The 288,358-nt window shown below is 41.4% G+C and overlaps 1 protein-coding gene across 5 annotated transcripts; it reads right to left on the bottom strand.

The window, feature by feature from the left end:
- Window positions 1-63,669: 63,669 nt before the first annotated feature.
- On the bottom strand, window positions 63,670-196,474 carry TIAM1 (TIAM Rac1 associated GEF 1). Of its 5 annotated transcripts, none has more exons than XM_068545750.1 (25): window positions 195,509-196,474; window positions 180,179-180,626; window positions 174,374-174,546; window positions 159,379-159,603; window positions 157,301-157,486; window positions 150,794-150,940; window positions 148,367-148,441; window positions 145,734-145,904; window positions 139,558-139,662; window positions 132,498-132,579; window positions 126,826-126,912; window positions 118,404-118,628; window positions 104,665-104,768; window positions 95,025-95,129; window positions 93,636-93,704; window positions 93,199-93,324; window positions 87,659-87,767; window positions 83,974-84,153; window positions 83,759-83,877; window positions 77,186-77,294; window positions 73,421-73,479; window positions 72,413-72,515; window positions 69,891-69,978; window positions 67,764-67,936; window positions 63,670-64,139 (listed from the first exon to the last, which is right to left on the bottom strand). In XM_068545750.1, the coding sequence occupies exons 1-25, from the start codon at window positions 196,472-196,474 to the stop codon at window positions 63,670-63,672; spliced, it is 4,704 nt and encodes a 1,567-aa protein (XP_068401851.1). The 5 variants fall into 5 exon arrangements, with proteins under 5 accessions (XP_068401851.1, XP_068401850.1, XP_068401852.1 ...); XM_068545749.1 differs by having other exon boundaries at window positions 95,025-95,204; XM_068545751.1 differs by lacking the exon at window positions 148,367-148,441 and having other exon boundaries at window positions 95,025-95,204.
- Window positions 196,475-288,358: the final 91,884 nt, after the last annotated feature.

Raw genomic sequence — 288,358 nt, forward strand, 5'->3', positions numbered from 1 at the left:
TAGATTAATTGACCATGGGTGTGTGGGTTTATTTCTGGGCTTTCTATCCTGTTCCATTAAGCTATATTTCTGTTTTTGTGCCAGTAGCATACTGGTTTGGGTTTTTTTTGGTGTTGTTTGTTTGTTTGTTTTGGCCACACCACGCAGCTTGCAGGATCTTAATTCCCCAACTAGGGATTGAACCCGGGCCCTGTCAGTGACAGCACCAAGTCCTAATCGCTGGACCACCAGGGAATTCCCATTACCATACTGTTTTGATGACTCTAGCTTTGTACTATAGTCTTCAGTCAGGGAGCCTGATTCCTCCAGCAACATTTTTCTTTCTCATGATTGCTTTGGCTATTTGGGGGTCTTTTGTGTTTCCATACAAATTGTTCCTGACCTTAGAGGAAATGCTTTCAGCTTTTCACTGTTGAGTATGATGTTAGCTGTGGGTTTGTCATATATTCACTTTATTATGTTGAGGTAGGTTCCCTCTATGCCCACTTTCTGGAGAGCTTTTATCATAAATGGGTGTTGAATTTTTGACAAAACCTTTTTCTGCATCAATTGAGATGATCATATGGTTTTTATTCTTCAATTTGTTAATGTGGTGTATCACACTGATTGATTTGCAGATATTGAAAAATCCTAGCATCCTGGGATAAATCCCACTTGACCACGCTGTGTGATCTTTTAATGTATTGTTGGATTCAGTTTGCTAGTATTTTGTTGAGGGTTTTTGCATCTATGTTCATCAGTGATATTGGCCTGTAATTTTCTTTTTTTATGGTATCTTTGTCTGGTTTTGGTATCAGGGTGTTGGTGGCCTCATAGTGTTATGGTCAGAAAAGATGCTTGATATGATTTCAATTTCCTTAAATTTACCGAGGCTTGCTCTATGGCCAAGCATGTAATCTCTCCTGGAGAATGTTCCTTGTGCACTTGAGAAGAATGTGTATTCTGCTGCTTTTGGAATGTTCTATAAATATCAATTAAATTCATCTGGTCTAATATGTCATTTAAGGTCTGTTTCCTTATTGATTTTCTGTCTGGATGATCTGTCCATTGATGTAAATGGGGTGTTAAAGTCCCCCACTATTATTCTGTTACTGTTGATTTCTCCTTCTATGGCTGTTAGTGTTTGCCTTACATATTGAGGTGTTCCTATGCTGGGTGCATATATATTTACAATGTTATAATATCTTCTTTGGATTGATCCCTTGATCATTATGTAGTGTCCTTCTTTGTCTCTTGTAACAGTCTTTAAAATCTATTTTGTCTGATATTAGTATTGCTACACCAGCTTTCTTTGATTTCCATTTGCATGGAATATCTTTTTCCATACCCTCACTTTCAGCCTCTATGTGTCCCTATATCTGAAGTGGGTCTTTTGTAGACAGCATATATATGGGTCTTGTTTTTGTATCCATTCAGCCAGTCGATATTTTTGGGTTGAAGCATTTAATCCATTTACATATAAGGTCATTATCAATATGTATGTTCTTATTGCCATTTTGTTAATTGTTTTGGACTTCTTTTTGTAGTTCTTTTTTCTTCCCTTCCTCTTTTGTTCTCTTCTCTTGTGATTTGATGACTGTCTTTAGTGCTGTGTTTGGATTGCTTTTTGTTTTTTGTGTGTGTATCTATTATAGATTTTCAGTTCACAGTTACCATGAGGTTTTGATATAGCAGTCTGTATATGTACAATATTAAGTCACTGGTCTCTTAATTTCAAATGTATTTCCAGTAGCCTACATGTGTGCTCTCCTCTTCTCATGATTGTTAGTTTTGATATCATATTTTTTTTTGTGGATGATTTCCTACCTTTACTGTATGTTTGCCTTTACTGATGAACTTTCCCATTCATAATTTTCTTGTTTAGTTGTGGCCTTTTCTTTTCCACCTAGAGAAGTTCCTTTAGGATTTGTTGTAAAGCTGGTCTGGTGGTGCTAAATTCTCTTGGCTTTTGCTTGTCTGTAAAGCTTTTGATTTCTCCGTCAAATCTGAATGAGAGCCTTGCTGGGTAGAGTACTCTTGGTTGTAGATTTTTCCCTTTCATCACTTTAAACATATAGTGACACTCCCTTCTGGCCTGCAAGGTTTCTGCTCAAAAATCAGCTGATAACCTTATAGGCATTCCCTTTTATGTTATTTGTTGATTTTTCCTTGTTGCTTTTAATATTTTCTTTTTGTCTTTAATTTTTGTCAATTTGATTAATATATGTCTCAGCATATACCTCCTTGGGTTTATCCTGTATGGGACTCTGCACTTCCTTGACTTGAGTGAGTGTTTCCTTCCTCATGTTAGGGAATTTTTCAGCTATTATCTCCTCTTCAAATATTTTCTCAGGGCCTTTCTCTCTCTTCTCCTTCTGGGACCCCTATAATGTGAATGTTCATGCATTTAACGTTGCCCCCAGAGGTCTCTTAAATTGTCCTCATTTCCTTTCATTCTTCTTTATTCTGTTCCATGGCATGATTTCCACCAATCTGTCTTCCAGCTCACTTATTCATTCTTCTGTCTCATTTATTCTATTAATTCCTTCTAGTGTATTTTTTCATTTCAGTTATTGTATTGTTTATATCTGTTTGTTTGTTCTTTAAATCTAGCTCTTTGTTAAACATATCTTGTATCTTCTCGGTCTGTGCCTCCATTCTTTTTCCAAGATCTATCATTACTCTGGATCCTTTTTCAGGCAGATTGCCTATCTCCACTTTATTTAGCTGTGCTTCTGGAGTTTGAAACATATTTCTCTTCCATCTCATTTTGTCTTTCTGTGTTTGTGGTGTCCATTCTGCAGGCTGCAGGATCATATTTCCACTTGCTTCTGGTGCCTGCCTCCTGGTGGGTGAGGTTGGTCCTGGGGCTTGTGCAGGTTTCCTGGGGGGAGGGACTGATGCCTGCCCACTGGTGGGTGGAGCTGGGTCTTGTCCCTCTGGTGGGCAGGCCATGTCAAGGGTGTGTTTGGAGGCAGCTGTGGGCTCAGGATGACTTTAGGCGGCCTGTCTGCTGATGGGTGGTGCTGTGTTCTCACCCTGTTGGTTGTTTGGCCTGAGGTGTCCCAGCACCAGAGCCTATGGGCTGTTGGGTGGGGCCCAATCTTTGCACCAAAACTGTGACTTCCAGAAGAGCTCACACCAATGAATAGTCCCTGGGGCCTCTGCCACCTGTATCCTTGCCCCAACAGTGAGCCACATCTGACCCCCACCTCCCCAGGAGAGCCTCCAAGACCCTCAGGTAGGTCTGGCCCAGGCTTTTATGGAGTCACTGCTTTGCCCTGGGTCCCAGCGCAGGTGAAACTTTGTGTGCACTCTCCAAGAGTGGAGTCTTTGTTTCCCCCAGTCCTGTGAAGCTTCTCCACTCAAGCCCTACTGGTCTTCAAAACCAAATGCTCTGGGGGCTCCTCCTCCCAATGCCAGACCCTCAGGCTAGGGAGCCTGATATGGGGCTCAGAACTCTCACTCCTGTGGAAGAACCTTTGCCATATAATTACTTTCTAGTTTGTGGGTCACCCACCTAGTGAGCATGGGATTTGATTATATCACGAAAGCACCAAAGCACCCCTCCTACCATCTCGTTGTGGCTTCTTCTTTGTCTTTGGATGTAGAATGTCTTTTTTGTTAGGTTCCAGTCTTTCTTTTTTTTTTTTTTTTAAACAATGGTTGTTCTACAGTTAGTTAGTTGTTACTTTAGTGTTTCATGAGAGGAGGTGAACTCAAGTCCTTATACTCCTCTATCTTGTCTCTTCCCCACTTGTCATAGATCTTGAAGCTTGCTGCTCAATGAAAAGGTAAACTCTCTCCCCTCCTCTTCCCGTCCAACTCAGTTACACTGGAGCAGTAAGACCTCTGTTCCAAAACACAAAACAGGTCAGTAAACACTGTTGAGTGAAATAAATCCACATAAGTCTCAGTGTGTGCATAAATGTGTCGGTGAGTGTCCCTAAGGATGGCACAGCAAGGCTGTTCTTCGGGCTGAGCCTACTCTTATGATTGGCACCCATTCTGATGACCAGGTTTCTGCTATAATAGTTTGATTGTCTGAGTAACACTCCAGGACATGGGTGACCATGGTGGCAGGAATATTTGGCCAAGAAAGCCAGAATTTGATGGGGTGTGTTCACCAGTTTCCCAATCGCTGAATAGAACCAAAATCAGATTATTGGCCATGTGAGAAGTCTACCTGAACTCTTGAGGAGAAGGGTCATTTGGGGCTCCCTGGTTTTCACCAGGTCTGTAAGAGACCTCCATCTAAAGATATTCATGTTTTCTGTGCAGATATCTCCTAAATGGTTACTTCTAGGGAAATGCGAAATTCTGAAGAAGAGACCCCATGAAGCCCCTTGGTTTGTGTCCAGCTGCCAGTTGTCAAGGTGGTCAGTTAAGACAACGAACCAAATTAAAAGTAACAACCAGACCCTTATTCACTTACTGCATAAGTAAAGCTAAGAGGTAAAGGAAAAGAACGGTGCCGGTTCCTCTTTGTTCCATTTTGCCCCTCAGGGGAGGGAAGAGGCTAAGTGCTAGGAGTTGAAAAGTAGAGTCAGAGTGTGAAGTGGAGAAGATCCTTTTAGTCAAGTCCCCCCACCCCCAGTGAGGAAAGTCTTGGTGGAGGTGCTTGAAAAATGTCTCAGTTAAGTCTCCAGATAAGGAGACCCCCCAACTGGAGGTGTCTGGGCTGGGAATGCAGATAAATACAGATATATGAATGAGCTTGGACGGTGGGATGGAGATGGAGGAGTCAGAGAGGCCTGAGTCCTTGACTGCAACTCCCTTCAGGGACCTCAGTGCACCGACTGTGCACTGAGGCTGGTGTGGACACAGCAGCCTCCCCTGTAGAACCTGCTAGGAAAAGCTTTGCAATTGCCTGTGGTCAGACTTGAAGGATCACAGGTAGGATTTTGGCCAGCATACACTGAGGAAAGAGGCAACAGGCATCCATACTAAAAACCACCCTCTCACCAAAAAAATATTAAACCATGCAGGCTACACAGGGACACTCCTATATAAAAATAGCCCTCCAAGACCACAGTAGATAATTGTTTCTCCTAAACACATAGAGGAAGAGAAATATAAGTAAAATGAAGAAGCAGAAAAACCACTCCCAATTAAAATATCAAGAGAATTCCCCTGAAAGAACAAACAATGAAACAGATTTCTTCAGTCTAACAAACAGACACAGAGTTCAAAAAGTAGATAATAATAAAATTACTGACGGAATAAAAAGCTATCAACAAAAATGCAGATAACTATACAAAGGAACTAGAAACTATAAGAAGGATACAAGAAAAATGAGAAAACTCATTTGCAGAGACGAAAGCTGGACTAAATGCTATGAATAGCAGATGAATAATAATGCAGAAGAATGAATAAGTGATCTGGAAGATAGAATAACGGAAATCACCCAATTAGAACAGCAGACGGAAACTAAGAAAAAGAAAAGAAAGAAATATAAGAGAGCTATGGGATAATACAAAGCATGCCAATCTATGCATAATAGGGTCCCAGAAGGAGAAGAAAGAGAAAAGGGGATTGAAAATGTATTTGAAGAAATTATGGCTGAAAACTTCCCAAACCTAATGAAGGAAACAGATATCCAGGTACAGGAAGCACAGAGGGTCCCAAACAAGATAAACCCAAACCTACACTAAGACGTTATAATTAAAATGGCAAAAGTTAAAGTGAGGATTCTAAAGGAAGCAAGAGAAAAACAGAGTTAATTATAAGGGAACCCCATAAGGCTACCAGCTGATTTCTCCAAAGAAACACTGCAGGCCAGAAGGGAGTGGCAAGGTATATTCAAAGTCCTGAAACGGAAGAATCTGCAACCTAGGATACTCTACACAGCAAGATTATCATTTATCATTTAACAGAAAGAGAGATAAAGAATTTCTCAGACAAGCAAAAACTAAAAGAATAAAGCAATACTAAACCTATCCTAAAGGAATTATTGAAAGGTCTCCTCTAAGTAGATAAGAAGTAAGAAGCTATAGGACAGAGAAAATCACAATTGGAAAGTAAATCATTTAAATAAGCCAGTACACAGATTTTAAAAATAATAATAAAAAAATTCTGTGAAAGTGATAATAACAATGAACAGCAAAATCATGAACATGAAGATGTAAAAGAGGACATCAAAATCATAAGATGTGGGGGAGGAGAGTAAGAAAATGTACACTTTTTTTTCTAGAATGTGTTTGAACCTATATGACTACCAATCTAAAGCAAATAGATACAGAAAGAGATTAACATACTTGAAAAACAGGGCAACCACAGATCAAAAACATACAGTAGATTCACAAAAATCAAAAAGAAGATAACATAAGCATAATACAAAAGAAAATCATCAAACCACAAAGGGAAAAACAAAAAGAAAAAGAAAGGGACAAAGAAAAATACAAAATCAATGGGAAAACAAAGTTTAAAATGACAATAAATATATATCTATCAATGGACTAAATGCTCCAATCAAAAGATACAGAATGGCAGATTGGATTAAAATATATATATATATATATATATATATATATACACATATATATATATACGTATATATATATATGTATATGTATATGTATATATATATATACAAGAGCCTACAATAAGCTGCCTACAAGAGACATACTTTAGGTCAAAGGACACACATAGATTGAAAGTGAGGGGATGAAGACATGACAAGAAAGCAGGGTTTGCAATACTCATATTGGACAAAACAGACTTTAAAACAAATGTTACAGAAAGATAAAGAAGAACACTATATAATAATAAAAAGATCAATACAAGGAGAGGAGTTTACACTCATCAACATATATGCACCCAATGTAAGAGCACCCAAACACATAAAATGAATGCTAACAGACCTAAAAGGAGAAATTGACAAGAATACAATAATAATAGATGACTTTAACACCCCACTCACATAAACACATAGATCTTTGAGACAGAAAATCAATGAGGCAACGGAGATCCTAAATGATACAATAGAACTGTTAGATTTAATTGATATATTCAGGACATTACATCCAAAAAAACCCCAGAATACACATTCTTTTCAAGTGCACGTGAAACATTCCCTAGGATTGACCACATACTAGGGCACAAAACAAACCTCAACAAATTTAAGAATATACAAATTATTTCAAGCAAATCTTCTGACCACAACAGCATGAAACTAGAAATCAACCACAGAAAAAGAAAGAAGAAAACAATTACACAGAGACTAAACAACATGCTACTAAAAAAACAATGGGTCAAGGAGGAAATCAAAGAAGAAATATACAAATTCCTTGAGGCAAATGACAACGAAAACACAAGCATACAAAATCTATGGGATGCAGAAAAAGCATTTATTAGAAGTTCATAGCAATACAGGCCTTCTTTATGAAACAAGAAAAATCTCAAACAACCTAATCCACCACCTAAAACAGTTAGAAAAAGAAGAACAAACAAAACCTAAAGTCAGCAGGAGGAAGGAGACAATAAAGATTAGAGAGGAAATAGAGATTTTAAAAACAAAACTAGAAAAATCAATAAAACCAAGAGCTGATTGAAAGGGTAAACAAAACTGACAAACCTCTGGCCAGGCTCACCAAGAAGAAAAGAGAGAAGACCCAAATAAATGAAGTAAGAAATGAAAAAGGAGAAATCACAACTGATACCACAGAAATACAAAAAAACATAAGAGAAAACTATGAACAATTATATGCCAACAAATTTGACAACCTAGAAGAAAAGGACAACTTTCTGGAAACATACAGCCAACAAAAACTGAATCAAGAAGAAATAGATAACTTGAACAGGTCGATCACTAGAAGTGAAATAGAATCTGTAATAAAAAAAATTTTTTTTAACTCCCTACAAACAAAAGTCCAGGACCAGATGGCATCAAACGTGAATTCTACCAAACATACAAAGAAGAACTTATACCAATCCTTCTCAAACTCATTCAAAAGATTGAAGAAGAAGGAACACTCCCAAAGACATTCTATGACGTCACCATCACCCTGATACCAAAACCAGACAAAGACACTACCAAAAAAGAAAATTACAGGGCACTGTCTTTGATAAATATAGATGTAAAAATTCTCAACAAAATATTAGCAAACCGAATCCAACAGCACATAAAAAAGGTCATATACAACAGGAGGACCTTCAAGATGGCGGAGAAGTAAGACACAGAGATCACCTTCCTCCCCACAAATACAACAAAAATACATCTACGTGTGGAACAACTCCTACAGAACACCTACTGACTTCCCAAAAGGTAAGAAACTCCCCACATAACTGGGTCGGGCAAAAGAAAAAAGAAAAAACAGAGACAAAAGAATAGGGATGGGACCTGCACCTCTGGGAAGGAGCTATGAAGGAGGAAAAGTTTTGACACACTAGGAAGCCCATTCACTGGCAGAGACGGGGGGGTGGGCGGGGGGGGGAAGCATTGGAGCCAGGGAGGAGAGCGCAGCAACAGGGGTGCAGAGGGCAAAGTGGACAGATTCCTGCACAGAGGATCAGAGCCAAGCAGCACTCACCAGCCTCAGAGGCTTGTCTGCTCACCAGCCAGGGTGGGTGGGGACAGGGAGCTGAGGCTCAGGCTTTGGAGGTCGGATCCCAGGGAGAGGACTGGGGTTGGCTGCGTGAACACAGCCTGAAGGGGACTAGTGCGCCACAGCTAGCTGGGAGGGAGTCTGGGAAAAAGTCTGGACCTGCCTAAGAGTCAAGAGACCATTATTTCAGGGTGCACGAGGAGAGAGGATTCAGAGCACCGCCTAAATGAGCTTCAGAGACGGGCATGAGCCGCGGCTATCAGAGCAGACACCAGAGACTGGCATGAAACTCTAAGGGTGCTACTGCAGCCACCAAGAAGCCTGTGTGCAAGCACAGGTCACTATCCACACCTCCCCTCCCGGGAGCCTGTGCATCCCGCCACTGCCATGGTCCTGTGATCCAGGGGCAACTTCCCCGGGAGAACACACAGCGCGCCTCAGGGTGTTGCAACATCACGCCAGTCTCTGCCGCTGCAGGCTCGGCCCACATTCCGTACCCATCCCTCCCCCCCAGCCTGAGTGATCCAGAACCCCCTAATCAGTGGCTCCTTTAACCCCCTCCTGTCTGGGTGAAGAACAGACGCCAGAGGGTAACCTACACGCAGAGGCAGGGCCAAATCCAAAGCTGAACCCCAGGAGCTGTGCAAACAAAGAAGAGAAAGAGAAAATTCTCCGTGCAGCCTCAGGAGCAGCAGATTAAATCTCCACAATCAACCTGCCTCTGTAGAATACCTGAATAGACAATGAATCATCCCAAAATGGAGGCAGTGGACATTGGGAACAACTGTAGACTTGGGGAATGCTGTATGTGACTGACTAGTTTCTGATTTTTATGTTTATCTTAGTATAGATTTTAGCGCTTGTTATCATTGGTGGATTTGTTTACTGGTTTGGTTGCTGTCTTCCTTTCTTTTTTTATTACATTTTTAAATTTTTTTATTTTAATAATTTAAAAAATATTTTTATTTTAATAACTTTATTTTATTTTATTTTGTTTTTTCTTTCTTTTTTTTTTCCCTTTTCTCTTCTGAGATGTGTGGCTGACAGCATCTTGGTGCTCCGGCCAGGTGTCAGGCCTGAACCTCTGAGGTGGGAGACCCGAGTTGAGGACATGGACCACCAGAGACCTCCCGGCCCCATGTAATATCAATCAGCAAGAGCTCTCCCAGAGATCTCCATCTCAATGCTAAGACCCAGCTCCACTCAATGACCAGCAACCTCCAGTGCTGGACACCCCATGCCAAACAACTAGCAAGACAGGAACAAAACCCCACCCATTAGCAGAGAGGCTGCCTAAAATCATAGTAAGTTCACAGACACCCCAAAACACACGACCAGACATGGTCCTGCCCACCAGAGAGACAAGATCCAGCCTCATCCACCAGAACACAGGCACCAGTCCCCTCCACCAGGAAGCCTACACAACCCATTGAACCAACCTTAGCAACTGGGGGCAGACACCAAAAACAACGGGAACTACGAGCCTGCAGCCTGTGAAAAGGAGAGCTCAAACACAGTAAGTTAAGCAAAATGAGAAGACAGAGAAATATGCAGCAGATGAAGGAGCAAGGTAAAAACCCACCAGACCAAACAAATGAAGAGGAAATAGGCAGTCTACCCAAAAAAGAATTCAGAGTAATGACAGTAAAGACGATCTAAAATCTTGGAAATAGAATGGAGAAAATACAAGAAAAGTTAAACAAGGACCTAGAAGAACGAAAGAGCAAATAAACAATGATGAAAAACACAATAAATGAAATTAAAAATTCTCTAGAAGGAACCAATAGCAGAATTACTGAGGCGGAAGAACGGATACATGACCTGGAAGATAAAATAGGGGAAATAACTACTGCAGAGCAGAATAGGGAAAAAAGAAAGAAAAGAATTAAGGACGGTCTCAGGACCTCTGGGACAACATTAAATGCAACAACATTTGAATTATAAGGGTCCCAGAAGAAGAGAAAAAGAAAGGGACTGAGAAAATATTTGAAGAGATAATAGTTGAAAACTTCCCTAATATAGGAAAGGAAATAGTCAATCAAGTCCAGGAAGCACAGAGAGTTCCATACAGGATAAATCCACAGAGAAATACACCAAGACACATATTAATCAAACTATCAAAAATTAAATACAAAGAAAAAATATTAAAAGCAGCAAGGGAAAAGCAACAATTAACATACACAGGAATCCCCATAAGGTTAACAGCTGACCTTTCAGGAGAAACTCTGCAAGCCAGAAGGGAGTGGCAGGACATATTTAAAGTAATGAAAGGGAAAACCCTACAACCAAGATTACCCTACCCAGCAAGATCTCATTCAGATTCAATGGAGAAATTAAAACCTTTACAAACAAGCAAAAGCTAAGAGAATTCAGCACACCAAATGCTAAAGGAACTTCTCTAGGCAGGAAACACAAGAGAAGGAAAAGACCTACAATAACAAACCCCAAACAATTTAAATGGTAATAGGAACACACATATCTATAATTACCTTAAATGTAAATGGATTAAATGCTCCCACCAAAAGACATAGACTGGCTGAATGTTTACAAAAACAAGACCCGTATATATGCTGTCTACAAGAGACCCACTTCAGACCTAGAGACACATACAGACTGAAAGTGAGGGGATAGAAAAAGATATTCCATGCAAACGGAAATCAAAAGAAAGCTGGAGTAGCAATTCTCATATCAGACAAAACAGACTTTAAAATAAAAACTATTACAAGAGAAAAAGAAGGATACTACATAATGATCAAGAGATCAATCCAAGAAGAAGATACAACAATTGTAAATATTTATGCACCCAACATAGGAGCAACTCAATACATAAGGCAAATGCTAACAACCATAAAAGGGGAAATCAACACTAACACAACCATAGTAGGGGACTTTAATACCCAACTTTCACCAATGGACAGATCATCCAAAATGAAAATAAATAAGGAAACACAAGCTTTAAATGACCCATTAAACAAGATGGACTTATTTGACATTTATAGGACATTCCATCCAAAAACAACAGAATACACTTTCTTCTCAAGTGCTCATGGAACATTCTCCAGGATAGATCATATTTTGGGTCACAAATCAAGCCTTGGTAAACTTAAGAAAATTGAAATTGTATCAAGTATCTTTTCCAACCACAACGCTATGAGACTTGATATCAATTACAGGAAAAAAAACTGTACAAAATACAAACACATGTAGGCTAAACAATACACTACTAAATAACCAACAGATGACTGAAGAAATCAAAGAGGAAATCAAAAAATACCTAGAAACAAATGACAATGAAATACAATGACCCAAAAGCTATGGGCTGCAGCAAAAGCAGTTTTAAGAGGGAAGTTTATAGCAATACAATCCTACCTCAAGAAACAAGACAAATCTCAAATAAACAACCTAACCTTACACCTAAAGCAATTAGAGGAAGAACAAAAAAAAAACCAAAGTTGGCAAAAGGAAAGAAATCATAAAAATCAGATAAGAAATAAATGAAAAAGAAATGAAGGAAACAATAGCAGAGATCAATAGAACTAAAAGCTGGTTCTTTGAGAAGATAAACAAAATTGATAAACCATTAGCCAGACTCACTCATCAAAATAAAAAAAGGGACAAGACTCAAATCAACAGAATTAGAAATGAAAAATGAGAAGTAACAACTGACACTGCATAAATACAAAGGGCCATGAGAGAATGCTACAAGCAATTATATGCCAATAAAATGGACAACCTGGAAGAAATGGACAAATTCTTAGAAAAGCACAACCTTCCGAGACTGAACCAAGAAGAAAGAAAATATAAACAGAACAATCCCAAGCACTGAAATTGAAACTGTGAATAAAAATCTTCCAACAAACAAAAGACCAGGACCAGATGGCTTCACAGACGAATTCCATCAAACATTTACAGAAGAGCTAACACCTATCCTTCTCAAACTCTTCCAAAATATAGCAGAGGGAGGAACACTCCCAAACTCATTCTACGAGGCCACATCACCCTGATACCAAAACCAGACAAAGATGTCACACACAAAAAAGAAAACTATAGGCCAATATCACTGATGAATATAGATGCAAAAATCCTCAACAAAATACTAGCAAACAGAATCCAACAGCACATTAAAAGGATCATACACCATGATCAAGTGGGGTTTATCCCAGGAATGCAAGGATTCTTCAATATTTGCAAATCAATCAATGTGATACACCATATTAACAAATTGAAGGAGAAAACCATATGATAATCTCAATAGATGCAGAAAAATCTTTTGACAAAATTCAACACCCATTTAGGATAAAAACCCTGCAGAAAGTAGGCATAGAGGGAACTTACCTCAACATAATAAAGGTCATCTATGACAAACCCACAGCCAACATTGTTCTTAATGGTGAAACACTGAAACCATTTCCACTAAGATCAGGAACAAGACAAGGTTGCCCACTCTCACCACTATTATTCAACATAGTTTTGGAAGTTTTGGCCACAGCAATTAGAGAAGAAAAAGAAATAAAAGGAATCCAAATCGGAAAAGAAGAAGTAAAGCTGTCACTGTTTGCAGATGACATGATCCTATACATACAGAATCCTAAAGATGCTACCAGAAAACTACTAGAGCTAATCAATGAATTTGGAAAAGTAGCAGGATACAAAATTAATGCACAGAAATCTCTTGCATTCCTATACACTAATGATGAAAAATCTGAAAGTGAAATTAAGGAAACACTCCCATTTACCATTGCAGCAAAAAGAATAAAATACCTAGGAATAAACCTACCTAAGGAGACAAAAGACCTGTATGCAGAAAACTATAAGACACTGATGAAAGAAATTAAAGATGATACAAACAGATGGAGAGATATACCACGTTCTTGGATTGGAAGAATCAACACTGTGAAAATGACTATACTACCCAAAGCAATCTACAGATTCAGTGCAATCCCTATCAAACTACCAATGGCATTTTTCACAGAACTAGAATAAAAAATTTCACAATTTGTATGGAAACACAAAAGACCCCAAATAGCCAAAGCAATCTTGAGAAAGAAAAACGGAGCTGGAGGAATGAGGCTCCTGGACTTCAGACTATACTACAAAGCTACAGTAATCAAGACAGTATGGTACTGGCACAAATACAGAAATATAGATCAATGGATCAGGATAGAAAGCCCAGAGATAAACCCACGCACATATGGTCACCTTATCTTTGATAAAGGAGGCAAGAATATACAATGGAGAAAAGACAGCCTCTTCAATAAGTGGTGCTGGGAAAACTGGACAGCTACATGTAAAAGAATGAAATTAGAACACTCCCTAACGCCATACACAAAAATAAACTCAAAATGGATTAAAGACCTAAAGGTAAGGCCAGACACTATAAAACTCTTAGAGGACAACATAGGGAGAACACTCTATGACATAAATCACAGCAAGATCCTTTTTGAGCCACCTCCCAGAGTAATGGAAATAAAAACAAAAATAAACAAATGGGACTTAATTAAACTTAAAAGCTTTTGCACAGCAAAGGAAACCATAAACAAGATGAAAAGACAACCCTCAAAATGGGCGAAAATATTTGCAAATGAAGCAAGTGACAAAGGATTAATCTCCAAAATATACAAGCAGCTCATGCAGCTCAATATCAAAACAACAAACAACCCAATCCAAAAATGGGCAGAAGACCTAAATAGACATTTCTCCAAAGAAGATACACTGATTGCCAAGAAACACATGAAAAGATGCTCAACATCACCTATTATTAATGAGGTATCACCTCACACCAGTCAGAATGGTCATCATCAAAAAATCTACAAACAGTAACTGCTGGAGAGGGTGTGGAGAACAGGGAACCCTCTTGCACTGTTGGTGGGAATGTAAATTGATACAGCCACTATGAAGAACAGTATGCAAGTTCCTTAAGAAACTAAAAATAGAACTACCAGCAGTCCCACGACTGGGCATATACCCTGAGAAAACCGTAATTCAAAAAGAGTCATGTACCACAATGTTCACTGGAGCACTATTTACAACAGCCAGGATATGGAAGCAACCTAAGTGTCCATCAACAGATGAATGGATAAAGAAGATGTGACACATGTATACAATGGAATATTACTCAGCCATAAAAAGAAATGAAATACAGTTATATGTAGTGAGATGGATGGACCTAGAGTCTGTCATTCAGAGTGAGGTAAGTCAGAAAGAGAAAAACAAATACTGTATGCTAACAAGTATATATGGAATCTAAAAAAAATAAAAAATGGTTCTGAAGTACCTAGGGGCAGGACAGGAATAAAGACGCATACGTCGAGAATGGACTTGAGGACATGGGGAAGGGGAAGCATAAGCTGGGATGAAGTGAGAGAGTGGCACTGACATATATACTACCAAATGTAAAATAGATAACTGTGGGAAGCAGCCGCATAGTACAGGGAGGTCAGCTCCCTGCTTTGTGACCACCTAGAGGGGAGGGATAGGGATGGTGGGAGGGAGACGCAAGAGGGAGGAGATATGGGGATATATGTATACGTATAGCTGATTCACTTTGTTATACAGCAGAAACTAACACACCATTATAAAGCTATTATACTCCAATAAAGAAAACGAAAAAAAAGATCATATACCTCACCAAGTTGGATTCATCCCAGGGTCTCAATGATTGTTCACCATACACAGAATCAATCTGATGTACCACATCAACAAAAGAAAAGACAATCACATGATCATCTCGATGCAGAAAAAACATTTGATAAAATTCACATCAATTTTATCAATCTGATAAAATTCAACATCCATTCATGATAAAAACCCTGTAAGTGTGTCCAGAGGGAACATCTCAACATAATAAAAGCTATTTATAGAACCCATATCCAATATAATATTCAACCGTGAAAAGCTGAAAGACTTCCCACTAAAATCTGGAACAAGGATGCCCACTCTCACCACTTCTCTTCAACATAGTATTGGAAGTCCTAGCTACAGCAATCAGACAAGAAAAAGAAATAAAATGTATTGAAATTGCCAGGGAAGAGGTAAAATTGTCATTATATGCAGATGACATGATATTATATGTAGAAAACCCTAAAGATTCCCTAAAAACTACTAGAACTGATAAACAAATTCAGCAAGGTAGTAGGATACAAGATTAACATACAGAAATTGGTTGCGTTTCTTTACACTAACAATGAAATATCAGAAAGGGAATGTAAACAAAAAATCCCTTTTAAAAAGTGCATCCAAATAAAATAAAATACTTAGGAATAAACTTCACCAAGGAGGTGAAAGACTTATATGTTGAGAACTACAAAACATTAATAAAGGAAACTGAAGACAATTCAAAGAAATGGAAAGATATCCCATGCTCTTAGATTAGAAGAAATAATACTGTTAAAATGGCCATACTACCCAAAGCAATTTATAGATTTAATGCAATCCCTATCAAATTACCCATGACATTTTTCATAGAACTAGAACAAATAATCCTAAAATTACACGAACCCATAAAAGACCCAGAATTGCCAAAGCAATCCTGAGGAAAAAGAACAAAGCAGGAGGCATAACCCTCCCAGACTTTGGACAATACAATCAAGCTACAGTAATCAAAACAGCATAGTATTGGCACAAACACAGACATATGGATCAATGGAACAGAAGAGAGAGCCCAGAAATAAACCCACACACCTATGGACAATTAACCTTCAACAAAGGAGGGAAGAATATACATGGGGGAAAGACAGTCTCTTCAGCAAGTGGTGTTGGAAAAGTTAGATAGCCACATGTAAATCAATGAAGTTAGAACACACCCTCACACCATACACAAAAATAAACTCAAAATGGCTGAAAGACTTAAATATAAGACACCATAAAACTCCTAGAAGAGAACATAGGCAAAATATTCTCTGACATAAGTTGTACCAATGTTTTCTTAGGTCTGTCTCCTAAGGCAATAGAAATAAACAAATGGAACCTAATCAAACTTACAAGCTTTTGCACAGCAAAGGAAACCATAAACAAAACGAAAAGACAACTTATGGAGTGGGAGAAAATATTTGCAAATGATGCAACTGACACGGGCTTAATTTCCAAAATATACAAACAGCTCATACAATTCAATAACAAAGAAACAAACAACCCAATCAAAAAATGAGCAGAAGACAAAAATATTTAGATATTTCTCCAAAGAAGACAAAAAGGTGGCCAATAGGCACATGAAAAACTGCTCATCATCACTAATTATCAGAGAAATGCAAATGAAAACTACAGTGAGGTACCACGTCACATCAGTCAGAATGGCCATCATTAAAAACTCTACAAATAATAAATGCTGGAGAGGGTATGGAGAAAGCAGAACCCTCTTACACTGTCGGTGGGAATGTAAATTGATGGACCCACTATGGAAACCAGTATGGAGTTTCCTCAAAAAACTAAAAATAGAATTGCCATATGATCTAGCAATCCCACTCCTGGCATATACCCAAAAAAACTATAATTCAAAAAGGTACATGCGGAACTTCCCTGGGGGCACAGTGGTTAAGAATCTGCCTGCCAATGCACGGGACATGGGTCTGAGCTCTGGTCTGGGAAGATCCCACATGCTATGGAGCAGCTAAGCCCGTGCACCACAACTACTGAGCCTGTGCTCTACAGTTCACATGCCTAGAGCCTGTGCTCTGCAACAAGAGAAGCCACCACAATGAGAAGCCCGTGCACCACAACAAAGAGTAGCCCCCTGCTCGCCACAACTAGAGAAAGCCCACACACAGCAATGAAGACCCAATGCAGCCAAAAATAATAAATAAATAAATTTGTAATAATAAAAAAAGGTAAATGCACTCCTATGTTCATAGCAGCACTATTTACAATAGTCAAGACATGGAAACAACCTAAATGTCCATCAGCCGATGAATGGATAAAGAAGTTGTGGTATATATATATATATATATATATACACAATGGAATATTACTCAGCCTTTAAAAAGAATGAAATAATGCCACCTGCAGAAACATGGATGGACCTAGAGATTATCATACTAAGCGAAGTAAGCTAGAAAGAGAAAGACAGATACCATATGATATCACTTATATGTGGAATCGAAAATACGACACAAATGAACATGTCTATGAAAAAGAATCAGACTCACAAGACATAGGGAACAGACTTGTGGTTGCCAAGGGGGATGGGGGGACGGGGGAGGAATGGATTGGGAGTTTGGGGTTAGCAGATGCAACTATTATATATAGGATGGATAAACAACAAGGTCCTGCTGTAGAGCACAGGGAACAATATTCAATATCCTCTGACAAACCATAATGGAAAAAGTATATATATATATATATATATATATATATATATATATATATATATATAAATAACTGGGTCACTTTGCTGTACAGCAGAAATTAACACAACATTTGTAAATCAACTATACTTCAATAAAATTTTTTAAAAAAGAAATCTTGGTCTAGAGGGAAATAGGTTGCTTTGCTGGGGAGTTGTAGCGTGTATAGACCTGTGTGGTTCCACTGTGAGATGTAACAAGAGGATGAAGCCAGGTAAGGTGGCCAGTGACCGCAAAACCCATTGATGTCACCCAGATCCTCCCTTCACCTGGGATGTGGCTTTACCACTATGCCCAATTCTAAAGGTTAGTACTGGTATCATCTGTGTGTGTGTGTGTGTGTGTGTGTGTGTGATTGCAAAACATCTGATTAAATACATTTAACAAGGGAGCAAGCATACATAGTTTGTGGGACTCAACAAATGTTAAAGTTGGTACTCAGTAATGGTATTTGTCTGCTCAGGCTGCCATAATAAAATATCGTAGACTGGGTGGTTTAAACAACAGAAATTCATTTCTCACAATTTTGGAGGTTGGGAAGTCCAAGATCAAGGTGCTGGCAAGGTAGGTTTCATTTGGAGGCCCTCTTCTCTTGGCTTGTAGATGGTCGTCTTTTTGCTGTGTTCTCGCATGGCACAGAGAAAAAGAGACAGAGCTATGGTCTCTCTTCCTTTCTTATAAGGGCACTAATCCTATCAAAATTAGGATCCCATCCTTATAACACACTTAACCTTAATTACCTCCTAAAGACCCTATCTCCAAATACAGTTACATTGGGGGTTAGGGCTTCAACATATCAATGTGGCAGGGGACACAACTTAGTCCATACAATAATATTTATATGAGCTCCTCTTTCTCAAATCTCAAAATGATTTTTCATGTTTAACTTGAGCACTGCTAACACTAAAATCTCCCTGCTCAGCTGGAGTTGAGCCAACCAAGAAACAATGGCAAGCTACTTTCAGAAATACCCTCACATCCTTGGGGTGATTATGCTGAGCCTGAGCCCCTGAAAACTTAGATCTTACCTACTCTAAAAAATGCTTCTTTTTGCAAAGGAAGAATAAAATCTTTCCAGAGTTTTTAAGGATTTTCTGGTGGGCTATATAACCACAAAACTACCCCTCACAGTGAGATTAAATTCTCACTCTACTTCATCAAGGATGCAAACTTATTGAAAGTACAGTGACCAGGCAGGGCTGGAACAAATGCCACATATTTCAACAAGTTCTCCCTTCACCCTGAAAGTAACTAATGCAGGGCTTGTAGCCACCATTGACCTTTTTTGCTCAAGGTAAGGTCTTGGTGAATCTGGAAAACTGCCAGGCCGCTGCCCTTCTGTACTCAGGGCTTATGTCATCATTCCAAAAGCACTTACATTAAAGGATCTGAGCGCTTCCATTTAATGAAATATTTACAAACATCAAGCTCTCCTGGTTCTTGAACCCAGCTCAATGCAGCAAGGCTTTATCTTCCTTGGGAGTTAGAACAGAGTCAGTGTCTAGGTGTTCCTTGACCATACAGCTTTGTCCACTTTCTGGAAAATTTATGTCCTTCTAGTGCTTAAAATGCCACAGTTAACTGCATTCTTCCTGAAAGGTGACTTAAACATCCATAAGGAGCTGTCAGGAGAGAGTTAACTAGTCCCATTTAGAAAAATAATAATGGATTTCGTAGGAGAAACTCAGGAATGAATGAATTAGGCTGAAAAAAACAAAAATAGAAGACCCTACTCTAGCTTGGTGGGTAAAATTTCTCTACTTCTACGTCATTAACTATCATACTATGAATAATTTTACCTGTTAAATATAGATCACCTAGCTGGGGCTTTACTATACCCTACATAAAGAGGCGGTTTTTTCATAAGTGAGGACTTTGGTGTTGGAAATTCGTTAAGTATTACCTAATGAAATTGTTCATTGATGCAAATAACTGAAATTATCAGAAAATCAAATAAAATATGTTCAGGTCCACTTTCTTAAAAACTTGTAAAAAGTTGCTAACAAAGTAATTTTTAAATTTCTGTCAGTGTTTTTTCCAGATGCCATTCATCCTGAAATTAATGGAAAAAAATCATCTTTCAGTCTACAAGTACAGGAATTACTTTTCACAGGTAATTTCATATTTCTAAATATCACTTCATTTTAATCTTTGGAAACCTATAAATTTGATGTCTGGAGTTCTTCCCTGATACTTCAATTGAGCCCACATTACCACTGATAGGTGGTATAGGACTTACTTTTACATTTATAGCCTTAAGTTGTTGAAGATTATTTGGCAGATGGAAAGAGAGAGAAAGAGTCTTTTAAATAACCCCGAGGGACTTCCCTGGTGGCACATTGGATAAGACTCCGCGCTCCCAATGCAGGGGGCCTGGGTTCGATCCCCGGTCAGGAAACTAGATCCCACATGCATGCTGCAACTAAGAGTTCGCATGCCACAACAAAGGAGCCCACATGCCACAACTAAGGAGCCCGCCTGCTGCAACTAAGACCTGGTGTAAATAAATAAATAAGATAAATATTTTTTAAATCCCTGGGAAAAACTTAAATAACTAAGACCACCTTAAATCTTCAAGTTTACAAAATATGAAAATCCATAAGACATTAAAAAAACACACACAAAAAATGAATAAAATAAAATTAAATAAATAAATAACCCTGAGCATCTACAGTGGACCAGGTTTGAGCAGTCTCTACCCAATTGTAATGAGTAAACCACTCAGATAAGCAGAAACATGATTTCACTCATTTGTCTTTAACTGAATCATCTAGGCTCCTGAGAGCTCATTTCTCTTTGGCAGTTGAAACACCTAATCTTGCCACTCAAAGTAAACTCCATCACTGCCATTTTTAAATATAGCAATTTAAGATTTAAAGTCTGTCATCACAAGCCTTTTCCCCAGCCCCTTTCTCCCTGGCAGTGGTTTAGAATAGTGGGTGGTTTACATTGTGCCTGTGTCAGTTGGAAGAGGCAACTATAGACAGCATCCACAGCTGACTTCCTCCGACCCAACTCCAAGTCTCTAGGTCCATTAGGTCTGTCCTAGAATGCCCCCTCCCACCTTGGGTAGAGCCAGGGGGCAGACAAAAAAAGGCATTAGGCAACTCTCAGTGGCTTTTTCCTGCTCCACACACACAGGGAGCTCTAGACTCTGGGGCTCTCTCAGCTCATCCCCTGGCACCACAGCTGGCTAGCTCAGATGCCACGTTGGACATTCTTGGGATATGAGAAAGAAAATACAGTGAATAAGGCTGGAGAGAGGCATCTCCAACACCTACCAGCATCCAAATCATATATACTTTCTCTCTGAATCTCCTCTTCACACCAGCTGGGTGAACTTTTATCTACTCCTTTTATTGAAATATAATTTACATATAGTAGAACATAGAGTGTGTACAGTTTGATTAGTTTTAACAAATGCATACACCTGTGTAACGTGTATACTTGTCAACATATAGAATATTCTACCACCCAGAAATTCTTATGCCCTTCCCAGTCAATCCCCACCCCCAGGCAGGCACTCATGATTTCTATCATCAAAGATTAGTTTTGTGTGTTCTAGAATTTCATGGAACTGAAATCATGCAGTACATACTCTTTGGGGTCTGGCTTCATTTACTCAGCATCATGTTTTTGAGATTCATTCATGTTGTTTTGTGTGTCAGTAGTTTGTTCCATTTTATTGTATTTTATGAATATTGTGCCATTTGTTAATCCAGCTACCGAATGAACATTTGGGTTATTTTCAGGGTGGGTTTTTTGTTGTTGTTGTTATTACGAATAAAGCTGCTATGAACTTTCACATACAAGTCTTTTTTGGACATATATTTTCATTTCTCCTGGGGAAATATCCACCTGTAAAATTGCTGGATCATGGGGTAGATGTATGCATCACTTAATTAGAAACTGCCAAATTAACTCAAAATGGATTAAAAATTAACCTGAAATGGATTAAATACTTAAATGTAAGACCTGAAATCATAAAACTCCTAGAAGAAAAGCTTCTTGACATCAGTCTTGGCAATGATTTTTATGGTTATGACATTCAGAGTACAAGCAACAAAAGCAAAAATAAGCAAGTAGGACTATATCAAACTAAAAAGCTTCTACATAGCAAAAGAAACAATAAAAAAATGAAGAGGCAACCTACAGAATGGGAGAAAATATACAAACCACATATTTGATAAGACGTTAATATCCAAAATATGTCAGAAATACATACAACTCAATAGCAGAAAAATAAATAATCCAATTAGAAAATGGGCAAAGGACTTGGACAGACATTTTTCCAAAGAAAATATTCAAATGGCCAACAGGTATATGAAATGGTACTCAGCAACACTAATCAGGGAAATCAAAACCAGAATGAGATATCACCTCATACCTATTAGAATTGTTATTATCAAAAATAGAAGAAATAACAAGTGCTGGGGAGGATGTGGAGAAAAGAGAACACTTGTGCACTGTTGGTGGGATTGTAAACTGGTATGGGCCACTACGGAAAACAGTACGGAGGGTCCTCAAAAAACTGAAAAATAGAAAATTTTTTTTATAGAAACACCATATGATCCATCATTTCCTCTTCTGGGTATATATCCAAAGGAAGTGAAATCACTATCTCAGAGAGATAAATGCACCCTCACTTTATTGCAGCATTATTTACAATAGCCAATTGAAACAACCTAAGTGTCCATCACTGGATGAATGAATGAAGAAAATTTGATATACATACACAATGGAATATGACTCAGCCATAATAAAAGAAGGAAGTCTTGCCATTTGTGACACTATGGATGAACTTCAAGGGTATTATGCTAAGTGAAATAAGTCAGACAGAGGAAGACAAATAATGTATGATTTCACTCTTATGTGGAATCTAGAAAAACCAAACTCATAGAAACAGAAGGGACTGGTGGTTGCCGGGTGGGAGGGGGGGAAATGAGTGAAGGTGGTGGAAGATAAATTCTAGGTTTGTAAAGTTCAGCATGGCGACTATAGTTAACAACACAGCACTGTATATTTGAAAGTTGCTAAGAGAGTAGATTTAAAAGTTCTTATCACACACACAAAAAACTGTAACTATGTGAGGTGATATATGTGTTAACATTATTATGGTAATCATTTTGCAATATAGACATGTCAAATCATTACACTGTACATCTTAAACTTATACAAAGGTACATGTCAATTATATCTCAGTGACGCTAGGAAGGGAAAGCAACTGCCAAACAATTTTCCAAGTACTTATCCATGTACTTATGCTTTTTGGAGGGAATACTGCTCTTGGTCATCTCACATCTCCCCCTTTTCTATTGTTTATGATATAAACTCTACGTTCTCTGTCCTCCAGGCAATGGCTACTTTAAAGCCTCACATACTTTTCTCTATTAAGATGTCTGGGCATTACAAACCTATAATGCTGTGGCTTTCAGACTATGGACTCTACCACTCTACCAAGAATTTTTAAACCCTGTGTTAGAACTAAAAGCCAAGAATTTGACTGTTTGTTCACATTGTGTTCTTTTGGGTCCTTCCTTTACTGATAGCCTACAGTTTGTGGATTAGTTTAAATGATAAAAGAACTTCATTGTCAAAAGGAGTAAAAAGAAGAAAAAACACACGGGATCATATTTTTAAATGTTATCTAGTAATTTGGGGCATTTGACAATGCCCAGTAAACCTGCCAAACTAGTTTATTCCAATGGTTTGATAACAGCCAATGGCCAGTAGAGGAGAAATAAGTTGACTTTGGCTGGGGACATTTTATTTACCACTCCTGTGGTATCCAAACAAGGACATAAGAGAATGAATTCATCTTTTACTCGAGAGCTATCAATATCAGTGTATTTCTATAGCCTGATGTTAGGAGAAGCCCTGAATATTGTTTATATATATATATGTTGTTTATATATATATACATATATATATATATATATATAGCCTCTGTCTATAAATTATAAGTTACAGAGCTATTAGGGTTTTATTTTATTAGGGTTTTATATCAACAACAAAATATTCTTTTAAAACATTTTGGTGGTATATATACTAGTCAGATACAGAAGTTCCCAAAGATGTATGCCTTCCAATATTCATGCCCTTGTGCAGTGCTTGCCCCTTGAATCTATGCTAGGCCCAACTTGCTTAATAAGCACTAGAATACAGTGGTGGCGACACTATGCCAGTTCTGGGTCTAAGCTTTAAGAAGGCCTAGAACCTCTGCTTTTTTGCTATTAGAAGCCCTGAGAATTCATGTAAGAAATACAGCTATCCTACTGGAAGATGATCCAGAGATGACACAAAGAGAGAGGGAGGCCATGGAGAAGAGCCCAGAAGTCTAGCTGACAGTGAGAACTGAGGCCCCAGATATATGACCAGAGTCAAGCCAGCCAAGCTGAGCCACCAGACCAGTGAGTGAAGAAGCCATCTGGAATGGTCCAGCTCCAGCAGACATCACATGGAGAGAGGTGAGCTGTCCCCACTGTGTCCTTTCTAAATTCCTGACTCTCAGAAGAGCAAACAAATAAAATGGCTGTTATTTGAAGCCACCAAGCTTAGCAAGTGGTTAGCTATGTAGTGATAGATATGGTCTCATGGGGAGTTCCTACTAATCAGTTGATTGAGGAAGAAAACTTTTAGGCCTGATTTATAGATGGTTCTGCGGGATATGCTGGCATTACCCCCCAAAATAGACAACTGCAGCACCACAGCCCCACTCTGGAGTGGCCCTAAAGGGCAACAGTGAAGTAAAATCCTCCCAGTAGACAGAATTTCAAGCAAGTACAGATGGCCAGACATAGAGATCTACATTGACTCACAGGCAGTAAGCTTATGGACAAAGACTTAGAAGGAACACATGATTAGGAAAAAAAAAGTAATGATAAAATAGGTCTTGGGAAGAGGTATATGGATTGAGCTCTCTGAATGGGCCCCGTGTGAAGATGTTTGGATTTTATGTGAATGTTCATTAAAGAGCCACCTGAACAGAGGAAGATAATTAGGGATACAAGATGACCTGTTCTGTAGATGTCTATGTGGCTCTTTTCCAAGACACCCCAGCCCTTGCCCAAAAGTCTCTTTAACCAAATGGCCATGGTGACAGGGATGGAGATTATACACGGGGTGAGTAACACTGGTCTGACCCAGTCACTGTTGACTGTTCAATCTGCCGGCAGCAGAGCTCAACACTGAATCTCTGATACAGAATCATTCCCTGGGAGAAACATCCAGTCATCCAAAGGCATCATGGAAGGGGCAGTGCTCTGTTCTCACTGAAAGAGATACTTCCTCTACATATGAATTTGCCTTTTCTGCCCACAATGCTTCTGTCAAAAATCAATATTTATAGACCCAGAGAATGCCTCATTAATTATCATAGTAGGGCTTCCCTGGTGGCGCAGTGGTTGAGAATCTGCCTGCCAATGCAGGGGACACGGGTTCGAGCCCTGGTCTGGGAAGATCCCACATGTCGCAGAGCAACTAGGCCCGTGAGCCACAACTACTGAGCCTGCGCATCTAGAGCCCGTGCTCCGCAACAAGCGAGGCCGCGATAGTGAGAGGCCCGCACACCGCGATGAACAGTGGCCTCCGCTTGCTGCAACTAGAGAAAGCCCTCGCACAGAAACGAAGACCCAACACAGCCAAAAATAAATAAATAAATTAATTAATTTTTTTAAAAAAAGATGTCTTATTTAAAAAAAAAAAATCATAGTATTCCACAGAGCCTCGTTATCAACTTGGGAATTATATCACATCCAACAAAGTGTGACAAGAAGCTCATGTATATGGAAGTCACTAGTCACTCCTGATCAGTCACTGGTCTGATAGAACAATTGACTGGCCTTTAGATAACTCAGTTACGGCACCAGCTGGGGGAAAAAACTTTATGAGCATGAAGTTATAACTGGCTGTATCATTGTTAAATAACTAACAACGAAAGCAAGTTTGGGTCATCCTGCCAGGCAAAAACCATGACCAGCCAGAATGGGCAGAGGAAGAAGGAAATTGTAAAAACGAGGTAGGCCCACCTGAGTAGTTATAGAAACAAGAACTGCAGTAATTTTGAGCATTGCTCTTCTTACTTTGGTATGAATATTTGTGCATATATTAACCAATTATTTTTCTTTTCTTCCCCCTCTCCCATCACCCTAATATCTATCATCAGACATTTCAATAGTTGGTTAGCCTTTTATCTCAGTATTTAAGTTACAAGATATCAAAGGAAGAGCATGATGCAGCTTGAAAAGGAATAACATCACCTGCAGATGGATTAAGTGACCACTGAGACTTTGTATCTTTTGGGGGAAATAGGGGTAGCATGTTTTAGGTTGTCTGAGGGATCGTTGCATCATGTTAGAAAGTTAGTTAAATATGGGTTAAGAGGGTGTGTATTGATGCCAAGTTGATAAGGAGTGGAATGTGCTGCCTTTATACTATGTCAACTTGTCTACCAGCTTTAAGAGTCCCTGAATCCCCTCCCAGGAAATGTAAGATTTGGAAAGACAAAGTGAACAGTATCCATTATTCTTTGAAGATCACCATAGTTAGATGCACTAAAGGATAGAGGCAGAAGTGCTGGCAGGTTCCAGCTTCTATCCTTGCTCTTCCCTCCTCTGTATCCAACTCTTCTTAACTGGCAGCCCTGATGACTGCGATGGTGAATGTTACGTGTCACCCCAGAGGGTGTTTTTTTTTTGGATGTGATTAACATTTAAATCAGTGAACATTGGGTAAAGCAGATTGCCTTCTAGAATGTGGGTGGGCCTCATCCAAACAGTTGAAGGCCTGAACAGAACAAAAAGACTGGCCTTCTGCAGCAAGAGGCAATTCTCCAGCAGACTGTCTTAGGACCGGGACTGCACTATCAGCTCTCCTGAGTCACAAGCCTGCTGGCACACACTTCTCAGTCTCCATAATCTTGTGAGCCAATTCCCTATAATAAACCTTTCTATATATACACATATACATATATACATATACATACATGTACGTATGTAAATATTGTATATATTATATACGTATATATAATAAATCTATACATAAATAAATACAAATATATATATGTATTTACTCCTGCATTGGTTCTGTTTCTTTGGAGAACCCTGACTAGTACACTGACCCACTGACCAACAGCCAGGTGCAGAGGTGACAGCCTTCCTTAGACTCCTCCACCAGACCCCCTTCCCAGGCAACGTCCCTGCCTTCTCATATTCCTTGTGAGCCCTGCACTGGTCCACTTGTACTAGTGCTTCAGAAGGCCTGGTTCATGATGTTTCTCTAATCCTCCAACTCCTCTTTTCAAACCCTTACCTCTCCAGCTTCCTCCATAATTGTGTAAGGCCTTATTCCTATAATAAATCTTATTCTATAAAACTCCTAATGACTCTACTTTCCTTATTTTACCGTGAATGATACAATATAATGCAAAAGAAAATGTGCTAACATTCTCAGCAGAGACAGTGAAGCATTAATACTGTTAAACAGTTCTGATTTCTTGTCTCATTTGCTCATTCATTCGTTCCTTCATTCATTTAGGAAATCTTCAATACAGGCCAGGTGCTGTTCTATGAGAGCAGACTTGAAATACACAGAGGGCTGTGATGTGGAGCTCCTCATGATCTAGAACTCTGGCTATCGAGGGAAAATTACCAAGAGAAGCTTTCTGTTCAATACAGAGAACTTTCTGACAATTAAAGCCGCCTATAAATGGAAAAGCCTCTCCATTCTAAGGTAGTGAGGGTCTAGTTATCACAGAAACTAACTAGCAATTTACTTAGCCAGGGATGCTTCAGAAGATATTAGCACATCAATCAGCAGTGTTTAAACTACATTTTCACCAGATTTACTTTCAAATTTTATATTCTATGATTCTGTTATATTATATACCATTTGTAAGATTCTATATGCTGTCCATATTCTGAGGTGACTATGAGATATAATAGGATTACGATAGGCTCAGAATAATACCACGGGGGAAAAGAACTAGTGTTTATTGCATACTCTATATACTCAGGCAATTTTCATTGGTTATTTCATAATCCTCCAAAAACTCCAAGAGATAAGCTTTTTATCCCCACTGTGTGGATAAATACACTGAGATTCAGCAAGCTATAGTGACTTGCCAAACCTCTCAGTTCCCAAGCAGAAGAGATGATTGAAATCTGTCTGCCCCCAGAGTCCATGTTTTTTCTTTCATGCTATACAAGGTTCAGCATTAGTATGTGGAAATTAATAAGATTATCAATTATAAACAAAGGCATCATTTTCAGGTATATTCTTAATGAATGAAAATTTTTATATCTTAGAACACGTATTATTCAATGTATTAAACTAGTAACACGGCATCATTTATCGAATGTTTTGTATGTTCTGATCACTCCAAAGTCCTTTACCCTCTTATTTAATCCTCACAATAACCCTGCAGATGAAGTTATTATTTAGCCTCATTTTACAGATGAGAACAATGAAAATCAGAGAGTCTGAGAAACGTGTCCAAAGTCAATCAGCTACCAGGAAGAGGCAAGGCTGGATTTCAAATTCTATTCTGATGTTGAAGGCCATTCTCCATGTTCTGGGTTCCCTGGGTTAATTTCTCCCATGGGTTGGGGCCAATGGGTAAATTTTGTTTACTGTATTTTCCAAGATGACTTGTTCCTCCTCCTCCATGTTCCAAAATTATTTCCTTCACCCCCTAGATGCCTCCCTAAACAGCTTCTTGTTTATTTCTATGCCAATTTCTACTTTCAGCCTCATTTAAATATTTGCAAGACTCACCCCATCAAGGCATTTCAATATGAGGAATTGGTTGAACAAATAAAAAGAAACCTTTTAGAATACTTAAATTGCAATGAATGACACAACTACAATTCAGTGCAATTTAGGTGTTCTAATACATTTCTTTTACTTTGCCCAACCAAGCACTCATAACTAGATGATTTTGCTTCTAGGTATGATTCAGATCCACAGAGGATTTCGTTTTGCCTTTAAACTATAGCTGACGATTGCTATCTGAGATGTTTAAGACAACCAGGTATATAAATAGCTTCATCTACAGTTAAGGGGAAAATGATTGTATCTTTGTAATACGGACCTTGGGATAGACACAGCCTAGTCTGCTATTCGCACCACTTACCAACATCAGCTCCAAAGCAGGAAAATAAAATGGAAGAGAATTGCTTTTCAGCTCATTACAGGGAAAGGAAAACTACATTAGTACACATGATTCATATAAAAAGAGAAACATACACACAAACACACAGAGAAGGAAGCTAACATTTATTAAGGGCTTAATATATACCAAGAGCTTCACACATCTTACAAAATCCCTATGAAATATTATTTCCTATTCCTAATTTCCTAATTTCACATTATAAAGGAAAGAAGTCACCCCCCCCCCAAAAAAAAACAAATAAACAAACTCAACTTGATAAATCCTTCCACCTCAAAAGTCCAGGCTTTTCTCAATAATACATTAACTCTGTGTACAGACTTCTCTTAGAAACTCGGACCTTGTTATACAAGATGTCATTTACCTTTTTGTGCTTCAGAATGAAAATAAAGTCATGAGTCAGAGTCATCGCAGCCTCTTCTGATCGTCCCTTTGCTCTAGTGTTTATTACCCAGTTTATAAGCACCCTCATGTTTAAGCCTTGACAAATTTGAAAGCGAAGAGACAAAACTGTCCTCCCATTTGAAACATTAGAGAACTTCTAGCTGTCTCGAGATGATAGCTGTCATTGCTGGCAACCCAAAACTCATCTCACTGATTTGGGGAACAACTCCTTGCCTTTCCTCCTCCCTCGGGATAGAAATCATCTAGGGTTGATGGTTTTGACAAAGCCGTTTATCATTCAAGGTGCCCTTCCCTCCTCTGACCAAGGGGAGATAAACCAAGGCCAGGTTTTCCCCATTCCTACGCAAGATTCGGATTTTGTGCAGAGAGATTCAAAGAGAGAAAACAACTGGAAAACAACTGGATTCATACCAAAGATGGCCCACAGACACTACCCATCATTTCTCCAACTCTCTCCAGGTTCTTGTCCTGCTTATGGCTTATTTATTCATACTTTCCTTCAGTTCTATGGGCATCTCATATCCTTTCGATACATTTCTCTATTTCCCCTTTATTAGGTACAATGAGTTTCTGTCGCCAGCAACCTAAGTCCCTGGAATGATAAACCATAATATGTCCAAGCCTTGACATATTATGTGGGGGCACAGTCACACATTTCTCATGTCACTGCTAACATTGGGCTCCACAGGTCCTTCTCTCCTGGATGCCTGTGACTCCTTTCACATGTGTTTGCAGGATGTGCTCTTCCCTTATCAGTTTGCCATCATCAGCTAATCCCATCTAAAATGGTCATGACTCACAATAGCTCAAATTGTATCATCTACTAGAAGAGATTTTAATTCAGTAGGAAACCCAAGAAAACTAGAAAATGTTGCAGACACAGAAAAGTGAGATTCTAATAGTGGGATCACACGTACACTAAGTAAAATAAAGTAAAATATCTTCAGTAGATTGTTCTATAAAATTCTGTTCTAGCACAATCTATAACAATTACTGGGACTTCCCTGGTGGTCCAGTGGTAAAGAATCCACCTACCAAAACTAACACACCATTGTAAAGCAATTACACTCCAATAAAGATGTTAAAAAAATAATAATAAATAAATAAAAAAGAATCCACCTACCAATGCAGGGGACACGGGTTCCATCCCTGCTCGGGGAACTAAGATCCCACATGCCACAGGGCAACTAAGTCCATGCGCCACAACTACTGAGCTCACGCACCTCAATGAGACAGCCCAGGTGTCACAAACTGCAGAGCCCCCGCACCCTGGAGCCTGTGTGCCACAACTAGAGAGAAGCCCATGCCGCAATGAAGAGCCCGTGCACCACAACGTAAGATCCCACATGCCTCAGTGAAGATCTCACATACTGCAATTAAGACCTGACCCAGCCTAATTAATTAATTAATTAATTTTTTAAAAACAGTTTAAAAAAAATTACTGTTCTGTCATCTGAACAGTGTCGTCCAGGACCTCTGCCCCAGAATATCTCCATGGTTTATGAAATCTCACACTTAGGGAATCTCTCTGTGTAGATTCTTAATTAACCAGTTACTGAATATTGTACCTAAGACCGTGACAATTTATACTCAGTCACTTCCACACTCAGATTTATTGGGGTTTAATTCAAATTTTTAAAAAGAAAAATCTAATATTAAAAATATATACATCATCTACCCTCTCACTACTAGGAGCAGGTGATACTGCAGACTATTCAGAGAGTAAATTCCTGAGACCTGAGTCCATCTGCATTACCTCCTGCTGCTGTGTTTTGTCTTTGCTCGCTAATAGTGAAATCATAGTAAACTACCGCAATCCTCACCACCTTGCAGGTTTGTTTTTTTTTTTCCAAATAGTTGGTTTTTATTTGTTAAAAGATATCTTACATTCCAGAATGTTCTTTTGCAATTGCCTTATCAACTCATGAATACAAATGAGGCCACATTTTTCCCCAGATGTTTCATTATTCAATTAATATCTGTCCATTTAACCTGCAGGTGAATAAAGGGCCAGCTGTATTTCTTCAGGGGCTTCCAATTAAAAAGGATTAAGAGCATATCCATGTCCTAAGCTTCCCCGATTTCTCAGCATAATCATTTTTTTACTCCATCTTAAGTACTTCAGCTCTAGAACTATCCTATAAATAGTCATATTTTCAGAAAGACTCAAATCAGACAAGAAGAATTGCATTTGCAGAGTCAGGTCAAAATAGCTTAGGATCAGGACCCGAAACACTACAGATTCTCACGTTTCTGCCTGTGAGCACACACATCCCCCTCTCTGCTCAGTTATACTTTTCCATCCTTTGAGCACAGGTCATTCCCTTCCTCTATGAAAGGTTCTGTGACCCACCGACCTCCTGATACATCCCCCCGCTGGGGTCCATTCATCCTCTGAAATTCCAGGAGTCTCTTGAGGTACTTAGCATGGCTGGCCATACACACTCTGACCTCTACGGGGAGCCCAAGTCTCCTCTCCTCCCATTTAGACCCTGGTAAGGTCCAAGGATGTAAGATCCTTAACGTCTTACAGAAAAACCCAAACGAACTTTTTGGCCAACTCATAATAAAGCACGGAGGCACAGCTGGGTCACAGAGCTGATTAGGGCACAGGAGGGAGATGTTTTGCTGGAGGAATAAAAATGAGGTGAATGGATTGCTTTTAAACTCCCGTGTTTGCGGGGGAGCTAGTAAGCGTCCTGTGCAATCTTGACCTGCCTCTAGTCTTTGTCCATATTTATAAGACACAGGGAGCTCTTGGGCATGTTCATTCCAGAGGCTCAGGGGGAAACCCTGTTTCCTTGCCTTTCCCAGCTCCTAGAAAGGTGGCCTGCATTTGTTGACTCAGGGCCCTTCCTCCATCTTCAAAGCCAGCAGAATAGCATCATCAAACCTCTCTGACTCTGATATTCCTGCTTCCCTCTCATGAGGACGTTTGTGATTGCACTTAGGGGCCACCTGAGTAATCCGAGATAATCTTCCCATCACAGGGTCCTCAACGTAATCACAGCTACAAAGCCCCTCATGCCATGTAAGGTTACCTAGTCACCGGTTTCAGGGATTCAGACATAGATATTTCGGGAGACCATTATTCCTCTTACCAGCCTCACCACCCCCGCATATACACACACACACACACACACACACACACACACACACGAGTGGCTACGTAGCCACGTCAGACATTTGTGAAGGACCCCAGTGCTGAGATGGAGGGTTTTTAGATAGAGTATTTAGCATTTCCCCCACTCTAGAGGCAATGAGAGAGCAAAGGAAAGCCAGCACTACCCCCAACTTCCAGGGAAGAACAGGAAGAGTGGATCTGTCTTCACTTCAGAGCAGCAGCTCTCAGCAATGGCCAGCCTCCTCATGGCCTCTTACACTAGGATTACAACTGCAAAGTTTATTGCCACCTGAAAGTGATGAATCAAATCATTATCTATATGTGATAGAAGTTTATGTGAACTCTTTTGTAAAGAAAATAATGACTCTCCCATTTAATCTTTTGGGCAAATATGAATATGAATGAATGTACATACAAGGGATTACTTAAAATTGAGTGCACCCACGTTTATTTTATTAAGATCAGCATCCTGAATCCCACTCAGAAAGCTACTGCCCCCATGATTCCTTAGGGCATTAGCCCCAAAGATGAAGAAGCATTGGGACTCCTCCCCAGAAAAACTACTCTCTATGATCTTGTTTGAAACAAAATAAAGGGATAGAGGAGAACAAAGGAGGCAAGAAGAACAGAGGAGAGGAGAGGCTAGGAGAGAAGAGAAAGATAATAGAGTAACGTTTTCTTGGCAGGGTGCCCTAGGAAACAAACGGGCAAAATTTGCAGCCTGTTTACTTGGGGACTGCAATGCACTGGAAGCCAGAGTGAGGGGGAAAGGATAGTAGAGTAGAAAATATAGCAAATAGAAGGTGGACCCGTACCCATAAAGTACATTCTGCCCACTCGCATGGACTGTCTCCAGATGCTGCCTGGAAACTGGGACCCAAGAACCAATGGGGGAGGGAAGGAGAACAATTCATCTGCAGGCTCATTCCTGTCTCCTGCCTCTTGTTGGTCCAAGTTCACCCAAGTTGTGTGACCTGGCCCCTCTGAGCAGCCACTAGGGAGCCAGTTCTCACACCCTAGTTATGGCCCTTACATCTCAGTTCTGAAGTGGTAGACTCAGAACAGAGTAGTGCCCTGTGAGTCTGGTCTTGACCAGCTCCAAATCCAAAACCACTGACCCTCTGTCTCTACAGCCACCTTTGCAGGACAGACTTGGGTAGGGGCTTGGAACCTCAACCTTCCTGGCCTAACTCTTTAGTGACTGCATTCAGGGCCTCAGCAAACTATTTAAGACAACTCTTCCCCAGGAAAACTAGGCTGTACCTCCATCTTGTCCCTTCTTGGCCACAGGCCATCTCTGCATCCCTTGAGCCCTGGACCTGCCCGGGCTCTTGCTTCCATGAGCACAATGGCAGTCACAATAGCCATACTGCATAGCCGCGGCCGAGGTGAGCCAGGGGCTTCGAGGCCAGCTGGCAGCTACCCAGAGAGCCCTTACCACAGAGGAAGTTGTAGTCTGAGACATATTGAAAAGAAAAAATATAGATATAACACAAGGGAATCTGAAGCTTAGCAAATCAGAAAGACATGTAAAATCGGACTTGATACAAACTCTAAATACATGATAATTTTTACATAATACCAAATTATGATGTGGAGACTTGAGCACTTTGGGATTTCAGTGGGAGGAAAAATCCCTCAAGACCAAGGACTAGGAATGGCATCAGAAAAGAAACAGTTCTCAGGCTGAGCCATGAAGGAGAGATTATAATAATAACAACCAGCATTCTGATATCCCATGAATGCGCCAGGCGCCATCCTAGCCTCTTTCTATAAAATATTCCATTTAATCTACCACTGTGTCCAGGGGAGATAATCATTGTTACCTTATTACACAAGTAAGGAAGCTGACACACAGTTAGTGAAGGGCATTCAAAGTAGCAGAAAGAGCCGAATCCTATGGGAGAGTAGACGGATCATCAAGGAGAAAAGAAAAAGATTTTTTTAAGAGGTAGGTAACTCCCAGACCCAGGCGGGTGTTCAGAGCCAGGCTGTAGTGTTGGGCTGTTATTTGGTAGCTTTGAGGCAAGCAGGGAGAGGGTTATCCGCTGAGGAATGACATATGTACACGTTTCCACAAGATAATCCTGCAATGGTAACGAGAAGGGAGGCGGAGACAACAGAGAGACAGATTATGAGACTTCTGTAGTCCATGTGGAAGGGGCACTGGCAGATTTGATAACTTGAGCTTAGGCAACAAGATGGTGGGAAGAGTGAACCACGGCCCTGAGTTTCTTCTGGGAACACAGCACAGACGGTGCTACTGAAGGGAACCTAATTCCTCGTTCACCCATCTGAGCTGTCTGTGCACACACAGGACCATGCAAAGCTCTCAGCATGGGACCCCACTCACCCAAACGCTGCAGACGAGCGTGAAGCTTTCCATCCACTGTGATGAAGGGGCTGATTCCCAGTGATGGAGGGTGCGTGAGAGATCAGGGTCAGCCCCACCTTGTTATCCACCTTCCTTTCTAGTCGCAGAGTAACATCGCTTGGCACTTCGATTTTTAAGGCGTGCCTAGAGCTTTCCAGGTGCTCTTGCTAATTACCACAGAACCCCTGGGAGCTGGGAGAAGCAGCGAGGATGATGATGCCAAAGTCAGTGCAGGTGGGCCAAGCACTAAGTGGCTGAATGAAAATAAAATGCACGTGACCTGCTCCTCAGCAATGTGGCCTTACATCCCCTGGTGTAAACACGTGAGCTGTGAGTTACCTTTCATTCGGTGAAACGAGCAGTTCTCAGGAAATGGTGACCAGCCAGAGATGGGAGAAAATTAAACTTACTATAAATGAAACATGCAACTCTACATGCAGCAGATTTATGAGCTTTGCGTCCTTACAGGGACCTAAGTTTCCCTGGAGACACTGATGAGGTTATCATACATGGCTTCTCATTGTCTGCCTATAAGGAATAGTACAAGGCAATTGTCTGTCTTTCAGTGCAATGGGTGATTGGATGAGGATCCTGAGAGCCATCTTGGGACCACAGAGGGACATGGGGCTGAGATCAACCAGCACAGAAAAGAGATGAGCTGGGATGAGAGAGAACTAGGTCAAGCCCTGAGACAACCTTGCAGCCCCTGAATCCAGCTTATCTACCCTTGAGCTTTCCAGTTAAGTGAGGTAAACATGTCCTTTTTTTCATTAGTTTGAGTTGATTAACTTTCTTTCACTTACAACTAACAAATTCTGGGCTCAAAACACCCTGGACCCCAAGAACATAAATGATAACTGATAAGTTTTCATGAGAACACTCTGAAAGCCAATATTCATTTGACTAATAATGCCTATCATTTTGTGGTTTTAAAATTAGACCGAGAAAAAGTGAGAGAACAAATCAAAACCTTCATTTTACTTGTGGTACAGTTTTCTATGACTTCACCCCAGTTCTGACTATTAAGGCATTGAGTTATCCCATCTTTCTGGCTCGAAGTCAGTGATTAAATTGGACTCCTATCAGCATCTCTAAACCCTTCTTCTGGCCTTCAGGGAAATGCTGTACAAAATAATTGATTTGTTGACATGAAAGAGAGCAGAATGTACTGAACATGAGGTTAACTAGGTAAGGACATTGCCTCATGCCTTTCCTGCTGGAAACAGTGGCCAATTCACATTCCTCTTCCCTGGAGGCAGCATCTGTAAAGGCTGCAGGCACAGGTATTAATGACATTTGAGATTTACATAGCACTTTATTGTTTATAAATGCTTTTTCATCTACTTTCTCATTCCATATCCCCAGTAGTAGGCTGGGACAGAATGATACCCTGCCTTGTTACAGATGAGGAAACTGAGGCTCAGAAAAGTCAAAAGACCAGACAGCTCTTGTTCCAAAACAGGACTCAGTCCATTAAAACACAACTGGTGAATCTGACAATTGCCTTTTTTGCCTCAATAGGAGAACAGTGAAGCTTTGCCTCTACTCAGCTAGCTCCCAAGTGGATTGAAAAAGGCCTGGGTAGCCTTCCCCTTTTTTAATGCGGTTGACTACAGGCGTGGATGACAAGGGAAACAGGCTAGGGTATGATTCCGGAGCTGGGAAAGCCCTCTGTCCCCGACTCCCACCATCCCAGAAACTGGATCAAGAGAGCTTCTGATTTCATAATTAGAGATTAACTTTTGTAAAAACTGGATAACTGGGTAACACCAGGCAGTAACTCGTGATGACCATGAAAGACCCTCACAGCCTCCTTCCCCCCCCCTCCACACAGACTCCCCTGCAGCCCCCTGCCTCACTCCTCCATTACCTCCTCCCATCTGCCCCCAGTTAAAACCTTCCTACGAGCAGATTTGCATGAGTGAGGAAGGGAATATCAACTGCAGGACCCCGGGGATTTGAAGTGTCTGAGCTATGGGTGAGGGTTGGCGAAAAGAAGGAATGAGTCGGGTACCCTGTACTGCACGGGCCGCCATCTAGCCACTGTCTTATTTAATGCTGACTCAGCTTCTTAATGGAAGGCACCCCTCCTTCACTTTGTAATTGAGGGAATCAAAGCCCTTAGATAAGGTAAAATAAATTACCCAAAGCCACACAACCAGGTTCAAAACCAGGTCTAACTGCAGAGCCCATGTTCAATCTGCTAGACCGTGGTGCCCCAAACACACACCCAGCTCCCTCACCTCATCCCAGGAACTGGGGAAAGGGTCAAGAGAGTTCCCAAATATAAATGTCCCTTCTTCACATTTGCTTCCTCCAGTCAGAAACTCAGTGATCGATTTGTATCCATTTCCAATCGCCCCAAAGCCAGAATCTCTAAATTATGATCCTTCAAGAAATGAACTCCAGTTGGTCCTTTCTGTTTGGTTGGGAGCACTGTTAAATCTAACCCAATTCAAAGGAAAGGACAGAATACATTAAATGTTACACCAGAAAGCAGCACGAAAAGGGTTATCTCTGGAAGAAATTAGTGTGTTTCAGCAACATGCTTAGAGCTTTTGCATGTGCCTTGTCAGATGTACTTGCCTTTTTAATTGAAGCACCTGTGTTCAGTCGCTTCCTCCAAAGCCTCAGGCTTTCAAGTGGAGTCATAAATCTTACATGGGTAACATCCATCAGATGGAGGTCAGCCCACGGGCACTGCAGACTCTCCTAGGTAAGATGCCAAGAAAGAACACCATTTGCTTTCCAGGCAGGTTTGTGAAGCCTGGCTGAGGAGGAGAGGTTGACGCTTTCAAGTTAATGAAGAATGTTGTGATAACCAATGTTCTGGAGCCGTCTGTAATGATGTCCCAAGTTCAAGTACAGCGCCATTGGATAACAGGGCTCTCTGAGTGGCACAGGAGGCCACAGAAGCACACTTAGAGATTGAAGAGCCGCAAAATGGCATTTCAGCCTCATCCTAGGGGTGAAACCGGCAAAGGGAAAGGGGCTCTGGGAGTAAGGGTGGAAGGGGAAGGATCTTTCCTAAAGGGCACTGGTGAAAAGCAAGAAAGAACTCAGCATTGCAGAAGCCACTTGCCCAGAGACCACTGAAAACTGATCTGCAGCTCATAATCTTGTTTATGTGGATTTTTTTAATTTGCACTGTAAAATATTTCCATCACACAGAATAGAATGGCACACTGAATATCTGGGGACCAATCACCGGGTTGATCAAATCCTAACCATCTTCCATGCTTGTTCCTCATCTTTTTTTAAGAGACAAGTCATCAGGTTGAAGCCCCCTCACCCTCTCCCTCCTTTCTCTCCTTCCCCAGAAATAACCAATATTCTGAACGGTGATGGTCATTCCCATGCATGCTTTCAACTGTTATTACATGTAAATATAGTATTGCTTTGTTTTCAAACTCTATTTACAGCATTGCCATTGTTATTTCCCTAAACTTTAGGTTTCTGAGATTTATCCACTTTTCACTGCTGTATTCTATTGGATAATAGACAAATATGTATTTATTCACTCATTTCTGGACAGTTAGATTGCTTTATTACTTTTTTTTTTTACAAATGATGTTGCAGTAAACATTCTTATACACTTATCTTTCCATGTATCCATTGTGTAAAGTTTCTAGGGAATATTCCCAGAAGCAGGGCTGATATTTAGCATGTTTTTAGCAAGAAACATACACCCACTGGGTACAGGAAGCCTCCATTCTGATTGGAGAAGGTGCAGATCCTTATTGGTGGGTGCCTTGCCCTCTGGGATGTTAAGTATGTCAAATATCATCCATGCTTAGAAGTGGAATGACTGAGTTGAGGAGTACAGAATCTTTAAACTTGCTAAAGAGTGACAAATTTCTCTCTCAGGTTACTAGTGACACAATCCTACCGGTCATGACTGGTAACTCCCATTTTCCAGATCCTTGTCCACACGTGGTATTATCTGTCTTTATTTTCTGCTCAACTGATGGTGCAAAATATTATCTCACTGTGGAATTAATTTGTGTATCCCTCATTCCTAGTGAGGTTGAACATCCTTCATGTTGACTAGACACTTAGTTATCACATTTTGTGAATCACCCATTTGAAATGTTGTCCATTTTTTGAGTTTTTCTCTTATTGATTTGTAAATCACACATAATAATCCTTCATCAGATACATATAATATATATTATGTAGTATAATACATGTATTATAATCATATACAATATACTCTACATGTATAATTACCTTTTCCGTCTTGTTGCGTGGTTTTCAGCCTATAATACCCAAGCTCTTCTTCACCCCGGCCATGACTGTTCTTGCTCTCTGAAGGGGCATCAGCAAAACAGCCACCATGGGAGACCCAAAAGTGTGACCTCTGACCTCTGAAACACATTCCTGCAGCAGCCTCCTCTTGGATTATTTGTTTAGAATTTACTAATATGTTAAGCTTACCTTTCAACTTGATGGTGAATACTATGAGGGCAGGAACCGGGGCCCAGGACAGTGTTTTTCACAGAAAAGAATACCCCTCACTCTTGTTGATGGGTGATAAGTAGGAAGGAAGAAGCTGATCTCCTAAAAAGCATAGTTAAAAGTTGGCCGGAATAATCATTATTGTGGTGATAGCTATCACTTATTAAATACAAACATACAAATTTAAATAATTTACTCTTCTCAACAATCCCACGAAGCAGGTGTTCTTCTCATCCGATTTTTTGAGATGAGAAAATGATGACAAAAAGAATTTTTAAAGCTTGCCCACCTAGATCGTAAATGGAAGAATTGGCACTGAAATCCAGGAAGTTGGGCTCCAAAGGTCTGCTCTTGTTCATTCATTTTATTGGTTCACCTTCCTTTTTCCCACTCCTGTCCAAATAAAGTCTTAGAGTACTGGCAAAAGGGTTTCCAGAACTAAGAGAAAAATAAACACAGATATTGTAATTACTGCTGGCCTGGGACCCATAACTTCTCACTCCACCTTTGCTTGTTTATGGTTTTCTCCAAAGTCCCTGTTTCTGGCAGGGCAGCAACCCTGGGGAAGCTGTAGGTTCTAGGCATTGCTGGCCTGGTGCTGTTATCCCTTGGGATACAGAAAGGAAAGAATGATGAAATGTTTCTGATAGATAGATAGATAGATAGATAGATAGATAGATAGATAGATGATAGGTGATCGACAGATAGATATTAGATAGATATGCTATAATAAGTATATATTATATTGCTTCTATATAAAGTTACCTTTTTTTAGTTGGTTTAAGTGTTAGGGCTCTTGAATTTTATGTAATATGGTACATTCAACCAGTAAGCTCTCAAGGGCAAGAACTGTGCCTTTCTTCTCTTTCATGTTCTCCCTTAATAAGTGTTTCACAGATGAGTAAATGTACTTTGATTCATCTGAAGTAATTCACATACCTTGGTCTCCTTCAGAGCAGATTCAATTCCACTTTTGTACAGGGCCATTTGGTCAACATGGATTCTCCAATCCTATAGGCATAAGAGCATATAGGAGCAAGTAAAAAAAAAAAAAAACCAATTCCCTTCTTTCCTCTACCTTTTGAAGTTGTATTTTTTATTTTAATAGTTTTGTTGCTGCCCTATTTCAGGTGGGAGAGTCCTATATATAGTTTGCAATAAGATTATGAAGAAATATGTATAGAGCATTTCAGGATAAAAGGTTCTAAATAAATGTAAATTATTTTATGTGTTCACAGAAAAAAATTGTAATTACTGATTGTTATCTCTTTACTGTCATGTGAGACAGTTGCTTGGTGTGATGGTTAATTTTATGTATCAATCTCACTGGGCTAAGGGACTTCCAGATACAGCTGGTAAAACATTATTTCTGGGTGCAAGTGTGTTTCTAGAAGAGATTTGAATTGGTGAACTGAGTAAAGAAGATGGTCCTCCCCAATGTAGGTGGGCATAGTCTAATCCTCTGAGGGCCTGAATAGAACAAAAAGGCAAAGGAAGGGCAAATTCACCCTCTTTGCTTGAGCTGGACATCCGTCTTCTCCTGCCCTCGGACATCAGTGCTCCTGGTTCTCCGGTCTTTTGACTTGAACCAAATTATGCCACCAGCTTTACCGGGTCTCCAGCTTGAAAACAACATATTATGTGACTTCTCACCTTCCATAATTGTGTGGGAAATAAATATATATTTATAATTATATAATATTATATATATATATATATATATATATATAAAATTCCCATTAGTTCCATTTCTCTGAAGAACCCTAATACAATTGGGATAGTAAATCAGAGTCAGATCATGGTGCCTCAGAGATTAAGACAGTAGGAATCCTAAAATTGCATTTGAAAGATCTAGCAGATGACATAATTCCACATGTACATTTGTGACTGGGACAGCTGGAACCTGGCAGAGTAAGAGACTGGCTCAAGGTCACACAAGCAAAGGAAAATTCGGTTGAGACCCACCTGGTGGGCCGGCTTCTCTCGCTGGTTTAAACAGCCTGCGTGGGAAGGAAAAGCAGGGATAATATTGACTACAACAGGGGAAGCTTGTCTCCCTCCTAACCCCTCATCCCCAGGACATTTCAGGTCCTTAAAAACTATGGAGTCCAAGACACAAGGACCAAGTCCACTGAAGGTCTCACCAACCAGGTTGGGAATTCAGCACCTCTGCAGACAGGCAACATTTCTTTGGAGCTCTAGGTCACCTCACACTTAAATGATTAATTTTCCTCACGTCAAGGTAATTTAAAATAGAGGACATTTGTGTTTGCGACACACCTTTCCCACCTCCCAACATACACGCACACATTGGCTCCCTTATTTCTTGCACTCCAAAGTTCTTTTTATTTTAATATTTAATCAAATTTTTCTAATTGATAAAATCTGATTTTGATTGTTAAAACTCCCAACTGAAACCTTAAGTGGATACCTCTCTTGAATAACACAGGTGGAGATATGGAAGAGAAAAGAAGATAAAAACCGGGGTGAAAAAACTAAAAAAGAAATATTTTTTTCTAAAATAATTTATTCGTGATCAGTTTTAAAAAAAAAAAGCCTAAATTTCCTGTGAATTGCTTAACAAAAGAACTTCTGGAAAGCTAAACTCCAGGCAGAAAATGAGTTTTACCTATCAAATGTCAGAATCTCAGGCTTCCCTGATTTGACAATGGATTTTTCTAAACAACTCCCACCGTTGCCCTCTCTGGGGCCAGGACGGTGAAAAAAAGGAACACTGAACCTCAACCACATGGCTGTTCAACTGTTTACACACAAAAATGAAAGCTAGTAAAGGGGAAGGTTAAACATCTTTGCCATTTGGTCCATTTACTCGGGGAGTTTGCCACGAGGCGGTGCTGTACTCAGTAGGAAAGAGGTTCAGGGAATGAGATGAGAAGAAACATCACTCTCCTGCGATCACATCTGATACTGACTGATTAAAATAATGGGAGAGGGATAAAAAAGGGTGGATGGAGGAAGGGAAGGAGGAAAGAAGAGACAAAGAGAGAGAGAGAGAGAATGAGAATAAAAGGATAATTTTTGGTCAGAGCAATATTGTTGAGTTTGCCTTGGCCCGTAAAAATATTCATAGTGAAAGAGCGACCTCTTCTGGTCACATGAAGGAAATTCAAGAACTTCTCTCTCAAACGAAGTTCAAACTTCAAAGATCGGTGAATTACTATCGATACATTGAAAAAGAACTGCATTCAAAGTTTAATAAATCTGCCATTGCGCACTAAAATAAACCCCATAAACTAGCAAACTCATCTCAGAGTCAGTGCCGGAGGATGACGTTTCAACAAATCCAGTTAGAAAGCAAACGTAGATATGACCTTGCTCACAACCCACCCTTCTTCAGAGTGATCTTCTCCCCCTGTTAAATTATGCAAAGCCAAGTCAAATTGATCCTCTTACGATAAAGGAACTTTTCCAAAATATAATTCAGGAGTAAAGACTACACTTACTGCTCCAAAGTAACAGAAGTGGCAGAATATCTGAGTTCTCCATGAGGTCAGGATGGCTCACTTGGGCTCCATTTGGAGCCAGTTAGACTTAGATTTGAAAGCTGGGTTATATAAATAGGTAACTTTGAGCCAAGGCTTAACAGTCTGTTTTCCCAACTGTAAAATGGGCAGAGTAACACCTATCCAGGGTTTGTTCTGACGACTCCATGAGAGAGTTTGTGAAGCACTAGGCAGGTAGGAAAAGCTTGGCAAGGCTGGACCCCTTACTGGGTGGGTGGGTATCACTGAGTACAATACAGCTATAATTAATTAAATTGTGCAGCCAACATTTGTGTATTAGCTCTTCTGTTTTTACATTTAGTCTTTTAAAACACTGAAGATAAACATTTCTTTTACTGTGGTAAAGTATAGAGCTCCATATGGAAGACAAGGAAGCCGATGTAGGAAGTGGGAACTAAATAAGTAAACTGGTTATTTTTTCAAAATTCAAGAGATGGACTCAGTAATGGATTGGATGACAGAGACGTGACTAGTTCTCCAGCTTGATCAGTCCGATAGCAGGTGGTGCCATCTACTGAGAGGAAACATAATGGAGGAAGAAAAAGTGAGGGTGGAAATAATCAATTCAGTTTGAAGAATAGCCTGAGGGACTTGTAAGTCTATAGCTCAAAAAGTTTCCAGATTGTCAGGCTCAGTGAGTGCCACCAACCATCACCTGGGGTCCTTGTGTGTGGCCCCCAGGAGCTGTTCTAACTCACCATCATCAGCTGATTCTCATCTCCAAGCCTTGTTCCTCAGAAGCCTGAGTCGCTGTCTCCCATCCATGAACAATGCACCCCAGCTAAACCCCACTTAACCCAGTTACCGTGTTGTGTGAGCCTGGGAAATCCACGTCACCACTCGGGGTCTCAGTTCCTCGCCTGTAAAGAAGTTAGAAAAGATGACCTCCAAGGGTCCTTCTTAGTCCACTCAGCTCTGGTTCCAAAGAGGAATACACGGCACTTCATTGATGATCTATCACCAGGGGGCACCAGATGTTGCCAAGTCCAAGCTGGTACTGCTTGCCACACAACAGGCCAATAAATCGAGAGAGACGAGTTGCTGGGGCAAGAAATAGAGACTTTATTCGGAAAGCCAGCTAACCGAGAAGATGGTGGACTAGTGTCCCAAAGAACCATCTTTTCCGAGTTAGAATTCAGACTCTTTTATACTAAAAGGGGAGAAGGTAAAGTCCTGGTTCTGGTCAGCCTCCAGAGGGCATGTGTTAATTTCTTATTTCCTGCAGCCACTCACAGGTGGATCTGGTCAGGGTGTTTGCTGTGAGCTAAACAAAGGTATTTCAGCTTAATGCTCATTACCTGGGAGGCAGGATTCCCAGAGATGGGCCATTATGTATAATTAAAGCTTATAGGCAACATCTCTTTCGTGATTAACTTGTAGCAAAAGCAAGCAAATACAAAGGTTAAAGTAAAAGGAACAGACCCAATATGGAGTTAGATTCGTTCTTCCCTATTACACGGAGAGCTGCCCTCACGCGGGGCTGCAGTGGAAGGGCCCTCATCCAGCCAGAGGACCCACAGGATGCTGAGGTAGAATGAGATTTGGAACACAATCCTTCCACACCCTGATTACTCAGTCAAAGCCATAGATGTGAAAAACATTGCTCAATAAACAGCACTAGCAGCCAACTTTCTATTATCTTTATACTCTTTATCACTTTATTAAGGTGAAAAGTATTGTCCAGCTCTTCCCTGCCAGAATTTGAGTCAGTTAGACATATGAATTTTCAAGGTAAATCAGATCCAATAATTTTCAATCCACTTATATAACAGACAAGGAAAAAGGGACTAGGTTTCTTGTCTGTGGTTGACGTAGACCCATAGCTCAAGGCTCTGCTGATATATCAGAATCACCAGGATGCTCTTAAATTTACTGATGATCAGATCCCAACCCAGAGCAGCAGCAACCCCTTCCGAGGCCACAGCTCTCCCTTCAGCTGAAAGGCGAACTTGGGACAGATTCCAGCTCCCTTGCTCTCCTCCCCCCACCTCACTCCCTCGAACTCACAGTCTCGTTGCTAAATCAAGTTCAGCTCCTCCCTGCCTCAATGGTGCAGAAGAAAAACTTGAGGCCATCTGGTAGGTCTCCAGCAGGGGGCAGTGGTGTACACGTGGGACTTTCAAAGCTGCTTTGGTAAAGAGCTTTTAACGTGGCGGTTAATGCGGATTTAGTCCTATTATCATCCTTATTAACCAGATAAACCCATAAAGGAAATACCGTTGGAGGCTTTTAGAGGCCAGAACGTTCCGTCTGTTCTTTTTCAAAGAAGCAGGAACAGCGTCCTGATCCCTATAATTCTAGCATTGTTATTACCGCCAATCAATGAATTTCTGGCTGGAATTTGCCAGTCTGTCCCTCTTAGTGGGAGTCTAATCCTGGTCATTAACACTTAACAGAAAAGCTGCTACAGTGCAAGTCACAATTTCTTTGAGCCTTCTTTTCTCACCTCTAATTTAGCAACAAAGATATCTGCCCAATCCATCTCACAGGATTTTGTGAGGGTCAGACCGAATAACATATAACAAGGTGCTTTGAAGTCTATAAAAGGGATGCAAATGCCAGATGAAACTGCTTTAGAGGTGAAGGTCACTTCACAATGTTTCATTTACAATTAGCCAAAAACATAAACAATCCAAACATCCAAAATTATCAAATTTGAGACCCTCATTCTTGCAGCAAGTATTTGAGGGTGCATATGGTGTATCCACTCAAAAGAAATCTTTATAACCACTAAAAGGGATTGATATATACACACTACTATATATAAAATAGATAACTAATAAGGACCTACTGTATAGCACAGGCAAATCTATTCAATACTCTGTAATGTCCTATATGGGAATAGAATCTAAAAAAGGGTGGATATATGCGTATGTATAATGGACTCACTTTGCTGTACAGCAGAAACTAATACAACATTGTAAATCAACTATACTCCAATTTTTAAAAAGTATATTAGAAGGAAGCTTAGTGACACTATTAATGATGCACGGTAAGTGAAAAAAAAAATCAGACCACAGTATAATAAGGTACAATATGACTCCCTTTAAATATGCATGTATTTATATCTGTATATTAGCTAGATATACATACATATACATATAAAAATGGCAGTGGGGAGATGGAAGGTGATACCCAAAATGGTAGCAATGGTTATGTCTGGGCAACTAGATCCATTGCATGTGCCTTCTTGTGTCATTTTTCAGACTAAAGAATAAGAAGTAGGCTAATGGGACAACTAAGTGAGTTTCCCCCCATTTAAATTTATTATTAATTTATAGTAGTATAAATAAACTGCACAAATTTGAACTTACATTCATTTAGTACTTTTAAACATAAACACAAAAAAGATTGATTCAAGTGAATGTACTTCAATAAGTGCAAGGGATTTTATATTTCACACCCTTGAAAATCCTCATGTTGCATTTTGCTTCCCCATTCCTACTTCAGATATCGATCTCCTTTGCAGGAAGTGCTGGGGAAGGAAGAGAAAACAGCCTTCCGTGAATGAAGTGTCATATAGACTGCGTGTATCAGGGGCATTTATTTCATGCGTTCATTTTGCCAGATGGTGAGCTCCTTGGGGCAGGAATTATGCTTATCCATATTATGTCCCCAATCTCTTGTATATAGTAGGTGCTCAATACACGCTAGTTAGATGTATGTTTTTTCAAATTACCAAGGTAAATTAAATCCAGTAATTTTCAATCCAATTACAAGATAACAAGAAAAGGATTAGGTTTCTTGCCTGTGGTTGATACAGACCTGTAGTTCGGGGCTCTACTCATGCACTAGAATCACCTGGGTGCTTCTAAATACACCAAAGTCAGTGCACGTAGCTCTACTCTATTCTTTTTAACTGCTGGTAAAATTCTTTAGCATGAATCGTTAATTTAACTTCTGTCTCTCTCTTTCTCTGTCTCTCTCTCTGTGTCATCTATCTATTTATTTGCTGCTACTATACTATAAATCCTATAATACTTGTACATGCCTCTTTGCTTAAGTGATAATATTAAACATTTATTTTCTAAAGTAAAGGTTAATGTAAAGAAACAAATTAGAAATAGGTTAGGGTCAATTAACTTATGACAAAACAGCCAAGAATATACAATGGGGAAAGGACAGTCTCTTCAATTAATGATGTTGGGAAAACTGGACAGCCACATGCAAAAGAGTAAAACTGGACCACTATATTGTACCATACACAAAAATTAACTCAAGGTGAATTAAAGACTTGAATGTTAGGCCTGAGACCATAAAAATCCTAGAAGAAAACACAGGAGACAATGATTTTTTTGGATTTGACACCAAAAGCAAAGGCTACAAAAGCAAAAATAAACAAGTGGGACCACATCAAAGTGAAAAGCTTCTGCACAGCAAAGAGTAACCATCAATAAAATGAAAAGACAGCCTATGGGATGGCAGAAAATATTTGCAAATTATATATCTGATAAGCAGTTAATATCCACAATATGTAAAGAACTCATACAACTCAATAGCAAAAAAAAAAAAAATCTGATTAAAAAATGGGCAGAGGATCTGAATAGACATTTTTCCAAGGAAGACATACATACAGATGGCCAACAGGTACATGAAAAGGTGCTCAACATCACTAATCATCAGGGAAATGCAAGTCAAAACCACACTGATATATCACCTCACACCTGTTAGAATGGCTATTATCAGAAAGACAAGAAAAAACAAGTGTTGGCAATGATGCGGATAAAAGGGAAACCTTGTGCACTCTTGGTAGTAATGTAAATTAGTGTGACCACTATAGAAAACAAAAACAATATAGAGGTTCCTCAAGAAATTAAAAACAGAATTACCATGTGATCCAGCAATTCCCCTTCTGGGTATTTATCTGAAGGATAAATTTTTTTGGATTTGACACCAAAAGCAAAGGCTACAAAAGCAAAAATAAACAAGTGGGACCACATCAAAGTGAAAAGCTAACTCGAAAACACATATGCACCCCCCATATTCACTGTAGCATTATTTACAATAGCTAAGATATGGAAGCAACCTAAGTGTCCAACAATAGATGAATGGATAAAGAAGATGTGATATATACATATACAATGAAATATTACTCAACTTTATAAAAAAGAATGAATTTTGCCATTTGCACCAACATGGATGGACTTGGAGGGAATTATGCTAAGTCAGAAAGAGAAAGACAAATAGTGTATGACCTCACTTATATGTGGAACCTAAAAAGCAAACAAACAAACAAACTCATGGATCCCAGAAAACAGATTGGTGGTTACCAGAGGAAGAGTGGCGAATTGAACGAAATGGGTGAAGGGGTTAAAAAGTACAAACTCCCAGCTATAAAACAAATAAGTCACGGGGATGTCATGTACAGCATGGGGACTATAGTTAATAATAGTGTATTATATATTTGACAGCTGCTAAGAGAATAAATCTTAAAAGTTTTCATCTCACACACACACAAATTGTAACTATGTGCAGTGGACGTTAACTGGACTTACTGTGGTGAGCATTTTACAGTATATACAAATTTGGAATCACTACGTTTTATATCTGAAACTAATATAATGCAGCATGTCAATTATATCTAATATTTAAGAGGTCCAAAAATACTGTATCTTGGAACCAAAGGAATTGAGTTGCTATCAACACAAATGGAAAAAATGTTTTTGTTGTTGTTGTTACCAGCATTTATTAAATATTTATGAGCCAAGCTCTTGCAAAAGAAAGAGAGAGACAGAGAGAAAGAGAGGGGAAGGAAGGAAGGGAGGGAGGGAGGGAGAGAGGGAGGGAAGGAGGGACAGAGAGACAGAGAGAGAAAGAAACAAAGAAAGGAAGGAAGGAAGAAGGAAAGGGAGGAGGAAGAAAGAGAGAGAGAGAGAAAGAAAGAAAAAAGGAGAGAAAGAAAGAGGTTAGATATTATTACCTATAGAATTAGTCTATAATAGGAATATAATAGTTAATGTTGGGCTCACTCTTTTATTTTTGCAACTGGATGTGAAATTTAATCTTGGGGTAGTAGGAGTCCAGTGAATGATACTTTTCAATTCTCTTTGCCTAAAGGTAACCTACCTGGGTTCAACATTTTTTGATCTGGCTTTGAGGGTCTTCCAATTCTGCATGTCTCCTCTGCTCTTTGGCTTTTAGGAAGTTCTCCCTGGGGATACAGGTGGGTCGTCCTTTTTTTTTTTTTTTTTTTTTTATAGTAAACACAGAAACAGAATCCCAAAAGTCAGATTCTGTGCTTCTTCATTTACTAATCTATCCCACCTTGCTATGGAGTTTAAATGACCGAACTGCTTGGCTCCAGACTTTTCTATCACCAGTGCCCTCCCTCCTGGTGTATTTTTTCTAACTGTGGACACCTCAGAATTTAAAGGATTTCCTTTTGGCTAGCAAATCACACTTACTAATCAATGCATTTAATTTTATGAGTATTTATCACAGATAGGGAAATATATCCATCATTCTGATCAGCATGAGTGTACAAGGGTGATGGCACTGAGTTACTATGAGTCCAGTTCAAAGTGAAGAAACGTAATATGTGAGTTCATCTCAGATCCTTTTTGAAGGTTGATGTATCATTTCATTAAGCTTTTCCAAAGACTGAAAAAAAAAGCTCTGGGACTCTCTGCCACTCATATAAAGCGAATAAAAGTGGGGATTTTACATAGCCTAGCATTTTAAAAAAATACACTGATGCACTGATCCCAACCCAGAGATTGTGATTCTCCTGGTCTGAGGTGAGTCCTGGTATCAGTATATTTTCTTTTTTTTTTTTTTTTTTTTTTTTGAATTCTTGAATTTTACTTTATTTTTTTATACAGTAGGTTCTTATTAGTTATCCATTTTACACATATTAGTGTATATATGTCCATCCCAATCTCCCAGTATATTTTCAAAGCTGCCTGGGGTTGAGTACCACAGATGGCTAAGATTTCCTGATTACATTTCTCCTGTTGCCACCAGAAGATGTCCGGCGTGCACACTGAGCTATCATGTGCTTCCTCTCTGGAGGAAGGGCTGGCCTCTTCCAGGACTACAAGCCCGGAGACACGGAGCAGCAGTGGGAGGCAGCCGGGAGGATGGGGGCGGGGCCTTCCACTCGCCTGGTCCCCTCACTGTCTGTCTGTGCATCACTCACTGCTGCTCCTTCGGAAAGACCCAGGGATTCTCCACGTGTCCCTCCTCTTCAGAGCTGCCACATCCCAAGTTCAGTTACCAGATATTAGCAGTGAGGATGCTGAGTCGGTATTGATGGAATGATTCCCCACTTTATTGCTGTCCCAAAAAATAAACCAGCATTTTTTTTTTATTTCAGTTGAAATTTCATGGAAGAAACAGGAAATAAAAATAACAAATATGGCAAGTTAAGAATCATGTATCACTTATAGGTGGAATTTTAAAAAATGATACAAATGAACTTATTTACAAAACAGAAATAGACTCAAAGACATAGAAGACAAATTTATGGTTACCAAAGGTGATGGGCAGGGAGATAAATTAGGATTATGGGATTAACATATACACACTACTATATATAAAACAGGTAAACAACAAGGACCTACTGTATAGCACAGGGAACTCTACTCAATATCTTGAAATAACCTATAATGGAAAAGAATCTGAAAAAGAATATATATATATATATATATATATATATATATATATATATATATATATATATATATGACTGAGTCACTTTGCTGTACACCTGAAACTAACTAACACAACATTGTACATTAACTATACTTCAATTTTTAAAATTGGGAAATGGAAAAAAAATCATGAAACTTCCATTTTAAACCCCTGTCAAGGTTCTGTTTTGACATTTTCATAGATCCTAATCTTTCCTTTAGCCCGTCTGTGACTCCATCTGAAACAATCCTGGGGAATTTCCTCTAGCTCTTGTTCTGGGGAGCTAACCTTAACTGCACTTTATTTTTTTATTTTTTTCAAATTGTGTACCATGGTTCATTATATCAATTTTTAAAAACTTTTTATTAGAGTATTGTCGATTTACAATGTTGTGTTAGTTTCAGGTGTTGACTGCACTTTAAACAGGTCAAACTCTCCACACTTTATGCACCTGCCAGGACTGCTGGAAACTCCAGGTCCTTTAGAACTGGGTTCCTAATGTGTAGTCTCCATCTAAGAAAGGATGGTGAAGAAGGTTCTTCAAAATTGGTTCCCTGTGTGGCTTTAGGATGACCTCTCTTGACCTTGGGGAGGTCACTCTCACCTTTCTCCAAAGTCCCCATGGCACTGATCCCTGAAAGCGCCAGCCTTTTGCTGGCGCTTGAAACCCTCTCCCAAGTTCTCCATTTGGTTGCTAGGATTGGCCGGGCACACATGCGGCTCAGCATCCGTACCCATCCCTTCCCACTACAGCATCAGCTCCATGAGGTTAAGGATTTGGTTGTGTGCTTCCTTGTCTCCTCCAGCACACAGAACAGTGCCTGGGCCTTCACACACAGAGCAGGTGCTCACAAGTGATCCAGCAATCCCACTCCCGGGCACATATCTGGAAAAGACAAGAACTCTAATTCAAAAAGACACATGCACCCCAGTGTTCATAGCAGCACTATTTACAATAGTCAAGACATGGAAGCAACCTAAATGTCCATTGACAGAGGAATGGATAAAGAAGATGTGAGATATATATATATGGCTGAGTAATATTCCATTATATATATATATATATATATATATATATATATATATATATATATATATATATATAATGGAATATTACTCAGCTATAAAAAAGAATGAAATATCGCCATTTGCAGCAACATGGATGGATCTAGAGATTATCATACTAAGTGAAGTAAGTCAGGTAGAGAAAGACAAATGTTATATGATATCACTTATATGTGGAATCTAAAAAATAATACAAATGTATCTTTACAAAACAGAAACAAGACTCACAGACTTAGGAAACAAACTATGGTTGCCAAAGGGGAAAGGGAGGAGGGAGGGATAAATTAGGAGTTTGGGATTAGCAGATACACACTACTATAGATAAAATAGATAAACAACAAGGACCTACCATATAGCACAGGGAACTATATTCAATATCTTGTAATAACTATAATGGAAAATAATCTGAAAAAATATATATATATGTGAAACAAAATCACTTTGCTGTACTCCTGAAACTAACACAATATTTTAAATCCACTATACTTCAATTTCAAAAACATCAATACATATTTGTTGAATAAATGAATTACTTGTCTGAGGCAAGCAGTGGAGTCTGGTCCCATGAGTCACTTTGTAGCCTTGATGGTGGGTGTCATCCCTTCACTTGGGCAGCCTAAGACCCATCAGCCAATGGATAGACAAACTTGGAGTTATTCATGCAATAAAATCTAGCAACAAATGTACAGAATGTACTACTAGGACACACAGACGAATCTTACCAATTTCCGTTGAGTGAAGGAAGCCAGCCAAAAGAGAGTGCACGCTATCTGCTCCCATTTATGTGAAGTTCAAAGGCAAGCAGAACTAATCAATTATGATGATCTTAGTAGTTAGTGTTTCTATAACAAAGGACCAGAGACTGGGTGGCTTAAACAATAGAAACTTATTTCTCACAGTTCTGGAGGCTAAGCCCAAGATCAAGGTGCCAGCAGATTCAGTGTCTGGTGAAGGCCCCCTTCCCTGTTTGCAGAATGCCACATTCTTGGTATGTCTTCACGTGGTGGAAATGATCTCTTCCATGTCATTTATAAGGGCACTAATCCCATTCATGAGGGCTCTGCCCTCATGACCTGATCATCTCCAGAGGCCCCACCTCCTAATACCATCCCAATGGGACTGGGACTTCAACATATGATTGGGGCTGGGGGGCAGGAGGACACAAACATTTAGTCCCCAGCAATGACGGAAGTCCTAATAGTGGTGACCCAAGGAAGAGGGTGGGTTTTGACTGGAAGAGATACAGGGAACTTTATGGGGTGCAGGAAATGTTCTATATCTTGCTCTGAGTAGTGGTAACATGGGGTAAACATACAAAAATCAAAGGTATTCATTTATATTGTGCACTTTGTATATCTGGTCTACCTCAATTTTTTTTTAAAATTATTTATTTATTTACTTTTGGCTGCATTGGGTCTTCTTTGGGTTGCGCGGGCTTCTCATTGCTGTGGCTTCTCTTGTTGCGGAGCACGGGCTCTAGGCTCGAGGGCTTTAGAAGTTGTGGCTCTCGGGCTCTAGAGCACAGGCTCAGTTGTGGCACACGGGCTTAGTTGCTCTCCGGCATGTGGGATCTTCCCAGACCAGGGCTCGAACCCATGTCCCCCGCATTGGCAGGCAGATTCTTAACCACTGCGCCACCAGGGAAGCCCTACCTCAATTTTAAAATTCACTTTTAAAAGCATCCCTCTCCCTCTCAGAAACGCCCTGTAAGTTTGTGTCTCTTATCTAGTTCTCAGTTAATTAATAAAGCAGAACTGTTTGTCATTCTGAAGCCTAACAAAGGACCTGGCCTTTTCCAGCCTGACACAACAGCTTTCTTTCTACCTCCCTAAGGGAATTTTATTTTTATAATGTCAAGATTTCTCACACATAATGTCCACTAAGGTACAGTAGGGACATGTCCTTGAAGAAAGTCATTACCATTTATTTACTTATGCAAACAAGATCCAGGGCAGAGGGCACCCCCTCTTCAGCCCCACCACACAGTAGTGGCAGCCATGTGGTCCACTTCCAGGATTAGAGATATTGCTGGAGGGTGTAGGTCTTCAGAAGACAGCTCTCCATAAATAAAAACCAAACCAACTTCTTCAGGTTATTAAGAAAAATGAGCAGAAGAAATTAAGTCAATTGCAATTTTTAAAACAAGTATCAATTAAAAAATAATAATTTCAAGAACCATCAACTGATTGAAGATTTTGAAAAAAAAATGATGGGGAAAGGAAGTATCAGTAAAACTATGGTAGGATTCCCAAATGTGTTTCTTATAAAAATTGAGTCAATGATGTGATCTTAACTGAGAGAAATTGCACGTGCCCTGGATAAGATTTAGTAAGAAAAAGAAGGGGAAAAAAAAGAAAAATAGTTTGTGGAATTCTATGCATATTTGCGTTTTAGATTTCTTTATATATTTAGTCATCTGAGTAACATAAAAATCAAGCAGAAAAAAAGATTTTAGTAAATTTTTTCCTATACTAGCTAAGACAGCTTGTGCAGTGGGTTTTCATTCTTTTCTGATGTTAAAATCGGGGTGCATCAGACTCAGCCATCCAACTATGAATTATTGAGTACTATGGTAAGTGACATAGGACACATCCACTAATTGCTATTTTGATCAAAGCTTCCAAGTTTGTTTTAAAAATCATGTACATAAATTAAATGCACTTGCAAGGCAGCTTTTCCATTTCTTTTAAGTTCTATATAAAAACTTTCTTATTCTAATCATTTATATCACTGTTCAGTCTAGATTTACTTTTGCATATTTAATGGGGTGATGAATAACTTTACAAGGGAATACAAATCCCTAATAAGAATATTTTCCAGATGTTTCCCAACAAAGACCATTTTTCACTTGAAGGTTCCAAAGCAAACTTGGTAACATGTTATTATCTCAATGATAAATTGAGATGTCCATGAGGTTGACTGAGGTCCTGGGTAGGGGGTGGGAGGAAGTAGAAAGTGACCATTAATTGAGTCACATGATAAAGTAGGTATTGTTAACCCACATCTGAGGAGAGGAAACAGACTCAGAAGGGTTTGGTGCCTTGCCCAGGATCACACGGCTGGTAGACAAAATGTCAGGGTTCAGCACACAGGCATCCCATGCCAAAGCCCATCACTTTCCATCCATTCAGCTTCCCTGATGCCCAATGGAGAGTGGAAAGTGAGAAAGTGTGGACTGCCCTCTAAAATAATCCCAATTTCTCAGGCAATAGTTTTCAATTTTTTCTCAGAAGCTCCCAGAAATACTTTTTTAAAACTATGTACCCTCTCTCGTTATCATCTAAATGCTTTCCATTATTAATTTAAATCATTTCAAAGGATGTCATTTCTGGCTATGGTAGATTGTTGCAGTAATGGTCCCTAATGAGTCACACCTCCCTGGATCCATGCCTTTAGGCAGTTCTTTCCCAACCTGCCTCTGGGTTTGGTGACATGACTTGCTTTAGCCAATGGGACATAAGCAAACTTGAGTTAGGGAGAGGCTTGAAAATGGCGTGTGCATTGGGGCTTGGTCCCCATGCTCTTTGGAACCCTGAGGCCACCATGTGTTATAGACTGAATGTTTGTGTTCCCCCCAGAATTTGTATGTTGAAGTCCTAACACTCAATGTGATGGTATTAGGAGGTGGGGCCTTTGAGAGGAGATAGGGTTTAGATTAGTTCATGAGGGTGGGACACTTATGAGGGGATTAGTGCCCTTAATAGAAGACAGATCTCTGTGTCTAGATAGAGATAGATAGATAGATCTCTCTCCACACATGCTTGGAGGAAAGGCCATGTGAGGAAACAGAGAGAAGGTAGCTGTCTACAAGCCAGGGCATGGGCTGTCATCAGGAATTCAGTCTGCTGGGTACTTGATGTTGTATTTCCAGACTCCATAACTGTGAGAAATGAATGTCTGTTGTTTAAGCCACCCAGTCTATGATGTTTGTTACAGCAGCCCTAGCTGAATAAGACACTATGTAAAGAAGCCTATGCTAGCCACTGGTGGAAGAGAGGCCACACAGAACAGAAACAAGCTATCTCATCTGAGGATCCCTAGACCCAGCAAGCTTCCAACTGACAGACATGAATGAGGCCATAGGATGGGAGACCATCCAGCCCCAGCTGAGCTGAGCCACCAGCTGACCTCAGAGTTCGACCAATCCAGTCAAGACCAGAACTGCCCGCTGACCCACAGAATCATGAACATCAGAAATATTTGTTGTATGAAGCCACTAAACTTTAGGGTGATTTGATTACATAGCAACTGATTCACTCATGTACTGTAAAATTTGATGTTTTAAAACAAAACAATTATGTCACTTTTAATGTATGCAACATAATTTAAATACTATGACAATTTATACCCATCATCCATTTAAAATATATATTTAAAAACTCAAAAATTTCACATCCTTTCTTTTTCCTTTGAATTCAGTTTTTGAATCCCCTATTACCCTAACATACTACTTTACGATAAAAATATCTACATAAGTTTATTTGTTAAAAGTTTTGGCATTTTCCATGACCATAAACCTCCAACTATTAAAAAATCACTTTTGGATTGAGTTAGGATTATAATTATTATTGGTACATAATTGATCAATATGAAAATATAAATTAAAAATTATTAAATGTAAAAGGTAAAATTTCACTGAAGATGATATCTTCATGGCACAGAAATGTTTGGGTTTTTTCCCCAAGTAGTTCATGTATCCATGAATGGCTCTTACTTTTAGCTAGATACAGATAGAGTTTGGCATCGATTGTGTTTCTACTTTTCATTTTTATAGACACAAGCACAGAGAAACCTTGTTGGGGAGTGAAAGGAGTTACATTACGGTGGTGCCACTCGATTCCTTGACCTCTTGAATTATATATCAAAAATAAGAGATATCATCAACAATTATTTTGATTTCTCACCTGACAACTTAAGTCCTCTTTCAAAGTGACTGAAAGCAAATTTGAAACCACCTGACTTATAAAAGGATTAGCATCCTGGTCAGTAGTCATTTACTTTCTCAACATGCTATTTTTCTGTGTCTATTTGTTTGATGCCCCAGAGGTTTCCTCCCCCTACGTGTGATGTGGGAAAGATGAGAGGTCTCTTTCTTTTATAAAGTGGTAGAAATAAGACTGTGAAAGAGGAGGGAGAGAAGTTACACGTCCATCACAGGCACATTCCTACTAGGTGGATGAATTTTAGGAGAGAATATTTGGGTGTGGATTCTCCTTAAACTATTGGCTCCCTTGAACCCCCTGGAAAGTCACATTTTGGTTCAAGGAAATCAATGCTCTGTTGCATCTATTCATCTTTCTCTCTCTCGTGGTGAGAAACTCCCCGAGACTCGAATGGCTTATCGAAAATCATTGTCCTTTTCCCTGTTCTACAAAAAGCTTTCTTTTCCCATAATGGCTTTGAGTAAGACATCATGATTTGTTGCAAGTGAACAAAAATTTCATCCAATCACCCATGCCTACCTTGATTTTCCATTCATTCCCCACACTAAGTAATCCTATTCTTGGAGTTGTAACCACTTTCCCATCTGCTAGATTTTATTAATGAGTTGTTAGATTGTGGTCCACTTGAGCCAGAGCTTGATCCTGTGGCATCTCTGTTTCAACAATTAAGTCTTATTTAAATCTAAAAAAAAAAAAGGTCTATAAATACTTATTTCTTTCAAAATGTCATTTCCTTTATTAGTATATGCTGGGGAGAATGGATTGCCCAAGCATGTCTGTGATATAAAATTGATTTTATCTCTACTATAAAAGCTCAACTTTCATTTAAATCTGGAGGCAAAACAAGAAGCAGCATGAATGGGGTGAAGGATATTTAAAATCCCTGGAGTTTTGAAAGGGAGAATGCTTTGATGTTCAACTCGAATCACCATAAATACCCTATAGACCAATGGCCGAACATTCCAGTACAACTGAATGTGGACTGGGAAGGAGGATGGAACAGAGAGGAGGCCCAGCTCACCAAGCATATCCAGCCCGAGAATCTAAATACAAGCTCAGGTGAAAAAGCTAGTTTCCCTCAGCAAAGCCACAGGCATTTCTGTGACAAAGTAAAGACACTAGATAGGGAATAGGATCTTGACCACTCACCAGAAGCCAAACAGGAGTATGGCAGCCTGCAATTTAGAAAGGTACATCAAAATCTTTAAAACGCATGTAAATGCACCCAAAGCTATTTCTATGACTGTACTCTAAGGACGTAATTGGACCCCTGCACAAAGAGTAGGCAACATGGATGCTCATGGTATTTTTTTATAATGATAAAAACTAGAATTCTTACTGTCCATCAGCAGGGAATTGGATATATAAATTATGGTAAATCACAGTCTACCCATTAACATGGATTACTATGGAGTTATGACTTAGAGTGATATAGGTCTATGTATAATGTCATAGGAAAATGTCCACAATTTGTATCATAAAAGCTAAAAATCAGGTTAATAAAATAGTATGAATTAATAAAATAGTATGAAGCCATTGTGTGTGTGTGTTTGCACACATGCATGTATTCAAGAAACCAGTCGGGAGGACACAAGCCAACATGTTAACATCTTGATTGAAAGTGAAGGTGTAACAATTAACCAACCATTATTGTCTAAAGCTCAAGGTAATGCTACCAGGCAGAAAACACCAGCACAGAGCAGAGCACAACAGAATACAGGACGTTCTAAGAGGAAGACACCAAAATCAGAAATGAAGGAGCTCTTGGGAACAAGCCCAGGAAACCCCAAATGGCTCTCAGAAAAAGAGATTAAGCCCTGAAGCCAAAGAGGATAGAGCTGGGGCTCAGAAAGATGACAGCAACTCGGTTAGGGTCCCACTGGCTAAAAAACCCAACTTCGGTTTGGTCTGGGTGTGGAGCATATTGAAACAATAAGGAAAATAGGGGTTATGTTCTATACTGGTTCCTGATTTTTAAAATATTAAGGATCCTGCATTTAGGTTTTTAAAAAAAAGTGTGTCATGCCTCCCCTATCTGAGAGTAATTGACTATACAGATAATGCGATGTGAATATGTGGATTATAATCCGAAATCACTGGACAACAGCAGAGGACCTAGAGCCCAGCAGTTAGAAAGCACCAGCCCACAGTTAAGAGTCTGCTGTTAAAAGCAGTGATGTGAGGACTTGTCTATCCATCACTTTACACTGAGCACATGGTGGAGGTAGTGGCCATGGGTGATGGTGACATTGCCTTACTTCAACAGGGTAACTTATAGGCTAAAAGTTGCTTCATACTGTAGAAGCGGTGGAAGAGACCAGAATAAACCATTACAGATGAGTGATATTTAGTATATAAGGCGTTCTATTGATATTAGCGGGAGAGGGTTTTAACAGGGAGGAGAGTATAAATAAAGTGATCCAGGGTTTTGTTCTGTTCAGTCAATCGAAGCTGGTAACTTACCAACAGCACCCATACTCATGTGGGGTTTACAGAACTCTGCACATTCATGATTTGTGTTTTGAATATTCTTTGTTCTTCCTTCAAACATTGGCATCTTTTAGAGAAGGCTGTGGAGAAGGCAACACTGTAATTCTGATCTCTCATGCTTTATAAATAAGTGGCTCCCTGTATTTTCATTTCTCCCTCTTCCCTACCTGCCCAATACTTACCTCTAAGAAGGGACTGTCACGGGGATTCCCTACTCCGGGAGAGGCTTGTAGCAAGATGAAAAGCAGAAATTGCCTGTAAGACTCGGGTAAAAATTGGGTATCAACAAAAGGTCTGAGAAAAAAGTAAGGGCTAGTCTACACTGCTCCCCACACTCTCATCCAACCCACCCACACACAGAAAGGCATATCCACTGCCTGGGGATGCAGGCAGGAGAGGGAGGTCTGAGGGGTGGAAGGGGCAAGATTGGGAAAGGCATCCTGGTAACATACCAGGGGGGTGGACACAGCATGCAACGGACCTGGTTGCAGAGGTGGGAAACCTGAGCTGGGCAAAAGGAAACACTGGAGAGCACACCAGCCAACTTGACAGAGCCTGTGGACATTGACCAGGACAATGGTCGTGGCTAGAGCTCCCTCGGTGGATGAATGGACCCCAAGACTGGGGGGAGGATGCCACCCTTATTACCTCCAAATCTTGACAACCAGGGAGAGAAAGGTGAACCGAGGGCATGTTCTGCCAGCCTGGTGGGACGCGAACCCAAAAAAGAAATTAAGTTCAGGTAAAGAGGAGTGGTTATTTCTGTATACTTGACTTCAAGCCCTCAATTTTTCCACACTGACAGATTCAGAAACTGGACAGGAAGGCAGCCCAAACTGCCTAATTCTCACTTATGCCGAGTGCAAAGTGTTGGAATAATTTCATCAGGTGTCCTTCAGTTATCTCCCCAAAGAAATACAACGGGTACAGGAAGAAATCTTTTTGTATCTTAAAATGTATATATTGGTACAGCAGAGCCTGAATATACTTTAAAAGGTATGTGCTCCAGATCACCGCTCAACATCAAAACGTTTAGAGACTGCCAAACCAACACTTCTCAAACTTGAACATGCATATGTATCACCTGGGTATCTTGTTAAAATGCGGGTTCCGCTTTAGTAGGTCTGGGCGCATTCCTAACAAGCTCCTAGGATCTGATGCTGATGTTCTTCCAGGAACCGCTCACCTGTGGCCGTGAGAGGAACTCTTTTACTTTAGGGAAGGCAGGAAGAGAAAACCTCTTCACCTGGAGGGTAGGGATGGGTGGGGTCAACTTTGATGGGGAAGGTTCGTAAGGGCCTGGGGAGGAGTAAGATCTGGGGCTCTGAAAGGGAAAGGTGAGGCAGCCCAAAACCACATTTACTTTTTCTGTGAGGCTGTGGAAGACTCAGGCAGCAAGACCCCCAGGGACAGAATGTAGAGGCAGATCTTGCGTTCAAGAGCTCACCCCCCCAGGTCAGTCTAAGCTCTGCACTTCACCCCAATTCTTCCCCTGGCACCCCTCTCCCTGCTCGCACCAGGAGGGGGCAGGATACTGGAAAAGAGTGCTCAGCATGGGTACGGATCCGTATCTGTGCTATTTCGTATTCTCCATTATCAGCAGACCAAGATGTCGAGGAACTGTCATGTCTTTTTGTCGCTGTTGTTAAAACTTCAAGCTCTACTGACAAATATGTCACTCATATGTGGACTCCAATTTTTAAAAAGTGATATAAATGAACTTATTTACAAAACAGAGACAGACTCAAAGATTCTGAAAACAAACTCATGGTTACCAAAGGGGAAACGTGGGGGGAGGAATAAATTAGGAGCTTGGGATTAACATACACACGCTACTATATATAAAATAGATAACCAACAAGGACCTACTGTATGGCACAGGAAACTCTACTCAGTATTCTGTAATAACCTATATGGGAAAAGAATCTTAAAAAGAATGAATATACGTATATGTACAACTGAATCACTTTGCTGTACACCTGAAACTAACACAACATTGCACATCAACAATGCTCCAATAAAATTTAAAACAAAAAAAGCTTCAAGCTCTACCGATAGCAAACGATAAACACCATTATCATCTCATTTATATGTGGAATCTAAAAAACAAACAAAAAACCACAACTAAACCAAGCTCATGGATATAGAGAACTGACCGGTGGTTGCCTGAGGTGGGGCGGGGGTATGGGCAAAAAAGGTGAAGGACATCAAAAGGTACAAACTTCCTGTTACAAAATAAGTCATGGGGATGTAATACACAGCATGGGGGCTATAGCTCATAACACTGTATTGCATATTTGAAAGTAGCTTCTTAGGAGAGTGGATCTTGAAGGTTCTCATCACAGAAAAATATTTTTTATAACTATGGATGATGATGGATGTTAACTAGACTTACTGTGGTGATAGTTTTGCAATATATACATTATGTTTAGTATCTGAAACTATCAATGTTATATATCAATTATACCTCAATTAAAAAAATTTAAAAAACTTCAAGCTCCACCAAATCAGCTTTCCCTTGATGGTCATGATATTTATCGAAAAGAAAGGCAGCCTTAGGTATCTTCTCCCACATATTCAACAGTTCATATCCATCCTCCCACCCAAAAAGGCACAGGACTGTCCACTTTTCAGTATTTTTTATTGTTTGACAGGCATTTACAACGTTCCATTCATAGACCTAAAAACATAAAAATAGACCTTCTTTCAGCTTATAAAAGAAATATATAAGAACTTTTGACATAGACACATCATGACCTTATGTACAAGAGACAATGGCACCCTCTCCAAGCACCAGACTTTCCAGCATTTTCAGACAAACCCGTTGCACTGGGAGTGGTAAATGGGGCTATTAGAAGCCTCTGCTTCAGTTTTCCACCCAGACACAATCGAACTGGAGATGAAATGGAACAATGCAGTGATACGAAGGGTATAGAAATCATTCTAAAGCTCTTTAAGAAAATCAGAAGATATAGCAAAAATTTAATAGAATAAAACTCTCAAAAGATCAAGCTCAAAGCCCTGGAAACCCGCAAGGGGAGGGATACAGGGTGGGAAAGCAGGTAAAAGCAAGCAGGGGCACAAGAGCATGATGTTCTGAACTCTCTATTGTCTGGAAATATAAAGTCGTAACTGATTTTTATAAAATATAATTCCTAAAGCTACTATAAAATTCAGGTCTTTAAAGTACCTACTGATGTGTCAAACATCAAATAGATATTTTCCCCAAAAAGAAAGTTTTCATATTATTTAAACCTTTCTTAGGAAGTGGACATTGTGAAACGGGAAAAAAAAAAAGCTATAAACCTTTTTAAAAAAAAAAAAAAAATTGAAAGTGCTTTAACTTGTTTTTGTTCTTCCTATTTGGAAATCTGTTTAGAACATTAGTTTTTTTAGCATGTTTACCCTGTTTTGTTGGCATGAAGAGGGTGTTAAACCCAAGACATGTTTTTGAAGAGGTGGTTTTGTTAAACGGTTTGGTTATGGACTGTCAGGGAAGGAGTAGGTAATCTATGGATGAAGATGCAACTAGAAAACCAATGATCACCATGGCAACCCCATGAGGAGTCGTCTCCCCTCCCCCGCCATGTGCAACAGACACACACATCGCCCATCCCGGTGTCACGTTTAATCCAACCAAGCTCCCATCTCAAATAGAGATTCAAACATTTAAATTAAAAACAAAACAAAAACAAAAAAAACAAAGCTGCTTCCTGGGAAAAAAGTTTCTCCTAAGCATCTTGTTGGCCTTTCATATATAAATATAAAATCACCACGCCTCACTCTCTCTGTAAAAGGTAAAATCCTCATTTTTTTAAACTCAGAGTTACACTAACACTGTGTAAAAGTCTCATCTGTTTGTGCCCCCCGCATCTCCGGTAAAATACAAAAAATAGTGTTGTTTTTTTTTTTTTTTCAAGTGATAAATTTGGATCTCTTTCCAAGGAGTTTGGCATCTTTATAATTCTATGCAAAACTAGAACCTCCGAACACCGACATCGAGTAAGACCAGCCATAGACCTAAACAGAAGAGGAAAAGAAAAAAGAAAAAAAAGAAAAAAAGGCTCATGGAAACATAAATCTCCACCCTCTCCTCACACATTCTTAAAATACACAGATATTCTCAGACGTTTAAGAGGGAAAGGAGTGAGAACACTGCAAGCTGTACAGTTGCTTTGTCTCCCCAACTAGGAGATGGCTCCTGGACTGATTTCAGATAGAATCTTTCATTATTTTTTCGTGTGCTACCCTTTAAACTAATCTGTAGTACATACTTCAACTCCTGGGGTAATTTGCTTTCCAGTGCTATAGAATTTTTTTTTTTTTTTTTTTTAATTCTTTAGGCCCTGATTAATTGAGAATAAATAAAAGCCCTTGGTAATACAGAGAGATAGGACTCAAGCTGATTTGGGATTCTTGAACAATTCTTTCCGATGTTGTTAGAAACGATAAAGTTGGGTGGCTACATGGCTTCAGAACAAAGTCAGCTGCCAAAACCGTGTGTGCAAGAGTGCGACTTAAAGGGAGCATTCTCCCTCTCGCGAGAGTCCGGGAGGGGTGGGTGGAGTAGGGGCGGGGCGGGAGACGTATCTACAAGGACTGTCTCTACCGGGGAACGTGAGAGTCAGATCTCAGTGTTCAGCTTCCTGGAGGGGGCAAAGTCTTCACGCCTAACCCAAATAACCTCCTCGCTCGTGCTCTCCGGGCCCCCGTTGATGCCCGACAGGGCGGCTTGCTTCTTGAGCTGCGTCATGCGGGATGCGTGACTACGCAGGGGCTTCTGGCCTCCCTCCCGCTGACTGATGGAGGCGGCCTGAAGCCGCTCCTGCAGGTCTCTGTCCGCGGCGGCGCCCTTCGCGGACTCACAGAACTCATCATCGTCACTGAGGATGTCCGTCTCCTTGATGTCATCCTGCTCCTCATACCGAGCAAGGTCAAACTGTTCCTCTACCCAGCGGTCAGTGTCCCCGCCACCGGGGGGCTGCTGGGACTCCTTCTCCGGGCTGCTGGCGGAGATGGCATCAGAGTCAATGGTAAACCTGTTTCGGGCCAGTCGCCGCCTCCTCCTCCCAAGGGACTTGCTTGGGGCGGACACTGCGCACACACACAAAAATATAAAAATAAAACGCCCACATGCTTTACGTGCGATGAAAATCCAGAAAGCAAATACAAGAAAAGGAAAGTAAAGGCTACACGATATGCATTCAGGACCTGGATGTCGTTTGGGGCTTAAAGTCCGGATTTCACCAGTCTGTCTTGGGGTCGTTACCTTGCACAAGCAAGTGTCTGGACTTGGAGGATGTTACCGTCATCGACGTAAGGGCAAGGAGGGGGGGCAGCTGGGGGCAGCATATGGGTGGGTTGTAGGTTATGGGGGAAAGGGGATTCAACTCCCGCTGAAATAATCAGTTTCTCTACCCTGTGCACCTGGGAGACAGGGAGTGCAGCTTCTTGCTGCTGTCGAGTGCACGACTGATGTTGGGATTAATTAGTGCCCTCAGTTCCGACCATGGCCCATGTCACAGTGCTCTGGGAATCTCCCGGGGCTGTCCTAGAGTCATTTAGCTGGAATAAATCTCTAGTAAGGATGGAGGAGGCCTCTAGAGTTTCATTGTCTTTGCAGAAATCACCATGATATATCAAGCAGGGAAAAACACTGGTCCAAGTTATATTGCTTTCTAGAAAACTGAATGTAACATTTCTTGAGGATCTGCAGGTACGTTAAGGGCACAGCATTGTTTTTGGAGAAGCTACAGAAAGAGTGGGTCTCAGAGATATTAAGTCCCCTTTCTGACAAAGCCCCATGTGAACTTGAGGCTAAAGCAAATATGAGCCTTAGTCCCTCCTGTCTCTGTTCTGTGTATCCCCAATTTCTCTTCTACAAAGCAATTAAACTACCAGTGCCGGAGTGGAAGGAGAAATAAATAATACAACACCCAAGCAGCTGATTAACAAAGTGCTAGATAAAGTGACCAAGAGTTAAGAAAAACAAATCTTTGAATTCATTCTTTCACCCTACTGCCCTCTAGGAAGCCAGTATTATTAAAAACAAACAAAAGACACCACCCAATCAAGCAAACAATCACTCTCTCTCACACACCCCCCCCCACACACACACACACACCCCCACACACACACGACACATGGAAACGCTGCCACTTCTCCCTCGATACTGAAATGTACCATGGGCTTTCCAGTGGGAGGGAGGAGCCTAGACACCACTTAGGAGCTACTTTCCTGAAATCTAAGCCTGAAAAACCATTAAACTGCTTCAGCGCTGCTAGAAGTAAGGTGACTATTCCTAATTACTGCCAAATGCAGCCTTGGCTTCAAATACAGCAGGTACAAGGTCAGTGAGCTGGACAGTGGTCTAAACTGGCTCCCACTCTGACCATCCTCTGTCTCAGACCCCTGTGCTTCCATCATCATTCCTGAGTGTTCTATCATCTTAAAGCATGGAGTAAACAGACGCCACTCTCACTCAAGGAGGGGAATGAAAATCATTTCCAGGAAAAATGGAAAAAAGAAAGAATTAAAAAAAAAAAACAATACTACTACTACTACTACTACTATTACTCCACTGGAAAGAAGCAGAAATTACTGTTCAATTTTATCTCAGTACCACCAGAGTGGAGCCTGGCTCTCTCCAATCACTCTATTAGAATTACCTCAATTCCAAATTGGGATATTGGAAATATTTGTCAATGATGTGCAGGTTTAAGTATTTAGGAGTAAAGTATGCTAATGTCTGTATTCTAGAAATGTGTCAAAAGTAAGATGAGTTGATGGATGACAGATGAATAAATATGTGACAATGAAAATATAAAAAATATTACAGACAGTAGGTATGAATGTATACAATTCTTTCATTTGTTCTATATGCCTGAAAATTTTCATAAGAAAATGTTGGAAAAACAAAAAAAATGTGTAGTTAGGTTACTGGCAGATATAAAGTGCTTTTAGACTAAGGGAGACTGGCTATTTGCCTTTACTGAGCAAAAAGAGAAATAAACTAGCTGGGTATTCATGACAACGCATAATGAAGCGTAAGAATAACCCAGCCAGCCTTACGGGGTTCCAGGAGACAATCTTTGATTCGAGTATTTCCACTGTTCACTATTAAGACTGATTAGCTAGTTCTGTGCTGACCCACTCCAACACCATTTTTAAATCATCTAATTTGAAGATTCTGACGATAGTGAGGCGCTTCAAAAGCAGAGTGATAAAAGACTTTCCTTCAGCCAAAAGTGAGCCATCAAGCAAAAAATCTTCCCATCAGCCAAAGCCAACAGGCTCTGACATCAAGGCTCTCTCTCTTGATATTCAAGATGATGGGGTAGGTTGTAGCAACTTTGTTTTCTTCCCAGAGGGATCTCAGCAGGAAAACTTCTGAGTGTCCTACGGACTAAAAATGCTTAGTTTCAAAGTGAATGCAGCTCTGACTTTAGGTTCATCGATTAACAACAGAAACCTGACCAATGACAGGTGGGGTTTCCTGAGGTTGGGACACATATTCCCAATCCTAATTAAATATATGTGGCAAGTAAAAGGAACAAATGAGACAATTCCAAGGTGAAATTCTCTGCTGTGAGCTCTAAAGGGATGAGAAAGCTTTTTATATGAGGACTCCATGAGAAACTGTGGATAGGGAAGTATGCATGACACTGGTGGGCCCAGAAGAGTACTGGGGGTTCACCATACCAGGTTTTCAGTAAACACTCATCAACTGATTGGAGAATAGATATAAGATAACTAGCCCCTCAACATTAGCTAAATTAAAGTACTTAAAGAGTATAATACACTCTGTCAGGGTTATGTCTATGAAAACCTTCAACCATTCACAGTACCATACCTGCCTCTTCAACACAACTGAGAACAGGCGGAAAATTCTTTAGAACAGAGATCAGAAGCCTTTCTGGCAAATGCAAAGGAAGCCTCTTTTATTGGAATCTTCCCTGAAAAATTCTGGACTGCCTCTTAAAGGAGTGATAAAAATTGTTAATGTCTTGATGTCATTAATACCTAAGTGTTATGAAACTATCTTTCTTCCTAGATAGACTTTAATGCCATTTATAGGTAGTAGTATTGATCTTTACTGCTTCAAGGTGGTAGAATAAGTCCTAAAAGAATATTTACCCTGGGACCACTTGAACTCCAGATTCCTCTTTTCTAATAGCAGCGAAAGGCTTCCCCAAATGAACAGGGAAGCTAAAAATAGAGTTGCAGGCCCAAGGTGAGGGTAAAATCTGATGGGTCACCTGGTCTACCAGACATGGACTCCTTACTGAGAACAGGCATGGCTGTGTTTCTCGAGGACAAAGCCACCATGTTCTCAGAATGGTGGGCTATGACTTTGCTGAGACATCACACACTGCTTTTTGCTGGACAAAGCTGGCTGTCATGCAAAGCAGCAACTCTCATTCGGCAAGCGGGCTAAGACAGCCCCTCCAGAAAGAGAATGCGCTCACTTCCCAGCTTGGCAAATGAGAGGGGAGCTCACCAGCCAGAAGGAGGAGGGCAGCGAAGGGAAAGCTTGAGGGAGGGCAAGAGGCTTAAACCAAGGGAGGGAGGCAAGGGCCGGGAACCTCACACCAGGGAAGAATGTACTCCAGCGTTAGCCCCCGCAAGGCCACGTCTTAAGTCTTTCTCAATGAGGACGTCAGTTCTACAGTGGAGTGGGGATGACAGGGATCTTGAACGTCTGAATCCCCACAGTACCTGCCCTGCTCATGGCTGGCCTGGCCCCTTTCAGCGCACACAATCGTTTTCCTCCAAAAGGGACATATTGCTGGGACGAGGGAAGGCTTTCGGTCTTCAGGAGCTGTCTTCTGTGCTTATCACGCAGGATGGAATGCACAGCCTTCAAGAAATCCTTTCTGCTCTCTGGGGAGCTATGAAAAGAAGATTTATACCTGTTAGGGAAACAGCACTTAACACATGATGGAACTTCTGATGTTATCAGGTGCAGCCAAACAAATATCCCTGAGGACCAAAGGTTAAAGACTGAGGCCACGACTCCAATTTCACTGCCGAGCAGCAGTTTTCATCGCTGGAGATAAAGAACGCGTATTCCTTTCCCTTTATGCTTTGTGATTCATCTCCTGCAGCCAATTTGGGACCGAGCAGCCGATAAATGAATAGATTGATGGAGAGATGGATTTTGCACCACAAAGTTGCCAGATTCTGCTCTTGGTACTTAAGGCAGAGCCTTTCATTCTAAAATGTTTTACAGACAAAGGAACCACAAGATTCTTGCTGCTCTGCAGCGCACTTGGAAACCGATGTCCCAACATCCTTAGTTTCCTCTGAGTTGGATATCAATGCCTGTTAAATATCAACACCTTCCATGACACACTTCAACATGTAAATATTAAAGTTACATTGTTAAGAACTGGAAAATCTTCCCAACTTCCAATTTGCACGATAAAAAAAGTACTTCTTAGGTCAGTTATTTTTCTTGTTAAGTTCTTAATAGTTTTACCCAGGCAAGTTTTAGCTGGCATTCCTTATTAACAATGAATATGGCGTCTCTACGGGCGGGCTCATTGGACCCTGTGGATTTATCAACAAAGTCGTAAGCAGATGAGCCTAAAATAGACGGTAAAGATGGTGCTAAACCACGTGTAGATTATCTGAAAAAAATTTCAATTCTAGTTCCAACAGCTTCCTGGGATCTGGATTTATTGATCCCTGTCACCCAACACCCAACAAAGAGGCAATGCAGAAACACACAACATGGGCTTTGAAGTCAAACCCACTGAGTTTGAACTCAGTATTCATTTGCTGTAAGGTTTTAGCAAAGTACCCTCTGTGAGCCTTGGCGCCCCATTTGTCAAATGGAATAACAGCACCTCAGTCTGACTAAGTGAAGTAATGCATGTCAGGTGTTCAGCATAGTTCATGCTTGGTAAATGTGCCTTCTTACTGTATCAGCAGCCACGTTACAAAACATTACAAACAACCATGAAATATTGACTCCGTTGAGTTTTTATGGTGTGTGTGGGCAACCCATAGTATACTACCCACGGTGTGGGGTATTGGGTAAGTACTGAATAAACTACTAAGCACCTATGATAAAATTAAAGCATCATGGAGTACAGATCGTATTTAAAGCCAAATGTATCAGAATGCTGGCTGTTGGCACCATCCAGCCTGGTGTCTTTAGGCCAAAAATAAGAGAGAGAGAGAGAATTGGCTGCACTTGAGAAACGTACAATTCTCAAATTCTTAATGACAGAGCCCAAAAAGGAGGAAGAAGAGGAGGAGGAGCGGGGAACGGTGAGAGGAGGGAAAGAAGAAGTAAGTGGAAGCCCACATCGTAAGTTCAGCTTCCACTCCAGATCCGTAGGGGAACCTGAGTCACTTGAGCCAGCCTCCCTAGGTTGAAGTTTCCCTACACGATGAGGAATCCCAGCAAGACTGCACATACCCTCACCTGCTCCCAGGTGACTCTCCATCTGATGCACCTCAGAGATGTTACAGTACAAATGATGCACCCAAACATCAAAACAAAACACGAGACAACCACGTCCTTCTAACCCACCAAATGTACATATAGGAAGAAAGCCCTCGTTTGAAGGTCAAATATATACGTGAAAATTCCGATTTCTTTTTAGAAAGATATTAACCAGGTTACTGTCTACATTCTGATAAAATTAGTTTAGTTTATCCAATTACTGTTACTTGATAAGTGTTAAATACTTTCTCAAGTGCACAAGAAAAAGGATGCAGCTTCTAGGGATGCACAAGCTGGTCTGCAGAAGCCAGAGGGGTTGGGGACACCAATCACAGTCACATCCCTTCCCTCTGGGCGGCACCTCCCACACGTCACGGCTCCGGGCTCACCTGCAGCACAGGTGGAAGACCCTCTCCGGCCTCCCTTCAGACTCCGATTTTACGTGGACAATTTCACACACAGCATTTGCTTCTGCGTCTAGAGAAATTAAAACAAGAATGAATGAGAGTATGTTTCGAAGAGATTTATTTGCATTTTTACAAAAGCATTTCCCATGCTTTGGTGTAGGATTAAATAGAGCAGAGCCACATAAGACCAAAGAAACTTCATTCCTATCCTGTGATCTCAAGAGACAAGATGATTGAGAACTTAATGGGCGTGAAGAAAAAGAATGCTTGGAAAATTACCAGTTGCTAAAATCTCCTTCTGGATGGTCTAAAAGGACAATCAGTCAATCATATTGATGGAAAAACTGACCCTTTTGGCTGAACTATTTTAATTAAGTGATTAGTTGTTTTGGCAACAGTTGGACTAGACAGAGCCCAAGATTCCAGTGCTGATTTCATCAGGCCAGTGATATAAAGAGGCAGGCCCTTGCCATCTGCAGCACAGCCTTCCCCCTGAGCAACTGGGACTAGTGCCCTGGACAAGCTTGTCCTGGGAACGAATGGGGCTCGTCTTTCTCAGCCTGCCCACAGCAGCCAACCTGAAGGAAGCCAGAATGGTACACTGAGAAAGTGAGAAACAGTTATATTTAGAAATAACTTCTAAGTCTTTCAGTGCCTGAATATCACATTATTTTGCCATGTTATTCATTTATTAGTGTTTATGAAAGAAACAATTCACTGCAGACCTCAAGACTGCACATTGTAAAGTCTCATCCTTACCTAATGGTTCAAAACCCTAGTTACAAACCCTCATCGTGCCCACATTATTTAACCAACCAGGACCCATATGCAGAGTTTCACAGGTTTTCCCAAACGAAGACGAAATCTAGAAATTTCCATCTTCTGATTCTCATATCCACTGGAATTTATTTCATAACAAGAGATGTGTTGGCTAGTCTTTGTCAGTCCATTAAAATAAACTTTTATCTTGATTTTAAACTTGATTTGAATGAAAAACCGAGGGTGGGAACGGAATATCATCTTCACAAAGTTGGCTTTGTTTTCCAGACTTAAATTCTTCATGTATTTAAGTCCTCAATGAAGGCAAAATTCCTGGCTGAGGAGCCTTTGCGGTTTGTTATAAGCATACGCTGTCCTATTTATAAACCAGGCACAAGGAAACATATGAACTAGATAATCCACAATCTAAGATTGCAAAGTAAGACAATGCTAGTGTTTAAGTGCCCAAACCTCAAAATATTATTATAGCTGTTTGTAGACCTGTGATTTACAGGGGCCTGAAAATTCATGTGTAAATCAATTTTACAAATCAAATCAAAGCTAAAAAGGCACGAGGGTCCTCTGGGCCAGAAGGTTGGACAGAAACCTTCTTAAGGCAAATAATCATCCCCAATACATTTGCCAGATGTGGTTTCTGCATTTGAGTTTTCCTCCTGCAATGCAAAACAACTGAGAAGGAAGTGGCATCTAGTTTAACTTGGGTGGGTAACTGGAGGTTTCCCAAATACTGCAGAAGGTTCTTCCTCATGACACTGGACTAGGGAAGAGTTGGTTCTATAAGGATTAGAGCCAATTTTATGGCTCATGGAGGTGACAAGTGAAAACGGGGAGAAAATGAGTGACACCAACCGGACATGAAGAACTTAACGCTCACGCCAGATGCCAGAAACACAAAAGAGAAATACAGATCCACTGTGCACCTGCAGAGGTCCACTTCCACGGCCCCTCTTACAACCAGAAAGCTGTACCTGCTGTCCAAATGGGACGGGAATAGGTGTGTCCCCAAGAGTTTCCACTTGACCCCAAAGCTGCTCCTTCTCAGGTGTGCCCGGGAGGACCATTGCTGATTGCTCCTCCCTAAAACAGCCTCAAATTAAGCCCTGGATGGGGCGTCCAAGTCATAGCAATATTGCTATTCTTAGTCAATACCGTTCTGACATTCACGTCTCTTCTCATGCGCTAAAGCATCAACTAATCATCTTAGCAAGTACATTCAACACTACCTAACAACTTGCCTCACGGCTACTTGGGTCACAGAAAAAGAACTGACATTTCATGCTGATAAAAAGATAAACATTTGTAATGCTTCAGGAAGAAAGAATGTATTCAATGGCCTTTTTTGTGCTTTGGGTGGTCTTTTTCGGTCTCCCAGTTAAAAGGCAAGTGAGTTATTTACATGGGCTTTGTCTGCTCATGGTCACAAAGATTCTTCCCAGAAGTACAAGACTCATTGCTACTTAGATGTGAGTCACTGTAATATTATTAATATATATAACAGAATGAATAGAATTCCTTGGAACAATATTAAAGGCACTACCTCCATTCACTTAGTTCATTCATTTAATAAACAGCTGGGTAAATAAGAGGCAATGGAGAGACTGAGGGAAAGGAGACTTAAGCACAGAAGAAAAAAGATGGTAGGGTGGTTAGAACCAAGAGTGTGGATTCAGAAAAACAATTCATACATACACAGAAATATGTACCCAACATGTTTCAGAGTTTACCTGCACTTGCCAAAGCTCGAACTTGCAAAGCTTCGGTAGGAATCATGTGTCGAAATCGGAAGGGGTCCCAGTCCTCGTAAATTGAAAGCCTGTGAGATCCTACCTGCAGGAAGAGAAGGAACTAGGTGCATGAGAACTCTGTGCTCAGCCCGGACCAGACCCGCACACACTTTCTAAACCAGTGATGCTGCAGATATAGAGAACAGACTTGTGGTTGCAAAGGGGGAGGGGTATGGGGGAGGGAAGGACTGCGAATTTGGGGCTAGCAGATGTAAACTATTATATAGAGAATGGAGAAACAACAAGGTCCTACTGTAGAGCACAGGGAACTCTATTCAATATCCTGTGATAAACCATAATGGAATAGAATATAACAAAAGGAATGTCTACATGTGTGTAACTGAGTCACTTTGCTGTACAGCAGAGACTGGCACAATACTATAAATCAACCCTACTTCAATAAAATAATAAAATTTTTAAAATATGTCATTAAAACTAAAACATTTTTTAAAAATTTAAAAAACAAATCAATTGTTTTAATTTTCAAAAAAATCCCCAACAAGAACAACAACAAAGCAGTGATGCTGGAACCCCAGGTCACTCCCCCATGTGCACTTTTATTCACCCAGCAGCAAGCCAGAGGCCATGTGTCAAATCTGCTGAGGGTGCGCAAATAAGCAGGCAAAAGAGAGACAAAGGAAGAAAGAGAAAAGGGATCCCAAAACAAGCACAGAGGGGCAGGAGGAACAGGGAATGGATAAAAATAGTATTAGGAAGGTAGTAGGTTCTGGCCATGGTAGGCCCAATAGCTATTTACTTTCATGCTCTAAACGTGAGTCTGCCTGCAGGAAGGCAGGATGGGCAATTTCCTTAAGTCCTCAGCAACACTTAAAAAAAATCATAAAACACTCATGCCTGACAAAGGTGCAGAATTACAGTTACGCAGATACAACTGAGAAACAGTAAGGGAGATACTTTGAAACTATGGGGTGAAATAAGAAGTCTTACAAGTTTCCTCTTCTGTTTGGAACCATCTTTATACACAAGGACCACAGCAGTTTTGAAGACTGGAAAAACATAAAATGAAGGCAGTTATGGCACATAAGGGGTTGGGTTTTCCCCTTCACTGCAATAACTCGTGGTAACAAACACTACCGTTATGAAGAGGACAGACAGTTCCCATGAATCAGCCCCCATTCCACCCTCCACTCACTCAGCACATCTGAGAGACGCAAAAACCTGTTAAGACAAAATTTTCCAGGTCCCAGATAAACAGAGAAAGCCTAAAGAGATGGAAATAAACCCTCCTGCCCCACTGGAAACTTTTGGGTAAAATATATTTTCACTATGGTATCAATTCAAGCTTAAAACTTCAGCTTATACACATTTAACAAAAATGTACTAGTTCAGCAGCTGAAGAAACAATATAAACATCAATAATAATAACGTTTAAGGTAATTTATATTTATGCAAATTAAGCTAATACTACACACACGCAGAGTGTTCCTAATTCAGGAAATGTAATTCATCTTTTTTGACCTCAATAAATAAAAATTAGTTTATGAAGTAGAATGCAATTCTACTTTTTTCCAAACAGGATGAATCACAATAAACTACTTAGAAGCAGGGAGTATGTAGTCTTATTCTTATATTCTTTGGGGGTGGGGGAAGATACAATGGAGTTATGCATAATCTTCCATAGAATTCCTTAAACAATGCCAAGCACGTTCAGCACTCAGCGATTCTGACTCCCTCTGGAGAGGAAAGAAGAATTGGTGTCCAGAACGACAAGAAGGGTGACCCCAGCCCATCCTTGGCTCCCTGTATCAGGGTCTCCATCTCCCTTCACCCTCTGACCCCAAGGCATAGCAGGGACCCCGTTAGTCACATGGCAGCTGGAGGGGGCACACCTGGTGTACCAGACACACAATTACAGGGAATTCTCAGGGACAGGACCCCCCCCACCCCAGGCTCCCAGGCCCTCTGCAGACTAACCCAACGTGTCTGGTTCATTCTTTATCCTACTTAGTTAGGATGGCTCAGGCTCCCTTTGTGTAAGACTGCAGGAAAAGAAGCTTTCGGGTACAAAGAAGCGGACCCCAGCCACTGGGTCTGAGCTGTCACAGCACCTGACTTCATAAAAATCCCAGAGGACAGACTGAGAGGTTCCCACTGACCCCAGGAGGCCACACCACCCGAGGTGGCCCTCTGTCTTTACCATGAAGCCTTCAGAAATCAGTGTCCAGGACAGCAGGTCCCTTTAAAATGGAGGGAGCTCCACTGCAGGAGAGGGGGAGGTTGCCAGTGAACTTAGTCTCAGAAGACCCAGCAACTCGCTGGGACCAGAGCTCAATAAGGTTGTTGCCGCGACTCTAAGAAGGCGACTGGTCTGCCTCGGTTTACCTGGACCATCTAGGGTCACAGCGGTAGGGCCAGAGTGGACCTCAGTCTGGGCTACGAGCATTTCCGCCTTGATCCCTCCCTGATCCGCAGCCGACTGTCACTCAGTTGACTCCAAGTGCTGCCCATCCCTTCAGACACGGCCTTGATGTCCAAACCTCCCGGCTGCCCTGACCAGCCTAAAACACTCTCTCGATATCCCCAAAGGTGAACATCTAACACCCTTTAAGGCCGAAACCTAAACAAACTATTTCTTTTCTTCTTTTAAAGGTGGTGATCGTCAGCCCTGAGTGCAAACTAGCCGTCCTGGGAGTAAAACATCAAGGTGCTGGGTGGGCAGCCGGTCAACTTTGTTTTCGGAAGAAAGCAGCACCATTTCCTGAGATCAGAGCAACGGAAACAAGACAACCACGTTTTAACCCCAAAGCTGCCTGTTCAGTGGTAATTAAGTTACTTCCCTCACAGCAACTCTTCCTTGTTTCAAAACACATTTCTAAGGCTCTGTTAGTTCTGCTTGGCTACTTAAAAATCACACCGAAACTGCCAAACATGTCACCTTTTAAGGACTGGGAATCCATAAATAAGCTCATTACGATGACGACAGCCTGCCTGGAGCCACACGCACATATTGCCCCCCAAACCTCAAAACTGGCATTTTCCTGAACCCTTTCTATCACAGGTTGGCAAACTAGGGCCTGCCTGTTTCCGCACAACCCGCCAATACTAGTGCCCATTTGTTTACATACTGTCTACGGCTGCGTCTGGCTACTTACGGTCTCTTGGTCTGTGAAGCCTAAAATATTTACTATGTGGCCTTTTACAGAATACGTTTGCCAGCCTCCTACTTTGTCCCAGTCAAAGGATTTTCTTTTTCTAAATCTGTTTATTTCTAACTATAGGAAATATGTAAAATTCAGGAGACAGGCATGAAAAATCCCCATGTTGAACTCTGGAATGGTTCATCAATAGCCCAGCATCAGAAAGAGGGAGAGAGATGATTTGGATCATTTCCTTCAGAATCCTACATCCCATAAATGACCTACTCAGAAGCATCAGAAAGCTCCCAGACCTCTCCAAGAAGAAACTGCCGTATAAGAAATGCAACTGTTAATGATGGGAAAAACAAAACAAATAGTATCCCTCCCCCTTCCAAAAATACCCACTCCTATCAAAAACCACCAGCATGTCAAAATACCCCACTACTCCTCTGTATATCATATTTAGTCACATGTTTTTCCTTCACATTTATATGCTCCTTTATTATTTTTAATGAAGTGGCATCAACAGCTACAGTGGCTCTGTGGAATCTTTAGGAATATCACTAAGGTTTTCAATGAAAGCTGAGTCATCTAATTAGGAAGTCCAGTAAATCTTTGTATTAAATACTCTGATTTTAATATCACTAGGATGTTCCATTTGGGAATGCACTGTTCACATCGTAAAAGAAAACAAGAGTTCAGTTAAAGAAGCAGTAAGCAGCAATACCCTCCCTCTTCTGCCCCCAGAAAGATAAGGTAAGGAAGGAGAACGGAAATACTAGACTTCCTTTATACTATGTTCCTGCCCATGCATCTTCTAGTGGGAGGCTAGGAAAAGACACAGCCTAAAACAAAAGCATGAACACTGATCACTGATCATGACTGATCGTTTTATACCCAGGAATAACACTGCACGCCGTACAAGCATTTACACACGAGCCATATTTCCTGGATATGTACAGTGCCCAGTGGACTAACCCATAGTTTTTCTCACTCTAAAAGCATTTCACAATACAACCACATGAGGTTTCTAATTGCAGCAACTGCATCCATCTGAACTGGCTCATTGGAAAATTAATCATTCACAAACATCACTACTTTCGCTGGTATCAGCCACGATGTGATTGAGAAGCACCTCGTAACTGATCAAGGCACCCAGTGATGCCACAACAGGTGAGGTGAGAATCATGCCCTGACTCCTGGCATCACACAGAGCCACACAGAGTTGGGAAGAGAATAAAAGGACTGGGGAGCTCAGAAACAGAGACAGTTTTGTCTTGATTTTTCACTTGATTTTTCCTTGGTTTATTATTAACTCATTATTTTGAAAAGGTATTCAGAGCAGCAGCTTAAAAAAAAATCTTTTCCTGCCCATATGTCTATACCTGGGGGAGACCTGAACAGTCATTCCCTCCCTCTTGGCCACATTCGTCATACTTAGCTGGAAGGTTTAATTTAGTATCTGTGACATGTTGGTGGCCACAGCAGGAAGACAATGCAGATAACTGTAATTAACTATATTTTAATAAATTGTGTCTTGGAAAAGAAATGTTAACTTACTGCGAAAAATAAGCCAGCCTCCCTCTTCCCCTCCAAACCTTCTCGTGACACATACCAAAAGCTGCCAATTCGGGCTCCTTTTTCCACTTTCCCAGCGAGGCCGGCGGGTTTGGCCAGATCACAGTGGTATGCAAAAGCAGGTCCCCCATGCTCAGATCTGCAACCTGAAATCCAGGGCAAAACTTACTGGGCGATGTTAAAAACACTCAGATATTCATGACATTTTAAAATTCGACAGGCTGGGGTCAATTCAACTTCAAGAAAATAATGTCTCTAAATAATGTCTCTCATTTGGTCAACTTTTTTTCCCTTACCCTGTTTGCCTATCAGAATTTCAAGAATAAGGTGGCCAAAAGGTACAAATCGGGCCTCTGGAATTCACACGCAGTAAACCTGTCAAAATTGATGAACAAAACTGGAGAGGTTTTGTGTTCAAATGGAGTTATCTAAGGAGAACAAATGGCTGTCAACAACAAATTTCCAGCCCAGGAAACTGCAGACGTTGCCACCTGTGAGTTTAAATCCCTCTGGAGCCAGGGTCTTCTGGGAAGCAGTGGAATCAATTATTTCTTCTTCTTCCGACTCATTTTAAGGAAGACTTCATTTCACTTTAGAGGAGGGAAAAGAAGCCAACTGAGGATTTGGGAGATTGTTCTTTAAGCTTGTGCAAATGTGAGCTCTGGGATCTGTAGAAACCATGAGGTCTAGTGTTGCGTCCTCGAAGGTCAAATGCTAAACCATCTCAGATGGACAGGTTCCTCTTCTTCTTGTAGAGACATGATGATCCTGAGATTCCACTGGTGTCTACACCTCACAATAGTCATGTGTGCCTTTTTCACTGGGGTCCTTGGCCCACTTCCAAGTCTATCAAAATCCCATCCTCCCACCCACTCAGCATCCTAATCACAGGCGAAAGGATCATCTGGTCTCTCAATGTGCTCCCTGTGCAAACATGTCAGACCACAAGGCTTTGCAGAAATCAGAGTCTCCGGTCCATCCCACTGGGAGACACCGTAAATTGTTAGGAGGGTCTCCCTGAAGCACCCGCCCACCAGCCTCTCGCTTCTGCTCTGCGTCCACAGAAACCAAGCCCGAGTGCCTCTTCCTCAAAGCAGCAATTTGAATATTTGAAAACTTGATGTTGAGCTTCAAGGACAAATGGCTCTGGGTTTGTTTTTTTTTTTGCTGCTTTTGATCTGACTGGGTTTCTAGATGCAACAGCTGCCGAGCAGCCCTCCACGGCGCATGGTGCCATTTGACACTGCCCTTCTCAAGCCACCAGGCCAGGCTACAGTGCTGGAGATGGGGCTCCAGCAGTACAGAATACAGTGGCATTGCTGCCACTATAATGATTGGGATCATTATAATAATTAATAATTACTCTAATTATTATTGAGCAATACTATTAGTAGTACCGTCAGTGGTTAAAAGCATTAAGCAATTGTATTACTTTGTACGTATTAAGTAACTAGTCAACTAAACACCCAGGCGAGTATCCACTAAGGGAACTATATAGTCTCCACTACCCATGCCCCACACACCACAGCGGAGTGGTTATATACATAACTCAAATTCCTTGGTACCATTCTGGTCCACAGCCTTAGAGGGAATGTCTTTAAAAGTGATTAAATGCCATATGATCCAACAGTCCCACTCCTGGGCATATATCCAGACAAAACTGTAATTCAAAAAGATACATGCAACCCTATGTTCATTGCAGTGTTATTTACTGATGTAATAGCCAGGACATAGAAACAACCTAAATGTTCATCAACAGATGAATGGATAAAGAAGATGTGGTACATATATACAATGGAATACTACTCAGCCATAAAAAAGAACAAAACAATGTCATTTGCAGTAGCATGGATGGAACTAGAGATTATCATACTAACTAAAATAAGTCAGAAAGAGAAAGACAAATACCATATGATACCACTTATATGTGGAATCTAAAATATGACACAAACTAACTTATCTATGAAACAGAAACAGACTCACAGACATAGAGAACAGACTTGTAGTTGCCAAGGGGAGTGGGAGAATGGAGTAGGAGTTGGGGGTTAGCAGATGCAAATTAGGATATATAGGATGGATAAACAGCAAGGTCCTACCGTATAGCACAGGGAACTATATCCAATATCCTGTGATAAACCATAATGGAAAAGAATATTTAAAAAGAATGTATGTGTATAACTGATTCCCTTTGCTGTATAGCAGAAATTAACACAACATTGTAAATCGACTATACTTCAATTTAAAAAAAGTGATTAAAGATCACTGGAGTAGATCATTGCCCAAACTCTACTTCCTCCCTCTATGTATCTGCACCTTCCACCATGTGATTTTCTAGTACTTCCCACTAGACTAGGCTAAGCCCCAAAGTCTTTGGGCTTGGCCATATGAGTTGGGCCGTGCACTTGGTATCAAAAGTTTCCACCAGCCCTCATAAGCTTCTGCCTTCCAGCCATGGAAAGGACATGCTCAAGACAATCACTGCTGCTTCAGCCTGGATCCTAGGACGAAGAGACATGGCACACTCTTGAGACCTAAGCTCTGAAGCTCAGCAAGACAAGCCAAAGCCCAGCTGACCCATACCCTGCGAGTGAAATGCAAGTATTTATTGTAGTGAACACTAAGATTTTTAGTTCTTTGTTACCTGGTAAAAACAGGCTGATACAGTCCCAATGCACATGGTTCCTCTCTCTTGACAAGTTTCCACGCTGTAAATGTAGTAAGGGGGTCAGGGCTGCTCCCTCTGGCCAACAGCCTCTCCCCTGGCCTTCCACTGGTCCCCTTCCGAACATCCTATCAAAACTCTGAGACTGAGTTCCGCTACAAGGCCTCTACCCCAGCAAGGACTGGGATGCCTTGCTGAGTCAGGTTTTCCGAGCCCTTCTTTTAAGGGGAAATGCCCTCCTTGGCCTTTTCTTCCTCTGACCTAAGCAAAAGGGATGCTTGCTCTGTGTGGTCCAGCCCAACTCCCTAGAGTTTAACATGAGGTAGGGACTGAAGGTCCAGCTTCATCATAAACTGTTTCTTTGTCCTCTGTGGGTATCTGTCTTCAGGGACCTCCTGGGGACAGTTGACTGGTGATGGCATCAGGTACTCTGTGTCCCTGGAATGTTACCATTTCAGTATCGACCTACCATTCTCAGTAGATACTGATAAATATTCCCATTCCTGTTTACCAACTGTTCACAGTACCAGTCTAGGTTTCTTTCTGGATACTGCCATTAAAAGGTTACTCAATCAGGAATCACCTTTGTGAAAATCAGGCCATAACTTGTAAATGTCTGCCTTTATAGGCTGTTTCCATGGCTGTTCCAATATACTGCTTGCTGTAAGTACTGTTGCAGAATTATAACTGATATTGGCACAGAGCATCCTATTTCCCCAGGACCATTCTCCCTGTGGTTTTATTTTCGTGGAATCAAGACCACTCTATCCTTTCCAATTAGAAGACCATTCTCTTCTATCAAGAAAAAAAGAGATCAAGTAGATTTGAGTCATTTTCTTTGAATAATCAATTTGTCTTTGGCTATGATACCTTTGGCCCCTTTTAGGGGCCTACTTCTTTCTTATTCTTCCTGTAGTGCTAAGACATAATCTTTCAGTGCTCTCTCTGGCATCTTCTCCAAGCCTTCAGTTTTCTGGTCTTCAGACATCCTAATACTGATATAGGACCTTCCTACCCTGTAATACTGGTATATGGTCAAATGTCCCTTCTTCCATCTTTTGCACATTTTTTTTTTTCCCAACAAAATCTCTGCTCACAAGAGACTGCTGTGTATAGCACTGTATCTCTTTGTTCCTCGCTGGAAAGATTTCTTACTTGGTTGACAGAATCTTATTTTAGAGGACAGGCAGTCTCACCAAAGCCTTATCCCCTTTTATAGTCTCTGACTTTTGAATCATATTCATGTTTTTTTCTCAAGTCTTTGCAATCTGCTATCCATATCACCTTCTAGTCTTTAGCATAATGGTCCTTTGCTCTCATTAAAATTCAGAAATCAATTCAGAATATAATGAAAAATATAACGAAATACACTGAAATTGTTCATTTCCATGACCCAATAAAATTCACTCCTGTCAAAATGAAATAAACTAAAACACAGGATGGAAGAAGCCTTATGATCTAAAACGTTTACAGTATTATTCATAGTCATCAATAAATGAAGCCAAGAGAACTGCCTGACAATAGGAATTAAGTAAATCATTGTTCAATCACACAATAAAATATTCTACAATAATTTCAAGGATTCTTTTGAATCATTTAAAATAACATGAAAATTAAATAATTCTTTGTTCAATATAAAAAAATTCAAGGTACAAAATACCTTCCAAAATATTCAAGAATATATAAGGAACTATATTTAATATTCAAGTATATAATACACATAATTTTTTAAAAATTAAACACCAAAACATCAAGAGGTTTTGCATTTTGAGATCATAGAAAATTTTTCTCCTTGCCTTTCTCTGAGGTTTGCCCTTTTATTTAATAAACATAGTACGTTTTTCTTACTATAATAGTTTTACAAGAAAATGGGAACTAAATCAAGAGTAGCAGTGTCCATCTTTTCTACACTCTGATAGATTAAATTATCTGCCTGGTAGACTGAGAACATTCTCATGCTCTGCCTGAAATATCATGTAGAAAAAATAAATTGTATTTCAGTGGAAAACTATGCACATCCTCCTGGGCTATCAGAGTCCAACCCTGTATCTATGTGCCTTTGAACTCCTTTGCCACTCTTTGTAAGGTGTAGGTAACAGATAAATGTATAAATTCTCTCCAGTCTGGTAGCGACTTCCTCGTGCTGTAGAGAAACCAATTTGTCTCCATTCACAAATCATCCTGACATTTCTTCACTTCATATGTATACCTGTGCTATTTTGACTGTCTGGTTCCCTCACATCATCTGAGTAAAATAAATTCCTTCATATGTGTTCACTTGTACATCTCTACGAGATATCATGAATTTACCTTTTTCTGAAAAATGTTTTAATAGTCCAAAACCTTGTTTTGTTTCACTGAGGACATAAACGTGAACCTAGATAATAACCCTTTATACCTCTGAAGATAAGGCTGTTTTCACGTCTAGACTAAACAACCAAGCCTTACCCCCATTCTCTCTCCCCCCACGGCCCCACTGCCTTTCCCCCTCTTTCCAATCACAGCAAGAGAGTTTTTCTCCATAGTTCCCTCCCAGCTTGTCTCCTTTCTGAGGCAGAAAGCAAAACGAGGACAATATTCCAATCAAATCATGAGGTACAGAGGCATTGATGAATATCATTACATATCATATCTGTAATGATATACTGATTCATTTTAGTATTATCAGCATTTTTATTCACGTAAGCTCTTCTCAATAACTCAGGCACAACTTAGAGTTCATGTTACGTTTTTCTCAAGTATATCCGTTCCTGTGACTATTTCTTCTAAGTAGATTTTCAGGCAGACTTAAAAAAAAGATTCATAGTCATTTGAAACTTTCATTCACTCAACAAGTATTTATTGAGTACCTACCTACTACATGCCAGTTATTATTCTAATCTCTGGGGATATAGCCTCCGCCTTCATTGGTGTTTAGAGAAATAGCCCAAGTTATGGTCATGGAAATTCACTCTCACACTTAACACAGAACAAAACCAGAGGTCCCGAGGGTGAAGGGGTGGAATCAGGACATGTTTCCTATATTAAGAAATAATTCAGCTGAGAAAGAAAATTCACAATGTAGCCTTGCGTAAAGGATAAAAGTTCCACCAACATGGGAATGTAAACTGGTGCAGCCACTATGGAAAACAGTATGGAGGTTCCTTAAAAAACTAAAAATAGAACTACCATATGATCCAGCAGTCCCACTCTTGGGCATATATCTGGAGAAAACTCTAAGTCGAAAAGATACATGCACCCCAATGTTCACCGCAGCACTATTTACAATAGCCAAGACATGGAAGTGACCTAAATATCCATTGACAGATGAATGGATAAAGAAGATGTGGTATATATACACAATGGAATATTACTTAGCCATAAAAAAAGAATGAAATAATGCTATTTGCAGCAACATGGATGGACCTAGAGGTTATCACACTAAGTGAAGTAAGTCAGACAGAGAAAGACAAATATCGTATGGTATCACTTATTCATGGAATCTAAAAAATGATACAAATGAACTGATTTACAGAACAGAAACAGACTCAGAGACATAGAAAACAAACTTATGGTTACCAGAGGGAAAGTAGGGGGGAAGAGAGATAAATTAGGAGTTTGGGATTAGCAGATACAGAGATAAATTAGGAGTTTGGGATTAGCAGATACAAACTACTCATATTTAAAATAGATAAACGACAAGGTCTTCCTGTATAGCACAGGGAACTACATTCAATGGCCTGTAATAAACTACAATGGAAAAGAATCCGAAAAAGAAGCTGAATTACTTTGCTGTACACCAGAAACTAACACAACACTGTAAATTAATTATACTTTAATTAAAAAAAAGGTTTCACCAACAAAAACACTATCCTTGTAACTATTTTACTTAACAAATAGCACCTTAAAAAGAAACAAACCAACCCAGCTCTATGGATAGGTGTGCTGGGAAGAAGGGGGGGTCCTTACCTCTTTTTTCTCACCAGTCTGTTCAGCAATCAGCTGGTCAAACACAGCCCCAAATTCTTCATGGATTTTCTGCATTTCATTGATATGACTTGCAACCTTATTCATAGTCTTGATGGCCACTAGAAGAAAAGAGGTCATGAAATAAATGAAAAGGCTGTTTCAAGACTCTCATGGCGACATGAGCAAGGAGCAGATCTCAGGGGCCCGTGACTCACAATCCAGGTGGTAGTGTTCCTCGCTCTCCGCGTCCGTCAGAGCAAAAAGCTCCTTCAGCAGAAGCGGGTACTTGAGGATCCTCTGGATGGGCTTGATGAGGTAAGACTCCAGAGTGGACGAGTGCTGCTGCTTCGGGTTCTGGGCATCCAGGAACGCCTTGAACGCCGCGTCCATCTTGGCTGGAAGAGTTTAAATACAGGTTGTCTGGGCAGAGTGTCCAAATGACTCCCTTCTCACAATTTCACTCACTAATTCCCAGGTGCCTTTTTACAGGATTGAGAGTACAGTGAGTTGTCAGAGGGGGGAAAGAGGGCTCAGAGGGACAACTGGAAGGGTCTGTCCATCAGATTTATTTGTTTATTTGAGGGGCGGCCCAGTGAGTTAAGGGATAGCGGAGTTTGTAAATCTTATACACATGGATTTTCAGGGGCTGCTGTTTATCGTCCTTGCATTAAGAATGTCTTCTTATTCTGATACTTTTGACATCTGAGGCCTTACGGACCCTGGGGAAACTGCCCATCTCAGAGCTGGCCAATTCCTAGATAGTAAAGGACCCACCTGGAAGCATGCCTTTCACATGCAAGCCAACCAATCCAGAGCCACCTGCCTCCTTCCCTCTTCTATTAGGCTTTTATACTCTAGGCCACTATTTCCCCTGCCCTGATCACCCCAGAGCCAGGTACCAGACAACTCAGGACAGCCCCTCCACCCCAGAGCCTGCTGAGATTATTCAAATTACCCAATCCTAAACCTGTTTACCCTGCCTCACCCATTCCTTCCTGCAGAAACCACAATAAAGGGTCTTGCCCATGTCTTCCCCCTCACTCATTCTGTCTCCTGGTGGGCTCTGGTGCTTCCCCTCATGGCCCTGCATGGCATAACACTCCCCCTTCTCTTGGGAACCATGAGTAACAAACTGTCTTTCTGATGGCAATTGTCTCCTGATCTGTTGGCCTCACCATATGTGAATAATATGAAAGCCTACGTTTTAAAACACTCCTTACGCCAGTTTTTCTAATCTTTCAAGCATTTCCTTGCTGGTAGAACCTCTTTTGAGAAAAGGAAGGAAAATAAAAAGCAGCAGCAGCGCCTTGCAGCTCTGGTAAGTGGAGCGAGGCTGATCCCCTGCAGTGAACGCCTTTTAAGATCTGTTCTATGTTAATTCAGTGCTACCAGCTATTAGGATTTATTTCAGAGGGAAACATACATCTGACCTAAGGTAACTCAGGCAGCACTTTCCTCACCAGCTGGGCTTTTATCTGTGTCCCAGCTGGGCTGAAAAGCAGTCCTGGGGAGTTGTGGGTCCCCAGACAATTACAAAAGGTACCTGCCAGTGGATAATTAGGAAGACACGACTTATGCCTTCCAGGTGCAAAGAAATGGCGGAGAGAGAGGCTGAAGTGAGGGCAAAGAATGGGAAGAAGAAAGGACAATATATCAAAGTGACTAACTGTAGGCATGTATTTCTTAAGCTTCTGATAAAAATATATTTCCATCTCCAGTGATTAGGGATGTGAGCTAAGAACAGAAGATGTTGTAAAAGGACACCATGAAACTGTAAAATGATTCTTCTATCTTTATTCAATTAAGATAAACAGCAATCATGTGGGGAAGGCCTGGTAAAGACTACAATCTTTTCATTTTGTTTAAGCCCCGTTAAGAGGAATCAGACTCCATGGGTCCAGCCACCAAATTCTTGAAGAGAAAGAAGACTGGGAATGAGATGGCTGAGGAGGAGCCCATGGCCTCGGAAGTGAGCCCAGGCCCAGAGCTGATGCACGAGGAGGCTGCAGCTTCCGTGGACATCCCGAGTCTTGGTCCATGTCCACAAGGGGCCTAGGAATTCCCCCTGAAGTCCTCATGTCCAAAAACACGGCCATGTGCGTTTAACCCATCAAGTGTATTTCACATCAGGGCAAAAGAGGGCATGGTTCTCAGCTCTCTGAGCGGTAAGGAGCGTCACTCCCATGCAACCTAGATGGGAGTCTGTCAAGAATCATAGGCTTTTTGTCCTCAAAGAGTTCTCTTCATCCTCTTGGCACATTTGGCCACTAGAAAAATGTAAGTCACACCTAATGTTTTAAGGGATGGTTTTGAAGGATTTTCTAATATTTTTCAGGTGCAAAAAATAATGGTTTTGAATTTTAAAAATCTATAGGGGCAGAATTTAATCTAATCAAATGATTAAAAAGAACACAATTGCTTTAAGAACTCTGATGAGTATGTAATTTTACCCTAGAGCAAAGTGCTCTAAAACTGTTATGTTAAAAACTCTCATAACATAGCATTCAGTTAAAGTTTAAAAAGATGCACACACACAGAACTATATGACCAATTCAGCGTGTGTAAAACCACAGACTAGGCCATAGAGCGGCACAATTTCCTTGTCCTACAGAAGGACAAGGAAATTCCCAGGTTCCCTTTAAGTTTTTTGTGCTGAAGTAGAACTCTTTTGCCTAGACTATGACTATCATTAAGTATGTCATTATCTGGGGCAGGATTTTTGTTGTCCAGAGACCTGTGTTGTATTAATGTTTACTATAATACGTTTTGAATTAAATCAAGCTAGTTCTCTTTGGCAACAAATGTAAATATAAGTAAATTACTTGCAAATTCAGCAGCTGTTTACATGGCAGCCACAGTGAAGTGTTAAAGAAGAGCAGGCTGATTTCCAGAGATTCTTTGAAATCGAACTTTCTATTGGTTCTACTGTTTACCAAGGACGTGTTTCTCTAATCCTTTAACCTATCAACAGTCACATGCAGAACTATGGAAGCGAAACAACTTTCTGGAGACTCTCAGAACGCCCCATCATCTTCCTAGAACACTTAGGAACAGCAGCTTGCCAATCTAAAAATTCTCTTCTTTTCCATGCAAAGTACAATTACAGCTGGAGTGATTTTTGTAAATAATTGCAACAATTTTAGTAGTGATGGTGGTGACCATTATCACACACCTGAGAACGAAAATAGGTGAGGGGAAAAATGAAATGCCACAGAAAGGTGTATGAAGTGTGGTAGGTTATAACAAAATTAATGAAAAACAGAAATAAAGCAGGGGAATTCTAAACTCCCTACGTTCCTGCATAATTGCAAAATGACTCATCAATTCTGGCCCCAAAGAACTGAGTCAAAACGTTCACGGTAAGAAAATTGACAAAACTGTTAATTCAAGATATATTGCATTTCATTTCTCAGTACAGTCGGTCCCCCGTATCTACAGGTTCTATCCACAGGTTCTGCATTGTGAATTCAACTCACCAGGGACAGGATATATCTGGAAACAAAAATTCCAGAAAGTTCCAAAAAGCAAAACTTGAATTCGCTGCACACTGACAGCTATTTACATGGCACTTATATTTTATTAGGTATTATAAGTAATCTAGAGATGATTTAAAGTATACGGGAGGATGTGCATAGGTTATAAGCACACGCTACGCATTTTATGTAACGGGCTTGAACATCCTCGAATTTTGGTATCCATGGCGGGGGGTAGGGTCCTGGAACCAATCCCCCCCAGATACCAAGGAACAACTGTACCCTTATTTGTGGCCTGTTGGAACATCTATCTGGCACAACAATGACTCTTAGATTTCTGTCCAGAAGCCCCCAACCACAGTTGGCCACATAGATGTGAACTGACAACGAACAGGCCCACCTGCTACCCAGTCCTCGCAGGCCTTACCTTTCACCAGGACTTTGGGGACCTTCGTGTGGCTGGCACAGAAGGCACTGTAGAGCTTGAAGCGGTCAGCATAATACAGAAAGGATCCCCCCAGAGAGAACAGCACTTTCTGGATTTAACGAGAAACAATGCAGTTAGCTTACGGTCCTCCTCATCTGGAAATATCAGCAGGATACAGCAGGGAGCTCGCATCTGCCTGACTCTCCCCACAAATCAGCATCACTCACACCTGTCACAGCCTGTCTCAGCTCACTGATGGCCTATCGGAAAGTGTGTGGGCTTACATATTTGTGTAATAGATGCTGGATTTGGCTTCCTCGGTAATTACAGTCAAGATGTCACTGGTTTTCCAGGCTTGTGTCTTTCAGTGACCTATCTGGGATGTTTGAATGTTAACGAGAAAGTAGATATGGCATTTTGGAAAAGACAGAAATCTCCTGAATTCTCTCATTAGTTCCTGTTGGGAGGTAGAAGTGACAAACCAAATAAAGGCAGGAAACGCATAAACCTCCCAAAATAGAAAACACATTTCCCTAATCACTAACTCCACCCTCTCCAATGCCATGCTCTCTTCTAGCAGGAATAGATAAGAACATAAGAAATAGACTCAACTACAGGAATTAGTACTGTCTCCCAGGCCATACCCTCTGCCCCAACAGGATCAAACCTAGGTGGAGGCTTTCCCTATTAGGAATTTAATATGCCTGAGGTGGGATACCTTTTATCCTACACATTTTGTATAAATATATGTAACAGGCCTCAGAAAAGTACCTTCTATAAGGTTTCACAATGATCTAGTCTAGTTCAGAAAGAGGTATTGCTTATTCAAGTTTAGAATTTAAAACGTACGTTCAAAGCAAAAAAATAAGCTATACATACACATACATCCCCGTATCTCCTCCCTCTTGCGTCTCCCTCCCACCCTTCCTATCCCACCCCTCTAGGTGGTCACAAAGCACCGAGCTGATCTCTCTGTGCTATGCGGCTGCTTCCCACTAGCTATCGATTTTACATTTGGTAGTGTATATATATGTCCATGCCACTCTCTCACTTCGTCCCGGCTTACCCTTCCCCCTCCCCGTGTCCTCAAGTCCATTCTCTACGTCTGCGTCTTTATTCCTGTCCTGCCCCTAGGTTCTTCAGAACCACTTTTTTTTTTAGACTCCATATATATGTGCTTTGGATTGGAGTGATAAATTGGGTTCCACAAAGTGTACTTTATTGAATGAACAATGCAGAGAAATCTGATAGACTGTCTATTAAAAAAAAAAAGGTTTATTATGAACCACACATAACTGGTAATTAGAGGCCTAAATTCTTTTCCTACATGTTGTACTTTTCCTCCTTTACTTTTCAAGCCCCATCCCTCCCCAAACCTCACCCCCTTGACCGAGAGGGTTTCGGGAGGGGCAGTCTGACTCTGTAGGTATAGTCATCCTTTGAGCCATATTCAACAATCAAATGAGAAAAACTATATAAGAAAAAGCTCTAATTGTAACGTCTTACTTTAGCCATATCAAGTCATTCATTTGTTTAACTTTATATTTACTAGGCACATACCATACAGCAAACACAGATAGAACATTAAGGTATTCATTTGTTCTTCCAGCCTTAAAAAATGATCTCAGAGCACAAAGTGTGCACAAACATGAGGGGTTTCTACACAAAGACTGCATTTCCCCTGTGTTTCTCTTCTGCAGGATTTCACAGAGCCTCTCATTGGCTGACGGACATTGCAAACTTCCAAGGGGAAATTTTTATCAAAACTTATTTGACCTCAGAACCAATTATTTTTTTCTAATACTGTCTTAGGCAACACAATTTGAATATTTTAACAAGTTTTTATATTTTTGGCAAATATATAATCAGGATTTAAATGAAGCAGCAATGGCGGAAACCAACAGCAACAGGTTTAAGAGTGAAAACTGACTGTCCAGAAGCCAACTCAGAAGTGCCAGAGAGCAGCCCCAGGGCCAAGAATACTGAACGTGCACCAGTTGTCATGTCCTACAGATGGAATGGAGAGGGTCAGATTAGGCACTAAATTAGTGAAATGAAGGTCGGGGAAGAAAGTTCCACCTAAATGGAAATTACAACAGTGACTGCTTAGAGTGAACTTGCTAAAAGGATCACGCGCCAACCCCTCCCTAGAATAACTCTGCTCATAACACAGTTATGTTCATATCACAGTGCTGATAACTAAACTCTCCTGAAGTGATCAACTGACTCTAAACGCAAAGAACTGGACCCAGAGCAAAACCCTGCTACATGAATATAATGAATGTTAGATATTTTAGATTAAAACCAAATGTTTTCGGGTCTGTCCGCATTTTTATTATGTTCCACATTAAGCAACTTTTTGATTAACTGACAAACTACTGGCCCTTATCATGGTGTTCTAATATCCTATTACTTAATTTATCAATGAACCAAACTGTACTTCAAATGGATAGTATGACCAACTACCCTGAAGAGAAGAAAAATGAACTAACACAAGCAATTTCTGAACACACAAAAAATGAACTATATGCAGTAGTTAGGGTTAAAGGGATATTATGCCTGCAACTTACTCTTAAATGGTTCAGAGAAAACAATTATATTCTATATACAGAGACACACACACACAGACACACACACACACTCACACACACACACATCCATAAAGGAAACAGGTAGGGAGAGAAAGGATAAAGCAAATGCGTTAACATTTGGAAGAAGGCTGGGAGAAGGCTATCTGGGAATTCTTCATACTATCCTTGCAACCTTTCCGTAAGTCTGAAATTATATCCAAATAAAAATAGAGAACTATACATGAATATATGTCCATATGCTTATGTGTATGAATGTGTGTGTGCATTCTAAATGACTCCTGTTGCAGAGAGGGACTGTAAAGAGATGACACAAAAAAATATATCAAAGGGGTAGTCTTCATCTCATCCTACAAACCTGTATACACACAGCCAGGTTTCTGCAAGTGTTAGAAGAGAGTCAAAGTGTATGGGGGTCCCCACCTATATGGACAACTGAACCCAAGTTCAACACAAGTGCAAAAGCAATTCAGTGGAAAAGGATCGAAGGACAGTCATTTCAAAAAATAGTGCTAGAAACATTAAATATTCATATGCAAAAAAATTGACTTTGATTCACACCAGATCAGAGACCTAAATATAAATCCCCAAATTATGAAACTTTTAGGAGAAACCATAGGAGAAAATCTTTATGACCCTGGTTTAGGCAAAGATTTCATAGATAAGACAGCAAAAGTACGACCCAAAAGAGAAAATATTTGAAAACTTGGATTTCATTAAAAAATAAAAACTTCTCAGGGGAGGGATAAATTAGGAGGTTGGGATTAACATATACATACTACCATATATAAAACATATAACCAACAAGGACCTACTGTACAGCACAGGGAACTATACTCAATATTTTGTAATAACCTATAAGGGAAAAGACTCTGAAAAAGAATAGACGTATACATATGTATGTGTGTAACTGAATCACTCTGCTATACACCTGAAACTAACATAACATTGTAAATCAACTATACTCAATTAAAAAAAAAGAAATCAACCTAAAAAAAAACAAACTTCTGCTCTTTGGGAGATACTGTATGACAAGAAGAAAATATTTACAAATCATATATCGGTAAAGGGCTCATACACAAAATTTCCAAAGAACTCTCAAAACTCAATGATAAGAAAACAATCCAATATAATAAATGGGCAAATGATTTGAAAAGACACTTCACCAAAGAGGATATACTGAAAGCAAATTAGCACATAGAAAGATACTAATAGTCATGTCATTAGAGAAACTAAAATTAAAGCCACAATGAAGTGCCACCACCTACCTGCTAAAATGGCTAAAATTAAAAAGAGTGACCCGACCTTGTTGTAAGAATGAGGAGGAACAGCTGGTGGGACTGTACACTGGAATCAGTTTGGAAAATAGTTCAACTGTTTCTTAAAAAGTTAAACATACACTTACCATATGACCTAACCATTCCATTCCTAGGTATTTACCCCAAGAGAAATGGAAGCATATATTCATACTAAAACTTGTACATAAATGTTCACAGCAGCTTTATGTGTAGTCACCAAAAACTGGAAAAAACCCAAATGCCCAAGAAAGGGGAAAGGATCACAAAGTGCAGTACATCCGCACAATGGAATACTACTCAGCAATAAAAAAGTAATAATTACGGGTATATGTAACAACAGGGATGGAACTCAATATAACTACACAGTAAAAGATACCACATAAAAAAGCGTATATGCTATATGTTTCCATTTATATAAAATTCCAGAATGCAAACTAATCAGAAAGCAGACATAGTTGCCTGTGGCTAAGAGGTGGCCGTAAGAGGAAGGAGAGAGGAATCACAAAAGGGAAGGAAAAACAATTAGGGGTGATATTATGTTCATTATCCTGGTTGAAGTGATGGTTTCACAGGTGTACACGTATGTCAAAATTCATCAAACTGTACACTTTAAATATATGTAGTGTATTGTATATCAATTATACCTCAATTAATCTGTTTTTTAAAAGTACATGAGGGTGACATGTAAGCCAACACCATTGTGCATGAATCAATGAGCCCTTGTCAATCAGAAACACAGCACAGGAAATTTCTGTAATAAGGGAAAGCCAACCAAGGAGAAGGAGACAAGCTGTCAGCATCCTCACTGAGGTACCAGTCATAAATCCTCATTAAGGCTACAAGGACATGGCTTCCCTGGTGGTGTAGTGGTTAAGAATCCTCCTGCCAATGCAGGGGACACGGGTTCGAGCCCTGGTCTGGGAAGATCCCACATACCACGGAGCAACTAAGCCCGTGAGCCACAACTACTGAGCCCGTGCACCACAACTACTGAGCCTGCACACTAGAGCCCGGGAGCCACTACTGAGCCAGTACGCCACAACTACTGAAGCCTGCGTGCCTAGAGCCTGTGCTCCGCAACCAAGAGAAGCCACTGCAATGAGAAGCCTGTGCACCGCAATGAAGAGTAGCCCCCGCTCGCCACAACTAGAGAAAGCCCACGTGTAGCAACAAAGACCCAACGCAGCCAAAAAAAAAAAAAAAAAAAGCCTACAAGGACACTGTGTGCTGGAAGATTGTCTTCCTCCTAGATAATTGATAAGCACTTCCATTAACCAGTTTCCCAGAACAAGATAAGTTAATTTGTTTATTGGAAAACCAAGAGTGCTAGTCTAATTTGCTAATAGCAAGTATTAAAGGCCCCTACATAAACAGAACAAAAGGTAGGCACATCTTCCAAAGTAGAAGTCAGCAGATACACCAGTTTAATGCAAGTCAATGGTACTGGTTCTACCTCAGCCAGAAAAGCAAGATGCAGTCCATTCCACTCTCAGACTCCCTTTAGGAAATGACTCCACTGGCAGTTCAGTGAAGACTCAAGACCACGGCAACAATGCCTCCTGCGATGTGTTATTAGGAGATTCGACTTGACCTATAGGATAGCCCACCCTTGACATTAAGAGGCAGCTTTATACTATTTGAGGATGAGACTTACCTTAAATTGATCAACTTTCTCAAGCTTTTCCAGATCAGGTACCAATCTCACTCCATCTTCTAGAGTTTTAAGGAATTCTACTTGAAACTCTACCATTTCAGTTAAATTTCCAAAGAGCACATCAAGCTGGAAAATGCAAAAGAATTTCATCAACCCCATATTTCATTAGTGTGCAGAACCTTTATTTGCTTCTGATTTCGAAGTTTTTCTACCCATACTTATAATTATGGTATTGCTCCCACCACCAGAAGGTGGGGCAGCTCCCTCCTTCCTCTCCAAGTGCACACCAAGAGCTCTGCAGGCAATAATTTGACCTATTTATTACAATTAAATGAATTCAAAATGCTCTCAGTACTGTGTGTACTCCCCAGTCCTTCCTCTTCACCAAGTCAAGCTACAGTGTGACCCTCACAAAGTTCAGACAATTGCCACCATACCTCATCTTGGGTGAGAAAAGTTTCTTTCTGAAGAGGTTTTAGGTATCTCTCCATGAGACAGTTTAAGTCCTAAGGGTTGAAAGAATATGGGATTAGCACTTCTAAAAGTCTATAAAGAATCTAAAGAAAAATAAATTATGTCCCAAATGCTAACATTTCAGTCTTTAGGTCACTGAGGTCCACTGAGGCAGAAGTGAGCCAACCTTTCCTCAAAATATTTCAGACTTTGCAGGCCATATGGTCTCTGTCGCAACTATTTAACTCTGCTGCTGTAGCAGGAAAGCGGCATAAATAATACATAAGTGAATGTGTGTGGCTGTGTTCCAATAAAACTTTATTTGTAAAAACAGGCAGAGAGCTGGATTTGGCCCAAGGACCATATCTTGCTGACCTCTGACTTAAAGACTAAAACAGATCACACTATTGTAACATGGAACTAAACATAACTAAATTATACAGTTGGAGTATATCATTATACAATTATCATCATTAGATGAATTATATAGTTATAGGAATATATTATAAATTATATAGTGTTGAAATAACTTTCTAGGCCCAAGATGGAGCCATTTCTGCCTGGGGTGTCGTGTCAGCAAACTTAAATTTAGATCATTTTTGTGTCCCTGTCAATACACCACTTGACCAGAATGTAGTATATCCACTCAGCCAATTTCCAAACGCCAGGCCAACTCTGGGCCTTCTCACCCCAACCAAGGTTGACTACGTGGCCCCAGCCAATCAAGTATTGTCTATTTGTCTCTTCCTTGTTCTTTATTCTTTACCCTATGAAAGCTTCTTGCCTTCTGTCCCATTTTGCAGTTCTACAAAAGGAGACTGTCCACTTCATGAATAAAATTTTAAATAAAGTTTTTATCGCTTTTAAATTGTCTTCTTTAATCACTTTTAAACAATAGTTGTATGTATTATAAATTATATAGGAACAAATGATATAGTTTCAGGAATATAACTAAATGTCAGAACAAATGATAACACAAAACAGTCCTGATATCCTGCTACCTAGACTCAAAGTAGATTGTAAAGATACTACTACTTGAATTTGTCAAAAACGAATTCAATTTTGGTATGAGCTCAACAACATATTTAGAAAGGTCAGAAGGTTCACTTTAACATTCACCATCATCTCCTTTCTGAGTCAATCAATCAGTTATTTATATCAATGAAGTGCTATAAGAATAGATATGCTTCCCTAAAACACAAAAGGAGATCGTAACATTCAGAATCAAGGCCAAATTCCATAGGAGAGACCAAGATACTCTTCAAGACCGTGATCTGGCTTTGCTGTTAGTCAACATCAGTATAAACACAGAGCCTGCATCCTTCCGAAGGACGGGAGGAAGGATGCAGGAGGGAGGGCAGGAGAAGACGTACTTTCACATAGGTGCGCTCTGTCTCCAGGAGCTCACAGATGACCTTGCGCAGCTTATCGGCGTCCGTTAGCTGTCTCATGGTGGCCAGCTGAGGCCCGGCAGAGTCCTGGGGGGATGGGCTCGGGTCAGAGGGGTTCATCTCGTGCAGACTGCGGCAAAACGCGGCCACCTGTTCCGTGCTCTTCAGAGCACAGTTGAAAAGGCAAGACAGATGAAGTTATCCCTCACTACAGAGACTTGTCTGACATCTGTCCCTCCTAAAGATATTCTTCCTGGTTAATGAACTGCCACACATGAATCACATCTCTCGTTTCCCCAAATTGCTCCACACGTCTGAGAGCTCACTGAATGCTCAAAACAACCATAATAACAACTGCTGACATATACTGAGTGATCACTGCATGCCAGGCACTGGTCTGATTCATTTAATCCTCCTCACTTACCGTGAGGGCTATTATCATTCCTATTTTACAGTTGAGACAACAGAGGCCCAGAGAGGTTAAGTAACTCAACCAAGATTGCACAGCTCGGATCTGAACCAGGCAGCACAGCTCAAAGCCTGTGTTCTTAACCACTCTGCAAGAAGCTCTCCAATGAGGAGAGGAAGATACGGACAAGTGCATTTCACCCAAAATACAAGGGTAATTTATTATCAGACTCTCTGTTCAGTGCACTATACATATTTACTTTGCAAAGCTGGAAGATGATTTTATAAGCAAAGAGTCTTCTGTCTCTATTAAAAATTGACACGGAGGCAACTCTCTAGATAACAACAGATACATATATATATATATATATATATACCTTTTTTAAAGTTTCTGTCTCTCCAGCTTCTCCAAGGCAGAAAGATTCCACCACCACCAGCACCCACCACCTCCCCCCTCCTCCAACTAAAACTAAGGGGCATTGGCCCCTGAAAAAGACCTCAATAGGAGAGCTCAATCCCCACCCAATCTCTGTCCAAGATGATTCAGGTGGAAGTTTGGGAATCTAGAATTCTAAAATTCCAACTTTTCAAGTTATGCAAAACAGTTCTTCAAAGCAAGCGTTGAAGATGGACCACTGAAAATCCTGTGGAATCAGTAATCCCCCACCTTGGCTGCATGTAGGAATTACCTGGGGAATTTTTAAACCTCCCAATGCCTAGTGCACCATCCAGATCAATTTGATCAGAATCTCTAGGATGGGATGTGCAAGTGTTAGTATTTTTTTAAAGCTCTCTATGGTATTACTCCAAAGGCTATTTTGTAGCACAACATCTAGTTTATTAGTTTATTAGTATTTGTTCTAATGTACCACTCTACAAATGTCTCATGCATATGTCCTTGAAAGTAGTGGCTGCCTTCTTGGACTGCTCTTCCCTGTTTCTATTGTCCAATTCACCCCTAGGCACAAAGTATTTCCAATATAGACCTGTGCAGATAAAGAATTACTTTCAGGAGTGAGTAGGTGGGTATCCCACCCACTCACTCTTGAAAGTGAACATCCTGAGAACATCATCCTTCCAAACACAACCGTTGGTGCAAAGAGCTGAAGGTCAAGGCTGGCATTTTGTGGTAGGCAGAGGAATCAAACCAAGTATATCCCATGGGGGCAATTCTTAAACACAGAGGAAGGCAGCTAACATTAGCATGCCTTCTCCTCATTAGCAAATTGCCTTTCCCTCATTAGCATAGCCCAAAGGGAAGGAAGCCCGGAATAAAGACAGGACAAGGACACGGAAAATCAGAACTTAACAAGGATGCATTAGCAGCAATGTCATGACAGGAAAGAGCAGAGCCAGGACCCAAATCCACGTAATTACTGATCCAATTTACTTATGGTTACACAGCTTATTTATTGCTAGCACAGATCCTAGTCTTATATGCCGGGATGTATTAGTTACCTGTCAGTGGCACTGTTAAATGTTCCCTATGGAATCAGTGTGTCAGACACTGAATATCCCCACAAAGAACTCTCCCTTTGGTGACTGATGAAAAACTCACCAAAATGGGCTGAACTGTACAGCATGTGACTTATATCCCAATAAGGCTGTTAAAAAAGAAAAACTACGTTTTTTAATCACAGCCTGTTTCAGTAGAAATAAACTAAACAGTTTGATTTAGTCATGTTAGGGTTTTACAAACTCAATGTCATCATTAAATATAAACAGTTAAATATGGCTTTGTCCTAATAATTAAAAAGGAACAAGTAGGTCCATTTTAACAAAAATGTCCACACGCCTTTTAGATGATCTCATGATAACTGTAAAAGGCAACTGCATTATAACATAGACATCATGGAAGGGGGGTTGTGCCTCACCAAATGAAAATCCCATGGAAAGACAGTGGTAACAGCTGACAGCTTAAGTGCCCTGCCCTCCAGCTAATCCCAAACTCTCCTCTGTCACTTTGATTTGTCACTCGTCAAAACAACAAATGTATAACTGGCACCTTCGCTTACACAATGCTTTTCTAAATGTCCCAACAATAACCACAGCTGCCTGTCTTTACATGCAAATTAATAACATAGCTATTACTCATGATACCTAAATCCATCCCCGTATTCCCATCAGAGACACAGGAGACCTTTCTGCAGTTTTATCATTTAGACAAGTTGCCATGAGAACTCCAATGTCCTCACAGATTACACCAAGGATGTCCCACACTTTAAGAAAAGGCAAGTTATGACCTTGGGACTTTGACATATCAAAGGCAGGAAATTCAAAAGACATTTCCCTTTGTGCTCCCAATTTGCACCACGCCGACTTGTTGCCATTCTCAGCAATATCTAGCTCGAATAATGAAAGGCATGACATGGAGTTTCTGGATTTTCGTTCCCTCCGTTTCACCATAAATACTTTGAGGTTTCCATTTTTAAGAGTGTGAGTAGGGTTCCTGACTTTGCCTATGTCAAGTCCACCACCTCTAAGGTTCAGTATTCTGAGTTTTAAGCAGGCCCATCGGGAAAGCTCAGGTTAGTGGGATGTGGGCCAGGGCTCTAGTGCTCTACACCTAGCCGTCTCCTACCCAACCTCACGTCTAACAGGCAGGTTCCCCACCTTCTTCCTGGCACACCCCTCCTGAGCCAAGTCCTGGATTATATTAGGAAATACCTTTAGCATCCCAGCGGATACCTAAAAATATCCTTGAGTCCTCTTCTGAGAGTTCAGAGCCTTAGGCATCCCTTCCTTATAAGACAGAGTCTTCCTAAGCTAAGACAGATTTATCGGGGGGCGGTGGGGGGGGAACGGTTTCTCCGCTGGCAAGCCCGTTCTCTGATTCAAGTTATAAACTCTCAGGTTTATCAAGGAACTGGGTCAATATGGACATAATCTTTTTACTGTCAATTCCATGTTATCTAAATAAATAATAAATAAATTTAATAAAATAAACAAACAAAAAGACACAGAATAACAAGTTATATTGTATATATTGTCAAGGGGTGTTATTTATAAGGCTCTTAATGAAATTTTTGCTTGGAAACAACTTCAAAGGATATCATCAAGTTTGAGAATTTTGTTTTACTAAAATATTACCCCCCAAAAAATAAAATGCAAGTCGTCTTTAGAATACCTCTAACCTAGAGATTTTACATGTTGTGGCCCAGTTTTTAAGTCCCCCTGCCCCCATACTGTGGCCAAACTTATTTGCATCAAAACCTATTAGGACCTGGGGTGGGGGGATGGGGGATGAACTGGGAGATTGGAATTGACATACATACACTATTGATACTATGTATAAAATCGATAACTAATGAGAACCTACTGTATAGGTCAGGGAACTCTACTCAGTGCTCTGTGGTGACCTAAATGGGAAGGAAATCCAAAAAAGAGGGGATATATGTATTCGTATAGCTGATTCACTTTGCTGTACAGTAGAAACTAACACAATATTGTAAAGCAACCATGCTCCAATAAAAATTAATTTTAAAAAACCTATTAGGACCTTCTCCATGTAGCTTGGCCAGGATATAGGATGTAGAAGGAGTTGAGTGCAGTGCTTTCCTCACTCTATCACTGAGTGACATGGCATCCTGGTCATTTACACATCAAGCACTGTAGCCCAGGAACAGAGCTGCCTTGAGAGGTCCTCAACATAACTCCTAAAAGCCAAGTTTCCTGGAATTGGTACAAGTAGCAAAGGATTGCTGGAAAGAAGAAGACAGACACAGTTTCTCCAAGTCCAAACCTCTCCCCGTTTGAGGACTGCCATCAGTCACCCTGGAAATGAAAAGCACTTATAGGCATTTCAGAGCTGCCAGTTAAAACTGTTAAAGGGTGGCAAAGCTGCTCTACTGTCAGGATGAAGAGTTACCCACCCAACGTACAGAAATGAACATGACAATTGAAGGAGGAAACGGGCTAGTTTACTGAGGTCTGCATGAAGTTCAATGTTTATAATATCACTTTCTTCCTGTGGAAGATGAAAAGAAAGTACAAAAAGAGGGGGGTAGGCTTTCAAGTACACACTATCAACCCAAGCTACCCAGCTGTTAAAGCTCTTCCTGTTATGCAACCACCAAAGGCAATTTCTATCTCGGGATGAGTTCAGAGTTCTAAAACTGTCCTTTGAGTCTGACCGATTTAACACTTCCCACAGATTTAAAAGGGGCCAGAGTGGCCTGAAATCTTATAGCCTTTATTTAAGCTTTTTTGGGAAACAAACACCAAAGTAACATATTCCATAATTTCAGAGACCCTCATATACAATGATAACCCCTATAGTTCTCTGGCATCTTTTTGGTCTCCTTTTGAACAAACTTTGAAGAAGAAACATTCAATAAGGATAAAGGCTTACTTGAGTAAATCAGGTGTACTCACCGTCCAAGTTCAATTTCATTAAGTGACACGAAGTCTAATAGTCAACAGACTCTGATATTAATATTTAACTATTAAAAGGTTTAACTTGATTTTAAATTATTCCTCCCCCTTAACCCACTAAAAATTTTTCTTATTAAAGAGGCAACAATTACCGTAGGAATTGGCATACACAATATAGGTCAGTTGACATTAAATCATTAATACATTCCCTGGGCCAACACTTGTAAATCCACCTGCTTCTCAAGTAAGCAGAAATAAAGTCAAAAGCACTTAAAACTTTATAGGAGGCAAGTTGAACATCCTTCTTCCAGAAATGCTTGCTGAATACTTAGGCTACCTGATCGGAGGTGGAGATGGGGAGACTTATCACACATTTAACACAAACATGTTCAAAACCTCAACACCCAAAAGAAAGAGGGAAACATTCAAATGACATTTAATTTTAAAAATAATAATAACAACCCACCTTTCTGTCATTTAGAAATGAAAAAACAGATACGTGTAAAGATTCTTGGCAAACTCAACTTCACGCCAACTACTGATGACCCCCACTCCCATGTTAAAATGTATATTCTCTATCAACAAGGGGATCTAACGGGCAGAAGCCTGCAGTATGGGGACATGGGACAAGCATGTCACCATCATTTGAACTGGGAAACAAATCAGCCAGAAAGTCGTAACATAAACAAAGGCTAGCAAGATAGAATTCAAACAGTGCTCACCAGGTGAAGCGTCCGATATACAGAATCACCGGACTTGCCACTGTTTTCAATCCTGGGCTTGCGCTTTATTTTCCACAAAGCAGACATCATCGGGAATGTATTCTCATGATAATTCTACCTCCTGACACGTTCCACAAAGAAACAGAAGTTTCTTAAAATACTCGGAGAGCACCGAATGCCTTCTGGCTCCTGAGAGAGCATCCTCCCATCCACACAGCCCATGCCGGCTGTGCCGTGAAGACCTACGGCTGCATCTCTACAGAGCGAGGACAGAGACGGTGCGACCCGACAGCAGCCCCCTCTGCCCGTCAGTGCCCTCTGGGAGGGTGTCAAAGGCCAACCGATAGACCAGAATTTATGCTTTGATTTCACCTGGCTAAACAGCAGAAGTTCCAGAAAGGGAGAGCCAAGAGGCAAGAAAACAATGCAAAAAAAAAAAAAAAAAAAAAAACGCCTCCCGGGATGTGAGCGTCTCTACCCTGCAGACTGAGATCAGCTGATTGGCCTGCATCCTGCACTGAACAGGAATATTAAACCCGCCAGGCTCAAACTTTGAAGACACCCCTCACAGAGTTGAGAGCAGACATTAAAAACCAAAACATTTTTTTAACAGTTCATATTTTCACAATGTCCCCCAAATGCTTTGTTACAAAACCAAACATTTCCAAGACAATAACAATTTGGACTGAAAAGAAAAAAGAAGGCTTTCCAATTGGAAATGCTCTGAAAATGATTCTCATACATTGGGCTAAGTGGAAAACAAAATCACAGCTGCCAGGGGGTCTGGAATGCATGATAGGACTGCCCGGAGCTAATTAGCATTCATTTCCAGAGACAAGAGTTTTCAATTAGAAGCAGGGAAACAAGTGGGTGGGGGGGGTGGTGAGGAGGTCCTTTGAGGTTGTCACCCACAGTCATAAGAGGAAGGAGGCGGCTTACAAAGAGAAAGGCCGCCAGACTATCCCTGCGGTGTGAAAGTCCCACGCCCCAACCCCGTGGATGTGACAGTCCCGTGTCACCACCGGCTCAGCAACAAACTCACAATTACCTACTTGCTCAACCCCCGAAGACCACGTGCCGCAAAAACAGCCATCTAAAAGAAATTTGTAAGAACACATAAAACTCCAACATGCATTCTCTTTATCCCGCCCACTGTTTCACAAAATGATTCATTTAGGAAGAGCAGCAAAAATATTAAACAAATAAACAAAATCGACAGCCCTCATGTATTCAGCCAGAATAAAAAATGATTTCCTGTTTTATTTCATTTATTCATTTGTTTGTTTATCTATTTATCTAGTTTTTACATTCTACACCCAGCCTGGTGCATTCAAATTAAGGCTAAATCATCCCTCCACTTTTAGGCAGCTTACTTAAATATGAATGTTTGGTTTATCCTCAAGAAAAATGACACACTGATATAGGAGCCGCATCAAAAAATATTGATCCTTAATCAAGAAACTTAAGATACACACTGGCTCTTACTTTAAATCATGAAAAAAGACACGAAGCTTAAGCATTAGAAAAATATTTAAGCGGCTAATGAGTATACAGTTGCCTCTTAAACAACTTGGGGGTTAGAGGTGCCGAATATCCTTGCAGTCAAAAATCCACGTATAACTTATACTCCCCCCTACCCTCATATACGTAGTTCTTCCGTATCCCTGTGGTTCGTCCGCATCCACGGTTCCGTATCTGTAGATTCAACCCACTGCAGATCGGTAGTACTATTTACTATTGGAAGAAAATCCACGTATAAGTGGACCCTCGCAATTCAACCGCGTGTTGTTCAAGGTTCAACTGTATATCTAAACTGGCTTATACTATCACTAATTAATTACTTCCTTCCTTTTTTGAAACCTGGTATTTAATACCAGACCTTAACAATCTGGCCAGAAGGTCATTTTAGCAAAGCAGTTAACAACAGAGAGCCTCGTTTTGTCATCTCAGAGCTGTGTGACCTTCAGTAAGTTGCTTAACCTCTCTGTTCCAATATTGTCATCTATAAAATAGGGGGAATAACAGTATCTATCTCTCAGTGGTATTGTGAGAATGAGATAGGTTAATATGGAACAGCACCCAATATATACAAGACACTAAGTATTAGCTCTCATTTATTACTAATAACGAAATCATTCAAATAAAGAAGATAAAATCTGAATCAAACCAACACCAGGAGTATTTTCAGGTACAGAATCACACAGTGCTCCTACGTCCAATCTATAAAAAAAGGACTGTGAACCTATGGTGTCAATGAGTCTACTTTATGATCTTCAAAAATACTCAGATCATTACCCAAACTTGTCAATAACTTCCAAGAAATTCTCCTTCATGAGAGCCTACCATGCATTTCTACAGTGAAATCCAGGAACCGCATCACCTGCTCCTATACTTGACCCTGGCTGTTCCAGGCACGTTTCAGGGTCTTGTTCTCAGGAGAAAGAGCCATGAAATCACAGAGGCACCTGGGATCAGTCAACAAAACCCTGGGGCCTCTTCCTTCCTCTCTGCTGCCAGAACCGAATATTATAGAGGACCCTGTTTGGGACTTCATGACTCACTATATTTAAAATGGAAACAATCTCTCAAAATCCACAAAGGGAAGGGAACACTGGGCTATTATAGTGAGGTAAAAATGATCCAAGTTAAAAAGTATTCAGAAATAAATGTCTTAGATACAGGAAAAATAACTGTACTCCCAGATCAAATTAGAAACTGAGAATTAACATTTTTAGTTTAATAATAGAACAATTTAATAAATAGTCTTCAAAATATCTTACCTCACACGGAAATATCTGTTTCTCTTGAGGGCCACTCACCCTCCCCCACCTCCCCAAAAAAGTAGGTAAAAGGCCACAAAAATAAAAAGTAACTTTAAACAGCTTTTGTTTGTTTTTTTGCCTTTAAATGAAACATGCATGTTTCCGTTTACTGGCTTTTTAATTAATAACCAACAACATAAAGCCTTTCAGTCTGCAAATATTAAATTTATAAACATTAAAATTACTTTAAAATATTAAATTTTATACTGTGCTCAACTTAGACACTGAGAATGATGATCCTATGACGGCAAAAGAGAAACATACGGATAAAAGCAATGCTGAAGATAGTCTAACATATGCACTCAAGAAAGTCCTACAAAGATATATAAAGACAAAAAGAGACAGAGAAGTATACACAGAGCAATGTAGGTTTTTGAAATAATCATTCAGATTTGAAGAGTATAGTTCCATTATCAATATCAGTTATATTTTTGACCCAGCCAATCATCCAATTACTGGACAAAGGCAAGAATCACGTGATATTGTAGATGAGAAAAACAAAGGTATAATTTAAAGTTACATGATTTGCTCAGGTTAAGTGACTGGTCAATGTCAAGCAAAAGAATAGGAGACAGACAGGGGGACCAACATAAATATGTCAACAACATTCTGAAAACAAAAGACGAATAAATACGGGCATAATCACATTTCACTGTTTTTACTGGGGAGGGGGTCTTTCAGATATAGGTAACAGAGTTTTCAAATTGTTATACTCTGGAGACCGTGCTGAGAAGAGGTTACTGACACATAGAACTCTTCAGGAAGTGGAATAAAAGCATGAGGAATTATGGAAAACAAATTCACAGTTGCCCCAAAGAGTCAGGATAAGAGCTTTGTCACAGTGCTCAACCCGGTGAGGGTCACTGTATTTGGATTAACAAAAAGATTGTTTCTTTCCCTTTAATGTAAAAGATGCTCACCTTTCACAAGAGCTAAACATAAAGATAATGCAAAGGGAGTTTGTTATAGAAACCATGAGTAGCAAGAAAGTATAACTGACCCAATTGTACACATTTTAGATGCTGTTTCGTCATACATATATGGAAGCATAAGAAGGAAACAGGATGAAATGAGACTTGAATTCATTAAGAGTGAGCTCTGCCCTATATTCTCACATATGGGTTTGTCCTCAAGGCTATAATTTGGATTTCATATCCTATTTAGTGACATCTCAGAAGTAAAAACACTTTGGTCCCGTGGAGGGGACTTCTAACCACATACAGCTGCAGAGGTGACGTGTCAGCTGTGATTCTTTGGTGGTTCAAGACATGGGATGTGCAAATGGAAATCTCTCACCTTGCTGCTGTGATCAGTCTCATCTGAGGATTCCAAGTCTGGCCCTTCGGTCTCCTCCAGAGCAGTCTCAGCACTACTGCCCTGCTGGCTGCAGAGGCTGTGCCCTGCAAGGTGAAGTCAGAAGAACACATGGGTCAGCACATAGTCATTGCTATAAGCCATGCCAGTGCAAGGGAGTATGGCGTCAAGCTCATGACGTGCACATATATTGTTAGACACTCCAAGTATGTGCTCCATGATCTTGGTTCAATAAATGTTAGTTTTTGTTGTTTTTATTGTTACCACTATTATTATTATTTTATAACATAGTATATTTTTTATTATTTATAATACATATTTTATAATATACAATAATTGCTGTGGACTGAATATTTATGTCCCCCCTCAATTTCATACGCTGAAGCCCTAATCCCTAATGGGACTGTATGTGGAGATGAGGCCTTTGGGAACTAAGTAGGTTTAGATGAGGTCTTGAGGATGGGCCTCCACCAGAGCTCCCCTCCCCTCATGTAAGGACACAGAGAAAATGCAGCTGTCTGCAAGCCAGAAGAGAGCCATCAGCAGGAACCCTGATCTTGAACTTCCCAGCCTCCAAAACTGTGAGAAATAAATTTATCTGTTGTTTAAGCCACCCAGTCTGTGGTATTCTGTCACAGCAGCCCCAGCTGACTAAGACAATAATTTACTATCCATCTATCTATGAAATAAAATTTAAATAAAATTAAATTATTTGATTGATTTATAATCAAATTAATTGCTGGATCAATTACTTCATTGCTAAAATAACTGAAAAACCCATTCTGAGAAGAACATTAAAAAAAATAATAACTTTCATATAGATTACCTGGCAAACTTCAAACATCTTATAACACCCACTCTTCCCACCATATTCTATGCAAAAGTGTAGGCAACTTTCTTTCCTATTTTACCAAGTCCCTACTGCAGTGGTTGGCTATGGTAGCCCCCTGCACTGGGGAAGAGAACATTAAGATCTCTTTCCTCTGGGGGGATTCTCAAATTTAAAGAGCATCTGAACTGCCTGGGGGTTCATGTTATGCAGATTCAGATTCAATAGGTATATGGTTGGACCTACGATTCTGCATTTCTTACAAGCTCCAAGATGTTATCAATCAAGAGGTCCATGGACCACACTTGGAATAACAAGTCTCTAGTATATTTACAAACCTCTAGCTAGTCTGATAAGACAGTGGTTTGATGACCATTATCTTAGAATATGCCAGGCACTGACTGGGTCAGGGACTACAGCACCATCACTCTAACCCGATGAGAGAGAAGGGAAGAAGGAGGAGAAGAAGAGAAGGGAAGAAAGAGAGAGAAGGGAAGAAAGAGAAGAAAAGAGAAGAGAGAAGGAGCCACTTTCTGACTCCTTGGATGAAAGCGTCAGTCTGCAAAGAGGCTGCCTTATTCCAATGACACGGTTACAGTCACAAGCTGTTTAGCATGACTTTCTGATCAAATTCTAGGTTGCTTGGGAAACTAAGGAAAGAAGCCAATCCCTGAGCAAACCTCGCTCCAAGGCTGCGTCCTGTGGTCCCCTTCCCTTCCTCCGGAATGAAGCACCAATGAAGAGAATGCCTACCTTGTATGGTCTGTAAGTTTCTGTCTGAACCCCGCCGCCTCCCCGCACCTAGTCGAAAAGAAGTGCAAGAAAATCGTAGAGCCAGAACTCTACGATTTTCTTGCACTTCTTTTAATTACTTCCTCACTCAATAACATGGTGGGAGCCATCAAAGAAAGATGCTCACTTAACTTGGTGGACATCAACAATGTCACACCGTCACCACCAGAGGAAAAAAGAGTGATTGAATACTTTAAATGGGGGCAATGACCTAGATGCTGGGGCTAGAAAGAAGGGGAAGATCTGAACAGCGTTAAGCTCTGAGATGGCAGGAACCACGCTCCCTCAGCGCTAAGCAGGGTGGCGAGGCTGTACACAAGGTCACCTTCACGCTGTAATCTGCATAATGGCGACCCCCAGATGGTACAGCCAAATACTGTGACCCTGCATATCTCCACTGTATATCATAATGCCTGGGGTCTAGAGGTTGCTCACAAAATAGTGGAAAAAGGAATGAAAGGATTTTCATTGTTAACAATATCGTGGGCCAGGCATCCTAAAAAGGAAGCAAAAAAACCCTAATTCTACAAAACACTTAGAAATTCTAAGTATCAATAAAATAGAACAAAATTCTTTTTATATTTTTTTCATTATTATTATTTTTTGGCAGTGCCATGCAGCATGCGGATAGTTCCCTGACCAGGGATTGAACCCGTGCCCTCTACAGTGGAAGCATAGAGTCTTAACCACTGGACCGCCAGGGAAGTCTCCCCAAATCCTTTTTAAACATAAAGCTGAGCTCCAAGAAATGCCCAGAGCCCAAAATGAAGAAGACAAAGGAAGCAGGAGGGGTGGGCCAGTCCCAAAGCCATGGCAGTGCTGAGTAATCCATCAGTCTCCAAACTCCAAACCCTAGAGCGGGAACCTGCTGGTGTCAGGAGGGGAAAACGTTTAGGAGGAAAACTGTACACATGGCAGGTACACAGGGCACCAGCCCCCCTGGGCTCCTGGGTTCTAAGTACCTTGAGCGCTCCCCAGCCACTGTGACAATCAAACACGCACCCCTACAGAGCCCAACAGCAGAACCATCCCAGCTTGGGAACCACAGCCCTGGAGCCTTTGGTGTCAACTGTGAAGCCGTGAGACAGAAAACAACTGTTGGGTCAGTACAAACTGGAGAGTCAGAATCAAATCTCCCACATTCATATGGTTCCTTTGATAAGGCTACACTTTTACCCCAAAAAGACTCAAAAAGATTTTTTTTCAAAAGTACTCACTGGCAAAAGAGAAAAAAAAAAAAAAAAAGAAGGAAAAAGGAAGCTGATTTAACTCTGCCTATACTCTGGGATGAGTGGGGATGGAGGAAGAAGGGTTTTTTCTTGGAGGTGACAACCACAGGCTGGCTGCACGGGTGTCTGAGATTCAGATTTACACTATGTCCTACATTCTGGAGACTCCGACGTCTTAGTCTGCTCGGGCTGCTGTAACTAGGACCGCAGACTGGGTCGCTTAAACAACAGACATTTATTTCTCTCAGTTCTGGAGGATGGAAGTCAAAGATCAAGGTGCCAGCAGAGTCTTTCCTTGGTGAGGCCCTTTCCCTGGCTTGCAGACGGCCGCCACCTCACTGGGCACCCACATGACCGCTCTCTGTGTGTGCAAGGAGAGAGGGGGTGAACCCTGGCCCCTCTTCCTCTTCTTACAAGGACCCTAATCCAGCTTGTAACTTCGTCTAAACTTAATTACCTCCCTACGGCCCCCAACTCCTAATAACCCCTCACATCAGGGGTTAGGACTTCAATACAGGAATTCAGTCCGTGATCCTCAAGATGAAAAATTGCCATGAAGTTGTTCTAAATTTGTATTCCAAGGGCATCTGGCAGAAGCCAAAACAAGTCTGCTCTAGAGGGATTCATCCTTAACGACGGGATCATATTAATGGTCAGACATAAGCTGGGTCAAACAAGAACCTATAATCCATTATTATAAACACAGGAGAACCAAGTCCCCACGAGGGAGAAGCAACAGCCTCAACAAGCAGCAGATCAGACTCCCGAGGAATAATACCGCAATTATCAGATAGAGACTGTCAAAACGAGTACGCTTTAAAAAAAGGGGGGCGGGGGACAAGAAAAGAGAGACTTTCAAAAAAGACCAGGTAAATTAGTAAATTTTTTAGAAATGAGAACTACACTCACTGAAATTAAACACTCAATGGATAAGAATAAGAGTTGAAGAAAGAAGCTAGGACGGCCTATCTGAAGACATTATCTCACTACAGCACAGAAATTCTCAAATGCTCAAACTCTCAACACAGAATTGTATTTCAAGCTAAAATAGTACTCAAGAAGAAAAATATAATAAAAATCATTTGACAGAGTGAGAAAGTTGACTAATACAGAACCTCGCTAAAGAAAAAATTCTCTAAAGGATGTACTTTGGGTGGGAAAATATATATACACACACACACACGTATAATCTAGTATACAAGGTTACCAGAGAGATAAATAGAGAGCTGATAGTCACACAGGCAAGTTGTAGTGTATAAAACAACACTCCACACACATCCAAAAAGGCATCTGGAGGTAAAAAATACAAGATGAAACTAAAGCAATGGTGGGCGATTGTATTTAAACCATTTCATGGTCCTTTTATGCTTCAAGTGCGAAGTAAAAATAATTTGGTCCTTGTTTTGTTAGAAATCGTGTTAAAATTTTAAGGGCAACCACTAAAAGAATAGAATTAGACTGTATAAGTTGAAAGGGGAAAGTGGAGTTTAGAAATTCAGCCAAAAGAGAGTACAGGAAAGGGCAGGAAGAACAAACAAGATCAAGACAGCAAAAGACGATGATAGAAATGAGACAAAATACATGGATCTTCTGAATAAATGTAATGTAGACTAAACTCAATATTTAAACTTCATGTTTAGATAAAACCCAAAATAATGTCATACAAAGCCCCACCTATATGCTTATAGGCAAGAAATAGACCTAAACAAAAAGACACAGAAGATTGAAAGTATAGGGATGGAAAATATATTAGGCAAACGTAAAGAACGCTCTCCAAATGCCAGACAAAATAGATTTAGTCAGACTATAGAAGACGTAAACATCAAGAATTATTATGCTTGATCCATGAATTTTAAACCCTATTCACAAGGATTAGCAGTTTATGCAAACAGCCCACATATGAGGCCATAATACAAATCTCAACAAATGCCAAAGAATCTGAATTCAGACAGACCACACTGGCAGCATTATTTTTGGAACTAAATTTGTTATGAAAGAGCAAAAGGCTAGTAATACCAAAGACAGTTTTAGAGAAGAAAAACAAGACTGGGATACTTTCCCTACCAGATATCAAAATGTATTTAAAGTTACAATAATATAAGGCAGTGCAGAATTAGCAAGAAGACAGGCTAACAGAACAGAGAGTCCCAGAAACAGCCCCACCCGTGTATGGAAGTGTGATGTACAGCAGATGTGTCACTGAAGATCCAGGGGAAAAGAATGGAACATTTGATAATGTGGCTAGGACAGCAGATTACCCACATGGGAAAATAAAAAGCTGAACCCTAACTCACATCATTCACAAGAATCAGTACCAGGGAGGTATAAACCAGAAAGTGAACAGTCCAAACTATAAATCTTTCAGAAGGAAATACAGAAGAAAATGTCTGTTGCCCAGGGGAGAGAGAAGGATTTCTTAAACAAGATACAAAAAGCACAAATCCTATAAGATAGAAAATCAGATTTTACTAAAATTAAAAACTTCTCTTTGTCAAAAGGCACCATAAAGGCAATAAGATTTATTATAGACTGAGAAAAGTTATCTTCAACACATATAACTGGCAAAAAATATTAATATCTAGAATATAAAAGAAGTCCTATGAATCAGTAACTGTGGGTCTATCTGATTCTAAAGTATATATTCTTTTTTTACCCTGTTAGCTATGTTTCTGCCCTTAACTGAAGATAAAAATTAACAAAATAGGAGAGAAAGAGAAAAGGCAATGCAGTTGTGGTAGACAATTGGCAAAGACGGCAGTGATGATTCCTCCCATCCCTTTAAGCACGGATCTTTGTGTCAATGTCCCCACCCCATGAATTTGGGTTGGCCTTGTTTGTGACTTGTTTTGGCCAACAGAATGTGACATAAGTGGTGATATATGAATTCTGAGCTAAGGCTTCAAGTGGCTTTGCAGGTTCTTGTCTGGTCCCCCAGGAACCCTGGACCCACCATACAATGAAACCCCCAAGCTAGCTTCTTGAGGAAGAGAGACCTCAAGGAAGGAGGGGTCCAGCCAAACAATCACCAAATATGTGAGTAAGGCCATCTTAAACCAGCCCCAGTCAAGCCCAGATGACAAAGCCACAAGAGTGACTGAGGCAAGGAGAGCAGAACAACCGTCCAGCTGAGCCTGGCCCAAACTGCTGAGCACAGTGAGCAAATTAAATGGTTGTTTTGGGCGGTTTGTTACCTAGCAGTAGATAGCCAACACGTGGTTAGGGGGAACTTAGTCATCCAAGAGAGCCAGAGGGGCAGGAATTGACAGTGGTGCCCGTCAAGAATGCTGAAGAGAAGACACTGGCATGGCAGGAACAGGGAATCCAAACCAGGAAAAAGTCCTGTTTTTGCTCCCACACTTCAAGGCCTTCTCTGAACACTTCCCAGCTGAAGAGGCTTATAGAACACCATTGTCGAGTTTCTATGCAACCCCATACACACACAGATTTGCGACTTCCTACTCTTCCTTTACCACAAGAGACCTTCCTCTAAGAGCAGACCCTGAAGGGATTATTCCCTTTGTCGTGGAGGTAGCTGTCCCCATTCAATTACCAGTACACGTGCAGATGGCTCCAGAAAGCTGAAGACAAGGCTGAGAGCTGGTTGAGGAAGAAATCAGAGCAGGGAACTGCCTGTCCCACTTCACTCTATGCCCAGCACTTAGCACATCACCACCTGGCATAAAAGAGGCGCCAGCAACACGTGGCAGCACAGAGAGGAAGCAGGGCCAAAACTAAAGAGACAAAGGATGAGCAGGGGTATACAGTGGAGAATTATTCAGCCATAAAAAGGAAGGAAATCTACTCTTTGCAAAAACGTGGATGGACCCTGAGGGCATCATGCTAAGTGAAATACGTCAGACAGAGAAAAGCAAATACTGTATGATCTCACTTATGTGTGGAATCTAAAACAAAACAAGCAAAACAAAAACAAAAACAAAAAAAACCTCACAGATACAGAGAACAGACTGGGGGCTGTCAGAGGTAGGGGGCTGGGGGGCAGGTGGGTGAAATGGGTCAAAAGGTATAAATTTACAGCTATAATACATAAGTCATGGGGATGTCATGTACAGCATGACGACTATAGTTAATAATACTATACTGTATATTTGAGATTTGCTAAGAAAGTAGATCTCAAAAGTTCTCATCACCAAGAAAAAAATATTGTAACTATGTATGGTGATGGGTGTTAACTAGGCATTGTGGTGATCCTTTTGCAATGTATACAAATATCAGATCATGATGTTGTACACCTGAAACTAATATAATGTTATTCTACCCCAATTAAAAAAAAAAAAAGATGAACAGTGGGTGGGCAGTCTCAGAGAATGAGGAGGCACAGGGCAGGGCTGAGGCCCAGCAGGACAGGACCCATAGGCTATCTCAAAAGCTGCCATAAATAACATTCATTGTTGTGAACAGGTGTGATCATTTCTCTGCTTCTTCAAATTATTTTCACATCATAATGTGATTGTTTTGTGACGGAGGAAACCTTTGCTGCTAGCACGTCCCACTCACCGTTAGCCGGATAGACAACAATGAGGTTAGGAGCAGTACAAACACATGAATGTAAGCTTACATTTTGATTTATCTTTGATTTACTTGGATGAGATGCATTCACTAAGGCTCCATTTAAGCCCATGAGGGTCTTAAATTTAATGGAGGAAGGAAAAAAATCTTTGCCTTATGAGATACATTAACAATGTAAGTTAAACTAGCAGATTCTCCAATTCAAACATTTCCAAAGAGGAACCAATCATAACTAATTATTGAGTGAAGAAAATGAGGGGAAGGGAGCAAAAAAAGGTTTAGACACGGCCAATAAAGACATTTAGCTGGAATCCAGTCATTAAGCAATGGTTTTGCTTTTCAGCCATTTTACTGTCATATAAGAATAAGAATTCCATAGACACACTCATAACATATAAGATCGGCATAAACACTTGCCCCTCCCCCAAGCTAAGAAAACAAAACCAAAACAATTATAAAGGAAAAAAAAAAAAAAAAAACTGGGGAGAGCTAAATATACACTACTAAAAAAAAGAAAAAAAAAGGAGAAACACTACAATTTTAACTTGGGAGACAAATAATAACTTCTTTCCAACCAAATTTCACAAAACCCCAGTGTCTGTTTCTCTACAGAGAACATTTTTTTAATCCAAAAACACTGTAGATATAGTCCTTCCCAATCCTATCAGCTTGTTGTGAAACTCAAATAATATATAATCCACTAACGTTCCTTAAAATTATACAAATGGAGGCTCTTATCTCTGAAACGACATTTTTTTCCACACACAGGACTCAACGGGTGTCATTAATCAAATCCAGCTGGAAATCAGGCCTAGGCTTTCGGGTTTCCCTAGCAGGGCCCACAGAAGCGGGCCATGTGCTGTGTGACAATAAGCATTGCACACAGTTTACAAAACGCACATGGCTCCAAATTTTATCGACAAACAACTAGAAGGCCATGTGCTACTGGTATCTGTGAGACTTCAGTGAATCTGGAGAATGGGACCATATCTGTTTGTAGGAAGGTAAATCTGTGCAGTTCCTCTTTCTTGGCTGCCCCTCCTGCCGTCTGGTTGTCTTCTGTTTGCAGAATGGAGCACCAGACAATCTGCATGGAACATCAGCCCGAAATAGAACCTTGCATTTCACAGGCACTGCAGGGAAGCAAGCACTGCCTGGCAAATCAAAGGCTGTTGAGTGCTTAACGACTCCTCGCTCTGACCAAGATGCCTTGGCTCTCCTGGCTGTCACAGAAGCCTTTCCTGTTACAGCAAAGGGTGCTTAATCTACTTCCTGCAGGAGGGCTATCTGTGCTCACTGCGGCTTGCGATCTTTCACTCAGCATCAGACAGAGTAAGATCAAGGGGGCTGACTCTCCAAACCCAAGGCTGGCCCTAATTGTCTTTAACAGGTAGAGGCCAGTGCTAAAGTCAAATGAATGTGAGCCTTAAGGACAGAACTTAAAGTGAGAGAGACAAACAGACATTTTGAAGCCTTGGAAAGATACCATGGATGCCCCTTGAATTATGATTCTTATAACTTCCATAAAATTGGGGGCTTTTGTTTTTCTGAAACTTACTTTTCAAATAATTTTAGATCTAGATTTGCTTTCCTATATTGACGTTCACTGTAATAGTTCCCTAACTGGGGAGTGTAGGTATATACATTCTAATCAACCAGGCCAGTTCTTTCAACTGGAGACTTTGCCCCTGTGGGGGCATTTAGCAATGTCTGAAGATTATTTTTCACACAACTTGGGGGGAGGGGGTTAGAAACGACTAGCTGAGAGTTGTCTGCAGGAATACTGCTAACGTGAAGGCACAGGACAGCCTCCCACAACAAAGAATTATCTGGCCCCAAATGTCAGTAGCACCAGATGAGATCAGTATTCAAAATAAATCACACAGGAACATTACAGAGGCTTTTTGGAAAGCTCACAGAAACAGAGTTTTGCAACTTCCTATGCCAGCTTCCCCTTCACTTCAGGCTCTTCCTAAAATAATAGCCACTGAAGGAACTAGCTTTTTTCCTGGACCCCCTTCCCCCATTTTCTTACCAGTCTGTACCTAAACAACTGTTGAAAAAAAGAAAGAAAGAAAAAAGATGAAGAATAGCCCCAGGAAGATTTCAACAAGGACACATGGATGGCCAATGGCCAAGAATGGAAACTGAGTCTTAGAGAGAACACTTAGGATGGAATCTATTCTCCAGTCCCTGGCTTTCCAAGCCAACAAGGCAATCCAGTCACCATGTGTCCCTCCTATACTGAGGAAGAGGAGGATAAAGAAGATCACCTACCCGGTTGTCATTACAAAAACCCCAATGAAGCAGACCACAGAATGTTATCCACAAACACCCCTGTAGATGGTCTGCATGGGACCATAAGGATTCCAATCATCTTACCATTCCACCCAGATGAAAAAAAGAGGATCAATAACCAAGAATAGTCAGTGACCTAAGGGAGTAGCCTCCAATCTTAGTGGCACGTTAGAATCACCTAAGGATTTTTAAGCAACCATCCAACACGTGCAAACCCAGCCCCGACCTCAGACCAAGGGAATCGTGACCTCTGAAAAGGGGCTCAGGGGTCTGAGCCTTCTAGACTGCAGAATCTACTTCTTTCTACCTGGGGAAGGAAACTACCTTAAGTATACTTCATAAACTTAGTTATCAGACAATCCACCCGGTGCAGACTGAAGTGGAAGACAGGACAGCGAGGAGATCAAAACCGAGCAGCCTCTGGTTACAAGCTAGAGAACCTCCCCATCCCCACAAGAGACTGTGCTTTGAATGCATAACATTTGAGTACCTCTTAGAACATATTCTAAACACTTCACTTTCATCACTCAGTCATTCCTCTCAACAACCTCATTTGACAGTGGTGTGGTACGATCCCCATTTTATGCACAAGGACACGGGGCACAGAGAGATCAAGCGTAATCTGCTCAAAGTCATGAAGCTAATAAACATAAAAATAGGACTCATTCCCAAGGAACCTGGTTCCAGAGCCCACTCTTAGGCACTAGGTAGTGATATTTCTACCTCGAGGAAACAAACCTCTCCATAAAAAAGGCTTCAGAAATAATCCAGCCCTGAAAGCTAATCACATATTCCAATCAGAATTCTCAGGACAGGATCAAGGCCAAGTCTGCATACTTGGACTTGTAAAATGGGGCAATCCACAGGCCCAGCCTCCTACAGACGGGCACCAGCCAGGGTGCCTGTGGACACGGCCAGGCCCTCCATCAAGGCTGCCTCACACCCACTATGGCCACCCTAAGATGGTCCCTGCATCAAACCTCAACTCCGTCACTCAGGAGGCTTCTTATTTTTAGTTACTGCTATATTTAGATGAAGGCTATAGTCTAGCCTGCCCACTGTACACATTTTCTCAGTTGTTTTCTATTGTCACTGCAGCTGTCTGTGCACACTGCTTTATAAACTCTGCCTCATTATGGAACCATCTTTCAGGTTATTTTATCCTGTTTACTTGCCCCCTCTTTTATCTTGCACTGTTAAATAGGGACTAGGAAATGGCAGCAACCAGAAGGCAGACACGCTGAGACGCAGGTGGGGAGCCTGAGTGAATGCTTGCCTCCAGGCAGTCTGATGGGGCCGCCACTACCGAGAGCACTTGAGAATTCTTCTGGAACTTAGTAATGTTGAAACCAACTTAGAAACTGTCCAGAAAACCCACACTGTGACTTTACTTTCATGCTGTATTCTTGAACCAAGTTGATTACCTAACTTGACCAAGCACACTTGGTTCTGAAGGATTTTTGATCCCTACAAGATATTAAAAGGTGAAGCAATTAAAAAACAAAGGACTACACTAAAATGTTAAGTATGAGGACGGAATCATGTCATAGTCATCATTATAACTTTCAACATCCAGATTAATGTCCGGCACAGAGCAAATACTTAAGAAATGTCAGTTCCAAGTTATGATCTGGAAACAAATAACTAAATCTTCTACGGACGATTCCAAAATAAAAGTTTTAATGTGGTTTAAACAACAGTAGGTTCAGTGGATGTAGCATGCAGATTACAAAGGTGTCTGGTCTGAAGGAGGATGTTAAGGTCAGCTGCTGACAGGATAGGGCTACATATACAAAATATACTCAAATATTCCCAAAACAGACACCTATGTACAAACACATTTTTAAATTAAAAAAAATTTTTAATAAAAGGCCTTAAAACTTGGCAAACTGTGTGCACATGCAAACGCACGCACACACACACACAAATCTTTTTTCAAAAGAAAGAAATCTATCAAGACTATGATTGTGTTTAAAGGAACAAATCATGAGCAATTTCAATCACACTTTATATCAGGGGTCTGTAAAAGGCCAGATAGCAAATATTTTCAGCCTTGCAGACCATGAGTCCCAGTCATAACTACTCAACTCTGCCACTGCAATGGGAAAGCAGCCAGAGACAAAACATCAATGAATGGGCGTGACTGTGTTCTAATAAAACTTTATTCACAAAAACAGGCCATAGTCTGGATTTGGCCAGTGGGTCTTAGTTTGCCAACACCTACTTTATATCCATAACCCACAGGAAGGGCTCAGACAGGAAAAAAAATCCAAAAAAGGTTGAGTACACACTGTTGTTTGTAGTATGTACATCCAGACCTTAGAAAGTCCTTTCAATAACCTAATCTAACACAACACGCCTTACTCAGTCATTTTACAGAAACCACTGTGAACGGAGTTTTACGGGATTGAGCCTGCCATCTTGTGGTCACATAAAAGAACAACCTTCATGGTATCCATTCCCTATCATTAAGGGTACACAGCTCCCTGGTTAGATAAAGACAAATACCATATGATATCACTCACATGTGGAATCTAAAATATGACACAAATGGACCTATCTGTGAAACAGAAACAAAATCAGGGACATACAGAACAGACTGGTGGTTGCCAAGGGGAAGGGAGGCGGGGGAGGAATGGAGTGGGAGTTTGGGGTTAGCAGATGTAAGCTATTATATATAGAATGGATAAACAACAAGGTTCTATATTCAATATCCTGTGATAAACCATAAGAGGAAAGACTATGAAGAAGAATGTATATATATATATGTATAACTGAGTCACTTTGCTGTACAGCAGTAATTAACACAACATTGTAATTCAACTATACTTCAATAAAAAATAAAAAAAAAATTTTTTTTAAAGGGTACACAGCTCCCTGGGGTCCTTTTCTAAAGATGGGATTGGCGTGTGGGTACTGCAATGACAAAATGAGTCAGAAGTCAACAGTAACTAAGTGTGATTGATTCTCTCGAGCCTCAACTTGTCAAATTCTCCTAGGGAACCACCCAATAAAAGGATGAACTGTCACAAGGCTTCCGCTTGTGATTTATTCTTACCAAGCCAAGCTTCAGAAGGGACTTTGAAAAACAAGAATACTCAGAGTACCTACACTCAGAAGTGGAAAATGAAGACTTTTTTTAACCCGAGTTTTAAAGAGAAAATAAATCCCAAACCCCAGCTTACCAAATCAACCCCAACTTTAGAACCAGGTCATGGTGAGGTAAATGATAGCCGTATCTGTTCCCCTGTGGCCTTGCTCCCTGATTCTCCCGCTGAACAAGAATGGGCGCCTGTGTAGCAAGGTGAAGAAAACCTAAGTCTCGTACCAGGAAACAAACTCAGGAGAAAGAGAGACGCAAGCAAGTAGGAAGAGTATAACAGGAGCAGGGCCCATGGGAAAGATGTCTTTGCAGGGTCCTGGGGAGCTTGGTGGGGTGCCAGGAAGGCTTCCCAGGGCAGCTGTTCCTTTCTGAATGAGTATAAGGTTGCCAGAGGGAGCGGGAAGAAACGTGTAAACAGGAGAAGTGGCAGATGGGGCGGGGCAGGGCAGGGGGTTCCACCGATGGGCTCTTGTCCAGACTCTACGTCACAAGGGCCCAAGAGAAAAGTTGACCAGACACCAGTTCTGGGCATATTTCCGCTCTGGGCATCTCATCCCACATCTTCCTCTTCCACAGAAGGCAAAGCAGGGCTGGGTGATTTGGGGGATGGCGCCATGGAAGGCAGGGAGCCCCAGCATCTTAAGTGATTCCTGGCACTTCTGTGTCTCCAACTCTCTGTCCACAGCCAAGAGACAGTGGCCTCTACCCATTTATCTTTCTCCCAAATGACAAACAACAGCAGCATGACAAAGCTTTCCATTGCAGCCCAACAGTAGTTCCACCAGCACAAAAGTTCCTGGCCCCTTTGAAATTTCGACAGGAAGCTCAGTAATCTGCTCATCTTACTCACACATCTTAGGTGACCTGCCAGATGCAGGAAATCCACAGAAATACGCAAGCCGCATGGGCAGCCTCCGAGGGGCAGCCCGGTGCACAGCCATACCTGTGTTGCTGGTGAGAAAGGCGAGAGGGTTCTCGCTGAGGTCGGCGGGGCCGTCCAGCCGGAGAGGCGGGCTCCCCAGCAGCTCTGCTCCTCCCTCCAGCTCGGGGTAGGTCCTCACCAGGAGGCCCAGGGACAGCTGCGCAAGGAAATCTTTGAGCACAGAGGCATTCAGGGTGCCCGCAGCACGATTATTGATCTCAAGAATCTCATCTCCCGCTTTCAGGCCTGCCAACGCGAGACGGAAAATGTTTAATGTCACACACGCATAAAAGCAGCTGCAGCATCAAATCAGATCACAGCATCTTAGACGCCCTGTTTCGAAAGGGCACACCGAGCTCTCCTGTTATAGGTGTTGCTGCAAACAGGCTGTAGTGTGCAAAGGGGAATCATCGGGTGATCACGTGGGCTTTGGTTTTGGAGGGTTCTAGACTGGGATGTCACAGTATGCCTATCCTGTCCTGAATACACCAGCTAAACAAATTTATTCCTTCTTGAGTCTATGTGCTCTAAGCATCTGCCAATTGCTCCTCGCAAATGCTAATTCTGGCTATCGTCCTAGCATTTCGAGGGGAAAAGATGGAAAGGCTCCCTGACTGCAGCAACTTCTATGCCTTCTTGTGCTACGGTGGACACGTGTGCACAGTCAGCTAAAGTCTGTGAATCATTTCTACGGAACCAAAATGCAGGCATCTCCTCGGCTACAACCACTGAAGGTCATCTTATTCCAAACACACTGAGAGATGATAGTTTACGGAACCAAATGCAATCATATCTTCCCCTCCCCCACCTTTTATTTGAAACTACATCAGGACCTTGGGGTGAATGGCCTTTTGAAGGTCCCCAAAGGTTCTGCTACTTTTGCAAAGCATGCTGGGGAGTTGCCTAAGCTTGGGACCCAGAGGAGCGGCCGTGAACCAGCCCAGCCTAGGAGAACAAGAACTTGTGACTGACCCGGGGCAGGTCCACCTGACATTAAAAGAACATTCCAGCAGTTTGAGAAAGGGAGAGATTAGGGAAGAACAGGAGAGGAAATAAGGTTTCCCTTCAGTTAAGAAGAAGAAAGGAGTCTGATTCTTATTTTCTAGACTAATGTGGAAAAACAAACTTGAAAAAGGGAGTGACTGAAGGGCAGAGACAAAGGATGAACTGCCAAACACAAAGCCACAGAGTCCCCCAGGCACCCGCAGTTCTCACTCTGATTCCACAGAAAAATAATTCCGCAGAGAAGTTCTCACTTCCCAACTTCACCGGGTCACACCTATCGGCCAGCTTTACTCAGGGTTCCAAAATACTTGAAATCAATTTTCTATCATAAAATACTCCAAGAAACATCGCAGGTGAGGAGGCAATGGGAGAGAAATGAGAAGGTTTTCCTCCACGTCAGAGGCAGAATTCTGGGAGACTAACCATTCCATTTTTTTAGGTGAAAGATTTTGGCATCACAGCATTTGAATTGAAAACACAAAATTTCCACATGTGAAAGGCAATTATTGGTTTTTAAGTGTTCTCCTGGAGACAATTGTTTTGGTTAGATATTAGAGGAGGTAAAATAAGGAGAAAAAGAAGAAACAACTTAACAACTAAAAACATCTGCAAGTTTTTTGTTTTTTTAAAAGAATTTATAGGTTTGCGGGAATTCCCTGGCGGTCCAGTGGTTAGGACTCTGGGCTCTCACTGCCTAGGGCCCGGGTTCAATCCCTGGTCAGGGAACTAAGATCCCGCAAGCCACTCGGCCAAAAACTAAATAAATAAAAATAAAATAATAATTAAAAAAAAGAATTTCTAGGTTGCTGTGACTGGTTGAATAACAATGTGTAGTGGGTTGAAGGGTGGCCCCTAAAAAGATATGTCCATGTCCCAAAACCTGGGAATGTGAGCTTATTTGGAAACAGGATCTTTGCAGCTGTAATTCAGTAAAAGATCTTGAGAGAAAATCATGCTGGATTATCTGATGGGTCCTAAACCCACTGAAAAGTGTCCTTGTAAGAGACACTCAAAAGAGAGACACAGAGAGAAGAGGAGAAAGTTATGTGAAGACGGAGGATGAGATTGGAGCAGTGCTGCCACACCTGGAGCCTCCAGATGAAGGAAGAAGCAAGAAAGGATTCTCCCCTAGAGCCTCCCAGGGACCAAAGCCCTGCACACACCTTGGTTTCAGACTCTGTCCTCTAGAACTGTGGGAGAATACAGTTCTGGTTTTGTTTTTTTTTAACATCTTTATTGGAGTATAATTGCTTTACAATGGTGTGTTACTTTCTGCTTTATAACAAAGTGAATCAGCTATATGTATACATATATCCCCATATCCCCTCCCTCTTGCACCTCCCTCCCACCCTTCCTATCCCACCCCTCTAGGTGGTCACAAAGCACCGAGCTGATCTCCCTGTGCTATGCGGCTGCTTCCCACTAGCAATCTATTTTACGTTTGGTAGTGTATATATGTCCATGCCACTCTTTCACTTCATCCCAGCTTACCCTTCCCCCTCCCCGTGTCCTCAAGTCCATTCTCTACGTCTGCATCTTTACGCCTGTCCTGCCCCTAGGTTCTTCAGAGCCATTTTGTTTTTGTTTTTGTTCTTTTAGATTCCATATATATGTGTTAGCATATGGTATGTGTTTTTCTCTTTCTGACTTACTTCACTCTGTATGACAGACTCTAGGCCCATCTACCTCACTACAAATAACTCAATTTCATTTCTTTTTATGGCTGAGTAATATTCCATTGTATATATGTGCCACATCTTCTTTATCCATTCATCTGTCAATGGACACTTAGGTTGCTTCCATGTCCTGGCTATTGTAAATAGAGCTGCAATGAACATTGTGGTACATGACTCTTTCTGAATTATGGTTTTCTCAGGGTATATGCCCAGTAGTGGGATTGCTGGGTCGTAGGGTAGTTCTATTTTTAGTTTTTGAAGGAACCTCCATACTGTTCTCCATAGTGGCTGTATCAATTTACATTCCCACCAACAGTACAAGAGGGTTCCCTTTTCTCCACACCCTCTCCAGCATTTACTGTCTGTAGATTTTTTGATGGCCATTCTGACTGGTGTGAGGTGATACCTCATTGTAGTTTTGATTTGTATTTCTCTAATGATTAGTGATGTTGAGCATCCTTTCATGTGTTTGTTGGCTATCTGTATATCTTCTCTGGAGAAATGTCTATTTAGGTCTTCTGCTCATTTTTGGATTGGGTTGTTTTTTTTTTTTTTTGATATTGATCTGCATGAGCTGCTTGTATATTTTGGAGATTAATCCTTTGTCAGTTGCTTCATTTGCAAATATTTTCTCCCATTCTGAGGGCTGTCTTTTCGTCGTTTATGGTTTCCTTTGCTGTGCAAAAGCTTTTAAGTTTCATTAAGTCCCATTTGTTTATTTTTGTTTTTATTTCCATTTCTCTAGGAGGTGGATCAAAAAGGATCCTGCTGTGATGTATGTCATAGAGTGTTCTGCCTATGTTTTCCTCTAAGAGTTTTATAGTGTCTGGCCTTACATTTAGGTCTTTAATCCATTTTGAGTTTATTTTTGTGTATGGTGTTAGGGAGTGTTCTAATTTCATTCTTTTACATGTAGCTGTCCAGTTTTCCCAGCACCACTTATTGAAGAGGCTGTCTTTTCTACATTGTATATTCTTGCCTCCTTTATCAAAGATAAGGTGACCATATGTGCGTGGGTTTATCTCTGGGCTTTCTACCCTGTTCCATTGATCTACATTTCTGTTTTTGTGCCAGTACCATACTGTCTTGTTTACTGTAGCTTTGTAGTAGAGTCTGAAGTCTGGGAGCCTGATTCCTGCAGCTCCGTTTTTCTTTCTCAAGATTGCTTTGGCCATTCGGAGTCTTTTGTATTTCCATACAAATTGTGAAGTTTTTTGTTCTAGTTCTGTGAAAAATGCCATTGGTAGTTTGATAGGGATTGCACTGAATCCGTAGATTGCTTTGGGTAGTAGAGTCATTTTCACAATGTTGATTCTTCCAATCCAAGAACATGGTATATCTCTCCATCTGTTTGTATCATCTTTAATTTCTTTCATCAGTGTCTTATAGTTTTCTGCATACAGATCTTTTGTCTCCTTAGGTAGGTTTATTCCTAGGTATTTTATTCTTCTTGTTGCAGTGGTAAATGGGAATATTTCCTTAATTTCCCTTTCAGATTTTTCATCATTAGTGTATAGGAATGCAAGAGATTTCTGTGCATTAATTTTATATCCTGCTACTTTACCAAATTCATTGATTAGCTCTAGTAGTTTTCTGGTAGCATCTTTAGGATTCTCTATGTATAGTAGCATGTCATCTGCAAACAGGGACAGCTTTACCTCTTCTTTTCCGATTTGGATTCCTTTTATTTCTTTTTCTTCTCTGATTGCTGTGGCTAAAACTTCCAAAACTATGTTGAATAACAGTGGTGAGAGTGGATAACCTTGTCTTGTTCCTGATCTTAGAGGAAATGGTTTCAGTTTTTCACCACTGAGAATGATGCTGGCTGTGGGTTTGTCATGTACGGCCTTTATTATGTAAGTTCCCTCTATGCCTACTTTCTGGAGAGTTTTTATCCTAAATGGGTGTTGAATTTTGTCAAAAGCTTTGTCTGAATCTACTGAGATGATCATGTGGTTTTTCTCCTTCAATTTGTTAATATGGTGTATCACATTGACTGATTTGTGTATATTGAAGAATCCCTGCATTCCTGGGATAAACCCCACTTGATCATGGTGTATGATCCTTTTAATGTGCTGTTGGATTCTGTTTGCTAGTATTTTGTTGAGGATTTTTGCATCTATGTTCATCAATGATATTGGCCTGTAGTTTTCTTTCTTTGTGACATCTTTATCTGGTTTAGGTATCAGGGTGATGGTGGCCTCGTAGAATGAGTTGGGGTGTGTTCCTCCCTCTGTTATATTTTGGAAGAGTTTTAGAAGGATAGGTGTTAGCTCTTCTCTAAATGTTTGATAGAATTCACCTATGAAGCCATCTGGTCCTGGGCTTTAGTTTGTTGGAAGATTTTTAATCACAGTCTCAATTTCAGTGCTTATGATTGGTCTGATTATATATTCTGTTTCTTCCTGGTTCAGTCTTGGAAGGTTGTGCTTTTCTAAGAAGGTGTCCATTTCTTCCAGGTTGTCCATTTTACTGGCATATAGTTGCTTATAGCAGTCTCTCATGATCCTTTGTATTTCTGCAGTGTCAGTTGTTACTTCTTTTTCATTTCTAATTCTATTGATTTGAGTCTTCTCCCTTTTTTTCTTGATGAGTCTGGCTAATGGATTATCAATTTTGTTTATCTTCTCAAAGAACCAGCTTTTAGTTTTATCCAGTTCTGCTTCTTAAGCCACCCAATTTGTGGTAGTTTGTTATGGCAACCCTAGGAAACTAATACAGGGCCTACCTGAGTGCGCTAGTCTCAGTTTTAATAAGTGAGAGCAGGGGGCCCAGCAGTGGTGGGCAATGAAGTACCTTGTCAGGGTCCTTCTGTCACAACCCCACTGTGTAAGAGCTCTGTGCCCGTGGGCATGTTACTGAATCTCTCCCAGCCTCAGTTTCCTCATATGTAAAGAGGGGCATGGATTAAATGAGATTCAACAAAATAATCCACATAAAACTCTTTGCACAGCACTTGGCATGTGGAAGATATTCAAGACATTAACTCTCATTATTAATATTTGGTAGAACAAAGAGGAAAACTTTTTTTGGAATTTTTGAGCCTACTCAAAAATGATCCCCACCACCCACGGTAGAAGTTGTGAAGCATCTAATCTATCTGTCTAGAAAAATACAGCACAGAGCTTTCTCTGTGTCCTGTGGAGCCATCTGGAAGACACTTAGATGACAGCAAAGAAGATGCCTGATCCCAACCTCAGATGATTCCAAGAGCAGAACAATGGGCCAAACAGGCCCAAGATGAACAGAGATAAGTGTAAACACAGTTTGGCTCCAAAAGTCAGTTCTACAAGTACAGCCAACGTGAGATCCAACACAGAGCAAGAGGTAGGCAAGAGAAAGCAGGAATATGGGAATTACCCATCAGCCCATCACAGGCCAAAAGCCCAAGTGGCTAAGAAAAATAAATAAAGTGTAGGTTCAATTAATGCAAACAGAATATTCAGATCTAATTTAGGCTGCGTGCCACCAGACGCCCCTTGGTTGCACCACATTCTGGTCATTTTAAGAAACACTAAAATCTGGACCATCCTCTAGCAGAACTAGCATCTGGATAGTGTCCAGAGGGCAATGACCAGAGGTGTATTCTATATTCTAATGAATTGTTGAAAGATCTGGAAGTGTCAAATGTGGAAAAGACTTAGCAGTTGTAACATGAAGCACATCATGAACACCAATGGCTGGCTATAAACGAGGAGGCAAAGAGTGAACGGAAGCTGAGGGAGAAGGATGTTTTACAATCAGAGACGTCCACAAAGAGGCCGTATGGTCCACAGGGAGCTCTCCTTATCGGGAAGTCTTCACATAGCGGTTACGTTTAACATCAAATACCTCAAGTACCTCTCCCGACACAGCCCTCTGCAGGCCGGATACTGGGAATAGTTTGCCACCCAGGTGGACAAGTGGGCATCACTCTTGCATCTGCAGAGAACAGTGCTATATGGGGCAAGGGAGTTGCAGCAGACGACCGTTTGTTTTTATCTAACACCAGTGTTCCTGGATTCAAAGGACTAAAACAGGATGTGACTAAAACCAGGGCAGCGTATTTCCCCACCCCCGCACGCCAACCGGCACACTCGTGCTGAAAGAGATAAAAATCAGATTGGGGTTTAAAGGGGAATAAGCCCCGTCACCTCTGCTCTTAGCTGAGATACGCTTTGAATGCGTCAAACTCTGGCCTCCGGCCTGCCTTTGGCCTCGAAAATATGGAAGGAAAATGAAGGAAAATCCTTGTCCATGGCCGTTAGCAGTAGATAAATTACTTGAACTTTGTTTCCGATTGGGCACACCTTTGCCATCTCTGTGCAGAGCCAAGTCTGTGGGTAGCACTTCTCCGGTGCTGACAGCACAGGGCAAAGTAAGCTGCGCAGGGAGTTTGTAAGCCATGAACACCCAGAACTAAGCTGCCCCAGAACATGGGAGGAGGTGGGAAAGGTAGGCAGGCATTCCATCCTCTCCCAGCTGCTCCACCGTCCTCTGGCAGAACAGATACAGGTATCACATCCAAGTGTAACTGACCAAGACATGTTGGACTTTTATAATCAATGGGCATTATTTTGCCACTGCCTGGATGAAGCTAAAAATTCCATAGCAAGAAGAATGAAATGAAGGTGGATTTTAAGCCCTACCTACCTGCCCAATGCATTTACAGTGAGTATGGTGACTTGAGAACGTTCCCCCCAAAAGTCATGTCCACCCAGAACGTGACGTTATTTGGAAATAGGGTCTTTGCAGATGTAATTAAGTCAGGATGAAGTCATACCAGAGTAGGGTGGGTCCTAAATCCAATGCCTGGTGTTCTTATAAGAAGGCCATGTAAAGACAGAGAGACACACAGGAAAGAGGGCCATGTGAGGACAGAGGCAGAAATTAGAGTGATGCAGCTACAAGCCAAGGATGCCATGGGTTACTAGCAGCCAGCAGAATCTAGAAAGAACCGTGAAACAGATTCTTCCTGCAGAGGCTCCAGAAGGAAACAACCCTGCCAATACCTTGATTTCAAACTTCTGGCCTCCTGATGAGAAAACATCAGGAGGCCAGAAGTTTGAAAGGCCTCTGTGTGAGAATACATTCTATTGTTCTGAATCACTCAGTTTGTGGTAATTTGCTACTGCAGCCCTAGGAAACTAACGTAGGAAGCAAAAAATCTAGGTTGAAATGATTCTCTCAGAGTAGAAAAAGTATGGAGAGCTGGGGTTCCACAAGTAGCCTAGACAGACAACACTATGAGCCCTTGTAGGGCTGCAGGCAGGGTGTAGCAGAGAAGAGCTCTCTAAGGAGGGCAGGAAGTCAGGATCCTGAACCCCTAGGTTCTCAACTTCTACAAAGATTCCTCTATGAATGGCAGCAACAGAACATGAAGGAGCTTTGCAAGCTCAGGCAAAGGCCAATGTCAGCTTCAACCAGTGCAGACCAAAGCACAGAGGGGTCTTCCCGAATAATCTGCTTCAAGAAGATCCCTGGGACCTCCATTCCATCCCAGATGGTAGGGAAGGACAACCACTTCTGATTAGAAGGGTACTTCCCATCAACCCCATGGAGATGGGCTCAAAATCAGATTTAAAATCTAAGAAGGCAACATTCCTTGCACAATTGAGCTGATGGAAATAATACTCGTATTCCCTGGAAGAGTTTTCGATGAGACAACATTTAAATACTCTTCAGGGGTGAAACTTTGGGCATATCCTTCTCATCCACCAACTAGAGAAACCCAAAGGGGAAATGAAGACAGACAAGTCAAGACAAGACACTTAGTAACTTACCTTTCTTGGAAGCTAAGCCAGTTTCCTTTACACTATTCACGTAGAGCCTTAGAACACCATCTTCTTCCACAGAAGAAAGTGAAAAGCCTAGGAAACAGAGACAGCCAGGTAAGGCTCACACCCTCTGAGTGTTGAGAGAACAATAAGAAGAATCTGCTGTGAACTAGCTATGTTCACTGCTTGGGGTTATAGTTTTTCCTTGTTCATACTGTTTCACAAAGCAGAAAAATGTATGTTTAGATCACTCTAATAGAAGTCACTGTAAAAATTAATATTACCAGGTACATCTATCTTCATACAACCTACCTATCAACTCAAATGGAAGAAAATGATTTTGTTTTACTCTGCTTGCTAATAAATGCCATAGTTTTGCTTTTTTTTTCACAGTTCCCTCCATGGCACAAAACAGAAACAATCAGCTTATCTCATCTGGGCCCCCTTGACTTTTTTCAGCAAATCTATGTCCTAGGACATGTCAACAGAACAACTGTATGATGTGTGTTCATCCATATATATTGCTGTGTGGACACTGCTTTAATTAGTAAAATTCTGCAAACAGGGAGGAGTAGCAACAAACTTTAGAAATCCTTCTTTCTTCATGTTGAAACTGATGGACTGCACATTCTCCTAGTGTTTGATCATAAGATTATCTTATACCTGTCTAGGCTTCCAGAGCTCAAAGCCCATTAGTTAATTAATCTTGGGTTTTGCTACATCCTTCGGAAAATAAGGCAGAACAAGGCCCTGAGGTTCTAAGTGCTCCCAATCCTATGGCTACAAGCCTTGGTCACCTCTGTTTCTAGACAGTCTCATGTAAAACTCTTTCTGATCAATCAATGCAATGTCCACAACCAACACCGACTTTCCCTCAGGATAAAATACTTTGGTAGATAATCTTAAAAGGGCAATGGAAATTAATACAATTGTAAAGATATAACATGAATGATTTCAGCTCTGGGAGAAAAATAAGGCTTAGACAAAGGAAAAAACAGTGGTTTCAAAAAATAAGCAGGCAACTAACAACAAAATAGAATAATTAATTAAAAGACTGGGGCCCAGGGATTCACTGAGACTTCTCAGTTCATGTCATAATGAACACATGTTTTTTTTGTATCATTCACAGGACCAGGAAATAGGTACCCACACGTAGGCAAAACTGCCAAATGCCATCATCACCCACTAGGGTAGCGAAACTCCCTCGGATAGGGAACTATACGAGCCCACCCCCTGAGGACTTTCCAAAGTCTTTATTTTATTCTCTTATTTTAAATTCCATTCTTACAGCAACTTCTAACTTTCAGATTGCTCTTCAAGAAGTCCCACTGAAATAAAAATAATTTTAGACACGAGCCACTTAAATGACATTAGCCTTAACACAGGCGTATTTATCTGCATCGCAGCAGAGATTTTCTCTTTCTTTCATCTGTTAGAATAGATACAGAATCAAGGACTACATCAGGGAGAGGATGAATAGAATTCATTAAAATACAGGCAATTCCTTTCTAAAATGCTACCATTTTATAAAGTTCTGAGACCAAATTTTTTAATTATATTTTTAATTCAAATTTTATTCTATTAAAAATAAGATGAACACATTGTCAGGAGAGGTGATGTGTTGAGAGCCTACTGCAAGTCACCTTAAACCAAAGTCAGTGGAGATGGGTATTCATTTGCTGCCTTCCTTCCTTACCACTAAGGATGCCAAGAGTCCCAAGGAGCAGCCTGCATTTCAAGATGCCAATAATCTGCACACTGGAGGGAAGGTGGGGATTATAACCATCTCCTACAGTAACAAATATGTACTCATTTGTATTATTTTTTAGATTCCATATGTGATATCATATAGTATTCGTCTTTCTCTGACTTATTTCGCTAAGCTGTGAAATAATATTCTCTAGGCACATCCATATTGCTACAAATGGCAATATTCCATTCTTTTCTCTGGCTGAATAATATTCCACTGTATCCATGTCCAAGCTAAATAGTGCTGCTATGAACTTTGGGGTGCGTGCATCTTTTTGAATTAAGAGTTTTCGTTTTTTCCGGATATATATCCAGGAGCGGGAGTGCTGGATCATATGGTAGTTCTATTTTTAGTTTCTTTAAGGAACCTCTATACTGTTTTCCATAGAGGCTGCACTAATTTACGTTCCCACCAACAGTGTAGAAAGGTTCCCTTTTCTCCACATCCTCGCCAAAATTTGTTATTTGTAGACTCTTTGATGTCAGCCGCTCAAGACAGCATATTTTTTTTCTTTTAAATAGGATAGCAGCAATCTAATTCCCAGCAGACCAATGTAATACGGTCCAAAATGACTGCCAACAGAAGACAGAGGGAGTTATTCAGTATAAACCCAATATATCCACCCATCAGAAGGCTTAAGAGTTACAAAGACCAGGAGGCACCATGAATGGCATATGATCTTGAGAATGAAGGAAGCGATGAAAACTAAGTGAAGAAACGAAGAAGACAGACTCATATGTTGAATAACCAGAAGTTTCCTCATACTGAAATTCATGACCAAAGAAAAATCAGGACAACAAAGTAAACAAAATAGAAGTACTCAAAACCAGAGTCCAGGATACAGTGAAAGAGAGAAAGTGAGAAAAGTGCAGACATCTCTGACATAGAGGGGACACAAGACCAAAAGTCTAATAGTCTAACCAGTCCCCAGAGAAGAAGGAATACTCAGTTGCTGAAATGATGCATTCATCCACTTCAAGGCAGCCTAGGGGATCATGCTTAGTCTATTATAAAACTATTTGAACTAACTTCAACAACAAGTCTGAGAGAGTCCTGAGGGCTGAGGTAGAGGGAGGGGCAAGAGAGAGAAATTAGGCAAGTGTTAAATCTTTCCATTTGTTTAGTCAGTGGAATTATTGTCATAATTTCCTCCCTAAAGCATTCTACAATAGAAAGCAGCATCTGGTTTATAGTTAGATCTTGTATGTGTGCTGATGTGTGCTAGTAACTTACACATACTGAAATTGATGTATAGCAGGAAGCTGCACTTAGGTGCTAATGTCAGAGAGAGGTGGGCTGAATTTAGAATCCTTGGGAGATTCTGAGGTCAGAGACAACCAGGTCTTCTTAGGACTCGGCGACTCTTTAGCTACTTGTGGGAACGCCTTCTGCCAACATCGAACTGGGCACTGAGAATAAATGATTTTACCTAAGGTTATTAGCCATGCGTGGCGGCTTTCCAAGGTGAAGTCCAGGAACCACTACAGATAGGCTGCAACTGACAGCGATGTAAGGACAGAAAGCAAGACTACAGCACTGCGAACCTCAGTGTCTGACACTGCCACAACCTCTAAGCAAGGGATTTTGTAGTTTACAAAAGCAGGGGTGCTCCATGACAGATCAGAAATGAAAACAAACCCCCAAACCCCTGCTTCTTTATGTCAGGTCATGTGAGAAGCACGGCCAACAGTACCCTCTGGGTTGATGTCTGATGCCCTGTAACAGCTTCAGCATGGAAATGTAAACAGGTTCTGTGAGTACTTCAGCCACTTTAATTTAAAAAAAAAAGGATAAAAAATATAGTGGTTCTATGCCCAGTTTCTATTTCGGAGTCCCAAAACCAATCCGTCTTTTTTTTTTTTTCTTTGGCTGCGCTGCACAGCACATGGGACCTTAGTTCCCCCACCAGGGATGGAACCCGCACCCCCTGCAGTGGAAGGGCAGAGTCTTAACCACTGGACCGCCAAGGAAGTCCCCAAAAGCAGTCCACCTTAGCATTTGATTCCAAGAGCTCTGAAATTCAGCCCTGTCTTCTTGCTTCTTGCTACATTTTCCCCTTACTCAAGAGAAATTAACTAAACCAAAGACAAAAGAGGAACGGATATGGTACATTTCAGTTTGGAGGACCCAGATGCTTATTTGTAGCACTGCTACCAATTACTGCTTTAATTACTGAGGTCATGCTTCCGCTGCATAATAAGCCTTCGGACACATTTATCCCTTGCCATCAAAAATGTCCTCTGGCTTCATGCTGTCTTTAGTTTTAAGGTCAAGAAGTAAACAGCGTGAGGGCGTAAGGCAAGTGGCCAGGGGTTGGAAATTAGGTTCTCTTCATTAGGCCAAAAGCACTCCAGTGAGTGCTCTGAGAGGTGAACTCGCTGCCTGCGGGAGAGGCTTCGGCAGGGATACTGAAGGTGCTGCTGCCCAGTAAAGCGTCTGAAGACTTTCAAATGTTAAAAAGCCTAATAAGTTAATTCAGAGAGAAATAATGCAGGAAGCAAGCATATGCAGTGACCTTTATATCTTTCCACCAGGTCTTCTAGTTTTCCTTTTTTCCAGTACATAGTAGGACTACACTCTTCTGCCCACCTACCCATCCCCCCACTCCAGTCACCTGCTTTGACAAGTGAATTGGGAGTGAGCCAGCACCCAAATCACCACCTTCCCTCTTTCCCCTTTGCCAGGAGACAGACAATGTCCCAGGTGGCAGGTGCTGCAGGCCTGGGTCCTAGAGTGAGGACAACCTACAGAAAGGGTCCCAGCCAACCCACAGAGGATGCATGGTGAACAGGAGAAAGAATTTCACTGTTTGGAGCCACTGGGCTTTGGTGACTGTCATTGTCTCAGCTAACCTCGCCCTCCTGACTGATGTAAGCCCTGATACAGCATATGGGTTTCCCTATGTATTTCACTCAAGCACCAACTTCACTACTATCCAAGTCATAAAGTGTAATGCTAAGACTAGTCTTAAATCTGTGGAAAGGATTACATACTTAACTACACCAGAATGTAGACAATAGGAAAGCCTTAACAGAGCAAGCCTGACTGCTATTCTTTGAAAGGCCTGCTTAGCAGTTTGGCTCCTGGCTGGCATCTGGGAACTTGGATTCTGGGAGGGTTCCCAACACCCTAATGTAGCTCATTGTGTCTAAAATCTGTACAAACAACGTGGTTTGTGCTGAACACCTGCTTTCCTCCTGGGAGGCTGGAATTTTGGTATATGCTGGGCAGAGGGTTCCTACATGACCAGCCTCTCAATAAAAATCCTGGGCACTGAGTCACTAACAAACTTCCTACCAGACAACAGTTCACACGCATTGTCACAGCTTGTTGCTGGGGGAATTATGGACTTCTGTGTGACTGGGGAGGAGTCTGGAAGCTTGTACCTGGTTTCTTCGCTCTTCACCCCATGTGCCTCTCCCTTTTACTGATGCTATTTTGTATAGTTTTGCTGTAATAAACCGTGGTCATGAATAAGCTGAGTCCAGTGGGTCCTCTTAGTGAACCAAAAAACCCAGGGGTGGTCTTGGGGACCCCAACTCCCACCAAAGTAAGTTCCTTTAACATCATTTGTGAGGGAAAGGAGAATTAATACATATATTTGGGGGATAGAGGTACGAAAGGATAATTTCTTCATTACTAGGGTATATCATAAAATAAAATAATCTCCTCCCAGTGGATCCATTTCTTTATTACAGGCGAACCCCGATGATTAAAGTTACAAAATTTAAAGCTGAAACCTTCATCATACCCAGGGTAAATATCTTTTTCCCCTTATTTTGGCTGCTCAGCAGAGCACAGAAGCCAGATGGGCTATCTGTTTTAAATAGGCCCCAAAGGCATTTTATTGAATTGTAAATAAGTGCATGTTTACACGGGAATTGTTTCAACGTGAGGAACACCAAAGATCAAAGAAAAAGAAACATACCATAATTATCACCGGCTGTATCTGACTTCTCAATCTGGATGTTCTGAGTGACTTTTGGACAAATTTCAATTTCTTTGTACAGCTGAAAATGACAAAGAGAAGCCTAATTAAGACTTCATTAAAAATAACTTAGAAGTAGTCATCAATTTGTAAATCTATTTTTTCAGAATTTGAAATCAAATTCTCATCACATCCCAGTATTTTTCTTGAACTGACCCCATTAAGACTCAAAGTGGAAACTTAAACTCACATTCCCAGATTTAGCTCCAGTTCCAGTTTCTAAATAAATTCCTTGACATCACTCTGTATGTCTTTTCCCACCCTATATCTATCGCACACCTGAAAAATAATGCTAAAGTAATCGAAAATCTTCAGTACTGGGGAAAAAAATTATTAACATCAAGAAGAGGTTATAAAGATCTTGATATGGGATCCATAGGACTAGGAGAAATCTCTGTGCTTCCATTCTCTTCTGTTCATATACCATTTTGGCTCAAAAAGTGCACAATAGTACAAATACGCAGAGAAAAATTATAGCATTAAAACAGACGACAGATTATATAAGTGGTCATATTCTCTTTTAGCCATTAGATTACACCAAATTACTGAAAAAACTGAAGTACATAAATCAATCACCTCTCTCAGAAACCCAAGAAAACATGGAAAAAAAAAAATAAGAGTAACTGGCAGTTCACAGAGAAACTTTATTTCAATTAATTTAATTTATACTAGATGTCTGGACCTAGCATCATCATGGACGGTAACTTATGAAGGTTTTACCATGTGTTCTTGCCCCTCACGTGCTCTCTATGAGACAAATGTGATCCCCATTTTACAAATGAAGAGAAAAAGGCTACAGAGAAAGTACTTTCCTAAGGTCAAAAGACCAGCCTGGGCAGAGCTGGGATTGGAACCCAGGTCTCACCGGCTCCAGCACTGAAGTTCTCCCCATTACACTATAATGCCTCCCAGACTGTTTCCTGGTGGGACTCAGGGGTACCACAGTAAAGGGTACCAAACCTTACTTCTTCAGTATGTAAGCCAAAGGCCACTTCCAAAATTTATGATAGAAATTCCAAAACAAATTAACGTGTCAAAGGCTCATATAGAACTTAAAATTTGTCATTTAATTTCAAAATGAAAATCTATTTTGAGCCAAAGTCAATAACAGAAAACTGTCCTTTAGCACTAAAGGGAAGTCTCGGTGATTATTTAAACTTGCCCTCATCTCAGTCATCTGTCCAGAAATAATTTTGTTCAGACAAGTATGAAAAAAATGCAGGTTTCTTTCTCTTCACTTTCTTCGGGCAGTTGACAGGTGGGAGAGGAGAGCACAATGCTTAGGATTCCGGAGTCTGGAAGACCGGCTGCGGTAATACTAGAAAGCCAAGGGGTGGGGCAGGGGCTGGGAACACTGACCCAACGGCCTGGATCCTCTAGAACACCCTAATTTAATGCAGCTTCCACCAAATGCATGACTTAATGTTGAGGGCATAACTTCATGTGGTTTTCTTTCTATACTTCAGAAAAAGTTTCAAACCAATGCATTCTGAAGTTAGAAGAAATCAGTTCTGTTAGATCTACTGATCTTTAGTTCAGAAAATTACAGTCACCAAAACTATACATACCAAATCTAATCAATTTTATGATTAATTTGTAACGTCATGGAATGCTCAATAAAATGTTATGAAATGTATTCACTTCGACGTATTTTGAAGCTTAGTTTAATTTTTTCCATTTCCTTGAGAGCCAAACTCTCCCCCTAGGTGGCAGTATATCACCGTTTGTTCTAATCATCTGGAAAATTCCAAATGGTTTTCCATAGATCCCGTGGGAATTTAGCTTTGTAAATAAGCTTTCCTATTCTTTTATAATATTACCTCCTCTCTTCTTTGTAACTGGTGTGAAAGTCTTTGTGTTTTTTTTACCAGTTTCAGACAATAACTTAGTATAATATAGACAGGGCCCTTGGCCATGGTCCTTAGGCTGGCTGGACTAAAATTGGGTTTGGTAAAAAGCTCTAAAACATGTAAAATTTCAAGAAGGAGCTGCACTTTAAAATATATTTTCGATGCAATCATAATATCTGAAACCAGAAATTTTGAAATTTCGTAGTTTTAAATGTATCTTTAGCAAAGAAGTATCACACACATTCCATTTATTTATTAAATTTATTTGTTTATTTATTTATTTATGGCTGTGTTGGGTCTTCATTGCTGCACGCAGGCTTTCTCTAGTTGCGGCAAGCGGGGGCTACTCTTTGCTGCGGTGTGCGGGCTTCTCATTGAGGTGGCTTCCCCTGTTGTGGAGCACGGGCTCTAGGCGCGTGGGCTTCAGTAGTTGTGGCTCGCGGGCTCTAGAGCACAGGTGCAAGTAGTTGTGGTGCACAGGCTTAGTTGCTCTGTGGCATGTGGGATCTTCCCGGACCGGGGCTCGAACCCGTGTCCCCTGCATTGGCAGGTGGATTCTTAACCACTGCGCCACCAGAGAAGCCCCCTTTTATTTTTATTAAATCAGTGATGCTGCATGTTTCCCCTCTTTTCAAAAACCAGATTAAACACCACCAGACGTTAAGAAACAATCTGATTACCCTGGCACTTGAATTATCACAAAATCACATTCATTTCTTACCAGGTCTCCTTGGCGTGCCTCGTCCAAGCGACCATCACCCATGGCCTGAACGACAGCTCACTAGCCTCCTGCCTGCTCTCCCAGCTCTTTCCCTAAGGCCCTAAGGTTCATGGGCCACACAGTAGCCGCAGTGAGCCTATTAAGACAGGAGTCAAATAATGCCCTTCCTCTCTTGGGCTTTCCTTTCTCACTTGGGCCCTACAAGCCCTCCTGCTCCCTCTTCTGCGTCCTCCCTCCTTGTGCATCCAAACCCCTCCCCCACCCCACCTTCCCTCTCCCCACCACTCCCTCACTTACCCTCCTCACTGATCCTCCTCAAACATGAGTAAACCACCTCTACCATCACCCCCCTCCCCTTGCCAGGCGTTACCCAGCTTTGTTTCCTGAGCCTAGAACACTTTCCTCCAAAATACCTCTATGACTCACTTTCTCACCTCACTCACCACGCTGTTCAAACATCACATCTAAAGGAGCAGCACGATCGCTTTTAGATGTCTATCTTTCTCTGTCTGTTTGTCCTAACTTTTTCTTTCCCCGCTCTTAACATCCCGGGAAATATTACACATTTACTTGTTTTTGTTAAAAATATTTACATGTTTTTATATCTGTCTCCACAAACTTGAATGTATGTTCCAAGAAGAGTAGAGATTTTTCTGTGTATCTCAGTGCCTAAAACAGCTAGCATGGTGCCAGGCACACAATAAACGCTAAATAAATATTTGCTGGATGAATGAATCAATCGATCAATCAGTGTTTCTGCAAACTCTTTATGCCCACCTGTCACTTTAAGAAAAACAGATTTAATATGGGTTTTCAAAAAACCCAGGGCCTCCATATTCATTAGCATTCTACAGATTGGACCCAATAACCAACTAATCGTGAAAAAGTAGCCAAATGGGTATCACTTATATTAGCAAAGCAGACAAGTAGAGAAGTAGAAAACTAACTATTCATGGTCTTTCATAAGCAAAAGAATCCCCAGCCCCACCAAATAAATGCACTAGACTCTCCAAAAAGATCTTTAAAATGTAGTACACACTTTCGCTAATAACTATTGACCTTACTACTCAAGAATACTTGACAAAACAGTAGCAGAAAATAAAATGTTTTGGGACAGTCGTCTATGAATGAGTCATTTTTCAGGACAGGACTTCAAACACCTGTGAGCTTCGCTAGTCCAGCAAAAATAAAAAGGAGGTAGGTTATGGAAACCAATTAGCCATTGGTGGCCTGATAACTTGTTCAGTAAGGGACAATAAATCAACTATCTGTAAAATCTCAAAAAGCATCCAAGAACACTGTGTGTTCAGAAACCCCCTGCCCTGGAATGACATTTCATACCAACTTAATGGCCGAAAGCACAGATTGGAAACCATGGACGTATGGATAGAATTCAAGGGGTCTGTGAACTGGGGTGGTGAAAAAGCCTGAAATTTTTATATTCACTAACCTGTAACTGAAACTTAGTATTTCCTTCAATTATAAATGAACGGAGGCAACAAACACGGCAATATGAGCAATGCCTGTGACCTTGTCAGAAACAGAAATCCCAGTTATTTTTATACCACATTCTAGTTGCTGCTAGTATCTCAAAATACCAGTTATGCGCATCACCACTCCAAAACAGTGGCAGGTGTTAGACCTACGCTGGGTCTTGTTATTTAATGAGCTAATAAGTAAGCACGTATATTATCTATAATTTAAAAAATATTTTTGATAACTATTTCAACACAATTAGGCCATAGGTAATCCTATGTATTCTATATATTTCATGCAATTGAAAACATTATTCTGATATGGGACTTAGGGGCTTTACCAGGCTGCCAAAGATATCCTAAGAACAAAAAAGTTTAAAATCTTGGTAAAAACAAGAGGTGCCCATGAGCAATACTCACTCACAATCTGAACAGTAAAGTGAGTAAGACTATGGCATTTACTTCCTCAGGAATCTCAGAGTTGGAGACCTTCTGTAACAGGGCAAGAAAGAATACCATAATCTCTCTGTATTTTAGATTCTTTTTTAAAATAATTGTAATTATAATATGTATATAGCAGTGTAGATACAGAATAAGTGTGGCACACCTTAGTCTCCTATACTGGATGAGACCGCACAATGGCCAAGACTTAAAAATAATAAGGGAGTCAATATAATTTCAAAAGGTATGTCTTAAGCATGTACTGTGTGTAAGATATGAAGGACATGGAAGTTGCTTAGGCATGATCCCTGTCATTTAGGACACAAAAGATTCATTAACTCTGAAATGCAAAATATACGATCTAATAGCTGTTCCAGTGTTACCAGCAAAGCACTTTCCTTTCTTAAGTAAGAAAAAGGGTTTTCTCTCCTCTACTCACAGAGCACAAAGTCAGGGCTTTCCCCATGCCAGAGAAAAAAATAAATCAGCCACTGTTAAAAGCACCCTCCTCCTCTGTGTTAAACTTAGTGATTTAAGTGATGGTTGAAAATGGTCATTTCGTTCTTCTATTTCGTGACATGATAAGAGTATAATAAAAGCACACCCTCTCTTATATTTCATTAAAAACACTTAGAGGGACATGAGGGAAGTTTTTAAGATGATAGAAATGTTCTAAACCAGGGGTCCCCAACCCCCGGGCCACGGAACAGGAGCGGTCCACGGCCTGTTAGGAACCGGGCCGCACAGAAGGAGGTGAGTGGCGGGTGAGCAAGCAAAGCTTCATCTGTATTTAGAGCCGCTCGCCATCACTCGCATGACCGCCTGAGCTCTGCCTCCTGTCAGGTCAGCGGTGGCATTAGATCCTCATAGGAGCTCGAACCCTACTGTGAACTGCACATGTGAGGGATCTAGGTTGCACACTCCCTATGAGAATCTAATGCCTGATGATCTGCGGTGGAGCTGAGGTGGTGATGCTGGGCTGGGGAGTGGCTGCAGATACAGATTATCATTGGCAGAGAGGTTTGACTGCACAGAGACCATCATAAATCAATTGCTTGCAGACTCATAGCAAAACCCTATCAGTGAGTGGCAAGTGACAATTAAGCTGCATCTTATGGAGTAGACTAGACATAAGCAACAGACTTCGGGTGTCACTGTCTCCTATCACCCCCAGATGGGACCATCTAGTTGCAGGAAAACGAGCTCAGGGCTCCCACTGATGCTGCATTATGGTGAGTTGTATAATGACTTCATTATATACTACAAAGTAAGAATAATAAAGTGCACAATAAATGTAATGCGCTTGGATCATCCTGAAACCATCCCCCACCCCCCGGTCTGTGGAAAAACTGCCTTCCATGAAACAATTGTCCCTGGTGCCAAAAAGGTTGGGGACCGCAGTTCTAAATTATGACTGTAGTGCTGGAAACACAACTGTCTGTATACATTTGCCAAAACTCATCGAATTGTGTGCTCAAAAGTGATGTTTTATTGTAGAGAAAGTAAACCTCAAAAAAAATTGATTAGAAACAAAATTCCCTACTAAACATACTAAATTTTAAATCACGCTTCCCCTTTTCAAAAAAGAGACTATACGGGTTTCAATTTTCAGTTCTGTTTTCTGTGGTGAAAGTCTGTCTGAAGTCATACTGTTATCATTCACAGATCCATGGCAGGAAGCTACGTGGCCCCCAGAGGAATGACTAAGTGCAGAGAAAGAAGAACAAACTCCAAGAGAGGGGGCCTGGCTCCCAAAATGTTTCTTTCCTGGAACTGAAAAACGTACCCTTTGGCTAACAAAAAAGGAACTTGTCATTATTTTACCATGTTACCATGACAACCATTTACTGAGCATCTACTATGCGAAACATTATCTCTAATCTTTGCAAAATCCTAGAAAGTATTATCACCTCATTTTTTTTTTTTTTGCCAAGACCACATAATTAGTAAGCAACAGAGTCAATATAAAAATCCAGATCCAGTTCAGAACCCAAGTCCCATCATGAAACTCAAACCCACGTAAGTGTGCCCAAGAATCTATATAATAAATACAATTCCAAAAGGCCAGGACACATAATTAGATGGCAGCTTTTTCACCCAACAGGGTTTCACCCACCAATTTCAACATGCAGGGAGAAGTCATACAAAATCGGAGTTAGTACTTTTTATCTGACAACAGCCAGCTCACCTTTGAGTCACCCATTTAAAACACAAGACTGTCAAAGCTACAAGGAAAGCTAGGCATAATAACTAAAATTCTATCTGAGAGTCAGTTCTGGATTTCAATTTTTCATGATAGCACAGCATCATTCCCTGCATAAACTAAGGTGGCATTTTCACTCTGCAAAAATATTGTGATATGTAAGGCCATCTCCACAAACTTAAGAGCGCTGAATGAGGCTCATTTATTTTAGAATTTGTTCCACTCCACCAACCATAATTAGCATGAGCACACATATAATTTAAAAATAATCTCCTACAGAATGTACTTGGACAATAGACATAAACATTACCAGCTCATAAATGTCCTCCTCGGGCTTTGGCACGTAGTGTTGCATTTTGTTTTCTATTAGAAATTTCAGGCGCAGGTAATGAGCAGAATGATCCAGTCTATGTGCCTGGGACCAAAACAAAAAAAAAAAGAGGAGAAGAGAAAATGTCTTTCCAACAGTAAATAGACGTAATTAGTTTTCCACTGATACACTGTCATCTATTCCCGAGAATAATGGTGATTTGCTACTGAAGGGAGGTATAAAATTTCTATACTTCTTACAAGGTTTACACCCAAAACCCAAACTTTAATTTTCATTGAATATATTAATAACATCCCATGGGTATCTTATGATCAATGGAAACAAAAAAGTCACATCCTCACTTCTGCCTATCTGATCCATTACGCTCTTTAACACTGGGTTTGCAAGAAAACCTATCAGACCCAAAAGGCCTTTAAACATAATTTCCAACATACATAGGTGATTAGAGAAGAAAAGTGACAAGAAAGGCAAGGAAGGATTTACAGTGACAGAAGAAAGCTGTGCCCAGGCAAACTTATTTTTTTAACCACATGGGGACACTGGGACAGTTGTTCACAGTTCATTTGCAAGTGAGTCGGTGTATAGACAAGGCATTTGGATTTCAGTCTTATTTATATACACCCCAAGTGAGACTCCCTCCGGGGGCAGCGAAGACAGGCACGTGTCCAACTTTGGAAACACAATGAATGACTTGCCCAAAGAAAACACTTCTAAAGCAGTTCAGGATTGAAATTTCCAGGCCTTCTCCACTGGTCAGGATGGGTCAAATGATTTTTTTCTATCTAGGAAGTCATTTGTGAATTAACTTTGTGGAAAAGGCAACAGTGGAAACATGGTTTTGTAACTAACATCCTCAATTCACATTCAAGAAGACGCAGAGGAAAAAAGAAAAAAATGCTCTTCAAAAGTTACATGGCAAGATGCAAACGTATTGCTAGAGAGAAAATGTTTCCATCAAGTCTTTTTTTTAAAGCATCCTTATCTTTTAGAGATTTATCCTGAAGTACTCGTAGATAAAGATACGATGTCTGGAATCTGCTTCCAAAATCATTCAGAGCAGGGGGTGGTAGTGAGTTAGTTAATGGATGAAACATAATTTGATGCTATAGAACCTTGGTGATGGCGACACAGAAGTTTATTACGTTATTCCCTACTCTTTGCAAATTTGAAGTTTTTCATACACATAAAATCTCTTCACATCAAAAGCTCAACTGATGAGAATTATTTCAAAATAAGTGAAGTTAATTTTTCACTGGTTTAATGCTCTTTCTGTTTACCTTTGTCCCCCCGGCCCCAAATTTTAAAGCCAGACTAAGAACATTCTAATAATTATTCCAATAATAGTCATTCAGTTACACCTAGCAAATTCTGAAGTGTGCCAGATACTGTGTGAGGCAGTCTTCAGGAGTGTGGGAAGGGGCTTGCAGAACATGGAAGTTGGGGAGAGTGGTGACTTTGCCTCGTAATTAAACACACATCCAAGACAGGGATCCTGCATTAGAGAAAAGCACAGTTATGGAAAGTAGAAGTGAGTTTGTTCTCAACGCCTAGCAGAATGATAAAGAAGTTTTCTATAGTGATTCTCGGGAACCTCCAACATGTATCCTATTCTGAGTGACGTGATAGTCTGAAGCCCACCGTCCGAACACAGGCACCACTGAGGCAGCACCTTTCTTGCACCTGGCTTTCGGGTTTTCGCTGTCGGTACTGAAAACCAAATGCTCAGTGTCTGTCAGACGCAGATCATTGATGTCAAATACCCAGGGTGGATGGGTAAGCCAGGGAAGCAAAAGTAGGGAAGTTTCAAAGTGTGCTACCTACTGCTTGTCAAAGGCCGCCGAGACAAACAACAAAATAATACTACTTAGGGTGCTACGATAAGCAAGAAAAGTTTCCCTCACAGAGATAAAAGCTGCAAATGCTTCCCACCGACCTAGATCCCCACTGAAATCTTTCATTAGAAGCAAAATACTTTGGTTCACCATCTGTTTCCAACTGAGGTGGGAGGGAAAGAGAAATGAAACTTCATGGGGTCTTGGTCAACAGGAACAAATCCACCTGGAAACCTTATCGTCATCATTAATCAACACTTTGTAGACACTCCCAATGGGGCTGCCACTTAGACAGTCTTCTGGAAACCAGACCCAAATAGCCACCTCACCTAAGAAGCTTCGGGCTCCTGAAACCTCAGTGAGAAAGAGAGATGTTTGGTGCCACGGGCAGGCACCAAACGTCTTAAGGTGGTCCTGATGGAGACATCAGCCCTTAAATGCTCCATGCTGAAAACATTTATACAGATGCACAGAGAACGCCAAACAACGGCCGACACCTTGAAGCGTTAAACAAAGCAAAGAGAACAGAGCAACAGGAATAAGGCTGGTTCTGGCCGTCTGTCCTCCCCTCCACCACTGTATTTTTCAAACTTCCTTAAGTTACAATGTCTTGATAACTTTGAAAAATAAAAATGAGCACATGTAACAAACATAAAAATTATAATGATCTTATTTGTAACCCAAGAGCCCGTGGTTTGGTCAGTAAATAGTTACCTTAAAAATGGGACTTTGGATCAATATACCCATGTGTCTTATCATTTTGGTAAATGTTTCTCAATTATGAGCCCCCATTAGTCATGGCTGGTCTAACATAAAGGGAAAATCCTAATGAATTAACTAAATCAGATCATCAGAACTCTCAAGAATTTCATGCTCCTCCAATATTTACAAGTCAGTATCAAGGCAGGTTGAACAACTTATCACGTTCACAATACATCTATGTGCAAGAAAAACTCCAAATATTAATGAATATTTTTAGGTAGTAATTCTAAAGATTCGGCCTGCTTTACACTTGTAAAATGTTCAATTACAACGCAAGAGAAATTCAGCTGGGAAAACAACTTAAATGGTCCAAATTTGTTTTCCAGTGTTCATTTACTTAAGTTACATAGGAAGCATTTGATTCATTTTGAGACAATGCAATCCCAAATCATACCATAAGACAAATGTTATTTGTTTAGTTGGCGTGTTTTTAAAATTTTTCATCTTCCTATGACTCCTTCAAAGGATGAAATAACAAAACATAACGTAGGTCTTTTCAATAAATAGTTTGAGTCCATTAAAACAGAGAATAACACGATCTTGAAATCCACCAATGTTTTTCTCTTCCATTTCTCCTCATATTCTTCCATTTCAATCAAACTTCTTCAGGAAACATAAACGCATGCAGCTAGGATATACAGAGATCCACGCATGCGCGCACACACGCACGTGCATACACACACACACACACACACACACAAAGTGCTACTGCAGAATTTCCAAAATACTTATGCTCCCCTTCAAGGTGATTTTTATTGTTTTTAATGCCCATGGTTATTAGAATATCCAAAGCCACAGGTCTACAGAGTGAAGCCATGAAATAAATGCCCATGGTCACATGTGAATAATAACAATGAGTATGAATAAATGAATTTCTTTGCAATTATTTTAGTAACTGCAATGATCAGAATATGTCCACAACCCATAGGCCAACACAGTTACCTGCTATATTTAGCAACAATCACTTTCATAACACTCATAACATGAATTGCACATGAAATGTAGATCTTGAAACAGTTACTATACCAGAACTTGACTGGTGCTCGGATGGCAGATGACAAACTGATGTGAAATGATGTGGCTCAGACAGAATAGGAAAGAGAATGGCTGAATGCAAGAGACAGAAGAAAAAGATTGATTATTAAATATTAGAGAAAGCACCCATCACCAACGTTGAGAATGACAATAAAGAAATAAAAGACAGACATTCTGACAATCACCGTTGTTTTCAGTCCCTCCTCCAAGAGGAAAAAAAAAATCACTCAACATTAATCAGATCATTAATAACATGCGGCACTGTTTTCCCCATTATCTCTTTCCCTCTGAAGAATAAAATCGGCTCCACTAATTACAATAAAGTGTTTTCCAAAGAAGCAGCAAGCTTTAGAAGGTACCTGGCTCCAAGCACACTATATAATTTATCCTACACGGGTGCTTTTCTGGAGACCATCAATTTCTTAAAGTGCACACAAAATTTTTCTGTTTTTAAACTCAAGAGATGTAAGCTTGTTCCACACCTTATTTTTTTTTTTTTTTGTCTTTATTTCTATGTTTTGGGGAAAGAAACCTGAGGATTCAGGAAAAACTGGGTGGGATGACCTTTTCTTGTTAAAGAAAGGGATGTGTGTCGTAATGATGCCATTGAAACCCTGTCAAGTGACAGAAATAAACCCTTTATAGGGGAACTGGTCTAACTCATTATCTAAAGATGGTCTCTAAGTTGCCACGACAGTATTATTCCTCCCTGATTCCCTTAGTTTCTATCAAAGCAAAAGCTTGAAAAGTACCTAAAATCACTATTTTCCCCACTCACTATTCAATTTTCCACCAATCAATGTTTATTGCTAAACTCTGACCTACCCTCTGATACCTGCTGGAGTCTAAAGCCAACGTACACAGGAGGCTCCAAAGCAATGCAACTCCTTGGAAGGACCCTCCAGAGTTTGGCTTATACAAAAAGCCCGGAGTCCTACTTCTGACACCTTCAGCTGCAGTTCTGAGAATACTTCCCACAGCTCTGCAGAATATTAATGGGTCTCTAAAGAATCGTGCTAATCTATAAATAAAAGAATGCAGAAATCCTCAATAGACCAATTTTGTTAAGTAATTAAAATGAAAAATGTGAACAGAAATACCCTTATCTTTAAAAAGCTAGAATGCGGGTACATGAAGGAGTCAAAGCATGCAAGAGTGCATCATTTATTTTTAACACCCATGTGGGAGCTGATTGTAGCTTTGTCCTGAAACAAATGGTCCTTCTACTTTTCCTCCACAGAAGACGATCCAACAGGCTTATCTGAGCCAGAGTGTTCCATTTCTCCTTCATATGAAGCCATATTTTTCCTTTATCAAAGCCCTAGCGATTTATTTTTTTAAGAACAAAAATTGCCGATTGCAGAATTATAGAACTGAGGTAGTGAAAGTTATTCCACATTTATAAACCACTGTGTTGAATGAGGAGGTCCAAAAATATCACTGTATTCATCCAGCTTCTTCTAGGATAAAATGATGACAGAAAAGGTTTCCACTTTCCCATTAGTGGCCTCAGAGAAGACCATTTCACTCCCCTAAGAATATATTCTAGATTCTTCCACCCCTTACGGACCATCCTTCCTGACGACTGACAGTTCTTGTGACCATCCACTTGGCACAAAGGGATACATCTAAGTTTGGAGCAGCCAGATATGGATTCAAAACCTCCTTTGCAAGTGATTATGACTGTGATGTGAACTCAGGCAAGGAACTAAGGCTCTCTGAGCCTTGCTTTCTCCATCTGTACAATGGGGACGTATCGTCCTTGCTCAGACTTGATATGACTACTAAATAAGACTATTAATGCTATTAATTATGTAAAAGAAAAACAGGCATGTTAGGAAAGCTCCTTTCTTTCCTCTTTCCCTTCCCTCACTCAAGGCAATCCAATTCATCCAGCTGTCCTTCAGGGAGAAAAAAAAAAAAAAAAGAAACAGGGATTACCTTGAAAAAGATCAAGAAGTTTCTACAGCGTAAGGTAAAAACAGAGGAAGTGAGCTCAATCATTTGTCTCTAAAAAACAAAAGAGGCTAATTGTATGTTCATAGGAAGAGGAATTTCTCATCATGGAGGTCAAATTTATATTTATTATTTCAGTTTTCCCCAACCCTAAAGATGCCCGTGTCTGAGTTACTGTGAAAAGAGCAGGTTACAAATAGTGCACATAATATGATGCCAAAATGTTCACTGAGGTGATTTCTGAATTGTAAGTAAGGGTGCCTTAATTTTCTGCTTTGTTCTTTACCTGAATTCTCTAAAACTTGTGCAATGAGCATGTAATATGCTTATCACAAATCTATCAAGTACACATGTTGAAAGAAGCTACTTAAAAGAATCCCTCTCCTCCCAGCGCTGAAGAATTCACTTCCATTTATTATGCATATTATCACAAAGAAATCCAAAGCTGCTCTGAAATGAACTGGAGATGTTCTTTAAAGTACCCACCCCTGCCACACGCTTCTGAGTGTTCATGGATTCCTCCACTGCATTCTGTTCTTCTCAAGAAAACAACCCCAAGTAGCCTCATACCTTGCAGATCAGCTCCAGGGCGTCCCGGGCCGTGTCCCCTGGCCGGACGACTGTCAGGACTGGCTTATTATTTGGCAGACAGAACCAGGACGGAGTGAAATACTCGTGGACCCAAATGTCACAGTCAGGGTTGTGCTGGTGGACGCTGGGTAAGACCATTTCTTTCTCCCTCTACGATAAGAAATAAAGTTAGCAGAGCAGCAAGTTAGTCTCTCAAGATCTTAGATCCCCAGATGGCACACAGGAATTATCCACTCCAGTGAAAAGGGCCCAGGGCAGAAGTGGTGGTAGTGGTGAAGGATAGAGGAGCTCCTCCGAGAAAAGAAGAAATTATAGAGAAGGGAGCTTTCTGGAGGTAGGCAAGATGTCTCAGAAAAGAGACAGACCTCACACCTGACCCACGGCATCCACGGGTGGGCATTGCGTGATTGAGTGGGTTTCAAAATTGGAAGAAAGAAAGAAATGCAAAAAAAAAAAGAAAGAAAGAAATGGGCTATCCATTCGGTTCGGCTTTATTGCTATGATTTCTTCCACAAACCCATTTAAATTTAGAGCTGAGATTCCTCCAGCAAAGCCTATCTACCATGTGAGCTATATGTTTCAAAGGCAACCACGAGGCTCCAAAGAAATTTTTAAAGAAAACATGATGTTCTAGCATTACCTATTGATAAACAGCACCATTTTTGTGCTCACATTTGACATCTGGTGTAACTCTGGGAGAGAGACAGCCTCAATTCCCAGATGAGGCTCAGAGAACTTCAAAGATGAGCTCTCTGGCCTTCTTAGGCTGTTGACATCACTCCATCCTCTACATCAGGGAGTAGCACCAAGTTTCTAAGGGTGGGAGGAGCCGTGTCCTACGTATACACTCCAGCAGCTGGGTTATATCTAAGCCAGCTAAACAGCTAAAAGCTAAAAACACTCCATAGATGGATGAAATATTAGGAGCCTCATCTCTCTGAAATAAGCAGAGAAATTATTCCATTAGATTTTAGCAATGTAAAAATAATACTGATGCTCAAAATGTGGTTTACATCCAGGCCACGGATTGGTAAATACATATCTACAGATTACTGAAAATTTGGTGCTATCAGCAAATTATAAGAAACAAGTTTCCAAACGAAGGCTGAGAAGTAGTAACATAACAACTTCCATACGTAAAAAGAACAGATCCCAGAATGGGGAAAATATTTTTGTAAAGGCTACTAAACTAAATTCAATTGAGAAGACAATTTCAGCTCTGCCTTTGAATGGTGTGGCTTTCATAGATAAACTGAACCCCAGGGAAGGAACCGTCAGAACGCAATCAACTTGCCCAAATCCCATTAACTATAATTGGAATCTTCCCATTCTGTCCCCACATGCCACCTTAAATAACTGTCCTTAGCACTACATCAGCCCAAGTTTTGCATCTAACCTGCTCTTTGAGAACAAGGCATTCCAGCCAAGGAGGAGGATAAAGGGGTATCTTGGAAAAACACAAAAGCGACACAGAAATCCAATGGAACAACTTTTGCAGTTTCCAGGATCTGTGTGCCTGGGGAAGATTAAAAGTGCACTAATAATGGTATGCAAGATGAATTAGCTAACTTCAGAAATGACTACATGAACATCAAAAACATCTATGCTTGGACTGCACATAAGAACAGCAATTTAATTTCATCAGAAACAGATGCTCAAAGAGAGTGCTATGGATGGGTATTTCCAAGGACAGCAGCCTTTATATCCATGATGACATAATCCAGCAGTAGTTTAGGTATCAAAGGGAGAAAAGGCCTGTCCACGGCCACTCTTATCCCCCCTCCCCCCAACAGCCAGAACTCCCCTACTATACTCTGATTGTGGAGGCTCAGCTCCATCTAGAACGAGGGGCAAGCCACTGCTTGGCTGCATGGCAACCGAGAGCTGAACTCTTGTCAAATTGATTCTGAGTCCAGGAACCAGAGGATCATACCAAGCCCACATTATCAACACCAGAATCCCCCCACTGCCCCTAGCAAAGAGGCCACTTGTTTCATCATTAGGGTCTTTAAAACGAGGAATGTCCGTTTATTTAGAGGCTGAAAAAAAGTGGCCTAGAAAAAAAAAATCAATATTCTTTATGGGCTTTCAATCAGAGCAGTTTGAAAGACCCTTTTAAATCCAAGCACAAGGTTGAATCAAGTCTGGGGATCTTTAATCGAATGCTTGTCTTGGGAGGCAAATGCATTTTCCTTTTAAAGAACATACTATCAGAACAGTTCTTTGAAATTAACTGAAGCAAAAAAGCAGCATGTGTGGGTAGAGAGGGAGGGCAGTAAGAACTCACCTCTTGAGAAGAAAGCTGTATATGAGAGGAATTAACAATGGCATAAAATATTCTGCTACCCAGTACCCCAATTTCCTCTTATATTCTAGATGGAAACTTCAACATTCAAATGATAATTATTGAAAATGTTATGTCAGCAGGAGAATATTCTTACTGTTATCAAGTCTTCCATCTCTTCTCGACCTGTTACATAATTTTAAAGGACCGATCATTTCAGTTTTTAATACTGAGTATACTTAATTTTAGGATCCCAAGAAACCACTGCATTGTGTAATGTTGATGTATTTGTGGTACTTTTAGAAAAGGAACATGTGTTTATTTTTACCTTGCCATCTGGAACAGTGTCATCAAATATTCCCTCTAAAGATTTCTTTACAGCCTCAGTTCCCTCACCGAACACCTGCATACACAAAAGTATCATCTTAAAAAGAAATCTGGGCAAAAGGGCAAATGAAGCATGAGAAGGGGGATGGAAAACAGGCCTGACTATTAGAAAACATTACAGAAGTTTCAGATACTCTTACATCAAATCCTGAAGCAGGTAAAATAATTTACTAGCCAAAAGACCACGAAAAACATCCCTCTATCTATAACAGATCACTTCCCACGTCTTGGACAATTTTTTTAAATTGGCTTTAGATCTGGATAATTCATCTAAATTTAAAGAAAATAAACTTGCAAATGCAATGAACCAGATTCATTCACAGTGAAGAATTTCAGCTATAGCATCACATACCTAATCAGAAACTTATCAATAATAATTAGTTTACTTTTTACCTCAGAATCTGAGAACATATGTTTATAATTATATTACCATAACACCAAGGAAAAGTTTCTTATTTAAAAAATAGAAACTTGTCTATCCTTTGAAATTTAATGAATCCTGCTGACTTAAAGATATGACTAAAATCACATCAGGGTACCAATGCCACTAGGGAGTCAGAACCTAAACACATGGGAAAATTTCATATATTTGCTCTCAACCAATTGTGTATGGTTGGTATAATATACATGGTTAAGAAAAAGTCTTTGCCCCAATGCAAATGAGATATTTAGAAACATACAATTTTTATCCATTTCAAAGTACTAAATTAACAAGTAACTTTCTATTGGTATACTTACGGCTAAGTAAGAGGTTTTTTTAAAACTCTTACTGTAAGAGAGAATAACAAGAATTGTTTGTAAGACATTACATGGTCCTTTGATTAAAAGAAAAAGTTAAAACATTCTCTTGGATTCATTTAAATTCAGGCATATGTTTCAGCAGCAACGGATTGTAACATAAGTGGGCACCCATAAAGTAGAAGCACACAGATGAACTAAGGCTTTTAATAGCAGAGAAATTCAACCCAAACTTCCAGCTGCGAACCCTGACATATATTTACAGTGTTGGTCTGAGTCACCTGCACTGCCCAATGATGCACACAAAATGACACCACCACCTCCTGAAACAAGGGGGGAAATGCTGATTGTTAATGCCACCCTTTTGCAGGTTTAATCAAGAGCCATCAAGTCTCTTGTGCGATTTTTCCGATGAAATATCGACTTTCCTCCAAACAGTTTCTTCTTCGGATTTACACAGAAGCAAAACCCCAGGTAGCAAACTTGATGACGCTCTACTCTCCCCAAAGACCAGAGAACAAACTGCATGACTGCTCAGCCTCTTCGCATTTGCTCATCAGGTCCCCTGCAAGTTCCACCAAGGGTCCAGACACTCCAGGTAGAAACGATGAGTGTGGTGGTCCGCTAAGGACGTAGTACATCAGCTTTCACGATTAATTTATTTTTTAAATGTCAGTTCTTAAGTAAACTAATGGCTGAACTGGTCGAACAAATAATGAGATCTTTTTTATTGAGTCAGTCAGTGGACTTCTCACTTTGCCTACAGGCTCAGAGTGAATAGGTCAAATTGGCAATCCTAGTCATGACCTCAAAATGCTCAGTGCCTCTACAGCTTATGGATGGGACATTCTCCTTCTCCTGAAAGACAAATATCTATGTTCTTCCAGCCCTTAAAATCTGAAGCAGCTCTGGAGCCACTTGTTTTTCAAAGCCAAATAAGGCAGATGACAATGACAATGGAAAGAGAGTTTCCCAGAAGTAGCTCCAGCAGGAAAGTGGCCTTAGCTAGTAAAAAAGTCAAAGCAACGAGGCCAGAGCATTTGGTTATCAGAGGCCCAATGATGCAGCACCCTAGGTGGTGCCACTCATGATGCACTGAGGTAGGTCCCCTCCAAGCCCTGGCACCTGGGTAGTAGAAGGGAGTCACAGCGGTGAGTGAGTGCTCTCGGATTCCTGGTTCCTGATGTAAGCAGGCAGAAGAACTGCCCATTTAATGTCAACCCCCAAAAGTCAAGGGCAAAGAAACAATCAGATTTCCCTGGAGGCTGCCTTTGACCCAGCGCCAGAGGCAGCTTAAAAGACTGCTCAGGTGCCCACCTGGCTTCATCATGAAGCCCTGCTTTTCTTCTGCAAACTCAGCAAGAAGTACACTTTCAGTACGTCTGTAATTACCCAGGGTTTGGAAAGGTTGCAGGTGGGAGACTGGAGCTTGGTGATAGACTAAGAGCAGAGTTCAATGTTATGGGTATACGTTATCTATTTAAAGCATCTAGCACAACTAACTTCTTTGCGTCAGCTGGTTGATGTGATGTAACGCTCAGTATCACTCAAGGAACAATGCACACACACGCACACCCCAGAGTCCGTGGAAGCAATCTACGCTTGCTTTCTCATCCACCCTGGAACCTACCTGATTGATGCTTGGGCGTCCCTGCTTCTTTTTGGAGGTAGTGTCCAGACCCCAAAGAGAAGAAAACCTGCTCCTTCTCTTGCTGGCAGATCTGGACATGGCCTGAGTACGTCTTCTGACTCCAGTTTCACCAGTGCGAGCGGCCACCTGAGGAACGGCAAGAGGGGACATCAACAAGAGATGTGTCAAGACCACTCACCTGCTCCCCAAGCCCCCCTCTAAGTCCCACCCTCCAAAAGCTCCTTCCCCCTCATGCCAGCCAACCCTGACCCCACCACCCAAAGCATTTCATCCATGACTTACACATATAGGGACTCTGAGGGCCCTTCCTAGATTCAAAATATAAACGAAAGGTTGGCAAACTCAATCACTGACTGAAAACATCAGTAAAAATACGTAAAATAGTCATAGAATGTATGCTAGGTTTCCAAGAATTAGATATCCTTCTGGTCACATTCCTGAACTCCAGCATCAAGTTAAACTAACCAAACTTTCTTGAGATTCTCTCCAAATGGTACAGAGTTGTTTCTTCACGCTAACAAAAAATGATGGCTGAGTGTCAGCAAAAATAGTGAAGGCAGCACATTTTGGTTCCTGTGATTCCATATTGAATCTAAATTTACCAATCTCTTCTATTTAGTTTTCTCAGAATTACATAAAATCACTTTCCTTATTAGGTAAGTGATAGCTGTCCCCCAATATCAATGTCCCTTCTGCCTTAGTCAGAGAAACCCCAAATACAGCTGATCATGTGGCTGCCCGAAGTGGACTTATTTTCTTTGTAGCAGGGCATGGGCTTGTGATGAAGTTCTGGTCAAGCGGAAGTAGAAGGGTTACACTAAGTCCCCTATGTATGCACCTTCAAGTTGCAAACTTTCAAAGATGCGAACGTGCATCTGGTTCCAGCGAGGAACCAGAACCTGAGCCATCAACATCAGGTGTGAGTGAAATTGCAGCTTGCCCTCTGTCTCCTATTGCTGACGACCCTTCAGCTCTACCATCTCCCACCTCCTCTCCCTCCTCCAGTCAGTAACTCTTTTTCCCTGTTCACTCGATGCCAGCCCCTGTATGCCAGCTGTTGCACTGTACTACTATACTTTTCGAGGTACTGTACTGTAAGATTAAAAATGTTTTATTTTTTGTGTTTGTTTTTTATGTATTATTTGTGTGAAAAGTATTATAGGGGCTTCCCTGGTGGCACAGTGGTTGAGAGTCTGCCTGCCAATGCAGGGGACACGGGTTCAAGCCCTGGTCCGGGAGGATCCCACATGCCGCGGAGCAACTGGGCCCATGAGCCACAACTACTGAGCCTGCGTGTCTGGAGCCTGTGCTCTGCAAAAAGAGAGGCTGCGATAGTGAGAGGCCCGCGCACCACGATGAAGAGTGGCCCCCGCTTGCCGCAACTAGAGAAAGCCCTCGCACAGAAACGAAGACACAACACAGCCAAAGATAAATAAATAAATAAATAGATAAATAAAAAATTTAAAAAGTATTATAAACCTATTACTGTACAGTGCTATACAGCCAATCGTATTAGTTGGGTACCTAGGCTAACTTTGTTGGACTTCGAACAAATTGAACTTACGAATGCACTCTTGGGACAGAAGTCGTTTGTACGTAGGGGACTTACTCTATTTGTAATTTCCAGAAATGGTCCTTGAAGGGAGGGGGTTTTCCATTATCCTTCACTTTCCTCCTTCCCCAAAACATGAAAACTACCACTATTAATGTTTTGCTTACATCCTTCCAGACATTATTTCCAAGCAAATATCTATATAATCTTTTTACAAAAAATGGGAATGTACTAAACGTATTTGGCAATTCTGTCATTTTCACTTAAAATATGGTATGCATCTTTTTATTAAAACAAATTTTAACTTCGGAAAAAAAAATTGTATTTTCTTTAAAAAGGAAGCTAAAAACTCTGTTGAGATATTTGCAAGGTGCCAGCAACCCAGACAAATAGCTCAGTATTGCAGAAGGGAACATGCCAAATCTAAATCTGCCACTGTGATCGCCACTCAGGCATATGCAGGATCTCTATGTGGACGCCATATAGTCTGCCCAGGCAATCCTTCAGGCTTGAACTTTATACTACAGGTTGCAAGCAAAGTCCCAGGAACTTGAAGGAACTTCTGCTAGGAGGTCTCAATAGGCCACCCACGGGCTCTCCTTTCAAAAGAGGGAGCGTCAGGAGGTACAGCGATTGGACTTGAAACTTCCCCGCCTGCTCTTTGTCGCTGGAGGTATGTATCTCGGAACCTACTTGTCATAAATTCCCACACGGTCAACTCCCAATGTGATGGCTGCCAGCTGGCAGCATTCTCAGGGATGAATACTGTTGGCTAACAAAGGGGACCCCCCAGCAGTCAGCACGTTGATTACAAGGCACACCTTTCTGGGGTTTTCAGTATTGACAGGGTAAACACCCTGGAAGCCCCATGAGTAGACTGGCAAAGACCCCCATGTCTATCAAAAACAGGAATCAAAACAGTTTCTCTACGAGGGTATTATGGGGGAAAGTTTTGGTCCCAAACAAAAAAGAAGAGGAGGGAGCTGAGAGGTCTTGTATTTTCTCAGCTTAGCACATAAGAAAACCCAGATCAGGGTATGTGAAAATGTGGTACTCAAGACAATGGTGGGAAAGCGCTCCCAGAAAGAGTTCTAACCCACTATTACACTCAAGGTGTTGTAGGGAACAAAATCAACAAAGGGCCCATGTTTATGTTAAATATGTAAACATTTTCTCTTCTCCATTTTCATCACTTTCTAAGCTAAAGGTAAACAAAGGTTGTAAAAGGAATAAATGATAATGTGCTGACATACATAGATGCTCACATAACTATGTCAATATCAGTTAAGCTTATCGTCTCAAAATGATGCTAAGAACCACTGTATAAATGGTATTAAAGCTAAAAATTCTAGAAAAAAAAATACATGTGGTCTCATATTTATAAACAGACACATATACACATACATGTAGGCAGATACACACACATACCCAAACACACACACATTTGTCCCTCAGTATCCATGGGGAATTGGTTCCAGGACCCCCGAAGATACCAAAATCCTCCCATGCTCAAGTCCCTTATATAAAATGGCATAGCATTTACATATAACCTACATAACAATCTCCTGTGTACTTTAAATCATCTCTAGATTACTTATAATACCTAATACTATGTAAATCTACGTCAATAGTTGTAAGGACAATGTAAATGTTATGTAAATAGTTGGGCAAATTCAAGTTTTGCTTTTTGGAACTTTTTGTAGTTTATTTTTTTTGAATATTTTCAATCCATGGTTGGTTGAATCCCCAGATGCAGAACCCGTGGAAACAAAGCGTTGACTCTGTGTGTGTGTGTGTGTGTGTGTGTGTGTGTGTGTGTGTGTGTGTGTGTGTGTGTCATAGCACACATCAATATCTGAATTGTGTTTGCCTGATTGTTTACTTCTTTATTATCTCTCCCACAAGAATTATAGGCTCTAATAGGACAAGAACTCTGGAGTCGTTCGCTGCTATAACCCTAATCAGACAGTAACTGACATATGCCAGGCACTCACATTTATTTGTTGACTGAATGAATAAATAAACAAACACCGGAAAGCGGAAGCAGAGATTCTACATACCACAGTCACAACAATTAAACAGTAACTCTTTCGTGTATAATTTTAGAAAAACACAGTCCAGAAGAGAAATGCAAACAACCATAAATACTCTCAGTTACCAGCTGACCAGTTTCGTTTAGTCTGTTTAACAAATGGACTGTTTTACTTAAGGTTCTTATAGTAACTACTCTAAACTGTTGGGGGCCTTGTAAACTGCGAAAGTTACTGCTGCTCCCAAGACAATAATGACTCAAAATGAGCAAAGGGATTTAGAAGAAAAGGGAAAAAAAAGCTGGCAAAAGAACTGCTGGACAAGAGCTGGAGAGTTTCTCAATGATCTTGGCCCAGACAATGCCTCTCTTTGTGGCCGGAACCTGATTACTCTATCATTCTGCTCATCTGTGCAAACAAGAACAATGATAACCTTCTTTCAAAGAGTACAGCGGGGACCCTTCAGTTAATTACTGAAAATCACTGAGCATGATGGGAAGCCCTCCTGGTGAATGGTACTTAAAGTGTAGCTCAAATCTCCTCCTCTAGCCCTGTTGCCCTCACACCTCCTCCTCCCATGCTCCCCACTTAATAGAAGAAAAAAAAAGTCTGGACAAAGGCTAAATTGAAGAATGTTTCAACCCCAAGGAGAAAAAATTCTCTGGGGTCAAATGACAAGGAGAGAAGGAAAAAATAAGCATCCAATAAATCAGACAGTAAAAATTCCCTGCCCAGGATCTTATATAGGAGATAGAGCAACAAACAGGAAGAGATACCCAACAGGCTTGCTTAACTTGTTCTGTCTGATTGAAACATCTCATGGAAAAGAGAAGTTTGCAAGGACATATACACACCCAGAATCATGTCACTGCTGCAGCTAGCAAAAAAAAAAAAAAAAGAACAAAGGAACAGAGAGTGGCACATATGGAATTAAATATTCTCCTTCAAAATCACTGACCAAATAAACCTAAAAGAGTTACTAACCCTCCCACCCGCATCATCTGCTGGTCAGATTTTAATAGCCTGCCCATCAAAAGAAAAGTACATGCAAATCACAGATATTGAGATAGAGGAAATTAGAAGGTCTGGAGATAAATTATGGACGGGTAATTCAGTGGCTTCTACTTCCCCGTCTCTGAGAGGTTAGCTCCAATGGCTTTGAAGAAAATAATAAAGGCATAGAAGTTTTAGGTAGACAGCAGAATTATTTTCTCCAAAGTCTATCTACCAAGCCCAGGAGAAGGAAAGAGCCTTTTGGATAGCTTGGGATTTAGTATTAATACTGATGCCACATCATGGGTATCATAAGCTTCCTTAATAAAAATGCTCCCTCAATTTACGACATTCTCACAGTGTGGTAAACAAGAATTTTTATCCCAATATTTTTGCAGAACAGGCAAACTGAGATTTCGGATAAGTAACAAAGTGGTGTCCAGGTCTCACAGAAACAGACCGAGAGCCACAAACTGAACACTGTTTGCCAGATTTATTCATCACAGCACTTTGATCCATCCCTACTGAAAAACAGGACTTAATAGCTATATGGGGAGGTGGTAGCCACGGAGACCAAGAGCTGAGCTGTAATTAGTAGAACAAATCAGGATGCCAGTTTTAATAACTCCAGAAATTTGTTTAAGACTTCTTTAAAAATGTAAATCTACCCTAATTATCTGAATGATGACGCTAATCTATTTATAAAGAATACAAACGGCTCTGACTGAATTACAGCTCTGAATTCAATTGAAGGGTACAGCTGACACGGCAAGCCAAGAGCTGTACAGCTACGGTTCTTCAAGGCAGTTTCTGGAACCTAGGTCTTAACATTTAATTTCACAGCAAATGTGCTAAGGTGCAGTACATTTTAAGTGGGTGTTGATTTGGATGGGCTAAAACCATGTTACTCGCAGAGCAATTTTTGAGACGAAAGGGGCCCAAAGTACATAAAGCTCTTCGCAATTTAGCAAGTACATGAAATTACAGATTGCAAACATACAACTACACAACCTGCCGCTCTGGAGGTCAGATGAAAATTCTCTTCCCCAAGCAACTACATATGTTGGGCTGATAAACACAGAAGGTCATGGCCTTCTTCAAATGCATCAGGTATTTATGGTCACCAAAACCATGGTAAAAAACAAAGTGAAAAGGAAGACTTCCAAAGAGATCTATGTTCAATATATGGTGTGCGTGTTTTCACATGGGCAAGTGAGAGAGAGAAAAAACACATTTATGTATGAGAGAACAAGCTTTCCACTTACCATTTCCATGAGGTAAATATAAAAAATATGTATTGGGGGCTTCCCTGGTGGCGCAGTGGTTGAGAATCTGCCTGCCAATGCAGGGGACACAGGTTCGAGCCCTGGTCTGGGAAGATCCCACATGCCGCGGAGCAACTGGGCCCGTGAGCCACAATTACTGAGCCTGCGCGTCTGGAGCCTGTGCTCCGCAACAAGAGAGGCCGCGATAGTGAGAGGCCCGCGCACCGCGATGAAGAGTGGCCCCCGCTTGCCGCAACTGGAGAAAGCCCTCGCACAGAAACGAAGACCCAACACAGCCATAAATAAATAAATGAAATTTTAAAAAAAATATATGTATTGGGGTTAAAAACATGACACTGCCTAAAAATGACATGAGTTATCCACAAGCACCACATGCAAAGATCTCTTAAGGTAATCCCTTTCATATTTTCTTTGCACAATAATTAAGGGCCCATCAAGAGAGGCTTAAGTAATAAATGTCGGAATAGATTCAAGTGAAGATTTGCATCCATGACCGAGGGAGGACATATCAGAAATCCACACAGAGCAGTAAACTAGAAAACTACTTCAGAGACTCTTGTCAAGTCGGGCTCAGGATTAATAGTCAAGATGAATATTTTTCAAAAATACATTAGCTTCTACTCACCAGCGCATGAAAAGATGATACAGAAAAGATCCCAAGGCGGCCCATTGCCACTTTCGTTGGACGGCTTGCAAAGGCAAGTAGTCTTTTAGGGTTGGGCAGCTCCCCACCTTGGAGGCTGGCTAAATAACAGCGGTAGCGAAACAGGTCCATTTGGAACTGTTCAAGATTCTGCTCCCAAACAAAGATCTACAGTGGTGAAAATATGGGAGAAGAGTGGGGAGAAAAAGGGAAAACAAATGTTAATTTTATCCCACACAAATGTTACAAATTTCTGTTATAAAGGTATTAATTTTAGTCCTAAGGGGTAAATAGCAGGTACCCTAAATTTCTTAGGTAATAGGTCAAGTATTATTGTTTCCACAGCTTACATGCTTTTCTGCAAAGATCTATAGCCACAAATTCAGTATGATAAATAGAAGAGATATCCTTAGTTGCTCTCTTCCCTCCCATCATAGATTTCACATTTGCGGCCATGATAGGTCCATTAGCTCCAGGCTCTGGACCACAAACCCAAGGCAGAAGACGTAAAAAAATGGAGGATTTCCAGCACTGGAGAATTATATGACTTACCAAGAGGTGGTTTTTCATAGGAAGACAGAGAAGAAGAAAAGCGAGGTGATTTCAAAATCAGAGGCAAATAGGCCAAGAGCTTTTGGGAAGAGGTGGGTGGTAGAGAGTACAGGGTGGGACAGTGGAAAACTAGATGGTGTAGACCCAGACTCTGGAATACATAGTTCCAACCAGAGGATATATCCAAGATATTTCCACATTTTTCAAAATGGCAAAATAATACCTACCTCCTGAGGCTGATGTGATGGTTGAATAAGATAATGCAAGAATAAGAGTGGGACCAGGGTCTGGCATATAGTGAAGGCTCAGAGATGTTAGCTATGATGTGGTTATTGATTAATGGTTGATATCTACCTTTTTACTTCAACTTAAAATACAGTGTTAGTGTAAACACATATCCATAGCACTATTCACAACAGTCAAATAATGGAAACAGCCCAAACGTCTATCAACAGATGAATGCGTAAACAAATTGTGGTGTATACATACAATGGAATAATATTCAGCCATAAAAGGAATGAAGTATACATACTGAAATGTGGATCAATCTCCAAAACATTATGCTAACTGAGAGATGTGAGACACAGAAGGTCACATATTATGCAAGTGCATTTGTATGAAACATCCGAAATTGGTAAATCCATAGAGACAGAATGCCGGGGCAGAGGGGAACAACAGCTTAAAAGGTATGGGGTTTCCTTTTGAGGTAGATGACAATGTTTTGGAACTAGACAGAGGTTGTGGTTACTCAACATTGTAAATGTACTAAATGCCACTGAACTGTACGCTTTAAAGTGGTTAATTTTGTGTTATGTGAATTTTACCTCTGTTTAAAAAAAATACAGTACCGGGTAATAAAGGGAAAGAATAGACAGAGAAGAAATATGGAAGATCACATGCTGGTCAATTATTTAAATAGTATTTATTCACATAATTATTTCCCAACATATTAGGCAAAGTTTCAAAGTGTTACTAGGTGGCTATCACTGACTTTAAAACAACTAAATGGAGGGCAAAAATGTCCTCTCTTATCTCACGAAATCTTTCCTTTTCAGCGTGAAATATACTTGTGCACATATACAGCAATTATACATATATTTTTAAAACACACTCTACCTTTCCCCTAAATTTAGAAGTCTGAATTTATTGAGGAGTCAGGAACGAATCCCCATCACAGCTAAGCACCAAGTTAACCTGATAACGCGGGGAATGAAATTGCAGACTTTCCAGTTACACAGATCCCCAAGAACAGCATGCCATTGGTGGGAGCAGGTGGGCTCTGCTATTAGATTTCTGTCTTTCATTCAATTTAATATTGTTCCCTTTAGTTCATAACAATCAACTGTGAACAACGGGCGAGGAAAACTGACAGTCACAACAAAGAATTTAGCAGTCGGGATGACAGGCTGACAGTGAGATAACCGACAATGTTTCTCGATTCCAAGGCAGCAGAAAAACTTTCAAGACCTAAGGATTACGCCCACGTCTAAACACGGAAGAACAATTACCTGATCTAATATAGTTTTCTTCTTCTTTGAATCAGTGACTGAAGACAGCTGCATTTCGCCCATTTTCTTCATCTTTTCGTCCATATCTATCTTCTGTTCCAGTTTTTTGATTTCCGACTTCAGCAGTTGGAGCGTGTCTTCTTTGTGATGGTGCCTTGCGACAGCGGCTGCACAGGCAGAATGCATGGCAGTGATCCAGTTCTCCAGCTCCGTCTGGCTGGTGGTCTGTGATGGGGGAGGTGGGGGCCAAGAAGAAACAGCCACCTCTCAGGTTATCGTAGACAAACCAGTGCATTTCCAGACAAGCCATGGCTGGGAGTCAAGGAGGCAGGTCTAGACACCCCATGAGGAAGGCTAACCTTTCTGAACTCCTCCTTCAGAGAACACCTAAAAGAAGTTAGTCTTAGGTCAGACACCAACCCCCCCCCACCCAACCCCCAGCCCCCAACAGCTGATGGGAATGAGGCCACCATGTCTGCTCACCCAATGGACTTACTGAACTCTCTTGTTGCAGTGGACCGAACATTTGTGTCCCCGCCCCCCCCCCAATTCAAACATTGAAATCATAACCCCCAGTGTGATGGTATTAGGAGGCGGGGCCTTTGGGAGGTAATTAGGTCATGAGGGTGGAGCCTTCATACAGGGGATTAGTGCCCTTCTAAGAAAGAAGCCAAAGAGCTAGCTAGCTCCCTTCTACCATGTGAGGACACAACAAGAAGACAGCCATCTATGAATCACAGAACGGGCCTGACCAGAACCCAACCATGCTTCCACCCTGATCTCAGACTTCCAGCCTCCAGAATGTTTCTAAGCCACCCAGTCTATGGTAGTTTGCACTAAAATACTTGTATATGTGATAATCCTATACAGACAGCTTAGTTTCCAGTTAAGTGGGTTGCTATGAAGCACAGGTCAGTTTCCAGAGAGGACTGGTCAGTTCCATGGTGAGAGTGAGGCCGAGGGATATTATTAGCCAAGGAAGATGCAACAAACCTTCCCCCAGTGAAGCACAGTGACTCCAATCCACAGGTCCCCTGCCAGAGCCAAGCAGCCATGACAAAACTAGGGCTGGGAAGGTAGTTCAAGGAGTGAGAAGCAATACCGTCTTAGGGAAGTGTCTAGGCATAGCAACCACTCAGCAGGATCCCAGCCACTAAGAATGACCAGGTCAAAGGGGATCTAAAGACAATGCTGGGTAACACCCACCAATGGGCAGGTAACCTCAAAGTGGGCTTGCTGTGACTCACAGTGTTCTGAAAGGCAAAAGTTGGGGGGATAGCTCATGTGTAACAATGTGCCATGATTAATTCTTTAGGAACTCAATTAATGAGTATTGCCTCAAACCTAGAGAAGTTTAGTAAATGCTCAGAAGTTAGCTCATCTGAACAAAGGGTCTATTTGGCTACTTCAATATTAAAGGAGCTGACGGCATCATTTTTCACGCACAAAACACTGTTATTTTTTTCTTCCCTCTGATGCATCTTCTTAGTTTCCTGACTCATTTGAGCCATGGTTTGCAAACAAAATTCTATTAACAGGACCCCACCCACATGACTGAAATTTAAGTGAAGGCACCACCGCAGGTGTCTATATTATTTCTGAATCTCATCATATTCCACAAAAGAAACTGCATCAAATGTTACAAATGGTGTCTGCCAGCAGAGACACCACACACTGGACAAACCTAGACAATCTGGCAGTTGTTAGGTTTACAACAAAATATTTGCCTATATCTAAAGAAGACTTCAAATAGCTAGACATTCTCCTAAAAAAACAGCAGAAGTACCACCTGATAAAGCAAATGGAATCATTTTGTGAGGACTGAGTGGGAAAAGAAGAAGAGATAAAGACATTGGAAGTCAAAGGTAAACACTTGTAGGTAGAGAAAGTTAGGAAAAAATGCAATGTGTGTATATGAGATTCATCTTTTTTTTTTTTTTCACTACACACCTAGGACTTAATCATCTTATAATTGGAAGCTTATAACTGACTACCTTTATCCATTTCACCCCCCATTCCCCCCTTTAATTCTTTGAGAGTTAAAAACTCCACTTCGGAATTCTTAATATTTAATCTCCTCTTGGAAAGTAACTATGTTACATTTTGTCTTTGTGTATCACTTTAAAGTTATTCAAGAAAAACACAGAGTTTAAGATCCCCCAACATATAAACACCATGCTTCCTCCTGCCTGGTGCAACTAAAACGTTTGCTGTCTCTCCGTGCCTCGGCATCAGTGGGTATTTTGCCAGATGGGGTTATTCACCGCCCCCTTCTCCCCACTTTCTAAAATTTATTAGAGAAGGAATCAGTTCAGATGGGAAAACAATCAAGTAAGGATTCTTTTCTGAAAGAAAAACTTCCAAGAAGAAAATACCAAGTGCTGGTGAAGATATGGAGCAACCAGAGTTCTTATGAGCTGCTGGAGAGCAAACTGGTATAACTGGTTTGGAAAACTATTTGGTACTACCTCCTAAAGTGGAATCTATGCACACCTCGTGACCCCCGAAATGCGCTCGTGGGTATATTCTCAACAGAAATGCATTCCTGTGCTCACCAAAATATATGTCCCAAAATGTTCACAGCAGTACAACTTGCAATGGACAAAACTAGAAACTATCCCAACACCTGTCTACAGGAGAATGAATGAATAATGTGTATAATCACACAGTGCCATACTACACAGCAACGAGAATGAAAGACCAGTAACTACCCACTACAATATGGATAAATCTCACACACATAACATTGAGGAAAAGAAGCCAGACACGGAAGAGTATAGACTATAAGACTCTATTTATATAAAGTACAAACACAGGCAAAACTAACGTACACAGTTAGAAGTGAGAAGAGTTGTTTGATGGGAATTGTGGGGAGAGGGGTAGCATCTGGAAGGAAGCACAGAGAGGTCTCTGGGGTGCCGGCCACATTCTGCTTCTTGATCTGGGCGCTGGTTATGTGAGTGTTATGTCACGGGTGTGCCCAGCTTGTGAAACATCAACAAGATGTGTACTTTTCCGTGTATATGTTATCCTTTAATAGAAAGTTTTAAAAAGATCCTTCCAAGCTATATTACCCTAATATTTAAGCATAATTTTTCTATAACTATCTTAAAAAATATTACCCTTCAGAGTCTATTTTTCAGGAAAAATTGTCACTGCAAGGTTGTAGTGGAAGTTCCCAACAGCATGACCTTTTCCAGCATCACTTCTTTGTCCTCTAAAGTGCCTGGCAGCATCTGATAAACAGCTAGTCCCCTGAGCCAAAATATGCTTTTCCCCTTTGTATGCACAGCTCCATGGAAACAAGGAGCTTTTAGATGTGAAGGGAGCTGGTGTTTTCACCCATGTGAAAAGGATACTGGGGGGTGTTTCAGATGGAATCCATGCAGAGGTAGCATGTCACTAATGAGGAGAGGATGCGTCTCCAGTAAAAACAGCTGGTCCATCAGTGCTCAGTGAGAGGTCAGTATCTATTCCCCCAAGACGATCCTCACTCAGCTCTGCCTTCCCTCCCCTCTCCCACCCCCTCCCCAGGGGAAGAAAAGTAAATACCTACAACCCTGACATAATATCTGAGGAACAGTCAGAAAGAGCTTAAAACTCCTGATACAAACACTGCTAAATATAAGTTACAAACTTAACATTTTCAATAAATATATTCATCTAGAAGGGGTCCAGGGGACGATTTTACAGATGAAGAAACTAAAGCCCAGTAAAATTAGAGATGACACGGTCATTTATTATAAACCCTGATCTCCGTCAATCCTATTCTTTAAAAAAAATTTTTTTAATATGCTACGCACACCACTCCAGAGCCCCGACCCCCCAGCTCTCACCAATTGCGCTAAAAGCCTAGCTGTGGGGTTTTTAGTGTTGCCCACTCCTTTTGAGCTCTCCCTAGGGACACAGAGGGATGGACTTTTCCTGCTCCCTGTGAAGTTAGGTGTGGCTATGTCACCTGGCTGGGGCCAATGAATCTGAGTAGAAGCACCATGTGTTACTAGTAAACAAAAGCCTGATTCACCCTATTCTTGTCTCTTTGCTTACAGTCCTGGAATTGTGGGGCCAGATGGAGCTTCTGTCAGCCTGGGTCCCTAAGTGTCTAGGATGAGAAGAGCTTCATAGCCAATGTCCTACAGACACATGGCCGGAATGAAAAGGTATGTTAAGCCATGGAGATGTGAGGGTTGCTCCTTACTGCAGCATAATCTAACCCATCCTGACTGATACACTAGCAAAGTAAGAATTCCATTTCAAAATAAGTGATGTTTTTTAAATAAGAGTCTGTAATAATACAGTTACCCTCCAAGAGGAGCCACAAGCTGATAGGTTCTGCAGAACAACAGCTTTTTGGTCTCTTCACTTAATGTAAAGAGAGTCCCTTCTTCCTTCCGCCTGTGAGATTCTCCTCAAACTCAGCCAAGGGCAACACACTCCATTCTCATGTCAGAGAGTTTATGTTTGCCTCCCACTTAAGAGGTGGAAATGAAGGAAACTGATACCAGTTGATGAAGCTAAACATCCTTTGAAAGGTGTAGCTATCCTGGAATTTAAGAGAAAGGAAGATGGTGGTTGCCAGTGGTTAGGGGAAGAGGAAAATGGGGAGTTCGATGGGTACAGAGTTTCAGTTCTACAAGATGGAAAGAGCTCTGGAGATGGATGGTGGTGACGGGCGCACAACAACGTGAATGCACTTAATGCCGCTGAACTGTGCACTTGGACACAGTTAAGATGGTATGTTATGTATATTTTAGCACAACTTAAAAATTTTTAAATAAGATAACATAAAAAGAAGGGGAAAAAACATACCAAGTTTCATAACCTAGAGAAAGATGTTTAGAAAAGTATGATCACAACGTTATGAAAAATTTAGCCATCAGCCTTTTAACCATTAAGTACGCTCAAGCCTCCAACCGCTTTTAAAACCCGTCAGAGGCTGAAGGCAGTTCCATTAGAGAGAATTTTTGCTCCTACTGTCCTGCCTAAATAAAACAGCGGTCTCTGCCATTCTCTACCATTAGGACAAATCAATTTCTAAGAAGGACAATTCACTAAATGAGCTTTTCAGCAGAGTCTGTCCTTTGGCAGCGGCATACACGGGCTACGTGTGACTGAGAGGGTGGGCAAAGACTGCGCTGACTGCTGTCAACAGCAGGTTAAGTAGAGACAACTCTTCAAACAGTTCCTAGCCGTTTGCAGGCTTAACACTTCTGAGCTGATCACAGCAGACCACTAACTTGATACAGTGTTCTCCAGTGTGGCCACACCAGGATTTAAACTCTGACATGCTAGGAAAAGCTTTTCAAAGCCGCCAACCTTGCATCACCTTCTCGAACCAGGCAAGTTTAATTCGGGATACCGGGTCCACTCCAGCGCCCTCCATCAGAATCCAGTGGTCAAAAAGGCAGAAAGGAGAGACCACCAAGTGGTACCCTCTCAACTTCTTCCACATGCATCACTTTCCACTAAACAAACAGCAGGAGACAGGTAGAGAGAGTGAATTGTGTGCTGCTTCCTTTTTGCCTGCTGGGGATGCTATAAATACTGTATAAAGTTCAGTGAAGGGGATAAGCAAAGTTCTTGCTGACAGAGGAACATAATCAGCAAAAAGTGCATTTTGCATAAGAGCCCCTTTGAGCGCAGAGTTAAGATGAAGCACAGGGCTTCATTATGTATTTAAATAGATCCAGCTTCAATTATCCAACTGAATGGAGGATACTTCGTGATTCCGGATAATCAATGGTTTACGTGAGTGGCAGGAAAAGGGAAATTCATTTTAAACAAGAGAGGTACTAGAGAACATATGCCAGGTCTAGGAAAGTAAAATGTCAAATAATTTGAGTTTATAGAAGCACAAGAATAATCGTAAAGTAGGTTGAACTTCTTTTTTCCACTTTAAAAGAACAAAAAGGAGAAGGAATAAAGTTATGCATTAATTTTAAGAGGCTAGGTGGGAATGAAGTTCCTGTGTGAGTTCCTGAAAAGTCTTTTTTCTCATTGGTCCTCTGCTTAACACATTTTAGAGTTTTCTTTATACAAGACTTAATTAAACCATCAGTGTTAATACCTATAAAGAGAATGACAGATATGACCCCATAATTGTAATCTGGGGCTCCTCTCATCCACTGGAGAAAGTCATGTAACTGGGCACCACTCCCACCCTTACCTCCCAACCTCTCACCCACCCAAGGTGAACTCTTTCAAGAATAAGAGAGGCTCCAGACTCCAGGAAGCCAGACACAAAAAAAGAAGGAACTGTTTACTGCAAACAAAGGAGTACAGGGAAACCTGACCCACTGAGTGGCCATGGCAAAGCTGAGTAGCCCCCAGAAAAGGCCAACAAATATTATCAACTGGACCCGCTCCACAAAAGGCCTCCCAATCTGTTCATGCTGTCATAGCCCCCAGCAGATGACAATGTGCACTGATGAGATCCAAGCACTTCTTTGGTATCTCATACTTAAATGTGGTCAGACAACTAAGGATCACCAGACATGTGATGAAAGCCTCCAGCATAAAAGGCAGACACCAAAGCACATGGATGAGTTAACACGGTGACTGTTATGCATGAGGTCTAGAGAGACAAGACTGAAGCAGGAGGATACAGGGCCAGGGGAGGGCAGGCTCCAGGGGAAAAAAACGGTTCTGATCAACTATTTAATGAATTGGAGATTTAGAAAATATTGTGAAGTAACCAGAAATAAGCAAATTAAGCAGGAAAAAAAAAAAAAGATAATCATTAACTACGGGCAAAAAAACAAAATGTTGTTCAAGAAAGGAAATAAAATGATAGTACACTATTTGGCTCAGCAGCTAATGCTATTTATACAGTCATACAGCACGGTGACATCAAAACAGCGTAACAGGGACTACCGATTTAACCCCAGATTTTCATGCAACCATATAGAAGATGAGGAAAGGAGAATGTGTATATAATACAGATAGATATTCATTTATCATAACAGAACATCAGTAGTTCATGTCTAAGTTCAGTTAAGAAATAGTATTGAGACAGGCTGGGACCTGGGACCCTTTGCTGCAGTACTTGCACCTGGACAAACATCTCCACCAGCAACAGAATACAAAGTAACTATAAGGGACTAAAAATAACTGCATACAAGTGCACTTGGAGCAAATTATGAACAATACGATACAAAAAGACCAAAAACCCAGCTGCCACTTTTGAGGTGTCAGGAGCAAAAGCAGGGTACTGTGGATGATCCCTGCACATAGCACCACCAAAGGGGTGGGCAAACCACCCCTCCTGCCCGACCCATCAATCCATCCCCACCCTCACCCCATTTAAGGGTCAAGCTTGCCCCCCTTCAGAGAGTGAGCAAGGGAAACTGTTTCTTGTTTCTCTCCCTGATGTTGCCGCTCAAGTCCCAGTAAAGCCTTGCCAGAACTTCTCATCTGGCCTCTTAACCAATTTCTATTGATTAAGGAGTCCAAGAATCCTGGTCAGTAACAGTATAAGCATACTGATGAGAAATGAGAGTAAATGCAAGAAAAAGCAAACAAACAAAACAAAACAACAAAAAACACAACCAGTTAAAATAGTGGAGTACAGTTGCTTAAGGGAGTGAGGATTGGAAGAGAGGGTAAGGAAGTATGGGAAGAGAATTTCACTTTAATTCTTTTAAGGTTAATTGAATTATTTAAAACTATGTGTTCAAAACAGAAACAGACTCACAGACATAGAAAACAAACTCATGGTTATCAAAGGGGAAAGGCAGCAGGGGGCAGGGGGGTAAATTAGGAGTTTGGGATTAGCAGATACAAACTATTACATATAAATTAGATAGACAACCAGGTTCTACTGTGTAGCACAGGGAACTATATTCGACATCTTGTAATAAACTATAATGGAAAAGAATCTGAAAAAGAATATATATATATAATATATATATATATAACTGAATCACTTTGCCGTACACCTGAAACAAATACAACATTGTAACTCAACTATACTTCAATTACATACATAAATAAATAAATGAAGCTATCTGTTCATACTGACTTAATTACAAATTTAAAATATTGTAAAAAGGAAGAGGAATACTGTTAGTAACATTATTTGGATGATACCTAACAGTATACAAATTATATGTTAAAATCTAACTCAGCCACAATTATATCTCTGCACTGTACTTTTAACATATGTGGAGAAACCTCTGAACACACTAATAGTAGGGCATGCACTGCAAACAATTACCAGCCCTGTGCATCATTTTGCACTTCAACATCCATACTCTCCCACAATACTCTCCTTAGCGCAGGGCCAATGGCACCTCATCCTTTGAAAAGGCCCCCTCTGGTACCGGGAATGGGCAGAGTCCAGGAGGGACCCCATTCACTTTCTGTCCTTCAGGGAGCTCTCTGATCCTCTATCCCAAATGGGTCATTAATAAGATGCCCTAAGGAGCTCTTGAACTTGAGTCTATGGCTCGTGGGTCATATCTGCTGTTTCATTCACCAGATGGCATGAGACTGAGCCACCAGAATGGTGCTGACAAGATGATCTGGGTTGAGTCCAATTCTTTACAGAGATTAAAAAATTTGGCCTGGAGTTCCACACATGTCATCGGTGACCCTTCTTCACAACTAACTTATGCCAAAACCAAAGGTAAATATTTCTAAAGTGGCTGGTGAGAGGCAGGGAAATGATCTACAGTGATGAGAAAACAGGACTTTAGCTAGAGACCAAGTCAACACTTAACAAAGAGAATACAGACCAAACATTAAGTTTGTCATATCTGTAGATAAGTCTAAGTTAGGAGGGATATAAACATCAGGGAAGATCAAATTAAGATCCTAGATGATATCATTAGCTGGACGAAAACCACAAAGATAAAATTTCAAAGAGGTAAATCTAAGTTCTGCATTTGGACTTTTCAAAAAATCTATTAAAATAAGATGGAGAAGACCTTGATGCTGAGGGTTTGACAGACCACAAGCTGGGTATGAGTCAACCGTTTGTTGTGGTTTCTAATAAATTAAGGAATTGACACTAGCATCATGGAGGAAATGAGAGGAACAGGAACCTAAATGCAGGCGGCACAAGGCGGAACCTGACAGGGTATCAGGTTCTGGAACACGATTACAAGGGAGAACCTCAAGGAGAGGAACTGAATCATAGGGAGACTGGCTCGGAAACCTCAAGCAGGGAGACCTAAACAGGAGACATGGCGGAGGGAAATGAGAGCTGTTTTCAAGTATTTAGAAGGTTATGAGAAAGAATAAGCAGGAAAGGCTTACTTTAAGCTCTGGGGGAGAATATGGAAGCAAAGGGAAATGGCAAAAGTCACCGGAAAGAACGTATTATCTCAACATGGTGAAGAACTTTCTAGAACTTGGAGCCAACTAACAAAGCAGATGGTTAAAGAGCTGGGAGCTTCCCAGGGATGGAAGCTGTCCAGCTGTCCAGGCTGACCAGCTGTCGGGGGCCTTGCAGAGATGGTGCCTACTTACGAGGGAGGCTGGATGTTAATCTACTCAAGTCCAAGATACTAAATCCTTTCTAAAGTCTTTTCTACCAAGTCCACTTGATGCTCCTTGTGAAAGAGGATTTCCAGATTTTTTCCTAATCTGGTTGCCCTTGTCCAGGGCATATGCCAATGACCTTCATCGAGTCTGACACATAGAACCAGATGTGGCACTTGAAGATAATTCCCCAGAGCATGATAAAACTCAAAGCCTTAGATTTTTCACAGAGAAGCCACACTCAACTTCTGTAAAGATACTTGGGGAACTAGTCTCTTTTTCTTATAATTAAAATGCTAACTATAACATTTATTGAGCATTTGCTATCAGACACCTGACTTGCATTATCACATCCAATCCCCAACTCAACATAAAGATATAAATACTATTCTTTTTTTAAAAGGGTCTTTTTAAAATATGCATGCTATAAAAATTAGGAGTTTGGGATCAGCAAAAAAAAAAAAAAATATATATATATATATATATATATATATATGCATGCTGTAGCCTCATACAAGTGACATTCTTAATGATAAGAAACATTCTATGGAAAGGCAATGACCCCTTAGAGATAATATTTTCTACACTTCTTTAGATATATAATTGCATATGATTTTCTACGCAATCAGGCATCATTCTTACTCTGCCTGCTAACTATGTTCCCAAGGCATTTAATATAGGAATTTAAAACTAATATTAGGATACGTTACCATAAAAGTCACTGAGCTTTTTGGAATTGTATGTAACCTCCTCCCGTAATGGATGAAGAGAGGGCCGAGAGGAAACGGTACTTTGTAGGTGATGGGTGCTATTTCTGGCTTCCAGTTGGAAGGAAGAACGCTAATTAAAATAGTTTAAATGCAGGAGCTATAGCCTCCCTTTGCAGACAGGGTAGCACTTCTTCTATATAAGCTGCTCTAACATTCATGCCCATTCCCACCCCCATCCGGCACACAAAACCCCTTTTCTACTTCTGCTGGTAACATGAATCTCCTTTCCATGGGCGAATCTGAATAACAGCATCAGATCAGAAGCATACGAGCTCTGGAAACTGTGTGCACTGAACTGAGCCCTGGGGCTGGAATAACCTACAAATTATTTCCATAATCGTGCTTGATCTCCCTCGCTTTAGCCTCACCCCCTACACACACAGGTTCCTTTCAAATTCAGCCCCTCCAGAGTCATGTGGATTACAATAAGTAGAAGGTAGAAAACGCCCCATGGATCCCAAAGAGCAGTAATTTCCTCTGAAAAGGTTCATTTTGTGCTCTATCCCACGTAAGTAGCATAACAATTTCACCAAAACAAGAGGACAGAGAGGTTTTCATGAATAAGGTCCTATGTTGCCACAAAAGAATTGTATTCAATGTGACCTAATGGGTATTCAGATTCTATTAGCAATTTTATGGCCAGGAAAGTCCTTTCAAAAGGAATTCACATCATGGGTGTGTAGGTAAAAAAGAGAGTATCCTGAAATCAATGAGATTATCATCTAACCTGTATAATGAGGCAAGAATAGCCAAAATCAAGTTACAGTTTTGAAATATTCCCAATGAGTGGCTTAATTCTAAGAATGAGAAAAAGTCACTTTTTACTGTAATCACTGATTCTTGCCCATGTTCTTCTTAGGGTAAGTAGTGATAGTAATGGGATAAATAATATACTTAGACAATAAGGGGCTTTGGCGAAAGAGAGGCTTGGTTTGAATCCAGCCCCAACACTCAGTAACTGTGACTTGACATCCAATCATTAGCCTTTGTAAGCCTTAGCTTCACAAAAGGGGGTACACAATCCACATCTATTGGTCAAAATATGGATACACAATCCAACTCACTGATTTCTGGAAGAATTAAGTGGGTTCACGTTGTAAAACACTTTCAAGGCAGTGGCATACAATAAGGGCGCAGTAAAAGATAACTGCTGATATCATAATAATGTTATTATTGTTGTTATTGTTAGAGTAGTTAGGCATTTCCTCATTTGCAAGATATCCCATTAATTACTAAAAAGCTATGCTAGATTTGGAAACACAATGGTTTATAAGTTATATAGAAGAATCTTTTCAGGAAACAGAGCATGTAGATTTTTTTAATAGGATACACAAAGCACTACCCATTAGGGAGTGCTTGAGAAAGGTAGATTTGAGAAATGAGACTACATTAAAATTTAAAAGTTTTGGTATAACAAAGAATACCTTTAAGAGAGTAGAAGGCTAGCCACCTAGTGGGAAAGGATATCTGCAATGCATATAATCAACAAAGAGATGATATACAAAATATGTAAAAAAACTGCTATGAATCATCAAGAGAAGAAAGACAACTAAATGGAAAAATAGGCAGGAGACTGAAACAAAAACTTCACAAAAGATGATATTGAAGTGGTCATTAAACCCATAAAAACGTGCTCAACTTCACACTAATAGTTTTAAAAACAAGATCTGACAATGACACGTGTGGACAAGGATGAGGAAGAACTGGAATTCTCCTAGGCTGCTGATGGGAGCATAAATTATTTCAATAATTTTGGAAACTGACAGTATCTAGCAGACTTGAATGTGTGCATATATCCCATGACCCAGCAATGCCAGTCCTAGGTATGTACCAAAAGAAACGTGGACAAATGTATCCTGAACATAGAGAGAAGAATGAATACTCATAGCAATACTGCTCAGGATCCCTACAAACTGGGGTCAACTCAAAGGTACATATGGAAAGGTTGCCATACATCCCAGTTAGCCTAGGACTATTGAAACTTATGCCTATTATCCTGGCGTAGTTGTTAATAGCGCTGCTATAACTCTTAAACTTGTCTAGTCTCTAAAGTGTCCTCATGAGTCCATCAGAAGCGAGGGGAGAATAAGAAGCTCAAAAAGATGATCCTCCATAAAAGCAATAACAACACTGGCAAAAATCGTCAAGATGGACTTTTTCAGAACTCTGGAAATTAAGTCTTGTGACTTAATTGAGGTGCATTCATTGAAAAAAAAAAAAAAAACAAAGGCTGAATCTCAGTAACAATATTAAGTACAAGGGTATCTTAATGCACTATTCCCATCATCATCTCTCTATCTCCACATTCATGTGAAAACCAGCAGTCTGACAGCCACTGAAGGGGGCAGAATGGGTTTGGAGCTCCCCCAAAACACCATTCTCAGAAAAGTCATTATCTGACCTGTTTAATACTGCATAAGAAATCCCCATTCACAGGGCTTGTAGCTATTTGACTTGACTCAGAACTCATTCGTGTACACAACCCTTTGCTCCAGGCCTGTTTGTAAAAAGCAATCAGTGACAACTGTTTAATATCACAGTTGCCTGAGGTTGTGGTAACAGTTGGGGCAAAAAAAGAGTTGACTGAGAAACTTTAGGAAAAGCTGGGGAGTAAGATATCCATAGTCCTCAGAATTTAGAAGGTCACATACATGCACAGAACTGTACACATGCTCAGAAAACCCTGAGAAGGCCCTGTGCTCACCCCTCAGGCTGATCTTGAGGCTCTGTGCAAGCAGAGGTGAAGACTACGGCAGAGCTGTAAACTAACTGCCTAAGTGTTGAAGAGGTACATACAGAGGTCCTTGGGAAAGAGTAAGAGATTTATTACTTCTGGGCACTTAAGGTAATCTCTCCAATCATTAGAGAATATCAGTAGTGAAATAAAAATTATTCTCTTTTAAAAAGAACCAAATACAAATTCTAAAGTTAAAATGTAGAATAACTGAAGTGAAAAATTCAACAGAGGGGCTCAAGAGCAGATTTGAACTGGCAAAAAAAAAAAAGAATCAGTGAACTTGAAGTAGGTCAACTGATACTATTCAGTCTAAGGAACAAAACAAAAAGAGAATACAGAAAAATGAACAGAGTCTCAGAGATCTGTGAGACACAATCAAGCATACTAACTTAAACGTAACAGGTGTCCCAGAAGGAGAAGAGAGAAGAGACATGAGCAGGAAGACTATGTGAAAAAATAACAGCTGAAAACTTTCCAAATGTGATTCAAACACGTATATACATCAGTACATCCAAGAAACTCAATGAATTCCAGGTATAGTAAACTGAAAGAAATCAATATTTAAACATATCATAATCAAACTGTTTAAAGACAAATATAAAATCCCCAAAGTAGCAAGAACAAAGCAACTTATCTATAAAAGGGATCCTCTTAAGATTAACAGGTGATTTCTCATTAGAATCTATGAGGGCCAAGATGGCAATACAGTGATATTTTCAAGGCACTGAAATAAGACTGTCAATCAAGAATTCTATATCCAGCAAAACTATCTTCAAAAATGAAGGAGAAATGAAGACATTCCCAGATGAACAAAAGTGTTCTGGCTTAGATAATATAATACACGTTCACTCTATTCAACCAGTAAGCTGCATGTATTCATGTAAGGTTGTAGGGTGCTAGAACCTTCTGTTTCTTGTCCTGGGTGGTGGTTACTTTGTGACACTTCATTGAGCAATAAATTTATGTTTGTGCACTCTTCCTTATGTGTGTTTTACATCACAGATCGAAAGAAAGAAAAAATACATGCTTTTTGACTGTTCACAAACAAAATTACTACTTTATATTTCTTACTTTAATTGCCCAAATGGAAATAACTATAGGGGACAAACCCAGAAACATGGTGAAATAACCTATTACTCTCTGCCATGCCTTTATTCCAACTCTCTCTGTGGCATGGAATATCCTCACTGTCAATTTCACTCAGTTCATCCCCACTCTTCCTTTAACATTCACTGTCAAGGTTGACCACATCATAGAGATCAATTCATTCCAATGTCTGTCTCCCATATTATACGTGAACATTTTTAAGTGTAGAAACTGTATCAAAATATCTTCTTGGTATTCTCAATATCACTGTACATAGCACATAGGAAGCATGGAATAAAGTCTTGAGGAATTCCTGTATTATGGGAATAAATGAAGAAAGCCCAACTAACTGACACCACAAAAAGTGTATCACAACTGACCAAACTCAAAGGATTCCCTATAGAAGCAAATGTTAACCCTGAAGTGATAAGCAGGTTAGTATTTTTTAATACAATTAATCATCAAACTTCAAGAACTTTCAGTTCGAAGTTCTGAAAAGATGAGGAAGAGAAACTGGTTGGGTATAGCTAGTCATTTCTGGGATGTCATGATTTTACTTTATGAGTAATATTAGAAGAGAACATATTATGATGAAAAATTTTGACAGTGCAAATCATGTCTAAATTAAGGAATTCATGATCCTTTCTCTAAAGTGCTACACAAATGATATCGAGACTACAGTGAAAAATCCTTCAACCCACACCCCTTCTCGGGCTTCACTGTGGAGGCCTCTGGGTGAGTTCAATCATTCCTGGAACTCGGTATAGACGTTTATTTTGTCATTCATCGTTTTTGTTCCTATAATGTGCAAAAGATAGAACCCACCACTCAAAGGAAAACAGGCTGAGCTACATGGGCAGGAGACGGAGGTATCTGGTAAGAGATTTGAAATGCCCTGCAAAGGAGGAGCCCAACAAACCTGAAAAAGGAAGGCATCACCCAGGGAATTGCTGAGGCAGAAGACGAAGTCCTTCTTGGGGTGCTCAGGCACGGCCTGCACGATGCTGTTCTCCACCCAGACGGCATGCTTGGGGATGCTATTGTGGTCTATTCCAGACCTGCCATCGCTCTCGTAGAAAAAGAGCGTGCACCCTGAGGAGACAGAATGGGGGTCCGCGTGAGTATTTGGTGCTCATGCAACAAAAAAAGTCTGTAGTGGAAACTGTTGCTTGTGCCCTGTTACCAGGAAAGGGCTGGAAATGAGTGTGAAACCTAGGAAGTAAAGAGAATGGGGCCATGCTTGTACTAAGTCTTGGATGGGCTTGGACAGAGACTTTTTTTTTTTTTTTTAATTGAAGTATAGTTGATTTACAATGTTGTGTTAAGACTCTTAAATCACAGTTTCGTCATTCATGCCCTCAAGTTCTTTAAGATCTTACTTCCTGTTTTAGAATGTGACAGATATCCTCACAGGCATACGGGGGTCTGGTGGCTCCTCTGGCCAGTGGTGGCTGTAAATTCAGCTCCTCAGGCCTGAACAGCAAGCACCGCTGAGTAGGACCGGCACCAGTTCTGTCCCACTGGAGTCCCTCCCACTATGTCTCACAGGATATGCAACCAGGGAACACAATTTATTGGGTTTTTTGACTACGCCCTTGGAGAAAACAAAATATAACACTGGCTTTAGGTGCTTTCAGGATAAGAAAAGAAATGACAGACTTTTAGTCTCAGATTTTTTCTATAAAATGTTTTTCTAGAGATCAGCCATGTCCTTGTCCCTCCTGGAAGAGGAAATGCACGCACACATATGAAGGCCTGGGGGAGGCCAGAGGCCTGGTCCACACTTAATTATACTGTGAAACTAAATGAGACAGGAGCAATAAAAACCTTTCCTACATTTGTGGCAAGGTGGGTTCAATAGATACCCTCCGTCATGGCCTACACGTGAGGCACACTTTATTAGTAATTACTCACTGAGCACTTGCTCTCAAGTCATCATTTCAGGGGAAACCTGGGCCCAGCTTTCTGACTCTTTAACTTCAACATAAGCCACTTGGTCCGTCTTCGACATCTTCCTTACCACAAGCAAGGGCCACCGTTTATGCGAATGACAAAGACTTCCAAGTACAACCTACTCGCCTGCAGTATGAACTTCAGTAAAGCAAATTTGTAACTGACAATGTAGAACGATGGGGATCAATGGAAAAGTCACATGAGTGCAAAGGCGATTCTTCCTAGCCCGTAATATTTCACAGGAGCATGTAACAGCTGCTGGATGCAATGTCCCCCAGCACAGCCGCACGCAGCACGCTGGCACACAAGGCCCACTCGTTTCACAGTGTTTGCCTTGGTACAGCCCGACCGTGGGCTCTGCCTAAAAGTCTATTGCACGGTGTTCCTGAATTTCATGGTTTTATAACTATTGTCCTTGTCTCCATAATTCAGGAGTTTCAATTCTTCCTCTAATCCATTCAAGTTATATTCACTTTTTTTTCTTAAAGTTGTACATTTTCTGTGATATTTCTTGTTGGAAATTAGGAATGTTACGAGAGAAATTTTAGTAGGGTTTGTCTCCTATTTTTTTAAGTTTTGGAGTAATAAGTTGCTTACATATAATTTAATTATATACTTACGGAGTGTTCTGCCCCGACCCTATTTTTCTTATAATTCCTGTTATTTTGAAGATCTCAAGTTTTTACAGGAACATAGAGGTCACATTCGGAATCACCTATACCTCCTCTTTCCACGTCTTAAGCTAACATAGATTCAGAGACACAAAGAGAAAAGAAATGGAAAGGGGAGGCCCTTTTCCTCCAAATCCGAGGTTCCTGAGGTGGGGCAATCTTGCTGAATGAGGGACATTCGGTGAAGTCTGGAGACATTTTTGGTCGTCACAGCTTGGGGGTGGGGAACAGAAGGAGGTGAGTAGCGGACAGAGATGCTGCTAAACATCCTACAAGGCCCAGGACAGGCCTCATGACAAAGAATTATCCAGAAAACGCCAATAGGCCTTCTGTTGAGAAACCTTGCTCTAAATAATCCTTAGGACCAATATTACGCTAATGATGAACAGATCCTTAACAGAAGAAGAGCAACACAGCTTTACCATAGTTTGAGAACAGAGACTGAAGCCTATAGATAATAGACACGGGGCATCCACACACTGAACATCTTATGTCTTCCCAAATTGCTGTTTTCATAATTTTTCAACTTTGGTTTACAATCGCCCGTGACGGTGGGTGGTTAAAAATCAGCTTGTACTCAATTATCCACCTGTTCCAATTTTAAGACTAACGAGAAGCAGCAAATCTGGGAACCACGTGGTTCCTGGTAACAGGTCCATTTACCTTCATCTTCACTTGAACATAAGCTGTATGCTTTTCAGTTGTGGATGGAGACGCTCCAGAGATTAATTCTAAATAAAACCTTTTTTTGTAAAATTAATTATTCTGTCAAAAGTGAAAGAATCTTTGGAGAATTTTCTAGCCTACGGTTCCCAGGTACTCTGCTTTTTATTCCTCCATATCCAAGCCCAAGTCAGCAGCAAGCCCTGCCTTTGAGTGGCAAGGACAAGCCCCGAGTTTGTCAATATATAATGGGACCTGTCAGGAGTAAGAAGCAAAGGACTCGGCGGCTCTGTGCTCTGGGCCTGGATCCTGACAGATTGTGTCACTCAGATCTGGGTCACCAAGAAAGTGAAGCCTCCCTCCTCTAATGGGTGCGTGGGCTGAGCACCCACACCTTGCCTTCCTTGATCATTTATTCTCTAAAGGAAGAGCAGAAACAAAACACCCCCGCTTCCACGTCCCAAGTAAAAAGTCACCTAATTATTTTTATTCTACGTCACTAACAGTGTTATTCTCATATTTAGTGTAAGAATCACCTGGGAAGGCTGTTTAAACCACAAATTCCGGGCCTGTCACGGGCTGAATTATATCCCCCCAAGTTCCTATGCCGAAGTCCTAACCCAGAGCCTCCGAATATGGCTGTATTTGGAGATAAGGTCTTTACAGAGGTAATTAAAATTAAACAAGGTCATAAGGGTGGGCCCTAATCCAATATGACTGCTGTCCTTATAAGAAGAGGGGATTTGGACATAGACAGGTACAGAGGGAGGACGTGAAGATACTATAAGAAGACGGCCATTTGCAAACCCAGGCCTTAGAAAACACCAAACCTGATGACACCTTGATCTGAGACTTCTAGGCTCCAGGACTGTGAGAAAATAAAGTTCTTTTGTTTAAGCCTCCCAGTCTGTGGTACTCTGTTATAGCAGCTCTAGTACAGGGACTAATACAGCACCCCACCTCCAAACTGTGAGATTCGGCAGGTATGGGATATAACCCAGGAAGCATCTCAGGTGACCGTGACTGCAGGTGGTCTTCTAATCATGTTGTTAAAAATTCAGCATTAGTTAACAAAATGAACAATAAGATGGGCTGCTAAAGGGAACAGAGGTTGCAGCGTCCAGTGGTGTGTGGACATTTAGGGGAGGAGCAGAGAGCAGGGCCCCTCAGACATGACCTTGTAGTGCCTCTAAATTAAGCCAAGGCAGGTCCCGCGTGAGAAAGAACAGTAGCAGTTCTCCAAAATGCTCCCACAGAACGAACACCTGTGTTTCACAAGCAGAACCATGACATCAAATACACTTTTCCCAATTCACAATGGAAAACTAAAAGCAAAGTGTGCTGTGCGTATGTGTAAACTGATAGAATGTGCTCAAATTCAATGTTCCTATTTCACATGTGTGTTCAAAATTTCATATACACTTTATATAGACTATATTATGGTATTTGATTTAGCATAGAAAATAAAATTTAAAGTTTAATATCAGTAATTCCTGTGATTTTCCACAGAAGACACTATGGCTGCCAGAATTCCACATCTATTCAAACTTTGAAACCACTAAGGTAGACTTTCCGAATGAGAAAAGGACATGAGAAAGAACCTGACTCTTCCTAAGACATCCTTGGAAGTGGAGCAACAAGATGAAATAACCCAGCAAGTCTTGAAAACTAGACATGAAGAGAAAGACAGCATCCCACCCTAAACATGCAGCAACATTAGACACACAGGCCCTTGGCAGTAGGGAAAGCTGCCCTGCACCGGCTGTCAAGAGGAAAGACTCCTCTATGGGACAGCTGGTTGTTCCCCAAAACACACAACCCCCTTTCTTCTGCAGTAATAGAAACCCCAGTGCTCAGTTGGGCCCATCCCTGCCTCCTTTGCAGCTAGGCTGGACTCATTTCTGGCCAATGCGATGGAAGCAGAAGAGATGCAGGCAACTTCCAGGTTGTACCCTCAGCGCAGAGGGATACACCCTCCACTTCCCCCATTTTTCCGCTGGAACCTGGACCCGCTGGTGAGCTATCCTAATCATTCAGACTAACACAATGCTCTAGGGACAGTCAAGCGACGACAAAAGGAATTCTGGCTTCTGGATGACTTAAGAGCAAAGAGTCAGCCCATCACTCTTAGACACTCCACCTCTGCTAGGTGGAAGGGAAATAAAGTTCTGTCTTGCTTGAGGCACTGTCACTGTGGGTCTCAGTGACATGCAGCAAGACCTACAGTCTAATTAACATGCTCCCTTTCTGTTTCACCAGGTACTGAAGCAACAGCTGGCAGCATTAGTAATGGGGCCCACCCAAACCCTGCTTGTCCCTGGGGGGTTTACACCACTGCACAAGAGCTCTAGGCTGTTCCACGCCTCTAGGATTGGTTGTTCCACACCAGCCACAGTTGGTGAAATCCAGTATCAGATGGAGTCACGGGTGCACCACACCAGCCGAGCCCAGGCTTCTTCCTCCTGGACCCATCCTTCATGCTTGTTAACCTGTCTAACCTATCCTGCCATGTACTAACCCTGCTTCAAATCCAGCTTGTGTCAAAGATTCTAAGCGGTCTTGAGAAGTGTTTTTCTTTTTAAGGCACAGAGCTCACAAATGTGTTACAATTTCTACACTACCAAGACATATGCAGATGTGCAAAAATGCATATACATACTTCTAAAGTGTGTGTAAAGCGATAATGAATAGCAAGATGTAAAAGTATTATGCTTACTAATGAAAAGAAAGACAATGGTATATAGATATACCATTGTATATAGATATATATACATGTATATAGATATATATCTACATATATACACACACACTCAAATAGTCAAAGTCTGACCATAAAACAGTGACTTTTTCACAAACATAGATGGCTCAGACATTCCATTAAGCACTGGGTTGAACCCTATGAAATTAGCAATATTCCACCATTTTTTACCCCCAAAATGACAATTTCATAAGATTCAAACCAGTGATTTTTCCCTCCCAAACAGTCACTTCGGGAGGCACATGTTTTGGAATGATTCCAAAAAAATATTCTTTTGGAACTCAAGCCTTTCAAACTGTCAGGAGAACCAGCTGTATATATGAGAAAACTAGACGAGAGGCTCCAATAGCTTAACTGTGAAACAGTAAAGAAAATCAAACATTGGTGGAAAAGGAAAATGGGGAGTGACTAATCAAGGGACATAAAGTTTCAGCTCGATAAGATGATGACGTTCCAGGTGTGCTGTACAACCGCGTGCCTTAGTCAACGATACCGTAACGTACGCCTAAAAGGACGCTAAGAAGGTAGATCTCACGTTAAGTATTCTTACCACCACGACATAAGTTTTGAAATTAGCATGAGATAGAAATCCCATGTAACTGAAGAACATCACTTGCACAGGTGCACCACGGAGCCCAGGCCGTACCCAGCGCTGCAGGAAGGACGCTCCCTCCCTCACCTTTCAGGGACACCCAGTAGTGCTTCCACTTCCTCCGGGTGGCCGACTCCACCTTCTTGTTCTTCTTGTGTACCAGGAAGTTCTTGACTGCCAGGGCTCCGGCCTTACGCACTGTGCCCTGCGCGGCCGTGAGCAGGATGTCCGACTGGCCCGGGGAGCTCAGGGTACCGCTGCTCTGCTCGTCGCTGTGCGCCGAGCCGGCCTCCTCCAGGCTCTCGCTGTTGGTGGTACTCATCTCCAGCTCCCGTCGGAAATTCTCATACACCCCCTGGCGGGCTGCATCCCCGGTGGAGCTGCTGCCGCTGTCGCTGCCCACAAAGGCGCGGCCGGTGGGGGGTGAGTAGCTGGAGTTGGTGGCATTGGATCGCCTGGACAGGAGGTCCGTGTCGGTGGCGGCCCCTTCGATCCCACTGTCGGCAAACTCGCTACCCTCGCCCGCATTAACATCCTTGGGAGCCAAAAGGGAGAAAAAAAGAAGACATGCATCATGCAGAGAAGTAACCCAGGGGCTCCTGTCGGTCCAGCCAGGGGCTGTGTAGCTGCAGGCAACCCCCACAGGGCACCGCTGCTCCCAACCTCTCCTGGACCAATTACTCCTCAACCCCCTGACCCGCACACACCCAACTTGCCTGCAGGGCAGCTCAGGAAAACCATGAAGCTGTCCCGGTATGAATGCCAACAATTTGGAATGTTCAAGAAACATTTTTTAAAAAGCAAGCAAGATTTCAAAAAACGTATCGATTATCTGACTTAGGTAATTAGGTAATTGGCAAATCAGCTATTGAGATGCTCCCACTGCCCTGCTGAGAGAGCTCAGCGCCCTCACCTTCATCAGCCTGCCTGGAGCTCCAGGAAATTCTGCTGGCTGATTAGTTATCCCAGAGGTAGGGGGTTCCAAGGGATAATGAAGTCTTTACTGATAACTTTTTTTTGTTTGTTTAAACAAAGGGCCTAGTTAGGAGTCTATACTATAGTCTGGTGACTAAAAAGATAACTAGTGTACCACCTCGCCCACTCACCCGGCAAGGACCCACAGCCCAGGAGCAGGGAAGAGTCCTCAGGCTCCAATCAGCTTCGCTTCTTGAAAACAAGCAGCTTCTCGCTCCACATGGAGCTAAAAAAGTCTGTGGGGCTCACAGCTCCAATGCAGGCTCTCCAATTACCTTGCCCTTTCAAAGCTGGGACGCTAGGAGCCCGAAGCAAGCTACTCACCGCCCCTGGGCCAAGTGACAGCTTGGGGCACTGCCAAGATGTGGCGGGTATCAATTCCCAGTTTAAAAACATTTGGAACTTCCAAAGCACTGCCCCTGCTCGCATGTTGAACATTTCCGGGACAGGCAGATCTGTTCTTAAATCAGAATCTTAATTGCTCTGAAGTGCTAAAGGCATTTCCATAAACAGTAATTAAATAATGGTAGTCATCAAGGGAGGATAATGACGGCAGTATTGGACAGCACAGCTCGACAGTCTCATGGACAAGGAATTAGACTGGTTTTTCTCAAAGGGAGAGAATCGGAATGTGAGTCTGACATAGGAAGAGATGGCAAAGTATTTAATATGTGGTTTGGGGGCTTAACCACTTGTGAAGCCTTTAGTCTCATAAATAGTTAATTATGGTTTGAAAATGTAAAAATGAATGGGCTATTCCGATCGCCGTATAAATCAATGCTTTGTGTTCAAATCTCTGATGAGAGGCAACGGTGGGGTGGACAGAAGGAGCCAAGCCACATAATAATATCATCCTGCACGAGGCCCAAACAGGTGTTGTGCCCATGTCTCCGCACATCTCACCTGGTCAATTCTAAGTTAGGGCCCTCAGAGTTCACTTGCGTCATGAATAGGTCCTAAGTGAGCAACTTAAAATGGGCATAGCCAGACATGAAAACAAGCAAAGGAGACACAGAAAGACAAATACTGTATGATTGACTTCTATGTGGAATGTGAAAATGTAAAACTCACAGAACCAGAAGGTAGAATTGTGGTTGCCAGAGGCTGAGGGCCCGGGGAAATGGGGAGACATTGGTTAAGGTTACAAACTTTTGGTTATTATAATAAGTTCTGGGGATCTGATATACAGCCTGATGACTGTAGTTAATGATACCATGTTGTAGCCTTGAAATTTGCTAGGAAAGTAGATCGTAAGTGTTCTCACCACGGGGGAGAGAGAGAGAGAGAGAGAGAGAGAGAGACAGAGAGAGAGAGAGAGAGAGAGAGAGAGGAAGGAAGGAAGGGACAGAGGAAGGGGTAATTATGTGAGTGATGGATATGTTAATTAACTTGATTTTGGTAATCATTTCACACTATATACATATATTAAATCATCACATTGTACACCTTCAAAAAACACAAAAACACACAACAAGGAGTACAGTGTGCAAAGGGTAGAAATTTGGCAGTGGAAAAACCTGGCAAATACCACCTCGGCCAAGGGCTCAGGGTTAACTGGGTGTGTGGTATACGGGAACCCTTTCTACTATCTTTGCAATGTTTATGTAATTCTAAAGCTGTTCTAAAATAAAAAGTTTATTTTAAAAAAAGAAAAGAAAAAACAAGGAGGAGGTAAGAAGGGACATAGTGGCTGGAAGTGGTTAAGCGAGTTTCTAAGGACCAACGACATTTGCAATGGAGTTTAGGTCCCTGGGATGTAGAGGGACTCAAGAGTGTCAAAGAAACCATGGATGCGGCTCAGACGCAGACCCCGTGACTGTTGGTTCTGTCACTTTGCCATCTGCTGTCCTGCCTGTTACCCGCCACCAATGGTCATCAAGGACCCAGATCTGGTAGGTCAAAGTCCTCTATGCAAACAAGAGAGTGCTGTTACCAACGCACATTTCTCTCTGGCAAGGACATTTACCATACATATCCCTTTTGATCTAATAAGTAAATTTGGCCATCACTGATTATTCAAGATAACCGTGGGTGGTGGGAGATGCGGAGTTTGTGTGATTCTCACCAACATCTGGATTCATTTTCACATGCCTCAGTCCTTCTCTGGAAGAAGTGACAAAATCAGCTATCAACTCGCCTCAAAAATGAAAAAAGATGAGTTGCCCCTCTGTAAGACAGGTAAAGATCAGCTACACAGGTATCCTCTCTAGGTCATAAGAGAAAGACTTCAGAACAGAAAGGAGAAATTAATTCCAGGCATCTTGTAATTCCCAGAGCTCTGGAACAGGAAGGAACCTTGCAAAACCATCCCCTTGGTGAATGCATGGAGATGTTGAGGCTCAGAAAGCCACAAGTCTGGCAGGTGGTAGATTGGAGGTTGGAGCCCATGCCTCCAACGACCTTTTCCACTCTGACAAGATGGCCCCATGGCTCAGCCGCAGGGAGCACCTGACTGGATCCTGTCTCAATAGTCAACTCCATGCCTTCCCCTCTGTTTTTCAACAGTGCCCCTTCTAGGGTTTCCCAGCACAACTGAGTGACTGTGCATCTATATGCCTTGACTTTCCCGGCAAAGAGCTCAGACTCAAAAGTGGACAGAAGGAGAAAGAGGAGATGACAAAGAAGATGAGGGAAACAGAGGCAGAGACTGGACAGGCATGTCTCTTAACAGTCTACTACATCCCCACAAACCATGAACTCCTACAGAATGCCTTGATGTCTCTACTGAAACTAAGAGTTAAGGTCTCAATAGACACTCACCTCTTTGTCAGACTTGAACATGTGCTCATGCCAACTGACACTGCAACCTTGCAATGGCCCGGGCTGCGTGTATTCAACTCTGGGATGACCATTAAACCGAGCAAAGGAGTGATTACTCCAGGTAAGAGGTCTGCTGGCCCCAGCTGAGCTGGCACACTTTGGGAGTGTAACCACTGGAGAATGCTCCCGATCTGTGATCCAAGCCAGCGCCACCTTGTCTCCACAGCGGTTAAGCAGGCTAAGTGGTGCACAGCCTCCCACTGACATGTGACCCGGCCTGTCCAGAAACAGACGGTGGCTGCCCAGCTCCGGCCTCTATTTGGCCATGAAGCTTGGGATGTGCCAAATACCCAGAAACCCTTGCTGCAGCATCGTGGGAAATGATGTCCACCCAGCCAGAGGCACTACTCAACACCTGAAGGGTCAACGGGACTCCACGCCCCCTACACCTTGAGTGTGGGAGACACTCATCTACAGCAGGGCTCCAGATGCCTAAGTGCCACACGAGAATTACACGTTTATAGGTCTCAGAATCTCTAGAACAAACCAAAGACAGGTACACTGATGTAGAGGCACTAGGTTCACACACTGAAAGACCGCTCCAAGGCTGCATCCTAAATGCCCATCCTTCTCAAATGGCAGGATGCATACCACTGTGATACGGTTTCCAATAGCTCAGAAGAAAGACAGCATCATTGTGATGCAAACATTCCCGGTGCATCTTTCCGAAGGGCTCCTCCTCCTACCGACCTCCATCTCAAGGACACTTCACACCCGAGAAACCGGATTCTCCCCACACTTAAAAGCCCCTGTCAACCACCCCACTCTTCCAACAGCAAGATATCCAGATGATCAACCCCAGGGAAAATTCCCACGGGAGCCCAGGAGTCTTTATCGCAAATGCAAGGTATGTTCCTTCTTATCTAGTTAGACGTCTTAGCGTACGATCAGTCCTAGAACATTTAACCAAATACCGAAATTTAAAGCAAATGTCAGAGGAGATCAAGGGAAATGGTAAGACCCTAGCTAGACAGAGAAATAACTCCCAACGTGGTGTATGATCCAGCCGAAGATTTCCCAAAAATAGCTCAAAATAAACTCCCCATGTCAGAACCGCTCCACTGAAGAGGCTTCCAATTATAAACAACATTCATGGAATACAGAGGCTCTTAAATCCTGCTCTCCCTGGACAAGTCCTCCCAAGCCAGATTCTTCGAGCACTCACCGATTTCCATTCCATTGGCAGTTTCCCAGCACGAATGCATGCACTTTCCCATTGGACACACTAGTGGCCAGCTGTTGCCCAAAACGTTCGACAGCTGCCAGGCAAGAGTTTTCTTGGTCATTTTAGCCAGGCAGCAAATGCTTAAGTGAGCTCTGGTACTAAAGTGGAGGCAGCAAGAGGTAAATTCAAAGCCTGTTTTCACTGCCTTGAAAACTGGAGGGTCACCCTGCATGAACACAGGCTAAAGACACATTGTGGCAAAGGCTCAAGTCGTTTCCACCGGGGAATTCAGAAAGACTCTGAGGGACCGGGTTTGCTGTGCTGAAGATGTGTGAACACAGTTTTGAAGAGCTAATTAGCCACAAAGTTCAAGGGCCCTGGGACAAGTCAGGGCCCAGGAGGATCAACTGGCAACTTGTAGTTACAAGTCGAATGCAATTAGAAACTGTTATGTTGGTCACTTTGTTTAATTTTCCTGATGAATCCAGCTTTGCTTCAATACACCTGTATAGAGAAGGTAAATACAGCAGAGAAGAGTTCACAGAATTTCAATGGGGGGGAGGAGATTTTTTTCTTTTTTGGCCATGCCACGAGGCATGCGCATGCGGGATCTTAATTCCCCAACCAGGGATAGAACCCGCACCCCCTGCAGTAAAAGTATGCATTCTTAACCACTGGGCCACCAGGGAAGTCCCTGGGGGAGGAGATTTTGACCTGCAGAAGCCTTGAATTAGAACAATTTCTGCCTCATTAAATTCTAAAATATTCCCCCTCTTATCATCATCTTATCATCTTCTTCTTATCCCCAAAATCTAAGGACTCCCCTCCGCCACACATGCACACACATAAGCACTGTCTTTGGTTTCCAACATTCTCTCCTTGGTACGCTCAGTACTATACTATACTATACTATACTCTTAGTATACCTTCCCTTGGTAATCTCAATACAGCAAATGTCATGTCTGGGCAAGTTATTTTGAACCAATCCATGCCTCAGTTTCCTCACCTGTATAATGGGAATAGCAACAATATTTACTTTGTAAGACACTTTGTATGATGTGAGATTGAGGTAACACAAGTTTCTAGAACGGTGCCCAGCACACAGTACCTGCACAACAGTGTTAACTCTAATTACTGACATGTCCATCCTCGGCCTTACTTAACGTCTCAGCCCAAGGAGAGAAGACACTGCCTGACCTCACTTACTAGCTTCCTGCACTAACATGAAAGAATGGGCGTTGCTGAGGAACTTGGGAAAAACAAGGTCTCATGGGAAAAATACACAGGCCCACCAAGGCTGGTGCGAGCCAATGTAATCCCCCTGAATTATTTTCATATTCGCAAAACTGCACAATAAACTAAGAAAACGATGTTTCCTATGCTGTAACTGCTAGGCTCTGCTACTAATAATTGCCATTCTTGATTTACAGAAATATTGCAGTATCCATTTGTCATCACTGTAAGGTTTTTTTTCTTTCCTCTCTCTACACAGATAGCCAGTGCCATTTTGAATTTTTGATTCTGAAGTTTGTAAATTGTACCTCTTGGCCTCCCACTCTTAGCCTCTTTACATGTGTCCCAGCTCCCTTTGAGACATTTCTAAAACCCTGTTTCTATTTCCTTCTTCTCCCTTTCCTAAGGCAAAATCTCCATGCCCTTTAAAGTTTCCAGCACTCAGTCCCATCCCCTCTAATGATTCACAACGGAGTGACTCAAAACTTCTCTCAATTACAACTGCTGAAGTTCTTACTGCTGCCCAAAAGAGTCTCATAAGTTAAGTTGGCAAATGCTTGAAATGTTGCTTCAGGTAACTCCAGATTGGAGACAGCTCTATGTCTAAGTCAATGAATCACCTCTCTCCTTTCATCTGTTTTTCTATGTGCATGTCTCAAACCCTGTCGTCACCCTTCCCCTCCTCACCACCTCAGGATATATCACATCCCTAGTCCCTTTTCTTCTTTTCCTAGTGCCACATCCCTGGTTCAGCCACAGACTCTCTATTCTAACTACCTTCCTCCCATCAATCCATCCTGCGTGCCATGGCTGGGTAAGTCTCCCAGGAGCAAGGTGAGGGCTCCCGAGGCTGTCCATCCAGGGCCTCCACCAATGTCCAGCCTTAGCACTGGACCTTTAGATGCACCCAGCCACCAGTGAAACTGAAGAACTCATGCCTGCCGGCGGCGTATGCTCCCAACTTTTCTTGCTTCCAGGAATTCCAGGAATGCTGATCCTTCAAGGTTCAGCTCAAAGTCCCTCTTCCCACAGCTGGAAGCCTTCTCTTTCCCTCCTCCAATCCCCGTGCAGCTTCTCTGCACCATCCCTTCCCCCACCCCCCGCCCCGCCCCCCAACTCTGCTCCAGCCGCATTGGCCTCTTTGCTCTTCCTCAAAGGCGCAGGGCACACTCCCACCTTCCAAATCAATGGCCAATTCCCATCTCCCTTCCAAATCCCTACCCAAGTCTGCCCATCCCGAGGGGCGGGGCCCATCCCGAGGGGCGGGGCCCAACCCAACCACCTGATCCGGAATTGCCCCGCATTCCCCACTGCCCGCTCTTCCTCACCTTGCTCTCTTTTTCCCATAGCGTGTCATGTACTTGCTATGCTAACTCTTTGCTGCAGACACACCTCCACTTCACCCCAGCTAGCTTCGTGAGCTCAGGGATCTCTTCTTGATGCATCCCAAGCACCAAGAATAGTGCCTGGCATGGCGTAGGCACTTCCAAAAAAAAAAAACACACAAACACTGTTGAACAACTTAACTGCTGTTCATCTTCCAACCTCCTCTCCAAACAAGAAAAGCGTTTCTCATGGAACACATTTTAGTTTGATTTAAAGGTCCAGGCATTTCCAGGCTCAACGCACGCTCAACTCCAGTGGAAGTCACAAATGAGCCCCAACTGGAAAGCTTGACTTCGACATCTTCCAGCCATCCGGGTTTATTACGTCTTTTATGGAGACAACCAGAGCTCATTTACACGTTTTTTCTTTCATCTTTTTAAAAGGAGAGAAAGTGAGAAAGACATATTGGGCTGTTTTATGGCCCAAACTAGATATTCTGTCAACAGTAAGTTCAAAGCACACTGGGCCCCAACACAGAGAGAAAAGCTGGTGGGCATTTCCTAAGTTCTGCCCTGTGGATCCGTGGAGACGCTCCCAGGGCTGCACAGCAGGCTGTCTGGGAGGGCTCCAAGCTCCCGGTCCCGGCCCTTTATCCTCCTCAGTTACGCTGGGAAACCAGCAATTACACGTTACTGTGGGACACGACTTGCACTGAGGGACACAGAGGCTCCTCTCCTCACGGACTAAACTAAGAATGTGATTTTCAAAGGCTTGGACCTCCCCAACCTATATTAGCATAAATAAACAGCTCTCCAAGTGAGGACCAGGGGTCCTTAAATAATTTCCGGGGGTCCCTAAGGTCCTCCCTTTACCAACTATCTGTTCGAAGCCAGGTTTTCCTCATATAGTCCAACCAAAACAGCATGTCACAAGAGAGTGAATGCAGAAGCAGATATGAGACTCTAGTGTCTTCTGATAAGCCAGAAACTGTAGAGATTTGAAAAAATACAAAACAATGCCCTTCTTCTGGCTTTTTTTTTTTTAATTTTAGAAAATAAAATTTTAAAAATAAAGTTATTTATGTGAACATGTAATGGTTTATTGCTGCTACTTTAAGACGAATTAACAAGTACTTTGTTACATTTCTGTTTCGATTTCTAATGTGATAAATATTTATAGGTATAACCCACACGAACAGAAGCCCTTTGGCGTCTGTAACACTTTTTAAGAGTATAAAGGAGTCTGCAAACTGCGGATATAAGCCATCTCTCAGCTACCTACTCACCCTCCCACTCCTCAAAAGAAGATCTTGGCAAAGAAGAGGGATATTCTTGTTGAAATGGACGGGCTGTTTTTCAAAATAAATATCTCATTGCTTAACTTACATGGCAGAAAAAGAAAAATCAAAAGGAAGGTAAAAAAGAAGCATCAAACAGGAGCAGTGAAAGAAGAGAGGGTTTTTTTTAAATGGACTTTATATGAAAATATTTTGTTTCACGAAGAATTAACCTAAGGTTCTTCAAATGTATGATACCAAGGGGGAAAGGAGTGGGGTGGGAGGAATTGGGAGATTGGGATTGATACACATACACTATTGATACTATGTATAAAATAGACAACTGAGGGGAACACACTGTATATAGCACAGGGAACTCCACTTAATGCACTGTGGTGTCCTAAACGGGAGGGAAATCCAAAAGGGAGGGGATGTCATGTATACGTATGGCTGATTCATTCTGCTGTGCAGTAGAAGCTAACACAGCATTGTAAAGCAACTATACTCCAATAAAAATTAATTAAAAAAAAGAATTAACCTGAGGTTCTTAACCAGAAGCTTCTCGATGGACATTGGAGGACCCATGGATCCCCTGAAATGATATGCAAAAGGGTGGTCTCTGTGTTGATCCCAAAAGATCCAAGTTTTTCATCTGATTCGCAAAGGAATCTGTGACCAAAGGTTAGGAATCTCTTGGATGCTGATGTCAGTTCTCAGCTCAGGGAACATACTTATCCCTGAACCATTTAAACTAAGTGTAAAACAAAATAAAATTTTAAAAATCAACACAACTTTTATAGGAACTCAAGATCTTCTTCTGATCATGCTGCACCCTTTATCTTGCTGAAATCACCAATCCTATTAACTCGCTTATCCAAGCAAGAAAGTCATCAGGGATAGAGCCTTCTAAAGTCATCTTTGGCATTTCTCCAAAAAAGACATACAGATGGCCAACAGGCACATGAAAAGATGCTCAACATCGCTAAATATTAGAGAAATGCAAATCAAAACTGCGATGAGGTACCACCTCACACCAGTCAGAATGACCATCATTAAAATGTCTACAAGTAACGAATGCTGGAGAGGGTGTGGCGAAAAGGGAACGCTAATACACAGTTGGTGGGAATGTAAGTTGGTGCAGCCACTGTGGAAAACAGTATGCAAGTTCCTCAAAAAACCAAAAATAGAGCTACCATATGATCCGGCAATCCCACTCCTGGGCATATATATGGAGACAAAACTATAATTCAAAAAGATACATGCACCCCTATGTTCATAGCAGCACTATTCACAATAGCCAAGATATGGAAACAACCTAAATGTCCATCGACAGATGAATGGATAAAGAAGATGTGGTACATATATACAATGGAATACTACTCAGCCATAAAAGAACAATAATAATAATGCCATTTGCAGCAACATAGATGGAACTAGAGATTATCATACTAAGCGAAGTAAGTCAGACAAAGACAACACCATACGATATCACTTATATGTGGAATCTAAAATATGACACAAATGAACTTACCTACGAAACAGAAATAGACTCAGATGTAGAGAACAGACTTGTTGCCAAGGGGAAGGTGGGGGGAAGGTGGGGGGGAGATGGAGCGGGAGCTTGGGCTTAGCAGATGCAAATTATCATACATAGAATGAATAAACAACAAGGTCCTACTGTATAGCACAGGGAACTATATTCGATATCCTGTGATAAACCGTAATGGAAAAGAACATGAAAAAGAATATATATATATATATGTATAACTGAATCAGTTTGCTGTACAGCAGCGGAAGTTGACACGACACTGTAAATCAACTATACTTCAATTAAAAAAATACAAATAAAAAATAAAGTCGCCTTTGGTCATCTCTCTGAGGGACCGTTGTTTTGGGCCACGGTAGTGGACAGTTACTCTTTTCTTTTCAGCCCACCACCCTGTTTGGCTTCTGTACCAGAATTGGGGGTTTTGATGTTAAAATCTGAGGGCACGTGAGCTGAAACCTGTTTGAACATGGGGAGCCAGTGTGGTGTGGGTTTGCTTCTGAAGAAAGGACCCTGGTCTGTGGGTCAGAAGACCTGGACTTTAATCCAGTCGTGAGACCCTGTCACCTAATCTCCTTAGGTTGACTTCCTCCCCTGAAAAGTGACGGGTGAGTTGGCAACTCGCAATCAGGCTGAAATGAACCCCCGCAGAGGTGCTCAGGGGCCAGGAGCTCTGTCTTCTGTCAATCCCACTCCATACACCACGGCGTGAAGAGGGTGTCAGAAACTGGACCAGCACACAAACCTAATCACCAGCGCCACATCCCCGCGAGGAGCTCTGAGGGGGCCCCCCCTGCTCCCTCCCAAGGTGGCGGCCCCCTGAGACATCCTCAGCACAGCCGCTCACATTCTTTCATCTCCCAAGTGGATGAATGAAGCCCTCCTCAGGAGTTATGCAGGGCCGCTCCAAGCCAAAGCTTCCCTTTCAAACACAGAACCTGGTTCAAAGACACTCCATCGAATGGCAGTTTCCTCTCTCCACCTCACCCGCTGATAGTCTTAGAAACACAGGAGAGCTGAACTCTACGCAATTAAACCAAACTTTACCATCATAGCTAATAACCATCATTTACGGAGCATCTAATACATGGCAAGATATCGTGCCAGGAGTTTTACGTTCGTTCCCGTGTGGAACCCTCATTCAGGAGGCACTGAGATCCTTCTAGGTTACACAGCCAACAGGTAACGGGGTTCCAACTTAAAAGCTCAGACCTGCTGGACTCCAGAACCTCTTCTTTGCCTGACACCAGGCTGCCCCTTCCTCTGTCCGTCAACCATGGGAACACTGAGAGTAAAAGTTCGGGCCAAAATACCAACGAGGCATTCACTGAATCAAGGGGCAAGCTACTTGGGATTTTACACAAGTCAGTACAAATAAACTCTGCTTTCAGGAGTCTGGGTAAATCCTCCCGACAAGTGAGTAGCAGACTGACTCACAAGATAAAACTTTTATGCAGGCGGTACACAACACATACTCAAGTATGCTGAATTGGACAAATATAATTTCTCAGCACTTACTGTGTGGCAGACATGTTTTTTGATCATTTTCAAATAAAAAGATGTCGTTCATGTTAGTTCAGATAAAACATATTGTCTCTCAGGCTCAGAGGCCATGACCTTGGCCAAATGCCTGCCAGGAGCTCTTTTCTGGGGAGTAAAACTGCTGACAGGCCTATTACAGATTCAATCACATCACCAGGGCAGATGAGGAGGCTTTAATATCTACGATCCAAACTTGCTGGACAGGGCCCCTGGGTCAGAAACTTTTACCAACAAAAAAAAAAAGAAAAAAAAAAAGAATTCTTTTCAAGGAAGCCTCCGCACCCACTGCCTCTTAAAATACACTGTTTGGAACATAGTGGGTTCTCAAGAAATTGCGCTGGACGAACACGCCAAACTTAAGACTAGGAAGTGTGGGTGGAGGGATAGTGCTGTGCGTAATTCTGGGGTTTGTTTCAAGTCATTAAAGATCCTCACTCAACACGCAAAGTCGATACAAAAATAAGACTTCCGTTCACTTTATACACTCTGCAAAAGGCTTCCATGCATGGAATCCCACTTGGTTCTCCTAATGGCCCTGTCAGAGGTTGGTGTCCCTCACCCTGGTCAGAGAGGGAGCCAGTGATGGAGTGACTTGCCCAAGGTCACCGTTTAGTTAAGGAGTGAGCCGGGATGCAAACGTACTTCTTAGGATTCCTAGTCCGCTGCACTTTGCGTTACATTAAGCTACCACAGTGCTTTATGAGACACCACGTTGAGATGATCTCACTTTCATATATTAACAATTCTAGAAGGCGACAAGCCAAAGAACGGAAATGTCGTACAACAATTACACGTGAGAGCTTTCAGTGATACCAGCTCTGCCCCTCTTCTGGGGGTGGCCATGACTCAAAGGCTCACGGCCCCATCTGTGGGGATTGGGGGGAAGCAGAGGTCCAACTGTCCCCCAGTGTTGGAGACCTGGAGATAGGGAGCCAGAATACCACCTGGCACCCCGTCAAATCTTACACAGAATGTGCGCTAACTTAGCATTGTTCCAGGCAAAAGTGACAATCACAGGTGAGGTTCCTTTTAACTGCTGAGGGCCAGGAGACCATTTCTTCCAATCAGCTCTGCAATGCCAATCTGGCGATGTCTTCAGGACACAGCCTGCAGTGCCTTTCAGGTGACCCTTTAATAGGGCACCTATCTCACCTGCGTCCCAACCTGTCAAATTGCCAGTGTAGGAAGAGCCCGGCCAGGGTAGGCAGAGGGACCACAGTGGGGTAATTCAGTCGTTTCTATCATTATAATCTCGTTTCAGAAGAGAGATGGATAAAAATTCAAGGAGTGCATCTAGATGCAACATTCACACTCACCTTCTCAAACCTCAGAATCAGCCTTTTTAATGATTTTGTTTCTAACACAAAGTTTGATATAAACACAAAACTACCTTGAGTCCTCAACTCATACAACACTAATAATAATGAAAATTACAACAACTTACAGATTGTCCCTTATGGGTAGCTTCTAAAGTACCAAGCGCTGGCCTTCCCATTCCATTTTCTCAGAAACTTTATTACTATTCCCATTTGACAGATGAAGAAATTAAGGCTCCCAGAGACTTAAAAATTGTGCCCAAAGTTACTCAGGTAAGAAGAGGTGGAGCCAGGATACCTGGCTTGGACACCATCGGCAAAACTTGTCCTTCAGTGGATGAATGGGGGGGCGGTGGGGGGAGTGTTATATACATACAGCGGAATATTATTCAGCCTTAAAAAGGAAGGAGCTTCTGACACACGCTACAACGTGTGAACCTTGAGGATATCAACCTAAGTGAAATAAGCCTGTCACAAAAAGACAAATACTACATGATTCCACTCTTACAAGGTCTCTAGAGCCAAATTCACTGAGACAGAAAGTAGAACGGTGGTTGCCAGGGGCCGGGGAAAGGGGGAAACGGAGAACTATTGTTTAATGGGGACAGGATTTCAGTTCTACAAGATGAAAAGAGTTCTGAAGATGAAGGGTACACAACAGTGTGAATGTACTTAATACCCCTCAACCATACACTTAAAAATGTCAAGACGGTAAATGTTATGTGTACTTTTACCACAATTTAAAATATTTTTTAAAAAAGAAGAGGAAAAGGTCAAACACAGACTCCTTTAACCTATATCAACCCAGAGGAATATATAGTAAATTTCAATTATTCTAATACAGAAATCTACAGTGGTAAAAAAAAAACAAAAAACAAAACAACTGTATCCCCAGATGACTTGTATACGGGGATTTAAAATTCCAAAATAAAATTAGAAACCTGAGATTTTGAATACTTAAAAACAAAACAAACTTGCTCTTGGGCAGGAACACAGACAATCTAGTGCCAATTTCCTTTGCCCTCCTCCCCAGGTTCCCCACCATCTGCCCATTATATTTAGACACCCTTCCCAAGAGAACTGAGCCTCAAAATAACCCTCGAAATAACTTTGACTTGCACCGAAGCAAGACCAGAAGGTGAGCACCATCAGCGGCTGCTGGCCAGGTCAGAGCACACCTGCTGTTTTCCAGCTGACCTCAGTGGTATTCGCTGGTCACCCTGGTGGCCAATACACCTTTCAAGGCAAATGGGCCCAATCTGGATTCCGGATCTGAAGTACCACCTGCAAGCTACCAACCCATCCTCAACACAAGCCAGGACTCCCAGAACTCCACTACAGGGAACTGCAGGACCAGAAAAGGACGGAGGCATGCAGGATTACTTGACACGTTATTATCTCCACGTTACTTATCATTACTAATTAAGGTAACGGGTCTTCCTTTCATAAGTAAGATATGTTTTAAATCTTTGAAAAATGTTTTCACACCCACTCTTTCATGCCCTGGACCCCGAAGCAGGTGAGTCGAGCATCTTTACCCCACTGGTTCAGAAGAGCAACTAGAAGTCAGGGTTTGCCCAAGGTCAGAAACTAGTTGGCTGCAGCGTAGAACTGGAAGCCACCCATGTTATTCCTTCCGCAACACCTCCCTCCAGAGAGAGGGCTGGCCAGCCCTGCAAGGAACAGGAAATGGAAATGGCTCCTGGTAAGGCAGTCAGCCTGCCAACCTCTGAGAGAAGCTGACAAATGACCAGAGCCCGCCCTGAATCAGAAACACCTCCTCCAACGAGCGGCCGACTAACCTCTTCCCACCTGCGGCGCTGAAGAAAGAAGTTCCCAGAGTCCACACCCCACCATCCCCATCTGTCCACGGATAGAACCACGTTAGGAAGGAAGCTCAGAAGAAGGGAGATGCTGTTGAAGACCTGAATTGGAGAGGCAGCTTCCCAACGTGAACTTATCAGCTTTATTCCCACTCTCATCACATCCCCGACACACATCTACGCTTACTCCTTAATCCCCACCCCCTCACCGCAGAACGGCAAGAGGGGCGAAGCAGAAGAGCGCTGAATCTCCAGAGAAACGGCATCGGCTGCAGCACCCGCCAGGGGAACGTGGTAAAACCCGGCTAAAAGACGGGAATCGTGTAAGAGCAAAATCATGCACTGAAAGTCATGCATCATTTCCAAAATATTGAGACAGATTCCAGTCACTTTACCTGAGTTGTTTTTGCTCTTCTGCCTTGCATGCTGTTGTTGTGGCTCATCTGTGGGTTGGTGGCACCTTCGGAAAGACAGTGAGATTTCCTACAGGGAAGTGTGTTATAATTACTGTACGGAAGAGCCTCTTCGGCAGCAGCCGGTGGCATCTTATGGTTCGCGAGATCAGGAATATCAGACACCAAATTCCGACAGTAGCCTGCAAATTTGCTCCTCCGCCCCCCGTCTGCCATCACCCCGGAGGTTTTCTGAGGAGCGTACAAGTCCCCCAGTGAACTGGCACGTTGACAGGTACCGAGCTGCCGCGGACTCGCCGGGGCTTCCATCCCCCGAGTCTCCTCGCAGTCCTTCTCTTCGGCAGAACCCAAGATCTCTTCGTTGCTTGTTAAATGTTCTTGGCTCAGATCAGAGAGTGAGAATTCCAGGCTGTCCTCCCGCCAGATGTCTGCAGATTTGGAGCGTTTCTTCTTAAAGCTCCCCGTCTCCGTGAAAGTGGGCCCATCGGATGCATAGGGATGCTGCCTCCTGCCTCCCTCCGCCAAGTACGTAGCGTCATCCCCGTAAAGCCTGCTCTCCTCCGAGTCTGGCATGCTCTGCACAGAGGCTGCTGCGAGGACAATGCCGCTGCCCCCGCTGGGACTGACGGAAGACTCCGTGTAAGACACGGGTCTCAAGCCCACATCCACTCGGTCCACCCAGACGGGGCTCCCGAAGTCCTCCAGGGTGCCTTCTTGGGAGAAGGGCTCCAAGCCATTTTCGGCCAGGGACTGGGGGATACTGGGAGTGCTGCTGGATCGGGTGGTCACTTCGGAGGTCCTGTGGATCACCTTCCCCGAGGAGGCGTGCCTGGTCCGCCGCGCCTTGTGCGACAGGCGCAGGGAGCGCGACGTGTGTTTGCGCCCCAGGCTCGCATGCTTTTCTCCATAAAACTCATGCACTGCATTTTGACTTTCTGCGTTTCCCATGGTTTTATGGTCTGTAGCGAAGAAAAAAAAAAAAAAAAAAGGAGGGAATCATTGAGTCACCCAATGGGTATAGGCAGTTAACAGGAGGAGTTCAGCACACAGGGAGGGCAGCCAGCTTGGCAGATAACGGCGCACCTATATGCACCTGGCAGGTACTTGGACCCTTACGTGGTAGCAGTTGAGAACTAACATCATGTGCTGAGATTACTCCTGCGGAGATACGAAATAAGAACATAAATAAGATCATTAGAGAATTACACTTGTCTCTGCCCGGAGGGTAGCTGCCCACCGGGCACGGCACAGGGTTGCTTTCATAGAGCTGGCAACCGTCGTCTTCTTCTACTTAAACTCTACAGGAGTATATTTAAAGCTCTCTGCCTATCCATAAACTAAAAACTCTAAAAAGTACAAAGCAAGGTGTCTGCCAAACGAGTAACTTTCTGTTTGAAATTACACATTTCAAAAAACCAAGCAAAACTCATAGGTGCATTGGATAACTTCCCTCTCTCCCAATGGTTTTCTGTTTCATTCTGACTCCATCTACACTTCAAAATCAATCAAAAATGGAAAAGCTCAAGATGTAAGTCCAATCAACTCTTCCTAATAAATCAAAGTCAAGAAGAAAAAAGGTTTTTACCTTAATTCCACAGCACTCTGAAAACCTTGATTGGGAGGTTCGGGTAGGGGGTGTGAAGTGGGATAGGGAGAGGGAGATGGGCAAAATGAAATAGGAACCCCACTCTCTGCTTAGCAGCAAACTAATGGGTTTACTTCTGGGAGCAAATCCAACCTGAGAACATTAATTAATCTGGTACAGAGTGCCCTGCAAACAGAAATCCACATGATGAAATCACTAAATATCATTCAGCCTTTTGGGGCTACCCAGGTTAATTCAACTCCTTCCTTAACATTTTTCCAGTCTGTCTCATTGGTCTGAGGACTGTTACCCAGAGTGGAAAACAGAAAAATGCTCAAAGTTCGACAAGTGTGACTCTATTTATAGCCTTATTCTCCTTGCTCAGCAATGAGGTTTCTCTAGACCAGTTAAGTTGTATACACTTAAGATACACACATGAAAATGGCCAGAAAGGAAAGAAGAAAAATAGAGTAGCTGGGCACTTCCCTGAGCTGATTCTTTCAATCATCTACATAAGTCATTCATTCAGAAAATATATCCTGAGCACCTACCACATTCTAGAAGCCAGAGATACAGCAGACAACAAAAGACACACATTCCCCACGGTCATGAAACTTACATTCTAGCCAGGGAAGGGATATAATAAACAAAAAAGTGAAAGGTACCAGAGGAAAGAAAACAGGAACAAATTTATTGTAACCATTACAGTTTGAAACACCCTGAAACATAATATACATTCACATTGATCCAGAACCACTCTATAATCCCACTGTTCAGTCTCAAAGGTTGCTTAAACTCCTATAAGCACATCTTTACTGAAATGAAATTTGTGGCAACAGGAAGGGAAAAACCTCCATTGAATGTTCCGATGAGTTCAGAAGTAATTCATACAGACACCAGATGTGGAGCTATTCCCATACTGGAATATTCCCTACCAGGTCACACATCATATGATTCTGAGAGTGACGTTTCCAAGAAAGAGAATCTTCCTTTTACTAGTAGCAAGCATACTTCAAAGCAATAAGTTCACACCTCCCTGGCTGACATCTTTAAGAAGCCAAGAAAACACACAGAAACTCAACTTGGTGTAGGGAAAATGAAAAGATGCACTGTCCATGCATAACTTGTGTTATCTACATTCCTAAGAATATCATGTACTACATTTTTGCAAGTAAAATAAATAAGCATCTAAAGTAATGCTAAAGGCCATGACCAATTTCTCAGGGTTCTTGATTTTTTTTTTTAAGTGTACATTAAGATACCTGGATGTGTCCATGTATCTACATGTTTTGCCAATAAGTAATTAAAAGCTTAGAACAGGCGTTAGCCACAGTCCCATTTTAAGAATCACATAGATTTAAAGTTAAAAGAAGGAAAGAATGATGGTGACAGAAACTGAGGTATAGAAAGGCAAAACTGTCACCTCAAATGTGCTAGGAGGTACCCTCCTCTACTGTATACATCAAAAGTTTGCAAATATAAATTCACAGGCATATTCTCAACAACAAATTTCTGGTTAGGCTTGTTTCTGCCAACAGAAAACCAATCAAGTTAAAAGCCTCAGGAGAGGTTTCCTAAAGGAAATGGCCCCAACCTTCAAGAATTACAGCACTCCCTGCAGTGCTCTGACGGGTCTGTTATATTAATAGCATTTTTAGTAGCAAGATTCTTTTCAGCCAGCCAAGGTAGGAAAGAAGCCATTTTTATCTTTAGAACTAGAGTTTAGAGATGAATGCCAAATCTCTTAAATCCTACCGAGAAGAAATTCTCAGGGGATGATCTAAGCAGAGTCAGCAGGAAGTCTGAAGCAACTCAACTTAGCAGAAAAATGTTTCTAGGGACTGCTGAAACACCCCTTCATTTAAAAGCTTTTCCCAAAAGGTCAGTGAGAACCACGAAGGCCCATGTGGGGGACCCTGAAATAACATAAGCAAGAAAAATTTAAATTGCTTATTGCATACAACAGACACAATCTCCTCTTTCAGGGACAACCCCTGTCCCACGGGCAACCCCCAGAACACCGGTGAATTGAAAATCCTAACCCTTTTCACACGCAAATGTAAAGAGACAGCTACTTTCAGCATCTTCATTTCTCCCTGCTCTCTCTTACTTAACCCTTATCATTTATTTTTATTACAAACAAAAAACTTGGTTTATATTTTACATTTGCATAGGCTTTGTTTGTTCCTGTGAGTCTGGAAGCAACTTTGGGCAGAAAGTGGCTTTCACTTTTTTTGTAGCCTCTAGAGAGACTACAAGTGTTCTACGCGTGATGAGTCAATAAATGTTCATGCATTTTAGTAACAAAAGCAAAAAGTAGTGATCAGTACTTTACCAACATAATCATCACACAGTCACTAGGTAAGAGGGGAAAGATTAAGGGGGAGGAGAACAGGCTGAAATGCAAAAACTGGGCTAGAAATAGAAAAGCAGAGCGTCAGAATAAAGGTACTCGATTGCAAGCTGGAAAATGTTACCATTTTTTAACTCATTACACTAGTTATTTCCTTATGTAGAATGTTAGTGGCCCCAAACAGCTTGCACTTTCTGGGGGTAGTTAGTGGGAGGGATATTAAGCAGGAAGTAGTGCGCAAGACTGTAACATAGGGAACGGTTCTCCGAATTCAAACCTCAAGTCTTACACTTTCTTTCCAATGGTCTAAGATCTGGCTTCCTGGCCTGCCCCAGGGCCTTTGCTCATGCTCTTTCCTCTGCCTGCAACCCTCCAGTTTTCAGGAATCTACATCTGGCTCACTCTTTCCAGTTTGTTCCGATCTTGACTCAAATATCACCTTCTCAGAAAGGCCTTTCCTGACATACCTATCAAAATGACAACCCTCAGAACTCAACATTTCTTATCCCCATTCTTTGGTTTTTTTCCCCCCTCCTTCGCATTTATCATAATTGTAACAAAAAATGTGTTTCACTTACTTACCTTTTTTTTGGAGTATATTTGCTTTACAATGTTGTGTTAGTTTCTGCTGTACAACAAAGTGAGTCAGCTATATGTTTTATATATATATCCCCTCCCTCTTGAGCCTCCCTCCCACCCACCCCCATCCCACCCTTCTAGGTCATCAAAGAGCACCAAGCTGAGCTCCCTGTGCTATACAGCAGCTTCCCACTAGCTATCTATTTTACACATGGTAGTGTATATGTGTCAATGCTACTCTCTCAGTTCGTCAAACCCTCCCCCCTTCCCCCTCTGTGTCCACAAGTCCATTCTCTTCATCTGCGTGTGGTACATATATACAATGGAATATTACTCAGCCATAAAAAAGAATGAAATTGGGTGACTTGCAGTGATGCGGATGAACCTAGAGTCTGTCATACAGAGTGAAGTAAGTCAGAAAGAGAAAAACAAATATTGTATATTAACACATACATATGGAATCTAGAAAAATGATACTGATGAACCTATCTGCAGGGCAGGAAAAGAGATACTTATCTTTTTTATTCTCTATCCTTCCCCACTAGAAACTAAGCCTCAGGCGTAGGACTGAAAGTTTGCTTGTCTTGTTTATTGCTGTATCCGCAGTGCCTAGAACACTGCCTGAAAGACAGTAGGTGCTCAGTGGAAAAATACTGAATGAATGAATGAATGAATGACAAAATAAACTTTAATCTAGAATGTAAAAATTCAAACTCATACAACTACAACAGAAAATAGATGAGAATGTTAGCACAATGTGAACTAGAGAAAACACACATTGGCCTTAAATATGCCAGCTCTTCTACATCAGAGTGCCTAGACAACACACCGGTTTCCAGTCTGTGTGCTGTTCTCTGGGTCCCTTCCACCTGCAGACCAGTACAGGTCCCTCACTCCAGGCCACTGGGTTTGGGATCACCCTGATCCATGAACTGAGTTGAGGGCTTCAGCTTGCCCTGCTTCACTGTACTCCCCAAACTTCAATTACCTGAGCAGCGAATTAAGGTCTTGCTCCTGTCTCATTTCACTTAATTCCCACATTCTTCCTCTTTTTGGAGCTATTCCCTCAGAGGTTTAGTTAGGAAAGGGGCTCAGGATCAAGAGGATACCTCTCCTCGTTGTCAGGGTAGACAGTGCAGAACTGCTCAGCCTGAGATGATCCAGAGAAAATGGGGGCAAAGGAGACATACTGACATGATGGGGAGGGGTCATCTGAAAGTAGAAGATGTCAGAAAATCAAGAGATTCTCAGGGCCAGAGACCAAGGACACTAGAGGGAGTGTGACTTTCCCATTCTTCCCAACACCGTGATCTTTCTCTTTAAGTGAGGAGTTAAACTTTTCAAGTAATCATAGAAACTTCCTTTAAATCCCATCAAATTAAATACTACTATATAGCCGATGATGTTAGGTGTGTACCTAGGCTAACTCTGTTGGACTTACAAACAAACTGGACTTAACGAATGCGCTCTCAGAACGGAACTCGTTCGTATGTAGGGGGCTTACTGTACTCAGTGAAATAGTTAAAAGGTATCTTAAGGAACTTTATCAGTAAGTACAGGCAGCACTATGTACAATAGCCAAGACACAGAAGCAGCCTAAATGTCCATTCACAGATGAATGGATAAAGAAGATGTACCTTTATTTATCTATCTACCTATACACACAAACACACACATACAATATGGAATATTACTCAGCCGTAAAAATGAATGAAATAATGCCACTTGCAGCAACATGAATGGACCTAGATATTATCATATCATACTAAGTGAAGTAAATCAGACAGAGAAAGACAAATATCATATGATATCGCTTACATGTGGAATCTGAAAAAAAGACACAAATGAACTTATTTACAAAATAGAAATAGACCCACAGACATAGAAAACAAACTTACAGTTACCAAAAGGGAAAGGGGGGAGGGATAAATTAGGAGTTTGGGATTAACATATACATGCTACTGTATATAAAATAGATAACCAACAAGGACCTACTGTAAAGCACAAGGAACTACACTCAGTATTTTGTCATAACCTATAACAGAAAAGAATGTGAAAAAGAATAGATATATATATGTATGTATAACTGAATCACTGTGCTATACACCCAAATCTAACACAACATTGTAAATCAACTATACTTCAATTTAAAAAAAAGAAAAAAAAAAGGTACAGTCATTAGAATGGTTCATACATACATCTGGTAGGTGGTCCTTTCTCAGGGACAGCTTTTTAAAACTTATTAGCCTACTAAGCCTTATGTGATAAAATGATATAGAAGTATTCACACACACTGAAAAAAATGTCACATTCCTGTCTTTGGTAGTTTACTGCAATTATGTAAGATGCAACCATTAGGGGAAACTAGGTTAAGGGTATACTTATTGTGTACGATTTCTATAATTATTTCAAAATAAAAAGTTAAAGCCTTAACTAACTGGAATATTCTGGTTAAATGAAATTTTTGTTTAAAAGTCAGGATTCTTCAACATGAAATGTTTTTGAATCCTCTTTTTCAACAAATTAGGCAATAAAAAATAAGCATGCATTGAGCATTATCTAGTATAATATTATCAAGAAATACAAAGTAAACACAAAACAATGGTCTATAGTGAGATTAAATAGAGAAGTAGAGTTGATTAACTAGGGATTGGGCTTCTGTCTCTAACACAGTAGTGAACCAAACTGAAATGCTAATATTGGTGCCAGCCAAGATGAAGTAAGACACCACGGCTGATCTTTCTCCCAATGATAAATATTAAAAACTCTGGACCAAAGGAAAAACCAACTACCCGAGGAATTCCAAAGAGTAAGCAAAAGCAGGTGGATTGGGGATGGGAGTCAAAACCTGAAGAAGCCACTCTAACAAAAGTGAGTTTCCCATATTTTTGTTTTTATTACTTTACTCTTCCAGCCTTGCATAGAGGGTGAGCACACAGTCCAGCTGTGGCACAGGCAGCAAAAACTCCTGAGACACACCCTGTCATTCTAGCCAAAGAAACTAAGAATAATGATCCCTGCAAGTCAAAGAGTGAGAGGGATCTCAGAGAAAAAAAGAGCTGGAGGAAACAAATCATCTAACGCTATGTACATCTACACAAGTCCCAGGCTCACCCCTCAAGTGCACATACCTGGGACTGACCCAAAGCAAGACAGCAAAGGCTTTGAGAACTGAATTATGATATAAACCACAGCCCACCTCCCAGTCTAGCTCCCAAGTGGCACCTGTGTGGAATAAACCTACAGCCTCAGAGCAAAGGCTTTGAAAACTGAACTGACATGAGAGCCACCACCCATAGGAGGTCAGACAGAACTTGCCATCTGAACCTAGCCAGGTTGATTACCTGCTAAAAAAGCAAAAAAAAAAAGAAAATTCAACATTCTCTAGATGATTTTCACAGGACCTAGATTCTCCCAACATAATACTCAAAATGTCCACAATGCATTCCAAAGAACCAGGAAAATCTAACCAGTTCTTAAGGGAAAGGACAGTCAATAGATGCCAACCCCAAGGTGACCCAGAGGTTGGAATTTGCAAACTTTTAAAGCAACTTGTATAACTGTGTTCTCTGAGTTCTCTGAGTAAAGGTAAACACTCTTGAAATAAATGAAAAATGTAATTGCTTGCAACATCTATGCAAGATCACCGTGAACATCAATTATTATACATGAGTGGAGAAGTAGAACACAAATTAAAAAGAAAGGTAAAACCTGTATGATCCAAGGTATAACATGTAAGCTGAATTTTTCGATCATGCCAATGTGAGGTTTTCTTAGTGCTGAATGAGAAAACATTCCAGTTAATAGAAAGCCACCCATGGTCAAAGTCTCTGGGCAGAGAGAACAAAGAAAAATACTCCTGTACTAGTTTTAGTCAGAGGTAAAAATGGGAGAGAAAGAAGAAGACACAAGGGAAACGAGAAATAACCTCATCACCTTGAGATCTAAGGAGGTTAGAATAATATTTTTATGGTTTAGGATGTCTAATTCCCTAGATGAGACCAGAAGTTCAAGCAGTACTCCAAACAGACAGCAGAATGCCCCACCCTTTAGCTGAAGAACAGGAATGTTCCACATGATCAAAGCCCAGCCTTGTGGGTCAGCCTGCCAGGGCTTGCCCTGTTCAGGGGTAGATAATCAAAAAGATAATTCTACTATTAGGGTCAAACATCTCTGGAGCAAAACTCTTCTTATTCTCAGCAAGTCAAAACTTACATTTGAGATGCACATACAAGATATTGGCTTTGAGGAGATTAGAAATTTAAGAATGTTAACAATATTTTACTTTCTCTCTCTCCCTCTCCCCGCCACCACACACAAAGGAAGACGGAGGGAGAGGGAGAGGAAAAAAGAGAGAGAGAGAGAGAGAGAGAGACAGAAAGAATATATAGACGTATAAAATATTTTTAAGTTACTATCCTAGATAGAGTGATCATGGGCAATTTTAATTTTCAAAATTATACTTTGTTTATTGTATTTTCCAAAGTTACTACACTGAACCTGCAATTCATTTTAAGGAAAGAAAAAAAATAAATAAATGCTTTAAGTCCCTAGGTTTCTTGGATAATTGAAGAGAGTAAGGATGGGGGCACCACACTGACAGCTACAATAAAACAGCACCAAACCCAAACTTAAAACAGATGGCTCCAGAAAATTACCTAAGATAAAGAAAATACTATGGAGCTGGAATTTAATCACTCTTTCTCTATGTTCCAATGGCACTTTGCTCGACCTCCTCACATCCTGTCTGTGGCATGGTTATTTGTACACTGACACACTTGTCTTGCTTTGTATGTAGACCCCTCGCATTTTATTATAATCTCCCAATGGCAGGGACCATGCCTTACTTGTTATTACACTGGCCATTTAAATAAATTAAAGTTTTCGTACAGCTCTTCTCAATGGGAATGCTCATCACTCAGATTGCCTATAATAAGGGTATTTCAAAAATATAAAATATTAGAGCCCATTAGTGGGCGCAAGATGACCCAACTTATATTCAAGTCAAAAGTTAACTATTAAAGCAAGGTTTCTCTTGCTGGTAAGGGCATTGTGAAATCCAAGCATAAGGCGTCTAATGATGTATATAAATTATGATTATTAATAATAAAATTTTTCACCCCCTCCCGAGGTATTTAAAAACTTATTAAAATAAACGTAATGATTACCCTTCTATGACTTGAAAACAGACCTCCAAAATTGCAAGAGAAAGGATGAAATGTATTTATTTCAAAGTTAAATTTGAAGCAAAAATCACAGGACAACAGATTGCAAATTTAAAATTAGATTCTAGTGGGAGGGCTTGGTTTCAAGCCTGTTTTTTTCCTACTGGAGGCTGAGCCTGAAGACAGGATAGGGGGGTAGGGGGGAAAGAGCTAAGATTAAACTGAGACAAAGTTCCCAAAGTTTTTGGTAAATCTTTACAAACCCATGAAAAGCGTTTTGCCAAGTCACACACAAATACCCCTAACACAGGAGACTAAACAGGAAAGTTCTGCAACAAATAAAAGATGATCTTTGATTTAGAAAGATTATTATTTTGACTGTATTTATTTTGCTTTTTAAAAGATTATCCAAACTAGAAACAAAAAATATCATTGTTTTGAAGTAAGATTCTGAAGCTGGGATTGCCTTTTTTCACACATAATCCCATCTAAAGATGGCAAAGCTCAGGAATAAATTTAAAAGATCCTGAGGGCAATTCACAGGGGGAAAAAGACAGGTACCTGCTTTTTCTTTTTTCTTTTTTCTTTTTAGTTTTAATGCTAATACTTTTGACTTGTTAGATGGGTGTAACCTTAATCCAAAAAAGTGACTCCAAATTCTTTTTTTCCACAAGCTACATACAACACAGCAATGCCAATTCTGCTAAAATGTATCTGTCTCACCACCTCTGGGGTGTCATCATTAATTCATGGGGATATACACAGGCTCAAATACACATACACAAACTTACCTTACAAGGCAACAGTGGTTCCCAGCCCAACTTGCCCCAAGAGCACTGTGGCATTTAGATGTTGAGATTGGAAATGACGTCAGGGTGAACAATGCCCGGGGCTGGGAAACGTATCAGCACTGGCCCCACGGGGTGGCCATCACAGTCTCACCTGAGTCTATGAGAACGGCCCCAAAACCTGGAGAGGACAGAAGAGAAAGCAAATGGTTAGCCAGAACACAGGAAACAGGAATTTTCCATCGAGCCCATTTACGTAAAGTCTCCAACATCCATTCTGTGTGAAATACCACCCCCCCCCAAATTGAACAATGCCACATTTAGCTACAGGTATAAAATAACAGGCATAATCAGATAAATCAATAAACACAAGCATATTTACATTCACGGTAATACAGCGTGACAAACTCAGTTATTTTATCATTTTAACCGTTAATCTCTAAAGATGAAGGTATCGCATAACAGAAACAGGTTACTGGGAAATGGTGTCCACGGTTCCCTCTTCACGTTTAAAAAGTCTCAACAGAGATGAATGAAAGGAAACAAGGGCATCTCAGTTATTCTCCAAGCAGAGCTATATTTACCAGATAAATTGAAGAAAATGCTAAAAGACAGTTAAACAAAAGACCAAATTCAGTACATAGACCTTCTCATCACATACGTGTTTTCAAAATAAGCTCCACAGACAAGCAGTATTAATGGTCTTTTTTTTCTAAAGCCTGCCTTCTGAGGTGAGACTGCAGATACTAAGACAGGAGAAAGCCCCGAGGGCTTCCTTGGGGTGGCTCCCCTCATTCCTCTCCTACTGACCATTCCTCTGTGGGGCTGCCCACAGTTGGTACCTATTGCTGGTGGCTTCATCAAGGTGGGAACCCGAGGACTTCCCTGGTGGCGCAGTGGTTAAGAATCCGCCTGCCAATGCAGGGGACACGGGTTCGAGCCCTGGACCGGGAAGATCCCACATGCCGCGGAGCAACTAAGCCCACGCACCACAGCAACTGAGCCTGCGCTCTAGAGCCCGCGAGCCACAACCACTGAGCCCGCGTGCCACAACTACTGAGCCCGCGTGCCACAACTACTGAGCCCGCGTGCCACAACTACTGAAGCCCGTGCGCCTAGAGCCTGTGCTCTGCAACAAGAGAAGCCACTGCAATGAGAAGCCCGCGCACCGCAACAAAGATCAGCCCCGCTCGCCGCAAGTCCACGGTCAGCAAGGAAGACCCAACGCAGCCAAAAATAAAGAAAGAAATAAAGGTGGGAACCCGAGACGACAAACAGTTTGCACAGGACCACGGAGAAAACTGCCTCCTGGTGTAGAAGGCAGCCACACCAAGACAGTAAATAAATAAATATATACATCCGTAGAGAACAGCACGGTAAGTGAAGTTACAGTTCTATCTTGGAAAACGTGCTATTTCACCGTGAACTTGGTGACTCACGCTTGCCAGGAGAGGGGCAAGAGTTCTCAGCAATACCCCATTCTGACCCTACAATCCATGTCCTTTCCGTAATTCTCCCACTGCTGTCCTGTTCCCTCTCTTTTCCCAGGCATCCTCCTTAAGCTGATCTCTGCAAAGTTTCACATTTTCAAAGCGGTTCCTGAATTGCTTAGGAACTGGCAGAAATTAATAAGCAACAGCCCATTTATATTGAAATGGACTCATTACAGTGCCAGCTGCCAATAATTTGCAAGGCTGGTTTCTTGCTGGCAAACCGGGCCTGCAGGCGGCTGTCCTCCACCTGCACAACGGAGGCTGATAACGCATTTTTTTATACTTAAAAAAAAAAAGTACATATTCTACTACCAGAATTAAAATGCTTCTCTATTATAGTCTTCTAACCCCTGAGCAGAAAAACTACATGGGGGAAGAAAGTGAAAGTTACCAGGCATGATTTATAAAACATGCAGGAAAACAAAACTCAGTTTATTTGGTATAATTTTTTTTTTCTGATTTTGGTGGGAAAAAAATTTTTACCTGTGAGCCTGGCTGTGGAACTGACCCCTGATACAGATGGATGAAGAGACACATAGCTGTTCTTTGCAATCAGCAAATATGCTAAGGCTGCAATGTGTCCTCAAGCACTCAGTGTGTATCGAGTACTCACAGTGGGTTAACTCCTCCATGGCCTTGTGAACGTACACCATGGCAACCCAAGAACCACCAGGACTCCAGGTTTTCTTTAAGAGCTGCAAATAATTCAACTTCAACGGGAGGCAGCTAAGCACCAAACTCGGTGTTGGGAGTTCAAGCCTAGAGTCCCACTACAGGCATCAGGTCAAAACACAGCCTTGCCACTTACTTGCAAGGTGATTTGAGGCAAACTCTAAATATCAATTTATCCCTCTACAAATGGGGATAGGAGTTCCTAAGCCATTCTGTTGATATAAGCATTAAATGAGATCATCTATGTTACATAATTAGCTTAGTGCCTACCCCTTGGTCAGTTCTCAATAAATATCAGCGATTATTTCCACTATTATTCGACATTTGTAAACGATAAGGAGGATGCTACAGAAGGACCACTATTATGGGGGCTTCCTTAAAACATGGTACCTAACTCACTGAAACTGGTCTATCTTCTACGTTGAAACTGGTCGCCTTAAATGTGTTGTGAGACAATAGGGGAATTCATTAATCCAGCTGCAAGATGTGATTGACTCAATTAGCCACAGCTCACGCACACACACAAACCACACTGACAAAATCTGGCAGGACCAGGAGGATGGTCTGCACTACATTAAGATGACCCCTAGTGAAGTGAACAATAAATGTGCCGAGTTTTACAGTCTCACTCAGATTCATCTCAGCCCGTATAGTCAATTTCCGTGTCAGGTGTCAAATAACCAGTTTTCACAGGGAAGTGTGTGAGCTGGAGGAGGGGAAGGAATTACCAAAACGAATCCCAGACTTCAAATACCTCAAAAATAGACAGGGCTTAGAAGTCTCATCACTCCAACCCGACAGTCTCATGCGAGATGAAAATATGACAACTGTCAGAAATACGGTGCCCATGGCAGTTAATCCATGGCTTTTCCTACAACGTCTGCCTCACCAGAGCTTTCTTTTTCACCTTTAGAAAACAGTCATAAGAGGCATCCTGTCACTTTTAAGTGTTTGCAAGTTCCAGGAATCAAAGTGTATAGAGAAAAGGATATTGTACTTGCCCTCAAAATACCTAAGTGTGTATACCAGGCTCTATTACTTACTAACTTATGTGACCTTGGGTAAGTAAACTACCCATTCTGAAACTTACCAGGAAAAGCAACGACGTGTAATATTATCTACTTTACTTAACACCTACCTGAAAAGGTTGTTATAAGACAGAAATTAGAGAATCAAAACAAAACACTATAAAGAACTAAAAAAGTACGTTAATTCTTATGCTGTTCATCATGATTTAGTGCCCAAAAGTGTTTCATATTACTGAATTAATGAGAATCAGAAAGTTTCCCCCTTGCCCTGAACCTTAAAGTGGGCTGGGAGTAGTAGTGTTAGATCTAAATCCTGAACAAGTCAGAAATCCTTAATATTTCTTATATGCAATAAGCACCAGAAGAATTTAGATTTTAGTATTCATATTTAGTCCAAAAATCAGCCTTGGGTGAACAGACAGATGGATGAATCTAGGACACTGGAAATTTTTTAATGGTTCAGAAATTAATGTTAAAGAAAATTCATCAGTCATTTTCTTTACTTATGATTTTAACCATTATTATATTCAATAAAGGACTCAGGGGACTTCCCTGGTGGCAGAGCGGTTGGGAATCCGCCTGCCAATGCAGGGGAAATGGGTTCAATCCCTGGTCTGGGAAGATCCCACATGCTGCTAAGCAACTAAGTCCGTGCGTCACAACTACTGAAGCCCATGCGTCCTAGAGCCTGCGTGCCACAACTACTGAGCCTGCGTGCCACAACTACTGAAGCCCGCACACCTAGAGCCCATGCTCTGCAACAAGAGAAGCCACTGCAATGAGAAGCCCGTGCACCGCAACAAAGAGTAGCCCCTGTTCACCACAACTAGCGAAAGCCCGTGCACAGCAATGAAGACCCAATGCAGCCGAAAAAAAAAAAAAAAAAGGACTCAGGAGTGACTTCCAAAGATACATTACCTAAAATAGAATAGGAGAAATTATTACTGGAATAATAAAAGGAATCCAAAGGTTAAGACAAAGTGAAGGGGGGCAGAAGCAAGGTAACAATGCAGACCCTATCAATCTACCCAGCTGGCTCAGTTTGACAGCAAGCTTTTGTAACAGCCAACTCAGATAGAGAAAACAGGGCAGTTGTAAAATTCACAATGTCCTAATCAATTGCTCAGAAGAAGGACAAACGTTCTGGGTACTAAGATCAGACAGGAATTTCCACCAGTGGTCCTTTGAGGCCACTGTGACACAACGAGCCACGTTTTTTGAACCACATCCTTTCACGTGGGCTCAGTGACAAGTTTCATATGGCTGATTCTTGTCTTCCTAACTGATTAAAGCAAAAAAATCACAGTTCAGGGACAGAAGGTCTGAAGAGGAGGTATGATCCTGCTGAGTGGTAGAGAGGCTGCTTACCCTCCAGGAAGATCTCTTTAAATACTTGCTTGCTCTCCAAAGAGTGTTGGGCTGAGGGGTGGTAATGCACGAGTGAGATGGAGCTCTCTGGCCCACGGGTAGCTGGGTTGTGCTACCAGACGGCCATACCTCACCTGGCATAAAGGGACAGTTCCATCAGGGGTGAGCTTGTCCAGCTTGTGTAAAAACTGAGACTGTGACACGGACTCCTGCACAGAGGAGAGGTACCCACCTTCTCTCTCAGGTAAACCACGTGACCACTGAGGGCCCTGGAACAGGACCAGCATTCTCCGTGAAAGATGATCCCTCAACACAGATGAATGAGCTAGACAGGGCTTCCAAATTCCTATCCCCTAAAGCATGGATGAAATGGTTTTAGCCCAACCATGTTTTTCAAGGCAAGTAAAAACAGACACCCAAATCAGCCAAACAAAATTCCTGAAAGTTCCCCTATCCAAAGACTGCCCTGATTTTGAGCAATGCAACTTCTTAGCATATCCAAATGTATCCCAAGGTAACTAAGTGCGGAAACGTTCATAGAATCGATATTCTTAAGCTAGCTAAGTAAGTCGAGAAATTTCTACTAAAATGATAACTTCAACTTTAGAACAGTGAATCTTTGGCAATACTTAACCAACAGGTTCAGCTGGAACAGACATGACTGTATTTCATAGGAGTCAAGTCAGTGCATTGCAAAGTGAAATAATATATTCTTCCCCCAACTCAGGGAGATCTACCATTTAGGGAATGCTTACTATCTGACTGGCATCACGTAAGTGGCTTTAGACCAAAATACTACTCTTCAGTTTCCCCAGGTTCTTGGTGTTTATTGTCTTGCAACTATACTTGGACACTGACAAATGCCAATGCATACAACTCAACTCCAGCATTGCATCATTCACTACGAAGTGTTTGGAAACCACCAGTCCCAAAGGGCAGTGTTACAGAGCTGGCCATCAAATCTCCCAAACACCCCCCGCCGCTTGGCTCTAAAAAGGGCTCAAAGGAGGCCCCAGCTTAGTGAAATGGATTTAATGGGGTTTTTTTCAGGACAGACCACGAGAATCATGTAATTTTTCAAAATTCTAAGAAGCATCACTCCTACTCAGAAGCCATGAAGCTACTGAACTCTTGAGAATTCCACCCACCATTCCAAGCGTAGTGACCATACGATGTGAGAGTTCAGCTCTGGGCTCCCGGATCAATTTCAAGTCTGAGTCACATCGAAAACGCACGCCCGTGGCATTGTAAGAGAGAATGGAACAACTGATCTCAAAAGAAAATGGAAATGGAGCTGACTGCAATTAACTTCTGATGCTGAAGTCTGTTGTGGCTTCAGTTAACAGAGTTCCTAGTGAGGGAACTAGGGTATCCAGGTGTCCACAGAGGACAGTGGGAGGGGATGGTACTCTGCTGCAGCTGCTTCCATAACTCCTGTAAACACAAGAGAGTGTATAATCTTTCAACTGCACTTCAGAATAATCTTCTCGAAAATATAACAATGCCTTAGTTCAGAAGAGATTTCAAAACACGATCACATTACCCAACAGCATCTCTTCCAGACTCGAGTCACCCAGGTGTCTTCCCTTCAGCAGACCTGCTTCCCACCCCCACATCAGCTGCAGGAGCCTCACTGGGCTCAGGAAGAGCCTCATTTCCTGAGACACCACACGGAGTGGCTGGGGGCAGCTCCTCTTTCACTGTCAAAGAGTGAAGCTCAAGGAAAGGAATTTGGTTCTCATTTCCTCTGGCTATCCAAGGCTGAGGCTGAACCTGGAAGGCAGACAGGGGAGTCTCCATTCTAAAGGACACGGCCTTGGCCTTGTGGGAGCCCTGGAGAGGAAGTGTACCATAAAAGAAGGGATGCTCAGACCCGCAGCTGCTGCCCGCCTCTAAGACTTGCTCCGGGCTCGCCCAATGTGACCCAAAAGTATGAAATTGCAGCTTGCAGCTTCCATGATGGTCTCCAGCCCCTGCAACCTGGTCTTTCCCTTCACCTGTGCTCTCATCATGCAGCCAAGAAGGAACTCCTTCAGCCCAAAATACAGTCAGGATGTCAAGGAGTCCTTTTCCTTCACCGGGAAGCAGAGCAGGACTTGGTCATCCTGGCAATTTCATTCCTTCGCCACCACACGAGGCAGAGCTCCCTGGCCCGGAGCTGCCTTTCCCACTCAGAAAGGGAGGGTCACTCTGTGAGTCAGACAAGAGCTCCCTGGAGTGAGGCCATGCATGCAGGTGGCCGGTGTGGCAACTCTTGCCTGCCAGCAAGGAGGGCTGGGACTGCCTTTGTCATAGAGGATGACAGAGGAGATATCACAAGTCCCTCTGGAGGGGCCACCAGGCTGGGGTGCACTGAATCCACACTGTTGGTCCTTTATGCTCTGAGGCTAAAGGGCCCATCAGAAGGAATCACTCCTCCTGGACACCTGGTACGTCCTCCTTGGTTCTGTTCCCACCACTGTGGCACTTGTGTTGGTGGAAGGTATGTACAAGATGGCAAACTTCTCTAGGAGAAAATGGTTTAAGAGAGAACTGGGTAATCCAGATACCAAGGATGAAGAGGAAGGAGGAAAAGCTGGAAATGTTGTTAAGAAATACAAGTTGCATTGCATGTACCAAAACTTTGAAAAGTTGACCGTACATCCATTTGAAAACTTATTAAATATCTTCATTGTGTCAATTTAAATTAAATCTTAATCATGTCACAATATACATAAATCAAACCATCATGCTGTATGCCTTACACTTATACAGTGACGTTTGTCAGTTATTTCTCAGTAAAACGGGAAAAAAATCTTAAATTGAAATAGTACGCTATATAGGAATGTATTAGATAGGGAAAAACAAAAGACCATTATTTTTTTAAAATACAGATTACTGAACCAATCATTAAGAAAAGCTAGAAATGTTAAGTTTCTACCTACATATGAATATCTGATTAGCAAGTTGATTTAATAACCACAAGTCAATGAGCAAATATGACAGGTGGAAAACACAGCTGCCCACCCTAAAAAGTGAAACTGTAATGGGGCCCCATGTAACACCATTGCTAGAGGGACATTAATCTTGATATGTGTTTAGGTGAGAAGATAGGATTTTAATCAAATTTCAGTGCAGCAAAGAATCTTCAAAGTCAAATAAAATAATTTTTACAAAAATTTTAAAGGAATTCCAAGGATTTTCAAAATAGGAGTGATTCTTTACCTGCAAGTCTTCATCTTTTCAAAGAAAAAGACTAAGGCTCAGTCATAAGACAGAGTGACAAAACACTATTTCCCAAGTCAATCCCTGGGTACTTAGCCTAAAATGCTCCTTTACTCTCTCCTCATTTTAAAATGGAAAAACCTTTTAAAATGACTTAAATTTCGCACTTGCAAATCAATTCAAATTGTTTTGAAGTTTATATATTTAAGACTACAAGCTCTAATAGGTAAAAGACAATTCCTTATTTCATTGACTCTAAGAAACAGATTTTTCATGTTGAAGGTCTCTGAAGTTGAATATACTATCTCACAATCACAACGGTGTGATAGAAATCGGCACCATTTTCTTTCTTGCTTGGTGGTACATAAAAGAGGGATGTGTCTTACAATGGTTAGCATGTTATGAAAGAGGGGATATAAAAATAGATTTTTAAATAGTTATGACTATCTAAAAACTGCTTGTGAATTATTTGGGTAAAGCAGAGTGTCTACATAAGAACTTTACTGATTGCTACCAATTCAGTTCAACTCAACCAATATTTATTGAGCACCTACTTTATGTCTGCGATGAGGAAATAGACCGTTTCCTTACGGTGCCCGCAGCCTAAGAAAATGATGGACACCTATCCACTCTGAGACAGGGTTGTAAAGGCTAATCTGGCCTTATTAATAGTGAATGATGGGGGGACAGGGAGGGATAAATTGGGAATTTGGGATGAACAGATAAACATTACTATATATAAAATAAACAACAAGGATCTACTGTATAGTACAGGGAAATATATTCACTATCTTGTAATAACCAATAATGGGAAAGAATCTGAAAAAAATTATACATATATGTATAACTGAATCACTTCGCTATATACCTGAAACATTGTAAATCAACTATACTTCAATTAAAAACTTAATTAATTTTTTAAAAATAGTGGATGATGGGAAAAAACAGACTAATTCTGCCAGGGGAAACTATCAGTCAAATCTGGTCCTGCAGGGTTCATCAGATTTGGCTTGGCTTGTGAGGATGGGAGGAAATGAACAGGGATAAGAGAGAGTTTGCAAAAAAAGAAGGGCAGAGCATTCCAGGAAAAGAGCAAAGGCTCTGAGGAATGAAAGCATCAGTCCAACGTTGTAGAGAAGTAAGTGCATGGAAAAGAGCTGGAGGTGATGAGGTCTTTAAAGAGATGGGTTGGGGTTACGGATGCTACACAGAGAAATTAGACATGATTATGTGCAATGGAGTCTGCGATGGGATTTGATTAGGGGAGTTACATGATCGAACATTTTCTCCCCCCCAATCCCTCCGCATCCCCTGGGGTAACGTGAAAGAGAAGGTGGAGGCTTGTTGCAACCAACCCATCAGGCAGTGCCTGGAGGAGATAAGGTGGCCTTCACTTCAACAGTGAGAGCCTTGGGGTAATAAGCCTGTCCTGTGTCCCACTGTTCCGTCACTCTGGTCTATGAGCGAGCAGGTAGAGTCACCAGAACTTGGTGGCCACACATATACCTGTGAGAAGTAAGGAGGAAAGGAGCAAAAGAAGGGAGAGACACCTCTGGCATTTCCAGTTTGGTAACTGACAAAACAGAAGGTGATAATAACACCTTCCACTGTGATGTCAAATGCAGCATCCAATTCAAAAGTCTTATGCCTGAGAGGCCAAAATTCACTGGCAGCAATCCTACTGGAAATTTGGTGTCCATTCCACTCAAGGCCTCAGCACAAAGGAAGGAAGGAAGGAAAGAAGGTGGAAAGGAAGGAAGGAAGGAAGGAAGAATACCCTCCCAAAATGCTTAGATCAGGAAGGATATCAAAATGGAGACACAAATATCAGCCAACTGTATAATCAAAGAACTTAACAACAAAACAAAACAACAACAAAAAACCACACATCTGATAACCTGTGAGAGGCCACAAGTTAAAAACACTATCTCAACTACACTTTTATTGACTAAGCTAAGACCTGTAATAATAAATGGATTAAACAGCATTGACAATTTAACACAAAAATAAAAGCTTGATGCCTCAGGTTTGGTGCCACAAAGTTAAAATGTAAATCAGCTTTGAGTTCAGCTCCCAAAACTCCCTAGGGCCACAGGAACACCCACTATGCCCCTTACTCACACCTTGGGATGGGGGTAATAAATAAGATCACTGACCGCAAGGCTGATGTTCCAAAGCTGTACCAACCACCACGGTGGAATGCACCTGCAGTGTATAAATAAGTGTGCCTGAGCACCACTTCTAAGAAAGGTAGCAGTTAAGGACAATCACTTCACCTTTCTGTGAGCGGGTGAAATGAGAAGTTGACAGCTGTGCAACACCAGGCAGATTTCAGGCAATGCTCTGAGTTAGTTATGCTCTGCTAGTGACCATGATAGGGACGGTAGGAGTGGGGCACATGGCAATGGGGACAGAGAGATGGCAGGAAAGACATGCACTAACTACGGGGCCACAAGGAACTCGATCCAACCTTCCTGACCATCCATTCTCTTTAAAATTAAGAGGATGGGGACTTCCCTGGTGGCGCAATGGTTAAGAATCCACCTGCCAATGCAGGGGACACGGGTTTGATCCCTGGTCAGGGAAGATCCACATGCCATGGAGCAACTGGGCCCGTGCGTCACAACTACTGAGCCCGTGCGCCACAACTACTGAAGCCCGCACACCTAGAGCCCGTGCTCCACAACAAGAGAAGCCACCGCAATGAGAAGCCTACACACCACAACGAAGAGTAGCCCCCACTCGCCGCAACTAGAGAAAGCCCACGCGCAGCAACGAAGACTCAACACAGCCAAAAATAAATAAATAAAATAAATTTATTAAAAATAAATAAATAAAATAAAATTAAGAGGATGGTCCAGAAGTTTCTATGGTCCCTATACTTGAAAAGAACTCCACATTTTTTTAACTTGTTTAAGTCAAAACCTGTAAGTATTATAATGGAAACCACCATGAGATTCTCTCTGCTGGGCATTCTTTTTACAGTAAACAGGTGATGCGATTAAGGGAAAAAGTGCCACTGAGATTAACCCCAGAAATGCAAGATGGAAAACCAATTCTTACTTTAAAGACTGGTACAAGATCTTTTTGGTTAAATAACAACTAACATTCATCCTAGCCAGGTAGCAAATTGGGAGAAAAATTAAAAGCAGCCAAAGTCATTGCACACTGGATTTTTAAAAGCAGAAGGAAAAAAAAAAAAAAAAAAATCAAACAAAGCACATACGCCCCTCCCTAAAGTCATAAGCGGATAATCAACCTCTTCAACACAAAGACAGTTCCTGGGAGGTTATGGGAACATTTCTGAAACAGTAGTACATCAAAGTCCCGGAGCAGAAAAACCGATACACACAGTCACAAAGCAAATCTGTTCCTTGTATGATAGCAACTAGCTTTAAAAGCTTGACATTCATTGCCAAGTAACATCTATGAGGCCACACACAAGGCGAGCGAAAGACACCAGGCCCTGCCTTCTAAGAATTAATGAGGACACTCCTGTCCATGGCACCAGTGCGCAAATGGTTTTATGGGAATCCCCATTCAATAAAATCGTTCCAAGCATGCTCACCCAAAACAGAATGAGTGTGTGCTGTCACTTATTTAATCAATGTATAAATTACATGTATGGGCTACTGTTCAAATAAATTATGTACATTTTCAATTTCTGTATATGTTTATAATGTGCGTAATTTATTTGAACTGAACAGAAATACACAGAAATTTAAATGCATAACAGGGAGAGAAATACAAATTCTGAAATTTCCTTCCCACACCCTAATGAAATCATCTTGCACATATATCCAATATTGAAGACCACTGTTCTAGGACAGAGAAAACCAGTCTGGAAACTAAGAAAAAATAAGGAAAGACAGTTAACGGAAAACTCATAGGAATGCCTCTTTACCTACATCTCGGGCTTACTGTGAAGCAACATAACATCACTGTCAAAATCTCCCAGAATCTTCAAGAGGGGAATATCACCATTCAGAAGACCAGGTCGGTAGACACATGCTGAAAACCTTAGGCTGCTCTGAAATTATCTGCTGACAGCACTAGCTCTAGAGGGGCCATTAAATTGTGTTTTTGCAATCAAGGCAGTAATCAATAACCCTTCACCAGTCGTTAATAAAACCATGCCATATGCAGAAAAAGAAAATGATATAAAAAGGAAGGACTCTTTGCAACTTCCTCATCCCCAACCACTGGAAGACAATACAATGACTGGCCAAGAAGCAGTAAGCAAAAACACATTTCCAACCATCGCTGCATTGTTCAGTGTGGGTAATCTCAGACACAGCCAGGATAAGTAGCCAAGAAATTTCAGTTACATAGTCTGGAAGAATAAAGGCTAACAGTAACACAGAGAGAAAAATCATTTAACAAAAGATTTTTGAAAAAAATTTTGATCCTCATAGGTGGGAAAAAACGGTTTCCTCTTCTGGAAGAAATCCTCTCTCTCTTTCTCTCTCTCTCTCTCTCCCCCACCCCCCAACTCCCCTCTCTCTCCAGCTTCCAATCCAGGTGACAAAAGGACCTCTCACTAGGGGCCTCCCATCAGCATCCGACCCTGTTAATCTGCCCCCACTCCAAAAAAAAATGCTCCCTCCCCTTGGATTCCATCCATGCCCTTATACTTCTCAACTGCATCTCTCACCCTAACTGTATTTTCTGCCACAGCCTTCTACCTAGCTCTCCAGATGGAGTACTTTTCTCTTTAACAAACTTACTTACTTCCTTCCACACCGTCATCTACCTAAATCTCGGTCTTCAGCACAAATCCCTCTTTCTAAGCTCCTCTGGACACCTCCATATGGCTACCCCACTGATTGCTCAAATTTGACACACCATTCAGGCTCAAAACTTTCCACACTTATGATCCCTCCCAGAAGGCAGCCAGATTTATAAATGCAACAGGGAGTCTGGATGCAGTCAGAGCTAGTCTTCATCTGCCATTCAATGTCCCCGTGACCTTGAGTGAGTCACTTACCAACCCTAGGGACCACTTTCTCCATCTGCAAAATAGGAAATCCCCCTTGTAGATTTGTGCTGGAGATGAAGTGAGGCAGCGTGTGTGAAGACATCCTTCATTAGTATTTAGTTAGGGTTTCATCAATGTTCATTTCTTTCTTTCCATATTCTCCTTCTTCCCCTTTTCTTTCTCCAAGGTCCCTAAAGCATCTTCTATATCTACCCTGTCCCTCATTCTTAATCCTTTTAATGCAAGTCTTTTTGCCTTTAATCCCCATCACTAATATCCATCTTTTCTGCCCAGACCACTCTATGTATACATCACTGCAAAACCAAACTAACGCACACTCAAGATGCATTCAGTGTCCTTCAAGAATGCCGCCACGTCAACCCCTGCACTGCTAGATGATGTACAAACACCCCTGGCACACCCAGCAGAGACAAGAGCCACAGAACTAAAGGAACAACTTTCAGAAGAGTCAGTTTTACTCAAAGATTTACTCAGAAGGTTAAGGAGAGCAGGGGTGTTGGGGCAGATTGATAATGGAATAAAATTTTAAACGTATATGATTTTCTAAGATGAAATACCCATCTTCCCCCCAAAATAAAATGGCACATGGAGTGGTTAGAGATTAATTCCCTATTTATGGAGTGTTTTATTGAAAAATTTTACAAAGCTCTTCCAAGATATTCTTCATCACTTTTCTCTTCTGAATCCCCGCAGTTATCAGTTATTTGAATACCTGTCTTAATCCATCTCCTCTTGTAGGATCACAAGTTCCATGAAAGAAGGGACCACAGCTCATTACTTTTTATCACATGGTTCCATGGCACATGGCCCCTGTATTAGTCAAGGTTCTCCAGAGAAACTAAACCAACAGGATATGGATGCAGGGATGGACGGACAGATGGATGGATAAGTATTTTAAGGCATTGGCTCATGAGATTGTAAGGTCTGGCAAATCCACAATCTGCAGGGCAAACCAGCAGACTGGAGACCCAGGGAAGAGTGGATGTTGCTGTCTTGAGTTCAAAGTCATCTGGAATAGAATCACTTCCTTCTAGAGGACCTTAGTCTACTTTTAAGGCCTTCAAGTGATTGAATGAGGCCCATTCACATTATGGGGGGATAATCTGCTTTACTCAATGTCTGATTTAAATGCTAAATCACATCTAAAAAATATAGGGAGGGAGAGAGGGAGGAAGGAAGGAAGGACGGACTACCATATGATCCAGCAATCCCACTCCTGGGCATATATCCGAAGAAAACCATGATTCGAAAAGATACCGTCACCCCAGTGTTCACTGCAGCACTATTTACAATAACCAAGACATGGAAGCAACCTAAGTGTCCACTGACAGAGGAGTGGATAAAGAAGATGTTGTACATATATACAATGGAATATTACTCAGCCATAAAAAAGAACAAAATAATGCCATTTGCAGCAACATGGATGCAACTAGAGACTGTCAGACTGAGTGACGTTAAGTCAGAGAAAGACAAATATCAGATGATATCACTTATATGCGGAATCTAAAAAAAAAAAAAGGTACAAATGAACTTATTTACAAAACAGAAATAGAGCCACAGATGTAGAAAACAAAACTATGGTTACAGGGGGCAAAGTGGGGGAGGGATAAATTGGGAGATTGGGATTGACATATACACACTACTATACCTAAAATAGATAACTAATAAGGACCTACTGTATAGCACGCACAGGGAACTCAACTCTACTCGGTACTCTGTAATGGCTTATATGGGAAAAGAATCTAAAAAAGAGTGAATACATGTATATGTGTAACTAATTCACTTTGCTGTACAGCAGAAAGTAAATCAACCATACTCCAATAAAAATTATATAAAAAAAAAAAAGCACATGAAGAGTGCCTGACATATGAAAAACAAAACAAAAGAGGAAAACCCCACAGCCACCTCTAGACTAGCATTTAACCAAATTACTGGGCACCACAGCCTAGTCAAGTTAACATATAATATTAACCATCCCATGTCCCAGTAGACTTTTTGTCCAGTACCTAGTAATGGCATCAGTATCAGCCAAAGGAACAAAGAGAATAAAATGTATTCCCATACAGAATGTTTACAACTGAATAGCCAGCAGGTGTTCCAGACTGACTACCAGCCCACAAGCCCACCTGACTTGAGTTCTGAAGAAAGCTCTACTTGGGGCGTCCCTGGTCACCCCAGGCTTCAGGGCATGAAGGGGTCACTGAGAGAGTGGTCTGACTTTCATGATGTCATCTTTGCCATATATTTCTAGACAAAAGCATCCCTCCAAGCCTAAGTCTCCTAGTAGCCAACATCATCCAGAGTTGTGGCTCTCTTTTACTTCAACATGAAGAACAGCATCAAAATATATTTGCAGATGGGAAAACACAGGTGCGCCAACCCCCCCCCCCACTTAATCTGCTCCCACCCCTCACACACATGAACAAATTATGCATCCTAGGTACATAAGCTTCCCTGTGACGACATTTCTGCTCTAGCCTTGGATCTGAAACCACCACCCTCTCCCACCTCGGAGCCAAGATTTCAAGCACACAGCAGGGCGTGGGTAGGGGTGTCCCCAGCAAGTCCTCAATTCCGATGCAGCTGGGCTTAAAATTGACCTTGAAATTGACCCCCCAGCAGGGGGGGTGGGGCGGGGTGTCAGGGTGTCAGAGTGATTGCTCACCACCTCCTACACTCTGCTTGTGACTAATGCATCACGCTGGGGAAGCAATTCCTCCCAGCTAGTTGGAATCAACAAGCCCACATTTAAACCAAACCACCACTCAGAAGCCTTGGGTATCATCAGCACAGCCCTCCCAAGCCCTAAGTATACCCCTTCCTGAAAATATTCACCTTGACAGAAAACAAGCAGAGAGATTTGGCTTAGGAGTTCTAATTCTGCTTCTCTCCGGGGCAGGGAACTTGAATTTTCAAGGACCGAAGCAAAGAACACGCCCAGTAGGGAGGCCATAGGTATTCCTCTTTGAGCACCAGGAAAATTTGTTAACTTGGGACAAATCATTTCATTTCTCTATGGCTGCAGATACTTCCTCAGTAAAATTCAGCACCTAGTAAGCACTTTCAAAATGTAGAATAAGGAGCCCAAAGTCGGGTGTGGTATGTAACAGGGAGAAAAAAGGTACTGTGTACATCATCAGTGTAGGGATTTGTTTTTCCAGTAGTGATTTTCCATTCAAAATAGCATCCAGGAGAAGAAGGAGGGGGCCTAATCAAGTGTATTCACTAAATAAAGCTCGGGGATCAAAATAACATCAGCCTTCTGGTTCTGCCGATTCCTCACTCACACAAGCACAGGAAAGTGCGGCCCAAACTAATGCTGGCACCAGGGTGCCAGCTCTAAAGCCACCTGTTTTGTTCTGTTTCTCTCACTCCATCCCCACACTCACAGGAACAGGCTGCCATCTGTGCTGTACCAGCTCGGCGTGGTTCTCCATAAAGGTAAATAAGATCCTGACGTTTTTCATCTAAAAAAAAACAAAATCCCTTCAATTTTTGCTTCCAGACCTCAATCTCGATTCAACTCAACCCAATTCAATTTCAATGTGTGCTGAGAATCTTCTCTGTGGCTGGCTCAGTCCAAGATTCCATGGGGATGCTAAGATAGTGGAAGGCTCAAGGCACCTTAAAGAGTCTTAAGGATCTCGGGGGTGGGGAGGTAAGATGAGACAAGGACCCAAAAAACGCAGTAGAAGACCTAAGAGCAATCAGGTTGTCTACGATGAGCTCAGAGTGCTATGAAAAATGAATACTAAAATTTAGCATTTTAGTATTTTAATGAAAATTTTAATGCTAAAGCATGCTGATGCCGCTAATACTACTTACAATGAAAAAATATGCTCTTACGAGGGCAAAGGTAAAAACATACATCTGATTACAAGAATATGCACAATAGGACAAGATGGCAGTTTAATTTGACTGTGATTTTTTTAAGCGATGTGTTATGATTACTTAGGGAAAAAATATGATCATTTTGGCACCATTTAACCTATAATCAGAATATTGAAAATCCTTAGAAAAGGAAACATTTCTAATAATGGGGATTAATACTGGGTATTGGAAAATAATTTTGCTATAAAATCATGGTATAGAGGAGAATATTCATTCTAAAACACACACACACACACACACTCCAAAGGCTTTAATAAATAAGAACAGGTCATTTCAAATTTTAGGCTATTTAATTTTGAAATGGATGATTTTTTTCATCCTAAAAGTTACAGAGGATTTCCCCAAAAGAGCCCCATATCAAGAGCCACCATTTTAAGACAGGTAAAAATGATGAAATATGAAATTTAAAAACTCTTGTGCATAAGGCATCTAGATAATAAAGAATACTTAGGGGTCGAAACTCACGTCTCTACTATTTCAAACACTGATTCAAGAAGAAACGAAGTATGTCTGCTTGTCAGGGAGAGCTCTGGGCCACTTTAGTTCTAATTTGAGGATGGACTAGATTCTTTCTTTTTTTTTAATTTTTTAAAATGCATTTTTCTTCCAGTTTTATTAAGATATAATTGACATAGAGCACCGTGTAAGTTCCAGGTGTACAGCAAAATGATTTGACTTACATACATCACGAAATGATCACAGTAAGTTTAGTGACCATCCATCATCTCGTATAGGTACAAAATTAAAGAAATAGAAAAAATGTTTCCTTGTGATGAGAACTCTGAGCATTTACCCTCTTAACTACTTTCCTATATAATGTGCCGCAGAGATAATTACATACATCATGGAGTACATTACTTCCTTAGTACTTATCTTATAACTGGAAATTTGTACCTTTTGATTCCTTCAAGGATGGACTAGATTCTTGATCAGATTCTTGATCAAAGGCACATCCATAAAAGCTCCTCTCCTAAAATTGTGGGTACTGCCTATTCAGGGCTATTCTAGAGGAACACTAGGAATACATGCGCTCTCTGTCACTGTGCTATGTGTTAAAAGAATGGCACCAGGGGTGAGTGAATCAAGAAAATAAATTAAAATCTCACATCATAAAAAATCAGAGGATATACCTGAAGATATTATTCCGAGTGAAACAGGACAAATATTGTACAATTCCACTTATATGAGGTACCTAGAATAGTCATTGAGAGAGAAAGTAGCATGGTGGTTGCCAGGGGTTGGGGGAAAGGGGGAGTCAGTGTTTAATGGGTACAGAGTTTCAGGTTGGGAAGAAACAAAAGTTCTGGAGATGGATGGTGGCAATGGTTGCAAAACAATGTGAATATACTTAATGCCATTGAACTGTACACCTAAAAATGGTAAATTTTGTTACGTATATAATACCACAATTTAAAAAGTAGAGGGTTTATTAAGAACTAACGTTTTCAGAGTGCTTCAAAATTTGCAAAGCATTTCTATATACATTAGATCATTTAATGATCACAGCAACTTGGAGGAAAGGCATATGTATAAACTCTCACACTTCTTTCTTTCTAAGCGACATGTCTATTGTTGAGTGGGTGGAAGAGTGCACTCATACATGTACTCAATTCTCAACCCCACACTCTCTTCCAACATTTGTACACATTCTGGAGATATACAGGGAATGTTTATAGATACTTTAAGAAACATGCATTCTGTGGTCAGAGTTGGGAATTCCAACTCTTGCAGTCAAGAAATGGATTTCACTTTATTTAACCCAGTGTTTCCCAAACTTTCTTAATTGTGCAACTTTATTTTGCAGAATATCTGTGAACAACCTGTGAGAAAGTGAGTATTTGATGGGTTACTACTGTACGAACTCATCTAATGAAAGGTACTCATTTATATAGATTCAGCCTCCTTGCAGAAGAAAGAGCCAAGTAATCAAGCTGTTTAATTAATTGGCAACTCCAAGTATCAATATCATGACCAGCACTATCTTCATCTGGTAATCTTCCCTCTCCAAAGGAAGAGGAAGAAAGGTAGATCTTCACTCATCCAGATCTTTCCATCAACCATAAAAGTACAACACTGATCATGAGGAAGATAATAATGACTAACCTGGCATCATCCTTGGCTCTTAGAATTCTTACTCACTGGACATGGATCAAATCAGATCCATTAACAGGATAGAAAGCCCAGAGATAAACCCACGCACATATGGTCACCTTAGCTTTGATAAAGGAGGCAAGCACGTACAGTGGAGAAAAGACAGCCTCTTCAATAAGTGGTGCTGGGAAAACTGGACAGCTACATGTAAAAGTATGAAATTAGAACACTCCCTGACACCATACACAAAAATAAACTCAAAATGGATTAAAGACCTAAATGTAAGGCCAGACACTATCAAAATCTTAGAGGAAAACATAGGCAGAACACTCTATGACATAAATCACAGCAAAATTCTTTTTGACCCACCTCCTAGAGAAATGGAAATAAAAACAAAAATAAACAAATGGGACCTAATGAAACTTAAAAGCTTTTGCACAGCAAAGGAAACCATAAACAAGACGAAAAGACAACCCTCAGAATGGGAGAAAATATTTGCAAATGAAGCAACTGACAAAGGATTAATCTCCAAAATTTACAAGCAGCTTATGCAGCTCAATAACAAAAAAACAAACAACCCAATCCAAAAATGGGCAGAAGACCTAAACAGACATTTCTCCAAAGAAGATATACAGATTGCCAATAAACACATGAAAGAATGCTCAACATCATTAATCATTAGAGAAATGCAAATCAAAACTACAATGAGATATCATCTCACACTGGTCAGAATGGCCATCATCAAAAAATCTACAAACAATAAATGCTGGAGAGGGTGTGGAGAAAAGGGAACACTCTTGCACTGTTGGTGGGAATGTAAATTGATACAGCCACTATGGAGAACAGTATGGAGGTTCCTTAAAAAAACTAAAAATAGAACTACCATACAATATGCCCAGCAATCCCACTACTGGGCATATACCCTGAGAAAACCATAATTCAAAAAGAGTCATGTGGGCTTCCCTGGTGGCGCAGTGGTTGAGAGTCTGCCTGCCAATGCAGGGGACAGGGGTTCGGGCCCTGGTCTGGGAAGATCCCACATGCCACGGAGCGACTGGGCCCGTGAGCCACAATTGCTGAGCCTGCGCATCTGGAGCCTGTGCTCCGCAACAAGTAGAGGCCGCGATAGTGAGAGGCCCGCGCACCGCAATGAAGAGTGGCCCCCACTTGCCGCAACTGGAGAAAGCCCTCACGCAGAAGCGAAGACCCAACACAGCCAAAAATAAATAAAAAAAAAAAAAAAAAAAAAAAAAGCCATGGCTTTAAAAAAAAAAAAAAAAAAAAAGTCATGTACCACAATGTGCACTGCAGCTCTATTTACAATAGCCAGGACATGGAAGCAACCTAAGTGTCCATCATCGGATGAATGGATAAAGAAGATGTGGCATATATATACAATGGAATGTTACTCAGCCATAAAAAGAAACGAAATGGAGTTATTTGTAGTGAGGTGGATGGAGTTAGAGTCTGTCATACAGAGTGAAGTAAGTCAGAAAGAGAAAAACAAATACAGTATGCTAACACATATATGTGGAATCTAAGGAAAAAAAAAAAAAAAAAGGTCATGAAGAACCTAGTGGCAAGACGGGAATAAAGACACAGACCTACTAGAGAATGGACTTGAGGATGTGGGGAGGGGGAAGGGTAAGCTGGGACAAAGTGAGAGAGTGGTATGGACATATATACACTACCAATATAAAATAGCTAGCTAGTGGGAAGCAGCCACATAGCACAGGGAGATCAGCTCGGTGCTTTGTGACCACCTAGAGGGGTGGGATAGGGAGGGTGGGAGGGAGGGAGATGCAAGACGGAAGAGATATGGGAACATATGTATATGTATAACTGATTCACTTTGTTATAAAGCAGAAACTAACACACCATTGCAAAGCAATTACACTCCAATAAAGATGTTAAAAAAAACCAAAAAACAAAAAACAAATCAGATCCATTTAGGGTTCAGGTATATGTGTGTGAGGGGTGGTGTGTATATGCATACATACCTATGTGTATATGTGATTACTGGAATACAAGCTTTAAAAAAATAAAAAGCATAATGGTATACATGCCCCCGAAACCTTTTTTATAAATTCTGGTATAAATGAGTCAGAGAAAGAAACAAATATTTTACTCTGTATTAAACAAACGTATCAGAGGAAGGAAGTGCAGGGTGAAAAGGAATACAGGTTTTACAGGTGATTTTATACAGCAACAATACTTCAATTTGGAGTTTAATGTATCACATTAATGGCTTCTTCCCACTCATTAACACAAAAACATCAACAGCCACGAAATGAAATTTCTAATCGTAGGTTTGTTGTTTTTATATTGTGTTTTTAACACAGTGTATCCCCAAACCTTTAAGACATAGCAATGAACTGTTCAAAATTAACCTGTAATATGTTATGCATATTTAATTCTCAGAAGGACCTCGATATCTCCCTCTGGGATGTAATCAAAACTAAATCTTCTCCATGCCTTTCAGAATGAAGGAAAACACAGCCCCGGCTTTCCAGGAGTAAACCTGGCCATGTGACTACCCCACCACCCTCCCCCACTTCCATAATATTTCTGAGAATGCAACTAACTGCTGACATTGGCCCAGGCTTCAGTGGAGCAAACACTAAGCCTGCCGACTGTTAGTTCTTGTTGAGGCTTGTGCTGTTTGTTTGTTATGTATGTTCAATTTCTAATGGGAGTTTGTCAGCTTCTTTTGTTTGAACTTGACACAATGGGAAAAGCCCTTAAGGGTTAATTAATTAATCTCAAAATGACATCTGAAACAGACAATGAACAGGGCTTGAGCAACTGTGAAAGACCCCCAACAGCATCAGCCAAAATAAGGGCTGTTCCCAGACCAGAGTCATCTCAAACTCAGCTGTATTTCATTATGTCACTAGCCATCAAGTGGCCAGGACTAAGAGATTAGTGCCCAGAGAATGGATGGTGGAGCCAGACAGAATTGGGTGGAAATTTTGCTTCTGCTACTTAATACCCAAATCACCGGGAACATTACTTCACATCACAAAGACTCAGTTTCCTCACTGGTAGAATGGGAATAATATGGGTAAACAGGACAATCCACTGGAAATCACCCAGGCCACTGTCTGAGCCATGGAAGTAATCAATAAATGATATCCTGGAGGACAGACTTCAGACTATACTACAAAGCTACAGTAATCAAAACAGCGTGGTACTGGCATAAAAACAGAAATATGGATCAATGGAATAGAGAGCCCAGAAATAAACCCACAATCTACAGTCAATTAATCTTCAACAAAGGAGGCAAGAATATACAATGGAGAAAAGACAGTCTCTTTGGCAAGTGGTGTTGGGAAAGCTGGACAGCCACATGTAAATCAATGAAGTTAGAACACTCCCTCACACCAGACACAAAAATAAACTCAAAATGGCTTAAAGACTTAAACATAAGACATGACACCATAAATTATACCCTGGGGGGGGGGCGGGAAATATGCACTCTTTCATTACATCTAAATATTGATTAGTAACCATAATCTCCAGGCTCTTGCACCACAATTAGAAGCTTTCCCAAAAAAAGCAAGAAAAATAAAATCAGTGAAATCAGTGCCTGAATTTATGAAATCTTTTTCCTTACTGATTACAGTGAAAACAAAACACATGAAGCCTTCACATGGAGTAGGAAGGCACGGCACATAACAATAGTCACTAGGGGTATCTGGTATCAATCTTCAATGATGAAGCATAAAGATGAGAAGTGACAACCCAAAAGACCATCGCCTTGTAAAATAATACACCCATTCTCTCGCTCTTGTATGCCTTTGCAAGCTTTTTGAAAAGATTATTGCTCCCCAAATTAAAGTCACAGCAAATGCATCTTCTAAATATAAGTAATCATGTTGATTAAAGATAACCAGAGACAAAATTTTCAATATCTTGGAAAGAATATTGCCAATGGCAAAACATTATTTATTTTTTGCCCCAGAACTTGTCAGGAATGCACAAAGCAAATCAGACTTACTAAATATAAATAAACTAAAAATAAAGTATAGATACACTATTTAGATTTAAAAGGTCTAAAGTTTTGAGGGATAAATACCTGCTATCTCATGGTAGGAGGTGCCAATAATAAAATGTGTTGGCTGCTAAATTGACTCAGAAAAGCCAGCACCAAAAATATGACTCATATGTTTGAGTAGAAACCCCCATTTATGGATGGAAGAGACAGAAAGGTCAGATCTGAATTGTAAATTTTAGAGCAGAGTTCCTCTACAGAGTGTGATTATATGACGTGATCACTTTTTGTTATCAAGCGTAAACAACAGCTATTACATCTGAGACACAGGGCTTAGTGCTTAAGGTTGGGAAGAGGTTGAGGTGTCCCATCAACTCTGACCCCATAAGCCCAGGCCTGGAGATGAGAGGCCTGTTCCTACAGGGCCTCAAGAGCTAGATTAATAGAGTGGAATTTAAAACTACACAATAAAAACCCTGGGTTCCATTTCTTATTCTTCTCTAGACTCTTATTATACAACCCTTATAACTATGGAATACAGACAAGGGCATTAAATCAGGACACAGTTAGAACTGAGAAGCGTAAAGAGGAAGCTCAGATAGGAATTATCCTCTAGGTAAGTTCATCAAAGTATGCCAGACATATGCAGTTGATCTGCCCCTGCTATCCAGGTGGGATATTAGACTCAGAGAATAAAAAACAGTGTTATTCAACATATAGTTGAGATGTCAAATATCTTGCAAAACTCTCCCTCAATACTATCCACAGTCAATTTTAAGTAACTTCTGGATTATAGAGCGGCATGGCACTGCCTTCCCATTTATTAGCATCAAAATGATTTATAATTGTTAAAACAAAAAAGACCTTTAAAAAAACACTCTTTGGGGAAGAATGACTAAGATAAAGCCAAAAGCAGATGATATAGTGAATACGTATGAAACTCTATCCCAAGGTATGGCTCACCAAAAGCAATAAAATGTAAGACACTTGCTTGGTGGGGTTCCTGAGAGTTTTGGCCTCTATCTGGCTGTGAAAGCTACAGATACGTTCATATACTCTATTTACTCCTAAAGCAAGGAAAAGGTCCTTTTTTCAATTTCCTCAGAAACTCCAAGCCAACCTAAAGGTTTCCTAAGTTGGTACCAGAGGTATGAAAAATAATAAACAGCAACCACAGAAAGAATAGCAGCCTGTGGAGTGAAGAAAACAGAGAGGACGGGAAAAAAGAAAGGAAATCTTGGAAGCTTAGGGTCCAAAAGGAATCAGGTATATACCGATTAAATCCCAATCTTAAGTTTCAAATGCTCTTTGTTTCTGGGAAGCCATCAAGAGAAACTATTTTTAAGAAATCTAGCCTACCAGCCTCAAAACTGGGGGTCCAGTTCAATTCAGTCGAACAGTTACCATGTGTTAAAGGTAAGAGTGATGTGCTAAAATGAGAATACGGGAAAGATTTTTTTTAACGTGGGTGTGGTTACTGAAAATTCAAGACAACAAAAAGATTTTTCCAGCCCTAGTAAATGTTAATAACAGACTGGAATATTATATCCTTGACATGTTTTGAATTTCAAAATTTACCCAACCCCTATCTCAGATAACTATCTTTCATCACACTGGTGTGTGTGTGTGTGTGTGTGTGTGTGTGTGTGTGAGAGAGAGAGAGAGAGAGAGAGAGAGAGAGAGAGAGAGAGAGAGAGAGAGAGAGAGAAGGGGGCAGAGAAGACATATTTATAAAGTAAATATTATAGATTTTATTTTTCTAAATTATTTACTTTTAAACATAGTTTTCTTTTTCACTATTGATGTTTCTTCTAACAGACTGATCAGTTGTTGAGAAGGGTTTTTTATTTATTTACTTATTTATTTAATTTTTAATTTTTTTGGCCACGTGGCATGCCGGATCTTAGTTCCCGGACCAGGGATCCAACCCATGCCCCGTGCATTGGGAGCACGGAGTCTTAACCACTGGACCGCCAGGGAAGTCCCAACAGTATACATTTTATATTTTTTTCTTAACAAGGATGTGCCACTGAACGTGTTCACTATGATCATCGTTTCACTAAAATCTTGCTTTAAAAAAAAAAATCTGTCTATAAACAATTTTTAAAAATTAAATTTGGGGCCAAGAATTTTAGTTGATGATTTTGAGAGTGGCAAATTTGAGTAAGTCATATAGAAAAGTAAGTGGTAATGAATGAGCGTTTGGGGCACAGGATTGGGCAGCATGGATGAGGACGGGAAAGAAGAGGAAAGGGGAGGAAGGAGAGATGAGCACAGACAATTAAAAAAAAAAAAAAGTGGTTCTCACCTTTTCCCCTCCCTTCCTGAACCACAGGGTACAGTTAAAAAGTAATCCTCGCAGGTTCCTCTGTGAGCTGCCCTTCCTCCCACCCCAACTCTCCTTGAGAAGATGCCCTTCTATCACCTTGCAAATCTTTTTTTCTCCACAACCCAGATGTGGAGAAGAAAAGTGATGACAACAATTTCAAGCTTTGGGTTTTTAACATGACTGAACTTCTCCTAAGTCTTTTAATAATTTGTATAAGGATGTGCCTGGAGGCACAGAAGCTCCCCTTCCACACCAGTTACAAATTCTAAACAGGCTTCCTTGGGGTTTTTTTCAGTTGAGGAACAAAACCAATTCTCCCCTAAAACCTTCATTTTTTTTTTTTTAACATCTTTATTGGAGTATAATTGCTTTACAATGGTGTGTTAGTTTCTGCTGCATAACAAAGTGAATCAGCTATACACATACATATATCCCCACATCTCCTCCCTCTTGCGTCTCCCTCCCACCCTCCCTATCCAACCCCTCTAGGTGGTCACAAAGCACCGAGCTGATCTCCCTGTGCTATGCGGCTGCTTCCCACTAGCTATCGGTTTTACATTTGGTAGTGTACGTATGTCCATGCCACTCTCTCACTTTGTCCCAGCTTACCCTTCCCCCTCCCCATATCCTCAGGTCCGTTCTCTAGTAGGTCTGCGGCTTTATTCACATCCTGCCCATAGGTTCTTCATGACCTTTTTTTTTTTTGATTCCATATATATGTGTTAGCATACTGTATTTGTTTTTCTCTTTCTGACTTACTTCACTCTGTATGACAGACTCTAACTCCATCCACCTCACTACAAATAACTCAATTTCGTTTCTTTTTATGGATGAGTAATATTCCATTGTATATATGTGCCACATCTTCTTTATCCATTCATCCGATGATGGACACTTAGGTTGCTTCCATGTCCTGGCTATTGTAAATAGAGCTGCAGTGAACATTGTGGTACATGACTCTTTGAATTATGGTTTTCTCAGGGTATATGCCCAGTAGTGGGATTGCTGGGTCGTATGGTAGTTCTATTTTTAGTTTTTTAAGGAACTTCCATACTGTTCTCCATAGTGGCTGTTATCAATTTACATTCCCACCAACAGTGCAAGAGTGTTCCCTTTTCTCCACACCCTCTCCAGCATTTATTGTTTGTATATTTTTTGATGATGGCCATCCTGACCGGTGTGAGATGATATCTCATTGTAGTTTTGATTTGCATTTCTCTAATGATTAATGATGTTGAACATTCTTTCATGTGTTTGTTGGCAACCTTAAAACCTTCATTAATATGTCTATAGTATATTGACCCCGAGATAATCTGAAATATACTTTCTTTTAAATTCTATTGAAGTATAGTTGATTTACAATGTTGCATTAATTTCTGCTGTAAGCAGAGTGACTCAGTTATACATATATACATATACATTCTTTTTCATATTCTTTTCCATTATGGTTTACCACAGAATATTGAATGTAGTTCCCTGTGCTATACAGCAGGACCTTGTTGTTTATCCATCCTCTACATAATAGTTTGCATCTGCTAACCCCAAACTCCCAATCCATCCTTAACCCTAACCCCATTGGCAATCACAAGTCTATTCTCTATGTCTGTGAGTCTTTCTGTTTTGTAGATAAGTTCATTTGTACCCTTTTTTTAGATTCCATATATAAGCGGTATCATATGATACATGTCTTTCTCTTTCTGACTTACTACAGTTAGTATGATAATCTCTAGGTCCATCCACATTGCTGCAAATGGCATTATTTCATTCTTTTTAATGACTAATATTCCATTGTATATCTATGTGTATATATATATATTACCACATCTTCTTTATCCACTCATCTGTCGATGGGCATTTAGATCATTTCCATGTCTCGGCTATTGTGAATAGTGCTGCTATGAACATAGGGGTGCATGTATCTTTTTGAATTATAGTTTTGTCTGGGTATATGCCCAGGAATGGGATTGCTGGATCATCTGGCAACTCTATTTTTAGGTTTTTGAGGAACCTCCCTACTGTTCTCCATAGTGGCTGTACCAATTTACATTCCCACCAACAGTGTAGGAGGGTTCCCTTTTCTCCACACCCTCTCCAGAAGTATGCATTTTTTAAAAAAACATGAGTTTTTTAAAAACTACAGTGGGGAGGGTATCCACTCACAGGAGTGGCCTGGCACAGGCATGTCAGAGCCCAAGCAGGGTAGGGGTGGCATCCAGGGTTAATCAGAGTCCTGCCAGAGTGAGGAATGGTGGACAGAAGAGCACAGAGGAGCCCTCCTGAAGGGACCCCCACAGGTGCAATCAGGGAAGACCTGACTTATCAAAATAAATACTACCACTAACAGAGTATAAACATTGACTAAAATAGGAAACCGCGAGTCTATATAGATATAAATAAGTAAACTCAAAGTTTGTTGAGAAATAGGGGATCGACACCATTTCAAAGTATCTCTCTATAAAACGTTTACTAATTACAAAGGGGAAAAGAATAACTTCCCAGCAGGGAAGGCTGGCAGATGCCATCTTAACCAAGAGACCAAGGTGAGTGACTGTCATCAGAAATGGGGTGGGTCCACATTGGGAGTTCCCAGGGAAGGCACAGTGGGAAGGACACACCATCACCATTTAGTGTGTCTGCCAATGATGTGGAATGTGGATCTGATCTCGAGAAAGACTCAAGCAAAGCCGAACTGACGGACATGCAACAAAGTAACTGGCCTGGGCTCTTCAACAGAGTCAAAGTCATGAGCACCAAGGGGGGGGGGGGGGGGCGCTGCTCCTGACGGAAGGCATCTGAAGACACGTGACAACTCAAGGCAACACATACTGCTAACTGGAAACATCTGTTACTTGAAATGGTGCTCGGGACAAATGACAAGAGTGGAAGAGGGTGTGATGAGGAGCCGACGGTACTGTATCAGCTCATTTCATGATTTTGAGCCCTGTAGGGTGGCCGTGTGGTAGCGTGCCCTTGCTTATAGGAAAAAAACACTCATGCCTGGGGGTAAAAGCAATTTACTCCCAAATCACTGAGAGACAACAACATTCTTCATAGGATAGTGCCAACTTTTCCCAAAGTTTGTGACAATTTCAAATTAAAAACAAAATTTGAAGCCTGATTGTTTATTTATTCTAAGTTACACAGGTACAGAACGGTTGTGGATCATTTGTACAAGGAGACATAATTTAGCAAGTGATTTGCTACATTAAATATGAGAATGAATGAAAGGATGTATAAAATTCGCTAGCTTCATCTTAGGAAAAAATCAAACAAAATCCCTTTAGCCACACGTGTTCATGTGCCCTTCTGTCCTCACCAGAATATCTGAACCCTCAATCAGCAGGTTGGTGTAAACTCAGGGCCCTGGCTCTGTCTTTTCATGCCAAGCCACTCCTACAACTGTTGTTATCACTCCGAGTACACGTTAAGTGCATGGTACACTCAGGAACACCTCCCGCCAGCCAGAACACTGCCAGGAACTAAGGAACCAGACCAAAATAACTGCCGAGTGTTCTGCTTTCAAACTCCACATTGCCACAGACTCGGAAAGCAACGGTATTAGTCCCAGATCCTCCCCAGACAGCTCTGTGATGCAACCACACTGAGCCTCGGTTTTGTCATCTGGAAAATGGGAAGCTGGCATGATAATCTCTAATGCTGATCAATTCCACCAGCATTTAACAAAGGCCTCCCCAGCCCCGGCCCTGTCCTCGAGGAGCTCCAGTCTAGCAGAGACGGGGGCGTGCGAATAGATGGAATGTGTAATGATCTCATTTCTGAGCACAGATTTGATTCTGTTCAGGAAAGAGGCAGCATGAGAAGAAGGGGGAAGTTATGGGAAGATGTTGAGCCTCCACTGAACTTTCAGCATAGAAATGAGGGGCTCCCCCAAGTAGAATAAAGGGCTGGGGAGGGAAATTCACCCATGGGAGTCTAGCTACTTCAGATAGTCAGCACTACACAATGGGTTGCTCTGGCGCCCCCTAGCTGTGTGACCTTGGGCAAGTTATGTAACCTCTGCATTTCCTTTCCCCATTTGTAAAAGGGAGAGGGTAACATTACCCAGCCGGTCCTTGAGATGGTTAAATGCTTTAATGTATTCCACATGCACCTATATAGGTAACATTTAATCTATACTTAGTTATTAAATTATTAATATGTGATATGTAATAGTATATATTAATAACATAATATTTAACTATTTTAAATGTTTGAGAATTTGATCTACATTTAATATATTCTAAATGCCTTGGTCTCTGGGAAGGTTTAATGCTTCAATATATTCTACAAAAGACCCTGGCACATAGTAAATACTCAATTAACATTCATTGATATTTATTAGGATTGTATGGTTTATGAGGATGATAGCTTGGTGTGGCTCAGAAAGAGGATGCAGTGTGTGTGTGACGAGCGTGGGGTTGCTGCAATTTGTGCAACCAGCCAGGACCAGATTAGCTAGCTTCCAAAGGCTGTAGACCACGAGACAAGGAGTCTGAACTTGACCCTGTCAGTAGTGGGAGTCTCTCTGTTGTAAGTCCTCATTTAGAACCTATTGATTCTCGATTTAACACACTGAGTTATCTGGTGTTTACAGCCAACAGTAAACCAAAGGCAGAGAGTTCAAGGGACCAGTGGCTGATGGGGAGGAGGAAGAAGGGACAGAATACCACACACCAGATGTGACAGGAGGAAATGAAGCAACCATGAGAAGAACAGTGCAATTAGCTCTATGGCCTCACCTTTCTGGGCCTTCCAACCTCAATAACTTCTACTTGACCAAAATCTCAGCTTGAGAGAAAAAGAAAAAACGGACTACAGATTAAATTATGCTCCACATACTCTGTTGAAGATGACTGAGAAAGTATGAAATGTTTTAAATGCTTCCAAAATTATTATTAAAGATGAAAAGCTTTGGAATTTATAGGGGAAAACATCTCTTAGGCGGAAAAAAATCACATGGCTGGAATTCCACACTCCTGGATAGGAACGTCTGGCTGGGGTCCTCCTGAAAGTCAAGGGAGCTGCTGCTCAAACGAGGAAACTCGACGACGTGGCCTTCTAACCCTGAAACTCAGGGCAAGGTGAGGTACAAAGACAGACATCAGGGAATCTCTGAAGTTTTAGCACAGATTCACAGAGGAACCATCTGAAAAACCCAAATCTGATTATAACTAGAATGCATCATGCATGACCAGACATTAATTCTGGATCTTTAAGCAGGTTATAAATACATCATCAGGCAAAAAAGCAAAGTTCCCAGTGCAGCACTTTAAAAAAAAAAAAAAAAAATTCCCTTCTTCCCCATTCGTGGGAAGCTCATGAACACCTAAGGTAAAAATAAATCCGGAATTCAGATCAAATAACTAGCTACCAAGTCAATCCCCTGTCAAGGTCTTCCTAATAGACATACCTCACCTTCAGAAACCCTTAAGATTAAGTTTATAACATGAAATTGTGACGTTAAATTTATTCCTTTTTCACTTGGGAAGTGAGGAAATGTAGCTTCCCAGCCCAGTCAAACCGATGAGGGGGCCACGTGCCTGTGTCACGGCCAATGGAATACAAACTCATATAATGTTGGCCACTTCCAGAATCTACCCCTTATACCTCCCCTGAGACCCTCCGGGTGGTGCCTCTTCTCTTCCCTACACATCAAATGCAGAGAAGCCAGAAGCCAAGCAGGTGGAGCAGCTTTGGGTCCCTGAATGACCCTGTGAAGAAAGAGAACCCGCAACAGATTGACAAGGGCAATCGTAAACCTCCGAGTTTACGAAGCCACTGAAATTTGGGGTTGTATATTAAAGGGGTCAGTCTATCTAGACGAAAAACTGCCTTGGGTTAAAGAACTTTGGTGAGAATCTTCTGGGTGGTCACAAAGCTACCAATTCCAAAAAAATTCTTGGAAATTTACCATCATGGAAGTTAACTTAATTTCACAGACTTACAACTGAGACATACTGGATTCCTGAAAACCCAGCCTTACCAGCTACCTTTGAGAAGTAGAAGTTAACCACTCCCACGTGGAAACTCCTAGCAACTGTGTTCTCTCCTAACAATTTAGTGACACCAAAACGACAACGCCAACTAAGATGATCTCATGATCACAGCCAGCAACCCTAAAGGAAGGGTTACCCAACAACGTGGGATGTGAGAAGGAAGGAGGACGATATTCATTGAAAGAAAACCTATTAAAGGCAGTATGGCAAAATGTTTATTTCTATAGCACAGTGTAATCTGTATTTTTATACACTGACATGTAGCTCGGTGACTGGCATAGCATGACCCCTATGACAAAGGACTGCATCTCAACCTTTCTTTAGAGAAAGGAGAGTCAACATGTCTTCACAAGTCAGCAACACCTGCATCGGCTTGGCAGGACTCACAATATGTAAATAATGAACCGCCATACGCTGGTGCTGGAACCAAGGAGGAAAACCTGGATTCCCCTGCCCAGTGTCTTCACTGTCAGGAAATGTTTTCCGACACTGCTTTGTTGATGCACAGAGAGGAACAGGGTCAAAAATTGCTCACTCTGGGGAATTAATATCCTCCAAAGCGAGACAGGAGGCCCTGAATTGAGCTGCCAGTTTTCTAAAAAGGGGAAGGACCCCACCTAGGGAACAGCTGATATTACTAAGAAAGTGTTTTCTCTTTAATGACACCACCCAGTGAAAGATAGAAGCTTTAAATATTGAAGTGAAATCACTCCAAAAATGTCCACCAAGATTCCCAGTAACTTGGGATACAGACTTTGGCCCAAACAGCCATGGGAGGTGGTTTATCATTATGTTTGAGTCAACTTAGTAATTTCTTAAAAGACTCATCCTCCCACGCCTGGGTCTATGGACAAATTCAGGACGGGTCCATTTCCTCCATGTTGGAGTGTATCAGTGCACAACGGGCAGTGCTTGGACTCGGGAGACAGGGGCGGGGGGTGGGGGCGGTGGATGGGACGCCCTATTTTTGACTCAGCAGTCTAATTATCTCTGTCTACCTCTTCACAGGGAAAGAAAGGATTGAACAGTGACTGAGAAATTAGCCTCGAGGGCCAGGAAGACTATGGGGTGAGTCTCTCAACATCACTGAACTTCAATTTATCATCTGTAAATGGTAAGAAATCAGTTCTAGTGACTGTTCCTAGTAACACCGTACCACCACCATCCCACCCCCAAGTGACCAATGACGATTAAATGTAATAATATGCAAAAGCACATACTTGACTTGGAACGTAAAAGATGGATCAATAAAAGTTACTATTATCAGCACCTATCACTCAGCATGTAATGTCAGAGCCCTTGCAAACAGTAGGAAAACTGAGAAATAAAGAGATTTCAGGGGTTCTAAGGAGACCCCCCTTGTTCACAAAATACATTCCCTACCCAGCTGAATAATAACCAAAAAATCCACTGTTAGATGTTGATTTTTAATTATTTCTCAAGAAACACATACCTTTCAGAGAAGTAAACTTGCGCCTTATCAGTATGAAGCATTCACTGAATCCACAGATAATAAGAGGTCCCTTTTACAAACAACAAACTGAAGCTCAGAGAGGTCAATGATGTTGCCCAAATTCTTAAAAGTAGCTGAGTGGGAATTCCAACGTTGGACCATTGGACGATAGATAGATGGCCTTTTCCTATAGAATTCTGCCAGATACTAGTAACTGCATTCCTTCCGAGGGGAAAGTTTTTATAGCTAGAGAGAGTGAAAGGAAGAAAAGAGAATATGAAAACATTATGTAGATGGAAGGAATGAACGGGGCAGGGCATGTAACAGAAAGGAGTGTCAGGAAGCATTTTAATGAAGGTAGGGCTGCCCAACGAGAGATAGCTCAGCAACCTTCTCAAACTCACATCACACACAACCTTTAAATTATAGCAGCTACTGGAGCAAAAAATAATATTTATATGCATAGAGTACATCCTATATAGTATAAGCTACAACGAGCTTTAACTTAAATCTTCTCGCAATACACTAAGAGTGGTAGAGAAGCAAGATTTTCATGCATAAATTATCTCTTCTAAGAATTTGACAACTTCTCCGGTGGTGCAGTGGTTAAGAATCCGCCTGCCAATGCAGGGTACACAGGTTCAAGCCCTGGTCCCGGAAGATCCCACATGTCAGGGAGCAACAAAGCCCGTGCGCCACAACTACTGAGCCTGCGCTCTAGAGCCTACGAGCCACAACTACTGAGCCTGCGTGCCACAACTACTGAAGCCCGCGCGCCTAGAGCCCATGCTCCGCAACAAGAGAAGCCACCGCAATGAGAAGCCTGCACACCGCAGCGAAGAGTAGCCTCTGCTCGCCACATCTAGAGAAAGCCCACACGCAACGAAGACCCAACACAGCCAAAAATAAATAATAAATAAATAAATTTATAAGAATTTGAATACATTGATTTGGGGGAAATATTTGCTTTGAGTATTGTTGATAACTCTGGAAATTCAATAAACTCCTTTCTCTAAAGATTGACACAGTACCTACAAAAAGTACTTCTGAGGGGGAAAAACACCAGGAAAGTCACTTAACTCTCTTTGAGAAATTTTTTTTTTACCACATTTACTTTAATAACAGATCCTGGCACTTGAGTTTTAATGATATTCTGAGTCTTTGTGGAGACTCCCATCTGGGTTCCAAAAATCAACATTTGCAACATTTGTAAGTGAACAGAATGTTGGTTCACAATCCAAAGAGAGGAAAGAGAGATTGTTCTTTTAATGTCATTTATGACGTGTGGGGGCAAAATAATTTATACCAAAAAAATGTACATTTAAAAAAAATTGATTAGGCAGATGCTTTTAAAACAAGAACATTACCAGAGTGCTCATCTCCTTGGTAAATGCAGCCCAAATGTACGGATTCTGAGAAGTTCTAAAGGAAGTATAAAATGCCATTCCCCAGGCTTCCCTGGTGGCGCAGTGGTTAAGAATCCGCCTGCCAATGCAGGGCACACGGGTTGGAGCCCTGGTCCGGGAAGATCCCACATGCCGCGGAGCAACTAAGTCCGTGCGTCACAACTACTGAGCCTGCCGCTCTAGAGCCCGCAAGCCACAACTACTGAGCCTGCGTGCCGCAACTACTGAAGCCCGCGCGCCTAGAGCCTGTGCCTCGTAACAAAGAGAAGCCCGCGCACCGCAACGAAGAGTAGCCCCCGCTCGCCGCAACTAGAGAAAGCCCGCGCACAGCAACGAAGACCCAACACAGCCAAAAATAAAGTAAATAAATAAACACATTTATTTTTAAAAAATGCAATTCCCTTACGGTATACAAACAATTCAACCACTACTAGGAATACTGATTAATGCTTACTGAGGATTTATGCTATGCATTCTACATGTGTAAACTCATAATCTTCCCAATAATCCTGGGAGAAGGAAATTATCATTATCAGGATCATTTTACAGATGAGGAAACTGAGTCTAGGAACATTAAGTCTCTTATCTAAAAGTGCTCAAGTGGTGGCCTGGTGGGGATCACACTGATCTTTACTTAGCTGGAGAGGAGGAAAAAAAGACTGAATATAAAGAAAAATCAGGAGCGCCTTCAAGAGTAGGATTTAAGCTTATTTTCACAACTGTGGATAAGTGATGACTTGGGATAGGCTGTCAAGACATTAAAATGTTAGTGGAACCAGTGGACTCTTGGACCTTTTTTATAAGGAAGAAAAAGGGCCAACACAGTCAAAACAGATCATGAAAAGAAAGTCATGAATTTCTTTCATGCAAACAAAACAAGCAGAGCAGACATCAGGCTTCTCAAACTGGGGCCCATATTTTTCATCTCAACTCAATATATAGACGTATAGCCTCGTTTCTTTTCTATTATGTTCCATTACATTGTTTTGGTAATGTTGGCCCCAAACCACTAACATTATTTAATAAACCCCAAAAGGGTCTCAACCCTCAGTTAAAAATCACTGCCCAGATGGAAATTACAAGTCTCCACATGAAGCTATTTGTATTTCTTTTAAACATTCATGCTTTTAAAGGGCAGGGGTCACATAGCCTTGCTCACTTTAGCAATTCTGCATAGGTCTTGGGAGTTGACGCTAAAACAAAGGTTCTCAGCATAGGATCCCTGGAGAACTTTCAAAGGCCTTTGAACCTTCTGGAATTGGAGACAAAATTACGTGCATAGGCATATCTGCATTTGTAAAAAGAGCACTTCCATAGCTTTTACCAGCTTTTCAAATGAGTGGAACCCACAGAAGTTTTGTGTATGAATGTATTTATCTCATGAGGGTCACCAAACCTGGCAGCAAAACCAAATAAAGCTTCCCCTATACATAAATAAAATTAACATGCCAGGAGAGCAGGTCATCCCAACCAAGATGGCCATGAAATTATGTCACAAAAGAAAGAGTAGCAATAGAGCAGAATATATATAGCATTCATTCATTTATTCTACAAACTGAGTGCCTACCAAGGAAGATTGACCATATTAAGATTCTGGGTGTTAAATTAGGAGAGGGGGTTAAACTAGAGGGTCCCTGATGCCCTTTGTGGTGTCCTAGCGCTACGACACTAGGATTCTGAAATCTGCAGAACTGAAGACTGTCACCTACCTACATTTCCTGTCCAACAGAGAACTGACAGAATGTTAAGCTAATTACTTTCAAAATTATTGCTTCATCACTGCTTATTCCTAATTAAACAGCCAAAATATTTCAGGAAAAGGTTTGCACTGATTTAGACAATCGTGAAGTGCAGCCACCCTCGGATGAAAAGGGGTGTCCGCATTTCACAAAGGGGAGCATTTTATGGGGAGTAAACACCTGAATGTCTATTAAGACAAAAACGTGGGACTTCCCTGGTGGCTCAGTGGTTAAGAATCCACCTGCCAATGCAGGGGACACGGGTTCGAGCCCTGGTCTGGGAAGATCCCACATGCTGCGGAGCAAGTTAAGTCCGTGCGCCACAACTAGTGAGTCTGTGCTCTAGAGCCTGTGAGCCACAACTACTGAGCCCGTGAGCCACAACTACTGAGCCCACGTGCCACAACTACTGAAGCCCGTGCACCTAGAGCCCGTGCTCCACAACAAGAGAAGCCACCGCAATGAGAAGCCCACGCACCGCAACGAAGAGTAGCCCCCCTCACCGCAACCAGAGAAAGCCTGCATGCAGCAACGAAGACCCAATGCAGCCAAAAATAAATAAATTTATTTAAAAAACACACACACACAAACGTGGCCTTCTCCTCGCCCTATGGTTGGGGCAGAATCAGCCGTCTCACTGAAAATGAATCAAGACTCTTAAGTCGTTCGCTTTTATCAGATCAAAGGTGATAAAATAATTGTGTTTTGGAACTATGATAGCATTCAGCCTGATGGAACATGTGTGCCATGTCCCCAGGCCTGAGGTTTCCTTCCCTGGGGAAGATCCACGTACATTAAAGCAAAGAAAACTCCCTGGCTTCGCTGACCACTTGGACTGCTGGGGGGGGGGGGGGGGGCAGGGTCACTCACCCAGTTTGGGAAAATGACCCCCGCATGCCTAGCTCAAGCCTCTCTCTTCCCCCTCTCTTTGGGATCTCCCAGGCCCACGGAGAACCCAAGGTCTGACCCGCTCTGGATCATGTGGCAGGTGAGTTTAGAAGGTAATTTTAGTAGGGGGGCCACCTACTATTGTCCAGGGCTAGGTCTGCATAGGTGGGCAAGTCCATCTAATTCTTCCAGGTAAGGATTTCAAGAATCTTACTGTTGCCCTACTTCTAAGCCACAACCTCCAGTCCCACATCTATCAGTAACGAAGCTGACCTTTTGGTCTCCACCTGCTGACTCCTCTGTCTTTCCCAGTTGGTTCAGAACTTGGGCAGGGAGAAGAGCTTCTCAAATCCCACTGGCTCGATCCTGTCCACATTCTGGATTTCAAGTGGGTTGACAGCACTTGAAAGACTGTGCTTGAACAACCCATAGAATGGGAAAAAAATATCTGTAAATCATGTACCTGATACGGGACAACCCAAATGTCCATCAATTGATGGATGGATAAACAAAATGTGGTATATCCATATACTGACATATTATTCATCAATAAAAAGGAATGAAATTAGGCTACATACTACAACAGGGGCAAACATTATGCTAAATGAGAGAAGCCAGTTACAAAAGACCACATATTATATGATTCCATTTGTATAAAATATCCAGGATAGGCAAATCTATAGAAAAAAAAAAAATAGAGTAAATTAATGATTTCTTAGAGCTGGAGTGCGGGGGTAAGGGAGGGGAGTGACAATTAATGGGTACATGGGTTTTGGGGGATGGGGGTAATTTAAACACTCTAAAAATTGTGTTGATTATTGCACAACTCTGTGAATATATTAAAAATCAATGAATTAAAAAAAATCAATGAATTAAAAAGAAAAAAAAAAAAGACTGTGCTTGATTCGGCTGTTACTTTGTAATTTTAGGACAGACTACCTGTGCCAACTTAATCAGACAACTATATTACATATTCCTATTCTTAAGCAGCTCCCACCCAGCAGAGAAACTAAAACAAGTAACCACTGACCCAGCTCAAGAGAGGATTTCAGAAAAAAGGTATCTTTCTTTAGGTTAATGCGCAGTCACAGAACTAATGGAAGGGCTGCAGGGTGGAGTTAAACAACAATTTGGGCAGTTACAGCTCCCAGGTCTTTGCAGAGAGAGTATTTCGTTCTATAATTCAAAGTGAATTTCCAGAATAACAAGTATTCACATGTGAATATTTTGATACACCCCCTAAGGCTTTAAGTTCAGGATAAATTATCAGTGGTTAATAGGTGGTCAAGAGACTCAACTCTACAGATATAGAATAACTACCCAAGAACTCAAAACAAATGTTCTAAGTAGATTTTCTATTCCCAACTCTGATTAGCAAGACCTGCCAATTTCATCATGGTACAACCAAGAAAATTTAATACTTGGGAAATAAATCTTTGGGGCTCTGAGACTAGAAGAAAGAAGTTCTGTAGATAAATCTTCTTGACATTATTTTATCATTATCTTGACAATGTTATTAGACAGAAGAAATCTGATTCAGCCTGGATTCTCCTTCAAAACGTTCCCTTTGTGTCTTGACATTACAAGCTGGCCTCCGTGGTTGAACCAAACTTTTTGTGTCTCTACGGCTTCAGTTTCAAGTAACGTGGCTTTGTATTGTGTAGGTGGGGTTTTTTTCTGGAGCTCTAATTTCTGCTGCTCTACATGCTAAATGCCCAGATGGCAACATAAGTAAATCATCTTTAGGAAAGATGAATTGATAAACAATAATAATAATGCACATTCAAAATTAGCTCAATTGGTATACAAGTATCTGTTTGAGTCCCTGTTTTCAATTCTTCGGGGCACATACCTAGGAGTGGAGTCACTGAGTCATATGGTAATTTTATGCTTAACAATTTGAGGAACCATCAAACTCTTTTCCACAGTAGCTGCATCATTTTGCATTCTCAACAGCAATGTACAAGGGTTCCAATTTCTCCACATGTTCACCAACACTTGATATTTTCCTTTTTTTATTATAGCTATTCCAGTGGGTGGGCAGTGATCTCATTGTGGTTTTGATATGCATTTCCCTAATGACTAATGACGCTGAGCATCTTTTCATGTGCTTATTGGTCATATGTGTATCTTCTTTGGGGAAATGTCTATTTGTCCATTTTTTAAATTGGGTTGTTTTTTTGTTGTTGTTTTCATTGAGTTCTATGACCAATGTTCATAGCTACACTATTCACAATAGCCAAAAGGTGGAAACATAAATGTCCACTGGCAGATGAACGGATAAACAAAATGTAGTATGTATACGTAATGAAATACTATTCAGTCAATGAAAAGAAATGAATTTCTGATACATGCTACGACAGGAATGAACCTTGAAAGCATCATGCTAAGTAAAATAGACCAGTCACAAAAGAACAAGTATTCCACTTACGTGAAGAATTGCCTATCTGGAATAAGCAAATTTGTAGAGACAGAATGTAAAATAGAAGTTGGAGGTGGGGATGATATTGCTTAATGGGTACAGAGTTTCTGTTTGGGATGACGAAAAGCTCTGGAGAAAGACAGTAGTAAAGGTTGCATAACGTCATGAATATACTTAATTTCGCTGAATTGTTCATTTAAAAATGTTTAAAATGGTAAATTTTTTGTTATATATATTTTACCACAAAAAAATCAGCTCAATTTTGTTCACTATATGCTTCCAAATATAATTTGTCAAAAAAAAATTCACAACATAAAAGAAGGGCAAAGATGGTTGAGTGAGGGGGCCCTGAGGCAGTTGTGAAGAGGAAACAGCATTCAGGTTAGGTGGTATCAAGCTCACGACACTTCCAGCTCTACGCTGATTCATGTGCTATGGTGGGTGAATCCTTCAACCTCTCAAAGCCTCCTTAGTTACAGGATCAAAAAGGGGGTGGGGGGGTGGGGATTGACCTCAGATGGTTACTGTAGGGATACAGGAAGTCACCTGCCTGAAAAGCCCAATGCAGGGACAGACCTAAGGGGACACTCAGTAAGTTTAGTCGGCCTTCACCTCCCCCTTCCTAAGACTGCAGTCTTCTCCACATGATTTGAGCCCAATCTAGACACTGCCTTCTCCATGCTCTTCTGTGTTTTTGAAATATTTCATGACAGAATTTTAAAAGCAAGTAAAAATTGCTCCTTATATAACACACTGATGTAACCAAATTGATGGAATTAAGTGTAGGAAAACATTAACCCTCCCTGACATCTTTCAAAATCCAACTCAGCAGAGAAGGAAAAAAGAAGTCTAGAAGGAAATATGCTACATGTTAATAGTGGTTACCACTGGAAGCAGGCCAAGGGGTAGTTTTGATTGTTCTCTTTTTGCTTGTCTATATATTCCGACTTTTCTATAATGAAGGTGCATGATCATTTTAAAATATTATATACAAAAGAGAAAGAAAAGGCTAGCTTGGAGTTCAACTTCTCTCAAATCTTCCTTGCTTCCTCTTCCCCTCCCCGACCAGAGCCCATCACTCACACTCATGTATTCCATCTGCCTCATCACGATGTAGAGGGCAGTTCTAGCTCACATTTACTGGACGTGTGCCAGTGCTGGACACTCCTCTAAGTCCTGACACATGTTAATCCATTGACTATCTGCAATAACTTGATGAGGTGGGTACCATTGTCCCCCATCTTACAGGGGAAGGAACTGAAGCCCCGAGATGACTGTAATTTGCCCACAGCCACTCCAGTGATCTGTGACAGAGCTGGTTCCCCACCCAGGCAGTATAGCTCCTGAATCCACACTCGTAGCCTCAACACCCTGCCCTCTCCTAGATGTACTTCTATTGCTGTCACTGCCTTTCTCTTTGTCACTATGCAATGACATTCCTGTCACCTCTGCCACACTGAGATAGGAGCTGCCCCCGATGAACGTCCACCTGCAATATCCATCCCACACTAGGTTCTCTAGTCCAGCTACTGAACTGGTCACTGTTCAATTGCATGTCCCAAACCAAATGAATTTTTAAAATTACTTGTATATAACACGTACGCCTCTATTTCTACTTCCATGACGGTGGTAAGCAGTCACTGATAATTAGAGCAAAGTGTGGCTCATTGGTCCTCCCACATAGCTCAGGCACGAGCCCCTCAGCCAGGAAGCAGTTAGCCAAATTTTTCTTCAGGAAACAGGGATTCGCTGGTGAAGTTCATGGGAAATTACTAGGTGCACTTCTGACCTTCACAGCCAAAGTTAAGAAACACAGACTAGTCATACAGAAGCCATGAAAAGTAGTGCTATTGACACATCAGGAGAGGAGACAGAAAACAGGGGCCGGATAATCACGTCAATCAATCATTTCACGATGTCCACCTACTGCAGTTAATGGAGCTCCACAGGCAGGAAACTGAGAGAACTGGCTTAGAAATGGTTAAATCCAACAAAGGTTTAGTAGGAGAAAAAAAGAGAAATCTTTTAAAAAACCCCAATATCACTCATTTGACTCCAGCCTAAGAGCAGAGAAATGATGACAACCACAATAAAGCTGACAGTTTGGGGGGGACCGACCATAACTCAGACACTGGAGAAATATATTAATCTTCTTAACAGTTCTAGAAGGAAAATACTTACCCACAATTTATAAATGAAGACTCCAAAACACAGAGAGTTTAAGTGACTTATCCAAGGTCACACAGCTAGTAAGTGGTAGAACTATGATTTTTATTCTGTCTGCTGCTCTTAGCCTTTTTTTCTGTCTCTACCTTTTGGATAGCTACCTCAGAATTCTAGGATTCCATCTACAGGGCTCTTGACATGGCCAAGAGCAAACATTAGCTATCCAACTTGAAAGTCTGACGTTCATGCAGAAGGCAAAGGTGTTTGCTTGTTTTGGCTTCCAAACAACCAAGTGGATTTCTAAGTCATTTCTTTGCAGAAATTATTTATGTATTTAAGGAACATTCCAGTAATGTCCTCACCAACTAGAGCTCCCAGAGCACAAGGAAATCCCACCACATAAGAACAGATGATCTTTCCTTTACTGTCCCACCAAGGTAAACAAACACACCAACACTACAACAATTAAGGAAAGAACACAAGCATTTTTGACAGTTCAACAGTACTCGTTGACAGCCATGGAAACACACGTTCGGAGGGTGTGCTTTTGGAATTGACTCAGAAGGGCCTTCATCTAAAATAATACACATGTTTATCTTTTACCTGTGGAAAATAAGGCAATATTACATTATAAAATCAATAACATACTTTATATTGGCATTTGGGAATTTTTAAAAATAGAGCTGAAGACTCTATTTAAAATAAAGAAGTCCAATATATCCAGACAAAACTCTAGTCCAAAAAGATACATGCACCCCTATGTTCATAGCAGCACTATTTACAGTAGCCAAGACATGGAAACAACCTAAATGTCCACTGACAGAGGAGTGGATAAAGAAGATGTGGTACATATACACAACAGAATATTACTCAGCCATAAAAAGAACGAAATAATGCCATTTGCAGCAACATAGATGGAACTAGAGATTATCATACTAAATGAAGTCAGAAAGAGAAAGACAAATACCATATGATATCACTTATATGTGGGATGTAAAATATGGCACAAATGAACCTATCTACAAAACAGAAACAGACTCACAGACATAGAGAAGAGACTGGTGGTTGCCAAGGGGGAGGGGGTTGGGAGGCTGGGGTGAGCAGATGTAAGCTGTTATATATGGAATGGAGAAACAACAAGGTCCTACTGTGCAGCACAGAGAACTATATTCAGTATCCTGTGAAAAACCATAATGGAAAAGAATATTTTTAAAAAACGAATGCATGCATATATATACATATACATAACTGAATGACTTTGCTGTACAGCAGAAATTAATACAACATTGTAAACTGACTATATTTCAATTTTAAAACATCAAAATAAAATAAAATAAAATAAAGAAGCCCATCTCTCTGCAAACTGTGTATCTCCCACCATTCCCGTGTGCTGCCAACGTCTGCCTTTCCCAACTGCCATGCAGCGTCCCCTTGTGGAATGACCCCTGGCTCTGACTGCGGCTGTGCATATAAACACTCTGATCCTGGCAAGAGCCAGATCCTTCACTTCCCTCCCACAGGTTAGCAGTTGAGTTCTCCATTCATCAATGACATGACCATAACATCCTCCCATTTGTATTTTTTTGTTCTGTTCCATTTTTTAAACCAATGCCCTCATTTATCAGGAATGAACTCAAGCAGCTTCCTCTGGAGAAAGACATGGCTCTCTCCTGCCTTTCTGTTGACCCAACTCACTTGGGAAACTTTCTGGAGAAACAGGGTTAAGGTGAGAGAGACGTCACAGGCCCCTACATGAGAATTATCCATTACCAACTTGGAAGGCAGCTGACATTGAAAAAGGAACTCCCTACCTATTGGAATACCAAACCAAAAAGATGGAAAGAAAATCAAACAACCTTATCAGTCAACTCTACCATGCTTCAGTCCACACTATGAGATTCCAGACAATCCATAATAAGCCATAAGGACCCATGAACTAGGAAAAAAAGTCCTCTGAAATGATAGAACTGAAAAACTAGGGCAAGTCCCTATAGCCCTCTCCCTGTTGATGTGCATGATAATACACTACCCACCAGGTAATACTTGCCAAGGACTTAAGATGCTAGATGAAAGGCATTCGTGAAATGCAAAATCCCTCTTATTGTGTTGGGCCCAGAGGCTGTCCCTCTAAGTTCTTTGCAGTGGTGATTAAAGCCATCCCCTTCCATCCCTTCCCCACCTTCCACTGATGTGAGGTTTAATTAATGTGCACTTGGGGTTTAAGATCCCTAGATGAAAAGGGGACCAGATGTGAAAGTTATTATTATTCTGTTCAAAGTACACTGGTAAACTAACATCTGTGGACAAGTTTACCACATGCCACTTAAAATGGGCTAACGAGGGTCAGATACCAAAATATTTAGGAAGGGATCTTTGAAAGGCTCGGATATCCTCCAGCTATGTTCAGGCCATCATGAGAAGGTAACACATATGACAAATGGTTCACTTTTCTTAGAACCAAAACATGATCAGACTGAACCAAAATGGGGTGTGTGGAGTGGAAAAGAGATTCGAACCTGATTACAGACAAGAAAGGGGCTCTCAGAGCAAAAGAAGAGGAGGATTTTTCTGTTTTGAAGGTAAATGAAACATCTGACTGCAGAGAACCCTAAATGATCTTGGAGCATTTCTCGAGCACTCTTGAACTCCTTATGGAACTCATCAGCTACCTACCCTGGCATGATGGAAGTTCTTTTCCTCATCAGCTATAAAGAAAGAGATTTGCACCTAGAGAAGTCAAAAACAAACAAACAAACAAAGAAAAAACTTACTAATAGAGACCCAATAGCACCAGTGGGATCAGGGCTGCGTGAGCCATAACAAAGTCAAATCACTGCTCAGACATGAGGATTACTGGCCACAAGGGTGAGAAGGAGAAGGCTGCCTGGCTTACTCTCAACACTGCAGGTAGAAGGATCCTATTAAAACCTCAGTCAGATCATGTCTCCCACCCACCATCCTCCAAAGGCCTCCCTCCTACTGCCCCCTCCCCTGACCACACTCACCTCCTGGAGTCTCCCCCTTGCTCTCTCCAGTCAGGTCCCAGTGGCCTCCAACATGCCAGGCCCAACCTCAGCCCCTCTACCTGGATCACTCCCCGTCTGTTAACAAAAGATCTCACTCCCTTAACCCCTTGCCATCTTTGTTTCGAAGTCACCCATGCAATCCCCTAACACCCTTATTTAAAAGTTCAAACTCCCAGCACTTCCTAGCTCCCTTCCTAGCTCCCTGGTTCTCCACCGCAATGATCACCTTCCAACACACTCCACATTTTAACTACTTCATCACTGCCTATCTTCCGCCCCCAGAATGTCTACACATGCGTGCAGAGATTCTTCTGCGTCTTGCTCACTCCTGTACCCTCACAATGTGGAAGTGCGCATGGCCCTAAGTGAAGGGCTCCATAAATATTTGTTGAAGACATGAATGATGACTTCAAAAAAGTAAAAGGCAACCTGCAAGGAGAAACGCTGATGTAAACTTCCGGAAAAACCTTTGAACTCACTCAGTTCCATGTTAATGTGCCCTGTGCACATAGCAACCCCTGGCAGAAAGGTAACAGGATCAAGGCAGGATTGTGCCATTTCCGGTCCCCAGACTACAGCACTTTCAAATACTATCAAGCCCAGCTCCTCCCTCACCATGCCCCACGCAGGGAAGACTGGCTCACATGGAATCGACCCAAGGAATCAGTTCATCAAAAACTGAATCCTTAAGGACTTCCCTGGTGGCACAGTGGTTAAGAATCTGCCTGCTAATGCAGGGGACACGGGTTCGAGCCCTGGTCCGGGAAGATCCCACACGCTGTGGAGCAACTAAGCCCATGAGCCACAACTACAGAACTTGCGCTCTAGAGCCCATGAGCCACAACTACTGAGCCCCTGTGCCGCAACTACTGAGCCCGCACTCCACAACAAGAGAAGCCACCACAATGAGCCCACGAACTGCAACGAAGAGTAGCCCCCACTTGCTGCAACTAGAGAAAGCCCACGCACAGCAACGAAGACCCAACGCAGCCATAAATAAATAAATAAATAAATAAATAAATAAATAAAATTAAAAAGAAAAAATCCTGTGCTCTGCCTATTAATCCTTGCCCCCCGCGCCCCCCCCCCCCAAGTTTTGCCTTTTTCCAGCATGTCATATGGTTGGAGTCATGCAGTATGTAACTTTCTTAGATTATCTTCTTTCACTTGGTAACATGCATTTAAGTTTCCTCCATGTCTTTTCATGACTTGAAAGATAGTTTTTGGCCTTGAATAATATTCCATTGTCTGGATGTTCCACAGTTTATTTATGCATTCACCTACTGAAGGACATCTTGGTTGCTTCCAAGTTCTGGCAACTATGAATAAAGCTGCTATAGACATCCGTGTGCAGGGTTTTTGTGTGGATGCTTGTACGTTTTTAATAGCATCTTAAAGAGAGAGAAATGTAAAGCACAACCTTAGTGAGTTGAAGACAAAATAGGCTTCACACTCTCGAAGAAAGTCCCTCTTTCTAAGAATAATTTTGAGAAGTTAAATTTGTCAAAGAAGTCTGGTTTTAGTTTTATACACATGAATTCATTTCCAACACTATGGTTTTTTCAAGCACTTCAAATGGATTATAAACTCTGAAACATCATACAGGTTTTGAGTGTTTTCTTTTGTCCCTATTAATAACGTCTCTCTGTGGGGCTTCCTTGTCAATTCCATTACACTTAGTCCATTTTCCCCAACTGGTACCACCAGCTCCTGAGTTCTGTTGCGGGATCCACCATACCTGAAATATCCATCCATGCCTGAATTCCATGAGCCTCTCACTAAGTAAGGCACACACTAGGTGCTAAAAACAATTGCTAACTGGTAAATGCATCTGAACATTCCACCAAGTATTCAACCAAGATTATGACAAATTTCCAGACAAAGATTCATAAAAGTCCCTGGACACAGGTATAGAAACAAATTAGAAAAGTAAGCATGCATTCAATCAACCATGTCAAAATCCACATACTATTAAGCAAAAACCAGAGAAAGGTGGGCATCTTAAGTCAGAGAGATCCATCTCTTTAGAAAAGAGGAGCTTACCACCTCCAAACACAGACTGCAGGCCCTAAGGCCCTCACGGCTCAAAGGCCTACCAGCCACAGCACCTCTCAGGGGAAACGTGAGCAAAGATGGTATCCAAGAGCCCAAACGTGTAGGACACGAAACACCAGTAGAAACCACTTCTCAACGATTCCTAAAGTCAAAATTCATTCTCAATTTCTAAAATCAAAATGAATTCCCACGCAACCATACTACTCAGGACCGAAATCCTCGACCGTACCACACCAGCTCTAAAAACTCAAATCGAATCACAAGACAGTTCAGAAGGCCTTCCATTTTATAAATGTAGACATTTACAAAATGTCTACTCAAGGCTGACATTTTGCAGACAAATTTCCCACATCCTGTATCTACCACATTCAAAGTATTCCTGGGCTTTCACACCCACTCCCATTTGTGAGTTAAAAAAAGGACCAGAGAGGAGGCCAGGTGGATAAACTGACAGGGGTCACCTGAACTAATGCCCCCACTTGCAGGATTTCAATCTGATTTCAAATTGTAGAAATAAGAGGCAGGCAATCCAAGTTTAAATGCCAACTTGATGTGTTCTTGAAAAGAGGGAAATATTTAATATTCAGATCTGCTTTTTGCTTTCTTTTAAACCATAAAGTCCCAATGAAAAAGTAATCCATGTATAATGTATCTGATTACTTGGAGAAAGCAAGTATGCACTCCTATGTTCCCTTTATGTAGCAACAAAATGGTGTGTTTCCCCATTTTGGTTAATTTCTCCACTACTGAAAATTACTTCCAGATCCAATCTCTTCTTTAGTTTCCATTTCCATCCTATATGAAACCCCCTACTCCTGGAATAAAAAAGGAAAGAAAGAAAGAAAGAAAGAAAGGAAGGAAGGAAGGAAGGAAGGAAGGAAGGAAGGAAGGAAGGAAGGAAGGAAGGAAGGAAGGAAGAAAGAAAGAAAGAAAAGAAATCACAACCAGAAGATAACACAATATTTTAAATACAACACCAAAAACATAAAATTCAGCTGCAGCATCCGGGTCTAAAACAACATGTTTAAATAAACAACGCAGTAATATCCAGCTAAAAGTTGAGTCTTGATACATAATACCCTTATTACAGGCTTACCATACAGAGAGAAACTTCTGTACGTCACAAGGACCCCAAGGATATAATTTCCTGACCCAAGCAACTGGCTCACCAAATGTCCAAGGGTTAGGAAGAGCTCAAGTCAAGAAAACCTGGGTCTCTTCACTTCTAGCCCAGTGTTCTTCTCATATTTTATTGAATAAACACTAGCAAATAATGATAATCATTTTGTTTCACCACAAATGACTGAGTTTATTTACCTCCCTCACCTAAGTTTTTAAAAAAATAAAAATGACCATTCGCCAAAAGAGAAAACTCACTGTGCCCTAGCAGGAGATAATTTCTAGCAGTATCAACACCGACAACGGAACCACCACCAAGGAACTGAGTAATAAAACTCCCATGTTCATATTCATGCTATTTATATGATAATTAAAATCACCCTCCAAGGATCTAAAAAGTCAGTAGGTTAGATCTTTTCATGACTGAATGGCCCATCAGGCATCCACACAAACTAGATTCCTCTAAATATTGGAAACAGTGGAGCAGAAACTAAGCGCCCATATTGGTTGTTTGCTGCTGATTCTTAGACAGAAAGAAACACTGAAGATGTACTGACTGTCCCAGCGACACAGGAAAATCAGAATTGGGAAGAACCACAGAGGCCTGGGGGAGTTGGGTGTGCAAACTGCCCACGTGTCTACCTGGACTTAACTGTGCACCGCTGTGTCACCCTTATGTCTCTCTGCCTCACTTTCCTCACCTGTAAAGCTGGAATGATAATAGTTCATTGGGTCATTGGGAAGATTAAATGTGTTAGTCCATGTTAAGCATTTAAAACTGTGCCAGGCAGAGAGCAAATACTTAATAAACAAGAGAAATTAGTATTAATATTATTATTAATGATTTTCCCAATCATTTCACCATTGAATGACAAATGTCCTGACCCTTCAAATGTACCAAAATTCTAGACGATATCTCTCTTATTTGGCCCCCTACTAACTTTCCCATGGAATTATCTTTTCTCGCCTTCTACACTATAAGCTCCTTGAGGGCATGTGAGCTGCGCTCACACCTCACTGAATCACCCGAGGACACCTCCAAGGACAGTACCCAGAGCCACCCAATGAGTGACTTGTGGAATGAACGAATAAATAAACTAACCCCCCTCCCCCTCCCAATCAGTATGAAGCCTAGTAACTAGATGTCAATCTGTTAACTTGAATACATTATTTCAATTTGGTTTGTAAATGCATTAGAGAAATAAATAGCAACAGTTATTACCCAGAGGCTGGACTAGGAAAAGCTTTCAATCAACCCTTGTGGCTTTTGCCTTTTCCACTTGGATGGAACTCCATGCTTGGTTTGCATGCAGGCAATGGCAGTTACCTCCAGTGTTCCTTCTAAAGCTAAAACCACAAACTATTTGATTGTCACAGACTGTCAGCCCTTGATTTTTCTTCCAGGCGTGATTCTGCTCCCTCATGCCCTCCCTGTCTGGGGGTTCTTCGTTACCACGCTTCCCATTTCTATCAAAGCCTTCGGTCCCCATTACACAGATTGATGCTGTTGGACCAGCAAAGGGGCCCACTGATAACACGGTCCCCACCGCTCTATCTCAACTCTCCTGGGATTTCAGACACTTTCACCTGCACCTCCAGCAAAGATAACCCAGGCCTCTGGAATGAATTTTTTTTCTAGCTCTGAAAGTAATTATCTGCAGTCCCATCTCTCTCTTCCCCACCCCAGTCCATTCACATTCTCATAATAAAACCGAACTCCACGGAGTATCAATTAGGAGCAGAGGGAAAAGCCTGTGCTTTGCGCTGACTGGCTTCTTCCCAAGCTAAACACACTTATGTAAACCTGACTCCAGTGCAGCCCAGCCCGCACACGTATCAGGGCACCCAGCTCTTCCGGAGCTAAGCTTTTGTTTACCCACTGTCAAGTGGGTATTTCCCAGTCAGCCTCTCCTCCCACGGAGACTGGCGGCAACCACCCCTACCCCCTACCCAGGCAACCAAATGTGACATCAAAGGAGCCCCCGGAGTGGCCATCTGTCCCTGCCATGCCAATGTTTATGCAATGTGGGCAGGAGAGGGACAGGACGACCAAAGAATCCAGGGCACCCTGCTGCATCATACCCAAGGCAACGACACCCCAGGCTGCATGTGCTACAGAGTAAGTAAGTCCTCAGTCTGGCTGGAGAGGTTCCTTCTTCTTAAAAAGAAGGCTGAAACTATTTAACTTCCCTGAGGGTGTGCAAGGAATGGGCTTGATATGTTTCACCTGTGGGTAGGCATCTAAAAATAAAATCAGCTCCCTAATTTTGCAGTAATTTTGTACTATTTTTCAAATATTACACAACTCACCCCCAAAAAGTCCTAGCTAAACATGGTATTTCGGGCAATACTGCCTTTACCAAATTCATGAACGGTGAAGTGCTAAGAGGAATTGGCTAAGGTAGAAAAGGTAGAGATCAGAAACAAACCCAGGAGTCTCAGAATTCTAGAATCCTCACCAATACACCTCTGTCTATATCTAGAATGGCAGGTCAAGATGTATGAGAGTGTTCATGGATATATAAGTCAGATAAAACCCAGTTCAAATCCAGGGGCACTGCATCTGGTGTGAATTTGGTGAAGTCACGTGGGTTCCATAAGCTGGAATTGGGAAGGACAGCACGTCCAAGGTGGTGGTGAGGTTCGATCACAGACTCTGTTGACAGCACCGAGCAGAATCCCAGGCACACAGTAGGTGCTCATGTACGTGGTCTCTTCTCCTCGGCATCTTCAGTTCTAGCCCAGCCCTCTTTCCAGGACCTCACGATGGGGGCACACCCAGTTGGCCAAAGAGGAGAGGTCCCTGTGGACGGTGAGGCTGACCACCAGCTCAGATTCAACACACAGACTCTACTGAGGGACATCACGGTTATTTTTCAAATGGGGGGAAAAGAAGACCCTTGACATGCTTCACCTACGATTTTCGTAACGTTTGTCAAACCACCTCCCAAGAAGTGGAAGAGAATCCACATCGTTCATCACATAAATCTGTTTAAATTCCCTCAGGGGGAGGACGGCTAGCCACCGTGCTTGAAGCCAAGAGGTGACCCATCCACCCTGTGATTCAGCTTGAACAGCTGCAGCGTGAAGACGCGCACACGGGCTTACCCAAAAATGGTCTAACGATGTTTAGATTTGCCGCCTCGCTTATTTCATTTTTTCAACTTTTGTCCCTTGACCTCGTGATTTCCCTTCATTCATAGAACCCGGAAACAACCGTGGCATTTCTTTTTGGACAGCTTGGACCGGGTTCTGATTAATCCCCAAAGAATCAAATCACCAAACGCTTACTGTGTGGTTCTGGGCACCATCGCAGCACTCAAGGATTTACAGTCGGGTTGGGAGGAGAGAAGATAGAAAAGGCAACATCTGACAAATAATACTGGTTCGAGGGGAAAAAAAATGACCCTGGGCTGCAACAGGCTGGAAAGGCAGCAAGGAGGAGGTGGGCTTGAGCTGGCTCTGAAAGGCAGCTGGGGGAAAGTCACTCCAGGAGGAGACCCAGTGGACATCTGCCCAGAGACAGGACTCAGTAAGGCTGTTTGGGGACAGTGCAAAGGTCAGCCGGGTCGTTCAGCCAGTCATCAAGCAAGCATTTACAAAACACCCCATGGCAGTCATTATAACCCACGATGAGGCAAATAAACAGAAAAGGATGAGTAGTCCTGCCTTGGAGAGACACACGGAAGCGTTCTGGTTAAGAGCACAGCCCCTGGAGTCAGGCGACCGGGGTTCAAATCCCAGCTCCACCCGCTTCTAACGCTGTTACTTGGAACGAGTTACTTAAGCCACAGATGAGAATTCGTGTTTAAGTTACTTATTAGAAGCATTTCCAGAGAAAACCAGTTTGGGGAGTAGGAGAAGGAAGCCACAGGGGCTCTTTGGAGACAGGACAAGGGAAACCTCAGAGTTGTCCTGAAATACCTGTGCCCTCCTGATGGGCAGCCCTAGCTAAGGACTGCCCCAGGGGTACAAGGATTCCAGTCAAAGGGGAATCAAACCCTGAGGCCAGCTGGCCAACAAAGAGAAAGGGTTGCTGTCTGGTGGGGTGAAAGCATGTGGGGGAAGCTTATATGCACGAAAGATAACATGGATCTGAAAGGATGGGGACAGAGCACAGATAGCATGTGCTCAAGGGGTTAATCGTTTTTATCATTATTGTATTATTATCCTTTATATTATTTTTACCCCTTAAAAAAAACCCAATAACCCAATTATGACAATAGAATGAGAGGTCTCCAGGCTGCCATGTGCAGACAGAGAAAGGCGTGGCTAAACCTGCCAGTCTGGATTCAGGCGGCCAGGAGAACAGGTAAGACAGGAAGAACAGGTCACCAAGACCCGCAAAGCAGGCCTGCGATGCTGGTGGGAAACTACAAACTACAGGGATTAGAATGCAAAAGCGTGCAGCCGTCACAGAAGAAAGTTAAAAACAGAACTACCATATGATCCAGCAATCCCACATCTGGGTATTTACCCAAAAGAAATAAAAGCAGGATCTCAAAAAGATATTAGCACTGTTCATTGCTGCATTATTCACAGTAGCCAAAATGGGGAAACCACCTAAATGTCCATTGATGGAGGAATGAGGGGAAAAAAAGGCGGTATACATGTGTGCACACGTGAGCACGTGCACATGCGCGCACGCACACACTCCAGAATATTATTCAGCCTTCAAAAAGAAGGAAATCCTGCCATATGTGACAGCATGGATGAACCCTAAGAACATTATGCTGTGTGAAATAAGCCATCAGAAAGACAAATGTTGCGTGATTCCACTTATATGAGGTATCTAAAATAGTCAAACTCATGAAAGCAAAGGACAGAATGGTGGTTGCCAGGGGCTGGAGGGAGGGGGAATGGGGAGGTGCTAATCAACAGGTATTAAATTTCAGTTACGCCAGATGGGTAGGTTCTAGAGACTCGCTGTAAGATACTGTACCTATTGCTAATACTGTATCGTACATTTAAAAATCTGATCAGACGGTAGATCGCATGTTGGGTTCTTAATACAGTTTAAAAAAACAATTTTTTTTTTAATTGCAGGGCTCATGCCTCAGGAAGCATCTGTGATTTACCCTCTCCATCAAATCGGTAGTCACATCTTTTGTTCAAATCCTGGATCAACTAGCATTGGACCAAAATCTGATACATGTTAAGTAATACAGCATAATGTACCTACTAACAAGGCTTGAGTGGCTTTGTTCATGGGAGGAAGGCAAACTTGAAAAGAGTAAGTACAACTCTGTGTAGTTATAAAGCCCCTTTTGGTCTAAATCATCCTCTCCCAGTGAAGTAGAGGGGGGCTGCTCAGGGCACACGTCACGGTCCCCACGTGGCAGAAGGAACTGAAGAGCACAAGTCCCTTTTTGCTGGGTTTGCCTAGAAGAGCCTCATGCCACACACAGGAAGTAGGAAAGGGGTCTCTGGAGCAGATTTCTTTTCTCCGAGTGCCCGCACATCGTGTTCCTTTACCATTGGATCCTTCCAGCGGGAAGCCCCTTGCCTCTCATGCAGTGATGACTTCCCATCTGAGCACAGCAGTGACACCCACGTGAAATATTCCACTGTAACCACACCCACTTCCCAGTTTAGATGAAGTTTAGATGGAGGCTCACCCTCTCTGTTAAAAGTAACATGATCTCATGTCCAACAGCCCAGAAGAAGCCCGTTCCGATACCAAGCTTCCCCTGCTGCTGTCCAAATCGATTCCTTTTTCCCCTTTTCTGGTGTCATGAGGGCAGGCAAAGGAAAAGCCAGGAAAACAAAGGTAGGAAGGTTACCCTGGAAAGTCTCTAAAATAATAGAATCTGAGAATCAATGGGAGTCTTCTTCCTCATGACTCAAGGCGTAAGGAATCAGTGCACAGCGGTGAAGGGTCACAAGGGGCAGACCCACCCAGCTCACGGTGGCCCTGACTTGGGGTGCACCCCTACCCCCTCCTCATCAAGCCAGAAAGACTGGCCTGTCCATGCGAATGACCCAAGAAGAAAGGGACCCCGCATCAGAAGGTTCCCGGGAAATCAGTTTCAAAGCCTCAGATTCTGACTAGGTAGAATCAGAACCCCTCTTCCCACCGAAACAACAGTCACAAATAATGAACCTCCTATTGTCCCGGAACAGGAGGATTCGGGCAGGATCGTAAGACAAGAAGGTCTTCAAAAGCTTGACTCTTCATGTCCCAGCCTTCAGCAAACACCCCACTTACCCCATCCCCAAACAGAAGAGGCTTCTCGAGATCTCCAGACGTGCCATCCACAGGGGCAGCTCACGTTCTAGGTGAGAGGCTAGGATACAGAGCATCACACCCCATGGTACCAACCCTCCTCCTCCTCCTCCTCCTCCTCCTCCTCCTCCTGGCCTTCGGGTCTAGAAAGGTGGGCCTCAGTCCACCGGGGTTCTACCTACAAGAGCAGACACAGGTAAAGAATGGGTTTTGTGCTCATTTTTTATATTCCTCTAGAGGTTGCAAGCTCCTCCTCTGAAACCTTAATGAGATAATACAGGAAAAGTACCTCATATGTTGTAGACACTAAATAAATCAGTTATTTGGTATTCATATTTTAATAGTCAAAGCATTTACCAGGCCCTTATTCCACTAAGGCTTTGTAGAAAGCACTTTGGCCATGCTTATTTTTGCCCACCCAAATCTCATAATTTATGAAAGTCAGAATTCTCAAACACTATAAAGCGTATGATTCCAAGGTATCACATGAGGCTCTATGATCTAGTCCAAGATCTCACAAATCCATCCCGAACCATTAAAAAATACAGCTTTCCAGAAGTGATGACCTCTCCCCCAAAAGTTTTACCAATGAACACCATGCTCATACTTTGTGTTCAAGCAAGAGAATCAAAATAAACTGGGGAAGCGACGCTGTAAAACACTGAGGAAGACTATGGGCCCTCTTGTTCTCCATCCTCATAAAAACACCAGCTAAAACAAACAGCAGCTCCGGTGCTGTTAGTCAGTGCTCGGGGTCACAGCGGACAGGCCAGACCAAGGGTAGTTAGTTAATCAATCTGCTGTCTTGGAAAATAACTCCATGGCAGAGGCCAATTCACTCCACAAAATGTAAACCAAGACTCACTCCTTGGGCAGAACAGCAAATGATGTTGGCATCGCACCATAAAGCCTTTTCCCAGATCACAATCCCTTCCTGTGCCCTGTTCAGCACTTTGCAACACTGGATGCCTAAATAAATCTTAACTAATTATGCCATATATTCCCCAGGATCTTTTTAGTGGAGAAACCCCACGGAGCAAACAGCTAAAGTTTGGTGACTTCAATAATGCTATAATCCTTTGTGCAGGAATATTAACCAGCCGACCTCCTCCACCCTGTGTTCTTCCTTTCCCTTCTTGGTTATGAGATCAGCCGTAGCATCCAACAATCCACACTTCCCCCCAAAGCACAGAGGAACTGCAAGCTTAGGAAAAATATTCTAGGAAAATGCAGCGGCAATACAAAATCGATACGGTGATCACCAGCCCTGTCTACCTCCCAGTTAAATTCTGGAGTAACTAAACACACTTTGCCTTTAAAGAAGCAACCCCACTAACTTACAAACCAGTTTCTGCCAAGTTTTGAGCTTTGTACCCATTTCATTTGTACCCTAAAGACAGCAAAGAAAAAAAAAAAGGAAGGAAGAAAGGAAAGGGAGGGAGGGAAAGAGGGAGAGAGGGAGGGACGGAGGAAATAAGAACAGAGAAGTGAGACCCTCAAGGAGGTGAGATGAACTGAAGGAAAAAATAACAATGATCCCAGGAAGATAAGATTAAAAGTGGAGGGGAAAAAATATACAGCCAGTTTACCACCAATCAACTAGGATAAGATGAAAATACTGAAAACACGGAAAGTGCCCCTGGTAATTCCATCTCCCCATAATGAAGAAAAAACAAATGATAGAAGCGTTATTGTTTTATTCTGTTGAAATAACCTTGAAGGAAGGCACTGAGCGAACTACGGTATTGGAAAAGGGTAGGAGAGGAAAATACTCAATGTACTACAATTTAATAAGTGTCTACTTTGTGCCAAACCACGAGACAGGTACCTTACATGAAAGCTCATATAGAAATCTCACAGTAGCACCCCCAAAGCAGTTTTCATTATTTCCATCTCACAGTAGGGGAAATGCAGGCTCAGAGAGGTTAGGTAATTTTCCCGGGGCCACTCAGCTAAACGTGACAGAGCAGGAATTCAAACCCAGCTCCTCTGACTCCGAAGTTCTTGTTCTTAAACTGCCACATACTCAGAAAGATTTTCTGAGAAAACCAAAATGCCAAGGCTCATGCATTAAATATGAACCAAAATGAAACATTCTTCCTCAGTCATTACAGCAAATTTGCTGTGCCTCAGTACAAAGTTAACCTGTATTGTTAAGCGGGTTGAAAGCACCTCCAATTCACATTAAATTACCAGTAAGTCTTGTGTAAGTTCTAGTTAGATGTTTCTAAAACAATTTTGCAGGGTGTGTCCCAGTGAATATACAAAACCCACCTTACAACAATTTGATCCAACGTGTGTAATACTCAAGAATACAAGGTATGTTTTCATAAAACTAAAAAACATTATGTCAAAAACACATAAAGATAAATGTATAATGTCTTCTTCCATACAACTCGTAGACTCAGTTACTTAGTTTTAAAGGATCTTAAAATCTTTTTTGACAGAGTTCCACAGGGCAGAATTTTTTAAATGCATGTAAATTTAAAAGAAGTAGTGTTTGTTTATGCTTCATTTAAAATACAAACAAAACCAAAGTTGGGTCTTTCAAAAGACCAATAAAACTGATAATACTTTAGCAAGGCTGATCAAGAAGAAAAGAGAAAAAAGGCACAAATAACCAATGCCAAAAATGAAAAAGGAAACATTTCTACAGATGCTATAGTCTTTAAAAATATTATGAAAGAATATTATGTGTAACTTTATACCAATAAATTTTTAAATGAAATGGGAAAATTCCCATTTAAAAAAACAAAAACAAAACTAGCTACTAAACCAAGATCGTCTTAACGGTCCTATTTCTGTTGAACAAATTGAACCGGCAATAAATTTAAAAAAAAAGAAAAAAAATTCAAATAGCCAGAGCCAAACCAGGTTATTTATGGGAGAGGTAAAGGAACCATAAGAAAAAAAATGATACAGCAGTTGTAACACCTGCAAGGTCATATAGTAGAATTAACCTAATTTCAAATGTCTGCGTGATGATGTCCCCCAGCAGTCCCACATGACAGTGTCTAGAAACCTTTATGAATAATATATTCCGCTTTCTCCAGCGGAGGATTACTGTTCCATAAAACTCCACCAACAAGGGTCTATTAGTCAGTTTAACCAGAACTATCACCAGATCCATTCTGGTTGTCTTTGCTGTTGAGTGAGTTGCTAAAGGTTCCTTGGGAGGCAGGAGGAATCAACAGCAAGTTCATATCTACCTGCATGTTCTTCTTGAGCCCATAGCAAGCTAGAAAGCAGGGCTCCAGCAGCTGTGACAGCCTGGACCATGCAACCTCTTGTTCTTCCCTGGGACATATCTAGATTGGTTGAAAAGTAATTTCATTTTACTTCTGTATCATAAACTTCAGGGAAGCTGAAGGGTGAAAGCAAACTATGTAAAACTGTGGCCACAGCAACCTGTCCCCTGAGCCCGGAAGTTCAAGTGGAAGGTGGGCTGGGAAAGCCAGGTTCTTCCGTCCTGGTATTAGAAGAATGACAGAATCAGCTACTAACATCCACCTAATCGCACCCACCCCTGAACTGGGAGAAACATATGTAAAATAAAATTTGGTTTTCTACAAATATAGTGAGATCCACACATTTATTCACCTTCTTTTCTGGCCCTAAAAGTAAGACAATTCTCTAAAAATTCTTACAAAGCATTAGCTTACAAAACACACACACACACACACACACACACACACACACACAGCTCCCACGGCTCTGTACTAACCTGCTGATCAGATATGAAATAGATGACACAGATAATAGTTAACCCTAAAGCCTCCATCTAACTCCCTCTGCAGTGAGTAAACACCACACAAGTCAAAGGAAAGCTCCTGAGGGCCTCGAAATAAAACCTAAAGAATGTTTGCACTTGGCCAAGTTCATCGTTCGCTGAGACATATGAAGTGTCTCTTGCAATCATCCCAATCCCAGTACCACCCTCCACCCAAACATCCTCTCCCCTTCCCAACCGAAATTGACTTAGGCAATCAATCTAAAGATAAACCAGCTGCCACAGAAAAACTAACATTTTTCAAAAAAAAAAAAAAAAAAAGATCCACATAAACAGATAACACCTCAATAGCCAGGAAGCCTTGAAGCTGAACTCACTTAAATCAGACACAAAATTAACGAGAAACCGAGACTTCCGATGGATGCCTCACTCCAGAACTCCCATCCAGGAGCCTGCTGGGTGCCACAGCTTCAGATATTCCTTTGGAAGTTTCTGTCACTTAAATCCCAAGACTTTCACGGGGTTCATTTTCAAAGACACTGAGCTGTAATTACTGAACGCGCAGCAGGACCTGCGGGGACAGGGCGCATCTTTGGTGGGTAACATGATCCCACAGTCTCCTTCCCGATCCCGGACTCTGTGCGCGGTCCCTGGTTACAGAAGGCAAGTGAAGCGCTTTCGAAGCCCGAACCCCTTTTCCCTGACGCTAAAACTTACATGGGTGGCGTCGCTGGGCAGCCCCAGGGCAGCGTGGAGTCGCGGCTCGCCGGCCCCGGGCGGGGGGCTCGGGGCGCACAGGTCCCCGCGCGGCAGCTGCAGAACCCGGGGCTCTCATCCCGCCTCTCCTAGCCCAGAGCCACCCTCCGAGGGTGAGCCACCCAACACAAAGAAATTTGCCGGTGAAAAGAAAGGGTTTTTAAATTCAAGCTCACCACTGCTCAGCAAGGCGCACACGCTGCTCCCGTCTTGCTTCCCATCTCTCAAACTTCCAGCAACAGAAATGAGGAAGCAGCAGCCTTCCCCCGGCTTCTGGCAGTGGGAGTGGGCGTAACTTGTGAAGTTTCGTGCTATGATGAATCTGGTCATTTGGGTGTGTTGGAGAGGGTTTGTGGCTCCTCCCCGCCCACCGTCACCTCTCTCCTCTCCGCCTCCTCCAGTTTAATTCTCCCCTTTGGAGCTGGCAACGCAGCAAACTCCCCTGCGCTCAGCTCCTCCCATCCTTAGGGGAAATTAATTCCTAACAGGTTTTAACCATTTTACAGATGAACCTCGTCGCCCTGCAGAAAGCCTAAGTTCTTGTCAAATTATTTTTCGATAGCACATGGCAAGAAAGCAGTGCCCCTTACCGGATTTAAGAGGCTATAAATCTTCAATAACTGCTCAGCACCCCCTCTTCCCCGGCAGGAATGTGGGCGCTTCAGCAAGTGGAGACCTAATTCCTGAACATCTAGTTTAAAACAGTGGAGGACAGGGAAAAAAGAAAACAAACAAACAAAAACAAAAAACAAAAAACACCTTTCAGGGTTTCCCTGGTGGCGCAGTGGTTGAGAATCCACCTGCCGGTGCAGGGCACACAGGTTCGAGCCCTGGTCGGGGAAGATTCCACACGCTGCGGAGCAACTAACCCCGTGCGCCGCAACTACTGAGCCTGCGCTCTAGAGCCGACGAGCCACAACTACTGACGCTCACATGCCTAGAGCCCGTGCTCCACAAGAGAAGCCACCACAATGCGAAGCCTGCGCACCGCAATGAGTAGCCCCCGCTCGCCGCAACTAGAGAAAGCCCGCATGCAGCAACGATGACCCAATGCAGCCAGAAACAATAAATAAAATAATAAAATAAATAAATTTATTTTTTAAAAACACCTTTCAGCTGGCTATCTTTCCTTTAAAGCTTATTACAAAATATTTCAGATATACAAAAATATATTTGAAAATAATATAATGAACCATGCAACATAAAAAATTAAAATTACCAATCTTGTTGAAGCCATCTGTAAACACCTCCCTGAAATGCATCCCCCTTTTCCTCCTCTTTGAAATATAACTGTTATAAATTTGATTTCCCATGAGCAATTTTTATATCAGTTTCTAAAAATTCTAAAGGACACATGCTAACAAAGTGCACCCGAAAGCAATCCAATGAGTAACCTTCGGCTGGGCTTGCTCTTTATTTCCCAAACAGAAGTTAAATTAAGTAAAACTTAAAAGGACTACACATTAAATGAAGCCTCAGGTGGCTGGTTAAAGAGAATGAAAGAAATCACAGTATAAGAAAATAGGATATCTGGAATGACAAGCAAGAGGCCGTATCTGAAAGAGTTGAAGCATTCATGGATGAAATTGATAGATTAATACAGCACTATCACTTTACAAGGTTAATAGCTGTGTCAAAAGCCAAGGATACTGACCCGCATTGCAAGGGGCTTTTTTCAAACAAACAGCCTACAGAAATAGAAACACAGCATTCATCCTTAAAGAAGTCCTAATTGCTCAAGGGCCTGCCAGAGTTATTACAGGCTGGGAGCAATACTCAGAAAAGGGAACCTTCAAGATAATCATGATAAAAATCAAAATGGTAAAAACCATGATCCGTTCAAAATTGAATAAGAAGTAGATGCCTAGTTCATCTTTATATTCCCAGTACCTTGCAGAGAGGCTAGCATAAGTAGAAATTTAATAACTATTTGATAAATGAATGAAGCAAACAAACAAAAGAATGCTCATGAAGACTTCTGAAGGAGCAGAATGAAAAAAGAAGAGAGTGTTTGGATAGAGCAGTGGTCCTTAACAGGAGGTGACTTTGCCCCCAGGGAATATGTAGCAATATCTGGAGACATTCTTGGTTGTCACGACTTGGGGGTGCTATTAGCATCTAACCGGTAAAAGTCAGGGATGCTGCTATCCGTCTTAAAAAGCACAGGAAAGCCTCCTACAGCAAAGAGTTACGTAGCCTAAGATGCCAAAGCTGCTAGTGAGAAACTCTCACATAGAGGTTTCACTATCAACTGTCGATTAATTGACTTATTCCATCTATGACCATCAACATTATAAAGAGACTCTCCTGGGACTTATGAAAATACAGCATAGCATTTCTCCTTCATTTCCACTGTGCAGCATTTGATGGCTGAGGACCATCTATGTAGGCTCAGAAGAAACTGGGCACTGGGGTCAGAATCAGTAAAGCAGTTTACTGGCTTGGGGCACAGCCTCAGGTCCATGCAGCTCACTAAGCCAACAACTTGTGTTGAATTTGGATGATGATAATCAAGAAGGGGTTGGGAGGAAGAGGATGGAAAGCCAGAGTATCAGCTTTAGAATCACTGCATGGTTGGGGAAGGAGGCATGGTGTGCAAAGTGAAAGAGATGTGAAAGATACACAGGGTCAGGCTTATCCCGGACACACCAGTCATTTCTCTATTGACAGTCATTAGCAGGAGACACTCCATTGAGAACAGGCAGGACATTTAATCTCATTACAGCTTATCGAAAAGCAAGTTACAAATCACTTACAGGAAAAAGAATGCAAGCATCACAAAATTTACCGGTCAGGGTGAAGGACTTACAAAGTGAAGACATCTTTTCTACAGGTTTTTCTGGTCTCATCATTACCTAAGAAGTATTTCTTTTAACTGGAATGCCATATATTTTTTTTTCTTTCTTGAATAAGAAAGCATTTTGCTGTTGCTTGGTGGGGGGGGGGGGGGGGGGGGCGGTGGCCAGGCAGGGGCAGTGGGTTTTTTCATCTTGAATCCCCCTTGAAACCTAACAGATGGTAGGTTCTCAATAAATGCATGTGGGATTAAACTGAAGGAGTACCCCACTTTATTGCTCACCTCTCAGGCCAGGAAATAAAGAGTCACCTATACTTGCTTCTGGGGGAATCCGCAGGGCACCCTGAGTTCAAGAGTCTGAGTGACCTGTGAGCGCGTATAAAACCTGCTGGTTTCATTCAGTGGCTGACAGATTGCCAAAGACCTGACACAGGTGAAAGCCCGTCAAGATCAGAACCCAAGAGGTCCCCAAGCAGCGGCCACCAGCCTCACAGTGGGACGTCTCTGTGCACCAAAGAGCTTACTCCTATAACAGAAGGAAGAGTGTCAAGCTGTGGGTCCCCTCCAAACACCACTTGACAAATTGGCGTTAAGGAAGACACTTGAGCCCTCAAGTTACCAGCTTCTTAACCTGAGGTTTCTGATGCCACTCATTTTGCTTTTAAAAAGTCATATGAATTTAGGAAAAGAAAAAGCGACCGCAGTTATGAGCCGGACCAAAAGAAATGAACTTAGGCATGAACGTACAGTATTTCTGTTCCAGAGAAATGCAACCAGTAGAGGGCGCACAACTGACTTTTGTTTTTAACAAGTACCCACCATCAGGATAAACCTGGGGGCGATGTTAAGTGAAACAAGTTACAAAAATAATCACGCACTACCATATGGGAAAAAAAAAAAAAAAAAGATTAAAAGCTAGCCTCCTCATTTTATAGGTCTGATTTCAGGTCTTCAAAATATATACTGTTTTCCAAATTTAAATGGCACCATAATAGCATAATTCAACATTTAAGTAGATAAGATAGGCACCGAACACAGCATGTTTAATTTAAAACTAAAATGTTTTTCTTTTTTTCCTAGGAATGAGCAAAATTAAACTTGCTCCATAATTTATAATGCTCTATTTTATTTTTATTATTTTTAGTTTCATGTTGGGTAAGACGTTTTTCATACGCTAATGTCCACTGTAAATGTTTTCAAAAGCCTTTACTAAGTGATGGTGCTAGACCAACACCACCATGTCACTAGTCCAAAAATTTGGAATATATTTCCAAAATGTTTATTTTCACTTATATTAAAAGTCATCCAGCATTATTCTTCCTATTTCTGTAGACTCTCAAATTTCCACAATCTGATTCAATCAGCTTAGTATTTCACTATTGAAAGGCTTAGAATTATTTGCAGATATAAAGTTTGTGTCTCCTTCCTTTTGAAAAATAGAAATGAAAATGTTTAAAAAAGAAAAAAATAATTTTGAAAAAAACTACAAGCCACGACGCCCTTATATGGTATTTATACTGTAAATGGATATTACACAAGGGCTAGCTCAACAGACATAATTAATTATAATTACTTACTCACAATTAATACCTGTTGGGAAACAACATTTGGTAAGTGGGGAAGAAAGCCACAAAGGGTTAAACTTCTCTCCTTCCCTTTGTCAGCTGAATTTACACTAAGAAACAAAAAAATTCCAGAGAGTTTATCTTCCCCAAAGACTTTTACTCAGTCTTTAACTTGCTTAGATCTACAATTGCATTGTAGATCTCACTGCATACAGCTATTGCATTAGATCTACAATAGCTGGCTTTTAAAATTCCTTTTAAATTGTGCTCTCAACAACACAAATGCCTTCCTTAAACAAGAAGCTTCTGGATTATCTGTTCAAGGGTCTTCAAAACCAACTTGCTCAGGAATCAAGGCAGCTTAACCCAAAAGCATTATAATCAGCTGAACTGACAAGGTTTGCAAAGTTGTTACCAGTGCCTGCAATGGAGCTTCCCACCACCTTCCCCAGCTTGCATATGGAGCTAGGAAGGAGGGTTCCCAGGAACAAGGTAAGCAGTGCTCACACCAACCTGCCATCACCTGTGTCACCTTGTATCAGCAACAAAGCTGGGGAGAAAGTGCGTTCTCCTCCTCAAGTTAGGTGACGCCCAGAAGGGGTGTTAATTAACACAGTCAAATGAGCTGAATCCAAATAAAAAGACGATTCCCCAGCATAATTACAGTTCCAAACACAGATCCCGTTAATCCTATGATGTCACTATGGAAATTGAGAAGCTTATTCATGAATACATTTTGCAGCTGGCTGACAACTGATTGCCAAAATCAATTTTTTATATTTGAAACTGATTGAAAGTCTAAATATGGATCCATCCCACCCACTCCCGGGCTTGGTGATCTGAGGATCCGCTCAGGAAACTGACATGTTTGAAGACCCTTGATTCAGCCCTGGATGAGGCCTTCCTTCTCTCTGAGAGAAAACCAAGGTTCGTCCTTTCAGGCAATGTCTTGATATGCAAAGCCCTCATTAAATTTGATTTGATACAAGAACGTTTTACAACTTTAAACTCTGCACCCACCAAACTTAGAGACTCTTAACATAGTTTTCTCTGTCTGAAAACCGAATGCCTAACCAATAAGCAGAAATATTCCTGAGAAATACAACGTCTGCCAAAAAGAGGCCAAGCAAACTCTAATAGTTTGCTTTTAGAGGCCACCTCCAGAATACACTGCAGTGACTTGAGTGTGTGGCAAGTTCCCTAAAATCTGGAGGCTTCACTTTCCTCAACAATTTAAATGGTGGTGTTCAAATTAATCTTCTCTGGCTTCCTAGCTCTATCTTCCAATTATTATGTTTCCATGATTTTAAAATTCCCATTGGCTTTCGCTGCCCCAAATTACATTTCTCTACAGAAGAACTTTTATCTCACGTGCCAAGGTCAACAGTTTCAGGACTCAGTGGTGGCCCACATACCTATAACTGAACCCACGCTTGTAACTGGAAGGGTGAAGGGGAGAGGGGAGGAAGTGCAACCAGAGGATAAAGGTAACAAAGAAGACAGAGGAAAAAGTCCGTGAACTCTTAGCCCCTACTAGCAATCGCCCATATGGGGCCAGATGCTGTCCTATCCACACACACAGTGAAGCTGTTGGTTCCAAGGGCCCTGTGTGCCTTGCACAAGAGGTACATGTGGTTGCTGGGGGTGAGAGCATCTGGGTTCTCACTGGTGTGGGATCTTTCCGGCACCTCTCTGCTTGGCCACAATAAACACTAATAATTACCATTGGCACTAAGAGCCGGATCACGCTGAATAACGAATGGACAAAGATAAGATGTTCTAATTTTCAGACCTGCCTTCTTTCCAAAGAACGTGTAGCCAGGATAACCTTACCATTCAGTACGGTAGAGCCTCCTGGAGAAGCCGGGTCAAGGAGCATTCCCACCGGGGAGGCCTCATCTGGTCCAGGTGAGAAACTTAAAGCAAGCCATCCAGCTTCCCCTTCAGTAAAATGGGAAGTTGAAATCGACGCCTTTTGACAATGGGCTGCATAGGTTAACAGGCTTTGTACGGGCACATGCCTAATATTTTCCCTAAACAGTAAAGGGCACTACACAGGCAAAGTCAGTTTTCAATCAGGAAATAAGCAAAGCCTGTATCTCAAGCTATGAGAGTGTTTAGAATGTTTTTGATGTTTTTATGTTGATATTACTACAATATTTTGGTAATGGATAAAGTATAGTTGAGACACTAGTTACATGTCAGATAAGAGAGCGGGGGCCCTTCCAAGACCCCAGAGCCACAGAGAGACCTCTTGAGCCCTCCCTATTGAGTCCCTATTGTGGAGAAGCATCAAGTCCCCTCAAGAGTGTCACTTAACAGTGAGCCACATCAGCCCTTGGCGCTCACCAGGGGCAGCTAATAAAATAGTATTTGGTTTTGTTTTTCATGAGTGAGAATACTTTTTACTTTTATTTTATATTAAAATACATCAGTAATTGTCATTTCACATTTTCTGGACCAGAACATATCCAGGTGAAGTTGGGTGGGAAGGACACACCAAGCACTTGGGTACAATGGTGAAGTGAAAAGGGCCACACCCACAGATGCATTTCTAACACCTGACACCTGACAGAGTTCTCTGCTAGTGACAGGGACATAATCAATTAAAATTAGGGGACTTCTAATGTTGGGAACATGCTAATGGGAATCCACTTGTCTTGCTTTCCCTTCCAAGCACACAGGCATGAGATTTTACGGTCTCTAGGAGCACATGGTGCCATTTTCCCCAAACAAAGATCCAACTGCAAAGGTTATTTTCAATCAGGAAATACAACAAGCCTATATCTCAAAATATTAAATGGCCTGAGGTAAGGCAATAGACACACGGAGGGTCACAGACCCATATACATAAGAGCAGAAAGGGGGGAGGGGATCTTACAAATCACTCATTCATCTGAGGTCAGAGGGTTAAGTGACCCCCGTCAGGTTCACAGAATAAAATGATGGTAGATTCAGCCTAGAAGCCAGATCTACTGAAACAAACCTGCCGTACATTCCACCAACTCAATTATTACCTCCTTTTTTAAAAAATTCCATAAAATAAACATTAAAGACAGTATATGCATATATAATTCTGTCCCAACAGTACAAAAGGCATATATAAATTAAAAATGATATACATTGATCCCATCTGAAACTAATAGCAAACCATAATAACTGGATGCATGAGAAATTTCTTGGCTTAATCCCAAGCAAGCAAACAAGAGGATCAGAGACCTGGGATGGAAGGATACAGTCAAGCTAGGATGGCTGAAGGCAGGCTGATTCACCAGCAGACAGCATCCTCCCAAATGCCTGTGGTAAGCTTGGCAAGACTGTGGGGGAAGCCTGGTAGAGACATGGGACACATTCATATATGCCCAAGGGGTCATGGGGGCGCCATGGTCAAAGACAAGGACTCTGCCAATTAGGGAAGTCCTACTCCTAGAGTCCCGAGAAATTAAAATATATCTCTATAGATGCTGCAAAACAGCATCATTTCTCACTTGTACATGAATGTTCACTGCAGAATTATTCACAATAGGTAAAAAGTGAAAACAAACCAGGTGTCCATCAGCAGGTGAATGGATAAACAGAATGTGGTCGGATCCACATAGTGGAATATTACTCAGCCATTAAAAGGATGGAGTTTTGATTCATGCTACAATACAGACGAACCTTGAAAATATTATGCTAAGTGACAAAGTCAGACACAAAAGGACAACTAGTGCATGATCCCACTTATATGAAATATCTAGAACAGGCAAATTCACGGAGAGAAAGAGGAGATTAGAGGTTACCAGACGCTGAGGGGCAGGGGAAATGGAGAGTTATTGCTTAATGGTTACAGTGTTTCTTGGGGTGATGAAAAAGTTTGGGATGTAGAGAGTGGTGATTGCTGTACGACATTGTGAATGTAATTACTGTCACTGAATTATACACATAAAAATGGTTAAAATGGCAAATTTTATGCTATATATTTTTTACCACAATTTTTTTAATGATTCAAAAAATACATATCATTTTCAACCTACTGGCTCAGGTACAGGTAGCTTTTCAAAATACTGCTGTTAAAAACAAAAGTAATCGAAACTTTAAGCACATTAACCAAGCTTTAAAAGGTGCCTTTCTCCTTGTCACATCACCAAGATCTTAATCCTACACCTAAAAGAGCAAATTTTTCTCGGATTGTAAGTGATAAAATGGGATTGTCTAATCTATAAAATTAAATCTCTTATAAGCATGAAGAGAAAACGAGGCACACCTTTGCACATCAAGAGCTTTCCCAGGTGCCAGGTGTCACACCTGTACGGAATGTCTCTCGCCATGGATCCACTTCCAGCAACCCATCCCAATCCCAAATGTCACAGCAGAACATGAAGACAGAGAGGGCAGGATCTAAGTCCAGAACCGAAAGAGGAGGAAATAAATCAAATTCAAATTACCAACTGAAAGTACTAAATGGCACACATTTTAACACACCACATTTTACACATTTATCCCATTTAACAGACCTAGACTGGCCAGGAATTCCTTTTCTGGTCACAAGCCTATCACCTAAATTTTTGTAAAGCCTCAGTCTCTCATCTGTAAAATGGGTTATAATAGTATTTCGCTCATGAGGCTATGCAAGGCTGTCACTGACATTTCCTGAGTACTTTGTGAAAACCATAGGGCTGGGGTCTGCTCATCTATTTTTGTACCTGGTCCTCATGCCAACTCAACAAAGTACTATGACTGGACCCATTTTACAGATAAAGAGACTGAGACACAGAGGTTAAGTGAGCTGCCCTGCCCGAAGCTACTTAACAAGTAGGAGGCAGGTCTGAAAGTCTAACTTGGTCTCGCTTAGGCTGGAACCCCAGCTCTCCCAGATCTCATTGCTACAGCTGGCCTGTAGCCTTGTCATCACTGACCTGGGCAGCCTCACATGCATTGCATTTGTTTGTATTATTCTTATCACCTTTAGTGTTCAGACTCTGGGCTCACAGAGTCACAGAGCTGAGTCTGATTCCTGAAGCCTGCACTTACTCACGGGGTACCTCATCTCCCTCCCAAGGCCAAATGTAGCAGGAAAGGAACATATTTCAGGGTTTGTCATGAAGCTCCTAGAAGGTAATCATCACCCTGTCTGAGAAAGATGACCGAACAAAGTATCTAAGATGAGCAAGTTAAACTGGGCAATAGTCAAAGAATATGCATAATACACATGTAGAAAATTTCTAAATACATTCAAAGGGGCCTTTCGCATAAGCAAGATCTCCTGCAAGAGGCAAGTTCAAGGTCCGGGTTGAGATAATGAACCATCGGGTGGGTATTTTATACTAACCTATGTGCAATGTTGGTTCACAGCCAAAAGAAATACATCATGAGCAGAATCTTGCTTGAGCTCAACCAGCTCGCACTCTCCCAGACTTCCCGGTAAAGCACAGCAGGTGATTCACAGGATGACACACTGCTCTTGACGTAGGTACCAAGAGTTACGCGTGCCTACTGGTCGGTATAGAGGAGGCTCACGCAAGCAGGCTGACTGCTGCTTCACTAGATCACCTGAAACACCACAGCTCAGTCTTCCACTCCCAGCTTCGTGGCTTCTGAGAAAAGGAATTTCTCAGCATCGGGTCACAAGGGTGCCAACCCACCAAGCTTGAGAATCCTTGCAGAGGGCTGGCTCGGCTTCAGCGCATTCACACAACTTGCTCAGGCTTGGGCTTATGACTCAGACTCCTCACTCCTCCCAAAGCCCTGTATCCTGACAGCCTTTGTTGGTTTTTCTGGTCACAGATGAACTCAGCCCATTAAAGAACAGCTGTAATCCCGTGCACACATAACTTTCCATTGGCAAAAATTAGTCAGGTCGGCTGGGTGTGAGGTCAGCAGCCTCCTGAAGGAAGACCCCCTACCCCCCCCCCAAAAAAATATCAAATATAGCTGTTAATGAACTGCCCATTTCCAGTCTCAGAGACACTACTAGCACAGACATGAAGCCTACTGACTCAGTGGACTTCAATAACCAAAAACAGTATTCTTGGCCTTTGGCATCAGCATGGGATTTTGTTTTCATAAGGCCATGGTGCCAGCTCCTGCTATTTGCTCCCATGGGGCCCAGCATTTGTTCTAAATATACATGGACCACAGATCTGAGCTCTTTATTCAAGGTACCTTCTCTGTGAGGTCCTCCCAGCCACTCCCCCAACTGCCTTCCCCCACCTCTCTCCCCCGACACATCTCCTTTCCCACTTCCCTGCTTTATTTTCTCCTCCTTTATACACACACTAAATATTTTCTTATTTTCCCATTTTCTTATTTATTGTTTCTCTCCCCACCCCCTAGAATGTAAGTTCCACAAGAGCAGGGACTTTTATCTATTTTGCTCTCAACTCTATCTCAAGTACGTAGAAGAGGGCTTGGTACATGGTGGACCCTCAACAAATATCTGTGGACTGAAACTGAATACACCCTCGTGAGGACAACCAAGCATGATCAAGACCACCCAGGCCTGAGATCTCTCCTTAAACCACACAGCAAAGTTCTCTGCCGCTTGCCTTTAGAATCCCACATAGCAAGAAGGGAAATAGTGAACAAGGGGAGAAGTACACATCTATTCCACCAATACACAAATAGCTGGGCTTTGCAACTTGTAACCCTCACTAAGAATTTTCAAGACACCGCATGCTGAATCTCCAAAATACATAGGGTTGTTAACAAAAAGGGGGAAAGATACCAATAACGCCTCCATATAGTCAACCTCAAGGAGCCCACCCTCAATTCACTGGCTCCCATCCTCCCGGACCACTCCCTCTCAGACCCTAACCCAAATACCCCTCCACCTTTTGCTGGCCCTCACAGCCTTGCTTCCTCACGGTCCTCCATGGCCCATCATTAAATTCTCTTCCTTACTTCCTTGCCCCTCTATTACTTGGTCACATCTGTTTGCCAACGTGGTGAAATCCAACAAAGTGCCTGGTTTGCACCTGCACCCAGACAGTTGACTCTGGCTGAGGGAGAAAAAAAAACAAAAAAACAACCCACTTGTCTTACTTTAAACCCATGACCACTAATATCAAGTGCCTTTAAATGAAATCAGCCATCTCCCACCAAAGTTCCCAGTCCATTCACACCCACTCATGAATGCACCCCAATGTTCACTGCAGCATTATTTACAATAGCCAGGACATGGAAGTAACCTAAATGTCCATTGACAGAGGAGTGGATAAAGAAGATGTGGTACATATAAACAATGGAATATTACTCAGCCATAAAAAAGAATGAAATAATACCATTTGCAGCAACATGGATGGACCTAGAGACAGTCATACTGAGTGAAGTCAGGTAGAGAAAGACAAATATCGTATGATATCATTTACGTGTGGAATCTAAAAAAAAAAATGGTACAAATGAACTTATATACAAAGCAGAAATAGACTCACAGACATAGAAAACAAATGTATGGTTACCAAAGGGGAAAGGTGGGAGGAGGGATAAATTGGGAGATTGGGATTGACATATACACACTACTATATATAAAATAGATAACCAATAAGGACCTACTGCATAGTACAGGGAATGCTACTCAATACTCTGTAATGGCCTATATGGGAAAAGAATCTAAAAAAAGAGTGGATATATGTATATGTATAGCTGATTCACTTTGCTGTACAGCAGAAACTAACACAACATTGTAAATCAAATAGACTCCAATAAAAATAAAAAAATTAAAAAAAACCAAAGTTCCCAGTCCATTCACACCCACTCATGAAGTTCCCATCTACTCTTCTCTTCCCAGATGCCCAATAATTTCTCCCCATCTTGCTTCTCAGCTGATGATTTTTCATCCTACTTCTCCGACAAAATTGAAGCAATCACATAGGAACACCACCACTTCCTAGACTGTCTATCTATATTTACCAACAAGCATCTATCTGCATCCACTCTACCCTGCTGCCTGGGATCTTAGATAACCATCTACATCCTACCTCAAACCAATCCCTCCACCTGTGACTAGACCCTCTGCATCCCCCTCCCTCCACTCAAGGACAATGCTCTAGCAATTTCCCTCTCTCTCCTCTACACCATCAAATTCCCTCACTCTACTGGAGCATTTTCATAGGTATGAAAATATGATTTTTTTTGCCTCTAAATCTAAATCACTTCTCAACACCTCCACTGCTGCCACTATAGTCTGAGCCGCATCCTCTCCCTGCTGGACCACAGCACAGCCTCCTACAAGTCCCCTTGTTTCTACACATGCCCATCTGCAGTCCATTCTCATCCCAGGAGCCAGAGGGACTCTTTTAATGTGAAAGTGAGGCCACATCCCTCACCTGCTCAACCCAGGGGTAAAACCCAAACTCCTAGGAGGGGCCTACAAAGCCTGTCACCTCTTGCCTGGGCCTCATCATTACCTCTCTGACCTCGTCTTCTGCTCCTTCTCCCTTTGCTCACGCCCCTTTAGCCTCCTTGATGTTCCTTGAACTTTCCAGACATGATCCATCTTTCTGGAACATTCCAGATATGCAGTTAGCTAATTCCTTTACATTCTTAAGTCTTCATTCAAGTGGTACCTTCCTATTATTGTACCCTAACTGGGTACACTTCCCCACCACAGACTGCCCTTCTCCCCAAAGCAGATCTGCTTTCCTTAACACATTATATCATTTAAGTTTAATTAATTAAAATGAAGAAGTATTAATGATAGCTAACACAATTAACAAACTACTGTTTACTACTTAATGGTAATTCCCAAAGACAGAGATCTTTGTCTCTTTTGTTCACTGAAGTATTTCAACTACCCAGGACAGTGCCTGGCACACAGTAGGAACAAAAAGACCATTTGTTGAGTGAATAAATAGTATTTCTTTTTTACAACACTAGTTGGTAGAAGGGAGGGACAAAAATACGAAAAATAGAGGAAGAGAAGTTAAGAGACACAGAGAATACAGCAAAAAGGTGCAATATGCCGGAAAAAAGAGAAAAGGGCAAAAGAGATACAGGCTGGAAATTTCCCAAAAAACACAAATTCAAGATTCATAAATGCAAAGATCCAAGAAGTCCTACAAACCCCAAACAGAAGAAATAAAAAGATATTTACACCTTGACATGTCACAGAACCGGAAAAGCCAAAGATAGAGAGAAAAATGGTACAAGCAGTAAGAAGAAGACTGATGCCTGCAAACCATCCACTGGGTGGCCAGCTGACTTCTCCACAGAACAACAGAAGCCAGAGGATGATGAACGGGTCCTTCTAAGTGTTCAAAGAGAAGAACTGCCAACTGAGAATTCCATATTGTAGAAATAAAGGCCATTTAAGACAGTAATAAAATCGTAATGTCTTAGGACGTTTAAAATAATAATATAAAAGAAAAATGACATGCCATAACGGTATCCTATAAACCAGCTGGGGGCAAAGAGAGTTAAATTACTCTAATATCCCAGTATTATCTGGGAAGGATAAAAATACCATTTATGTAAGATTTTGTAATCTCAGGTACCTATGGGTAATCTTGGGTCAAAAAGAGGTTTTATTTAAATAGGGCAGACATAAAAGGCAAATAACTAATAATTCTGATTACATTCAGGATAAAAACTTATCTACTTAATTTAAAAATAAATAAGAGAATGAAAGACAAGCCACACTGGGAGACAATCTTTGCAATTCATATAGTCAACAAAAGGATATTATCCAGAATATGTTAAAACACACACACACACACACACAATATATCAACATGAAAAAGACCAACTACCAAATAGAAAAATGACAAGTGATTTGAACAGGCAGTCCATGAAAGAGGATAGTCCAAATGGCCAATAAACTTATGAGCAGGAGATTAGCCTTATTGATTATCAGGAAAATGTAAATTAAACCCAGGAAATCCACTGATTACTAGAACAGCTAGAATTAAAGTGAGTGATAATGCCAGGTGTCCCTGAGGACCGGAAACACCAGGAACTCCTTTACACTCTTGGGGAGCATGGAACTGGGTCAACCACCTTTTCTCTATTAAAGATGAAGAATCAGCAATTCCACTCCTAGTGATAAACCCCAAGAAATGCATGCACGTGTGCACTGGGAAAGATGTCCCCAAAAGTTCTTTGCAGAGTTATTCACAGTAGCCAAACGCTAGAACTAACCCAAATTTCACTAGCACTAGAATGGCTACATCAGTTACAGTCTATTCATACAGTGAAACTGCGTACTAATGAAAATAGACAATCAGACCCACACATAACAGAAATGAATCTCATTTTTAAAAAGTGAGGAAATGAAGCGAGACCTAAAATAGTAAATGAAGAATGACTCCACTCATATAAGGTTCAAAAACAAGCAAAACTAAACTACAGTGCTCAGAGAGACATACTTGAGTAATAAGACTGTGAAGAAAAGCAAAAACATGATTCCATAAAAGTCTAGCCCAGTTGTTATCTTTAGGAGGTGGGAGGAGATTGTGATTGAGGATGGAGGGGAGGTCTTCTGGAGGGCTGACAAGGTTCCATTTCTTGAGCTGGTGATGACCACACCCCCATTAGGCTGTACATTTCAAGTGTATTATTCTAGATGTGTGGCAGATTTCACAATTTAAAAAGAGTTAATAAAATCCACATGAAAACTAACTATCTTGGAGAAAACTATTTCTCACCAAATAGTAACCCTCTCCCCGAATAAGAAAGCCTCTTACTTTTAGGCTATAGATATAAAATCCTGTATAAATAGCAGTGCTCCATAAAAATCTCTGAAAAGTTTAATGAGTAAGACAGTTAATGATACATAAGATGACATACTTGTTCGAAAGGGGATACTCAGTGCATCAAGGCATTCTCCTCCAACCATTAAACTAATAGGAGGTCATATGGTTACAGACTCTGGTGAGTCTTCTTTAAGGAATATTGTCATAAAAATAATTGATTAGATGATTGATAGATAGATATGGCATATATATTTATGTACGTATATACCCCCCCACACACATATATACATACATGGTTATGTATATGGCCAGCATAAGAATATGCCTCTCGCATGTAAGAGTGGACTTAGCACCCTCACCCTCTTCCCCACTTCTTCTCTGGAGTCCCTGGACAGCATGAGCTATGGACCCGAGGCTTACAACCCAGGGGCACCAGAAGGGAAGTGAGAAAGGTGCGGTGGTCATCCCCACACTGAGCCCAAAGATTCAAGCCATCCACCCAACAGTGTTTGCCTTTGTCCTCATGATGAATCATGGATCCATTGACCATGAATATGCTACATTTTTATTTTTAAAGAAAAGTCTATCTATCACCTCTTGGGGCAATGAGCACTCGATCTTTCCTACCTGCACAGTGAGGCAGTTAATTTCTTTAATTTCTGATTAGTATCCAGCCTAGAAACAGGAACATCACGTTCTCTGATGTCTGTTTTGCCTAGGTGTGGTGATGGGAACCATTCCTTTCCTCCTTTATTTGTTACTATTTTTCTCTGCACACTTCACATCTCCACACTTTCTCCTTCCACCATCCCCAGACACAAAGATGAGCACATGATCCAGGCTGGGATAATCATTAAGCCTCAAGCCCCTGGACACAGTGATTGGTCCAAAGGTGGGTTAACTATATATATTAGCCAATCAGAGAACTTCCTTGGGAATAATTTTTTAAACTGAGGAAGTCAGCCTAGAGCTGCTGGCAGCCATGTCTCTGCTGCATTCAAACTAAACTGAGAAAAATCTAATCTGACTCAGGGAAAAACAGGGATGAAAGACAGAAAGAGAGGCCTGATGTGCTGACTTCCCTAGATCCAACTGTTCCCTAAGTCCAGCTTTATCCTGCTCCTTACAGGGTCCAATATGTTCCCATTTTGACGTTAAACCAACTTGGGTTTCTAAACCTTGCAACACAAAGGTCTAACTAATAGCGTTGGGATTTCATTTCTCTTTTTCTTTTTTTTATGGTTTTATTGTTGATGTTGCTATTTTACTGGAGTAAGAAGCAAAGATCTGCCCCTGCGATCCCCAGCACACCTCTATACAACATGTTTATGAAAAAATATTTTGTGAGTACCTAAGCTTTCTCTTTTTTCTTTTTTAACTTTTTATTTTATATTGGAGTACAGTTGACTAACAATGTTGTGTTAGTTTCAGGTGTACAGCAAAGTGATTCAGTTATACATATACATGTATCTATTCTTTTCCAAATTCTTTTCCCATTTAGGTTGTTATATAATTGAGCAGAGTTCCCTGTGCTGTACAGTAGGTCCTTGTTGGTTATCCATTCTAAATGTAGCAGTGTGTATCTATCAATCTCAAACTCCCTAACTGTCCCTCCCCCCAACCCTTCCCCCTTGTAACCATCAGTTCATTCTCTAAGTCTGTGCATCTGTTCCCGTTTTGTAAATAAGTTCGCTTATAAGCGGAATCTAAGCTTTCTCTTTTTATTTCTTTTAAAACTGTACCCTATGTGTGCATTTTCTCCCTAATTTTGTATTTATTTCTTTATTTAATCTTTGTTTTTTCTTTTCCAAATGTTGAATGACCACATGGCGAATATCTCAGATTTTTCTCTCTTCTGTAAGAATGGTGATCAGCCCCAAATTAGGAAGTGAAAATGGAGCAGTGGCTAAAGATGCTTCTGCAATATCCGGATTATGATCGTAAGCTCTTCCAAAAGAAACGTCTCTAGTTTTGAGGAAACTCCATGCTTGGGGCAACCAAAGGAAGTGCCTCTGCAACCACATGTAATGGAACGACAGAAAGAAAAAAAAAAGCCTCTTCCTGTATATTTTCTGAAGCATTTTGCTTAAAAAGAGATCAGTGGTCTTCAATTTCAAGGAAGAAACACTGTGAGGAAAAGCACAGAGCAAAATCGCTCCTTGACAACAGGGCAGAACATTCAGGGCCGCAGGAGTCATTTGCATTGACTTCATACATCTCTCCATTATCTTGATAATAAAGCACATAATTTCAGCATTTTATAAGAAGGTAAAAATGCATTCCTCGTTGCACCAGCCAATTGCTTTCTTAAGTAATTCCATGGTGAGCCTCACAGAACGCCCAGTTCCTAGAGTCGATTAGAGGCCCCAGTACTGCATTGTTTTACATTTCTATGGGCCACAAAAAATTTAAAAGTATCCCAGGTGGAGTAAATTTGTTAAGCAAAGAGCCATGTAAAAATGAAACTGCTTGTAGAGAGCTCTCTCAGAGCTTAATGAACAGGACTCCATTTCTCAACCTAAAATTATGATCAAATGAGAAGCCCTTCAGAGTTTTCTGCTGAATATCCACTCTGTGGGCCTTGCAACCAGCAACTGGAGTCGAGTACTGGGGAGCAGAGGAATCTATGTTTGAGAGTGGAATAGTGGAACTGGGAAAATGCTAGAACATCAGCCATGGATGGAGAGTAAAACACAGCTCAACCTACAGGAACGGTTGGTAAGAGTTCTGTATTCTCTGTAAACAAATCTTGGAGCAGCTGATGCCATGGTGGCCAAAAACCGTGGCTGGATGGATCATGGATGGATGGATGGATGGATGGATAAACTAAGAAGAGAATGGTGACAGTTACAACTAAATGGGTGTGTGCTGATGGAGGGGAGAATAAGGAAGACAAGCAGACCACATCAAAATTGTGCAATGGCATAGGCCAGGGTGGGCAGATTTTTTTCTGTGAAGAACAGATAGTAGTGGAATTCCCTGGCAGTCCAGCGGTTAGGACTCCTAGCTTTCACTGCCGAGGGTGCAGGTTTGATCCCTGGTCGGGGAACTAAGATCCCACAAGCTGCGTGGCACGGCCAAAAAATAAATAAATAAAAAATAAAAAAGAGCAGATAGAAAATGTTTTAGGCTTTAGGCTTTATGCGTATTATGGGCTTAATTGGGTCTCCCAAAATTCCTATGTTCTAACCCCTAGTACCTCAGAATATGACAGAATATGACTGTATTTGCAGATAGGGTCTTTAAAGAAGTAAGTAAGTTAAAATTAGTTCATATGGGTGGGCCCTAATCCAATAGGATTGGTGTCATTATAAGAAGAGGAGATTAGGACACAAACAGTTACAAAGGGAAAACCATGTGAAGACACAGGAAGAAAACAGCCACCTGCAAGCCAAGCAGAGAGGCCTCAGAAAGAACTCTGCCAACACCTTGACCTCACACTTCTAACCTCCAGAATTGTGAGAAAATAAATTTATATTGTTCAAGCCACCCCATGGGCAGTACTCTGTTATGGCAGCCACGTGGGCAATACAGTCTCTGCGGTGACTACTTAATTCGGCCACTGTAATGTAAACGCAACCATAGACAATACGGAAACAGTACAGCTTTGTTCCAATAGATCTTTCTTTCATTTTGGACACTGAAATTTGAATTTCATATAATTTTCATGTTACGATTTATTATTCTTCTTTTGATTTGTTTCCCCCAACCATTTAAAAATGTAAAATGTAAGGGGCTTATAAAAACAGGAAACAAGCAGAATTTTGTCTTCAGACTGTAGTTTGAGGATTTGGGATCCAATCTCCAAACACTCAGGGCAGTGCCCAGGAGAGAAGATCTCTCCAGTAGATCCCACACAGGGGGCATGTCTATACTCTGTCCTCTGATATACTTCTCCTTCTGCCTTTATCACACACGGTTCTCCATGGATGTGATTACGTGTCTGTTTCACGCACTGGCTGTAAGTACCTTATGGGCAAGGTCTATGTCTCACATAATCCTTTATCTCAAGCATGTCTCATAGTACCTGGAACATAACAGGTGCTTGATACATATCCCCTGAATCGAATCATACTCCTCGGCACCACAGGATCCCGCTGTCCAAGTGTGATGTGAGGGGCAATCCAGGAATAGCCACCCCAGCTACCAGGCCTCCCACTGTCTGATATCACAGCCATAAATATTATTCCCTTGGGATGCTTGACAAAGGACATAGAAAGTAAACTGCACACATCCTGAAGCTGGATTTTGCCCTTTGTCCAAAGCAACTCTGGTTTGTCACACTAAATAAGACAGGAAGCCAGTTACCTTATTCTTGCCATGGCCCCATAGATGTTACTTAACATATGCAGGTCCCAAATGAATGGAAATATGCCCCTCCATTAGCAGAGGATGAAAAACATGTTGCCCTTGACTCCTGAGTTTGGGGATCAATGTGCAACGGACCCACTGCAGCACCTTCCCTTCCTCTCTCATCCGTCGATCCAGACCATCCCTCAGGAGAAAGTTCAATGTCATCTTCACGATGAGCACTTTGAAGCTGGACCCTATGCACAGGCTTCCTCTACAGTATCTGTATATTTCCCCGGAAGACGGAAGCTATTAAAAAGATGATGCTTAGAGACTATTTTAAATACTTCATTGGATTGGTGTTGGCAGATGCAAACTATTACATTTACAATGGATAAACAACAAGGTCCTACTGTATAGCACAGGGAACTATATTCAATATCCTGTGATAAACTCTAATGGAAAAGAATATAAAAAAAGAATGTGTATATGTGTATAACTGAGTCACTTTGCTGTACAGCAGAGATTGGCACAATATTGTAAATCAACTATACTTCAATAAAAACTTTAAAAATTTTTAAAAATTAAATACTTCATTGGAAATTTTTAGAAGAAGTGTGCTAGGGATCAAACCTGTGTACAAAAAGAATACAAAGAACCACAGGAGAATCTCTGTGGAAATGACTCAGGACTATTCAGATTTGAATAGATCCTAAAGTCTGGCTCCAGAGCCAGAACTGTAATGCAAGGCAGGAAGGCAGGTAGACAGGTAAGCAAGAAAGAAGAAAAGAGGAGAAGGAGGGAGAAAAGGAGAGATGGGTGGAGGGAAAGAGACCCCCAACTGTATAACTCAAGCTGGTTCAGCATCCACCCCCCACCCACCCTGCCCCTTATAAAGAGACTCGACAGTATTGGGGGTTATAAATACCAGGAACAGCAAAGAGGGCACAAAGAACTTAAAGAGTGTGAGATCACTTTTCTATTTCTACGTCTGTCAGCAACTGCTAGATTTAAAATCAAGTTGCACTAAGACTTAGTTTCCTAGTCAACAGAATGGAACTAGATGTACCAGGCAGACAGATCAGAATAACATAATACATTTTTTTTTTAATTCACTAGCTACCCATTTTAAAAGGTTCTGTATTCTTTTTCTTTGTGGAGAAATTTCCATAGCAACGAAACCTGAATACCTTGGTATTCAACCCAAGCTTACCCGCCCAGTTAATTTGGCAAGAATGGTTTCTTCTTACTAAAGGCACAACGCAATTAAGGGTAGCTAGAAAATCTGACAGACCTCGTGCATCCTTCCTGGAGCTAGGAATAGACAACGAAGAGACATCCTCTTGTTTCTCAACCAAGGTGGCAACATTCCGTTTCTTCACGGTTTAGTAACGAAATCATTCATCATGATTGCTGCTGTAGGTCAGCTCACTGTTCACATTATTTACACACCTGTCCTTGTGTGTTAGTGTATTCTGCGTCCTCATGGGCCACTATATGATAATATTTTACTTTAAATGACATCTTACTTCGAATCATATTATCAGTACAACTTTATCGGTCATTTGTCTTCTCTGAACTGCTTCATGGACCACAAATGAAGGCCTAAAGAACAAAATCGGACGTGAAGTTCCAAGGATTCAATGTGCTGAACCCCCAAAATAGGCCACCTATAAATAAGGCCACAGGAAGCTTATCTCAGTAATACTAGACACTTCATGCAAAGATTCATATTAAAAGAATTAATTTTGAAATGCTTCCTCTGAATTCAAACTTAGTTATATGCATTATGTTCAAGGAATCTGAACCAACCTGCTGGTAAGTTGACAAAAGAAATCCACCAATTATTTTAACTTCGTGAAAGATTTTAAGGGAAAACATTTAAGACTGATATTAATAACTCCTTACTTTGTATCTTCGGCTCCATTTTTAAAAGGCCTTTAATATTTCAAAATAATTGGTTTTAAGCTTTCCAAATAACCTTTCCTAAAAATCCAAGTGAATCGTTTCTGCAATTTATTACTGTTTGTAGTTCAACAAATTATTCACTTGAGCTGAGCCATACACATACCATTTTTAATTAGAGTGTCACAGTGTGCCTTGATTTCAAATCCAAAATATTCTAATCCAAAGTGATTCTGTAGGCTTCCTATTTGCTGCCAGGAGTTTGAAAAAGTAAAAATAGGAACCAAGTTTTCACATCATGAGGCAGCACGGAGCATTTCAGGAAAGCATACAGGCTTCAAATAGATCCATGAAAGCCAGCTATAGGCTGATAAGATCTTAGATCTGATCATCCCCACTACACTCTTACTTGTAAAGAAAAAAGGACATTAGGCAGACATTGGATAGTATCCTATTACCAGGAGAAAAACCCTGTAAAGCATGAACTTGTAGTCTAAACTCTCCAGTAGCAGGAGAAAAATAAGGCAAAACTGCTAAAATACAAGTATCTCGACTCCTCTATACTATCAAACTGAAGATACTGAATTCACAAGCAAATTTTGAACAAAGCCACAGGGATTCAATCAGCAAAATCCAGAAAATAGGAAACTTGATAGGTCAAAGACTTAAGTCATTTTAATAAAGTAAAGGAAAAAAAAAAAGAAAGAGAATAGCAGGGAGCTTATTGATTATATGACACTTAAGACATGTATCCATCAGTGGCAATATATGGGTATAATTTGGATCATGATTCAAAAAGCCATTAAAAAATTATCAGACAGGGGAATAAATCTGAAAACTGACTAGATATTTGATATTATTAACCAGTTACGGTCAGTATGGTTTATATATCTTTTTTGCAACATATACTGATATATTTACAGATGAGATGATACAGTGTCTGGGATTTGCATCAAAATAATCCAGGATGGGTGTGTGTGTGTATATGTGTGTGTGTTTGTGTGTATGTGTGTGTGTGTTTGTGTGTGGGGATTTTAGATGAAAGCAGATTGGCCATAAATTGCTAATCCTTGAAGCTGGGCAACAGAAGAGTTTGTATGGGGTTCAATATATTATTCTCTTGAGAATGTTCGAAATTGTCAATAAAGAATTGTATGTACAAGAAATACTGTGGTCTGAACGCCCAGAAAATGGCTCTGGGTGGCCTGAGGGTGTGTGTGGCCTACAGACATATTTTGTTTGGACTGTGGGACTGTTTTTAAAAAATGTTTTTTCCTTTTTGATCCAACATTTAAAAATGAGAAGAAGACTTCAGGATTTCCAGCTTCTCTTAAAAAACAGAAAGATCTGGCAACACTGGACCACAGCAACAAGCCCTGGGGTATAGCCTGCCTGCCGCCCCCCTGTCTCCCTGGCACTCACTGACTGACACAGCCTCCCTGGTCTGTGATCATTTGAGTTTGGCCCCCAGGTACAGGGCTCTTCAGAGCACTAACACAGCGCCAACACGAGGGCCAGAGTCTCACAGCCCAAACCACCAGAGCTTTGTTTCCTGACCAGTAACCAAAAGTCCCTGACAATAACTTCAAGACAAGTACTTGGAGAGTTTTAGTTTATATTACACAAAGCAGTGATTGGAAACATATGGACAGTCAAGACGGGACAAAAGAAAACTCCGGAGTTCTTTGGTTGATTTGGCTTGGGAGTCCTGGCCAGCTCTGCCAACTTGCCTTATCATTCAGGACACAGGACTGGCTGCTGTCTTGCCCCCCAGGCCCCCAGAATGCAATGGCAGAAAGGAGATGAAAGCTCATTTAGCTCCTTACCTTCCCCCTCATTTTGCAGCTGAGGGTCCAGCCAACGGAGGTTGAGTCATTCACCCAACCATCTTCCAAAGGGTCGTCAGAGGGAAAGGACAGGGGATGAAAATGTAATGTGAGACACACTCCAGAGTTACTGGATGACAATTTGTTCCTGCATGTTTTTAGTCCCTTCAAAATATTTTTCCAGTGTGATACAGAATGGATAAACAACAAAGTCCTACTGTATCGCACAGGGAACTGTATTCAATATCCTGTGATAAACCACAATGGAAAAGAATAGGAAAAAGAATGTGTACATATGTATAACTGAATCACTTTGTTGTACAGCAGAAATTAACACAACATTGTAAATCAACTATACTTCAATAAAAATTTGAAAAGTAAGAAATAAAATATTTTTCCAATGTGACAATGACATAAGTGCAATGTTTCCCTAGGAAAAAAAATAGACTTTGAATCTTGAATAGAAGCAAAGGTTGAACCACTTGGGTTCTGGCATGCCTGTTTAACCAACCTACAAGGAATAACTGTTCACAAGATCTCCTAGCACCTGACCGACATTCCTCACTTGTATAGTTAGTTGCCTTCTCATCAGGCAGCAAAACAAATAAGGTAGGTCCATCTAACTCCTCAGGTTCTGTGAAGATTCAGATCCTAGGTTTTCTGTAACAGGCTCTCAGATTCATTCACTCCTTGGGCCCAGCTTCACCAAGCTGAGCCAAAGGCAGTTTCCAGGGTCATAGGGTGACTGTCATATTTTCAGATCCAGCCCTCTGTGACCTTGGGTTCTTCCCAAAGTGAGCTTCCCAGTTAACAATAGAGTATTCTTGAAAGTTGATTAATTCGACTGCAGACATCAAAAGAAAAAAAATCACAACAACCTGGGGCGTTAACATACATGAGCTATGACTGTGGTGGACAAATAATCCTCCCGGCTGTCCAATGGATAGCCCTCTAGTAATACCTCGTGTGCTGGCATACTTTGCTCACTTTCTCATAACCTCCAGCATACCTGAAGGTAACAACTTTTTTTTTCCCATTGAAAATGTAGGAAAACATCACCTGGTTATGCCATCCAAGGTCTAAAGGCACCAAAGCAATCACTGGCTGGGGATTCTTAGCATCTCAGCACCTGGACTTGAGGAAATCCTTCAGGACCAACTGTCAATGGTTCTATTACATTAGTCTGATAAATGCACAGGTTGTAACTCATCCTTTGCTCACCACCGCTGTAAGAGGAAAAAAAGGTTTTAACTGAATC

This window comes from Eschrichtius robustus, chromosome 6 (genome assembly GCF_028021215.1).
Source record: "Eschrichtius robustus isolate mEscRob2 chromosome 6, mEscRob2.pri, whole genome shotgun sequence".
In the NCBI taxonomy this organism is placed as follows: Eukaryota; Metazoa; Chordata; class Mammalia; order Artiodactyla; family Eschrichtiidae; genus Eschrichtius; species Eschrichtius robustus.

What these genes read in the sequence shown, in the direction of transcription:
- TIAM1 (XM_068545749.1), bottom strand. Translation starts at nt 196,474, where the DNA reads ATGGGAAACGCAGAAAGTCAAAATGCAGTGCATGAGTTTTATGGAGAA. An exon ending in TACAGCCGGTGATAATTATG is followed by an intron (nt 126,913 to 132,497) that starts GTATGTTTCTTT and finishes TCTGTTTCCTAG; the next exon opens with GCTTTTCACTTTCTTCTGTG. An exon ending in GGAACACTACCACCTGGATT is followed by an intron (nt 83,878 to 83,973) that starts GTGAGTCACGGG and finishes CTTTTCTTCTAG; the next exon opens with TGGCCATCAAGACTATGAAT.